Source organism: Mauremys reevesii, linkage group 13 (assembly GCF_016161935.1).
Source record: "Mauremys reevesii isolate NIE-2019 linkage group 13, ASM1616193v1, whole genome shotgun sequence".
NCBI classification, from domain to species: domain Eukaryota; kingdom Metazoa; phylum Chordata; order Testudines; family Geoemydidae; genus Mauremys; species Mauremys reevesii.
In genome coordinates this window covers 48794675-49052106 of record NC_052635.1, presented here as the reverse complement: position 1 = coordinate 49052106, position 257432 = coordinate 48794675, and the positions used below count along the sequence as shown (strand labels likewise).

The window sequence follows — 257432 nt, the reverse complement described above, 5'->3', positions numbered from 1 at the left end:
TTGGTCAGTGCAGCCCCAGAGTTCAGAGGTTCATCTCCCACCCTGGGTGGAGGGGTAAGGAGGCACCTTACACGCTCCACTGCTCAGGAACTTGCTTGCCGCCCTGCCGGCCGCCTGCCACACCTCTGTGCAGGGATCTGCTTTGGCCCTCTCTGCCAGCCGCCCCGCTGGCCACCCACCAAGATGTCTTCAGTGCCCACCACTTAACACAGCTCTGAGTGATTTCAGCTGTTAGTGGGGGAGCCTGACTGCTGCTGCACACTGGGCAGTTGCTTGTAATAGAGACACTGTCCCCAAGCAGGTCTAATACTGAGACATAGGTATCAGTGATTTCAGCTCTGCAGCATGTAACAAATCTCAATTAAATCTAGATTAGCTCTTTTATTACACCATGGAGACAAGGGTCAAACGGTGTCTAGAACCCTTAAAAGGGGCCCACACCACTGGGTACTAGTACCTGTCCCCACCCTCTATTGACCCATTGGGTGTTGGAACCCAGGCCCCCTGCCTAGCGAATGCTGTGTAGTGGCGGATGAGTCCCTCCATCAGGCTATGCCGGGTACAGTTCTGCTGCCCTCGGGTCACACAACAAGGCTAACAACCCTTTATTACTCCTGCCCCAATAATGAGGAGCCTGGGGATCCAGCACCAGCCACAAGTGACCATTTTGGGAAAGCAAACGAGATCAGCTCCTGAAATCCTCTTCCACAGCTCATCGCTAGATGTCAGGGGCGAGCTCATTCAGACTCTGCTTACCTAAGCATGAAAGAAAGAGCCTGCAGCGGCTGGAACACAAGCCCTGGGTGTGAGTCTCAGTGGGAAGAGGGGCGCTGGGAGGTTTGGTTAGTTTGCTAACTCCTGTGCTAGGCTGCATGTCTGGTGAAGACGCTCTAAGCCGACTGGAGAGAGCTCACCATCAGCATAATGAAACCACCTCCGCAGGGCGGCTGCTGTGTTGGTGGGTGGGAGCAGCTCTCCTGTAGACGTAGCACTGCGCACACCAGCGCGTAGGTCAGTGTAACTTACATTCACACCCGTAACAATGTAACTTATACCCTCGTACGTGGTAGTGTGGACACACTCCTCGAGCGATCCCAGGAGCTGCCCCCGCAGCAACGCAGCTCGCTGGGGATCTGTGGCATTCAGGGTGGGTATTTCGGTGGCTTTCTCTCCTTTAGCACTGGGCGGGGTAACAGGGCTGAGTGCTGAATGTCCTGCTGCTCTGCCGTTGGGGAGCAGGCAGAGGGGCTGCAGCAGTGGGCACTGCGCCATGGCTGTGGAGCCCCACGCGGGGGGCTGGCACCTGTCAGTGAGGAACAAGTCCTGGGAGATTCGAGGGTGCTGAGACTCCAAGCAGGGCCCAGGCTGCTCTAGTCTCAGGCTCAGACAGAGATGGGCTCAAGCCTTGGAGTCTGGCTCTGAGCTTCCTGGAGGCTTTGGGCCATCCCGTCTCCCATTCCCCATCTCTACATTAGCTGCTGACAGGGGACAAGCCCCATGTCCCCTCCCTCACCTTACTCAGTCCCGGGACCCAAGTGGCACCCTCACTTGTGGTGCTGGGCCAGGCACTAGCCAGCCAGGCTGGTGCAGGGAAATGGTGCCTTGGAGAGGGTCTCCTCTCTCCTCAGGCTCTCCGAGGAGCAACAGGCTGTGGGCTCAGGGCAGCCAGCGAACACCAGGGATTGGTACAACGGAAGCAGGGGCGGCTCTACATATTCGGCCGCCCCAAGCACTCATGCGCGGGAGGCGCCCCGGAGCCCCGGGAGCAGCGGACCTCCCGCGGGCTTGACTGGTGAGGGTCCGCTAGTCGCGCGGCTCAGCTGGACCTCCCGCGGCTGCGGGCGGTTCGCTGGTCCGGCGGCTGTGGTTGAGCTGCCGCAGTCATGCCTGCGGAGGTCCAGCCGACCCGAGCGACCAGCGAACCATCCGCAGTCACGCCTGCGGGAGGTCCACTGGAGCCGCGGGAGGAGCGCCCCCTCCGCAGTGTTGCCTGCGGCAGGTCCGGTCGTCCCGGGGCTCCGGTGGACCTCCCGCAGGCGTGACTGCGGCAGGTCCACCGGCCCAATCTGCCACCCCTGCCGGCAAGTGCCGCCCCACGCGCGTGCTTGTCGCGCTGGGGTCTGGAGCCGGCCCTGAATGGAAGCCACTGACAAGGAGTCTGTGAGGCTGAGGGGGAGCAGCGTGGGACTCGGGGGGCAACAGGGAAGCGGTGTACTGGAGCGCAGCCTGGATGGGTCTATTATCACTGGAGGTTTTGAAGAGCAGGTCCCCCCCCCCCCCCACCCACAGCATGGCTCCTGGTCCTGGGCTGAGGGCTGACGACTGAGCTCGTTTGCAATTTACACCCTGCCAGGCAGCCGGGAGGCTGTAAGTCAGCCTCACCCTAGCCCCGTGCTTGGCCCATTCGGGCAGCCTCTGCACAGCCCGGCTCCTCGCCAGCTGCCCGCCCGCTGTGTGCACACCGAGCGGCGGGTGATGTTCAGGGCACCTGGTACCTCTCCGAGCGCCTGTTCTTTGGTCAATATGTAGCTCTCAATATGAGCAGAAAGTGGTTGTCATGGCAATCCGGTCGTGGGCCCGACCCACGCTGCGAGCCGTTTGGAGCTAGGCTGGCGCAGGCACTGGGGAGGCAGGCCCGACCCTCCCTGGGATTTGTTGTCAATAAAATGGCTCCTCGCTCCCTGAGCGGGGTGTGGAGAGACCAGGGAGTCCGGCTCTGTGGAGGCACTTTTCAAACCCTATTTTGTCCCTCGCTCTCTCCTGCTCTATTAGTAGGCGTCAAACAGCGTTCGAGCCAGGAGAATGGCGGGCGGCCGGGCCGGCTGCTCCACGGCTGTGCCATTAACTGGTCACAGCCTGAGGGCTCCATCCTGCCTCCCGCGCCCAGCCCCTCTTGTGGCCCCTGCTCTCGTGCCGCAGTCCCCTTCGCCCACGACCCCCTTTCCTCTGGCTCCTCTCCACACCCCGGCCGGCCAGTGCGACAGGCTCCCTCAGCCCCAGAAAGCCGACCTGGCCCCTGCCTGTGCCCTGGCTCCCCTCAGAGCCCTGAACAGCCCCCTTACCGCTGCCGCCTGGCCTTTCTCCCTCCTTACCCCGTGATCAGACCTCCTCCTTCTGCACCCCATCGTGTACCCCTCTCTCCTTCCCCACTCCATCATCCGTCCACATCCTCATGCTGCCAGCTCTGCGCCCGGCTACCAGCCCACCCCTCCCCACGGCTAGCCCCATCAGCGCCATTGCCACAACAGCACCCGCAGGCCTGCTGGCTCTGGCTCTGTGCGTCAGCGAGACAATCACAGCAGCCATCTGAGCCACGTCACCCACACGTCCATCGCCCTCCCTGACCCCCCGCCCAGCTCCTGCTCCACACTGCGTTCAGCGCCCATCGTGCGGGGGCCTGCACAACACAGGCCTGCCCTGCAGAGCTGACAGAGCGGGGCAGGCCGGTGGGGCCAGACACCACAGAGATTTGCAGAGCATTGGAGGGTAGTAGGTGCCAGCTCTCCCCAGCCACCCCTTGGCCCAGCTGCCAGGCACTGGCTGTTTTCTGATGGGCACCAGAATGGCCCATGAGATCAATGAATGGCCACAGCTTTCCCCAGAGACGCCTGCGATAAGAGCCAGAAAGGTGTGGGATCAGGCCCTGCATGGAGACCAGCCTGCATCTCCATGCCCTGGGGACCTGCCCGCCCAGCCCGGCTGGAGTCAGAACCGTTCGGAGCCTGTCTGCGTAAGCAGAGCTGTCAGGCTGGAGTTTGCAGCTTTTCCAGCCCTTTTCTTTCAGCCTGTTCTGTGCACAATGAATGCAGAAGCTTTTTATTTTTGTGTAGAAATGTGTGTCTAATGAATTAGCCACGGACTGGAGCCGAACATGGGTAATTTAAACTGAACATTCACTCAGAATCATCCATCAATTTCTTACCACATTAAAATCGACAGGCTGCTCCTAGAGAGTGCATTTCTGCAGCCGCCCCAGCGTGCTGCCATAGACCCGGCGTCTCCTGGCCTGACATCCGTCTGCAGATGTGACATGACAGCACAGGATAGAATTGTCAACAAAAATAAATAAAAAACTCAAATGCAAACCACACTGGTGCAGAGGGAGCCAGCTGGCTTTGGAGAGCAGGGAGCAGCAGGCACCAGTTATATTGGGGACTGTAGTGGGGTGGTCACCCCGCTCCAGCTGGGCTGATTGTGGGAAAGCAGCCACAGGTGGGGCCACGCCCCAGTCAGGCCACAGCTGGCCCTATAAGAGGGCTGAGGGCCAGAGAGGAAGAGGAGACACTCTCTTTAGCTTACTAGAGAGAGAAGGATCTGGCTGCCCAGGAAGCTGAGGTGGGTACCCTCAGGGGTGGGGCAGTGCTGGGGAAGGGCAAAGGGAGCTGGGGAGCTCCAGCCTAGCTGAGCCTCAGGCTGCAGGCTGAGTTAAGGGCCCACAAGGGTACTAGGGCTGCAGAGGGGCTGCCCAGATATAGGTGGAGGCAGCTGGTCCAACCCCCCCTTGCCGATGATGAGTGGTTTACAGACCGCAGGCTGCCCCAAGGAGCAGGGGCTAGATGGTGACTGGCAGTAGCCACTCAGGCAAGGTGGGGATAGGGGATTGAGGGTTCCCCTGGGAGGGGAGACCCAGAGTGAGGGGTACTGCAGTGGGCAGAATCCCTGGGTAAAGAGCACTGGGGTCTGGGAAGGACATGGGGCCAGCGACAGGTGAGCACTCTGGGCTGGAAAGAGCTAATTCCCTGGATGGCCAGCAGGAGGCGCTGCACAGTGAGTCATCACTTCACTGCAGGACCATAAGTCAACAGCTGGCTACCCAAAGAGGACTGGGTCCTCTTATTTCTAGTCAATGGGAATTTCCTGCTGTTTGTGATTTGACACAAGCCCCCAGGGGCTGACCTGCCACCACACCCCCCAGAGCATGTTAGCAGCTACGGGAAGAATCAGGATCTGACTCAAATTCTGAGGCCTGGTTCACACTTAGAATTTGTATTGACCTAACTACATCACTTGGGTGCAAAAAATTCACACCTCTTTGTGCGGACACTGTGCCAGCCCAACCCCCGGTGCAGACATGGCAAGGTCGGTGGAAGAACTCTTCCATCAACCTAGCTACTGGCTCTTGGGGAAGTGGAGTCCCCATGGCACCATGGGAAGTGTCTACACGTGGCATAGCGTCCGTCGCATTCACATGGCCCGATCCAATGGCGTGCGCCTCAGGGGGTCGGCATGGAAAGCGCTGATGCTCCAGCCTGAGGTGAGACTGACCCAGCTTGGATCTCAGCTTGTTTGGGTGTGTGGGGAAGGCATGGCTGAAATGGGCCCATTCGGGAGTTCTCTGCATAACCCTCCTGCGCATGCCTGCCTGCTCCTGGAGAAGGGAAAAGTCACGTGCAAAGCCAGCCAGCAGTGAGTGAGCAAGGACTGGGCCACGGGCCTCCTGGGTTCTGCTGCTGGCTGCACTGCCATGGGCCTGTCCCTTCTCCTCTCTGTGCCGCACTCCTCCGCCTGCAAACTGGGGACCTCTTCCACGCAAGGTCTGGGCAGTCTGCCATAGGGCCTAGGGATTTGTCAGTGGACTGGCTAGTGGGAAGGGCTAACTTGTCTAGCTGATTGACACCATCTATTCACCTTGAACGAAAAGTCTCCTCCTCCTTTTGTAATGCACCAAGGACCCTGGTGACAAACTGAGTTGGATTTAATTTAGCCCTGTGACTGGGAACTTTAATGAGGCTTCAGCCTCAGTCCCTTTTGGCTCCTAATCAGCATCCTGCCTCAGGCCCTGTCCAGTACTGAAACATCCCGTATCATTACACTTAGTGTATTTATTTGCATGTGGCCAACTGAGCAATGCTGCACATGGAGGGGGTGGGGAATTTGTTTCTTCCTGACCCCTGCACTGGCCAATTTGGGCCCTGAAACCTGAACTTGGAGGTGATGCATCCTGATGGTCAAGTTGGTGTTTTGGGCAAAAATCTTCAGCAGTAGCTAGTGCCTTCAGGTGCCCAGCTTGGGAATCCTTGGTGGGGGGCGGGGGGCTGGCTGCCAGGACGTGCTGAACACCCACCCTCGGAAAAGCCACCCCATACACTGAATAGCTCAGCTTCAGGGCGTGCTGCTGCCACCATGTTAGTGGCACCTGCACGTCACCTGGTGCCACGGCTCCATTGCATGCCCCTTGAAACAGTGTGAGCCAGACTTACTCATCCTGGGACCTGACACAAATAAGGCCCCCCAGTGTGAGATGCTGCAGCTGAAATTGACTGAATCCCCCAGAATCCCCTTGGCAAGAGAGGTAGTGATACAATTCACAAGCACAGCTGGGCGGGCGCATTCTGAACACACACGTCTATACATCACAGGCACACTAATGATGGCACAAATATGCTGAGTGAGTGAAATATTGTTTCAGTGCCTGGAGCACTAAAGGCCTGGAGTGCGTCACCTGGGGCGGGAGCACTGGGTCAGCGTGCAGGCTGTGTCGATGCGTGGAGGCTGTATGCCCCTCTCCGCCTGACTGCCCACCCACTCAGCAGCACCGAGCTCCCCTCCTGCTTGGTTCGCCCAGAGCTGCTCACAGGGGAAAGATTACGAAGGGAAAAACCATCAGAGCAAATGTAATTGTTGGGATAACTGCTGATTGTTGAGTTTACAGACAAAAAAGGATGGCTGGGGTCAGTTGTAATTGGTAAATATTTGTCTATCTAATCAAAAGGCCTTTTAATTAACAATTTTATCCTCACAACTGGTTTAATTTAAAAAAACAAACTTCTGCAGGAAGTCAATTAAATCTAACAGATGGCGAGGAATGTCTCGGCATCAGCAGATCTCGCCATCTGCCACGGCGGAGTGGGACGGGGCTGCCAGATTGGAGGGACCAAGTGCCAGTCATTGAGGACAGCTGCTGGGGAGCTGGGGCAGCCAATGGAGGCGACTTGCCGGTACCTGTGCTCGCCTCTGAGTGGAGGCAGCCAGGTGGGCACTGGGGTCTGTGTGGCACCACGGCCATCTGCACATGGGGCCAGCACTCTGCCGCCTGCACCAGGGAGTCTGGCTGGAGCATGAGGCGTGAGCATGAGGGCTGCTCGAGCCAGGCGCCCAGCTAGCCATGTGCCTGGGGCAGGAACCTGAGGCCTGAGCGCTGCGGGGGTATGGACCTTCTGTCGCCGTCTGCTGGCTTCCAGCATCTGGGAGCGGGGGGAACTCTAGTGAACCCTTGGGCCTCGGCGGGGCAGCCTGGGTGTCTGCAGCTGGTGCTCCTTGGCTCTGCTCGCCCCACAGTGCACGGAGACCAGGCTGGGCTGCCCCTGCTGCCCCAGGGCGAGGGCCGTGCCCCCACTGCTAGCTTCACACCTGCCTCTGCCTTCGGCCCCGGGGATCCCAGCGGCTGCCGCCTTCCCCTGCAGCGCCCTCTCCCAGCAGAGTGCTGACGCTGGGCCGCCAGTGCATGAGTGAGCCCCGAGGCGGCTGAGCAAGAGCTCACCCCCCCCCCCGCAGGCAGTGGAGAGGGGGGTGCTCTGCTTTGCTTCCTTCTCCATGGCTGTGCCCCCTGGCTGGCCCCCAGCTCCCTCATCTCCTGCCCTCTCTCTGTCCTTCCAGCCCCTGTGCTCCCGGGGGAGTTGGGTGTGTGACTTCCCCCCTTCCCAGGTGAGGCAGCCTGGCAGCTCCTACACCTGCTCCTCTCACACAATCAGGATGTGCAGCCCCTTGAGTCTGGCGCTTGCCTCAAGAGAATTCGCTCTGATTCCTCTTCCTCAATCAGCCCCTCTTCAGGCCCAGCTCCGTGCCACTCGCTGCTGATTGCCCCTTTGTTCCCTGCGATGCCGCCGCCGCAGCTCGTGATGCAGTCGGGATGGTGGGTTTCTGCAGGAGGCGCTCCCAGCCTGACGTGTTAACCCTTCTCTGGTGTTCTGCCCACACCTGGGCTGGCGCTGGCCGCGCCCTTGGTTTTCTCGTCGCTCCTTTGCTGGGCCTGGGAATGTGACTCCCAGGGAAGGACACTGGGGAGCCCAGAGGCTCCCTGGGCCCTGCCCAAAGGCTACACACAAAGGCACTTAGCAGGGAGGGCAGCAGCCTCGGACCCAGCCCCCACCTTCACTGCCCTCTTGGGCTGGAGTGACAGGACCTGGGGCTAGGATCCAGGCCAGTGGGACCCTGCGGCTTTTCAAAGCATGTGCCCAGCCTGGTGCCAGGGCTTGGGGGCACCCTCTGCTTGCGTCTCTCTGGTGCCGCACTGGGCAGAGCGCAGGGGATGGGGTCCCTCCTGCTCATGCGGCAACTCCATCGCTCCCTGGCCTGTTGCCAGAAACCCAGGGCCAGGCTGTCTTTGCTGGCAGCCCTGCGCGTGGTGCGAGACGGCTGGACTCAGGGCTGTGTTGCTCTGGCCATGCTTGTACAAGTCGATGGACACCCAGGAGAGCCTGGTGCCAGGGCTGGTATGAGGCAGACGAGGGGAACGGGGGCATGAGCATACCCTCCCAGAGCCAGGCTGTGCGAGGTTGAGCCCCCAGACAGCTCAGGGCATGCCAGGGATTGCTGGGGAGTGGGACAGCTACGTCCCGCCGGCTGGGCTGCTCCAGAGCTGGCCCCTTGCATTCACAAGTGCCTTTGGTCCATACAGCGGGCGGGAGCCTGGCCTCGGCGGGGTGGTGCTGGGATGACTTTGGAGGCAGATAGCCACTTCTCAGCACAGCAATGGGGATCTGCAAACCTGTTGTCACGGAGTGTGGGGGAGTCAGGGCCCTGCACCCTCATGTCCTGCGATTCACCGTGACTCTCAGCCAGCCAGTAAAACAGGTTTATTAGATGACAGGTACCAGGGCGGCTCCAGGCCCCAGCACGCCAAGCGCGTACTTGGGGCGGCAAGCCGCGGGGGGGTCTCTGCCGGTGCCGCGAGGGCGGCAGGCAGGCTGCCTTCGGTGGCTTGCCTGCGGAGGGTCCGCTGGTCCTGCGGCTTCGGCGGACCTCCCACAGGCACGCTGCCCACGGCAGCCTGCCTGCCGTGCTAGGGGCGGCAAAATGCCTTGTGCCTTGTGCCTTGTGCCGCCCCTGACAGGAGCACAGTCCCAAGCGGAGCGTGTAGGTACAACCAGAACCCCTCAATCAAGTCCTTCTGGGGGGTTCAGGGAGCTTAGCCCCCAGCTTGGGGTTCCCTGCATTGCACCCCCCAGCCCCAGACTGATCACAAAAAACTCCTCCAGCAGCTCTCTTCCCCCTCCCCCCAGCTCCTCCTCTCCTTTGTTCAGTCTCCCAGGCAGAAGGTGTCACTTCTCCCAACCCCCCTCCTGGCTCAGGTTACAGCTCAGGTAGCTTCCTTCAAGGGAAGTCCCCCATCCCCACTGTAACCCCCCTGCGACATTCCCAGGCCAAATCCGCCCTGCTTCCTGCTCCGTCACGCCTGTCACCGACCAGCTGCACTGACCTGGGTACAAATGAGATCCTGGCCCCTGGCTTTGTTCTCGCTGCATTTCCCTAAGACCCAGCTCCCCTGGGCAGCACTGGCGGAGGGTAACAGAACCTGCCCCCACCCCAGCTGCCAGAAAGGGCAGAGCTCAGTGCTTTCATCACCCTGAGAGATGACCCGTTCCTCCCGCACACACACACCACCACCCCCGTACTGCCGGCCTGCAGGCTGCGGGCAGGGCACTGCTCCATGCACATCTGTCGGCAGGCAGAGTCAGTACCTACGTGATGCTGGGGATGGTTAGAGCAGGATTAACAATGAGAATGGGGGGAGCAGGTTGTGGGGGTGGGCGGGGAGACCCTGCATTGTCCTGGCAGGGCCCAGGGGAACCTGCATTCTGCAGGGCTGGGGGGGACACCGTGCAGGGCCGGGCTCCCTGGACCTGGGCCTGGTGTTCAGCCCTCGGTGGTGGTGCAGCCCGTGCTCACAATGCAGGGTAAGAAGGCAGCTTTTCTCCTCGTGCTGATGCCCCTGTCGAGGTTGGAGACTGTGCGCTGGTCTCCCGGTTGCTCTGAGCCATTCGAGCACCTACCCCCGGTACAGCAGGCTTAGCTGGCCAGGCTAAGCTCCTGTCTGTTGGCTGGGTCAGCGTCTGGGAGCCGGCATGCCCTGCAGGGCCAGGGCCGACCCCTGGGGGTCGGGGGCACTACGGCCAGCCCGGGGGGGGGGGCCGCCAACAGGCAGCGGTTTCCTGCTGCTGCCCCAGATGCACCCAAGTGTAGCTTGCGGGGGAGGCCCCATGTGCTGATCTGCCAGGCTGGGAGGCCCCAGCTCTGACCCAGGATCTAATCCCCAAGGTCCAATTTCCACCTGGTCCTGCCTCCTGAGTTGGCAGCGCTGCTTCAGCAGCCCTTCCCCTCACTCTGGCTGCTGGCCCTGCCTCGTGGCCACACGTCCCGCTTCCCTCGCAGCCGCCAGCAGCGCAGCTGGGCGCAGCAGGGAGGCAGTTCCAGGGCTGGGCGCCTGAGGGGTTAACTCTGGGTCACAGGGTGGGGAGGTTTCAGGCAGTGTAGTGGGGAAGGTGCTCTGCCTGGTGGTAGCATGGAGGGAGGGTTTAGCCTGAATCCCCCCCAGATAAAATCCCGAAAGGTCCTGTTAACACAAGAGACGTTCCGAGTCCCATGGGGCTGGCGGGCTGGTTAAAACACGAGTCAGTGGCAGCGAGGCAGGGTGCCTGGCGCCATCCTGCGCACACTGCCGCAGGGTGATGTGCCAGGGGCACATGGCCCTGCCTTGAGTGCCAGCTGGCGGGAGCAGCTATCCCTCAGGCTTGAGCCACCCAGCAAAGGTAGCGTGATAAAGTGCTAATGACGTGTGAGGCACGGGGCGCCAAGGGGCCATAAGGAGCGCGTGGCAGCACCCTGGGGCCCGGGCAGGCTGTGCTGCGGTGCCAGGGGCTGTCGGGCGCGGCCTCTCAGGGGGCCACTGGGGGCACAGGAGCGAATGGCGCCCATGGTGCAGGCCTGGCCTGGAGTGGGCAACGGACTGAGGTGCTGGAGCCTGGCAAGCCACCCCCAGAACGGTTCCTTGCCCCAGAAGCACAGTGGGAACTGCCAGCCGCCCGCAGAGACCGAGGGGCCCCGGGAGCACTGGGGCTAATGCAGGGGAGGGGCAGGGGGAGGTCTGGCAAGGCTGGTATTGACCTGTCCAGCTAGCCGTGAAACGCTCACTGACCCACTCCCCCGGTGCGCTCGCTCCATGCTTGAACTGTTGGCCTAACGATTTCAGGCGTCGCCCCATTTTCTGGTATTATTCTTTTCCGTTGTTCCTGTCACAGTTCAGTAACCATGAGTTATTGAATGTCTGCTCCCTCACTAACTCTTTATTTCCACCTCAGTACGTCGGGGACGGCAGCGCGCTCCGCTCCGCCCAGACAGAGTGTGTGGTGCAGTGAGAAGCCAGCAGGGATTAACACCCCCGTGCGGCAGAGATGCACACACTAGTCCCTGCCCCCCTGCATTCCACCCACCCGCGCAGGCGCTGCGGGACACTGCCCAGGCAGAGGGGCTGCCCTGAAAGCTACAACACAGTAAAAACTGGCTAACTCATCGGTCTCAAAATGTAACTAAACTGAGACTGGCCCTGGAGCAGGCGTCTTTCCAGTGGGCCCCATGGGGGTCTTTTCTTGACCCTACACTCGTTAACATTTTATATCAGAAACCTGGGAGAAAACATATACTCACCCCTGGTTATGTCTGGCCATGGCACAATAACTGGGGGAGTGATCATTAACACCGGGGACAGGTCACTGCTACAGAGCGACCGTGACTGCCTGCTAAGCTGGGCGCAAGCCATTTTAATAGGCTCAGTGTACATGGACATATCTAGGGCCAATGCCTGTCGGCCACACTGACAGGGTGGGGGGACTCTGGCAAAGATCCAGGGGTGGTGCAGGGTAATCAGCTGTACACAAGCCCCCAGTGTGACGCTGGGGCCAAAAGGGCTAATGCAATCCTGGGACGCACAAACGGGAATCTCAAGCAGGAGCAGGGAGGGTATTTTAACCTCTGTATTTGGCCCTGGTGCAACCGCTGCTGGAATCCTGTGTCCAGTTCTGGTGCCCACAATTCAAGAAGGAGGTTGATAAACTGAGAGGGTGCAGAGAAGAGCCACGAGAATGATTAAAGGGTTAGAAAACCTGCCTTGTAGCGATAGACTCAGGGAGCTCAAGCTATTTAATTTAAGAAAGAGAAGGTTAGGGGGTGACTTGATCACAGTCTGTAAGTACCAACATGGGGAACAAATATTTAATAATGGGCTCGTCAATCTAGCAGAGGAAGGTCTAACAGGATCCAATGGCTGGAAGTTGAAGCTAGACACATTCAGAGTGGAGATAAGGTGTAAATTTTTAAGTGAGAGTAATTTGCCATTGAAACAAGTTACCAAGAGTCCTGGTGGATTCTCCATCACTGACCATTTTAAATCCAGACTGGATGTGTTTCTCATAGATCTGCTTTAGCAATTGCTTCAGGGCAGTTCCCTGGTCTGCGTTATCCAGGAGGTCAGACTAGATGACTGTGATGGTCCCTTCTGGCCTTGGAATCTGACTCAGATTCTGCACACTGCGCAGTCCTGTTTGTCTGCGGGGGGAACCCCTGCAGGTTCATGGCTGCTGCCCTGACAGTAACGGAGCTAGTGGGCATGCTGTCTGGAAAGGCAGCTCTCCGCAGAGCCAATCAAGCTGCTAATGCCCAGCGGGAGGTTGAGGAGTTGATAGCAAGATGCTGGCAGCTGCAATTGTTCCACTCTGTGTCACCCAGGTCCTTCCCTGCAGGCAGCAGCTGAGGCATTGGCACCATGGCAGCACCCCAGCCCTCTCTGCTTGACGTCCCCTGAGCTGTGCTGTGCAATGACCCTGAGCTCTCCTGAAACAGGGCAGCACATGCTCAGTCCTGGAGCCCTGCGGGAGCTCGCGACGGTGCCCCGGGGTGAGCAGAGCCGCGGGAGGCCGGGTGGCCTGGGGCTTCGGTGGGGAAGGCGCTAAGCCGCCATCTGTGGTGAACCCAGGGAACTGGTCTCACGGGCAGCTCAGGGACTGCTGGAGGCACTGGGGTGAAGTGCAGGGACGTTTGGGGTGATTCAATGCTGATGGCCCTGTTGGGGAATGAAGGGAGAGGAGCTGGACACTGAATGCACCTGGGCTCACCCTGACAGCCTGTGCAGGGAGGCAGGGCTGGGCGAGGGCGGCTGGCACGGGAGCAAAGGGCTTTTGTATGCTGCCAGGCGTGGCTGTCCATTGAGGTCCCAGGTGCTACGAATCCCTCTGCAGAGCGCTGAGTGGCAGCTGATGCAGACCAATGGGCAGCACAGAGCGGAGGAGGCCAGTGCAATGTGGGGCAGTTTTCTCTATCTACAAGAAACTCACTGCAGCTGGCAGAGCCCTGACCCCACCCTGAGAGCCCTGACCCATCTGTGTCCGAGTCCAGCAGCCCTGAGTGGGGAGAAAGGAGCGGCACTGTCCAAGTACAGGGGAGGCAGAGTCTTACCCGACACTGTCAGTCTAGCAATGGCTGTTTGCCCCAGTAAAACTCTCTCTGGGTTAAAGCCCCAGGCCTGATGCTGGCGAGCCCGGCCTGTCAGGGTGCCCGAGGTGAGATGTCGTTTCCCAGGTTTCTGGGTCGCGGGTGTTTGACTCTGGAGAAGGAGCTGCAGACAACAGCTGGCAGACGGGTTGCATGTAGGTAGCTACGTGCGGGGAGCTGTCTGAGCTGACAAAGGCAGAACCAGAGCCAGTGGCTGGAAGCAGCAGCCAGGCAAATTCAGCCTGGAGCAAAGGTGCATCTTTTAACCAGAGAGGGGAATGAACCATTGGCACAGCTGAGCTAGGGTCACGGCTCAGCCCTGTGCGGAGAGAAACCGCAAGGCTCTTCTGGGAACTGCAGCGGCAAAAGGAGCAGAATGTGGGGCTGCCGCTCCCAGGAGCCAGTGCCCCGCACCAGGAGCTCCACCAGCGCGGCTGTACCGCCCGCAGCCCTGCCCACTGCAGCTGCTGTCCCTGGGCACGCTCTTGTGTTAGCCGTGTGCACGCCCCCAGATGGGAGACGCAAAGAGCTGCGTGGCAGGGCTGGGGCGGGGCTGCAGGCAGTACAGCTGCACCAGTGGAACTGCCGGTGCAGGGCACTGGCTCCTGGCAGCAGCAGCCCCACGTTCTGCTCCTTTTGTCGCTGTGGTTCCCAGGAGAGCCTTGCGGCTCCACGGATCCTGATTTATCGCCACGAATATCCGTGGCCACGCAGGGCTCTTGCCAGGGTGGATTCGCTGTTGTCTGGAGTCTTTAAATCAGGACTGGATGCCCCGGAAGGGAAGCTCTGGGGCTGCAGGAGTCCCTGGGTGATGTTCTCTGGCTGGGGTTTTGCAGGAGGTTAGACTGGACCTCTTAGGGCCTTAAAAATCTATGAACCCTGCAACTGCCCCCCAAGTGGTGGGGACCTTTGGCTTCAGCTTGGCAAGTGACGGCTGAGGCCCCTCTCTCGCTCGTCCCTCCTGCGTTTGCACAGGCAGAGCCCCGGGCCTGATTGGGTACACTTAGCGGGACGTCCTTCTTCCCAGCTTCAGTTGGGGTTTGCGCTGCCCATGGCTCCGGGGAGAAGAGGAACCAGCTCTGCAGCAAGCAGAGACCTTGCACCCCGGGGCATGGAGCACTTGTGGCGTGGGGCCACTAACCTGGCTGCCCTCTAGCATTTACAGGAAGATCCTGTGCCTGGTTGTAGGAGATTAAGAGTCTTGTGTAGCTAACAGGGGTTAGAGGCTCTCCAATGAATCTGATCAGAGGAAATACGGTTCTTGTCCCAGGACCAGGCTACATGGGGTTTTCCAGGGCCCCTGGGGCGTATGGCGAGGACACTCACACTTCAAAGACTTTGGTTGAGCTCGATGGGCTACAGTCCGTGCCAGGCCATGCTTTGGGGGTGCAGCTTTAGGCCATGTCAGACAAGCTGCAGTCATTGATACAGCATCGACAGAGGAAAACTGGCTCCTCTGGGAGGCACATTGTGGGTTGCTGATGTATGCGTGGGGCACAGCTGTGGGTGCTGGGCCTGCCTGATGGGCTGGGCCTTGCAGGTGCATTAGATAGGGCCTGATCATGGAGGTTTATTAGGGGCTTGTTGCTACTAGGGCCTTGAAAGCCAGGGCACTGGGCAGCGGTATGGACCTCAGAACGGCTTTGGGGTGCTGGGGCTGATCTCTGCGTAAGCAGTCTGGCTGGGGCAGGGCAGTGTGTGCTTAGCAGCTCCTGCTCCAGACATGTTTTTCTTGGCCTGAGAGCTGGGGCACCAGGGTGTGGGTAGGCGACATCCCTGCGGCCGCAGGCAAGGACTGTGCTGGGGGATGGCGGCAGCACAGGCGGGCGGGTGGGTATTTCCTGACGCGGCGGCTCAACGGTTGATTAATGCCTGGAGATCTGGTGAGACCCGTTGATCTAGCAGCTGAAGTGGCTGTTTGCCAGTGTGTCCCTGTAGCCATGGGGCCTCTTATGAAACTAATTTACACCCACATTCCCTTGGGTGACCCCCAAAGGGCTCCAGAAATGCTGGCAGCCTAACACCCCCAGGGACACCAGCCACCACCAGCGGTAATGAGCACGGGAAGTGGGCTCATGAGAACGACCCCTGGGAGAGGCATTTAACAGCGTGTGGAGCACCCCTTTGCACCAGGGGACTGTGCTCAGAAGCCATGGGGCCATGAGCCAGAGTCCAAACTCTCTGGCATGGACACGCCCACCTGTACATCTCTCCCGCCAGCCCACCCGCCTGCCACCAGCTCCTCCCTTCGACCCTGGCTATATCCCTCGTACTGGGCCGGAGCCCCCTCTCGTGGCGTGCAGTGCCGCTGAGGAGTCTCCAGCACTGGCCCGTTCCTCCTCCCCTCACCCCACTGCCTGGGGCCACTCTGAGAGGCAGTGGGAGGTGGCAGCAAAGTCACTTCTGTTGCTGCCATAACAGAAAGGGCCTAGGGCTCTGGTGCAGGGATCTGCAGCTTCAGTACAGCTCAGGTCCCCAGTCTCCAGCGGGGTGTCGTGTCCCATGTGTCTGGAGGCCGAGCTCAAACCTGCAAACTCCAGCTTCTGTTTGCCCCCTGAGAACCCCCCCTCCAGGAAGCGAGTGTTGAGGCAGCCAGGGGCTCCTGGAGAAGATGGCCCTGGAGACTGCGCTGTAGTCTGGAGAGGACTGAGCACTGCAATGCCTGTTTGGGCTGCAGGGTCCTAGTTCCTTGGGAAGCCGAGCGCATGTGGCTCGTGCCAGCTCAGAGAAGACCAAGGCGAATTGGCGCTGGCTGCAAACCCCTGAGCCCAGTGCCACCTGCCACACTCTGCGTGGCACAGCCTCCTGCCACCGCCAGGTGGCAATGGCAGGTTGCTGGGCAGTGGCTGCTAATGGACACTTCTGCGATGGCCGCTCCACCGCCCCACTCCACTGGAGGTGTCTGCATCCCTGATTAGCACGGCGATTGATACAGGCCTGCAGGACTTAGCAGGGAGGCTCTGTACTAATCACATGACAGGGCTGGATCAATGCACCTCACTTTGTGGTGCACACCCTGCCCAGGCATTAGCTGGGCTAATCGGGCTCCTGACACGAGGCTGGGTAGCAGCTTGCTCCTAGTGACCCTGTGCTAGGGTGCAGAGGCTCTGTCTACACAGCAATCAGACACCTGTGGCTGGCCTGTGCCAGGTGGCCTAAGGGGCTGGTTAGTTGTGGTGTAGCCATTCTGGCTTGTGCTGCAGCCCAAGCTCTGGGACCCTCAGGATCCTAGAGCCCAGGCCCCAGCCCAAGCCCAAATGTCTACACAGCATGAAACAGCCCCTCGGCCCGAGCCCCGTGAGCCCGCGTGGCAGCGTAGATGTCTCCACAGAATGAATCCTAACCTACAGCTTCTCCCTGGGGCCGGCTCCTGGCAGGCCTCCCAAGGCACAGCCACCCCCCGGGCACGGGTATCACAGCCTGGCATCCCCTGCCGCCACACTGGGACACGTTCAAAGTGCTGCCACAGAGCGTCTTGCAGGCCACGAGAGGGGCTCCGGCCCAGTGCGAGGGGTAGAGCCAGTGACCACCCAGCAGGGGGCAGCAATGGTGAGATGCCAGTCACAGCGTGTACCCGGGCCGTGTACAGCTGTGTTGGGCCCCGGGCGTGTGCACTGTCGGGAATGTTGGCCAGCCAGGCGCCATCCTCACCGCACAGCCCTGTCCTCGGCCCCACCTCCGCCTGTGCCCAGCAGGGCCGGGAACTGCAGCCGGAGGCCCTGCGATGGGCGGCAACGGGACAGCCGCAGTCAGTGCCAATGAGGAGCTGCCGAGCCCTCCGGTGTGGGCACACGTGGCACGGTGTCACCTCCCCGCTCCGGTCTGTGCCCTGGCCCCCACCCCAGGGAGTCACACGCTCTGCTCTAGGTGGGACCGTTTGGTACATAAACCCGGTCCCTGGAAGACTCAGTCCATTTTTTTCCTTTAACCTTGAAATGTAATTTCCTTCCCCAAGAATCCTTTCCCTGTAAACAACATCTCTTCAGTGAGATTACAGTGAAAAAAACGGCACTGCCTGGCCCCTGGCGCTTTGTCACCTGGGGAGCCCCATCCGTCATGGCGGCCGGTGCAGTCCTGTGCCCCTCCCCCGCCGCCAGCTGTTGGTCTTTTCATCGTTTTTACAGATTTATTTTACAATAATTTAATTTCCTCCTCAGGCCCGGGAAGACGGATCAGCCCCTGATGTGACTGGGGCTGCAGAGCTGGATCATAGATTTCCTTCTGCCCCGTGAAGCTCTTTCAGCGGTTCCCAGCGCAGCTGCAGATGAAAGTCTTTAAACAACGAGCGATGGTGTAAGTCCTCAACGGGGTGTAAGTCCGGCCGGGCTGGTGGTGGAGGGGTGCTGCGCTGACACCGACAGGGACAATCTCACCCGCTCTTCCCTTGCCCACCCCTGAGCAGCAGCCAGCACTGGCATGCTGGTACCGGGGCCTGCCAGCCTACGGCCCATGTTCTCCAGTCCCCTGCCAGCAGGAGGCACTGTAGGACGCGGGGCAGCATTGCTGGTGGCAGCTCCCCCTGCTGCTCTCTCCGCAGGGGACTGTCTGGGCTTGTGCCTGTGACCCAGGACCTGATTCTGGGGGTGCTGAGCACCGCAGCCGCCTCTGGCGTCAGTGGGAGCCGAGGGCTGTTTGTGAGCGCGGGTTCCTGTTCTGTGCCAGGGCAGCGGGAGCTGGGGAGTCGGGGTCAGTGGCTCTCCACACCCCCACTGCACACATGGTTCCAGCCCCCCATCTGCGCTTGCATGAAGTCAGGCTGATGAGATGCCCATGGGCTTCAAACCCCCCACCCCCACTTGGCCCGGGCCCCTCCCTGCACACGAGGGGGTGCATTCGTCTCCCCCCCCGCCCCGCTCGGCCCGGGCCCCTCCCTGCACACGAGGGGGTGCATTCGTCTCCCCCCCCGCCCCGCTCGGCCCGGGCCCCTCCCTGCACACGAGGGGGTGCATTCGTCTCCCCCCCGGCCCCGCTCGGCCTGGGCCCCTCCCTGCACACGAGGGGGTGCATTCGTCTCCCCCCCCGGCCCCGCTCGGCCCGGGCCCCTCCCTGCACACGAGGGGGTGCATTCGTCTCCCCCGCCCCCCTCCCGTCCCGCTCGGCCCGGGCCCCTCCCTGCACACGAGGGGGTGCATTTGTCTCCCCCCCGGCCCGCTCGGCCCGGGCCCCTCCCTGCACACGAGGGGGTGCATTCGTCTCCCCGGCCCCGCTCGGCCCGGGCCCCTCCCTGCACACCAGGGGGTGCATTCGTCTCCCCCCCGGCCCCGCTCGGCCCGGGCCCCTCCCTGCACACGAGGGGGTGCATTCGTCTCCCCCGCCCCGCTCGCCCCGGGCCCCTCCCTGCACACGAGGGGGTGCATTCGTCTCCCCCCCACCCCCACTTGGCCCGGGCCCCTCCCTGCACACGAGGGGGTGCATTCGTCTCCCCCCCCGCCCCGCTCGGCCCGGGCCCCTCCCTGCACACGAGGGGGTGCATTCGTCTCCCCCCCAGCCCCGCTCGGCCCGGGCCCCTCCCTGCATGTGGTTGGGGGGGCGGGGGGCATCTGAGGAAGGAGGTTTCTCCTCTTTCTGATACTCCCTGCAGACAACGTGACCGTCTAAAACCAATGCACAGCCAGAGAAGTGCAGCGACTTCCCCTCAGCCCCATCAGGAGGCGGCACGGGTACCAAGTTCCTGCAGGGGACAGTGGCTTTGAAGGGAGTGAGTCCCTTGTGCCCTGCAGCAGGACAGCCCTGCCAGTGAGAGGGCAATTTCTACAGAAAGCCCCGTGGTGCCCACGCTGCCAGCAGGTCCTGCAGCTCTTTTTCTGCCCGCACCCCTCTCGGCTGGCAGCACCAGATCCGGCGAGAGCCCACGGAGCAGGGAGATGATCAGCCTGTTAGGAAAGCAGAGCTTGGAGCTCACCCAGCCACTCTGGTCCACAGGGCGTGTGCAGCGAGCGCCAGGCCTCGGCCCCTGCGTGCCATTGCCTGAAGTCCCTGCTTGCTGCATGGGCACTGCCTGGAGCTGCTGCATCTAGCGCAGTGGGGCAGGCACGGGCTCTGCAGACCCCTCTGTGGTGCCGCCTTCGTGGAATGAGCTGGTTTCTATGAACAGCCAGTGGTACGTGGTGATGCCCGGGGTCCTGGCGTCTCCTCCAGTCCTGGCCACCGACACAGGAAGCGCAGAGGTATTTGCTTTTCCAGCTTGGGAAGCGGCTTCTGCAGCGAAACTTTTCGTGCTGATGGCGGCTGTTTGATTTTTGCCTTTGAACCTTGGTGGCTGCCTCAGCCTCCTGACCTTGCTGTTCCCTGCTTTAATGGGAACCGTGGCGACGAAAAAGCCGAGGCGGGCTCTGCGCCTCCCAGCCACGGGATCCAGATCAGCCTCGCCAGGCAACTGCCCTTGAAACACTCCTTCCCGTTTGGCCTTGACCGAACTGACGCAGCCTTGCGACCCGGCGGGCAGCGGGCGCTGGGGCAATGCCCTCATACAGCTTCCCTGGCACCTCGGCGGTCGTGGTGTAGCTGGGGAGAGCCGGGGAAACCACCTGGCACCGGTGGTTTCTGGTCAGGGGGCACGAGGGCCGTTGGGCTGTGGCTGCCACGCTGTGCCGTTGCTAAGGGCCACGGGCTGCCAGGTGGCCCAGGGCTCCTAGCCAAGCCCATGGGATGCCGGAGCCTGGAGGTGGCGGGAACATGGAGACAGGCAGAGGTGCTGTGCCGAGCTCGGTGCCACTGAGGACAGGTGTGTGTTTCCAGGCCTCGCTCCTCTTGCCCTTCTACCCTTCACCAAATCTGCGTGAGATGAAAACGCAAAGGCTGCTCCCTGGCGTTCGGCCTGAAGCGTCTCTGCGGGCAGCGCTGCCCTGCTGCCTGGCCCAGCTTGGAGCCATGGGCAATGGATGGCACAGGACGCCAGCTGGGAAAGGACCCCTCGCTTCTCCCTTCAGCTGATCGGTTTGAGTGCTGCTGGGCCCAGAGGGGCTGGGAGACTCTGCATGCCAACACCATGGATGAGCCCCAGGCATCACCAGGCTGGGTCAGCCCTGAGGCCCATCCAGTGCAGCCTCCGCTCTCCGACAGGCACCAGCTGCCTCGGAGGCCGATGTAACACTGCTCTGGGCAGATGTGCAGAGTGAGCTGTTCTCTTTGATTCCCTGGCTCGGGGGGCACATTGCACCACCCCCATTTGCTCTAGCTGGCTGCCCCCGGCAGCTGCCAGGGAGCTGGAGCAAACGCTCCTCTGCCAGTGCCAGAGTGGGGTGCAGCAGGGCCCCAGCACAGAACATGCTCAATATTTAACCGATTCTGCACTGGACCAAGATCCCTGGGCTTACTGTTACCAGCAGAGCAAATGTAAGCGAGAAAACCATTCCTGATGGTCGCGTCCTGGTGCTGGGAGTGAGCGCAGCGCAGGGCAGCGGCATGGCCCTTCCCCAGGACGGAAGCAAAAGGCAAGTGAACGCCAAGCTGCAGGCATGGCAGCCAGTGACAGGCTCCTGCCGGATCGATCAGCACCTGCTGTGGAAGGCAGGGCGGGTTCTGCCCTGAGCATTCGGCAGCGTATAACCTGTACCCACAGCCAACGCTCCAGGCCAGGCTGCGCACTGCTGGGCAGGTGAGTGGTAGGTGGCGGAGCTCTTGGCAGATTCTCAGCTTTGGGGCCTGGCGCACTGCCTGGGGCTCAGAGACAGGGCGAGCAGGTGCTTGTTGTGCTGCACTGTGCACCCCTGCCTGCCACTCTGTCTGCCTGGGTCGGTGACTGGCCTCCCCTGCCAGCACCTTGGGTCATTGATACCTGTGCTGACCAGGTGGGAGCCTCTAGGCCTGTCCCCCACCAGCTGGGTCCCCTGCCGGACTGCGGAGAGGGCAGATGTCCCACAGGAATGCAGATCATCTCCCTCGGCAGCACCTGTAGCATCTCAGTCCTCCAGTGCTCATGTGGCTTTGACAGGTGGGAGTTTCAAAGCTGAACGGCAAAGCTGAACAAGCCCCTTATGTTTGCTGCATCGCTGCTGCTTCCTGATGAACTAAGACGCGGCCTGGGCAGGCTTTTCCCACTGAGATTGCAGGTCTGGACTCCCCTCTTCACAGCCTTGGGGGACGCAGCAGCCCGAACCTCGCCCTGCTGGGCCCTTCCAAAGCAGAGACCTGGGGGCTGGGATTTGTGCAGGGAGCCAGCCCATGGGGAGACTGTTTGCCCAGCACAGCAAAGGGCCGGCCCAATTTCTGCCCCTTGTTAGACCGTGGGGCTTTGTTTCCTTTCCTGACGCGGGCAGCTTGTCCCTGGTGGTGGGGATGGAGGCTTACTCCAGTTTACCCAGTTTGCTTCTCCAGGCAGGCCCTGCTCCTGCTGTGGTTTGACCTGCCCCCTGGCTTGCCTGTGCTGCTGGGGGGGCTGGTGCGAGGTGCTGCGACCGAGCTCTGGCGGTGGCTCTTTGCCAGACTTCTGCCCCCTGGGCTTTCGGGGCTAAAAGCGTTTTTTGTTTGATTTCCTTCAACTTTTACGAAGTTCCAGCTGCTGGGTGCCAGCCCTGAGCCTGCTAGTGACTGTCCCTCCCTGGAAATGCCCTGGGGACACAAGTGCAGGCCCGGCCCCAGGAGGTCCCTGCCTCCGAGTCTGGCCGTCTCAGACCAAGCACCGAGAGAGGTAGAGGACAGAAGTTGTTTCTGAAGAATAGCCCCTGCCCTGCTCTGCCAGCCCAAAGGCCCCTGCACCACCCCAGGGAGCGTCAGTGCTGTTCTTAGCAGCCGATGTTTATTTCACAGTTTATAAAAACACAAAGTGCTGCCCGTGCCAGGCTCTTGGCACCGGGCTCCAGGCATCCTGGCATCGTTTAATTCAACAGTCCAGTCTCATATCCAGTGAGCTGCTTGCCCCAGCATTCAGTCAATCCCCAGACCAAAAGCTTTGCTAGCTGTGCAATCTGAGCAACCTTAACTCTGCCCCTGCAGTGATGTCAGCCACCTTCCCTTGCCTCATCCGTGCCCCATGCCAGAGGCTGCCGCTCTGATGCACATCACTGAGAGCAGCAGGGCCAGGCCTCTGCTGCAGAAGGTCCGTTCTTGGATCAAAGCCGTCTCCTAGCGGCCGTCAGGAGCTCCCAGACTATGGCTGCGAACACCCTAATCGTAGTGGAGTCAGCGTCCGTGACCTTGGCCTGGCTAGCCCTCTGCCTTCTTACTGCGTTGCGGCTGCGGGGCGCTCGTGGGGAGACAGGGGCTCTCTGTGGCTCTGGATGAATTCAGCTGTATGGCTGATGGACCCGTGTGCTAACATTGGCTCTGTTCATGGCAGAGTTATAATTTCATGATCTAGGCCTAGGAGGTTTGGATACATAGAGCCATTAGCTTTGTATTTAGTGATACTTGAATAATTGGTGTCACATCAATTAGAACAGCTCTCAGACACTGCAGTGGTAAGTGCTTTACAAAAAGCTCCGGCTGATGTAGACAAGGAATCTTAATGAAGAATGGGGTCTGATGGCCGCCAGCTTGCTGCCTGTCTGAGCAGGGCTGCACCCACCGCGCTCTTCTGCGCATGGTGGGAGGTCACAGAACGCAAGCACTGGCACAGCTTCAGCGGGACGGCACCACTGCCGTTCTGGGGGGCTGCGCTGCAGAGAGGAATGGATGGCAAGGCAGTGGATGGTAGTTAGAGGGGGTTTCCCTCCGGCAGGGTGTAGGGAGGTGTTTCAGCAGGGGCTAGTGGCTGGATTTGAGATGGTGCAGGGCTCATGGAGCAGGTGAGAGAGGAAGGGTGGCCTCCTTAACTGGGGGCCAGCTGAGGTCCAAGGAAGCTGCCCTGGAGGAGAGCAGGAAAGTGAGACTTCCTGGTTCGTGGAGAAGCCATGAGCTGCAGGAGAAGGACCCCAGAGAGCTCTGCCCTGCACCCAGAGGGGTGAGGAAGCTGAGGCAGGGTTTACAGGTCTGTCTGGCTCTGTGTCCTGTGCTGTCACAGTAGAACTTGTGCCATGTCTGGCTGGGTGTCTCTGCTTCACTCTCACGTGCCCTGGAGGGGTGACTTGCAGACCCAGAGTGGCCCTCATGGCTGGAGCTCTGGCAAAGGATGGGCATGAGCTAGTAGGGAGTCTGGGGGTCAGCACTGGTCCTGGAGGCCTGGTGATGGGGGACAGACAGATCTTGTGCCCAGGCAGCTTGCCGGGGAGACAGAGCTGCAGCCTGTTGAGAGCCAGGAAAGCCAGTGGGTGGAACATGTTGGGAGCCTAGTGCCCTGGACGGAGGGACCTCGCCCAGGGCTGGGTGACAGCACGTGATCGGGAACCTCCACCCTGGGTCGACAGGGAAGAGCCCTGCCCAGACCCTGACTAAGGAAGGGAGGTCTCATTGTGCCAGGCTCGGCTGAGATCGGGCGTGGGAGATGGGCCCTTCCTCAAAGAGACCAGGGAGGGGAAGGCAGGGTTCTTATCCGCGTGGCTCAGCCTCTGAGACTTACCCCAGGGCTGGCAGAGAGTCTGCCAGGGTTGGGACTGACCCCAGCTGGCCTAAGTCCCAGGCCAGCCCCCCAAGTGCCAGCCCCTCCCTCCTCTCCTTGCGGCTATGATTCGGGTTGGCAGGGCTGTGTGTGGAGTTAACCTTCCCCCTCTCCCTGGGTGTTGCCTTGGCACTGCCCCGCCGGAGAGACCTACAGTTCCTTCGAGTTTGGCTGGAAGGTGCCTCAGGCAGCGAATGTGGCCCTGACTCTTGAGAATTCTCCTCTCCGGTTTAAATTCCAGGCGATTGCACCTTGGTGCTTTCCCAGGCACACCTGCACTGGGACGTCTCGTGCTGCGTCACCCCATGTGCCAGCAGCCACTGCTTCCCGGTCGCCGTGTTTGTACTGAGACTGCCTGAAGGAATGTTCCTCCTCGGCGTTGCGGAGAGGCTGGGTTCGCTGACACCCCGTTAGCCTCCCCAGGCTTCTGGACCAGGCTGGTCCCATTTGGGGGCAGTGTGTGGAATCCCAGCAGCCATGATGTCTCGGTAATCTTGGTCAGGTTTGTCACTTTCCATCCCTGCTGTGGATTAGAAGCAGAGGTAATTTGCAGATGACAAATATTCCCAGCAGTAAATATTTTCCCCACCCTCATCCTTCTACAAGCAGATAAGGTGGCAGCGCAGAGGCAATACAGTTACTGTAGAGAGAGAAACTCTTCAGCAGCCTTAAAAGTCTATTGTGTCCCTGCAATTATTTCTAGATAAACAGAAGAAAGCCAATAAGCAAAGACTGAAGCTGCATGCTGCCGCATGGGGTCTGATGATGTTATCTCCCACTCACACACATCTCCAGTGCACAGGAAGAGGGGCTCTCACTGCTGGCAACAAAGAAATCATTGGCCAGAGACAAAGCTGGGTAGGGGCGAGATTGAAGTTTCACAAAACAGCAGCATTAACCACCCTGCATTTTATTTGCTTAACATAAACCTCACCACAGTGAGAACAAACCCCCAAACTTCTCTCCTCCGCTTGGCTTCCCTCAGCAGTTCTCAGACGTGCACCCCGTATGCATGCACAAACCCACATGCCTGTGTGCACCCTGTCCATCCAGTCAGTTACTCCTGGGGCTGGGAAGGGAAGGCAGAGGGAGAAAGGCTGATCCCACGTGGGGGGGGGCTCAGACAGCAGCCTCGGCCAGCCCAGAGCCGGGAGCCATAGAATTGGGTGACTCTCTGTAAGAAATGGGAGGCTAAGGCTAGAGCTTGCCAAAGGGGCCATCAATTTTGGTGCCTGATTTGAGACATGAGCTGGGCACCTGGACGCCAGCCATCACCTCTGAATCTGGGCCCAGGGCCCTGTGAGAATGGTCAGAGCTGTGTTAGTCTGTATCAGCAAAAAGAACGAGGCGTCCTTGTGGCACCTTAGAGACTGTACCTATTGGGTTCTGGGACCTTAGAGACTGTAGCGGGGTGTCAGGTATCAGAGGGGTAGCCGTGCTAGTCTGGATCTGTAAAAGCAGTACAGGCAGATATCATCTTCCTTTCCAAATGTAAACAGATGGACATCATACCAAATGGGCTAAAGGTGAAAAATCCACTGCTATCTACATACATACGTCTGTTAGTCTATAAGGTGCCACAGGACTCTTTGCTGCTGTAGTGGGGTGATCACCCACACCAAACAGCCCTGGGAGAGAGCTGGGGCAGGGGAAAGGCTGGGCTGATTGGAAAGCAGCCATAGCTGTGGCTGGCTTAATGAGGGCCCAGCTGGCCCTTATAAGAGGGCTGGGGCCAAACACCACGACACTCTCTCTCTAGCTACATGGAGAGCGAAGGGCCCAGCTGTCTGGGAGCTGAGAAGGGTACCTAGGGTGGGGCAGTGCTGGGGAAGGGCAGAGGGAGCTCCAGCCTAGCAGAGCCCTAGGCTGCAGGCTGAGGTGAGGGCCCACGAAAGGTCCTAGGGCTGCAGAGGGGCTGCCCAGACCCAGGCAGAGGCAGCAGGTCTGCCCCCCTCCCCCCAGTTTGTACATTTCAACAGCAAGAAAGGTACAAACTGCTGTCTGCCCTAGGGAGCAAGGGCTAGATGATGACTGACAGTTGCCACTGAGGCAAGGGAGGGATGGGGGTGGGGGTGGGGGTGGGGGTTCCCCAGGGAGGGGGGACTGCCAGGGGGCAGAACCCTCCTCTAGAAGGGCACCGGGGTCTGGGAGGGACACGGGGCCAGGGGCAGGAGAGACAGCAGCTGCCAGAGGGTGCTCCTGGCTGAAAAGAGCTAATTCCGTGGACAACCAGCAGGAGGCGCCGCACCGGTGAGTCATTGCCCCACCACAGACACTAACAAATTTATTTGGGCACAAGCTTTTGTGGGCTAAAACCCACTTCATCAGATGTATACAGTGGAAAATACAGTAGGAAAACGTATATACACACAGAACATGACAAAATGGGGGTTGCCATACCAACTCCAACAAGACTAATCAATTAAAGTGGGCTATTATCAGCAGGAGAAAAAAAAACGTTTGTAGGGCACATTTTGATCAGCTAGTCAGAGCTGCACAACAGGCCAGGGAATCCCCTGCATCCTCCAGCCTTCCCAGCTCTGCCTGTTGCATCTGACTGAGCTACAGTGGAATTGAGAAAAAGGCCAGTTCCTTGCGGGGAGAGGGTGCCTGTCTGCCTTCAGAAGCAATGGGAAACCCTTTGAGTAAAGCCCCGGTTGCTTCCCATCTCCAGCACATGTACACCATCCCCACTTCCCCCTGTGTGCCCCCCGCTTGGCCATACGCACACTCAATGCTCACACACACACCCCGTGGCTTGCACCTGTAGCCAGGTCCTGCAGTCCCCCGCCGTGTGCACATGCATGTGTCCCCTAATGCACCTCCCTCAGGGTGGAGCTCCCTTCCTTCTCCCACGGGGCCAGGGGGATCAAGGGGATGGTTCCTCTGCCCCCGTGTGAGGGCTACAGGGAGTGTCCGTGTGTCCGTGGCTCGATGGATGGCAGGTGGGCTGAGCCACCCTCAGTAACAGGTGAAAATGCTGCTGGGTGATTAGGAAGCAGCCGTAGTCAAGTGCGTGTCTCTGGCTGTGGTTGGGACCGGCTCTCTGCCCCAGACCTCCCTGCTGCAGTCCCCTCAGGGCGGGATTCCTGGCTCGCCCCACAGGGGAACTGCACCATGGGCCAGCTCAGAGGGGCTGGAGCCAGCTGTGCCTCCCACCAAGGTCCAGGGGCTGCATGGGCTCCCAGCATCCAAGCACAGTCCAGCCCTGGGGGCGGGATCTTGGAGCTGACCCTCCATGGGCCATGTGGCTGCTGGGGTCATCGGCAGGGGGACCCCAGCAGGGTGTTCTCTGGGAGGGGACCCTCTACCCCGAGTGCTGAGCTGTGCTGAGCCCAGCTCTGCTGGCCCTTGGGACACACTGAGGCCTGTCTTGTGGGTGGGGGAGCAGCTGCTTTGAGGCAGGGGGTGACGCAGCAGGGAGCGGGGTGGACTGACCTGGGAATGTCGTTTAGTTTTACTGGGGCTGTCTGCATGGGGGAGGGGAGAGCAGGGGGTGACTTTAGGTGAGGGACGGTACCTGAGCCTGTAACCTGAGCCAGGAGGGGGGTGAGGTGAGGCGACACCTTTGTCCTGGAAACTGGACAAAGGGAGAGCAGGAGGGGCAGAGCCTGCTGGAGGGTTGTTTTTTTTGGTTTCAGTTTGGGGCTGGCTGGGAAGAGGCAGGGAACCCCAAGTCTGGGGTCTAAGATCCTTGACCCCCAGAGCAGGGGTCCCCAACGTGGTGCCCACGGGCGCCATGGCGCCTGTGGGGGCATCTAAATGCGCCCACGTCCTGGCCAGAGGTGGAGCATCCGCCGAAATGCCGCCGAATTTCTGCAGCATTTCGGCGGCAACGCCTCTCGATGACATCACTTGTCGGCGGCAAGCATCATCATCGAGACGCATTGCCGCTGAAATGCCACAGAAATTCGGCAGCATTTCGGCAGATGCTCCACCACCGCCATGGTCCTTGGTCTGGCACTCGCCAAACAAAAAGGTTGGGGACCACTGCCCCAGAGAGACCTGGCTGAGGGTCCTGGTTGTACCTACAAGCCCTGCTTGAGACTGTGTTCTTGTCGTCTAATAAACCTTCCATTTTACTGGCTGGCTGAGAGTCACGTCTGACTGCGAAGTGGGGGTGCAGGACCCTCTGGCTTCCCCAGGACCCCGCCTGGGCGGACTCGCTGTGGGAAGCGCACGGAGGGGCAGAGGATGCTGAATGCTCCAAGCTCAGACCCAGGAGGTGAAGCCGTGTGAGCTTCTTGCCCTGCAGACAGTCTGCTCCGAGGGAGAGGAGGCTCCCCAAAGACCTGACTGGCTTTGTGGGGAGCAGTTCCAGAGCATCGCCCGGGGACTCTGTGACACAGGGGGTGTGAGGAAAGCGGCCCCCCTTGCGGCTCAGCTAATTGCTCAGTAATTACGGGTGTCTCTGAGGTGCAGGATGAGCCCCTCAGAATGCAGGACAGGCTCTCTCTCCCCAGAAGGGAGCGCAAGCTGCCCTGGGGTGCAGGACAGGACCTCCTCTCCTAGGACAGGGCTCCTCGGCAGCATTATAAATCCATAACCAACAAGGCAGCCTAAGCTCCTGCTCCCCACCGGGCTCAGCTGGGCTGGGTGCCCGCCCGATGGCCAGAGTGGTGCTGGAACTGTTAGCAGCTGGCGGCAGCTGTGCGAGGGGAGTTGGGAGACCTGCTGTGTCAGGGAAAAGAGATGGAGAGTGTTGCTAATTAGTGTCTCCCCAGCCGGTTGCGCGCAGATGCCATGGAGAGAGCGGTGCGACTGGCTCCTGCTGATGAAGCTGCCTGCGGGTAGGGGCTCCGGGAGACACCTTGTTTTCCCTGTTTGATAAAGGCTTGGGAGAGATTTCTCAACATTAACGTGCCCTGAGGCTGCGGATTTAACTAAAGCGAGTGCTGCTGGAACAGAGCTGGGGGGGCTGGCAGGGAGTGTCTACCAGGGCCGGCTCCAGGCACCAGCCCAGCAAGCAGGTGCGTGGGGCAGCAAAAACCCTGGAGCCAGCCCTGGTGGGTGTCTACACAGCAGCTGGGGCAGGCCTGAGCCTAGGCTGGGGAGCCCTAGCCCCGCACCAGATGCAATGTCCACACACTCTTTTGAGCGCAGTAGCTCACAGCCCCCCAGGCCGGGGGGTCGCTCCCTACTGCAGGGTAGCCATGCCCCAGGAGTGCTGCAGGCAGACAGCCGAAGCGGCACACCTGGGGCTCACTGCGCCTGCCCCCTTTCCAGGACTGGGCAGGCTGTGGTAGGAGGCCCTTGATGGTGTCTGAACCTTGGATGCCTTGAGGGGGGGAACGGGCAGGTCGTAAAGACTGTGCCCAGTGGCCTCCAGCAGCACAGCACCCAGGTCTCTGCAAGGCAGCTGCTGTTCCCCCATGGGGCGCCACGGGGCGTGGCGGGAGCCAGCACGACTCCTGGCAGGGGAGCTGAATGAACATGATGTACTGGGGCCAAACTTCTCTCAACAGGCCTGGAAGGGCCTCGCCCTGCGGCCTAGGGCACCAGGGGCCTCGCTGCCCCCACAGCATCCCTGGCCGGAAACCCCTGTCTGGGTGTCTGCAGGAGGCAGCTCCTGCAATCTCCCAGCTTGAGTCCAGGCATCCTCCCTGCCCCTCCTCTAAGGGGGGGTGTTAAGTCAGTGAACAAGGCCAGAGAGGCCCCACCCCCGGCTGTTTGCAGAGACTGGTTCAAACACAGAGAGACACGGATGAGTTTAAATAGACTCAGTGTCCCCCTTGGGACTGGGCAAACAGCCAGGAGCTTTGGTCCTCCAGGGCCCAGCCCTTACTCCTTCCTCGGAGCCATGGCGCTGCCGGGATTTCTGGTGCCTCTTCAGTGGGCATGGGACTCCGGTGGCTGACTCTTAGGGTTTCTCTGCCTTTCCCCTAAGACGCAGAGCTGGGTGGGCCCTGGCCGCTGCTGGCGCACTCTGGGGTAGCCGGACAGCAGAGCGCACGGAGAATGGTGTGCTAGGGAGAGCGCAGTGTAGGGCAGGGGGCTGGGCAGGAGGGAGGGGGACACGGGTCCCTGCCCAGCGACAAGTGACGGCTGGAGACCGGAGACCTCCCTGGGCAGGGGGACCCTGGATCCATGGACCGCTGGGCGGGAGGTGATACAGGATGACAACCCTTCCCCCAGGCAGCCAGCGCTGGGCGTTGTTCCCTGGTGCCTCTCTCCTGGTGCGGGCGTGGGTAAGTGGAGGCTTTTGCTGGCTCTGGCTCTCCTGGCAATGTGTTCCTCACACGTGGGCTGGCTGCTGAGTGACCTCCGTGGGCCAGCGGGTCTGTGCTCGCTGTGGAGTGTGGCTGCCATAGAGGCCCAGGTCTCCTGGGAGGGGAGGGGGCGGCATGTGTCACGGAGTCCCCGGGCAATGCTCTGGACCTGCTTCCCACCAAGCCAGGCAGGACTCTGGGGAGCCTCCTCTCCCTCGGAGCAGCCTGTCTGCAGGGCAAGAAGCTCCCACGGCTTCACCTCCTGGGTCTCTCCTTGGAGCATTCAGCATCCTCTGCCCCTCCGTGCACTTCCCACAGCGAGTCCGCCCAGGCGGGGTCCTGGGGGAGCCAGAGGGTCCTGCCCCCCCACTTCATAGTCAGACGTGACTCTCAGCCAGCCAGTAACACAGAGGTTTATTAGATGACAGGAACACGGTCTAAAACAGAGCTTGTAGGTACAGAGAACAGGACCCCTCAGCCACATCCATTCTGGGGCCCAGCGAGGCAGACAACCCCGTCTGCCCTCACTTCCTGTCCCCAGCCAGCTCCAACCTGACACCCCCTCCTCTGGGCTTTGTCTCTTTCCTGGGCCAGGAGGTCACCTGATCTTTGTTCATCTTTAGCTATTTCCTTGCAGGGGGGAAGGGCCCCAGCCATTTGTTGCCAGGAGACAGAGTGTCGGCCATTTATGCACACTGGAGACTTAAGAAACGCATAGGGGAAACTGAGGCACCCACACAGTATAAGGAAATATTAAGAACAGTCCCACTTTGTCACAGCCTGCTCGTCCAGGGGAGGGGGTGAAACCTTGGCTTGGCCCCAGGGGTCAGCAGGGAGCTGCATGTGGCGTGTGCTCTCTGCCTGAGTGCTGCATGGTGCCCGGCGGGGAGCTGAGCCCCTCCAGCCCCATGCCAGTTCCTGCGGCTACATCCCTGCAGGCTGCACTGAGCTGTTCCGATCTGGGGCCTCCCAGCATGTCACATTGGGGAGAAGCCACGGTGGCTTCCTGCGGTTCTCAGCCCTTTTTGTGCCATTGCTTTTCACTGACTAGTCAGGGTCTGCCCTGCCCACCCTCCATTGCCCACCCTCACTCTGGGCTCCCGGCAGCGCTGCCCGGAGCAGGAGCTGAGTGACAGGGCCTGGGAGCCTTTAACTACACAGGAACGAGGAATCATTTTTCATTGCTTCCTAATAACAGCAGGACAGAAGTAAGTGACTGGTACAGTTCGTTCGCTCAGTAAAGATTTATACAATCACTTTATCCGGTAATTGGTATTCTGGGGAGAGCGGGAGCTGCGGCTCCACAATCCCCTCTATTTGTTTTCTCTCTTTCTTTCCCCTTTTCAGAATGAGTAATTCTGTCCCTCACAATCCCATTTAAACTGAACGGCTGCAGAGTGAATAATTAGTTACATTCAATTAGGTCTCCTGCGCGCTCCCTTCTCACTTCAGGGGACAGGCCTGCTAATGAGATGGCACATGTCTGACACGCGGGAGCGGGTGCCTGAGGAGAGATGGGGCAAGGTGGGCCCAAGCTGCTGAAACAGCAGTGGGGGGGCAGGCCCCTGCCGACCAGCTCAGTGGGGTAAACAGGGACGCTGCATTTTCTCATTCCTGGAGCTGGTCCCTTTCTCCCTGCCTGGCTCCTTCAGCTACACTAGGAGGCTGCCACCCTCCTTCCCTCAGCAGCAGGAGAGGGGCCTGACCACAGACACAGCTCCCCCCGTCGCTGATGCTGTCTCTTGGGTGATCTCCTGCATGGCTGGCACAGGCCCTGGCCTGTTGGCCTGGCCAGGGGCACTAGGGGCCAAGTGTTCCCCGATCTATGGGTGGCAGAGCCTTTGGGGTTGCTGGGGGCCTGGACTCTGGCTTCTCGCCGCAAACGAGGGGGCAGGAGCTTACTGTTTCTTGACACAGAAGCTCAGCCTCTCTATGATCACCTGACTCCAGAAGCTGGAGCTTTCAGAAAAACGCCAACCCTTGCAAGACCTGCCAGCCATGTCAGTCCAACCTGACAGTTCCTCGGGGCAGGCCCGGTGCCACCGTTAACAGATAGTCTCCTAGGTGGTGAGAACGGGGGCTGACCTTTCACCCCAGGGTCACCAGTCTGACCCCAGCCCAGTCCCAACAGCTGCTCAGTGCTGTACTGACCTGCTGCGAGCCAGCCTGGCACCTGGGTGAAATTCACTGGGATGGATGAAGTAGAGAGGACACGAACCACATGTGGAAAGCAGGGCCTGTCACGCCAGCTGCACTGCCCTGCAGTCCCAGTGCCCTCCACCCCGCCATGCCAGCCCCCCAGCCGCAGCACCCCCAGGGCCTCTACCCCAGTCTGCCAGCGCCCCAGCTGGGATGGAAGGAGAACGCCTGCTGCCTGTCCTTTTGAGTAATGCCAGAGCACCGGATTGGCTGCCCTCCTCTAGCCACGCCCTCCTCCAGGCCACATGACCCGTCACACCCACAGGCTTGTGCCAGCAGGGTCCGGGTGACGCTCCCGGGAGCGCAGACGCCCAGCTGGCTGCAGTGGACAAGGGGGGTCAGGCAGGGAGTGGGTACTGCTACTAATGCGCTATCCCAGCCTGGGGCAAGCTCCCAGATGGAGAATGTCCTTCCCCTTCACAGGCCAAGACACCGACCTCAGAGGGGCAGAGACTCGCCCCAAGGTCACGAGCCTGGTAGCAGGGTGGGACCAGCACCCAGGCGTCCTGACTGCCGGTCAGCGTGTGAGCGTCCAGGGCGAGGGGTGTGGCTGGCTGTGTTAGAAGGGAGGCTCCGCATGGGGCAGGGGACAGAGACAGGGGCAAAGGCCTGTTCTTGGGGCAGTGCTGAATTTGTCATTTTCCTCCCTGAGTCCAGGCCATGTTTGTGCCTGCTGCCCAACCCCCTGGCTGGATCCTGCCCGCTGCCCCGGCGAGACGTCAGCTGTGCTGCTGGGACCTGCCTGCTGCCTTGCACGAGGTGAGAACCCAGACGGGCAGCGTGCCCCCGAGGGCAGTCCTGTGTCCCACCCCCTGGGCACTGGGCTGCTGGCATGGGGGAGTCGTGTGGAGAGCAGTATATGGGCTACCCCTTCAAACTAGGAAAGCTGCCAACAGGCTTTTATCTCCCTTATTACACCTCACATTAGGTTTTAAGAGGGGCATTAAATAACGTGCCGCTGCCTTTACCGTCCAAGTCGCTCCATGTTCCAGCTGCTTCTGGCGCCGTGATTTATGGCCCCTCTCATATTGTGCAAGCTCGGGCACAGCCAGGTTATGTGCTCCGGCCTCTTCCCCGCTAACTTGGGCCTCCAGCCAGGGAGGCGGGGAGCCGGGACTCCATTAGACGCCTTCTGGCACAGGGCCTCGGCTAAGCACCAGGCACCTCGGGCTCCGCCTGCAGCGCCCTCAGTCGGGCCATGCTCTCCCCGCAGGCAGGCAGCTGTAAGCAGGGCACCCTCAGCAGGGCACTGGCCCAGCTGCACAGGTGGCTCCTTGCAGCCTGCGCTTGGCAGGAGCCACAGGTCTCTTCTGGCAAGGGCCAGCTGGGGCAATTTCTCCCCCCACACCCCCCCAAGGCACGGCCACCAGCAGGGCCCTGGCACCCCATCTCCCCAGAGGGCTGGCCTGCATCACCTCCAGACTCGGCTTTTCTAAACACATCCTGCAAATGATGGGGAGCACATCACCTCCCCGATCCAGCCCCACACCCTGGGCCCTGCCCTGCCATGGGACAGTCTGGGGGCAGCTCCCCAGCCGCTGGAGCTGGGCAGGCAGCCAGTGACACCCCGTATGGCTCTGGGGAATGGGGGCCGGGGGCGTGGGTGGGAGTGTGGGGCACTGCTGGAGGGCTTCCTTCCTGTAGTGGGTCCCCAGAGTCCCTCTTGTCCCCAGGGCTGGGCTGGGACACAGGCTCCTGCCAGCCCAGTGCCCAGGCTGCTCAGGCCCCTCTCACCTACAGTGCCTCCTCCCTACATAGTCTGCTGCCCTTTGCCTCCTAGCGTTGGGCAGCTGCCATTCCTGGGGCAGCCGCTGCTCCTGGCAGGGCCACACTGGACTTTGCTCCAGTGCTCGGCAGGCCAGACCCTGCAAGTCCTGTCTCCTGCTGAGCAACTCCAGGAGTGGCCTCAACATGGTCAGGGGCTGAACGCCGTGAGGGTCGATCCGTTCAGCTGGGGAGGATGCAGGCCCCCAGTCTATCCTGCCTGGAGCCAGAGAACAGCAGGGCACGCTCATATCCTGGCATGGGGAGCTCTGCTCCTGGCTCCAGCTCCGCGAGCTGGGCAGCAGGTCTGGTAATGGGCTGAGCAGACTCCCAAGGAGAGACTGAAGGAGACCCTAACGCCGGCAGTGGGCCACCGCGCTCACACACTGTGAGGATAATTATCGTTTAAATACCAGCTTTTTGTCAACGGTGTGGTGGAGAATAATTGAGCATAATTGTTCCCATTGTAACGGCAACAGCAGAGTGAGGAGAAGGAGAGGAGCAATAACCACAGAAATGTCAACCTGTCGGCCGTAAATATACTGGCTCCTTCTGAAGGTTGGCTCCATGGGGGGTGGGGCAGGGGGGCTCGACCCAGCTGGGGGGGCGGCAGTGCAGAGAGCCAAGCACCTGGCGTGCATGCATGCCAGTATCAGCACACATGTCTGCATGGCAGTACATTGTGCACGTGCACAGGGGTGAGTGAGCATGTGTATACCAACAGGTGTATGTGCACGGGGTGTGTGTGTGTGCACACAGGTGGGGGGGGTGCGCGTGTGGGGCCATGAGACTGTGGATTTAACTAAAGTGAGTGCTGCTGGAACAGAGGCAGGTGTCAGGCATGGGGGTGCACTGAGAGGGGTGGAGTGAGCCACCTACTCATCCTCTCTGCATGCTGAGCCCCCTCTCCGCCATCCCTGCCAACCTCTCTCACCCGCCCTCGTGCATGCCAGGCCCCTGCCCCTCATGCAGCTCAGCTAAAGCCCCTCATACGCAGCAAGGCCGTAAGCACAGAATGGGAGCGCAAAGGCTGTAGTCACATGTGGATGGAGGAATCAACAGCTGTGAGCAGTGCTGCGTGCTGGGCCAGCTCTGTGCATGGGGTGCTGCCCCGCCACTGCCCGCAGCGGCACCCCCTACTCCAGTGGTTCTCAACCAGGGACACGTACCCCTGGGGTACGCAGAGCTCTTCCAGGGGTACGTCACCTCAGCAAGAGATTTGCCTAGGTTTACAACAGGCTCCATACACAGCACTAGCGAAGTCAGAACAAACTAAAATTTAATAGCGACAATGACCTGTTTGTGCAGCTCAATCTGTATACGCTGAAATGTAAGTACAAGATTCGTATTCCAATCACTTTATTTTAGAATGACATGGTGCCAATGAGAAACTCAGCCATTGTTCAGCACCAGTGGCTGTGACGCTTTGGGGTTTCTAGGTCTGATTTTGCAAGCAAGTCATTTTTATGTGAGGTGGAACTCGGGGGTACGCAAGACAAATCAGCCCCCTGAAGGGTACAGGAGTCGGGAAAGGGTGAAAGCCACTGCTCCACCCCACTCTCTGTACACCCCTGAATGCTCTGCTCCTGGCTGTGCTGGGCCCCGTCTCACTGCCCCCCGCCAGGGCCCCTGCCCGGGGCCGAGCCAGCGCGGGGAGGAGGGCGCCGGGTTGCCCTGTGGCACAGCCCCCTGCTGTGTGCCGGGCGGAGGAGGCCAGCCCTGGCGGTGTGTGCTGGGCGAGGCAGATGCTCCCCACGACAGGGCCTCACAGCCTCTCCTGCTCCGAGATGCGGCTCTCCTTGCCGTCCTCCTGCGCCACAGGCTGGCGCCCCAGCAGGGTCTCCTGGACAGGGAAGTCTTGGCGCTCGTCATGCTCCTCGCACCCCTCCACGGCTGGCTGCTGGGGCGGCGCCAGCACCACAATCTCCACGGGATCCAGCCGCTCCGGGCCCTGCCAGGTGGGGGAGGGGAGGTGAGGTGGGGGGGGTCCTGCTGCAGCCCCTCGAGCTGGCACAGCGTGGGGCCGGGGGAGACCTACGCCTCTCCTCGGGCTCCTGCTGCCCCCTGCTGGGCTGCTGCGGGATAACCGGGGCCTGCCCTCTACCCGCACAACCCCCCCATCTCCGGGGGAGACGCTCGGACGCTGCCCCAGCCCCTGCCCTCACCCCACCACAGGGCGGTGTTCCCTCGGGGCAGGGCTTGGGGCAACACCCCTTTTGCCCCCATGGGGACAGGGCCCAGGCTGGCTCCCACCCCAGGGAATCCTGCTCTCCACTTGCTCTGTCCTCCCCTCTGGCCCGTCCCTGCCCCTCCCTCCCCAGCGGGCAGCAGAGGTGACCCCAGGGCCTGGTGCCGCCTGCCCAGGGAGCAGGCAGCCGGGTGCAGCCTGTGCCTGTGGGCCGGGAGGGGGAACCCCCTGCTTGGGGCCAGGTCCCTGACTCTGCTCGGGCGCATGGCAGCTGCTTTCCTGCCCCAGGGAGTGTGGGTGGCGCAGGGTGACATACCTGCTTCTCTGGGTGCTTCTGGAGACCTAGACAGGGAATGGGGACAGAGGGGGAGAGTGAGACTCCGGCCAGGCCCAGTGTAGACGCCCCATGGCGGGAGGGGGGGGGCGGGCAGGGAGTGCCCCGGCCAGGCCCAGCCCAGACACCCCATGGCGGGGCAGGGGAGGGGAGTGCCCTGGCCAGGCCCAGGCCAGACACCCCATGGCGGAGGGGGAATGCCCCGGCTAGGCCCAGCATGGCGTCAACATGTGCTCACGTTGATCTGGGCTCTGCCATTGTGCCTCCTGCTGCCCAAGGTGCTCCAGGACAGAGCCGTGGCTGAAGCCTTGACTCAGCCTCCCAGAGCTCCCAGCCTATGCTGGCGGGTGGGTAAAGCAGCAGGGTGCCCTGCCGGGGGGAGCTGGGCCAGGCTGGCACTGCCATGGCAATCTGGCTTCAGCACACGTGGGCCCCAGGACCGTGAGGTTTTTCCCCAGAACAAGCTGAACTGTGATGCCTCGAGACTGGGCAACTGCAGGCTCCCGGTTGGCAGAATGGTGGGCTCGGCTGTGAGCGGTGGAGGATGAGCATCCTGCTGTGCCCAGGCCCTGGCCCAGCCCAGGAGTGGAGGGAACAACCCACCCAGCCCTCCCTCCCTTCCTCCAGCCAGCACCCCCTGTGCTCACCTTTCTGATACAGGCAGAAGACAATGAGCCCCACGAGAGAGCCTGTAATAATGGCCATAACGGAGATCAGCACTGGGGAGTGGCTGCGGCCAGGCTCTGGCAAGAGAAAAGAGAGAGGGCTGCTCAGCATAATGCCCTCCCCCCCCCCCCACACTGAGCCCCTCTCAACCACACCCCACCTACAGTGCCCACACAACCACCACCAGGAGCGGCAAAGTCCTCATATCTTCATCCAAAGGGAGCCTGAAGCTCCTTGCAAACTGTATTGTGTCTGCAGGGATCAATGCGTCCACCAGTGAAATGCAGCCAACTCTGGGGAGGACCTGGCAGCTTTGTACAGCTGCACGGCACTGAGACGGGGCCTGGAAGGAGGCAGAATGGACTCGCCCACCCGCAGAGTGTTAGCTGTCACACGTGGCCAGGCCCTCGGTTCTGTGCCACCCACAGGCAGCAGGTGAAGCAGCGCCGCACGCCTTACCCAGGGTGAGCACTGGGGCAGACTGGCCCAGGGTTTCCCTTGCCAGAATGCTGGCTGGACTTGGGCACCCTGGGGTTTCCCATCCAAGAACTCACCCACCTGGGATCTGCACAGCTTGTGCATGCTGACAGCTTGGCACTTACCACAAGCCACATCCACGCGGTTTGTCCCAGGCACCTTCAGCGCCAGCCCCAGTGTCTCGCAGCTGCAGAGAGGGGCAGAGCTGGGGTCATACCCGGAGCCAGGAGGGCAGCAAAGCACCCTGCATGCGGGCACCGGGGAAGCATGTCACACAGGGAGGAGAGCTGCTGCTGTGAAAAGGGCCCAGAGCCGTGCGCTGCAGTGCGTGGGGTGAACAGCACGGACCAGACCCCAGGGAACTCGATGGGCAGGACCCCAAGCCCCTTCCCACGGTGCAAATCCAGAGCGAGTCCCTGGCTGCAGCTGCACTCACACCCAGTAGCCAGGCCAGAGCTGAGGAGGCGGATGTGAGGAGCTACCTGCAGGGAGGGAGGGGCCCGGCTGGCAGCCTGTGCCCCCAACCACGGGATTGGCTCTGCCCTCCGCCTGAGTAGCAGGGAAGGGAGTGTGATGCCCTCCCTCAGGCATCTCCCCGCAGCTACCTGACAGCTGTGGGTGTTTGCCACTGGCCTGCTGTTGAGACGGGAAATACCTGTAGGCTGCAGCGGCTGCCCCTACGCCTGGCCCCAGGCGCTCTCCTTTGGGCCCTGGGCCACAGGGATATGGAGCATCACGTGCACAACAGGCTGCCTGGGAGCCAGGGGCGGCTCTAGGAATTGCACCGCCCCAAGCAGGGCAGCACACTGCGGGGGGCGCTCTGGCAGTCGCCGGTCCCGCGGCTTCGGTGGATCTCCTGCAGACGTGCCTGCGGATGCTCCACCGAAGCCGCGGGACCAGCGGACCCTCCGCAGGCACGCCTGCGGGAGGTCCACCGGAGCCACCTGCCGCCCCCCCCCGCGGCACGCCGCCCCAAGCGCACGCTTGGCGTGCTGGGGTCTGGAGCTGGCCCTGCTGGGAGCCCCACGGAGCACCTCGGCAATGTGCTACTGGTACGGCCCGCGGGCTCCTGGGCTGCTCCAATGGGGCTCACAGGTAACCCCACCTCTCTAGCAGTGCGCCCGGCTCTGGGGGGCTCACTTCAACAAGGAGGTTGAGCAATTGGGAAGGGTTCAGCAAACAGCTCGGAGACTGAGTCGGTGCTGGGAAACCTGCCTCCAGGAGAGCCTGCCACAGCTCTCAGGCCCTATGTGGGGTGATGCCTGCTAGCAGACCGAGGCCAAATGAGATCCAGCCGGGGGGGAGCTGCAACTTCACAAATGCAGCCAGCAAACAAGGTGCAGATTTCAAGCAGAAAGTGTCAATACCCCAGGAGCAGCTTCCCGAAAGATGGGGGGACACGCAGCCCGTGGACTCTTCAACGCAAGACCAGCTGTCAGGTTCCCAAAGGTCCCCCCAGTGGTTATGGGGGTGCCATGCAGGGGTCAGCTCTGCTTTCCCTCCCCCCCAGTGGTTATGGGGGTGCCATGCAGGGGTCAGCTCTGCTCCTCCCCAGTGGTTATGGGGGGTGCCATGCAGGGGTCAGCTCTGCTCCTCCCCGGTGGTTATGGGGGGCGCCATGCAGGGGTCAGGGTTAAGGTTCTTCTGGCCCTTGCGTCTCTGCTGTGCAGCCGGGCTGGCGCCGGGCTGGCAGGGGAGCTCTCCGGGGTGCATGGCCAAGGGACGGGCTCTGCAGCCCGGCTCCACTCACCCGTGTGCTGCACACTGCCCAGCTCCAGTGGTGGCGAGAGCAGCAAAGGGGAGGAAGGCAGCTGCTGGGCGTGGCAGCCGAGATGACAGGATGGCTGGAGTGCTCTGCTTGCCCCTGCGCCCGCTCCCCCGCCCTGCACTCACAGCCTGTGCCACCCCACCCAGGCCCTACCAGGGCTCATGTCACCTGCTGGGGCACCCTTCCCATGCCCTCTGCAGCAGGAGCTGAGCTGGCGTGAGAAGGGCGGGATGTGTGGCAGAGAGAAGGCTGGTGTGGGCGCAGCCTCAGCTGCCTTTGAATCAGGAGTGTTGTGTCTGTACCTTGTCCAGGGGCGGCACGGCTCAGAGGTGGAGGAGATGTTGGAGAAGCTGCCATGTTTACAGGGCTCGCAGGTTGTGTCGGAAAGGTTGTCGGCTGGAATGGAGCAGAGTGGGCAATGGGCAGGTCAGTGTCATGCCAGGGGAAGGCAAGGTGGTTTGCAGGTGCCAGGCTGGAGCAGCTGAGTGATTGCAGCCTGTGCGCGTCTCCCCAGGAAGCACTGGGTGTCCCTCACGAGGGCAAGGCCCTGGCACCCCTTGTAGGGGAAGCCTTGGTGGGACTCTAATCGGGGGGAGGGGGGGCGGTGTGATCCCTGGGCTGCACAATGGTGAATCAGCTCCAGCCCTGGCCCCCAGGACGGGAGCTCTCTGGCTGGCTCGGAGCATCACCTCACCTTTCCGAGCAACTCCTTCACCTGGCCGGCAGGCCGTGATATTCAAGCAGGTCTGGCAGTCGGGGCTGGAGCAGTACATGCCCTGCTGGCACTGGCACTCGGCATTATGCTTGGCATCCCCGCGGCTCCTTGTCTCAAGTCCAGCGTCTGGGCAAAGGGGATGAGACAAACGTAGACAAGGGATCAGCACTCCAGGGAGTTGGTGCCAGCAGCACCTCCTGCCAAGCAGGTGATGAGCCTAGGATGGCAGGTGAGCAGGGGGTGGGTGCCAGGCTGCAAGGACCCCGGGAGCCCCTGAGTATTAGCCAGGAGGCCTGGTTTCACCCGCCAAGAATGAACGCCCCCAAAGGCACCTACTGTGATCGCAGGATTTGTGGGGGGTGCAGTGTTTCTCCTTGGTCCAGCCAGACTGGAAGTGTCTCTCCTCGCACAGCACGCACTCACTGTTCTGCGAGGCAGTGCAGTCAGACCGCAGCTTGAGTCCTGCAATGCAGAGCACAGCAGGTTTTGCTGCGAGCCGGGAGGGAGTCTGTCAGTGAAGAACAAGCAACAGACCCTGCAAGAGGTACCCAGCACTGCCAGACCCAGCCTCTCCCAGCAGGAGGTGCTGTAGGGAAGAGGTAAGACTGAAAACCCTGGCTCCGCCAGGGGAGCGAGGCCGACAGTCACGTCCCGGTCCCAGCCCCAGCCAAGGCTGCCCGGAGATGGGACACTGCTCCATACCTGGCTTACAGCGGTTGCAGCACCTGCCATCGTGTTGATATTGCTCTGGGGTGCAGTTCAAGTCGCTGCCAGACGCCCAGTGCTGGAATAGAAGAGCAGTGAGCTCAGCCAGACAGGTCCGTGCTCCATGACTCGCCCCATCCCCCGTTCTTCCTCGCTCCTGCATGCAGCTCGCTTGGCCTCTGCATCCCAGGCACTGCGCAGACGCTGCTCCCTGCACTCTCACCAACACCCACTTTAACCACAGACTGTTGCACAGCTGGGTTCAGCCGCCTCCGCGATGCCAGGCCTCCCTTGAAGTGGGATCCCACCAGTTCCGGTGCGGTGTCCAGGGCACAGCTCTCTCTCTCTCCTGCTTCACCTCGCAGCTAGTGAGCACGGTGCCGCTCGGGTGCTGCCAGCCTGCAGTCAGAGCCCTGGCCAGGCAGCTACAGCCTGTGCCAACAGGGCAGGCCTGGGCACCACTGACAGGAACGCCTCTCCTGCCTGCCCAGGGGCTGCCAGCTTCAACCCCTGCAGCGGGGGGCAGGGCACAGAGCAGACCCAACTGCCCCTTCCTCGCACAGCCGCGGGGCCATCCTCCCAGGTAACGGGGGGTTGAAGGGAGGAGCCTGTAGGCTTGGATCTGGGGCAGCCCTGGTGCTTCTGGGGACTCCCCAGAGTCTGCCCCAGGGGAGCCTCTTCTCCCACCTGTGACAGTGACACAGCAAGCCCCAGCCCTGTGCCGCTGGCGGCTCACAGGGTGCGGCGGGGATGGTGCCCGGGAGTGGCCAATGGTGCATGCTGGCAGAGCCCTGGCTGCCCCGGGGAGCTCTCTGAGAAACAGGGGGACTGAGAAGAAAGACTCTGACATCCCGTGTCGCTAGCAGCCTCCATGTTGGGAAGGGGACCTGATCGGGGCCCAAACCCCCAGCCTGGGCCGGGCCCCTGGTTTGCCAACTCTCCAGGATTGCCCTGGAGTCTCCAGGAATAACAAATTAATTGTTAATCAAAGATTATGTCCTGTGCTGAAACCTCCAGGAATACATCCAATCAAAACTGGCAACCCTAGCCCCTGCGTCTCCCCCGCCCCAATGCCTAGTTCAGGCCCACGCTGCAGGCCTGGCCCAGCCCCTCCCCACAGAGCCCCTGCTTGGAAACTGGCAGCCCCGGTGTTCAGCTGGTTCGGGAGCACCCCTGGCGTCCTTGCCCCACTGCATCAGGCCGGTGTTTGCTTTTGCTCCCTTGCAGGCCTGGAGCTGGTGCTTGTTGCATTCCAGGGCACAGTCACAGCTTGTATCCTCCCCCAGCACCTTCTGCGTTACCCAAAGCTGCCTCCTTGGTCTGGCCAACTCTCCTGCCCCCTCAAGCCAGCCCTGCCCCGATGTCCCTATGCCACAGCTACGCGCCCTGACCGGAGCCGTGGTCCCGGAGCAGCACCAGGGCAGTGGCTGGGTGTGGGCTCAGCTCTTGCTCTGTCTCTGGTGGTTGCTCCAACCCCCTATTTCAGAAAGAAAGTGAAAGTGAAGCCAGCAGCCTGGCTAGAGGGGAGCAGGACAGCAGCCTGGCCCCAGCTCCGGCTGGGCCCTTTGGACAGGGAGTAGGGACTCCAGACCCTGCCCTCCCTCCCCAGTCCCCACTACATCCCAGTCAAAACCTGGAGCCCCTGGGGTGCCAGACAGCAGGGTGGAGTCGGGGGGGCAGGGAAATCAAAGCAGATGAAGGGAAATTCCCAGCCACAAAAATGAGGAACCAGCAAACTGCCAGGCCAGAGTAGGAGCCGTGGCTCTGGCGGATTCTGTGAGCCCAGGTTCCCCGCAGGCAGCTCCCCGAGCCCAGGACAGGGGAGAGGGCAGGGACGGGGAACACACGCTCCCCCCCCTGCCCTCCCCCAGGGCCGGCTTTAGGAAGTGCGGGGCCCAATTCGAATACCCGGCGGTGGTCTGAGTCTTCGGCAGCGGGTCCTTCACTCGCTCCAGGTCTTCCGCGGCACTGAAGGACCCGCCGCTGAAATGCCGCCGAAGACCCAGAGCGAGTGAAGGACCCGCCACCGAAGTGCCGCCGAAGACCCGGAACGCCGCAGGGTGAGTAAAAATTAAAAAGTTAGGCACTCTCCTTTAGGGCACGAGGCCCTCTTAGGCGCGGGGCCCGATTTGGGGGACTTGGGGGAATCAGCCTAAAGCCAGCCCTGCCCTCCCCTCAGGGCTCTCTCCCCCACCCTAAGAGCAGAGCCTGTAAACACCTCTGGAGGGGGTCCCCGCGCACAGCTGGGTATATCCTGCCAGTCCTGGCAGCTCCAGGGCAGGGAGGGAGGACACATCGCAGGGCCTTTACAAGGAATCTGGGCAGAGCCTGGGGCCAGCAATGTAGGGCAGGATCCCGCCCTGTGCACTCCTGGCGCCATCGCTCACGTCGAGGGAGCTGTGATTCCAGCCAGCCAGAGGGAACCCCGCATCTTGCCCGCCACATCCCAGTCTGTCACTGGAGCTCCCTGGCCCCCTCCCGGCCGAAGAACCCCCTCCTCCCATCGGACCTCGACTGGCACCAGGCTTGGGATTCGCTCTGCCAGTGAGGGCCCAGTGCCAGCGAAGGGACCAAGGGAGGGGAAGTGGTGCCAGCCCTCTCGCCCCCTCGCTGCCTGGGCAGGGGAGTTGGCTCGGAGCCCTGCCAAGCTCCCAGAGCGCCCTATGGGAGCCGGGCTCTGCGTACCAGGGCTCTGCAGCTGGCTGCGATATCATTGACTTCCCAGGAAAAGAAACTGAAACTTACCCTGAGCAGGCAGCCCCCGAGCAGACAGAGCAGGCAGCCGGGCAGCATGATGCAGCTGGACCTTTGGCAAGCAAGGCAGAGCTGCTATAAACTTCTCAGCCTCAATACCCGCCCAGGAAAGGGGCTGGGCAGCCACTCCCCGAGCAGCAAAACTCCTCCCCGGCATCCACCCTCGGGGCTTGCCTGGGCCAGGACTTCCCCAGGCAGCCTGTGGCCAGGGCCCCTGGCAGGGCTGCGTGTGCAAAGCAGCCAGCCTGGCGCAGCCCCCTCGCCGGAGCCAGTGCAACCTGGCCGAGCCCGCGTCCCCATGGGTACAGTGGGGATGCTGAGAGCCGTTAACCCGAGCTGCAAACCCTGCAAGCCACGGAGAGCGCCACTCCCCCCCCAGCCCCCGTGTCCCCCGGCAGCTCCTGGCTCTGTGTCAGCCTGGCCACAGCAGTGGCTCTAGGAACTTCCCAGCGCAGTCTGCAGGCAGCTCCCTGCCCCAGGGCAGACAACAGCGGGGTCCCTCCGTGCCGGGGGCCGCTCGGGGTTGGGGCACGCCATCACTGATGGGGGCAGCAGAGGTCAGTGCATCTGAGACACAGGAGCACTGGGGGCCCTTGGTGACCTGCCCCTGAGGAGAGAGGGCGCAGGCCGTCGGCCCCACCCAGAGAGTGTGGGGGGGGCGAGTGGGGTGAGCGCAGGGCTGCCCCTTCTGCCCATGCTAGTCGTGGGCACCTGCCACTGACTGAAGAGTCAAGCTGCCAGGATGACTATGAATCACCAACGTAATGTGGCCGTGAAAAAGGCCAATGTGAGCCTAGGATGTACCAGGCGAAGCAGCTCCAGGCGCGAGAGAGGAGTATCAATGCCATTCCACGAGGCCTGGTGAGCCCACAGGTGAATTTACACTGGAGCAGGGGCAGAGCCAGAGAAGAGTGACTAGGTGCCCAGGAGACTGGAGGGCCAGTTTTATGAGAGGAGCCTGGAAGAGCCTGGCTTGGTTAGTCTAGCAAAAAGCAGGCTATGAGTGCGCTCTGGAAACACACTGGGGGTGAACCCCAGCGAGGGTGAAGAGCTATTGAGACTAAAGAACAAGGCTGGCACAAGACTGAACAGCTAGAAACCAGCCAGGAACAAATTCCAGCTGGAAATTAGAAGGTTACTGACCATCAGAAGCTGAGTTTCTGGACCAGCCTCCAAGTAGGAGTTCTGGAGGCAGTTTTACGAGAGAGCGGGACCAATGTATGGTGTCCCTAGCCTCTGTTTGGGAATGGGCGATGGGATGGATCACTTAGTGATTCCCTGTTCTGTTCATTCCCTCTGGGGCACCTGGCACTGGCCGCTGTTGGTAGACAGGACACTGGGCTACATGGACCATTGGTCTGACCCAGTACGGCCGTTCTTACGTATCAGCACAATTGTACAAGGTGTGGGGGGGGAGGGCTCGGCAGCTCTGGGCTCACTTTGGGTTTATGTCTGATGTTCCTAAAGTTCATGCTTCAGGGTGTCAGCCAGCCACCAGCAGGGAGCTCCCGTCCCTGTTGTTCTAGGAGGTTATTTTTTAATTTCCTTCCTCTGTAGCATCCAAGTTGGCCCCAGCTGGAGCTGGGACATAGGGCTTGGAGGTGGCACCAAACAGTCTCTCTCAGTTGCGTGGCTGGCTGGGTCTTGCTCACCTGGTCAGGGTCTCCCTTATTACCATGTGGGGTGGGGAAGGCATTTCCCCACAGGTCAGACTGGCAGGGACCTTTGGGCAGGGCGGGTGTCACTTGCCAGGATTAGCTGGGTTTAGCTCACTGAATTCCTTCCCACAGCAGGGACCTCAGATGTGGTGCCCCTCACTCCCACCTATTCTCCACCCGTGCACAGAACAGTCTAGTCTCCCAGGGGCTGGGCTCCTTTGGGCTAATTCTGGTTGCTGGGTCAGTGTGCAGGTGCTGGGGTGGGTGGTGTTGGTGGCCTGCGATAGGAGATCAGACTGGATGTCCGGTGGCCCCTTCTGGCCTTAGACTCTGTTCCAGGAGGCCTGTTCAGTTCCTCTTGGGCCTCTGTGCCGTCAAACCCCTCATCGACCCTCCGAGATCTGTAAATGGCCATGCCCCGCAGCTGGGCCCCACAGAGTCAGCCTCTCTCCACAGAAGCCAGCCCTGCAGTCCTGCTCAGGTCTGTGGCTTTTCTCCCCGTGCGGCAGTGCCCTGGCTCTTGGTGAGAAGGCACCTTGGGTTGGATAGTCTGGCTCCCAGCTCGGCCTGTTTGCTGTACTCCTCTCCAGCAGCACAAGGCGGGTGGGATTCCCCAGTGTAGGGGAACCCCACTGTACAGACCCACCACAGCTCGATCAGCACCAGCCAGCCCTGCCCCTGGCGTATTCGGGGCGTGGGCGTAGCTAGAGCACAGCTGCACTCCAGCAGCTCCAGCTGGCACACCAGCCATAGGGAGCCGCTGCCAGTCAGCCCTGAAGCTGCTGCTCAGGCTTGCTGGGGATTGTGAGGGACCCACTGCTGAACCCAGACCAGGTCATTGCCTCCAGCTGAGGCAGCTCGTGAACTTGGTCTCCTGATGGGCTGCAGACTCCGCTGCCCTGGCTCCCTGAGCCTGTACCATGCCTGCAGCTGAGTTTCTAGGCCCATTTTCTGCTCTCAGCTGCCTGCTGCTCCTGCCTCTGTGGTCCTGGTCTCCTGCTCCTTGGCCCAGCTCTTGTCTCCAGGGCTTTGGCTCTGGCACACTCCCTAGAATTGGTATTTGGCTTCTGGCCCCCGTCTCCGGCTTGCTCCCGGGACTTGGTAACTTGGCTCCTGACTCAGGCTGCTAGGCCTGGTCACCCTGTTACAACCATTGGGCCAGCTGCCCATCCTGACCATTAGGCAAGGCTGCCCACAGCCTGGGCCTTAGCAGGATAAAGCCCCCTTAGCCAGTCCCTCCTCAGCCGTCCCAGTGGAGGGTTCCATCCTGTACTGCAGGTGTGACTGTCCCAGAGCTGCCATGGGCAGGCCGTTGGCTCTCCGCTCCAGGACTGATGCTCCTTGCAATCATCCCATGCTGGTGCTGGGCTGCTTTGCTGCCATACGGTGACGAAGTGGGGCTGTTCTTAATGTTTCCTCTGGATACTGTGTGGGTGCCTCAGTTTCTGGCCGACACTCTGTCTCCTGGCAACTAATGGCCAGGCCCTTCCCCCCTGCAAGGGGATGCTAAAGGTGTGGGAGACAGAGAGCTCAGGTGACCTCCTGGCCTGAGAAGAGACAAAGGCCAGAGAGGAGGGGCTGGAGGGGGGTTCAGTTTGGGGCTGGCTGGGTACGGGAAGTGAGGGCAGACGTGGGGGTCTGGCTCACTGGGCCCCAGAATGGACCCAGCTGAGGGGTCCAGTTCTCTGTACCTACAAGCTCTGTTTTAGACCCTGTTCCTGTCATCGAATAAACCTCTGTGTTCCTGGCTGGCTGAGAGTCACGTCTGACTGCGAAGTGGGGGTGCAGGACCCTGTGGCTTCCCCAGGACCCCGCCTGGGCGGACTCGCTGTGGGAAGCGCACGGAGGGGCAGAGGATGCTGAATGCTCCAAGGAGAGACCCAGGAGGTGAAGCCGTGGGAGTTTCTTGCCCTGCAGACAGTCTGCTCCGAGGGAGAGGAGGCTCCCCAGAGTCCTGCCTGGTGGGGAGCAGTTCCAGAGCATCGCCCGGGGACTCCGTGACACATGCCCACCCTGCAGCTGTGCCTGTCCCCATCCTGCTCTCCAGTGCATGGTTGGGGTTGGATTAATTGGGTTCCCTGGACTGTCTCTCTAGGCTCTCCAGGGCCCTTAGGATCATTCATCTCCAGTCACAGGGATTTGTGACTCCCTCCAGGTTCCTATCAGCTGTGTCAGTCACCTGCAGGTCCTGCCCCCCTCTCCGGGCCAGAAGGAGCCTGAGCAATTCTGGGAAATCCAGCCCCTGCCAGTGGGCTGGGATCCTGGGGCCCACATGCAGGAGGGGGTGTTTGTGCTTTTCCTGCTAACTCAGCCTGGAAGCAGAAGCTCGAGGTTTCAGTTCAGTTTCTTGCTGTGGGTTTCAGTAATTCCCATCTGGGATTACGCTGTGAAGACGAAATGGAGACCCCCATGAGGGCACAATATCCGCCCACAGGGCCCCCCCGACAAGGGGATAGTGTCTCCCCAGAGGACCCCTCTCCCTGAAGAGGGCAGTATCTGCTTTCAAGGGCCATGAACACAGAAAGAGGAGAGGACAGAGAATCCAGCAGCTCATGGTGAGTGAGGGAGACTCCCACACTGCCTCCCGCTTGGAGAAATTCCCAGGTGATGTGGCCAGGGCCCTGTGGGTTCCAGACTCTTCTGCTTTCTGCAGAGGAGAATGTCACAGGCAGTTCCTGTTGCTTTGTGCATTCCCACTGCACTTTCATTGTGAGAGGAAACCCTGGTAACAAAGGAGAAGCTCATGCAAAGGTTTACGCCTCAATGCCCAAGTAAGAATACTCAGAACACAGACCAAGGTAACAGGGAGCTGTCTGGCCTGCAACTGCGCCGATGCAGCATGCCTTTCCCCTCCCGTGTGCCCGCGGCTGCGCCGGTGCAGCGTGCCCCTCCCCGCCTGTGTGCCCGCGGCTGCGCCGGTGCAGCGTGCCCCTACCCTCCTGTGTGCCTGCGGCTGCGCCGGTGCAGCGTGCCCCTCCCCTCCCGTGTGCCCGCGGCTGCGCCGGTGCAGCGTGCCCCTCCCCTCCCGTGTGCCCGCGGCTGCGCCGGTGCAGCGTGCCCCTCCCCTCCTGTGTGCCCGCGGCTGCGCCGGTGCAGCGTGCCCCTCCCCTCCCGTGTGCCCGCGGCTGCGCCGGTGCAGCGTGCCCCTCTCCTCCTGTGTGCCTGTGGCTGAGCCGGTGCAGCGTGCCCCTCCCCTCCCGTGTGCCTGCGGCTGTGCCGGTGCAGCGTGCCCCTCCCCGCCTGTGCGCCCGTGGCTGTGCTGGTGCAGCGTGCCCCTCCCCTCCTGTGTGCCTGCAACTGCGCCGGTGCAGCGTGCCCCTCCCCTCCTGTGTGCCCGCGGCTGCGCCGGTGCAGCATGCCCCTCCCCGCCCGTGTGCCCGCGGCTGCGCCGGTGCAGTGTGCCCCTCCCCTCCTGTGTGCCCGCGGCTGTGCCGGTGCAGCGTGCCCCTCCCCTCCTGTGTGCCCGCGGCTGTGCCGGTGCAGCGTGCCCCTCCCCTCCTGTTTGCCTGCGGCTGCGCCGGTGCAGCATGCCCCTCCCCTCCCGTGTGCCTGCGGCTGCGCCGGTGCAGCATGCCTCTCCCCTCCCGTGTGCCCGCAGCTGTGCCGGTGCAGCGTGCCCCTCCCCTGCCGTGTGCCTGCAACTGCGCCGGTGCAGCATGCCCCTCCCTGCCTGTGTGCCCGCGGCTGCGCCGGTGCAGCGTGCCCCTCCCCTCCCGTGTGCCCGCGGCTGCGCCAGTGCAGCGTGCCCCTCCCCTCCTGCGTGCCAGGCGCCGCGCCGGTGCAGCGTGCCCCTCCCCTCCCGTGTGCCCGCGGCTGTGCCGGTGCAGCGTGCCCCTCCCCTCCTGTGTGCCCGCGGCTGTGCCGGTGCAGCGTGCCCCTCCCCGCCTGTGCGCCCGCGGCTGTGCCGGTGCAGCGTGCCCCTCCCCTCCTGTGTGCCTGCGGCTGCGCCGGTGCAGCGTGCCCCTCCCCTCCCGTGTGCCGGCGGCTGCGCCGGTGCAGCGTGCCCCTCCCCTCCTGTGTGCCTGCTTCTGCGCCGGTGCAGCCTGCCCCTCCCGCCTGTGCGCCCAGTGCAGCGCGCCCCTCCCCTCCTGTGTGCCTGCGGCTGCGCCGGTGCAGCGTGCTCCTCCCCTCCTGTGTGCCTGCGGCTGCGCCGGTGCAGCGTGCCCCTCCCCTCCCGTGTGCCTGCGGCTGTGCCGGTGCACCATGGCCCTTCCTGCCCATGTGCCTGCGGCTGCGCCGGTGCAGCGTGCCCCTCCCCTCCCGTGTGCCTGCAACTGCGCCGGTGCAGCGCGCCCCTCCCCTCCCGTGTGCCTGCGGCTGCGCCGGTGCAGCATTCCCTGTGCTGAGGACCGGTCCCAGGGGTCACAGGTGACATGAGTGGTGCCTAGGCCTCATGCTGCTCTGCGTGCATTCAGCATGGCTCACTGGGCTCCGCGGAGGCATAAAGCCAGTGCCCCCCCCACCACCCCACCCAGCCGCTGCTCCTCTAGTGCTCTCCTTTGCAGAGCTGGCCAGGGAGAGGAAGTCGAATCGTTCTGGCTGTTGTGGGCGGTGGCTGGGAGCCACGTGACTGGATACCCACCCCACCCTCTGCCGTCATTTCCCAAAAGTGACTCTTGCTCACCAAATATAAACTGCCCCAGGGGAGATCTCTTGAGAGCCATCATGCAAACGGCAGTCGGGAGGAAGGGGATTTCTGGGCTCAATGCCTTGGCCTTGGAAATCCCCTTTGGCAGCCCCACACTCACTGCTGGGGCCTCATGTTACGTGCCTGCTCTGTGTAGCTCAGGGAGCTGAGCTGAGACCCCTCACACCAGGGCTCTCCTCCTTCAGTGCCTGTAATCTCCCAGCACACACTCCTCCCAGCCTCTGAATCCCAGACGCCAATTACCATCAAGGCAGTAAATAGCTTTAGAACTTAAAGCCAATTCCAATGACCTCAGGCCCTGGATCAAGGCCCTCCTGGCGCTGACAGCAGGCACTTCTAGGCCAGGCCACTTTGAGCCAAAACTGCAGAGGAGCTCTCAAACTAGGGCAAAGCTCTGCTTATTTTGTCATTGTCTCCTCTCTTGTGCCTGGGAACACCTCTGCTGGGGGAGGGGCTGGGGCTGACTGGCTTTGCCTGGCGGTGGCGTGAGGGGAAGGTGTCAGGTCTGGGCACACGGGATCATGAAAAGCTTCAAACCTGCTACAGTGTTTATTCATTTACCCATGTGACAAAGCTGCCAGGGCTCCTTAGCCGTGTGCTTAGTGACATCACCTCCACCAACGCATGGGCTGGTGTAGGTGTACGCAGGGGAATGGTCCCAGGATTGTGGGGAACTTTCCTGGTGTATGCACGACCCCGGTGAAATGGGCTAGTGAACGGATCTGAGTCCTCGCACCCACTCCCTTCGCCCGCAGGCCGGCCTGCCCTCGAGGACTCCCCTTCCTCCCTCCTCGTAACCCTGACACGGCTGGGCCCAGGATTCCTTGTCATGGTCACTTAGGGCAAGGACTCAGGTGTCCCCACTCTGGGGGGCTCTCTCCACACTGGACGCGTCCCTGACCCACTGATCATTACACACAGTTCAAAGCAAATACAATGTATTAAACAGCAACCAATTAAAAAAAAAAAAAGAAGGAAAACATGGGAAAGGTGAAAGGAAAACTCGTCAGCCGCTCTGTGGCCCGGGGACGTCACAACCAGCGTCTCTGGAGGACAAGGGGAGTTCAGTCTGTTCCTCACACGTCCCAGGCCTCCTTCTCAGGCCCTGGCTGTGCGGCAGGGACGCTGCGGGTCAGACACTTGCTCTGGCGGTGGCCACATGCCCTCAGGCTTTATGTAAGGAGACTGTTGCCCCCTTACTAACATTCAGTGGGGGTGTTTGGTTGCTAGCTCCCAGCACTAAAAGGGGAGGGGTCGATGGGAAACCAGGAGCCTGAGACTGACAATCCCCAGGAACAATGTGGAGAGGCCAGTGCCCCAGGTCAGCCTGATTGACAAGGTGGGCAGGCTAATCAAGGAGTCAGGAGGCCAGGGAGGGTCCCGTTCTCTCTGTAAACTGGAATTGCTTGAGTCAGACAGAGCGGGGCCGAGCTAAGGAGAGAGCAGGGGCCCAAGCTGAGCTGCTGGGAGCAGAGCTGCAGCCCCAGAGCCACAGCACAGCCCAGGGAGCAGACCTGCCCTGGGAGCAGAGCCGCAGCAACTGGAGGTAGAGGGGCCGGAGAAGCAGCCCAGGAAACTGAAGGCAGAGCAGCAGCAGCAGCCGTGCTGAGGCATTGTGGAGCTGGGGCTGGGGCTGGGGCTGGAGCAGTCCGGAGCAGGGTGCACGGAGCAGCTGGGGAGAGCAAGGGGGGACGCTGCGCAGGGAGACGCCTCAGCCAAGAGGCTCTGCAGGCCAGACTTGGGGGGATCGTAACCCTGACAGAGTGGGGGGTGACGCTGGGGAGAAGGGTCCTGCCACCTAGGCCCTGAGAGCGTGTGGGCACTGCCAGAGCAAGTGTCCAACCCGCAGCGTCCCTGCAGCCTGAGAAGGAGGCCTGGGACCTACAAGGAACCGACTGAAGTGCCCTGACATTCCAGAGACACTGTTTGTGATGTTCCCTGCCACAGAGCAGGGTGACGTGTTTCCTTTAACCTTTCCCTTTTTTCCTTATTCTTTTTTTAATTAATTGTTAATTAAATAACTTGTATTTGCTTTAAATTGTATGATGTGATCAGTGGGTCAGGGAGGTGCCCAGTGCAGAGCGAGCACCCCGGAGGGGGGACATCCTAACCCCTGTCCTGGGTGACCACAGCAGGGTTGGGGGTGGAGCCCCCCAGGAATCCTGGGCCCAGCCTTGTTGGGGTTACGAGGACTCTGCCAGACAGGAGAGTGGCAGGGGAGCCCTCCAGGGCAGGGAGGCCTCTGGGTAAAGGAAGTGGGAGCGAGGACTCAGATCCTTTCGCTAGCCCACTTCACCGGGGTAGTGCAGAAGCCAGGAAAGTTCCCCACAATAGCGGGACCATTCCCCCGCTTACATTTAGGTGGCAGGACCCTTCTTCGCAGTGTCAGCCCCACTCCCACCCCCAGTTGGGGTTGCGATCCCCCTCCAAGCCTGGCCTGCAAGGCCTCTTGGCTTGGGGTGTCTCCCTGCACTGGGCCCACCGCCCAGGGTCCCCCTCGCTCTCTCCAGCTGCTCACTGCACCCGGCTCTGGGGGCTTCAGCTCCACTCTGCCATAGCACTGCTGCTGCTGCTGCTCTGCCTCCAGCTCCCTGGGCTTCTTCTCTGGCTCTGGTTGCTGAAGCTCTGCTCCCAGCACAGGTCTGCTCTCTGGGCTGCTTCTGTGGCTCTGCTCCCAGCACTGACCTGCTCCCTGGGCTAGCCAACCAAAAAAAAAAAATATCCACCAAGTTTTAGTAAGGGGCCAAAAGTCCCCTGACATAGGGTTACCGACTGTCCCACACGGCTTCCATAAAGGAGGCGCATTGTCTCACACAACATTATCACGACTCTTATGAGAGCTGGTCGGTCTTTTCCTAAAAGCCCCAGCTCCTGGAGTCAGGTGATGGTGGCAGAATCTCTGCTTCCATTTACAATAAAGGAACTTATCCTGACCATCCTGTTCGCTTAGTAAAGCTTGAAAATAGGCCCCTGAAAGGCTCTTGCACCAGGCACCAAAGAAAAAGGACCCAGCAAGTTTTAGTTTGAAGCTAGTCTCATGACTGCTTGGAGCCTGGCTCAGGATGCTCGAACCCTTGGGAGTGATGCTGCTGCCAAATGCAGACTGAGGTCCTGACTCTGGGCAGATCTGGGGTAAGGGTGGCTTTTAGCCGCATCTGCACATTTTGGATAGCTGTAGGGCTGGTGTAGCACTAGGAAGATGTTAGCCCTGTGGACAATCTTAGGCTTAGAGACGCTCCCACCTCCCCCTCTTTCCTCAGCACACCCCTATGTGCGTCCGTCCGCGCTGGGCTGCTCCTACCCCAGAGCAACGTGAAGAGCAGTGACGTTATTTATATAATCTGAGACCATATAGAACATGGTTTGCAACCAAGGTCCTGTAGTGGCACCAAATCTTATGTAAAGGGGGTCGTATAAGGTGTCTAAGACCAGGTTATGGGTTGCTGGTTATGATTATGCTGTCTGTATGTCTGTGTCATTTTGTAGTTGAAGTTATGAGTATTGGCTCTATAGTGTCTGTATTTCAAATCTGTGCTGTGCTTCTGGGTGACACCCCAGACAAGTTGGTGTTAGCTCTGCCTAGCCTGCTTGATGGCCCATTAAGGACCATCAGCTACACAACTGACCCATGGAGAGAAGGCAGACACGCCTTGTAACTCAGCAGGGTGTGCAGGGACTTGCCCATGTGACTCCAGACTCCATTTTGCTGTAATTTTCCACAGTAAGGACAAAGAGGTTCTTACACCTGGAAAAGCCTATCTAAGGCTGATGCCTCATCTCCATCTTGTCTTCAATCCTGCTTCTGACCTCTGGAGGGACTTTGCTACAAACTGAAGCTCTGCAGAAAGGACTTCAGCAGGGGATGTACTCTAGAGACTTGATTTAAACATGCAGTTTACTCCATCACTGCTACAAGCCTGAACTAAGAACTTTGCCATTACTGTATGTAATTGATTCCATTTAACCAGTTCTAGCTCTCATCTATATCTTTTTCCTTTTATGAATAAACCTTTAGATTTTAGATTCTAAAGGATTGGCAACAGCGTGATTTGTGGGTAAGATCTGATGTGTATACTGACCTGGGTCTGGGGCTTGATTCTTTGGAATCGAGAGAACCTTTTTCTTTTATTGGGGTGTTGGTTTCCATAACCATTCATCCCCAGGACGAGTGGCACTGATGGTGATACTGGGAAACTGGAGTGTCTAAGGAAATTGCTTGTGTGACTTGTGGTTAGCCAGTGGGGTGAAACCAAAGTCCTCTTTGTCTGGCTGGTTTGGTTTGCCTTAGAGGTGGAAAACCCCCAGCCTTGGGCTGTAACTGCCCTGTTTAAGCAATTGGTCCTGACTTGGCACTCTCAGTTGGGTCCCGCCAGAACTGCATCGTCACAAGGGCCCGCAGCAGGGGCCGAAATTCCCAGGTAAGGACTCTAGGCAAGTACCCGGCTGCCCATGCTGGTTCCAGCTCTGAAGATTTAGGGTCTTGTGGCACCATCTAGTGGCCACTGGAAGTTTAAGCTGCTCCACGTCTGTCTCACAAACCCGCTTGCTTTGTAAGTATTTGCTTTGAAAACTTCAGTGTGGCTCTGTCAGCAAAACCAGGAGAAAAACTCATTTGCCCCCATTCTGATGGGAATAGGCCACTGAGTTCTCATTTCCCTGAAAACAGAAATCCGCATTCAGCGAGTCTCTCTGGCTAATGCAATGGTGTGGCTTATTGTTAAGACTATATTTTAGTCACAGATATTTTTAATAAAAGGTCATGGGCAGTAAACAAAAATTCAGGGCCCGTGACCTGTCCATGACTTGTGCTATATACCCCTCACTTGCCCACTCCACCTCCGCCATAGGCGTAGCACAGGGGTCGATGCAGTGTCAGTAGACGCTGCATTGCTGACATCGACTGTTGCTGCCTTGCAGAAGCCAGCCCACAATGCCCCACACTGACAGTTAAATCGGTGCAAGCACTCCTGGTGAGGACATGCACCGGCAACACAAGGAGTGTAGCAGTTTAATGACTGCGGTGGCTGTAAATCGACGGAATCTAGGTCAACTTAATTTTTTAGTACAGACTTGCCCAAGGTGTCACAGCTAAATACAAGATGGAAGAGATTGTTTACAGAAGTAGTTAACACATATTCTAGTGTAAGGGATCATGCAAAGTGAAGTGGTCTGTCAATACCCCTGCAGTCATAGGACAAAAAAGGGGTTTATTGAGTTACAGATTGTCGTAATAAGCCATAAATCCAGTGTCTTTCCTGAGACCATGATTTTGAGTGTCAAGCAAAGCCATGAATTTAAGCTCCCAGACACGTCTTTTCAAGGTGTTGTGCAGGTTTCCTTTGAGGACAAGGACTGAGAGGTCAGATATGGAGTGATCACGTTGTGAAAAGTGTTTGCTCACAGGTGATAGGGTGTTTTGGTCCAACAGAAGTTAGATCAGTAAAAGATATGACCTCACTCACCTAGTCTCTCTAATATCCTGGGACCAACTTGGCTACCACGACACTGCAAACAACATAGCAAACTTGACTGCAGTCTGGAAATACCTGCAGAGTGTGAACTTGACGTTTAAGGTGCATAGGGTATCACTGAGGAGTAATGGGATGAAATTAAGAGCAGGGAGCCCTTCTACCCCGTTTTGGAGATTACCCAAGGGGCACAGGGTGAATAACTACCACCCTGCTCACAGTGTGAGGGAGCCTTCTCTGTGCCCACGTGGGGAAACTCATCCAAAGCTACCGGTTGCTGGCAACGCAACTGCCCCACTCCAGGCTCCGCAAGCCCACTCTTGCCCTCTGCAGGCTAACAATTTGCAGACCCAAACCCTACGGTTCCCAGAGTGAGGTCGTGGACCAGAAAGAACTTGTGGCTAAATCTGGGCGCTAAGTATCCCCCCAGAGTTCTGCTCTGGCTCCAGGGCAAAGGACCCTCCAACCTGTCTGGACACCCCCATGTGTTCCACACGAGTGCCCAGTCCCTCAACCTGTGGACACCCACAGTGCGCACAGATGTACTGCCTCTGTGGAAGCAGCACCCCAAGTTCGCTAGCTTCACCTCAGTTCACTGCACTCCTTAGCACGCAGCACTTAGGGCAGGTCTGTGTTTTAATGAAGATGCTGTACGCCGATGGGAGAAAGCTCTCCTGTCAGCATAGTTAATCCAGCTCTCCAAGAAGAGGTAGCTATGTTGACAGGAGAAGCTCTCCTGGGCTGGTGATGTAGCGCTGTCTACACCAGGGGTTAAGTCAGTATAACTGCGTCACCATGGCTGGGGGAGGGGGAGGGGCAGGCTGGGGGCGGAGTAGGGGTGCTGGGGGCATGGCCCTGGGTGGGGCCGGGGCAGGCTGGGGGCGGAGTGGGGGTGCTGTGGGCATGGCCCTGGGAGGGGCAGGGGCAGGCTGGGGGCAGAGTGGGGTGCTGGGGCATGGCCCTGGGGAGGGGGCAGGCTGGGGTGCTGGGGCATGGCCCTGGGGGCATGGCCCTGGGGGCAGGTTGGGGTGCTGGGGACATGGCCCTGGGGAGAGGGGCAGGCTGGGGGCAGAGTTGGGTGCTGGGGCATGGCCCTGGGGGAGGGCAGGCTGGGGTGCTGGGGCATGGCCCTGGGGAGGCAGGCTGGGGCAGAGTGGGGTGCTGGGGCATGGCCCTGGGAGGGGCAGGCTGGGGCGGAGTGGGAGTGCTGGGGCATGGCCCTGGGGGAGGGCAGGCTGGGGGTGCTGGGGCATGGCCCTGGGAGGAGGGCAGGCTGGGTGCGGAGTGGGGGTGCTGGGGGCATGGCCCTGGGGGGAGGGGCAGGCTGGGGGTGCTGGGGGCATGGCCCTGGGGGGGGGGGGCAGGCTGGGGGTGCTGGGGCATGGCCCTGGGAGGAGGGGCAGGCTGGGGCGGAGTGGGGTGCTGGGGCATGGCCCTGGGAGGAGGGCAGGCTGGGGTGCTGGGGCATGGCCCTGGGGGCAGGCTGGGTGCGGAGTGGGGTGCTGGGGCATGGCCTGGGGAGGGCAGGCTGGGGTGCTGGGGCATGGCCCTGGGAGGGGCAGGCTGGGGCGGAGTGGGGTGCTGGGGCATGGCCCTGGGAGGGGCAGGCTGGGGTGCTGGGGCATGGCCCTGGGAGAGGGGGCAGGCTGGGGCGGAGTGGGGGTGCTGGGGCATGGCCCTGGGGGCATGGCCCTGGGGGCAGGCTGGGGTGCTGGGGCATGGCCCTGGGAGGGGAGGGCAGGCTGGGGTGCTGGGGCATGGCTCTGGGAGGGCATGGCCCTGGGGGCAGGCTGGGGTGCTGGGGCATGGCCCTGGGAGGGGAGGCAGGCTGGGGCGGAGTGGGGGTGCTGGGGGCATGGCCCTGGGAGGGGGCAGGCTGGGGTGCTGGGGCATGGCCTGGGGAGGGCAGGCTGGGGTGCTGGGGCATGGCCCTGGGAGGAGGAGGGCAGGCTGGGAGCAGAGTAGGGGTGCTGGGGCATGGCCCGGGAGGGGGCAGGCTGGGGTGCTGGGGCATGACCCGGGAGGGGGCAGGCTGGGGCGGAGTGGGGTGCTGGGGGCATGGCCCTGGGGGGGGCATGGCCCTGGGGGGGGCAGGCTGGGGGTGCTGGGGGCATGGCCCGGGGAGGGGCAGGGGCAGGCGGGGGGTGCAGGGGGCATGGCAAGGGGAGGGGCATGGCCCTGGGGGCAGGCTGGGGTGCTGGGGGCATGGCCCTGGGAGGGGGAGGGGCCGGCTGGGGGCGGAGTGGGGGTGCTGGGGCATGGCCCTGGGAGGAGGGGCAGGCTGGGGCAGAGTGGGGTGCTGGGGCATGGCCTGGGAGGAGGGCAGGCTGGGAGCAGAGTAGGGGTGCTGGGGCATGGCCCGGGAGGGGGCAGGCTGGGGGCAGAGGGGTGCTGGGGCATGGCCCGGGAGGGGGCCGGCTGGGGGCGGCGTGGGGGTGCTGGGGGCATGGCCCTGGGAGGGGGAGGGGCAGGCTGGGGGCGGAGTGGGGGTGCTGAAGCTGCCCACGTGGGCAGAGAGCACATCGTGGGGACTACAAGTCCCCCCAGCATGCACCGGGGCTCCCCGACGGCCAGGGGTTGCCGCGTTGCATGCTGGGATCCTGAGCGGGTTGCCATTTCATTGCTGCCCCCACAACGTTGCCTCCGCTGTCATGGCGGAAGCGGCACGTGACTGTCTCTGGGGCCTGCCGTAAATCGCGGGGCTGTCGCAGCGCCCCCCCCCCCCCTTTCCGGCACGGCAGCGCCTCGCCGTGCGGCACAGTGGCGGTTGGGCGGGTCGGTTGGCGCCTTTGTCCTCGCGGCGGAGCTGAGCGGCGGCCTGAGGCGGAGAGCGGGCTCCGGAGCAGCGGTAAGTGCAGCGGGTGGGGAGAGGGGCCGGGCGGCCCCGGGGCCTCCGCTCCCTGCGGGCCTGGGCGGCGGCGCCCCGGGGCCTGGCGAAGGCCGGGCCGCCTCCTCGGGCTTCCGCCTCTCGGGCTGGGGGGCGGCTCGGCAGGCTGCCGCGTGTCAGGGCCGCCGCCCGGGAGCGGCCCAAGCCGGGCTGGTCGCGGGGCCGTGAGCCCGGAGGATCGGGCCCCGCCCGCTCAGGCGGAAGGCCCGGGCTCGCCGGGGCGGCTCGAGCTCGGCAAGGAGCCGATTCCGAACTTCACCAGGTGGAGCCTTGTGCGCTCGAGGCGAGGAAGCCCGCGCGGAAGTGCGGCCGCGAGTGTCCCGCGGAGACGGGCCGCAGCCCCGGCCTGCACCTTGCGAGAAGGCGCTGAACTGCACCCGTCTCCTCTTGCCCTGGAAGATGATCGCGGATGAGACGCCTTTATAAGCGCATGTGAATATTTGAATAAAAACCTGTATTTAAAAATAAACTTTTGGGGACATGTGTTCATTTTTCTTGGCTTCCTGCACTGCTCATTTCCCCTCCTCCCCCAGCGGATGTAAAACTGCTCAGTTGTGGTCAAGCTTTTTATACACACCGATTTGGGTAATGTTTCAGGATCAATATGCTGCATCTTGTAATCAAATGTATTTGCTCCTGAATCCCCTCGTGGACAGGTTTAGTAGCAAATAGGGAAACTTTTTCTAGCAAATAAAAAGTGTCCAATTAATTGCTGTGGAATTTGTTTTTACTTTAAAAAAGGTTTCTAGTTTTACCTTGGGAGGGGGGAAAACTGCCATATGCAGACTGAATGTGATTAGTATTATGAATTTTTCCTGGAGACGTGGTTTTCAGTCGCTTGAATACAATTGAGTTAGGTGTTTTTCCAATTGCATTAAACTCTTTTCCCATCAATACGTGTCCTTAGCCTGCATTACCTCTGCTCCTCAGAGCTTTGCAAAGCAGCATGAATTTAATACACTTTTGGGTGAACAGCAGTGAAAATGTCAAGTTTGTGTCTTACACTGTGCTGCTTGGAAAAGCCATGAGCAGGAGCACAGCCAAAGACACTGGCATTATTCATAGATGAGGAGGGCACCAAAAAGGGTGTGGGAAGGGATAGACTGTGGCTGTGTCTACCCTAGAGACCTTACAGTGGCACAACTTACAGCGGCGCAGCTGTAGCAATACAGGTCTCCTGTGTAGCCTCTTTATGCGGACGGGAGAGTGTCTCCCACCAACATAGTACTGTTTACACCGGCACTTCTGTCAGTGCAACTTACGTTAGGCAAGGGTCTGCTGTTTTCACATCCCTGAGGGGCATAAGTTTTACTGACAAAAGTGCTAGTGTAGATATAGCCTAACAGAGACCTTCTCCCCAATCCTTGCAACAGCCAGGAGGCTTTGGATAGGCAATCTCTCCCAGTGGTTAATTGGATGGAACTTCAGATTTAAGATCTCTACTAGCTTAAGCCTCATACAAAATGTGGAGCCCCTAGCAAGGTCTGGGGGTGGCACTTCCTTAGCAAATACAGAACTCTTTCCCCACATTTGTGACAGTTAAAAAGATGGTGAAGGATGAGCTGGACTTCTTGCCATGGTATTAGCCTGCCCTGAGGTCACCATCACTATTAGCTAGAGGTAGCCATGAAAGTTATGGTCCTCTAGCCAGTTGGTGTCTAGTAATTTTTTGTAGCTGTGCTTTTACAAACTTGCATATGTTATTTCAGTGATATAGAATATGGTGGTATATCCAACTTTCTTCTCTGTCACTAGGCCAGAAAGTACAAACGTGCTTGTGAAATGTTAAACCCTTAGTTTTGTAAACAGATTAGAGAGATTTGCCATTTCTAACATTTACTGCTTTTTGTCTAAAGGCAGGAGCAAAAAAGCAGGGAGAGGAAGGTATGGTGTGTTTACTCATCCCACCAGTAGAACAGAAACAACAGCCGAGTACAGTGTTCTAGGACAGGGTTTCTCAAACAGGGGTTGCCGCTTGTGTAGGGAAAGCCGCTGGCGGGCTGGGCCGGTGTGTTTATTTGCCCCGGAGCAGTGATATGCAGCCAGTGGGAGCCACAATCAGCTGGACCTGCAGACGGGTAGGTAAACACACTGGCCCGGCGGCGATCCCTGTTTGAGAAACCCTGCTCTAAGAGAGTGAAATTCTCCCATTCAGCTTTCTTCCCACCTGCTCTTTTCCTTCTCCTTTGGCTTGTCTGACCCAAAGCCATCTGTCTGGAGGAAGAGCTGCTTTTCCTAGGGCAGAATCAAATTCCTGCTATTTACTTTCTGCCACTACATCATAGACAAGTTTCCACTTTCTAGCAGAGGACTGGGTTCAGTGCATTGCCACTCTGAGATTTATTTTTTTATGCTTTCTTTCCAAGTGACCTGTGCTTGTGCCCCCGATCAACACTTGGACTCCTTCCACTAACTACTGAGGGTCTCCTTCCTTAGCCTCCCTTAGTTGGATTATTAGAAGGAAGCTGAATGGGGAAATCATTCGTTTTCCTGAAGCAGTATCCCTGCAGCTGGGACATGACTCTGATGGTCTCAATATTAAGAAACTGACCTTACCCATGTCTTCAACTAAGAGGAGAAGACAGCAGCTGTGAACATTAAATAGTCTCACATTCAAACCCTATACTACCTACTTTTTAAAGTAGAGTTTAACATATGGGACATGCAGATTTCAAAGGTTACCTGAAAAAGGAAAAGTGTGTCCTTTTTTTGCTTCTTTATGATGCTGAAAGAACAGACTTTTTCATCCTAAAGATTTTCTGCATGTTTTTTATATTAGAAATCAAGATCTTTTCCAGCCTGCTTTTGCTGTAGGACTATGGACACCTGGAGATTAGTAGGGTTATGACATCTCAAGAGATTGAAACTTGGACAGTTGAGTAGGGGGAAAGGATTTTTACTTTGACAATTTAAAACTCTTGTTTTACACCTGTTTGTTTTAAAACTCCTGAAAACAGTTTCAAGAAAAACTCATTAAATATTCTCACCACCTACCTCTTCAACTGATGAGTGTCAACACTCAGCTAATCTTCCTGATGTGGTATTTCTGATACTGAAGGTAAATAAACAGCCCTTTCAGGCATTCTTTATACATTATAAAGAAGCAAAAATTGACACAAGCACATCTTTTCCCTTTGCAGTTCACTTTTAAATGTGTAAGTGAAACAAATATTGTTACCAGCTTTTCAAACTTACTATGAACATAGGTGTGAATGACCTTCAGAAAAGGTCCCTTGATATTACAAATTCTGGAGTGGTTTTGTGATGGAGAATGCCGCTTTTTTTTTTTCTGGCACAATTATATGGCACTAGAAAAACAGTGCAAACCCATTTTATCTTTTAAGGAGTCTAACTTGCTTATCCAGAGGCTAGTCTTAAAAGAAAACTATACTGACTATAATTAAGATTTGTGGTTGCTGAACTAGTCAAACTATGACTCATAACTAAGTATAAAAGGATTTTATTGGTGTGTTCACAATTATTTTTCCAAGTAATTTCTTAATTTTCACCCCTCCCACCCCCAAAATAAACTCCCACCCCATTTAAAAAACCCCACTCATCAGTCCTGGGGATGAACTCTCCATGTGGGAGAAGTTTAATAGAGGGATTTTAACCAACTTCCTATTTTCAGAGACTAATGTTTAGTGTCTTTAAGCCTATTCTGAATCTTTTGCTTTAGGGTTTTACTGATTTTTTTTTCCTTTCTTTTAACCTAAAGCTTTAAACCCTGCCTATATGTTAGCTGTGATAGTTTCAGTATCTCTTAGAGTGAGAGTTTAAAGCCAGAAGGGACCACCAGATCATGTAGTCTGACCTTCTGTATATCAAAGCGTCCAACACCACCCAGCACCCCCACCAGGCTGGATAAAATTCAACAATTTTATTTGAAAATTTAAAAAAATCAGATTTTTTTTAATTTAAATTGGATTTTTAAGTTTGTGATGATTTTTTTTTTAAATTAAACTTGTTTCAAATGAAATCTGAAATAATACAGTATGTTAGGCCTAAACTACTTATACTCTCTTAAAACATTTAAATAAAAAATAAATATGCTGAATCTATGAGCAGCTATCAAAAACTTGGAGTTAGAAGCTGCTTTTTATATAAAAAGAGATCCGGGCGAAAACTTAACTTTTGAGGTCAAGGTTTATAAATATGGCACAATAGGTTATACTGTATTAAGGGCTTGTTTTGTTTAATAACATAAATTTTATAGTATCAGAGGGGTAGCCGTGTTAGTCTGGATCTGTAAAAGCAGGATTCTTTGCTGCTTTTATAAATTTTATATGATGTTTTGTGCGTTTAATTAAATTCCAGTTATTCTAATACACCTGGACATAAATTATGTGCAAAAAGTTAATTATCTAGTAAATAAACAATATATCACCATTTTTAACTTACTAAAAAGGTACAATTAAGATTAAGAAAATAATAAGCTTAATAATTGCTTAAAGGTCTATTGTTATAGTATACCCACCTAGGTAGCAAGAAGGTATATAGAAGCTAATGTAAAGGTTTTTTTAGTTGTAAATCAACATGTTTTAATGATTGATATAATCAATGCAAGTGCACTTTTCTTTAGAAAATAACTCAAGTACAAATGGAAAAGTTCATTAAAATTGAGCTTTCCACTCGGTGATTTAAATTAATCCACTCTGACCCACATGAAACCCCGAAACCAAAATTAGACCAATGTATCACAGTCCCCAGGAGATGTTGCTGGTATCTTTAGATTTGTCTACAGTAAAGAATGTTTATAAAATTCTACTGTAGATATTACTGGTGGAGATGAATAAGTGGGGAGTCTTTGTACATTGGGGAATTTTTAGACCCAGCTTCAGTAGGAGATGACTTCTTGCTGGGGAAGCAGATTGGGACATAGGAAATGAACCTCAATGTTGGTATGAATGGGAGATCAGATTTTCACTGATTAGATCATTCTACTTTATATATTTTTGGTTAAGTGATTCAATTACTGTCAACTCAAAATATTTTTTAATTAATTCACTGTGGATTTTTGAAAATCTTTTTTCATTCATGCCAGTGCTGTTATATTTGTCTCATTTTACATTGCTACTGTCAAGATGTCTGTTTCCTGTTTATCTGTTTAATTAGTATTTTTTTTACCAATGTACTGAATGCTTAGATGCTGCAGTGATGGGCCCTGTGGAGAAGCTTAAGATAGTTACTCACTAATTAGATTTACTGACTGGATGTTCCTATATAAAATTACTGTTTTCTTTAAATATTCCTTAGTTTGGAATTGAACTGATGAAAACATATCCTTAGAGTGATCAGTCATGGATTTAAAATTAAGAGTTTAGGCTGGTAATTTCCTTTTTAGCGGGACAGAAAGATCAAACCCAACACGACGTAAGATACAGTTCTCTGCCAAACTTCCAAATCATCTGTGTAAGGATTTCTCTTGAATGCAGTTTGCTTAAGGCAGACTCTATTGGCCTCTAGTCTGCAAACATGTTAACTTTAACCTTGTTCCAATGTAATTGTAATTGTCGTGGATGTGAAATGATATGCATGGCCATTTTTCTTTTTTGCGAAGTGTTGCATTTGGAACGAAAACAAAATGGCTCGAGGACGCACGAGCAATAGCATCAAACAGAGCGACTTCACTAACAGCACCAATCCACAGGATTTAGAGAGAAGACTTTTTGTCGGCAATTTGCCCACAGACCACATGACCCGTGAAGAAATGGAAGAAATATTTTCAAAATATGGCAAAATCAGGGGTTAGTATTTTATTTTGTTATGGCTGGGAAATCATAGTCAGAAACTTAATTTTCATGCCACATCTGATGATAATGAAGGGTGACAGTGAAAAAAGTGACCTTTAGTGACATTTTTCTTTATCTGCATTTCCCTGAAAACTAACTTCTTTTAGTACAACTGAAGCCTAAGGCAAGTTAGAGCTATGGCAGTTTCTCTTTTATCCTTCTGGGTTTGCAGTATGGTACTATACCAAACAAGTCTATACTTTCTAGGGCTCTCGTATTCTCTTAATTGGATCTTGGTCACTTTAGTGCCTTTTTGGTCACTGTCTTGTCAGAAGAAGTTGGGCAGTTATATAGCATTTCATAATAGCCGTAGCAACTTTATTTTCCATTTTTTGTAAATTCTCCTTCGTTTTGGTCCTGGTTAACTTATTTGAGTGTTCCTATTAAGCTTGGCTAGATGTTCTTGGGTAAAGTCCCTTTGCTTGTTCAGCCCTGTGGGGTTTATATAATGGCCTGCATGTGGTAGTACTGTCCCTTAGTTGTAACTGGTCTTGCCCTGCTATTAATTTTTCCAGCCCTCAGCATGTTCCATGGCTATGGGTTCGTGCAGTATGAACGTCTAGAAGACGTCCAGGCCGCTCTGGACGGTGAGAAGGGTCGCCTTTTTAAAGGGTATAGATTAGGTAAGGAAAACTGCTCCATGCTACTCGTTCTGATGCCAGCATGCATTTGGGTAGAAAGAAGGCTTTTTCTTTTAAAGATCTGTGGAAAGATCATTGTGTGAAACCTGCCTTGAATATTAGTCTAAATTTGTATTAGGCACTGTATATTTTTTGAGTTTTGTTCTAGTTTTGTGTGTGGTACAGCAATTACTCTGCTCCCTCTTGATATCTTGATCTTTCTCCAAATTTATTTTTATATTTTAGTATGTAAATAGCACTATACGCATATGTAAAGCACATCATAACAAGTAGTTGGTGCTAAATCAAAAAATCTCGAGTGTTCACCGGCCCTTACTGAACTTCATTTTTTAAATCCTTTGTTATTGTATGTTAGACCTCATCTTGATAGATAAAGGGAATTGATCACATAACTAAAAGTTAGTGTGGTTGGTTAGGTGAAAGTGATCATGACTTGATTATATTTATGTGCAAACAGAATAAATATAAATATGAAGCATTTTGGTATTTTACAAGGATCAGTTTCACAAAGCAGAAAACAATTTAATCAAGTCAACTGGAGAGAAAATTTAAACAGAAAAATGTGAATTAAAATTGATGAAGGAAGCAAGAGAATACAGGAGAAATCTGTGGCCAGCAGAGTTAAGGACAGTAAGGAGGAGTTGAAGTATATTAGAAATGAAAGGAATCCTGACAGTGGTATTGGCCCATTTCTAAATGGAAATGGTAGAATTGTCAGTTATGCAAAAAAGGCAGTTCAATGTTCAATAAATATTTCTGTCCTGTATTTGGGGGGGAAAAGCCAAATGTAATCATATCATACCATGATAAAGAACTACTTTCCATTGTGGCTAGTAGCTGCTGTTTAACATCCTCCTTAAGGTTGGATGCTTTTGGATCAGGGGATATGGATAACTTGCATGGCTGAGGAGCTCTTTGGACCATTAATGTTGATTTTTTTGATGTCTTGGAAAACTAGGGAGGTTCCAGAAGACTGGAAGAAAGATAATGCTGTGCCAATATTTAAAAAGGGTAACTGGGATGACCAGACTAATTATAAACTTGTCAGCTGAGACTGATCCAGGCAAAATAATGGAATATACCAAATTAAAGGAGGGCAATCCAATTAATGCCAGTCAGCATGAGTTTATGGAAGATAGATCTTGTCAAACTAGTTCCATATTTTTTATTAGATTACAAGTTTGGTTGATAAATGCAGTAGTGTTTATGTAATAGACTTCTGAAAGACGTTTGACTTGGTTCTGCACAGTAATTTTAGTAAGAAACTAGAACAATATAAAATCAACATGGGTACACATTAAATGAATTAAAAACTGGGTAACCGATAGGCCTCAAAACATAATTGTAAATGGGGCATGATCGTAGAGTTGGATGTGTTTTTATAGTGGTGTCCCACAGGTATAAGTTCTAGGCCCTATGCTATTTAATATTTATATCAGTGATCTGGAATAAAATATAAAATCATTATTGATAGTTTGTGTCATCTGCAAAAATGTGGGGAGTGGAATAATTGAGGATAGGTCACTGATATGGAATGATCTGGATTGCTTGGTAAACTGGGCACAAGCAAACAATGTGTTTCAATACAGCCAAATGTAGGGTCTTAGAGGAACAAAGAATTAAGGCTGTACTTACAGGATGGGGGTCTCTATCCTGGGAAGCAATGACTCTGTAAAAGACTTGGGGAGCAATGGATAATCAGATGAACATGAGCTCCCAGCGTGATGCTGTGGCTAAAAAGGGCTAATGCAGTGTTGAGGGAAATATTGTATAGGAGTTAGGTAGTTAATATTATCTCTCTATTCAGCACTGGTGTGACCAGTACTGGAATATTGTGTACAGTTCTGGTGTCCACAATTCAGATGATGGAGAAGGTGTAGAGAAGAGCCAGGAGAATGATGAAAGGCTTAGAAAACATGCCTTTTGGTAAAGCCCAAGGACCACAGTCTAATTAACTTAAAGAGAAGGTCAAGGGGTGGTCACCACAGTCTGTAAATACACCTACATGGGGAACAGAAATTTGATAGAGGGCTCTTCAGTCTAGTAGACAAAGGTATAACAAGATCATTGGCTGGAAGATGAAACTAGACAAATTCAGACTAGATATAAGGTGCAAATTTTTAACAGTGAGAGTAATTAACCATTGTGACAACTTACCAAAGGTTGTGGTGGATTCTTCGTCACTGTACATTTTTAAATCAAGATACATTTTAGAAAAACGTCTTATGCTGTAGTGCAACTACAGCTACTGTATTTGAAAGAAGAAATTAAGTCAAGAACATCCTAAGGCCTGTGTTATGCATAAGGTCAGACTAGATGATCACAACAGTTCCTTCTGGCCTTAAAATCTATGAAAATCTTCCAAAACAAAAGATTTTAATTTTTTTCAAAAGGTGTTTTGTAAATGTTAAATATTTAATCTGTAAATGCTGATGGCACCAAATAAAGTTTTCTTGAAAACTGTCCATTTTTCAGAAGAGAAGAATCCTTTAAATGTATGTCCAGTTTGAAGACTTATAAAATCTTAAACTAAGGAAGCCGATAGTGTTGCACTTAAAGGGTTACATCTGGTCCTGCTGTGAAAAGTCAAAATGCAGTGAAAACAGGACTACGTTAGATGTACATTTTTTGTGTGCTAAAGTCGAATGTCATGAACACATAGGGACCTCTTAGAAGAAACCAAACAGTTTAACCCCATTTTTGCATTGCACTAAAATACTTTTACAGATACACTGAAACTCCTTTAATTGTCTCCCTGATAAATAGATCTGTTCAGAGAATAAATGTCCAGCATATCTAAAGGTAGATATGGTAGAAAGTGGCCACGTTAAATAGACAAAACATCCATCCATTTCTTAACCTAATGTATCTGTCTCAAGTAATATCCTGTGAATTTTTATGCCACTTGTTTCTTGGTTACCACTACTTAATGCACAAATGGTATTTGCCTTTTCATTCACTGTCAAAAGAGAGAACACATCCTTTCTTGTTTAGAGTAAGAATGAAGATTGAAACTAGCATCTTTGTTTTAATTTTAATTTTAACTAAAATTCATCATGAAAAGCTTGGGAAATGAAGGTAGATAGTAAAGCCACCAAGTTTCTGCTTACAGAAGTCTACATGCCTTGTTTTTTTTGTTTTTGTCTTTTCCAACTGCAGGAAAATTGAAAGCTATACATTATTTAAATACCTAGTCGTTACTGTTAATTATACTGTTAAATCCTCAAACAAGTGGTACATGTAGCATTTAGGTGATTTTCTTTTTTTTAAAGGTTCTCATGACTGAGAACAAAACGTCCTAAACCAACCATTACTCTGGAGTGGTTTTGTTCTTGCCCACATTCAGATGATAATCTCATCCTCTGTCTCCTACCATGGATGTTTTCATCATTTCTCTCCAGACTAATATTATCAGCCGTTTTGACTGAACTTGTGTTCTTGAATTGGTTACAGCCTTGTGGCTCCCTAGTTCTCTTGTGTGTTCCACTCAGAACGCTTCAAGGAACATTTTCTGTGCAGTTACTCAGACATTAACAATTTTCAAACGTCTGATCTGTTGCATTTATTTGCATCACATTGACTTGATGGTGTTATGACTGCATGAAGTTCACTTCATGGGGTAGTTTTTACTTCAAGTCCCTTGGATCCTTCTGCCTGAGTGGTGGAGATTGTACAATTTGATGTCACAACAGTCCCCTGGAAGTCAATTGAACTTGTTTTTGAGAGCCCTTGGGTTCTTTTCCAGAAGGATAGCAGCATCCTCCTCCATCGAACAGGACTGGCTTTGAATTTTGAGATGAAGTGTACTAGCCAACAGCTTTCCATTCACGAAGGATTGTCTGACTCTTTACTTTTTCTCCTGGAATCCATGGAGCTGCATGCTGTTGGTCCACAGACTACAGGAGAAAGAGGTGGTGGTCTCTTATGGGACAAGGAGTCTGGACATGGGTCTAAACATGATAAAGGGATAGAATTTCATACAAACTGTCCACTTCTTTTAGTTGGAAATCACAGTAATCCATGACCAACCCATTGCATTGTACTATCTTAATTGTAATAAAAATAATTAAAGTGACAATGCCTCTTGGCTGAATGGATTTCCTTGCACCATATGGCTGTCTTTGAACTTTTATTGCTTTAATTTAAAATGTGCTGACGATCTCTTTTTTGTTCCATAGCATTGAACAGATGGGTTGATTATTCTTTTCAGATATTAATAAAGCAGCGGAAAGAAGAAATATGAATAAGGCTTCATCAAGGTCCAGCCCATCACGAAGGTAAAGTACCTGGAAGCAGTGAGTTATACTAGGAAGGTTAGGCTTTAGGTACAAGCCCTCCTTCCTCTGCTAAATGTCTAGTTTTCTTCCCTCACCACCACCTCCCCAACAGCATGGAGGCACTCAAGTGAACAGTTAGAATGTGACCATCCCTTCCATATGTGAAGGGCCTCACTGGTTCTAACAGCTCAGGAGGCACAAGGGAAACCTTGTGTTTACTGCTGTGACTACAACTGGATGCTGCATTTTGCAGCATAGGTTGTGTGAAATTTGTTGGGGAAGGACTGCTGTTTGTTCCTGACTCTTAAGTGTCAGGGAAACAAGGCGTCTATAGAGAATATAATGGGTATATAGCATTCGCCATGCTGTGCAACAGAGAATACCAGCAGTTTACATCTTCTGATGTCGAAGGCTTCCAGTGCTGACATGAGCCTGGAAAATGATTATGCAGACAACGCACACCACAGGGAGAGAACTTCCCTGGATGCACTACACTTTCTGCATGTGCACTTGTAGCATATCAGCATCCTTCTCTGTCCAGTTACATTGGGGATACTGGGCATCTGCCTACTTTTCCCACACATCCCTCCCCCAATAAATAGGCCCAATATGTACAGTCCCTGTGTGTCACTCTTCTTGTGCAGTCACGCAGCAGGTTGAGAAGAGACACAGGAATTAACTACATTGCAGGAGGAGACTCCTGAATAATGTTCATGTTTTACTATGAAGTGTGGGTGAACACTGCAGTTATATTCTGACACAGTATGCATCTTCTCTGGCAATACTACAGAGCTGTGTACACAGAGAGAGTAATGTCAATGTTAGTACTGAGAACTGTATGAACACTACATGTAACCAGTCTGAAGCATCCATGTTTCACAGCTACACTGCAAATTGTATCCTGTCTGTGTCAGTAGATATTCCATGTTCCTGTACATACAGCTACAGTGGGCCACAGTTGGCTACTGTTTATGGCTGTGTCCAGTTACAGGGGTGTCCCTGTTTATGTGATTGATTGTGGTCGACACTACCTTCAGTTACACTAGAGATCTTGGGCAAATACATTCCTTCCTGGACCTCACAGAAGGAGTCAGAAGTGTATGGGGTTTCCCATGTAAATCCTGAATGTGTGGGGATACAGAATGCAGACAGATACTGTAAATTTGCTGCATTTATACTGCAGAGCACAAGTGGATTTATAGAGCCCGCTGCCACTTGGCGTCGGGCAACATTGCAGGAGCATGCAAATACAGGCCGCTGCCTCTGGGCATTGGGCAATGCTACAGGAGCATGTGAGAGCAGAGGCCAAAATCACTGGGCATCAGGGTACGGGTGATGCTACAGCAGCGCGTGCGAGCACAAGCCAATGCCGCTGGGCATTGGGGTTCAAGCGATGGCACAGGAGCATACGCAAACACAGGCCGATGCCACTGGGCATTGGGGTTCGGGCAATGGCGCAGGAGCACATGCAAGCACAAGGCCAATGCCGCTGGGCATTGGGGTTCGGACAACGGCACAGTAGCGCCAGCAGATTTGCGGAGGCTGATGCTATGGGCATCAGGCAACGCCACAGGAGCGCAAGCGAAGGCTGATGCCACAGGAGTGCAAGCAGATTTGCAGAGGCCGATGCCTTGGGCATCAGGTGAGCAGGAGTGTCTGAGCAAGCAGCAGCTGATGCTATATGTGAGTGTTTGCATCAAGGGCAAACCGCTTTTGTGCATCCTTGTTCATGATGTCTCACTCCAGATAATGGATGAATATGGCCTGTATACCTGTTTAGGTAAACAGAGTGGGAATTAATACCATATACAATGCAATTACATTGCAGTCTTGGGTGGTTGTATTGTATTCTACCCTATGGCTTACAGCAGGATATGGGATATTTTGTATTCCTGTGTCTGACTGTACTGTAAATTCCAGGTGGATGCAGTGGTATCTGCTCTGGTTTCACTGCAGATTACAGATGAGAATACAGGATGTATTTCCTCTAGTTATACTGCAGAATGAGTGGGGAATACTGTGTGTATCCCTAATCTTGTGTGTGATTACACTGCACATCGTAGGTGAGGATATGCTTTGTATCCTGTCTGTATAAAGTGTAAAGCAGGAGGGAAAACTGTTTCCCTGATATTGAGGATGATTACACTATAGATCATGTTCAAATATGGTGCATCTTCTCGTATATCACAGGGAGACTGCATCCCTGGTGCCGATACATTCTGATCACTGGAAAAAACTGTATATATTACCTGTGGGTAAAACAATAGTTCATGTTACAGGATACACACTGTATCTGGCTTATAAATAAAGACCACAGGGAATACTGTGTATCCCTTAGATACAGATGGTCAAAGTTATTACATGGAATCCACATAACTTTCTCACTGCTCAGAGAAGAGGGGCATAGGAAAGTAATCATCAGCTGGGTTTGGTAGGTATCCATCAACTTGGTATTGAAGCCTGAACCTCTGGCTGGCTAATCCTGATACTCACTCTCCCACTGATTCCGAAATGAAATTGTCAGCAATGTAGAACTTACGGGAGGGACTTGCCTTCGTCTTGCTGTGAAAGCATGATAGTAAAGAATAGCATGTTCTGTACTTCCTTCAGGAACTAGGCTAGTTAGCCAAAGGGAATTTAGCAATTGGAAGTGTTGGTTAAAAATCTCAATAAAATACTTCCTTTCAAGTGTTTCTCTTCTCACAATTGTAAGTGTCCTGCAGATGTTAGCCATCTGAGAGTACATACTGCTCTGCTTGAAGCTCAGCACTTCCATTCCTAAGACGTACTATATGTTTATGGCTTAGAGTGGATTGAAGGCTATGCTAGATCTGGAAAACAGAGCATTATCTGGAAAACAAATTCTGTTTTGGAAAAAAGAAGCATGCAGTCTTTCACCTCTCTTTCTGTGTACTTCTGACTGAAGATGGCATGCTGCTGTACTACAAAAGCCTGAGTGAGAGGAGATATTCAGGTACCATTGGGAATCATGATCCTGCTGGTGATATAGACCTGGCTCGGTTAGTACTGTCCTAACATGGGGCATCATGCAGTCACACTGATTTCTTTCAGGGAACATCTCATCATTGTACAGAATCCAGCCATATGGTCTTCATGATCACAACACACATTTTCATAAACGTGACAATATCAATGGAATTGTTTCAGGGATTCTGCTCTCCTTTTTCAATTCAGTGAATTAAAATGGTCCCTTTGACATTTAACTACAGTGTCTAGTGGATGGGAGGACAAGACACCCGGGGTTCTGCGTACCAGTTGTCTGAAAAACAAATGTTTTGCTTGAAAATTCCTCACTGGCTGTGAGGCCTGACATCTTTGAGTGATGGTTTCTTAGCTGCCTGCCTTTGTCTTGCACAAACATCCTGCACTTCTAGTGGTGGTCCAGATAGGGTGTTTTCTGGAGCTTGCTGGGCTGTGCAAGGCATTTGAATAAGAAACCTTTTCAAAATGCCTTGACACAACCCTTTGGACCTGTCTCGCTGCGTTTGTTTCGATGGGGAATAGGAGGGGAGGATTCAGCTGCTGAGCGAAAGGTTTCTGTGGCCACCCCAGGTAAGAGGTCTAGGGCTGACAGTGCTTGTGCTTTTTGTCTAATGGCATTTCCCTGGTACTTTCCTCAGAGAGCCATATGCGTACGGGGATGGCAGAGATGGGAGACGTGATCGCTCCCCTATTCGGGGGAGCCCACGAAGAGAGCCAAGGGATGGTAGAAATGGCCGGGATTCCAGAGACGCTCGAGATATTCGAGGTAGAGATGTACGTGATCCCAGAGATGCTAGAGACCACCGGGACCCCAGAGATCTGCGAGAGCCCCGGGACATCAGGGACCCTAGAGATCTGCGAGAGCCCCGGGACATCAGGGACCCTAGAGACTTACGGGACCCCCGGGACATTCGAGACCTGCGTGACCCACGGGATCCTGTGTATGATCGCTATCGGGATGTGAGGGAGCCACGGGACCCCGTGTACAGGTATTGGAGCGCTACTGATTTGCTGCCTCTCTTGTGGTGGTGGTATTAAATTGGGGCCTGTTGGTCCTCATACAGATTGTGGTAGTTTGGCTGTGTCTGGAGGATAGCCAGGTACGTAGTGTTCGCATGCATTACTTGGGGAAAGTTGGGGTTGCATGAGGAGGAGATGATGGTGCCTGGAATTTTCACTTCTGAACATACAACAGGCTGTGAATCACTTACTTTGCAGAAGAGATGATGCTTATGACCGTTACCTTCGCCTGGAAGACTATTACCGGAGGAAAGATGACCCTTATTATGACCGTTACAGAGACCACTTTGACAGAGCCCCTTTAAGTGCAGAAGGTCAGTTTTCTTCTCCTCCCTCCACCGCACCCCAACCCACACCTCCAATACAAATTTTTTTAACAAGTATAGTATTATAGGCAGGCTTTCATATTCTACCGCTGGAGATGGTGGAAGGTTGCATCCAGCCCTGAAATGAGTAGTGCAGCGGATCCACCTCTGAAACTGGATTGCTATGGGAGTTGGGCAGGCTGGCAGGGAGAGCTCAGTGGTTTGAGCATTGACCTGCTAAACCCAGGTTGTGAATTCAATCCTTGAGGGGGCCACTTAGGGATCTGGGGCAAAATCAGTACTTGGTCCTGCTAGTGAAGGCAGGGGGCTGGACTTGATGACCTTTCAGGGTCCCTTCCAGTTCTATAAGATAGGTATATCTCCATATATTTATTTAACTCTAAGTGGCTAGATTGACATTATTCACTTCCTCCATTTCCATGGCTGGTTTTCTTTCAGAACGTCTGAAACGCGAGGAGCGACGCAGGGAGGAGCTATACCGGCAGTACTTTGAGGACATCAAGAGGCGCTTTGATTCAGAGAGGCCTGTGGACTGTTCTGTGATAGTGGTTAATAAGCAGACAAAGTAAGAAGCTAGTTGCTGTGACCAGTTGTGATCCTCTGAATAGAGGGACGCTATTTGCTTGGAATAAAAATTACCCTGGATTTTCAGGGCAGTTTCCATTGTAGCTGCTATTCGGGAGAGTAGCTTTTGAGCATTTAAGAGTGTTGCAATTAGTTTCTTTAATTCTCTTGACAGCAGATATTCTATTTTTGTTGGGATGGGGAAAACTAAGTATTTTGGTCTTGAAAATCTATTACTCTGGGTTTCCCCCACACACTTCCTGTAACAGCCAGGTACTTCATTGATATAGGGCTACATGAAATGGCCTGTGCTTACTCTTCTCTTCATTATTAATTGAATTACTAATTATTGATTAAAAATTAGCACCATGCCGTAGCAATAAGGGCACACATTAAATGGATTTAAAACTGGCTGACAGATCCCAAAAAGTAATTGTCAGTGGGTAACCATAATCAAATGGGGCTGTTTCTAGTGGGGGTCTAAAGGGCAGCCGTAGTAGGCCTGATGCTAGTTGACATTTTCATTAATGATCTGGAAGTAAATATAAAATTTCTGCAGATTATGGAAAGATTGGCAGAATGGTAAGTAATGATGGCAGGGCAGTCATGCAGAGCAGTCTGCATCTCTTGGTGAGCTGGGGGCACTTAAACAAAATGTGTTTTAATACAACCAAATGTGAAGCATACACACGGGAACAAAGAATACAGGCCATATCTACAGACTGCATCTCGACTCTGTCCATTAGCACACCTAGACTCTTGTCAAACAACCCAGCATGAGCTCCTGGTGTGTCTCGGAGCTAGTGCCAACCTTTGGTTGTATAAACGGAAGTAGCGAACCGGGAGGGGATAGTACCTCTGTGTACAGCATTGGTGGGACTGATGCTGGCTACTGTGTCCAGCTCTGGTGTCCATATCGTCAGAAAGATGTTGGAAAATTAGAGAGGGAGCAGAAGAGAGTGACAGAAATGATTCGAGGGCTGGAGAAAATGCCTTACAATGAAAGACGTAAAGAGCTGGATCTGTTTAGCTTATCAAAAATGTTTGAGAGGTATCTTGATTACTGAGTACTAAAGGGCTCTTTAATCCAGCAGAGAAAGGCAGAACAAAAGCCAGTGGCTGGAATCTGAAGCCAGACTAATTCAAATTGGAAATAAGGTGCAAATTGTTAACGGGGTGATTAACCGTGGAACAAACTCCCAAGGGAAATGGTGGATTCTCCATCTCTTGGTGTTTTCAAGACTGGATGCCTTTCTGGAAGATGCTTTAGTTGTATACAAGTTCTTGGGCTCAGAACAGGGGGAACTGAGTGAAATTCTCTAGCCTGTGATATACAGGATGTCAGACTAAGATGTTCTAATGGTCCCTCCTGGCCTTAAGATATATGAATCTGAAGGACTGAGATGGGATTTTAAATCTTGGGTTCTGAAGCATTTGTGTTCTTTTCTATAGCTTGTTGATCAATGGTTCATGCTAACTTAGTTGTGTAGTCATACTTTTAGCTCAAAAGAAGTGACTAAGGGAAGATTTACAAAACCAGCCCTCCAGGCAGGCAGATTCCAGTTCCTCTCTGACCAGTAATTGACCCATACTCCCTATTTTTGGTTGCGCTTAATATGGCTTTTGGTGCATGCAGGCGTCACAGGCTTCCAGTTCCTGTTGTCCAAAGACGCTGAATGTAGCTGGACACGGTATCTGCTCTTCTGGAGGCTGCTGGGCCCTGTGCTCTCTAGGGCTTGTGCACATACAGAAGTTGCATCATCAGTTTAACTTAAATTCAGTTTTGAACAGAGTTAAACTGATGCAAAAAATTAGCCTGGAGGTGATGGAAGTGAACACATGAGGGTTTCTGTACATTGCTGGCATATTATAACGTGCACTGCCTTTGCTTTGTGTAGGGAGTATGCCGAGTCAGTGGGGCGGAAGGTGCGGGATCTGGGCATGGTGGTGGATCTGATCTTCCTCAACACAGAAATGTCACTGACTCAAGCCCTGGAGGACGTGGGCAGAGGAGGGTCTCCTTTTGCCATTGTCATCACCCAGCAGCACCAAGTTCACCGCTCCTGCACCGTTAATATCATGTTTGGCACACCACAAGGTACAGAGGCCAGAATGGTCTGCTGGTTCACATCACTCTGAAGTGCTAGAAACACTTCCAATGCTGCCTCAGAGATTCTTCTCTCAAGCAGAAAACCACACAAGACAAACCACTTCCTTGCTGTGACATAAATAGCTATTAATGACCCAATGTCTGTATGAAACAATGTTGAAGTTAACCCAGATTTCCCACTGTGAGGGAAAGCAGTTTGGCTCTGTGCTCTGTCTGCAAATCCCAGTATTTCTGGAGTGAAGCTCTGGGCAGCTTTTCTTTAGATGCTGAAGTCCTTCTCTGCAAGTATTATTCAGAGAGTGTGCCAATTCTTAGATCTCTGCCCCGGTCCATTCACCTTTCTTCTTGTGAGACAGAATGAATGGCCACAACCTTCTTAAAGGTGCCCCCAAAGGAAACAGTTGGGCTTGTGCTCTGTTTTGTTTTATGATATATCATGTGGCTCAAAAGACTTTGTTTTTTGGTTTTTTTGTGCTGCTTATTGCTCCAGTACTGCTGCTGATCAGAGCTTTGTCTGGAATCAGCAGAGTGAAATTCACAAGTGTGGCTTTCCCCACTGTTTCTATTAAAACCTGTGGCAGCAAGGAAGCTGAGAAGGATCACATGAGTGATATTCTGCTGTTGTTTGGGAAAGCTCTGAGCAGCAGCAGAAGAGAGGCAGGTACTGGGGCTATTCAGGGGAGCTAGGGGCGAAGTAGCAGAGACCGTCCCCTGGTTGTGGTTAGTTGTATTTGTATGTAATGTAAGGAAAAGAGCTGCTTTCTTCCTACCAATAGGGGAGTTTGGAGGAAGATCTTATGTATCAACCAGCTAAACAGGCTAATATGAAAGGTGTTACCCCTGGTTGAGAACCACTGCTGCAATCAGTGGTGCTGGAAAATGTTCCAAGCCCAAGCTTGGATACTAAGAGCTGCTCCTGCCTGTTCACTCTGATCTGCTGATCCAGGTCAGCAGAAGGAGCACCTAATACTTGCACCTGCTATCAGTGGGGTCCAAATAGTTAAAGCCTCTCTTTGTGCAGAACATCGCAACATGCCCCAAGCTGATGCCATGGTGCTGGTGGCAAGGAATTATGAACGCTACAAGACAGAGACCCGAGAGAAGGAGCGTGAAGAAATAGCCAGACAGGCTGCCAAGATGGCAGATGAAGCAATTCTGCAGGAACGCGAACGCCCACCACCCATAGAGGAAGGTGTCAGAGGGGGCCATCCTCCAGGAATCCAGACTCTCTTGAACCTGCTGGCAGACAACCGCTATCTGACTGCTGAAGAGACCGATAAAGTCATCAATTACCTGAGAGACAGGAAGGAACGACTACTTAGAGGAAGTACTGACTCTCTGCAGGGTAAGTTATCTGTCACGTTCACTCCGATGCTATGTACCTTAACAGGCCTTTGAGGCAGAGATGTCTGTTAGGCCATGTCTATGCTACCAGACTTTGCTGGTTCAGCTGTTGGTTAGGCGGGGGGTGAAGGCGTGATTCCTGAAGGACTGAGCTACGTCAGTAGAAACCTCTAATGTGGGCATAGTTACACTGGCAAAACTGCGCTGTTCCCTGTGTAGCTTGTTTTGCTTGTGGGAGGTGGCTTTAGGACAGTGGCGGAAAGCACAGCTTTGAAGGTGCAGCTGCGCCCACATGAGGAGTATGTTGCCAGTATGACATGCCAGCTCTCCCTTAGCAGTAGACATAGCCTTAGAGTATTGAGGCTGTTCTGATCATTCAGGGATCTCCCTGGGGCATCAGATTCTCTCTGTGAGATTGCAGGGATACACCAACTGAATAGACTTGTCATGTGAATGGAGATGGTTCTGTAAGTGACATAGCCTGTGTTCTGCTTCCATCCCACTCACCCAGAGTAGTTCAGTCCCACCCGTTTAGAGGAAAGGGCAGTAATTGACTTACGTGGCTTAATAACTGTACCCCTCAGAGCTCCTCTAGGATGCCTGGTCAGATGGGCCTGCAGAGAATTCACCCTTTTCTTTTCTCTTTCCAGCTCCATTGTCGAGACAGTCTCTTGGGGCGCCTTCAGGATCGTCTATGACCAGCCAGGCCAGCCTTCCAAGCTCTCAAACTCATCAGAGCACTCAGCCCCTGGCCTCTGCCACCTCTGCTCCAGTGTCCTCCACTAATCCCCAACAGGAGCTGCAGGCAAAAATCCTTAGCCTCTTCAACAGTGGGGCTGCGGCTGCAGCAGCTGCGGCTGCTGTAGCAAACAGCAGCTCTGCAGCTTCCACAGCCGCTTCAGGCGGCACTCAGAACCAAAACTATGCGAATGTAGCCAGCAATCAAGCACGGGCAGTGCAGCTCAGTGCTGCAAGCTTAAACCAGTCTCAGCAGAGAACACAGGTCCCTGGTCCACAGCTTCCTGCCCTCCCAGGCTCCACAAGGAACACAGGCCCAAGACCTGGAGCATCTCAGCCAGCCCAGGTACACTATGGTCAGCACCAAAATCGTCTGCCTACCCCTGGCAACATAGCTGTTCAAAGGCCCGTATCCTCTTCAGGTATCAACTTTGATAACCCCAGTGTGCAGAAAGCCTTGGACACCCTAATCCAGAGTGGCCCTGCGCTCTCCCATCTGGTGAGCCAGACAGTGGCCCAGGGGCGAGCAGGACCCTCAGCCCCGCAACCCATGGGCTCCTACCAGCGACACTATTAACATCTAGCTGCAGAGCCAGTTTCCCTTCCCTTTGCCATTACCATACTCGTAGCTGTTTGAGTCTTTTGTCCTAGACCCAAGGCAAATGCCCTTGAAGATGCATGTCCTCTCCCTCTCTGGGTCCTTGGCTGTCCCTAGGCCACTTCTGCCTTCACAGTGGCTAGAGCACTCGCTCCAGTAGGATTGCTGTTGAGTGTGTTGCTAGTGCCCCTCTTCCCCTGGGTTGGGTTAGTTGTCTTTGGAGACGAGAGCTCTGCTCCAGGTGACAGAGGAGTTCAGAAGCTTCTGTGAGTAGTTGAATTTTGCCCTCGATGGAAATTGCTGCTATTCCAGCCCACCTGCATTTCCCGCTCTTGGTGGTTGCCACTACAGTAATGTTTGCACAGCATGTTACACCATGCCTGCAGTCTGTAGTCAAGTCTGGAGAGAATTTCACAAGGAGCTTATCAGAACAAAGTGGCTTCTTGAACTGGGTTAGTCTGAGACTGATTCCCCTCCCCCTTACAAGCATCTCAGTGGTGTGAACTCTAGGATGGTTCTGGGTTGGGTGGCTAGTGGTTAGACCTTCCTCGGCGGTTTGGGTGGGCAGTATTTGTGTGTGGTTTTAAAAAGACAAACCATATGAGCCAGATATGGGGAAACCTCCCTGTTGGTGCTGTAGCAGCTAAACTCATGGAACATGAGCAAGACTTGACCCCCAGGTAAAGCTGGGCAGTGAGTGCAGTGTGGAACTCCCACAGCCGGGACTAAGACTTCCTGGCTTAGTGAGGCCAGCAAGGATCTGCTCACCATACCCAGGCGTGAGGAGCTTTCCAGCATTTGTTCTGGATATAGTGGCAAACCCAAACACCAGAACTTCCTACTCAAGCCAGGATAGGGAACTAAAAGGCTCTGTCAATTCTCCTGGACTCAGCAGCCAAATTTACAAGCAGTTTATTACATGTGACACAAGTTTTTGTTTGGTTTGGGGCAGTTGACTACTGTAACTTTCACAGCCCAACCACAGAAACCCTATTCTGCGTGCAGCTCCCGCTCCCAGAATTGGGTACAGCAGGCTCCCTGGTGGGGGGTGGGGTCTCTACACTCCGCTGGAGCTTTGCAGACTCCATTTTATTGCTGGTTAGGTTGAGTTCTGTCACAGGTTGGGGAGGCAATGCTGAGAGGGCTCCTCTGTTTTTATAAGTTTCCAAACATTTTAGTAGCAGCACTGGATGCTTTTGTGGAAAATCAGGCGGAGATTCCTGAGCCGGTTTTTAACCAGTGTTGCGTGGTGTTAGGGCATGTGGCTTCTCTGACTAGATCCTATCTAGTGCCAAAGGGAATGCATCGCCCCTTTAAAGCCTCTGGGGCTTCCTGAGGGAGGACAGGAAGAAACTGTTTAGAAAACACAGTTCCTGGAGCAGCAACTCTCTGTCCTGAATGGTTTGTGTTCTGGAGCGTTTTTCTTTCTGTGCTGTTAACAAGAGGACATTACTTTTTAATAAAATTGGCAGGAAAAATATGATGTTGCGTGTTTGACACTAACCAGCTTGAGCATTGAATTGAAATAGATCCTTTCCTAGGAGTTGCAAGTCGTCTGTTTCCTCAGGTAACCTGCCTTATGGCTTGCCTGCATGGGGAATTCACAGGGAAGCTAGTGAGAGTGTAGACTGAAAACCACTAGCTATTCCTCCCTTGTTCTCAGGTGGATGCTCTTATTCTGCACTGAATGCCTTTCTGTAATGTAGCTTGATCCACTGTTAGCATGGAATAACAATATCCACACACGGAGCTGTTCAGCAATCGCTATTCTGGGCACTGGCCAGTGCCAGATGCCAAGGAGAAAGTGTGAGAGCCCTTTCTTGCACCTGACTCTGTAATCCTGTTGCATGGGGCGGGGGAGGTTATGTGCTTGTCTCAGATTCTCCTACTTAGGACTTCAAAGTGCTTTTCCACATCCTTGTGAACTCCTGAATTCACATTGCCAGTCTGTAGAAACCACTGGTGTGTGCCCACTTCTCAGCAGTGTGGAGGCCCCTAGTGCGCTGCTGGGGAACTGAACATAGGGCATCGGCAGATGTTATCTGTACCTACAGAAAGAGAGGTCCAGAGGTTTTCTCGCTTTCAGTGCTGCCTGTGGAGCACTAACCACACTGCAGTGTGTTTTCCCCTTGAGCCTGAACTCAGGTCATTGCAGGTGCTACTCACTGTACAAATGTTAACGCTCTTTTTGAGTCATGAGCTGCTAGTCCCAATTGCATTAAAACCCTGGCCTTTCTCACTTTATTTACTACTGGTTTGGGGCTGACCAGAATTAAATAGGAGTGAGCCCTCTGATTGGCCCCCTCCTCAGACTGACAAAACCAAGTTTTTCCACCTTCTCCGTGGAAGGTAAGTGCATGCAGGTTAGTGCTCTAAAAATGTTAGACTAGATGCATTGTATGCAAGCCTCTCCTCCAGCCCCTTATGCCTCATTCTGTTAGATGCCTTTATCTGGATTTGACCATGTTGAAGGGAAGGTGCCCATGTTGGGTGGTACTGGCATTCATTGCAGCAGGTGAGGGAGAAGAGGGAAGCTAGTGATACCAGTGAGGGTCATTTCAAATGTCCAAAAGTTCTTGCTACCAGCCATGCAGCTGCCAAATGGAAAACTAGTGAAGTGTTGGTCATGTGCTGCAGCATCCAAAAACAAGTAAAAATTCCCCACTACAAGTGGTGAAGGGTGTAATAAAATCATTTTATTGCATTTTGTGCAGACGAGTCTAAAAAATGAATACAATAAAAGCTGTAAAGCATTAACAGGAGCATTCAACAAGTGAGGAGCCACTCCTCTGTTAATATCCACAGAGAACACAGGGGGGCGATATTGAGGCAGCCCAATACAGAATACTGAAACACTGGCACAGAAATTAAATGCAAGCCTATTACTCTTTTTTCTTTTGGTTTGCAACCTATTTTATTTACACAGTTTAAACTTCTTTGCATTGCTCTGCACACAGATTCTTTAAAACACAAAGCATACTGGGTCACTACATGTCTATTGAAATATTGCACTTGGAATAAAAGTCATTGGAATGGATGTAAAACATCTAGGTACAGTGACTATAAAGTTTATTTAATGAATTGACTTTGTTGTGGTAACATTCATAACAAATATATTGCACATGTAGCACAGAAAAGTGTTTTGCAACCAACAAAACCTCAGACCTCTGGATCCTTCCATTATGTGGCCATCCTGCGATGCAGTGGTGAGTCTTGACTCTTATAGTGCAACTATTGTACCTTAAGCAGTATCCATCCTTCGTGTGGTTCAGGTGACTATGAACACCATTGCCCAGGGCAGCCTCTGCCTACATCTGTAAACATGCCCTCAAATGGTCTGTAAGCTGTACTGGGGCTGCTTGGACTGGACCTAACCCACCAGCTTGAACTGGGAGGCCAGTTAGCGAACTGCTGGAAGGGGGCTGGGGCGTGGAGGTTGCCCCCATTTTAACTTCTGAGGAACTAAAGAGTTTTCCTCTGCTCTGGCTAGAGTGTAATTAGAGTGGTTCCCTGAGCAGGGGGCCGAGCCTTGCACCCAGAGAGCCTGCTCTGCTCTGCTCTGCTGGAGGTGGAGGGGCTGTGCTCATCCTTGCAGCTGCATACAGGGGCTCTCTGTAAAACAAGCCTTGTGGGTCAAGACCCTCCTGCCTGCTCTGAAAACCCTGAACTGTCTCCACATGTGCCAGAAAGAGACTCGGGTTTCTACCACAGGACACTGTGTCTTTACCAAGTCGGAACAGTGGAAGGGTGCTCCAGAGGGAGCTGCACACTCACAGAGGCCAAACGTGCAGGGGCAGAGCTGGGTTTGTAAACTAACATGCAGTGCTGTCTGCTAAAACTGGCTCTTGGACTTGCTCTGGAAACCAGCACCCTCTGCTTGCCCCCAAAGAGTTTGGCCAGGCAGTGGTTTAGAGAGGCAACAATGCACGTGTGTTCAGAGCTGTAGCACTGGTCTGGCTGAGCTGGGGGTGGGTGGGGGCTCCTTTGCCTTTCACTGTCTCAAGGTGGTAACTTGCCAAGAGGGGATTGTGTGCTACCCCCCAGCACTGTTGGAGTGATGGCTTTCTGGGAGGAGGGAGGGAGAGGGCCCTGGCTGCCATTTCTGTTTTGAGCAGTGGATGTCACCCTGGTCTAATAGATGCTTTGCTTAACAGGGTGCCGGCAGTCTGTCTGCACTAGGCTTTCCAATGCCACAAGACGTGGCAGGTGGCAGGTAGCAGAGCAGGGATCAGTGAGGGGGGCAGGGTGTGACACATGCCCAAGGGTGAGCTCAGTGCTGCAGGCGCTTAGTGCTAGAGGAATCATAAGACAAGAACTGTTAAGTTCTGATTAAAGGGAAAGAACCAGGACTGAAGGGCGTCTGTGCTGAGGGAGGGGGGACAGCAAGGAGAGGAAGGTGGTGGCGGGGGGGGGGGGGAGGGAGCTTGGAGGCCTGCTGCAGGCACCAGCAAAAGCCAAAGGAGAGTTTTGCAAGTAACATCTATGACTTCCAGCCCTGAGCCCAGTCTGCTCTTGGGAACCTTGCTGCTACTGAATGGTTTGAGAGCCAGGCCATGGGAAGGTGCCGGGCTTATGGGGTCTTCTCACAGCAGCTAAAACCGGCCCTAGCTCTTGCTGTGTGGGCCCCTGAGCCAAGCTTAAAGAAACCTTCCTCCATGCAGACACCTGCCTGGTCATTGAAAAGCAGCATATTTGGGGCTGACGCACTCAGCAGAACTGCTGGTCGTTAATTGTCCAGGGTGGTCTGGGCCCCTGCATCACCAGCTTCCAGCCAGGAGCTGGGCCCAGTGCTCTTGCTCTGGGAATAGCTTGCCTTCACCTTGGCATCGATGCCCCATTAACAGCACGTGGGCGCAGCAGCAGGCTCCCGTCCTCTGCCAGGGTTTGAAGCTGGGGCTGCTGCACGGAATAACACTGCCTTACGCAGAGCTGCATTTTCCCAAGCTGTCTGGCCACCACGGGGGATGAGCCTGAACTGCTGCTTGGGAGTGGGGGGGGGGGGGGAATTTGAGGGAGCCAGGGCTCAAGGGGCATAGCAACAAATGCAGATGAGAGGGCTGAAGCCATCACCAAAACTTGGCCTAGGTGAGCAGATGCTGGATTGTAAGCAGGGAGCTTCAGCCCGGTCAGCATCATCAAGTGGAGAATCACTTCCCGCTCCAGTGCCCTCCCCTCAATCCCCATGGGGCCTGTGCTGGGGCTGGAACGGGGGGTGTGATGCTAAGGGCCCACTGGAGGAGGATTTAGGGCAGGTGCCCACAGAAGACCTTGTGCAGCTTCAGGGGGAAGGAAGTTGAGGGCTGGCACCTCTGTGGGAGCAACAGCTGAGGGCATTCACGCCCCGAAGCTTGAGCCTACGGCCAGGGAGCGCTGGGCCCTGGTTGCTCTTCCCTAGAGAGCAATAAGCAAGGGCAGCAGGACTGGAAAGGAAGGGGGGGCTATGGGGAGCCAACGCTGGCTGTGAGAAGGGGCCCAGCTGCCTTCTGCAAGGGGAGTCATTGTACGAGATGTGTCAGCTGTGGCCGTTAGCCCTTTACTGGCATCAAGCCATGGGCCTCTGAACCATCTCCCACCTGCAGAAGGCACAGGGCTGTGCCAGTGGCAATCTGCACGGGCCCATTCCCAGTGCTGCAGTGGAGGCTAAGAGGTGGGTCTGGGGCTCAGCTCTGGGCCACACGTCTGAGCAGTAAAGCTGCTCCCTCTCGGCTGGGGGAGAGGCCGGTGCAGCAGGGAGGGGGCCCGCCGGAGCAGGCTGCACTCAGATTGGAAGCTCAAATCTGCTGTGAAACAAGTTCAGAAAATTCTGTAACTTCTTTTCCCTGAAAAGACTAAGCAGCAAAATTCAAAGAGACTGACCCCCGTGAGCTGGCCCTCCCCACGGGCCGCGCCATAGGCCAGGGACGCTGCAGCCTTCACCCCCGCACGTGAACGACGAGGAAAAGCCGCCCTCTCCAGAGGGAGCAGCCTCAGCAAAACCTCTTGGAGCTCACGGGCTTGGGCCCCAGCCTGAGCCTAAAAGCTGGAGCAATTCACTGGCCCGAGCGACTCCTTGCATCTCTCAGCATAGAGCTAGAGCTCTAGATATAGACTTCATCTGGGACTATGAACATAAATATGATCACTTTAAAAATACACATACAGTATTATGTACATTATGTACAGCAGGGCAGGCGCCCGGGCTGGGCGAGCCCTCTGCCCTCCTGGTCTCCATGTCTGCTGTGGTTCCTAGAACTATTCACATTGGTTAAAAGCACCTCAGTTTCTCAGTAAAGTGAGAGATGCTGAGGGGGGTGGGGGTAGCTGGGACCAAGGTTTGACATGTCCAAACAAGCCCACAGCCATGTGTGCGGGTGCAGAGCTGCTCATGGGCCCATGTGACCTGGGGAGGCTGCATCCCAGACAGGGACTGTCAGTGACCTGCTGCTGGTACGGGGCTGGGCCGGGCCGGGGGGTGGGATTGAGCTGATTTGCATATTTATAAACTTTAAATACCTATGGTCTTTACCCAGCAGCCCCTGAAGCAGCAACATGGCTTGGAGGAGGTTGCCATGGGGGAGAGGACGCAGGGCACAAGGCTGCAGGAGGGTCACAGGGGGCCACGTTCATGCTGTGGGCGCTGGGCTCACGCCTGGTCCCATGCATGGGGTGGGGGGAGGGATGCAGGCCTCCCGCCTGGAGCTGCTGTGTGGCGTGGCTCTGCATGGCACTAGCCAGGCGCGTGCCCCTGCGTTCCCAGGCTGTGCAGCGCTTGTGGCCAGCCGGCAGTGAGCGCGCTGCCCCTGCCCAGCACAGGCCCCACAGCAGGTGAGGCAGGGGGATGCAGCCGCATGGGCCTGTGCTGAGCGGGGGGCCCTGGGGAGGAGAAAAACAAAGTCTATGTCCCCACTGACGCCCCCCCGCTGGGATGCAGCCCCGGCCAGGCCAGGCCCCTCTCACCCAGGCGGTGGATCCAGGTCACCTCACGACAATGGCAGCGTGGCGCTGTCCTTCGCTCTGACGCGCTGCAGGACCTGCCGCCTTCCTGCCCAGCCCTGCAGCACTCACCTGTCCAAACCACACCGGGGGCCACAGGGTGTGGCTGTGGTTTCCAGGGATGGGCAGCAGGAGGGGCTGCGCTTTGCTGAGCCCACCGTGGCGAGGGGCCGGTGGCTGGCACTGCAGGCACCTGGGAGCAGTGGGGCGAGGTGAGCAGGCGGGTGGCCTCGCCCAGGCGAACGGGCTCCAAAGGCCACGTCAGCAGGCAGGCGGGGGCAGGGCAGCAAACGTGGCCCACAAACCTCAGTGTGTCCAAAAAAGAGCAGCGCGAGGGGTAGGGAGCCGAGGCCCAAGGGGCCAAGGCCCCACGCCAGCCATCTGGGGGCTCCGCGGAAGCACTGACTGAGCCTGGCCAGCCCCCCCTTCCTGCCCCCCACGGAGGCCAGTGGGGGTGGGAACGCTCCAGGCCCTGGGGCTCAGGCTCAGGGCTACTGTCTCTCTATAGAAACACCCACCGCAGGGCTGTGCTGGCACGATGAGGAACTGCGGCGCTGGTGCTGGTTGCTCCTGGATTATTGGGGGCTGCAGGTCAAATGGAGCGCGTGGGGCATGGTCCAGTTTCTGAGCACCAAGCACAAGGGGACCCGCCCTCCTGCCCCCCAGGAGCCAGGTGCAAAGAGGTCGGTGGGGGGGGTCTCTCAGGGTGCAAAAAAACTTCTTCAGCTCAGCAGCTGGCGTTTCAGGAGTAGATGGTGATGACCTCCCGGCCCCCGCCGCGCACCAGCATGACCCGGTCCAGGTGCTCCGTCAGCACCTCCAGGAACTCCATGTCTGCAGGGACGTGGCTGTCAAGGCGGAAACCAGACCCAGCACCGGGCAGGGCTCAGCAGGCACCAGCTAGGGGGCCCAGCTGGCCCGATTTTATAGGGACAGGCCCAAGAGTTGGGGCTTTTTTTAAACGGGCGCCTATTACCCCCCCCTCCCCCCCCCGTTCACACGTGCTGTCTGGTCACCCTAGCACCATCGCTGGGCCCGCCGGAGCCTGAGCTGCTGGGGCAGACACAGGGCCTGGGCTTGGCCTGGCCACGGCAGCAGCTGGAGGGCAGGAGTCCCGGGCTCAGGGACGCATGGGGTGAATGACCTAGGCTGCCCCTCCCCCCCTCAGGGCGTGCCCAGACCCTGGCACAGGAGGCACCTCAGACTGAGCTGCAAGCACCCAGGGGGGGCTCTGCATAAGCACCCCCACCCCACCCCCAGGCCAGCAGAGCCACCTGCCCTGCCCAGAGCACCTGGACCACTGATTGGCTGAGTTAGCTCTGCTGTCACCGGCCTTCACCAATCAGCTCCCTGCACCTGCCAGTGCCCGGCCCTCACAGCGCAGGGCCAGGGAGGTGCCACTGGAGCTGGTGCTGCCCGAAACCGATGGGTATGTGGGGGGCAGGCGCAGCCATGACTGTTTGTGTCTGTGTCACTGTGTGTGCACCCACGACTGTGTCTGTGTCGCTGTTTGCACACCCACAGCTGTCTGTGTTTGTGTCACTGTGTGTGTGTGTGTGCACCCACGGCTGTCTGTGTCACTGTGTGTGCACACCCACAGCTGTCTGTGTTGGTGTCACTGTGTGTGTGTGTGCACCCACGGCTGTCTGTGTTTGTGTCACTGTGTGTGTGTGCACCCACGGCTGTCTGTGTCACTGTGTGTGCACACCCACAGCTGTCTGTGTTGGTGTCACTGTGTGTGTGTGCACCCACGGCTGTCTGTGTCACTGTGTGTGCACACCCACAGCTGTCTGTGTGGGTGTCACTGTGTGTGTGTGTGTGCACCCACGGCTGTCTGTGTCACTGTGTGTGCACACCCACAGCTGTCTGTGTTGGTGTCACTGTGTGTGTGTGTGTGCACCCACGGCTGTCTGTGTTTGTGTCACTGTGTGTGTGTGTGTGCACCCACGGCTGTCTGTGTCACTGTGTGTGCACACCCACAGCTGTCTGTGTTGGTGTCACTGTGTGTGTGTGCACCCACGGCTGTCTGTGTCACTGTGTGTGCACACCCACAGCTGTCTGTGTGGGTGTCACTGTGTGTGTGTGTGTGCACCCACGGCTGTCTGTGTCACTGTGTGTGCACACCCACAGCTGTCTGTGTTGGTGTCACTGTGTGTGTGTGTGCACCCACGGCTGTCTGTGTTTGTGTCACTGTGTGTGTGTGTGCACCCACGGCTGTCTGTGTCACTGTGTGTGCACACCCACAGCTGTCTGTGTTGGTGTCACTGTGTGTGTGTGCACCCACGGCTGTCTGTGTCACTGTGTGTGCACACCCACAGCTGTCTGTGTTGGTGTCACTGTGTGTGCACCCATGACTGTTTGTGTCTGTTTCACTGTGTGTGCACCCACGACTGTGTCTGTGTCGCTGTTTGCACACCCACAGCTGTCTGTGTTGGTGTCACTGTGTGTGTGTGCACCCACGGCTGTCTGTGTCACTGTGTGTGCACACCCACAGCTGTCTGTGTTGGTGTCACTGTGTGTGTGTGTGTGCACCCACGGCTGTCTGTGTCACTGTGTGTGCACACCCACAGCTGTCTGTGTTGGTGTCACTGTGTGTGCACCCATGACTGTTTGTGTCTGTGTCACTGTGTGTGCACCCACGACTGTGTCTGTGTCGCTGTTTGCACACCCACAGCTGTCTGTGTTGGTGTCACTGTGTGTGTGTGCACCCACGGCTGTCTGTGTCACTGTGTGTGCACACCCACAGCTGTCTGTGTTTGTGTCACTGTGTGTGTGTGCACCCACGGCTGTCTGTGTCACTGTGTGTGCACACCCACAGCTGTCTGTGTTGGTGTCACTCTGTGTGTGTGCACCCACGGCTGTCTGTGTCACTGTGTGTGCACACCCACAGCTGTCTGTGTTGGTGTCACTCTGTGTGTGTGTGTGTGCACCCACGGCTGTCTGTGTCACTGTGTGTGCACACCCACAGCTGTCTGTGTTGGTGTCACTGTGTGTGCACCCACGGCTGTTTGTGTCACTGTGTGTGCACACCCACAGCTGTCTGCGTTTGTGTCGCTGTGTGTGCACAACCACGGCTATTTGTGTCTGTGTCTCTGTGTGCGCACCCACGGCTCTCTGTGTTTGTGTCGCTGTGTACACACACGAGTGTCTGTGTGTGTGGGGGTGTATTTTCAGTTTAACGCCCACCATTTAACACTGGCCATGTTTCCATGTGCTTGTGCAATGACACACTGCCCAGCGCTGCACCAGCTCCCCCAGGGCTGCCTAACTCAGCTAGCAACTGCAGGAGAAGGGCAGGCCTGGCACCCCCGTGGCAGAGCAGCTGGCCCCAGGGGGCCGATGGGAGGCGAGCACAGTGGATTAATCCCCACAGTGGAACAACAGGCAGCGCTTGGCCCCCGCGCCCTGGCTGGGACCCACAGCCCGCCAGGGCTTTGCTCCAGGCAGGAGCACTGATTCTGCCTCGCTGGAGGTGAGCTCTAATGCTGCAGCTCTGCCAGTCAGAACATGGGCTTGGCTCCATAGCGAGCACCTGGGCCCTGCCCCACACCAGTCCAGAGCCTACCCCCCCGGCTCCCAGCAGTGGGGCTGTGGTCTCTTCCCAGCAGGGGATGTGGTGCTAACGGCTGAGCCGAGCACTGGTGCTGAAATGCCAAGGGGTGGGTGTTTCCCATGCAGGCAGCAGGCAGGGGCCGCCTGGGCCCAGCCACAGCCCCATTGGCCCAGTCTGTCTCAGTGGGGGAGGGTGGGAGAAGCTGCCAGGTGGTGGGAGTGGGCAGCCACTGCCATGGTTTGATGGCGCTATCCCAGCTGCTGGCGGGTGGGAGGAGGCATCAGGCAGGGCAGGGAGGTGCCACTGGGGCAGCCCCTCATCCCTAGCACCCCCTGCCTGCCCACGCCTGGGCTCCCTCCTTCAGCCACACTCAGCCGCTGCCTTAGGGACCCACAGCCCAGAGCCAGCAACACCCACGGCAGGAAAACGGGGACCCCTGGCAGGGGGCTTACAGGGCCCGTGGCTGGGTTTGCGGCTGCCAGCGGCCAGCAAAGGATACAGTTCTCATCCCCCTTCCGGTTGCGGGGTGGGCCTGGCATGTTCAGCAGGACCAGCTTGGCGTTCTGTGACTTCTTGACGATTACCTCGTTAAGCTTGACAGCTGTGTGCATCCGCCGCACGTTGGACTGGTTCCTGGAGGAGAAACGGGCGGGAAGGCTCATGGGGTGGGGCAGGGCCCAGGCCCTTAGAGCTGGTGGTGGTGTGGGGGGCACAGAAAGTCCCGCCCACCCAGCTGTGTCCAATGGGGGGAGGGGCACAGAAAGCCCCACCCACCCAGCTGTCAGATGGGGAGGGGCACAGAAAGCCCCGCCCACCCAGCTGTGTCAGATGGGGAGGGGCACAGAAAGCCCCACCCACCCAGCTGTGTCAGATGGGGAGGGGCACAGAAAGCCCCACCCACCCACCCAGCTGTGTCAGATGGGGAGGGGCACATAAAGTCCCGCCCACCCAGCTGTGTCAGATGGGGAGGGGCACAGAAAGTCCCACCCACCCAGCTGTGTCAGATGGGGAGGGGCACAGAAAGCCCCGCCCACACCGCTGTGTCAGATGGGGAGGGGCACAGAAAGCCCCACCCACCCAGCTGTGTCCGATGGGGGAGGGGCACAGAAAGCCCCACCCACCCAGCTGTGTCAGATGGGGAGGGACACAGAAAGCCCCACCCACCCAGCTGTGTCCGATGGGGGAGGGGCACAGAAAGCCCCGCGCACACAGCTGTATCAGACCCAGGAAGGAGGCCTTCCAAGAACAAGCAACTCCTGCACTTCTCAAGAGGTGCCCGAGGCAGTGCTGGCCCCTGGCTGCCCCCGCCAATGGGGCAAGCCTGGGGCACTTGTCAGTCCTGGGGCTCTGACCAGGCTCAGCCAGACAGGTTCAGTCTCTTCCCCCTGTTGGCAGGAAATGCTGTGTGCAGCAGGTGAGGATCCCCGGCAGGGAGCGGTGTGGGGGGCAGGCGAAGACCCCCGGCAGGGAGCGATGTGTGGGGCAGGTGAAGGCCCCCCGGCAGGGAGCGGTGTGTGAAGCAGGTGAGGACCCCCAGCAGGGGGCAATGTGGGATGCAGACCCCGCACTGGAGTGGCAGGATCCCACAGCCCCCACCTGCTCCCCTCGGTGCTGGGACATGGGACACACACACAACTCAGACTTACAGGTTCTCCCACTCCCTGCGGCAGCACAGGGGAAAGAGAGAGAGAGCTCATCAGCACCGCGTTGCCTCGCCCCAGCCCCCAGCCCCTGCAGCACATGCTCCCGTTCACTGCTCAGCTCCCACGTCTGCCAGCCTCCCCCTTCCCAGCAGCCCTGGGCACAGAGCTGTGCTGGTCTCCACCGGCTCCACACCCGCCCTGCGCAGCCCAGATCTGCACCAGCGCAGGAAGCAGGTGCCTGGGGCGGCCAATGGAAAGGGGCAGCACGTCCGGGTCTTCGGCGGCAGGTCCCTCAGTCCCTCTCGGAGCAAAGGACCCGCTGCCGAATTGCCGCTGAAGAATGAAGTGGCGCAGTGGAGCTGCCACTGAAGTGCCGCTGATCGCGGCTTTTTCTTTTCTTTTGGCTTCGCCACTTGGGGCGGCAAAAAAGCTGGAGCCGGCTTTGGCCAGGAGCTCCCTGGCCTCCGTCCGCCAGCTCCCAGGCTTGGCTCCAGCGCGGACACAGGCAGGCCCATGCCAGTGCTGCCTGGGACAGGCCCGCTGGGCAGGCTGCCTGGCTCGGCTGGGGACTGGTGTCTGATGGGGGGTGCAGCTTACGGCTTCATGCTGAAGAAGTCCTTGATGCTTTCGGGGCTGACGGGGCTCTTGCTCTTGTTCTTCTCCGCAACAGACTTTTCCTTGGTCCAGGTGAGATGCACCTTCTCCGGGGCCGTCTCCGTCTCGTCACCGGGTGACTGGGGGCTGCTGGAGAAGGCCGTGGCGTTCTTATCATGGATGAGCTGCACCTGCACAGAGGGAGTGGGTGAGAGCGGGGAGGGGTCTTCCCAGCCCCCTATCCTGCCACACCCTTGGTGCCCCAGGCCCATGTCACTTGGCCCTGCCAGCCCCCACCCTGCAGTACTCAGCCCCACCCTGCTGTTCACTGCCTCTGTGACAAAGTGGGGCTGTTCTTAATGTTTCCTCTGAATACTGTGTGGGTGCCTCAGTTTCTGGCCGACACTCTGTCTCCTGGCAACTAATGGCCAGGCCCTTCCCCCCTGCAAGGGGATGCTAAAGGTGTGGGAGAACAAAGAGGTCAGGTGACCTCCTGGCCCGGGAAAGAGAAAAAGGCCAGAGAGGAGGGGCTGGAGGGGGTGTCAGTTTGGAGCTGGCTGGGGACAGGAAGTGAGGGCAGACGGGGTTGTCTGGCTCACTGGGCCCCAGAATGGACGTGGCTGAGGGGGTCCCGTTCTCTGTACCTACAAGCTCTGTTTTAGACCGTGTTCCTGTCATCTAATAAACCTCTGTTTTACTGGCTGGCTGAGAGTCATGTCTGACTGCAAAGTGGGGGGGCAGGACCCTGTGGCTTCCCCAGGATCCCGCCTGGGCGGACTCGCTATGGGAAGCGCACCGAGGGGCAGAGGATGCTGAATGCTCCAAGGAGAGACCCAGGAGGTGAAGCCGTGTGAGCTTCTTGCCCTGCAGACAGTCTGCTCCAAGGGAGAGGAGGCTCCTCAGAGTCCTGACTGGCTTTGTGGGGAGCAGTTCCAGAGCATCGCCCGGGAACTCCGTGACAGCCTCCATAGTTCCCTCTGGCCCCCCAGCACTTGGTCCCCTTTCAGGTGCTCGCTCCCCATAACCCCCCAGTTCTGCAGCATCAGACCCCCAGCTCCCCATCCTGTGGGGCTCGGCCCCCCAGCATGCAGCCTTACCTCCTCCTCCGGCTTCTCCTCGCTGTCGCCCACCTGCTCCTCTGGGACGCTCAGCCGCAGCCGGGTGTTGGCAGGGTTCTTGCGCCGGATGGAGCCGCGGGACTCATCTGTGATGCTCTGGATCTGTGTGGGGAGGGATGGAGATGGGAGGTCACTGAGCAAACCCAGCTTGCCACGGGTCAGAGACCAGGGGGATCCCTGCAGGGTACATCCAGCTGGGATCTTGGTGGGGAGCAGGCTCAGCACAGAGCCCACTCGAGCTACTCTGTCCCTGCCCCACCCGGTGATGGGGGTGTGACGTTATTGATATAAACTGGGACCATATAGAACATGGTTTGCAACCACGGTCCTGTAGTGGCACCAAATCTTATGTAAAGGGGGTCATATAAGGTGTCTAAGACCAGGTTATGGGTGGCTGGTTATGGTTATGCTGTCTGTGTGCATGTGTCATTTTGTAGTTGGAAGTTATGAGTATTGGCTTTATAGTGTCTGTATTTCAAATCTGTGCTGTGCTTCTGGGTGACACCCCAGACAAGTTGGTGTTAGCTCTGCCCAGCCTGCTTGATGGCCCATTAAGGACCATCAGCTACACAATTGACCCATCGATAGGAGGCAGATACGCCTTGTAACTCAGCAGGGTGTGCAGGGACTTGCCCATGTGACTCCAGACTCCATTTTGCTGTAATTTTCCACAGTAAGGACAAAGAGGTTCTTACACCTGGAAAAGCCTATCTAAGGCTGATGCCTCATCTCCATCTTGTCTTCAGTCCTGCTTCTGACCTCTGGAGGGACTTTGCTACAAACTGAAGCTCTGAACAAAGGACTGACTGACCCATCCCAGCGGGGGATGTTCTCCAGAGACTTGATTTGAACCTGCAGTTTATTCCATCACTGCTACAAGCCTGAACTAAGAACTTTGCCATCACTGCATGTAATTGATTCCATGTAACCAATTCTAGCTCTCATCTCTACCTTTTCCCCTTTATGAATAAACCTTTAGATTTTAGATTCTAAAGGATTGGCAACAGCGTGATTTGTGGGTAAGATCTGATGTGTATATTGACCTGGGTCTGGGGCTTGATTCTTTGGGATTGAGAGAACCTTTTTCTTTTAATGGGGTGTTGGTTTTTATTACCATTCATCCCCAGGACGAGTGGCACTGGTGGTGATACTGGGAAACTGGAGTGTCTAAGGAAATTGCTTGTGTGACTTGTGGTTAGCCAGTGGGGTGAAACCAAAGTCGTCTTTGTCTGGCTGGTTTGGTTTGTGTTAGAGGTGGAAACCCCCCCGCCTAGGGCTGTAACTGCCCTGTTTGAGCAATTGGTCCTGAATTGGCACTCTCAGTAGGGTCCCACCAGAACTGCATCGTCACAGGGGGACACTGGGGGCGGCACAGCTGAGGGCAACTCAAGGCTGGCCGGAGGGAAAAGAGTTCAGGTCTGGTTTGGTGGGGCAGGGGGTCACTGCTGGGAAGCTTAGGGCTGGCCAGGGGGGTCACTGCTGGGGGGAGCTCAGGGCAGGCCGGGGTGTGTCACTGCTGGGGAGCCGAGGGCAGGCCCAGGGGTGTGTCACTGCTGGGAGCTCAGGACTGGCCAGGGGTCACTGCTGGGGGAGCTCAGGGCAGGCCAGGGGGGGTCACTGCTGGCGGAGCTCAGGGCTGGCCAGGGGGGGTCACTGCTGGGGGAGCTCAGGGCTGGCCAGGGGGGGTCACTGCTGGGGGAGCTCAGGGCAGGCCAGGGGGGGTCACTGCGGGGGGAGCTCAGGGCTGGCCAGGGGGGATCACTGCTGGGGGAGCTCAGGGCAGGCCGGGGGTCACTGCTGGGAGCCGAGGGCAGGCCAGTAGGGGTCACTGCTGGGGGGAGCCGAGGGCAGGCCCAGGGGGGTGTGTCACTGCTGGGGGAGCTCAGGACTGGCCAGGGGGGGTCACTGCTGGGGGAGCTCAGGACTGGCTGGGGGGGGTCACTGCTGGGGAGCTCAGGGCAGGCCCAGGGGGGTGTGTCACTGCTGGGGGACCTCAGGACTGGCCAGGGGGGGTCACTGCTGGAGGAGCTCAGGGCAGGCCCGGGGGGGTCACTGCTGGGGGAGCTCAGGGCTGGCCAGGGGGGGTCACTGCTGGGGGAGCTCAGGACTGGCCAGGGGGGGTCACTGCTGGGGGAGCTCAGGACTGGCCAGGGGGGGTCACTGCTGGGGGAGCTCAGGACTGGCCAGGGGGGTGTGTCACTGCTGGGGGAACTCAGGACAGGCCAGGGGGGGTCACTGCGGGGGGAGCTCAGGGCTGGCCAGGGGATCACTGCTGGAGGAGCTCAGGGCAGGCCAGTAGGGGTCACTGCTGGGGAGCCGAGGAGCAGGCCCGGGGGGGTCACTGCTGGAGGAGCTCAGGGCTGGCCCGGGGGTCACTGCTGGGAGCTGCCCAGGGCTGGCCAGGGGTCACTGCTGGGAGCCCAGGGCAGGCCAGGGGATCACTGCTGGGAGCTCAGTCTTGGCCAGGGGTCATCTGCTTGAGGATCTCAGGACTGGCTGGGGATCACTGCAGGGGAGCTCAGGGCTGGCCAGGGGGGATCACTGCTGGGGGAGCTCAGGACTGGCCAGGGGGGGTCACTGCTGGGGGAGCTCAGGGCAGGCCAGGGGGGGTCACTGCTGGGGGAGCTCAGGGCTGGCCAGGGGGGGTCACTGCTGGGGGAGCTCAGGGCTGGCCAGGGGGGGTCACTGCTGGGGGAGCTCAGGACCAGCCCCAGCTGCGGAGCCAGCACCACAATTACGAGCAGCTCCCATGGCTCAAAGGGCCCAGCTGACATGGCAAAGCTGCTGCCCCTTGGGGACCCCAGTGCTCGGCATGGGCAGCTCCGCACCCACCTCTCAGGGCAGCGACTATGCACAAGGCCCAAGCCAGTGGCCAGCCACAAGGCCAGGGAGCTGGGCCAGGCTGGGGCTGGGCCGTGCGAGAGCTCTCACCATCTCCACCACCTCCACCTCAGCCGTGATGCGCAAGTGGTACAGGAATGTCGTCAGGTCCTTCTTCATCTGGATGCTGTTATCGTCCATCTGCGCCACCGTGAAGATGCGCATCTTACATTTACGCCAGACCTGCCAGGGGAGACGGAGCGCTGGCAGCCTGCCCTGCATGGAACCCTTCCAATTCCAGCCTGGCCAGTCCAGCACACGGGGGAACCAGCCCCCGATCTCAGCCCGGTTGGCTCACCACAGAGGGGAACTGGTCCCCAATCCAAGCCTGGCTGGCCCACTGGGGAGTTTCTTATTTTCCTTGTTTCCTATGGGGGATTCACTTTGTTTTCCAATGGTTGGCATGCAGAGGGCGGGGGACTCAGTGTCCCTGGGTGTTACTGGTTTAACGAGGGGAGGGGAGAGGGAGTTTGTTGGTACAGAGGACCCGAGAGGGAACTTGGGACCCCAGCCGATGGCCTGGAGGATGGAGACCCCAGTGACAGGTGACCTGGTGACCCGGAGACCCAGCTCAGTTGTCGCAGCCAGTTCTGGCCAGTGGGAGGACAATGGGCTGCGAAGAGAGGACCCCGGTGACCTGACCAGCCGGTTCCAGCCAGAGGAGGCCAGAGGACAGAAGAGGGGAGGCCCAGGCATGGGGTTTACGACCCTGTTTACCTGGAGAGAAGACAGTGGACAGAGGCAGGGCTTGGGGCCGGGGATCTCAGATGCCCAGCTGGGAAGCAAGGGGGCTTTGGGCTGGAGAGGGGGAGCAGAGCCCCCCTGGCTGCAGTGGAGACTGGGATGTGCTGGGCTGAGGGAGGCCAGGCCTGAGGCCTTGAGAGTTTCCTGTGCTGGGTTCAACTCTCAATAAACCCTCCTGTTTTATGCTGGCTGAGAGTCGCTCCGGTCTAGAGAACAGGGTTGCATCGTCCCCTTCGGAGGGTGGAGGCCCCGGGGGTCCAGAGCACGTGGACTCCCTGAGGGGGCCCAAGGCAGAGACAGACGTTCTAAGGCTCAGGGGGGCACAGGAGCACGATCTGTGAGTCCGTGGCACCCACCAAAGGGGGGAACCGGCCCTCAATCCCAGTCTGGCCGGCCCACCAAAGGAAGTGTGTGACAAATGTGGGAATCGTCCGTAATATAAATATGAACTGTCGATGGGCCACTTGTGCGGATCACCCTGACGCTGCTCCCCAGTGGGTACAGAAGGGTTACAGTGCAGCTCCTAGGGCAGCACAGGGTCTTGTAATTGTCTGTGGGGAGGTGGGAATGAGTCATGAGGGACTGCTTGGAACCCACCCATCTCAATGGGAACCCTGCAGAGACAATGGGATGCTGAAAGCACCAGCCGGAACTGGCAGCAATAAAAAGATTAGCCAAAGGAACTAGCCAGAAAATGGGGTCCGTCCCCCCGCAGAGCAGAGCAGAGCAGAGCAGGGAGAGAGAGTGTTAAACGAGGCACAGCTGACTGCAGGGCTGGTGAACGCTGATCAGGCCAGGAACTGGGGCCCAGCCCCAGGCCGGGGTCTGAGAGACACCAAAGACAAGAGTGGCAGTAGCAGCAGTCACAGGGCATCCCCACAGCCCAGTTCCCCAGCTCTGGCACTGAGCATGAAGGTCCTTCAGCTGGCGCAACAGAAACTGGCCGACTGTGAGAACCAGCGCAAACAAGAGGGAGCGCAGGGAAAGCAGCAGCAACGGCATGTCCCAGGTCTGCAGCCGAGGCGGAGCGCGAGGTCCTCCACCAGTAGTACATGGGGCGGGACCAGGGGATGCCAGTTCTGCAGGGAGCCTAGACACCAGTGGGGCGGGGGAGACGTTGATCCCTACCGCAGGGCCTGGCACAAGGCTTGCTGTTTGCATCAGGCTGGGCAGCCCAGCTCTACACTCGCCCCAGCACTCCCTCCCAAGCGATAGAGCCGCACAGAAATGATCCCGGGCACTAAGAACCGGTCAAAGAGACTCCACTGCACAAGTTCAGCCTGATGCCGGTGGCTTCTCAGAAACGGTTGTGGGGGGTGCACCAGGCCCGGGGGCGGGAATGTGGCAGTTACCCCAGTGCTGGGAGACTCTCTCCCCAAACACCATGATGGCGCAGATGTCACTACAGAGGGGTAGCTGTGTTAGTCTGTATCAGCAAAAACAACGAGGAGTCCTTGTGGCACCTTAGAGACTAAACCATTTATTTGGGCATAAGCTTTTGTGGGTAAAAAACCCACTTCATCAGATGCATGGACTTTAAATGGGACCACCAAAGAGTTACCTTGGTGACGGCCCAGCTCAGGGGAATGCCTGTGGCTCTGTGTGGTGTGATGGGCAGCGTCTGCTCGCAACCCTCTTGTGCTGGGATAGCCCATTCACAGGCTGTGCGCTGAGCAAACGCTTTATTATCCTGTGCGGCTGGCTGGAAAATGGGTCCAGAGACACTGGGACAAGGGTCTGCGGTGACTCTTGTATGACCTGATGTGCTGGAACTGGCTCAGTTTGTGCCCAGTGAATATGTAATCACGAGGGCCGTGTCAGGACCCTTGGCCACAGGCAGGGCCGGCTCCAGGCCCCAGCACGCCAAGCGCGTGCTTGGGGCGGCATGCCGCGGGGGGCGCTCTGCCGGTCGCCGGGAGGGCGGCTCCAGTGGACCTCCCGCAGGCACGTCTGCAGGAGGTCCACCGGAGCCGCGGGACCGGCGACCACCAGAGCGCCCCCCGCAGCATGCCGCCGTGCTTGGGGCGGCGAAATGGCTAGAGCCGCCCCTGGCCACAGGGCCTGTAGCAAGGATCTACCTGAGATGGGGAGGCCCAGGAGGGGCACAAAGGGGATGGGGGGCAGAATCAGCTCCCTGCAGTGCTACTGATGGGAAAAGCTTCCCAACTGGCCAGACACTGCTTAAGTGTCTAGTCATAGAATCATAGAATTCAAGATCAGAAGGGACCATTATGATCATCTAGTCTGACCTCCTGCAGGCCACATAAGCCGATCCACCCACTCCTTTAGCTAGCGACCCCTGCCCCATGCTTCGGAGGAAGGCGAAAAACCTCCAGGGCCACTGCCAATCTTCCCTGGAGGAAAATTCCTTCCCGACCCCGAGTCCTTCCTCACCCTCTCACCCCCCCAGTCCTGACCTCAAATGATGGGGCTACCAAGCTGCTGCCTGTGGCTTGGGGGAATGTGCGTGTTGGAGCAGGGCTGAGACTCTGTCGACAGGTGGGGAAACGGCGTCACGGCCAAGCAGTGCTGGGACTCAGATCCCAGCCAGTGCGGATGGACAGCTCACACTCCTTGGCCAGCAGCTGAATTTCGGAAGGTGGGGGGGGAGCTGACTGGCCACAGCGCTGTCACTCTCTGGAGGACAGCAGGGGAAGATTCCTGTGTGAGAGGGAGTCCTGTGCCAGGAACAGGTTCCCCAGGGAACACTGAACCTCAGGGCATCAGGAGGCAGCTGACAGCTCCCCAGAGGTGCTGCCGCAGGCTGCTGTGCTTGGCCCAGACCATCCTTCCCTCAGGACATCAGGGGATCCAGTGCTCCCTGGCAAGACTGCTGCAGAGCATGGACTGGCTGGAGCTTTTCCTGCCTGCCTGTGATCCCTGTCAGTGGTGGGCAGAGCCCAAGCTAAGTGTAAAGCCAACCCTCCAGGACTGACCTGGAGTCTCCAGGAATTAAAGATTATGTTCTGTGATGAAACCTCCAGGAATACATCCAACCAAAATTGGCAACCCTACCAGCCCTGAGACCCTCCGAGCAGGACCTCTTTAGAGGGTGGCTGTGGGGGGCCCCTTAGCAGGGCAACCCAGTCGGAAGACGTGTGGTTTGGTAGTGGTGGATTTCGTTACCCCACAGCGCCGGTGTCTGTCCTCCGGATGTGCCGCCACTGACCATTTTCAGCCAAGTGGGGTTCCCAGCAAGGCCTTACAGACAAAGGGTCTAATTTCATGTCAGCCCTGCTCCAGGGCTTGTGGGGGAAATGTGGGGCCTGGACCACCTGGCCTTGGCACATCCCCCTCAGTCCAACAGCTGCTGGGAAGGTGTAATGGGACCGACCATGGTGCTGAGGACGTTTATGGAACAGCATCTGCAGGACTGGGACGAATGCTCACCCTCCCTGCTGTTCACTTATAGGGACGTGCCCCAGGAATCTACAGGGTTCACCCCTTTAACTGCAGTATGGGAGAAGAGTGAGGGACCCTGGACTTGCTGGGCTGAGTGGGAAGGGAAAGGCTCCCTCAGTGGAGAATCAGTGGTGGAATACGTGCTGTCCTTTTGGGAAAGTTTTGCCAGGGAGAACCTAGCCAGGGCCTTGTGACAAAGTGGGACTGTTCTTAATGTTTCCTCTGAATACTGTGTGGGGGCCTCAGTTTCCCCTATGCATTTCTTAAGTCTCCCGTGTGCATAAATGGCCGACACTCTGTGTCCTGGCAACAAATGGCTGGGGCCCTTCCCCCTGCAAGGGGGTGGCTAAAGGTGAACAAAGAGGCCAGGTGACCTCCTGGCCCAGGAAAGAGACAAAGCCCAGAGAGGAGGGGCTGGAGGGGGTGTCAGTTTGGAGCTGGCGGGGGATGGGAAGTGAGGGCAGACGTGGGGGTCTGGTTCGCTGGGCCCCAGAATGGACCTGGCTGAAGGGTCCTGTTCTCTGTACCTACAAGCTCTGTTTTAGACCCTGTTCCTGTCATCTAATAAACCTCTGTGTTACTGGCTGGCTGAGAGTCACGTCTGACTGCGACGTGGGGGGGCAGGACCCTGTGGCTTCCCCAGGACCCCGCTGGGGGGACTCGCTGTGGGAAGCGCACGGAGGGGCAGAGGATGCTGAATGCTCCAAGGGGAGACCCAGGAGGTGAAGCCGGGGGAGCTTCTTGCCCTGCAGACAGGCTGCTCCGAGGGAGAGGAGGCTCCCCAGAGTCCTGACTGGCTTTGTGGGGAGCAGCTCCAGAGCAGCGCCGGGGACTCTGTGACACCCCCCCAATCCCAGCCTGGCTGACATGCCAAAGGGGGGACACCTCCCCCGATCCCAGCCCTCCCCCGCTCCAGTCCCAGCCCATGCCCCTGATCCCACCCCAACCCCCCCTTCCACAGTACCTTATGGTGCCGCAGCAGGAAGGGCAGCAGCATCAGCATCCCCCCGTCATGGACGATCCACCAGACGTCGATGTGGCCCTCAGAGAACCGTTCTTGGTTGCCCGGGAACATGGCAACATTCTTGGTGACCAGCAGGGCCAGGTGGCCGGCTGTGGTCTCCCGCACCAGCTCTGTGGGGAAGGGCTGCGGGTCAGGGCAGAGACAGTGCAGAGACCAGCCCCCTCCCAGCAGCGTGAGGGGCTGATGCCCCACCAATGCGACACCCTCCCCTCCCCCCCAGGAGCGCCAGGCACATGCCCAGAGCACTGAATCCCCACAGAGCACAGCAGAGTCTCCTGGGCTTCATCCTCCATCCCTCTGCACAGTGCCCAGCACTTCCCTGAGGGGCCTGCTGCCAACGGGGAGAGGCCGCCAGGGCCCTGGGCCGGGCTGGGGCTGCATCCAGCTGCTGCCTTGCCCCCACACGCCTGGCACGAGGAGCATCCCTGGCAGCTCGGCGAGGACCCATGACGGGGTGATCACACCTGGCATGTACAATCCATCGCCTCCTCCCAGCCTGCAGGCAACACTGCTGGGGGGCGGGGGGGGCTTCCGGGTGGCTTTGCGTTTGCTGATGTGGGGGTCTGTGGATGTGCACACGTGTGTGCGCTGTGTTGCACACAGACCTTACTGCGGGAAGCTGTGTCTCAGAGCTGAGCTCTGCATCGAGCGCTGGATGCGGTAGGGCTGGAGTCTCTTCTCTCTTGTGGCAGTGAGTTCCACAGGCCAGGTACGACCCCCATGAAGGCTCTGCCTCCCGCACTCCCCTACTGGTCAATAGCTTCCTGGTCCCAGTGGGATGTCGCTGTCATGGGACATGGAGGGAGCTGGGGCAGAGCCCAGCGTGGCACTGGCCCAATGCGAAGCAGGGCCGAGATGGCTAAGCGGCTCGGGGTCCCCAGGGAGAGGAGCGAGTCAGTGTGCTCTCACAGGAGTGATCCCAGGAACGAGGCTGATGTGACCCCTCTGCTCTTAGCGTGAAATGAAGAGCCCCCCCACCCCCACCCCCAGTAACCCTCTGCAGCCGCAGCAAGGACTGCGCTGGCTCTCAACAGTGTCCCACTTCCTGCTTTGGTTCACGCAACCGCACCAGAACCAGAACCCCCCCGACCCACAGCCCTGCTACACCAGCCCTGCCCCCGCCCCGCCCCACAGCCCTGCTGCTGCCCCTCCCCGACCCACAGCCCTGCTACACCAGCCCTGCCCCGCCCCGCCCCACAGCCCTGCTGCTGCCCCTGCCCCCGACCCCCACCACTGCTACACCAGCCCTGCCCCCCGACCCACAGCCCTGCCGCTGTCCCTCCCCCACGACCCACAGCCCTGCTGCTGCCCCTGCCCCGACCCACAGCACTGCTACACCAGCCCTGCCCCTGACCCACAGCCCTGCCGCTGTCCCTCCCCACGACCCACGGCCCTGCCGCTGCCCCTCCCTCCCGACCCACGGCCCTGCCACTGCCCCTCCCTCCCGACCCACAGCCCTGCCGCTGTCCCTCCCCACGACCCACGGCCCTGCCGCTGCCCCTCCCTCCCGACCCACGGCCCTGCCACTGCCCCTCCCTCCCGACCCACAGCCCTGCTGCTGCCCCTGCCCCGACCCACAGCACTGCTACACCAGCCCTGCCCCCCGACCCACAGCCCTGCCGCTGTCCCTCCCCCACGACCCACGGCCCTGCCGCTGCCCCTCCCTCCCGACCCACGGCCCTGCCACTGCCCCTCCCTCCCGACCCACAGCCCTGCCGCTGCCTCCTCCCGACCCAGGGCCCTGCCACTGCCCCTCCCTCCCGACCCACAGCCCTGCTGCTGCCCCTCCTCCCAACCCACAGCCCTGCCGCTGCCCCTCCCCCAGGACCCACAGCCCTGCCGCTGTCCCTCCCCACGACCCACGGCCCTGCTGCCCTCCCCATGACCCACAGCCCTGCCGCTGCCCCTCCCCCACGACCCACAGCCTCCTGGGCTAATTGAGGGTTTACACAGCACCAGGCACTGCTGGTTTCTCCCCTCCCCTCCCCTCCTGCTCCCCCGAGCTCCAGATCCGCACTTGGCCGGACCGGGCGGTGGCCGTGAACCCTGCTCAGTCAGGGGCCGCCAGGCTGGCTCATACCAATGAAGTTCCTCCAGGTCTGGTGATCTTCCTTCTGCCGCCAGTTGCGCGGCCACCCCACCAGCACCGTGTTGTGCTGCAGGCCGCCGAGCCCGCTGGACTGGATGAGGTGGGACATGCCATCCCGCAGGTTGGACGAGATCACGGCCTGGCAAAAGCCTTTCACCTTCTCAGCTTCCATCAGGCGGCGCAGGGACTGCCCCGGGGAGAGACAGGGAGGGGAATCAGCGACAGCACAACAGCACCTCTCCCCTGTGGCACCGCGTCCCGGGGCCGTCCCAGGACACCGCAGTGCCAGGTGCACCCCGACCCCTCGATGAGCAGGGTCCCCTGGAGCCATGGGCCTGGGCAGCAGGCGAGGCAGGCAGAGGGGTGGGCAGAAGGAGGGCAGCATGCTGGGTAGGGAGCACATGCCAAAAGCTCACTAATCCCCCGTCAGCCAGGAGCATGGGGGCGCTGCTTGGCACTGCCAGGCAGCATGCTGAGTTAGCGTGTGCCGCCCTCACTTTCTGTGCAGAGCTGAGGGGCGGCCCCGTGCCAGGCCCGACGGGCAGGGAGGGCAGCACTGAGAATTAGTTACTCACAAAAATTATAACATGTCACCAAGAGGAGAAATTGGTTGATTACAAGCTCCTAATCCTATTAGGGGGAAGCGCAGCCGTGCGTGGGTGTGCCTGGCGAGGGGGGTCCCCCGGCAATCCAGCGAGCAGGGCACGGAGCAGCCATTTCATGCTGCTACGAGACACAGCCCCTCCCCCTTTGCTGAGCCCCCCGCCCGGCTTGCCCCCGCCCCCTGTTCACACACCCCCACTCTACACCCCAGGTCCCCCTTGCACATCCCCTCCCCCCACTCTATGCCCCAGCTCCCCCGTGCACACCCTCTCCCCCATCTCTACGCCCCCCCCCACGTGCACATCCCCTCCCACACTCTACACCCCGTTCACATCCTCCCCATCTCTACACCCCAGCTCCCCCTTGCACATCCCCACAGTCTACGCCCCAGCTCCCCCGTGCACATCCTCCCCATCTCTATGCCCCAGCTCCCCGTGCACACCCCTCCCCATCTCTACGCCCCATCTCCCTCCAGGCACAGCCCCCTCACTCTATGCCCCAGCTCCAGCCACGTGCACACCCTCCCCATCTCTACGCCCCAGCTCCCCACGCATCCCCATCTCTACGCCCCGCTCCCCACGTGCACATCCCCTCCACATCTATACGCCCCAGCTCCCCACGCACCCCTCCCCATCTCTACGCCCCATCTCCCTCCAAGCACATCCCCTCCCCCATCTCTACGCCCCATCTCCCTCCAAGCACATCCCCCACATTCTACGCCCCAGCGCCTCCCACGTGCACCTACCCGTCCCGCTCTCTACGCCCCGTTCCCATCCCCTCCCCGATCTCTACGCTCCAGCTCCCCCCGTGCACATCCCCGGCATTCTGGTGATGGACATGTCTTCACAGGCCAGTGAGACAGAAGCCGAGGCTGTCGGCCTGTGTCACAGCAGCACTCAGCTCCCACACATCTGCCCCCTCTGCTCTAATCCCAGCTTTCCCCGCGTGCCCTGCGCCATCCCGCCAGCGGGCCCAGCAGGCTGGGATCAGTGGGACCTGGCCCAGTGGGGACGTCGGAGTCCCAGGACCGTGCTCTACTGGGGCCGTCCGATGCCAGCTGCTGTGAGCCAGCTGCGAGCCCTGGCAGCAGGCAAACCCGACAGTAGTGCCAAGCAGGGGGCGGGGACAGGTGTGGGGAGGGGGATCTGGGGGCTTTGCGAGGCCCTGAGAGGGAGTGTGCAGCCAGGAAGTGTCCCAAGAGGAAGCTCTGCTCCCAGGCCAGCGCACCATGACACGGAGATCCTGTGTGGGCTGCAGGCCCTTGGAGGGGAGTAGCCCGGAGAGGGGGGTGTCGGTGACTGAGGAAGGGAAGCGGCACCAGGGGCGGGTGTGACTTTGCACTCGATATGATTTTATATAAATATGCTAATGAGTGTAAATATAATGTAACTGGAATATGCTTCATGCAAAAGGTCTCTTTTAAGGTATCATTACAAAGCTTATAATCTACTGAGTGTGATCATCCTATTTGTATAAATGTACCACTCTTGTATCTGAAACTAGAAATATCAAATATAACTCTGAGGGTCTATCGTAATTATGCAAAGGGTGGGCCATTAATGGTGGTTTGGAATCTTGATGGCTCCCATCAACCAGGACAATTGACTGTGGATGGCTCTGTTTGCAGGCAGCCTTCCTGTGAGTCAGGCCGGGAGGAATGAAGGCTTGGGGTCTAACAGCGACATGTGATCATGTCACCTGAACTGGAATCCATCTTTAACCTGGTGTCTTTCCATTGAGAAGGAGAGGGTGGGAACCCAGAGACGGACAAAGGATTCTCACCTTATGCAAAATATATATAAAGCGGTGGAACAGAACAAAAAGAAAAGGAGCCATCGTGAAGACTCCCCTAGCTACCTCCTGAGCTGGAACAAGAGCTGTACCAGGGGAAAGAATTGTGCCCAGGCCTGGAAGGGTCCAGTCTGAGGAAAAAACTTACTGAAGCATCTCTGAGGGTGAGATTATCAGTATTTAGTTTGATTAGACATAGATTTGCGTGTTTTATTTTATTTTGCTTGGTGACTTACTTTGTTCTGTCTGCTATTACTTGGAACCACTTAAATCCTACTTTCCGTATTTAATAAAATCACTTTTTACTTATTAATTAACCCAGAGCATCTGGGTGGGCAAACAGCCGTGCATGTCTCTCTATCAGTGTTATAGAGGGTGAACAATTTATGAGTTTACCCTGTATAAGCTTTATACAGGGTAAAAGAGATTTATTTGGGGTTTGGACCCCGTTGGGAGTTGGGCATCTGAGAGTTAAAGACAGGAACACGTCTGTCAGCTGGTTTCAGTTAAGCCTGCAGCTGTTCGGGGACGTGGTTCAGACCTGGGTCTGGGCTGCAGCAGGCTAGCGAGTCTGGCTCAAACCAGGCAGGGCACTGAACATAAGAACGGCCGTACCGGGTCAGACCAAAGGTCCATCCGGCCCAGTATCCGTCTACCGACAGTGGCCAATGCCAGGTGCCCCAGAGGGACTGAACCTCACGGGTAATGATCAAGTGATCTCTCTCCTGCCGTCCATCTCCATCCTCTGACAAAGAGACACCGTTCCTTACCCGTCCTGGCTAATAGCCATTAATGGACTTAACCTCCATGAATTTATCCAGTTCTCTTTTAAACCCTGTTATAGCCCTAGCCTTCACAACCTCCTCAGGCAAGGAGTTCCACAGGTTGACTGTGCGCTGCGTGAAGAAGAACTTCCTTTTATTTGTTTTAAACCTGCTGCCCATTACTTTCATTTGATGACTCCTAGTTCTTGTATTATGGGAACAAGTAAATAATTTTTCTTATTCACTTTCTCCACATCACTCATGATTGTATAGACCTCTATCATATCCCCCCTTAGTCTCCTCTTTTCCAAGCTGAAGAGTCCTAGCCTCTTTAATCTCTCCTCATATGGGACCTGTTCCAAACCCCTAATCATTTTAGTTGCCCTTCTCTGAACCTTTTCTAGTGCTAGAATATCTTTGTTCAGATGAGGAGACCCCATCTGTAGCAGTATTCGAGTCAAGTCCCAAGCTGCCAGGGCAGGAAAGCAGGGGCAGTGGCAGCCTTGGCACATCAGTGCTGCCCTCACCTCCTCCGCCCGCTGGGCCTGCAGGTGGTTATCCAGGAAGGTCCCTTCCAGCACGGAGCCCACGATCGTCAGTCCCTTGCCGGCCTTAAGCTGCGAGGTGAGAGACAGGAGCTGCGGGTGCACCACGTTCTGCTCCTGATCCACTCGGACCAGAACCAGCAGCTGAGGCCTGGGAAGGGAACACCCTGGGGTTAAACACTGGCTGTGCTCAGCCCCCACACCCTGTACCACACCCACCCCAGGGAATCAATGAGCCTCCATCCAGTGCCTGCCATGCGCCCCGGTCACACAACCCCTACAGCCCCTAGGGCCAGGGTGCCCCCATCCGTCTGCACCCCGGATCTCAAACCCTCTGCCCCAACCGCCAGTCCCAGGCAGCATCGACCCAGCATGTGAGCTCCTGGGCAGGGCTCTCCTCTGGAGCTTCCTGCCCACCACCCACTCCCTGCTCTTTGCCCCATGACTGGCTAGAGACAGCTCCAGCCCCTCGGCCGCTTCGCGCTCACCTCCAGTTCTTGGTGTGCGGGGGCCCCTCCTCCAGCCGAAGCAGAGCGTAGCGTGCGGCGCTGAGCGAGAGCCCTCGGATGCCATCGCCCCACTCCTTCTCCGCTCTGCCAGGGGAGGGACAGGGGAACTCAGTGCCTGGCAGGATTGGAGGCCAGCCCACGCTCTGGGGGCAGCCGAGGGGTCCTGGAGCAGGCTGCAAAGGGGCAGGCCTGGCAGGGCCCAGCATGGGGGGTGCTGGCACTGTCCCCAGGGGCAGGCCCTAAGCGCTAGAGCGCTAGCGTCCCGTCCCAGGGTGCCACCAGCTCTCTCCAAGGCAGCTGGGCTTAGAGGGGCACCAGGAAAGGCAGAGAGCAGGGGGGGCTCTCAGGCCTGCTCCCTAGGAGGGGAGAATGGGGGACCCGCTAGGAGCTGGGTGGCTGCTGATTGACTGAAGCTCGGGCAATCCAACAGCCTGATAGAGCCTGTGGCGTCTTGTGAGCTGGGCACAGCCCTGCCCTGCTGCGGCCCATCTCCCACGTCACTTGGGGCCAGCGTCAGGGTGAGCACGGAGGGGTTTGGGGACCTCCCTGAGCACCCAGTAGCAGAGCTGGGACTAGCAACCAGGGCTCAGGGCTCCCAGCCCGACAGCCTGAGAACTTGGCTCTTTCCAGCCCAGGTGCCGGCTGTTTCCCAGCATGATGGAGCTGGGTGGGCGCTGGGTTGACCAGGCTGCTGGCAGGGCTCCGGGGAAGCCCTGCCCTGCCCTGCCGCGGGCTCCGTTCAGCCCTGTGGTGGTGGATGCCTGAGCCCAGGAGCAGCTCCCCCACCCCGCATGCCCCACTCACCCCCTGTATTCGATGTACTTGTAGATGAGGCCGGCGATTAGCATGGCCACGAGCGCGTAGTACCAGGAGCAGATGAACATCAGGGCTAGGCACAGGCTCATGCCCAGGAAGGAGAGTGTCCTGGGGGGCAAAGGGAGCTCTCAGCCCAGCCCCACAGCACGTGGAGCCCTGCCCCAGCACCTCCCCAACCTGCCTCTGAGGTGCTCCCACGCCAGCCCCGGCCTGCCAGGAAGGACGCTGCTCTGGCTGGGAGTCTGGCTGCCTGGGCGAAGCGCAGGTCCCGCTAGCCCTGCCCAAGCCAGGCCCCGGAGCAGCCAGAGCTGGCCCAGGTGAGACCGGCCTCAGCTAGCATTGCTCCTCCTGGCCTCCATCGGCGCAGCACCCAGGGGGGCAGGAGCCGCCTGCCCGTCCCCACTGTTCAGGCAATCCAGCCTCCCCACTGCACACATGGGGAAACTGAGGCTCCGAGAGGGCCAGGCCTGTTCCACATTGCCCAGGGGGCCAGTGGGAGCAGCATCCTGAACTCATGGCTCCCACTCCCCTGCATGAAGCAGCAGGGCCCATCCCGGTGCATGCCAGGGTGGCAGCAGCACCCGTCAGGAAGGGCAGGGCCCGGGGACAGGACCCTCCTGCAGGCCAATACCCACCAGTGGTAATATCGGAACCGGGGCCGCCAGTTGGGTGTCCTCAGCAGCGTCTGCACCGCGCAGGCCAAGTTGACAAACATGTAGCACATCAGGAAAAACCTGCAGGCGAGAAAGGGAGACCGTGCCTGAGCCTTTCACCCCAGAGCCGGTGGCAGCCTGGCCCCAGGAACCCCAGGGATGGGTGAGAGGAGGTACCATGCCCACACACTGGCTGTCCCCAAGAGCCCTCAGGGATCCCAGCTGCTGCCAGGCTCTCTGGAGGAAACGGCAGCTGGCAGAACGGTGACATGTGGCCCTGACACTGGCCAAGAGACAGGGGCCGCACCCCACGTGGGACTGTCCTCTCCTGCCAGCTAGGGGTGCTCTCGCCAGTGCAGGGAGCAGGCACATCTCCCTGGCCCCCCCAGGGGAGCTCTCCTTCAGCCAGTATGGGCATCACACAGCTAATCCCGATAGCACTGGCCGCAGGACGCAGATCAGCTGGGCAGGGGGCCGCATCCTGGGCCCTGAGCTGCAGTGGGGGGAGTGTCCTGGCTGGCCCGGTCTCGGGGTGGGGGCGTGCAGCAGAGCACGCTGCCTACATGGAGAGGATGGGGGCGACCTCGTCCAGGGAGGCGATGAGGATTCCGATCTCGCAGATGCAGGCGGTGAGGAGCAGCGCCCAGGTGGGCTCCCCGTTGGCTTTGCCGTGGCCGAAGACCTGGGCGGAGAGCGAGAGAGACGAGCATTAGGGTGCTTGGGAGGTGGGGTGACACTGCGCATTTCCCATCTAACACCCACCGGGAGGCCCTGGCATGGGGCAGGCACCCCTAACAGCTGGCACAGCTGCACAGCCAAGGAGACAGAACTCCCCAGCTCCCCCAGGACAGGGCCAGGCTGCCTCACCTGGGCACCGGGCAGTCAGCCCTGGGGCTGCCGCAGGGACGCCGCACTCAGCTCCAGGGACGAGCACAGACCCACCCCTGCAGGACACACGTGTTCACGGGGACGTGGCTCCTTCTGGCCGCCGGGGGCCTGACAAGTATAGAGCAAGGCCGAGCCCCTGCCGAGGAGCCACAGGCACTGGCACAGGTGGGAGCTGACAGCGCAGGGCTGGGGCAGAGCCTGGGGGCCATGGGGCGACGGGGGCTGAGGCAGAGCCTGGGGGCCATGGGGGGGATGGGGGCTGAGGCAGAGCCTGGGGGCCAGGGGGCGACAGGGGCTGAGGCAGAGCCTGGGGCCAGGGGGCCATGGGGCGACGGGGGCTGAGGCAGAGCCTGGGGCCCGGGGGCCATGGGGCGACGGGGGCTGAGGCAGAGCCTGGGGGCAGGGGCCATGGGGCAACGGGGCTGAGGCACAGCCTGGGGCCATGGGGCAACGGGGGCTGAGGCAGAGCCTGAGGCAGGGGCCATGGGGCGACGGGGCTGAGGCAGAGCCTGGGGCCATGGGGCGACGGGGCTGAGGCAGAGCCTGGGGCCATGGGGCGACGGGGCTGAGGCAGAGCCTGGGGGCCATGGGGCAACGGGGCTGAGGCAGAGCCTGGGGCCAGGGGGCCATGGGGCGACGGGGGCTGAGGCAGAGCCTGGGGGCCATGGGGCGACGGGGGCTGAGGCAGAGCCCGGGGGCCAGGGGGCGACGGGGGCTGAGGCAGAGCCTGGGGCCAGGGGGCCCCGGGGGCTGAGGCAGAGCCTGGGGCCAGGGGGGGGCTGAGGCAGGGCTGAGGCAGAGCCTGGGCATGGGGCGACAGGGGCTGAGGCAGAGCCTGGGGCCAGGGGGGCTGAGGCAGAGCCTGGGGCCGGGGGGCGCGGGGGGCTGCGGCAGAGCCGGGGGGCCTTGGGGCGACGGGGGCTGAGGCAGAGCCTGGGGCCAGGGGGCAATGGGGGCTGAGGCAGAGCCTGGGGGCCATGGGGCGACGGGGGCTGAGGCAGAGCCTGGGGCCAGGGGGCGACAGGGGCTGAGGCAGAGCCTGGGGGCCATGGGGCGACGGGGGCTGAGGCAGAGCCTGGGGGCCATGGGGCGACGGGGGCTGAGGCAGAGCCTGGGGCCAGGGGGCGACGGGGGCTGAGGCAGAGCCTGGGGCCAGGGGGCGACAGGGGCTGAGGCAGAGCCTGGGGGCCATGGGGCGACGGGGGCTGAGGCAGAGCCTGGGGGCCATGGGGGCCATGGGGCAATGAGGGCTGGCACTGCACACTTCCCAGCACCACACGGTTCCGATGCCCATGGATGGGCAGCGCTGCTGGGGACAGACCAGGCCATATGGCTGGTGCTCCTCTCCGTTCCCCAGGGAAGCTTGTGGCCTGAGCTGCTCGAAGGGCCCTGTTGACGGGGCGCAGGGGTGAAAGAGACCCGAGCGCAGACGGCTCCACCCAGCACACTGAAAACGGGTGGGTCGCAACCAGGGCAGCTCCCTCTCCAGCCACAGGAGCAAGGCCCCCCAAGGAGGCACCAGGTTGTCCTGGCCCCCTGGGCAGCCCCAGGCTGTGTCTGAGAGGAGGGGTCCCGGGGAGGCAGAGCCCTGTGCACAGGGAGCTAGAGGACACGTCTGCTTGCATTAGCAGGAGAGGCGGGTTCCTCAAGCGAATGCTCAGAATATGGCTGGCAGGGCGAGGGAGCGAGTTTAAAATTAGCCTGTTCTTCCCTGGGGGGAGCTGTCGGTTTGGATTTGGAGAGATGAGGTTCTGGGAACACATCTTCAGCGAGCAGATGAAATATTAACCGGCACAACGGTGGCGCGCTGGGCACAGGCTGACCTTGCCCAGCCCGCTCCTCTCCTGCCTCTCCAAACCTGCCAGAGCTCTGCAGCTCCCGCCCCAGCTCTCCCAGCCAAAGCCTGGGCCAGGAGCAGGCACAGGGAGCAAAGCAGGAGCCAGACTCTGTCCCCTCAGTAGCTCTGGTTCTGCCTGGCCAGGGAAACGTCAGGTGCCAATGGACAGAGCCTGGGATGCAGGCAGAGTGATTGCCCACCCCGGCACCTGCTCCCCTCTCCTGCCCCGGCTCCCTCCCACTCACCATTCCCCCTCACACACCCAGCAGCCTGAGGGCAGCTCACCCCCAAGCCTGGAGCAGCTGGTAGCCTGCTCCTCCCTTCTGGCTGTTCCAGCCCGAGGAGCTTAGCTACTTGCCCAAATGCCTGGGGACCCGCCCGGTGAGCTGCCAGTGCGGGAGTGGCCATGCCGTGTGGATGGGGAGCTGGGTGGGTTGCCCCATCACCGATCTGCCTTCCAGGCTGTTACGTCAACGCCAGTTCCAGCAAGATCCAAGCCAGGGCCGAATCCCAGCACCTAGTCCCCGGACACACCTCCAAGCTCACTCAGGTCATGGCAGCTGGGAGGCAGGAGCTGCCCTGCAAGCAGGCCCAATCCCCAGCTGCCAGGCAGCTGTCGCACACAGGACCGGGCCTGCTGCACTAAAGTCTCGTGCAAATGGGCCACGGTGCAAGCTGGGACACAGATGTGCTGCGCAGAAGCTGCCAGACCATGCTGGCTGCCGTTTGGCTAGGCACACTAGATCGCCAGAGAGCGGGCCGGGGGCTCACTCAGGGATCCGACCTCGGAGCAGCACTTCCTTTGTCACAAACCGTGTCAGCAGCCCGGCCTCCCTGCAGAGACCCGGCCGGCCTACGCCAGCGGAGGCACATCTGAGCTCAGCCCCTCAGGAGGGATTCAGACAAGATGAAGGTGACTTTGCTCCTGTGGGAGCCAAGAACCTGCCGGTTCCCTGTGCAGCTGGCAAGGCCCCAGTAGGACAAAGTGGGAATTTTCTGTCATATTTTTATGAACACTGTGTGTGCCTCAGTTTCTCCTGTGTTGTTACCGGGGTGGAGGAAGGACTGTTGCTCTCAGGGCAGGCTAAGAGACTAAGTATGAATGATGTCTAGCTGTCTGAGCCTTAATGAGTCATTAAAAAGGACTGGATGAGGCTGATCCCATATTAATGGAGAATCTGAGAAGACAATGGCAAACCTAATCACCAGGATGTGGCCACCTAGGGCCCTCGGCCCAGAGGGAGACGGGTTCCCACCTCTCAGCAGCACCAGGGCCCCGCAGGGCCGGGGGGAGGGGGCCTCACAGGCCCAGAGGGAGACGGGTTCCCACCTCTCGGCAGCACCGGGGCCCCGCAGGGCCGGGGGGAGGGGGGCTCACAGGCCCAGAGGGAGATGGGTTCCCACCTCTCGGCAGGGAAGATGGGCAGACCCCAGCTTGAGAACACGGGACGGGGATGAAGCGAGGAGGGGCTCAGCGTCGGCTGCCGGACGGAGTCGGGGCTCTCACCTGGGAAGTGACCCAGCAGCTCCGACAGAGACCCAGAGCCTGAGCACCTGTGCAGGTCTCTGCAGCCTGCCTGGCCTTGGGGCTCACCAGAACAGTCTGTGCTTCAGCCTCCCTGTGCCGTGTCCGGGGGACGAACAAACCCGCCTGTTGTGCCAGCGCCGTGCGAGTGTCACTGGAAGGCTGGGCGAGGTGCGGTCACCCCGGCAGGGCGCACGAGTCTCTGCCAGGGGCTGGCTCAGTGGGACTGGCTGAGCGGAGCTCACGGTGCCAAGCAGGAGGGCGGGAGCCCTGGAGGTCCTGTCTAAGGAGGTGGGGAGGCTGCACGGCCTGCCCGGGCAGGAAGAGGGAGATCCTGGGGGGGGGCTGGGGGGCCTGGCACTGACGGGGCCTGTCCTAGAGACTGTTCCACGGCTGGGGGCGTAACACCGATCCTGGGCATCCGACACCCCGTCTCCATCCAGGCAGAGGAAGCCTCTGCTTGGAGGACAACGGGCCATAGGGAAAGACCTGGAGACAGGGCAGGATGCCCTCTGGCGATGGGCATGGTCACTGCTGGCAGCCTGCAGCAGGTCAGCCCCAGGTGAGAAGGGCGTGTGCCAGCCCCATCCCGGGATCCTTAGGGAATGCCCATGGAACAGAGCCGGCGTTAGCCGCAGTGCAGCAGGTCACTTACTCTCAGGAAGGGGACGATCCCGTCCCGGGAGATGGCCTGGAGGAGGCGGGGGGCTCCTGTGAGGCTCTGCAGACCTGCCCCACACGTGGAGAAGAAGGATCCGATGACAATCACCCATGGAGACGGCCAGGCGAGGGTTCCAACCACCAGGTTCCCATTGACAGCCTCGCCAAACCTGCAAGGTACCAAGCGTTACTGGGGCAGGGCCGGCTGCCATGCTCTGACCTCCAGCCCTAGGGCCGCCCCCCAGAAAGCAGCAGGGATAGTCCAGCGCGACCAACTGTAATTGGCTTGGCAAGTCAGTCACCTGACCAGTTATCACCATGGTCAAATATCATAATGTACTCCAGCAAGAATGCCCTGCTGCAGCAGTGCCCTTCCTCTCGGCTTGCATCACGGTGCCATCCCTAGCTAGCCCACCTCAGCGTCCTGAGCACCCACCCGGCTCCCGCCGCCTGTTGGGAGAAGGGGGAGCCCACTGAGAGCTGAGCAGCTGCATTGCCTGGGCCTTCCTGGAAAACACTGCATGTGGGAATGTTCACCTTTGTCTGTAGATCAGGGCCTCCCCCCAGGGGGTTTACAAAGCAAGTTAAAAGTCCCTGCCCCATGAGCATAGTTGGGGGGGATTGCCCCCCCAAACTGCAAGCCTCAGACAGGCGTGGAACTCGCCCCCCCACAGAGAACTCAAGCTACGCCCATGCCCGTCCTGCAGACTGACAGCTTGCAGTGAGGAGCCAAGCATACAGCAATGGCCCCGGAAGGGAGTCCAGTCATTAACCCTGCTCCCCAGCACAGAGGGAGAAGCTGCCCACTTTGCACAGCCATTGAGCAGTGCCAAGAGCTGCCCGGCAGCTGCCTACCTAGCACTCGTGCATGGGGATTTGGCTTTGATAGTCGTTATGTGTTTGGTTTGTTTCTGGTTAATTCATTTTCCTTTTGTAACAGTTCAGCCGGGAGTAACATTCGCTATCGACACATTCCCATTTCAAGGCTAAGCTCAGCTAGCTCAGAAAGGCAACGCGGCACCACCAAGGATCGGTCCTGGCTTTAGATCTTCAGTTTATTGCATTTTTCTGAGTTAAAATAACTCCATTAAGTAACTTGGGTTTTGCTGAAGGTGAAAGTACCTAGGGGTTGCTCGACACTAGACAGTTCCCTCCACCCAGCTCCATGTGAAAACCACTCACCCTGAGCAGTGTAGCTAAGTGGCCTGACCCCGGTGCAGACAGCGCCAGGTCACTGGGAGAATCCCTCCGGCGACCTAGCTCCGGCCTCTCGGGCCACGGGAGACCCCTCCCCTCGGTGGAGGCAGCTGTGCGGCTGGAGCATTTCACATGCAGACAACCCCTAAGGCTGAGCCAGTGGAGACCAGAAACCCTTTCTGTCCCTGCTCTGTTCTTAGAGCTTCTCCATGGCTTGACCAGTCATGTTTGGACGGGTTCATTGTCCAGCCCTGAGCTTTAACCCGAGCAGCCTGGGCCGGCGGGTCCCAGGGAGCCACGGAGCGAGCGGGTGGCAGGGAGAAGAGAGAGCAAAGGTGTCGTGAGGGAGGGGGGGCAGCAGACACTCTAGTAACAGCCCCCAGCCCCAGAAGCCTCACAGTGCTGCAGATCTCAGCAAGCTTGGCTTCCCAGCCCCATCTCCTGGTGGGGAAACTGAGGCTGCAGCAGGGGCTGGGAGGGCATGGCCCAAGGCCATTCCCCCTGGGGCCCAGACCTCCCTATAGGGCAGGGAGGGGCTCTGCTTTCTCTGACAGAGGGAAGCCAAGCCAGGCTGCGCATCATTTGGATCATGTTTGTGTTGGCGACCCAGAAGCGTCACCGCAGCACGACAGGCAGCGCTGCCCTAGATACGCAAATCCAGGCTGCACGGCAGCTCCCGGCAAACAGCCCCCTGCAGCAGCAGGATTAGCGGGAAAAACCAGAGCAGAAACACGGCAGCATCAGCCGGGGGGTGGGGGGGGACAGGGGGACGGGACGGACACAGGAGCCCCCCGCAATGCCTAGCTCCAGGTTTAGTCTCTGGGGGCATCAGAGCCACTGCCCAAGGGGGTTCGATCGCCCCCTCCCCCCAGCCACAACTCCCCAGCCAGCCCCCACCTGCTCCTCCATCCAAACCCACCACCCCTCCCCTGCCACCCCCAGCACTCCCCACCTATCTGCTCCCCTCCACCCACCCCACCACCCCTTACCCACCCCTTCAATCCAAACTGCCCCCTCCACCCAGCTGCCCTTCACTCAGTCACCCCCCAACCTGTTCCCCTCCACCTCCACCCAAACCCACCCCCCCTCCACCCAATGATACCAGTCAGCTCTGTGTTCTTGGGGAACCAGAGCGCAGTATCCAGCCTGTCTGACTCATGAAAGACACCCCCCAATCAGTCTCTGCTTAAACCAAAACCTATCCGAAAAAAAGACTTGCAGAGAGCAGTGAAGGGTGGGAGAGACCCCTAGACCCCTCCTGATAAGGGTGACAAGATTAAGACATCTCCATTAGCATACAGAATGGAGAGCAGAGACAACTCCCCTAGCCTCATCTGCATGAGAGATGGGACAGGGAGACATCTCCATTAGCATACAGAATGGAGAACAGAGAACCGCACTGAACTCTGGGACCAGAAAAAGCAGGGACGCACTGCATCATGGGAATCTCTGCTCCTGATGCTAGTAAACCTACGCCTGCCCACACCCAGCTCAGCAGTTATTAGACCAATTCTAGTAAGGAATCCTTGACTGATACCCAAAATACTGAAGCAGCCTAGTTGTATTGTGAGCTCCCTGGAAGAAAACACCACCCATAGCCAAGAGTGATCAGCTCCTATAGTCTAGCCTAAAGAAAACCCTTGAGTCATCACCTTACCTCTAAACAAATCTAGTGTTCTCCCTTGAACCATTGTATTTTCTCTACAAAAATCCCTACTCACTCTCCAGTCAGTTCTTCTGATGCTTAGATCCAAACACTGCATCGGTTCCACTGGGACTCCATCTTCTCCTGACTGATCATGCTGGGGACTCTCCCTGTCTCCTGCCCTCAGGACCCTGAGCTACCACCATCACCTGGGAACCCCGACCAGTTCAAGCTTCAGGGAGCGGCGAGATCCCCCCTCTTTCTCTCTCTCTGTTTTCCTTTCTACCTTAGGTATTAACCTTTAATAATGTAGGTTGGGTTGGTTTAGCCTCCTTGTGCAGTTATCACTAGTATTCAATACATAACTTGTATGGTTAAGCTGGTTGCTTCTCTCTCTCTTGCTGAACTTTACTGTTTTGTGTTTTTAGCTTCCTCCATTCACTCTACAGCAACGCTTCTTTCACCTAAGCTAAAGATCCCTGCAGCGCCCAGAATCCTGTGAGGTTTGCTCGTCAAGTAGGTTCCTGCCAGTACCTTGTGATGTGAGAGTGGGGACAGGGACGTGCTGAATCTGGGACGCAGAAGGGTAACAGCTTGAAAGTGCTGCTTGACCCAGTCCATGGAGCCCAGGGGCATATAAGGGGGGGCAGCTTGGAAGTGCTGCTTCCTCCAGCCCAGGGAGTCCAGAGACATATAAGGGGTCAGCTTGACAGTGCTGATTAACCCGACTCTGTTAATGTATGTGTGGGTGGGTGGGTGGGTGGGTGTGTTCATCTGGTTCTGGGGCTGGAGGAACCCAGCCCTGGGGAACCCAGGTCCTGCAGGGTAGCTCCACTGAGCAACATGTGAACACACAAGTGACACAAGCAGCACATTGACAGAATTACAGACATACACACACACCCCCAAGAGAAGTAACCCGAGTAAATGAGCATACCCCAAAGTAACGGGCAAATCTGGTAACACCAACCACCGCCCCTAGCCAGGCCCCAGCCTGTTCCCCTCCCCCAATACCCAACCCCCCTCCCCCCAGCCATTCTCCATGTGCAGCCCTGTCGCCCCCCAACACCCCACTGTCGGGCAGCAGCACTCACTTGTCACGGAGGACGACCCCCTCGATACAGGCGCCGAAGAGAATCACGGAGCTGATATCTGCGGGTGGTGAAGGAAAGACCAAGCCGCAGCCTCCCCACACACACACCACTCCCTGTGCCTGGGGACCGCCCAGCACAGCCACAAGGAGTAGGGGACCCACGGCCGCAGGGCTGAGAAGAGAGGAGCAGATGGCAGGTCCGGCACCCCATGGAGGCAGAGCCTTGTCCAGGGCCGTGGAGCTCCCTGGGGCCCAGGGGAGCATGGCTGGTCTCCGCGGCAGAGAACAGGAGCGTGCGGAAAGCTCTGAGGACACGGCCCCTGCTGCACAAACCCCCCTCTGATGGGGCCTGCAGGACACGAGAGTGCTCAGCACCCATCCTGGCCGCTCTGACCCGCACAGGGGCCGTGGGGTCACGAGAGCACCCAGCACCCAGCATCCACCCTCACTGCTCCAACCCGCACAGGGGCTGTGGGGACCTGAGAGCGCCCGGCACCCAGCACCCACCCTCACTGCTCCAACCCGCACAGGGGCCGTGGGGACCTGAGAGCACCCGGCACCCAGCACCCACCCTCACTGCTCCAACCCGCACAGGGGCTGTGGGGACCTGAGAGTGCCCGGCACCCAGCACCTGTCCTGACCACTCCGACCCACACAGGGGCCGTGGGGACACGAGAGCACCCAGCACCCAGCACCCACCCTCACTGCTCCAACCCGCACAGGGGCTGTGGGGACCTGAGAGCACCCGGCACCCAGCACCCACCCTCACTGCTCCAACCCACACAGGGGCTGTGGGGACCTGAGAGCGCCCGGCACCCAGCACCCACCCTGGCCGCTCTGACCCGCACAGGGGCCGTGGGGACCTGAGAGCGCCCGGCACCCAGCACCCACCCTCACTGCTCCAACCCGCACAGGGGCCGTGGGGACCTGAGAGCGCCCGGCACCCAGCACCCGTCCTGGCTGCTCTGACTCGCACAGGGGCCGTGGGGACCTGAGAGCGCCCGGCACCCAGCACCAGGGCCGGCTCCAGACCCCAGAGCGGCAAGCACGCGCGTGGGGCGGCCCTTTCCCGGGGGGGCGGCAGATTGGGCCGGCGGACCTGCCGCAGTCATGCCTGCGGGAGGTCCACCGGAGCCCCGGGAGGATCGGACCTGCCGCAGGCATGACTGCGGAGGGTTCGCTGGTCCCGCAGCTCGGCTGGACCTCCCGCAGGCATGACTGCGGCAGCTCAAGCGGAGCCGCCGGACCTGCAAACCGTCCGCAGCCGTGGGAGGTCCAGCCGAGCCGCGCGACCAGCGGTCCCTCTGCAGTCATGCCCGCGGGAGGTCCGCTGCTCCCGCGGCGCCTCCCGCGCATGACTGCTTGGGGCGGCCAAAAAGGTAGAGCCGCCCCTGCCCAGCACCCACCCTTACTGCTCCAACCCGCACAGGGGCCGTGGGGACACGAGAGCACCCGGCACCCAGCACCCACCCTCACTGCTCCAACCCGCACAGGGGCTGTGGGGACACGAGAGCACCCAGCACCCAGCACCCACCCTCACTGCTCCAACCCGCACAGGGGCCGTGGGGACACGAGAGCACCCAGCACCCAGCACCCACCCTTACTGCTCCAACCCGCACAGGGGCCGTGGGGACACGAGAGCACCCGGCACCCAGCACCCCCCCGGGCCCCTCCGACCTGCACAGGGGCCGTGGGGACACGAGAGCATCCGGCACCCAGCACCCACCCTCACTGCTCCAACCCGCACAGGGGCCGTGGGGACATGAGAGCGCCCGGCACCCAGCACCCACCCTCACTGCTCCAACCCGCACAGGGGCCGTGGGGACCTGAGAGCACCCAGCACCCAGCATCCACCCTCACTGCTCCAACCTGCACAGGGGCCGTGGGGACACGAGAGCACCCAGCACCCAGCACCCACCCTCACTGCTCCAACCCGCCCCGGGGCCGTGTGGACTTGAGTGCTCCCTGCACCCAGCACCCACCCTCACTGCTCCAACCCGCACAGGGGCCGTGGGGACACGAGAGCACCCAGCACCCAGCATCCACCCTCACTGCTCCAACCTGCACAGGGGCCGTGGGGACACGAGAGCACCCAGCACCCAGCATCCACCCTCACTGCTCCAACCCGCACAGGGGCCGTGGGGACCTGAGAGCACCCGGCACCCAGCATCCACCCTCACTGCTCCAACCCGCACAGGGGCCGTGGGGACATGAGAGCGCCCGGCACCCAGCACCCACCCTGGCCACTCCGACCTGCACAGGGGCCGTGGGGACACGAGAGCATCCGGCACCCAGCACCCACCCTCACTGCTCCAACCCGCACAGGGGCCGTGGGGACACGAGAGCACCCGGCACCCAGCATCCACCCTCACTGCTCCAACCCGCACAGGGGCCGTGGGGACCTGAGAGCACCCAGCACCCAGCACCCACACTGGCCACTCCGACCTGCACAGGGGCTGTGGGGACACGAGAGCACCCGGCACCCAGCATCCACCCTCACTGCTCCAACCCGCACAGGGGCCATGGGGACATGAGAGCGCCCGGCACCCAGCACCCACCCTCACTGCTCCAACCCGCACAGGGGCCGTGGGGACATGAGAGCGCCCAGCACCCAGCACCCACCCTCACTGCTCCAACCCGCACAGGGGCCGTGGGGACCTGAGAGCACCCAGCACCCAGCATCCACCCTCACTGCTCCAACCCGCACAGGGGCCGTGGGGACACGAGAGCGCCCGGCACCCAGCATCCACCCTCACTGCTCCAACCCGCACAGGGGCCGTGGGGACACGAGAGCACCCGGCACCCAGCATCCACCCTCACTGTTCCAACCCGCACAGGGGCCGTGGGGACATGAGAGCGCCCGGCACCCAGCACCCACCCTGGCCACTCCGACCTGCACAGGGGCTGTGGGGACACGAGAGCACCCGGCACCCAGCACCCACCCTGGCCACTCCGACCTGCACAGGGGCCGTGGGGACACGAGAGCATCCGGCACCCAGCACCCACCCTTACTGCTCCAACCCGCACAGGGGCCGTGGGGACACGAGAGCATCCGGCACCCAGCACCCACCCTCACTGCTCCAACCCGCACAGGGGCCGTGGGGACACGAGAGCACCCAGCACCCAGCACCCACCCTCACTGCTCCAACCCGCACAGGGGCCGTGGGGACATGAGAGCGCCCGGCACCCAGCACCCACCCTCACTGCTCCAACCCGCACAGGGGCCGTGGGGACATGAGAGCGCCCGGCACCCAGCACCCACCCTCACTGCTCCAACCCGCACAGGGGCTGTGGGGACCTGAGAGCGCCCGGCACCCAGCACCCACCCTGGCCACTCCGACCTGCACAGGGGCTGTGGGGACCTGAGAGCGCCCGGCACCCAGCACCCACCCTGGCCACTCCGACCTGCACAGGGGCTGTGGGGACACGAGAGCGCCCGGCACCCAGCACCCACCCTCACTGCTCCAACCCGCACAGGGGCCGTGGGGACCTGAGAGCGCCCGGCACCCAGCACCCACCCTCACTGCTCCAACCCGCACAGGGGCCGTGGGGACATGAGAGCGCCCGGCACCCAGCACCCACCCTGGCCACTCCGACCTGCACAGGGGCTGTGGGGACACGAGAGCGCCCGGCACCCACCGTCACTGCTCTGACCCACACAGGGGCTGGTTCAGACGCAGACAAGACCCTGCCCCGCTGCCTTGTTCTTGCCCCGGACCCTCTGCCAAGGATACAGACAGCAGACGTTGTGGCGATGGCCAGGATGGTCCCTGTGGGGATGGATTTCTGAGCATCGCGCAGGTCTCCTGATCGGTTGGAGCCAGCCATTATACCTAGGGAAGACAAGGGAAGGTGCTATGGGGCACCATGCCATGGAGGGGCGCATGGGAGTGCAGAGCCTGAGCAAGGCCCCTTCCCCAGGGCGCTGGGCTCCAGCCTGGCTCAGAGAGCAGCAGCCGGCAGGTAAGGCCCGGCGCACATGGTACGTGGCCTGGGGAGCTGAGCAGGCCCTGCCTCAGGGGGGCTGGCAGAGGGGAGCAGGCCTGGTTGCACGGGTGTTGCTGATCTCCCCTCTCCCCACCCCCTTTCCAGGTGGTTTCACACCCAGCTCTCCACCCGCAGAATCAGGCTCCAGAGGTGCTGATGTGGTTTCTCTCGTCCACCCTTCATCAGCTCAATCCGGGAAGGCCAGTTAGAGGCGAGCGACTGAGGGGCTGTCCTGCCGGACAGAGACAGGTGGGCAGGGGGCTGAGAGGCAGCCAGGCCATGGGCAACGAGGAGGAGGGCAGGGCTCGTCACCGGTGGCTACCAGCCAGGGCTGCCTGGATTCTCACTACTGTGGGGAAGCGAGGGCCAGGCAGGGCTAGGAGTCCGAGTGCAGCCGACCACGGGCAAGTCCCAGGTGCCTGCAGCACAGCCGGACAGAGAGGTGCCTCAGGAAAAGCTGCCACTTGTAGCACGGCCTGAATTATTCATCGGACACAAGTCCATGTAAAAATCATGAAAGGCTGGTGAGTGAGCAGCGTGCCGGGGCGATGCGGCAGAGTGGGGCTTTCCTGCCCCGGGATTCCCCTGACATCACACAGCTGGGCCTGGACCTGGGGTTTCAGTTCAACCCTCCTGGTCCAAACGCCGCTGGCTCTGGTGTCCAGCTCACGGAGCGTGGAGCAGCAGGAGCGTGTGAGGGCCATGCTGCTCCCAGACACAGCCTTGTACCACGGGCTGGCTTGGCACTGTCTTTGCCCCAGACCAGGTTGCTCCTGGGGGGTGGTGCAGGGTCTGCTTTGCTCAGTTATTTCCGCCCACGGGAGGGAAGCCAGAAATAGCTGAGCAGTGGTGACGTCGGCGCGGAGGTGAGACATGCTGCCAGCCTGACTGTGGGGCTGGGGGCTGGCTGGGGGAGGAGGGGCTCTTTGATCCTCCCCTACACCCCCCACGCAGTCACGCTCCGCACGGGAAGCAGAAATCAGAGGGACAGCCACAGGGTGCAGCTGCTGACAGCAGAAATCAGACAGCTGTGCAGCCAGCCAGACATGACAGAGCCCCTTGCATGCACACATGCATGTGCAGCCAGCAGGTGCGCATATATACATGGGAGCACATGCACACCCCATACGTGCCGGCACAGACAGACGCATGCACACAGAGGTGTGGCACGGCACACCCACACACCAGCTGGCACAGACAGATGCACGCACACAGAGGTGCACATGGCACACCCACACGTGTGCTGGCCCAGCACTCACAGATGCACGCACACAGAGGCGTGCACATGGCACACCCACACGTGTGCTGGCCCAGCACTCACAGATGCACGCACACAGAGGCGTGCACACCCACACGTGTGCTGGCCCAGCACTCACAGATGCATGCACACAGAGGCGTGCACACCCACACGTGCATTCGGGCGCACGGCCCTGGCACCCAGCGGCTGCAGCTCCTACCTGTGACGGACGGGAAGTAGATGCCCACCAGCAGGGTGAAGTATGAGGTCATGTCGCTGAAGACGTAGGGCTGGTCCATGTCGACAATGGGGTCCGTGATGGCCACCGAGGGCATTCCCTGCTTCTCCACAATCACCCCCTTGGTCAGGTACGTGCTCCAGAGATTCTCTGCAAGGAGAGCCGGGGAGGGCTGGGTGTTCACACGGGAGAGGCCGCTGCTCCAAGGGCGCTCTGCCATGCCAGTTCCTGCTGCAGACTCAGTGAGGCATCCCCACACACCCATCACACAACCCAGGAGACTCCCCCATCCCTGCGCTCAGGAACGCAGGCAGTGTCACACAGACTCAGCCCTGACGGCCATCAGACATGTCAGAGGGGCGTCTGGGAACCCTGCAGTAGGCCCCCCATGACGGTCTCAGCCTGACCCCTGAGGATGTGCCTACAATGCGGCTGGGAGCGAACTCCCAGCCCGGGGCCAGATCAACCTCAGCCTGCACCAGTCCACACAAGAGGTCCACTTCCTGGACACTACAGTGCTAATAAGCGATGGTCACATAAACACCACCCTATACCAGAAACCTACTGACCACTCTACTTACCTACATGCCTCCAGCTTCCATCCAGGACACACCACACGATCCATTGTCTACAGCCAAGCTCTAAGATACAACTGCATTTGCTCCAACCCCTCAGATAGAGACAAACACCTACTACAGCACAGGCCCAACAAAGAAAGTAACAGAACCCCACTAGCCGTCACCTTCAGCCCCCAACTAAAACCTCTCCAGCGCATCATCAAGGATCTACAACCTATCCTGAAGGACGATCCCTCACTCTCACAGACCTTGGGAGACAGGCCAGTCCTCACTTACAGACAGCCCCCCAACCTGAAGCACATACTCACCAGCAACCACACACCGCACAACAAAAACACCAACCCAGGAACCAAACCCTGCTACAAACCCCAGTGCCATCTCTAAAAAAAGAACAGGAGTACTTGTGGCACCTTAGCGCAGTGCCAACTCTGTCCACATAGCTATTCAAGGGACACCATCCTAGGACCTAACCACATCAGCCACACCATCCGGGGCTCATTCACCTGCACATCTACCAATGTGATATATGCCATCATGTGCCAGCAATGCCCCCTGCCATGTGCATTGGCCAAACCGGACAGTCTCTACGCAAAAGAAATGGACACAAATCTGACATCAGGAATCATAACATTAAAAAATCAGTAGGAGAACACTTCAACCTCCCTGGTCACTCGATAACAGACCTAAAAGTGGCAATTCTTCAACAAAAAAACTTCAAAAATAGACTTAAACGAGAAACTGCAGAACTGGAATTAATTTGCAAACTGGACACCATCAGATTAGGCCTGAATAAAGACTGGGAGTGGTTGGGTCATTACAAAACCTAAACTTAATTTCCCCAATACTAATTTCTCCCTACTGTTACTCACACCTTCTTGTCAACTGTCTGTAGTGGGCCACTCTCTTACCACTTCAAAAGTTATTTTTCCTCCTTTCGTATCCTGCTGTTAACTGATTTATCTTGTTAGACTGACCTCATGCTTGGTAAAGCAACCCCCATCCTTTCATGTATTTATACCTGCTCCTGTATTTTTCACTCCATTCATCTTTTGAAGTGGGTTCTAGCCCACGAAAGCGTATGCCCAAATAAATGTGTTAGTCTCTAAGGTGCCACAAGGACTTTGCATTGTTTTTATAAATGGTGCAGACGTTACGGCCGAACTAGGACCCAGGGAGCAGGTGGCCTTGGGCCCACCTGCTTAGCCTGAGTTGCCACATGGCTACTGTTAGCACACTACTGCAAGCCCTGCTAGCACAAGTCTGTCTACCCAGCTGGGAGACTCGCTCCCCACTGCCGTGTGGACACACCCTCATAGTCAAAGGTCAGTTAACCTGTGAACTGCTTTGTCAGCATTAATTGTGATCACTCTGGACATTCATGATCTCCATATACACATCCAGTCCCTTTGGGATCGCTGGGACCTCCTGTGGCAGTGAGTTCCACAGGCTAATTACACAATGCGTGAATAAGAGTTTCCTTTATCAGTTCTGAATTTCCCACCTGTCGGTTTCACTGGCTGTTCCCCGGTGCCTGTGCTGTGGCTCAGTTTTTCCAGCCTTGCTCGTTCTCATCACCCTTCCCTGACCCCCCAGCTGCGTGCAACGGGGGCCCAGCGCTGCCCACAGGATCTGCACCATAGATTGATGCAAAGGTGCTGGAACATTCCCCGTGTTATTCTCCAGCTCTTCTGCCTGCAGCTGCGCATTGAGCACAGGTCTCCATTGCTGTCTGCAGTGGCACCCAGCTCCCGTCCCTGGCAGGTAATCTAGACCCCTGGGAGGAGTTCAAATTCGACCCTCCACCACGCGTTACTGACCCATCCTCCCTGCACCCAGCACCTCCTGCCTGGGGGAGCACCCCCAATGGCACCCTGGGGACACCTCCCCCTTGGGACTCCTCTCTTAGCAGGCCTGTTCAGCACAGCCCTGGCAATTCAGGGTACCCGGAGCCTGACACAAGGAGGCTTTGCCACCCCCTCCCTGGCTGCTGCTGGGGTCTCATCGCTCTGACAAGGGACCCAGGACAGGGCCACCAGCCGAGATCAGCAGCTCCAGCCCGTCACCACACACACAGCTGATGGGGGGGACCAGGACCGGGCCCTGATGGAGGCATCGGGGTCCCCGCACAGGACAGCAGCCACTGGCAGTGGATCCCAAAGCCAAGAGGCTGGGGCTGAGCCCTGGAACACAGGGAGACGCTCCACACTCAGCTCAGGGCCATGTGCTGCCACTCTAGAAGGACCGAGCATGCAGTGGGTCAGCACCATGGTGCCCCTGAGCCACCTCAGCCAGGGGAGAAGACCCCGCACAGCCCACGCGCTGGCCCTTTGGAAGCTGCTGCAGGGGCTGGCTGGGCATCCCCCTACTGGATTCCCTACGGAGGGGCCAGGGAGGGATCCCAAATCCAGACTCCAGGAAAGGCTGATCCAGCCCTAGCCCCACTGGGGGTTCTCTCAGCCCCTCCTCCTGGTCGCTTGCCCTCCCTCACCCACTGACTCTGCTCCTTGTTCCAGGTCGCCACCCTTCATTGCTGGGAGGAGACTGCCAGCCCCACCGAGCCGTCTTCCTTCGACACCCCCCACTGCGTCAGCCCCAACCAGGGCTGCCCTAGGGGCAAGCCAGCCCAGCTCCCTGAACCTTGTCTCAGGATCCGGGACCTACTCTGCTGCCTGCCCTGCCGAGTCCCCAGCCCTGGCAGCCCCGCCACACCTCCTCCCAGGGGCGGCTCTAGCAATTTGGCCGCCCCAAGCACGGCGGCACGCCGCAGGGGGCGCTCTGGCGGTCGCCAGTCCCGTGGCTCCGGTGGACCTCCTGCAGACGTGCCTGCGGAGGGTCCGCTGGTCCCGCGGCTCCGGTGGAGCATCCGCAGGCACGCCTGCGGGAGGTCCACCGGAGCCGCCTGCCACCCTCCCGGCAACAGGCAGAGCGCCCCCCGCGGCATGCTGCCCCAAGCACGCGCTTGGCGCGCTGGGGTCTGGAGCCGGCCCTGCCTCCTCCCTCCTGCAGCCAGCAGCCCCAGCACTGACTGTCCAGCTCCAGCCTGTCGCAGAGCTGGGCCACTGGCTGTAGGCTCCCAGACTCCCCCGGACTGGCCAGCCTTTGCCATCCGCTGCCCACTCCCCGAAACACCCCACCGTGCAGGAATCTGGGCGTGCTGCCCACTCGTGACCCTTCTGTCCCTGCCCCAGTAATCTGAGCTGCGGACACTTCTCAAGTGTTTCCTGAACATCTAGTAAACGACGTCCATTGAATGCCCCTTATCTGCCATGGCAGCAATCGCCTGAGAGCGCCAAGCAGGTTAGTCACGCCCGGCCTCCCATGCCTGAATCCCTGCGGAGAGTCTGCAGCTCCTAGGACAGAGCCTGGTGCCCGAGCTCCCGGGGCTCCGCTCTGCCCACCCACGCCTGCCGCTCCCACCCAGCAGTCACCAGCCCAGCGCAGAGTCACTTCGAATGATACTTCCCAGGACACACAGCCAAGAAGTGCCGTGAAACGTGCAGCCTGGCCTAACCCCGGCACAAACAGCAGCACAGTGACTGAGCTGAAATAAACCACCGAGCTGGGATCTGTGTCAAACGTGCAGGGCCGGCCCCAGGCACCAGCCCAGCAAGCAGGTGCCTGGGGCGGCCAAGGGGAAGGGGCGGCACGTCGGGCTCTTCGGCGGCAATTCGGCGGCGGGTCCCTCGGTCCCTCTCGGAGGGAAGAACCTGCCGCTGAATTGCCGCTGAAGCAGAAAGTGGTGCGGTGGAGCTGCTGCCGAAGTACCGCCAATCGCGGCTTTTTTCGTCCGTCCCCCTGGCCGCTTGGGGTGGCAAAAAGCCTGGAGCCGGCTCTGCAAACGTGCAACAAGGCCCAGGGAAGAGCGAGGTTAGAAGCTGTGCCGAAGTGGGGGGGGGGTTCTTGGGGTTTCTGTGTTTTCCAGTGGGCTGCATGCAGAGGGAGGGGGACTCAGTGTCCCCGGGTGTTACTGGTTTAACGAGGTGAGGGGAGAGGGAGTTTGTTGTTACAGAGGTCGGGAGAGGGAACTTGGGACCCCAGCAGAGGGCCGGGAGGATGGAGCCCCCAGCGACTGGTGACCTGGTGACCCGGAGACCCAGTTCAGACGAAGAGAGGACCCCGGTGACCTGACCAGCCGGTTCCGGCCAGAGGGGGGCTGAGAGGAGAGGAGACCCAGGCCTTCCTGTTTACGACCCTGTTTCCCTGGAGAGAAGTCAATGGACAGAGGCAGGGCTTGGGGCCGGGGGTATGGGAGGCCCAGCTGGGAAGCAGGGGGGCTCTGGGCTGGCGAGGGGGAGCAGGCAGAGCCCACCTGGCTGCAGGGGAGACTGGGATGTGATGGGCTGAGGGAGGCCAGGCCTGAGGCCCTGAGAGTTTCCTGTGCTGTGTTCAACTCTCAATAAACCCTCCTCTGTTACGCTGGCTGAGAGTCGTTCTGGTCTAGAGAGCAGGGTTGCGTCAGCCCCTTCGGGAGTGAGGAGGCCTGGGGGGTCCAGAGCGCATGGACTCCCTGAGGGGGCCCACGGCAGAGGCAGACGTGCTAAGGCTCAGAGAGGTGCGGCTCCAGGAGGTGGAGGGGCCTGACCCCGAGAGAGAGTGGGCCCCCGAGAAGGGCTGTCGCACTGGAAGGGGCACCCCCCACGGACCGCACGGGGCCACGAGTGGGCACGATCTGTGAGTCCGTGACAGATGCCATGCACGGGAGAGCGACAGCTGCATGGGCAGTACCAGGCTTGTGACCAGCTCCCGAGCCTGAGCGCTGCTTCTGGACTGACATCCGGCTGGGCTGGTCTCCCAGTGACCAGGCCAAGGAACCCCCCAGAGCTGAGCCCAGAAGGGTCTGCAGCAAGAGGGGCGACTCTCCTGCTGACTGTCAGGACTGTACCCAAACTGGGGGAGAGAGTGAGTCACAATCCCAAGCGCTTTACAGGTGACCTGCAAAGGGAGCCCCATGCTGGGCCCCTTCCATCTCCCGGGGACAGAGGGAGAAGCCTGAAGGGCACCTCCCCAGCGTCACTGGAAGCTGGGGGGCTGCAGGGGAAGGCTGGCTCGTTCAGCACGGGGCTGTAAGGAAAATGCAGCACTCCCCTGAGAACCAAGCAGCAGCTGCCTTCCACCAAAACCAGACTCCAATCCCAGGCAAAACACAAGCGCCATGTTTTCAATGCAGCCAACAGCACCAGCCCAGCACCCTGCCCCTTGGCACCTCACGGGCACCGCGGAGATTGCCAGGCTGCTGCAAGGGACAGATCTGCCAGAGGCTTTGCTACAAGTAGCAGATCCGCACTGAGCAGGCTCAGAAGTGATTGTTCAAAGACTCCTGTCGTTATTATTGTCCAGCTGCTTTGCCCCAGCCATGCTGCCGGGAGCGGGAGGACGGCTGCTGTGCAGGCTGATGGCGGGAACAAAATCCTCCAGCCTTTCACAATTCTGACATGGCTGCAGGGATTTTCCTCGGACTCTGGTGCCCAAATGGGGTAAGTCTCAATGTAACTCCTGAAAGCCAGGAGCACGGGAAAGCAGCGAGCATCTGGAACCAGGCCGCAATGCCACAACCTCCTCTAGTGCCAGCACCCACCACGGTGACCCAGGAAAAGCAGATTGTAAACGGCTCCTGCCACAAACTTCACCAGACCTTCCTCTGTCTCTGGCCCCATTCCAGAGCCCTGGGTACAGAACAGCGGCTGCTCGCTAATCTACATATTAAAGCAGCAGATAAGTAACACCAAGGGGGCGATTACTTCGCTCTAAACCTCAGATCGATATCAGGCTTCCCTGGGTCCAAGAGGAAACAAAGCGCCAATTCATTCAGCTCCATCCCTGGGAAGGCTGCGGGAAGCCGGTGCACTGTGGCTGGCTCGAAGGGCGAGCCCCAGAGGCACTGAATCTTGGTTCGCCCCATGGCTATGGGAGATGCACCTTCCCTTGATAGCTACAGCCCAGACAAGGTTCTTCCTCACCAGTGACAACATCTCCACTGAGGATGGGCAGGAAGAGACACAGCGGTGAGCAGCCCTGCATGTCAGCATGCCCTGCTTCGGGGGGGCAGGCCCTGCTGCCGCACAGAGCCACCCTTCCAGCCCCACGGCTCCAAGGCAATTGGAGGGTGGGAGCTGAGCTTTCCTCACCTTTCAGCTGCTGGCAGGGCTGGTTTCTAACATGCACAAACTTCTCAGGATCTCCAGCACCTCTCCCGACCCATACACAGCTCTGCTGGTGCCCCTCAGGCCTGACTCAGCCCTCGGCTGCTCCAGTTCTGGGCTTTTCTTTCCCAGAGGCTGGGCCGGGCTCTGGGGCGACCAAGCAATAGGTCACTCGGGAGCCAGAGCGGGGCCTGAACCAGCGCTAAGCCCAGGTCTGCCCTGGTGTGTGCCAGGCTCTGCCCACTCTCCCTCCCTCGCGCGGCTGCTCATACCTTGGATGAGCCCACTGGCAGCGCCCGGGATGCCCTGGATCTCGGTCACGTTGTTCCTCAGGAAGTACTCGTCACAGGTGGCGTTGAGGAATTTGGAGGTGCAGAACAGCTCCCACAGCTTGGAGCCCACTGTCTCGTTCCCTTCCAGCACCAGCTTGGCACAGATGTCGAAGCCGTGGCGCGACAGCGTCCTGTTCCCCAGCAAACAGATCCTGCGGGAGAGGACAGAAGCAGGGAATGGACCAGAGCCATCCCCTGCCCTGCGGCAGCCCGGGGCAGGCAGGAGGGTGCTGCGCTGCTACTCACGGGAAGCTGGGGGGGTCGATGGCAGACTTGATGACCCCGGCGTAGATGGCCAGGATGGAGAGGATGACGCAGCCCAGGAAAAGCAAGGCAAACTTGTTGACGTACTTGACCCCGACGAACACCACCGTGGCCATGCAGGTGAGCACGCAGGTGCCGTAGACACGCATGTTGTTGAGCATGGCCGCGGCTTCCTCTCTGGCATCCTCTCCCTTGAAAATGGCCATGGCGGGGAAGATATAGGCCTGGGAGAGAGTCACAGCCAGCATCAGCGCCTGGCCCAGCGCAGCCCCCACCCCCCAGCTCCACTGCCCACTTCTCCCCATTGATCAGGGTGATGACAGCCAAGCCCCAGGACCGTCAGGATCGGGGCCCCGGTGTGCCAGGCTCAGCACCACAAACCTCACAAGGCCCAAAATCATGAGATTTTAAAAAATTGCGTTGTGTTTTGTGGTTCCGCCCCCCACCCCATCCCCAGTGTGTGGGGGTCTGTGAGACAAGCCGTGCTGCCCACGCCCCACACTCATCGGCTTTGGGGATTTAGGGACCTCTCGCCCCATCTGCCTGTCCCCACCAGCCTCTCCTCTGCTCCTCTGGGGCTCTGCCCAGTGGGGTCCCCATCCAAGCCGGGTGCTGGGGGGGACAGAAGCGCATCCTGCCCCCATTGCTGAGAGCACCTGGCTGGAGTGCTGGGCCAGAAGGTTGCTGGGTTACGGACCCCCGGGACCTGCAGGAACAGCCTCCCCCAGCGCCCGCTCAGAGGGGCCCAGCCACACTCACCAGAAGGATCTCGATGGTGCCCAGGATGTACATGGCTCCCGCGAAGGTGGTGCCCAGGTAGAAGCACAACCCCACGGCCCCTCCGAACTCGGGCCCCAGAGAGCGCGAGATCATGTAGTAGGAGCCACCCGCTGGTAAAGAGAAGAACAAAGGGGGTTGGGCCCCACTGCAGGAGCCTGGCACGCGCCTCCTGTGCCAGGAACAGCTCCCTTTCTGCTGGGCTGTGCGAGGGCACCAGGGCTCCTTCGACCTGAGCAGCGCCAAGTCCCAGCTCCAGCTCTCCTTCCTCCCGCCGGGGGACCATGGTGGGTCCAGCTCTTGCCAGGCAGGAGAGGGCGAGGGGCAGGGTGAGGACAGGGCCTGAGCAGGGGGCGGGGGGTTGGGGCTGGCTCCCATCCCAGCAAGGGGAGGGAAACGGTCCCCCCCTGCCAGACCCTCGCACCTTGAGTGCAGTGGGGGCAGCTGCCAGGCTGGGCTCTGCCCACCTGTGCGGAGCTGGCAGGCAGCAGATCGCCTGCAATCCCACAGCCGCAGGCGGCAGCGGCTGGGCCATGGACGTGCTCAGTCAGCTGAGGCAGGCTCTGGGTCCCTGGGGAGCCTGGCTGACGGGCCTGCTGCAGCGGGTGAGAAATCCGGTAATGGCACCGCTGGACACAGAGCTGTCAGAGCTCAGCCAGAGCCAGGCCACCCAGCCCGGCCCCGTGGGCACAGGCCCCAGCTGCTCTAGCAGCACCAGGCACCAGGTGCAGTCCTGGGACACAGGGTAACCCCAGCCCCAACCTGTGACGAAGTGGGACTGGTTTTAATGTTCCCTCTGAATAGTGTGGGGGGGCCTCAGCTCTGGCCGACCCTCTGTCGCCTGGCAACTAATGGCCAGGCCCTTCCCCCTGCAAGGGGATGCTGAAGGTGTTGGAGACAGAGAGCTCAGGTGACCTCCTGGCCCCGGAAAGAGACGCAGCCCAGAGAGGAGGGGCTGGAGGGGTTGGTAGTTTTGGAAGCTGGCTGGGAAATGGAGGGGAGCCCAGAGGGGGCTCGGGCCTCCCAGCGGGGCAGTGGCCTCCCTGGGGCCCCAAATGAACCTAACTAAGGTGGGTCTTGTTGTCTGTACTGGCAAGACCTGTTTTGGACTGTTCCTGTCATCTACATAAACCTCTGTGTTACTGGCCGGCTGAGAGTCACGTCTGACTGCGAAGTGGGGGGGCAGGACCCTGTGCCCCCCCCAGGACCCCGCCTGGGCGGACTCGCTGTGGGAAGCGCACGGAGGGGCACATGCTGAATGCTACGTGGGAGCTTCCTGCCCTGCAGACAGTCTGCTCCCAGGGAGAGGAGACTCCCCAGAGTCCTGACTGGCTTTGTGGGGAGCAGTTCCAGAGCATCGCCCGGGGACTCTGTGACACAACCCCAACCCTCTCACGGGGGGAGGGGCAGAGACCTGCTCCCAGCATCATCCAGAGCCAATTCCCCTGCCCCGCTCAGCGCGCCCCGTGGCTGGGGAGCAGAGAGCACCCCGGGAACACCATGTGCCAGTCTCAGCCCACTGCTCCCCTTTGGCCCCATGCCCCGACTCCCAGCCACCCTCCCTGGGGTCTCAGCCCACTGCTCCCCTACAGCTCCATGCCCTGACCCCCAGCCACCCTCCCTGGTGTCTCAGCCCACTGCTCCCCTACAGCTCCATGCCCTGACCCCCAGCCACCCTCCCTGGGGTCTCAGCCCACTGCTCCCCTACAGCTCCATGCCCCGACCCCCAGCCACCCTCCCTGGGGTCTCAGCCCACTGCTCCCCTTTGGCCCCATGCCCTGACCCCCAGCCACCCTCCCTGGGGTCTCAGCCCACTGCTCCCCTACAGCTCCATGCCCCGACCCCCAGCCACCCTCCCTGGGGTCTCAGCCCACTGCTCCCCGTACAGCCCCATGCCCCATCCCACAGCCCCATGCCCCAACTCCCAGCCACCCTCCCTGGGGTCTCCACAATCTCCCCACCAGTCTTTGCAGGCAGTTACCATATGGCAGATTCAGCTCATTAGTCTTTTCTCCTCACTGAGCCACCTCCCGTTTTCTTGCTGTTCTCTGGACCCTCTGATGTGTCGCTATGTTCCTGGCAGCAAAGTGCCCATCCCCAGTGGCCGGATCCTCTCTTCCCTGCCCATTTACATCCATGCCAAGCCAGTGTGAATGTGGCTGCCCAAGGCTGTGCAGCTCCCCAGGGGACATTTCATAAACTCCAGCTTCAGGAGAAGTGGGGGTACATGCAGCCCTGGAGCGACACCCTAGTTTATCTCCAGGGCAGCGGAGGGCGAGCTTCCCCCACAGCGGCCATGCCCTGCCTGGGGCTCACCATGATGTGGGGCAGCTAAAACTGCCACTTGAGAAGTGGTAGATTAAAATGCCCATAGGTGGGCGAGCCACTGGCTGGGGGTAACTAGCCCATAGGTGGGCGAGCCACTGGCTGGGGGTAACTAGCCCATAGGTGGGCGAGCCACTGGCTGGGGACCCTCTGTCACGGGTTAGACAAGCCCAGAATTCAGCACGTGGGCACCAGAGATTCAGGGTCTAGGGCCGCTCTGCCTGGTGCGGCCCTGCCCAGCCATGCAGGGTCGTAGCTGTGGAGTGGGGGGTTGGGGGGCAGGCTGCTAAAGGCAGGCAGCGCCTGGTGATGCAGTCAGGGCAATGATGTGCAGTGGGGAGAGAAGCAGCCAGGCCCAGCCCTTGCCCTACCTGGCACGACGCCGTTCGTAGCGATGGCACTCATGGAAATGGCCGTCAGCATTGTCTGCAGAGAGGAAAACCACAGTGTTAGAGGCACCTCGGAGCCAGGCTGCCTCCTGTGCCCCCGGGAATAATGCAACACCTGGGAGGGGAGCAGGAATTACTGACCTGGGGGAGTGTCACTAGTGAGGGGGGCCAGGAATCGGGAAGGTGTTTGCCTGGATGAGTGACACCAGTCTGACAATTTGTCGTGGGGCAGGGGATGAGCAAAGGTTTTCGGACTGGAAGTTGAGTTCAGCCCCGGGGTTATTCTCCAGGCGCTCCCAGCATGCCAGTCCCTGCCCAGTGTGCTCTGGGTGAGCTAAAGCTTCAGAAGTGACCCCCCAGGAAGGAGCTGGGATCCTTTAGAGAGAGGCTCGCAGATTGCAGAGCGTTGGAGGGCTGCCCAGGACTGCTCTCCTCACTAAGGTCTGGTCTGCACGTCAGACCTATGTTGGGGTCACTACATAGCTCGGGGTGTGAAAAATCCCCAGCCCTGAGTGACGCAGTTACACGGACCTAGCCCCCGGTGGCAGGGCCGGCTCCAGGCACCAGTGCAGGAAGCAGGTGCCTGGGGTGGCCAAGAGGAAGGGGCGGCACGTCGGGCTCTTTGGCAGCAATTCGGCGATGGGTCCCTCGGGAAGGACCTGCCACCGAAATGCCGCCGAAGAATGAAGCGGCAGCGGTAGAGCTGCTGCCGATCGCGGCATTTTTTTTTTTTGCCGCTTGGGGTGGCAAAAACGCTGGAGCCAGCCCGGCCCGGTGTAGACAGTGCCGGGTCCACCGACATAGCTACCGCCTCTCCGGGACATGGATTAACGATGCCACTGGGACAGCTCTCTCCCATCGGCTCCATTTTCAAAGTGTAGACGTGCCCTCAGCATGTGACCTGGCTTTTCTTGCTCCTGAATGGCTGCCGTGGCTATTGGTAGCAGAGGGCCGATGGGAGGGCAGGTCGCCCTGCAGCGTGGCCCGCACCAGGAAAGAGGGTTTTAACATGAGGCTTTCCTGGTCTCTGGCGACCCTGCTGCATGGGGGCGCACCATCTTGGAGGCAGGGCCCCATCTCCACCCTGCTGTAACACGGCCTGAACTGCCCACAGCAGAGCAGTCTAATTTCTCTGCACAGGGCGGGGGCCGGCCCATGAGAAGGGGGTGCTGGAATAGCCGATTCTGATCCCAGGAAATGCAGTCCCCAAGAAGTAGCCGCTCCCCTCCGGGGGGCAGCACACTCCCGCCTGTCTCCAGCTTCTGGCTTGTAAAGGCTGGTTTCCCAGCGAGGCGATGGGCTTGGGTTGATCAGCTGTGTCGGCATTCAGTGCTCCCATCTTGTGCCCTAGTAACAGGGCTGGCTGGCTCCAGTCCTCCGGGATGCTCTCTCTTTAGCTGCAGCCTCCCTCCAGCCAGACCTGGAGTGGGGCTGCTTCCTGACTCCTAGCCATGTTCATGCAAACAGGGGAGGTGAATTATTCCTCCCTGCCACTCCCAAGGAGGGAGGGAGAGACAAATGAGCTAGGCCTGTCTATTCAGTGCTGGGCTAACCCCACCTGGACGGGACACTGCTGCCGGAGCACAGCAGAGCTTACAGCCCTGGGGGGATGGCTGCACAGCAGGGCGGGGATAACGGCATCACTCACGCAGGAGCAGCACAGGATGACCATGCAGAACGACTCCATGATGCCAGCAATTCCCACCACCCAGGTGAGGCGCAGGAAGAGGATCACCCCAAAGATGTTTTGCAGGCAGGGCAGGTAAACGCCCATGAACGTGCCCATCCGTGGAGCCTACGGAGAAAAGCGCAGCGCCATTAGACACGAGGGAGGCAGCATCAGCTCCCACACAGGCCACAGGGCCTCTTGGGAAGATTTGCCTGGGAGGGTCAAGTCCCTGGAGTCCCGGTGCAGAGACAACTGGTGGGGGACGGACACGAACCAAAAGAAACGGGGGGGGGGTTCATTTGCTCCATGGCTCCCCATGGCAGCTGTGGAGAACAGTTCAGAGGGGAGGGCTCAGACAGAGCTGGCAAGGGGAGCTCCAGGGCAGCAAACCGTGGCCTCTGCAGCAGCCAGGGCAGCGCCTGCCTCCCGGCACGGGGCGTGTATGGAATAGGACAGGGAGAGCGAGTGAAAGAAGGCGAGGAGGATGCAAACACGGTTGCTGCAGAGGATCGGCTACAGCCACCCTGCTGGAGACAGGCCTCTGCCACCCCTCTCTCTGCACAACTGCGGGGCCTTTTGTTCCTTCCCTGCTCCTCTGCACAGGGCTCCGGAGATGCCAGCGGGGGTTCGGTCTCAGGGGATCAGAGCCGTTAATTTCTCTGTTGGAACAGTGCCAGCTGCAGCCCAGGCTGCCCCTCGCCGTGTGGCTGCTCACACAGGGAGCCGGCAGGAAATCACAGGGACAGGCTGGCGCAGTACACAGGGAACTTGCTCCTGGCTCTGACGCTTTGCAGCCCACGGTGCTGGTGGCTTGGGGCTGCCCGCTTAGAGCCTGGCTACTCGGAAAGCTCCATGGTGTGAGGTTATGAGTGTGATATAGTATCTCACTGACAGGTGGCAGGGCCAGAAAGAGTTAATTAACTCACAGACTGATCTGACTCATTGCAGAACTTTAGAGATCTGTAAATGAACAGAGCTTTGAAATGCAGCCGGCATTGGTAGAGGTAGAAGGGGATGTGTTTGCTCAGGTCTTGTGATATAAGCAGACAAGTCTTGTCTATTGCTAGAGCTTTGATTCAAAGATCAAAAAGGAACATTAACATTTATGACGATACTTGAGTGAAATAGTATTACTGTCTCTATGTCTCTGTGAAGGTTGTGGTAACCTGTATCTGAACTGTTTAATGGATAAATTACCCTCTGCTAATTGCCAGGATGTTTGGGAGAAGGGGAGTTAAGCCTATTGTTTCTCAGGCCAAAAGGCTGCTGGAAATGTATAAGAACCCTGGGACAGGATCCTTCTTCATCTCAGATCTGCTTTGGGTTTCAAGATGGGGAAACCTTAAGCCATAAGGATTGAGATCCCCAGTCACTGACTGGAGTCACCCTGAATATGGATATTGGATTATAATCCATGAACTATTTCTAAAAGGACTTTTGGCAACTACAAGCTCACCTTTGCTATGTGTTTGAACCTCAATAATTAAATTCAAGTCTCTATGTCTATTAATCTTTTAACCAAAACTCTCTCTCTTCTTTTTTTAATAAATTTTAGTTTAGTTAATAAGAATCGGCCATAAGCGTATATTTTGGGTAAGATCTAAGTTATAATTGGACCTGGGTGTGTGGCTGATCCTTTGGGGTTGGAAGAACCTTTTCTTTTATAGGATGAGAGAAGATGATGGAATCATCATCATAAGGAATCATCATCGTATCTGACATGTGTGTCTGGACGGAGGCCTGAGGCTGGGCACTTTAAGGGAACTGCGTTGTTTGAACTCCTAAGGAACCAGTGAGGTACCGTAGAAGCTGTTTGGGGCTGGCTTGGTAAACTAAATATTGGAAGATCCACCAGCGCTTGGGGTTTGTCTGCCCCGTTTGGTTTGCAGTTCAGCCTGATTGAGTGACCTGAGCTGGCTCCCACGGGCAGCACCGTCACACATGGATTGCAATGAACCTGGATGAATCCCAGCCCACCCGGTGGTGCAAGCCACTGGCGGGGAGGCAGGGGCCATGGGAGCTGCCTGGGGTGGCTGTGCCCGTGACAGCCCGAGGCAGCTCGTGAGCACGTCGGAAAGCCTGGTGCTTGGGGCTCTCTGGAGGAAACGATCAGACATCGGGCGCCTCAGAAGGGTCAGGTGCACCTGGGCCCATGGCAGCGCCCTGCTGAACTTGGCAGCAGCAGTGTGAGACACGTTCCACCCACCTGCTACTGCAGCAAGGGCTGGGAGATGGGGAAGGGTCCCACTCCACGGACGAAGGCCCCTGCTAGAGATGGAACCTGCCCTGAGAGCCCCAGGGAGCTGGAAGTGAGAGTGTGGGAATTAATTCCTGAATTCCCACAGCTGCAGAGAACCTCGCTCAGCCCAGAAAATGCAAACTGAAACCAGACGCCACCAGATCCAGGCAAGCGGGAGCTGCTGGGCCCCTGACCCCTTGGCAGGAAGCCTCACTCCCCGCCCAGGGACTCAGTGCAAAGCCTGTGAGTCCTGCAGGGAGAGGGCCAATCCCCCTCGCTCCCCCACTCCCTTGGCCATGTCTGTGTGAGCGTGCCATGGCCTGGCACCGACATGCAGGGGCAAGCCCCTTGGGAGAGAACCCATGGCCCAACAGCCTGTGAGAGCAGCCCCAGAGAACCCCACCCTGGCACTGCCCCAGGCCGGCAGCCCCAGAGAACCCCTCCCTGGCACTGCCCCATGCCGGCAGCCCCAGAGAAACCCACCCTGGCACTGCCCCACGCCGGCAGCCCCAGAGAATCCCACCCTGGCACTGCCCCAGGCCGGCAGCCCCAGAGAATCCCACCCTGGCACTGCCCCAGGCCGGCAGCCCCAGAGAACCCCTCCCTGGCACTGCCCCAGGCCAGCAGCCCCAGAGAACCCCACCCTGGCACCGCCCCAGGCCAGCAGCCCCAGAGAACCCCACCCAGCACCCTCCTCCGATGCTGGCAGCCCCAGAGAACCTCCCCAGACCCCCCTGCTAGCCAGTGCTGGAGCCCGGTGCTGAACCCCTCACCTGCACAGGTTTCTTTTTGGCTCCATCATTGTTCTCCGCCTCCTCGTGCTCCCGGCTGCCCTGCGGCAGGTTGGTGTAGTTCACCAGGCCGCTCAGCAGGGATGAGACCATGGGGCTGGTGTCCATCTCTTCCTGTGAGGGGCAGCGATAGGTGAGGGCGAGGTACCTGTCCTGGGCTGGCCACGCCCTCCCTCCACGCTGCCCCCCCGGCCCCTCCTGCTCGCTGCCCCCCCCGGCCCCTCCTGCTCGCTGCCCCCCCCGGCCCCTCCTGCTCGCTGTCCCCGGCTCCTCCTGCTGGCGCCCGCGGCCCTCCTGCTCGCTGCCCCCGGCCCCTCCTGCTCGCTGCCCCCAGCCCCTCCTGCTCGCTGCCCCCGGCCCTCCTGCCGGCTGCCCCCGGCCCCTCCTGCTGGCTGCCCCCTCCTGCGGCCCTCCTGCCGGCTGCCCCGGCCCCTCCTGCTCGCTGCCCCCGGCCCTCCTGCTGGCTGCCCCGGCCCTCCTGCTCGCTGGCCCCCGGCCCCTCCTGCTCGCTGGCCCCTGGCCCCTCCTGCCGGCTGCCCCCGGCCCCTCCTGCCCGCTGCCCCCGGCCCTCCTGCTCGCTGTCCCCGGCTCCTCCTGCTGGCGCCCCGCGGCCCCTCCTGCTCGCTTCCCGCGGTCCCTCCTGCTTGCTGCCCCGGCTCCTCCTGCTTGCTGCCCCCGGCCCCTCCTGCTGGCTGTCCCCGGCTCCTCCTGCTGGCGCCCTCCCGCGGTCCCTCCTGCTCGCTGCCCCCGCGGCCCCTCCTGCTGGCTGCCCCCGGCCCTCCTGCTCGCTGTCCCCAGCCCCTCCTGCTGGCTGCTGCCCTGGCCCCTCCTGCTGGCTGCCCCAACACGGTCCCTCCTGCTCGCTGCCCCCGGCCCCTCCTGCTGGCTGCCCCCGGCCCTCCTGCTCGCTGCCCCCGCGCCCTCCTGCTCGCTGTCCCCGGCCCTCCTGCTGGCGCCTCCCTGCGGTCCTCCTCCTCGCTGCCCCCGCCCCTCCTGCTGGCTGCCCCGGCCCTCCTGCTCGCTGTCCCCGGCCCTCCTGCTGGCGCCCCCTCCCGGCGGTCCCTCCTCCTCGCTGCCCCCCCTGCGGCCCCTCCTGCTGGCTGCCCCCCCGGCTCCTCCTGCTGGCTGTCCCCGGCCCTCCTGCTGGCTGCACCCGCCGGCCCCTCCTGCTGGCTGCCCCCAACCCCTCCTGCTCGTGCCCCCGGCCCCTCCTGCTCGCTGCCCCCAGCCCCTCCTGCTGGCTCCCCCGGCCCTCCTGCTTGCTGCCCCCGCGCCCCTCCTGCTTGCTGCCCCCAGCCCCTCCTGCTCGCTGCCCCCGGCCCCTCCTGCTTGCTGCCCCCGCGGCCCCCTGCTGGCTGCCCTACCTCGAAGAGGGCCATGTTCTTCCCGTCGTACTCCTTGCCCTTCTCCAGGTCTGTGCTGTTGATGAAGGGGCTGCTCTCCTTGGGGTTCCCATCACCTGCAGCGACACAGAGAGATCAGGGCTTGAGCCAGCCCCCCCTGCCCCCCAGCCAGCAGCCCCCCCCATGCCGGCTCCCCGGCTCACCCACCCTGCTGGCACTGCTCCCGCTCAGCATCGGCTGCACCAAACTCCAGCCACCCCAGCCACCCCATGGGAGCAGGGCCCCACCCCCAGCATGGAGCCATCGGGGACCCACAGCCCTGATGCCCAGGACAGCGCTGGGGTTCTCGGGGGCACGTGAGTGAGAGGCCAAATCTTCTTCCGAATGCACCATCCAGAGCTGGCTCAGAGCCCGCTGCCCCAGGCCATCAGCGCCCAGGGAGGGGTGCACGGGCACTGCTGGGACTGGGGGGAGTGACCACTCCTGACACCCAGCCATGCCTCGACTGCAGGGATCAGAGCTAGGGAAAGCAGCCAGCGTCCCTGGCTGGCCTGGCCTTCTCCACCAGAGTCCCCTGCCTAGACACTACTGGGATTTATAGCCTGCAGCCCTCCTGCTCCTGCGGGAGCCTGAGCCCCCCAACACCACTGCTTAAAGTCACTGGGCAGCAGCCAGGGAGGGAGACCTGCTGGGTACTAGCCTCAGAGCAGCAGGCTCTGTGCCCTGAGCCCCAGCACAGGGAGTCACACCCCCAGCCCCCGTGCAAGGGGATCCACGCCCCAGCGCTAGCACTGGGATTCCCAGCCCCCGTGCAAGGGGATCCACGCCCCAGTGCTAGCACTGGGATTCCCAGCCCCCGTGCAAGGGGATCCACGCCCCAGTGCTAGCACTGGGATTCCCAGCCCCCGTGCAAGGGGATCCACGCCCCAGTGCTAGCACTGGGATTCCCAGCCCCCGTGCAAGGGGATCCACGCCCCAGTGCTAGTACTGGGATTCTCAACCCCCGTGCAAGGGGATCCATGCCCCAGTGCTAGTACTGGGATTCCCAGCCCCCGTGCAAGAGGATCCACGCCCTGGCACTAGCACTGGGATTCCCAGCCCCCGTGCAAGAGGATCCACGCCCTGGCACTAGCACTGGGATTCCCAGCCCCCGTGCAAGGGGATCCACGCCCTGGCACTAGCACTGGGATTCCCAGCCCCCGTGCAAGGGGATCCACGCCTTGGCAATAGCACTGGGATTATCACCGCTGTGCAAGGGAATTTCCAGCCCCCTGGTGTACAGTCCCTAATGTACTTAAGGCACCTCTGCCTGTTTGCTTTGTGAGTGCTGAGAAAAGAGGGAAAATCCTGGCTGCAGTGCACAGGTCAGTGAGTAAGAGGGCACGAGGCAGCCCTGCCTGGCACCTGGGGCAGGGGGAGGTCATACGGAGCAGGGCTGGTCTGCCAGCAGAGTGGGCTAACGACGCGCAGCCTTAGCCCGGCCCCCGCTGTGTCCCCCCACATGCACCAGGGTCACTCGGTTTCAGTGGAGAGGCAGCCACCCTGAAGCCTGAGCAGCTCCCTCAGGACGCTGCCCCCACAGCCCAAATATCCAGGCCCCACAGAGGGACAGTGCATGCACAATGCTCTGGCCAGGACCTGGCTGCTCTGCACTCCGCTCCCCATCCCCATCCGGGCACGGCGCCCACCCAAGCCTCGAGGTCATGGGACTGCAGCCAGAGAGCACAGACATCAGCTGAAGTGAGTCGTGTGATGGGAACAGAACTCCCCCAGGCCAGACCCAGCCACGGCCTATTCTGCCCGTGCATGGGGGCCCTCTCCTGGGAGCCAGGGCTGCCTCTGGGAAGGGCCCAGGCTGGCTGCCCCTGAAGGCAACGCAGAGCTGATGGGCCTGGAACTAAACAGGAATTGCTGAGCGGCCCTCGGGGGCCAGCCCACATGGGAAGCAGTGCAGAGCAATGGGGCAGGGGCCGCGAGCGCCCAGGGCGACCCGCTCCGTCTGCAGCGCTGCGAGGGGAGAGCAGCAGGTCTGGAGGCTCCTCGCACGGCCCTCTGTGAGAAGGGTCTTGCCGGGGCTGCATGGGAAAGGGCTGAGCAGTGTAGCGAGGGGACCTGTCCGGCCAGAGCAGTGTGATGCTCACAGGTTCTCTGGGAAAGGGCCTGGCTGTCTGCAGCGCTGACGACCTCGCTCTGAAGGAACCAAGAGCCAGACAGAACAGTAATGAGAGCTGCAGAGCAGCAGAAATAACTCAGGGTGGGGATGCGGCACCTGGTGCGGGTGCTGGTGGAGTCGTGTGCTTTGAGGAGCACTGGCAGAACCAGGGAGCAGCAAAGGGGGTGGCACTGAGCAGGCCCAACCACAGAGCAGCCACCCCAGCGAGCCCCTGCATGCCAGCCCCACCCTGAGCACCCGCAGGCCCTGGGAATTGGCCGAGACCCCGGGGACACTGGCAGCTGGAATCCAATGAGATCAACTCACTCAACTACACAGCCCGCTTGTGACAGAGCTGGAGCTCCTGGGGGCCTCTCAGGGGCAGGGAGACATGAACTGCTCAGGGGGACCCCGACACCAGCTGTGCACAGAGCACCCCAGGGGACAGGCGGAGTGAGTCCCATGGCGCAGGGAATCCGCTGACAGCCTGGCACAGCACTGCTCTCAACGGCTGAGTTCAGGTCAGGGGCCTCTGTCACGGAGTGTGGGGGTGTCAGGGCCCTGCACCCTCATGTCCTGCGATTCACCGGGACTCTCAGCCAGCCAATAAAATGGAAGGTTTTTTAGATGACAGGAACACAGTCCCAAACAGAGCTTGTAGGTACAACCAGGACCCCTCAGTCAGGTCCCTTGGGGGCGGGGGGGGGGAGCTTAGACCCCAGCCTTGGGGTTCCCTCCATTCCCCCAGACCGCTCCAAACTGAAACCCCCTCCAGCCCTCTCACCCAGCCTTCCCCCGGCTCCTCCCCCAGCCTTTGTCCAGTTCAGACAAAGGTGTCACCTGGCCCCAACCCACCTCCTGGCTCAGGTTACAGGCTCAGGTATCATCCCTCAAGTGAAGTCACCCCCTGCTCTCCCATCCCCCATGCAGACAGTCCCAGTAAAACTCCCCTGCGACATCCCCAGGTCAATCCCCCCACTCCCTGCTCCGTCACATCTCTCCCCCACTTCAAGACTGAACTGAGCGGGGTCACTCTGCCCAGTGACCTAGGGAAGTTTAGGGCCCCCTCTCTGGGACAGCGCGTCCGCTATCATGTTGGTACTTCCCTTCACGTGGACCTCGTCCATGTCATAGTCCTGCAGGAGCAGGCTCCACCTCAGGAGCTTGGCGTTGGCTCCTTTCATCTGGTGCAGCCAGGTCAGGGGAGAGTGGTCGGTGTACACGGTGAAGTGGCGCCCAAAGAGATATGGCTCCAGTTTCTTCAGGGCCCACACCATGGCCAGGCATTCCTTCTCGATGGCCGCGTAGTTCTGCTCCCGGGGAAGCAACTTCTTGCTCAGGTACACGATGGGGTGTCTCTCCCCCTTTTCATCCTCCTGCATCAACACCGCCCCCAGGCCCGTGTCTGAGGCGTCGGTGAACACCAGAAAGGGCTTGTCAAAGTTTGGGTTTGCCAGAACTGGGCCTCTGAGCAGAGCCTCCTTCAGCGCCTGGAGAGCCTGCTGGCACTGCTCGGTCCAGACCACCTTGTCTGGTTTCCCCTTCCTGCACAGCTCAGTGATGGGTGTGGCTATGGCGCTAAAGTGGGGCACGAACCTTCGATAGTACCCCGCCATCCCAATAAAGGCCTGGACCTGCTTTTTGGTTTGGGGAGCGGGCGAGTCTCTGATCACCTCCACCTTGGCTGGTTCCAGCTTTAGGCAGCCGCTCCCCACCCGATGGCCCAGGTAAGATACTTCAGCCATCCCCACCTTGCACTTCTCAGCCTTTACGGTTAACCCAGCCTCTTGGAGTCAGTCCAGCACTCGTCTAACCTGGGACACGTGGTCCTCCCAGGTCTGGCTAAAGACACAGATGTCGTTAATATATGCCATGGCAAAACCCTACATCCCCTTCAGTAGCTGATCCACCAGGCACTGGAAGGTGGCCGGCACTCCCTTGAGGCCGAAGGGCAGGGTCAGAAACTCATAGAGCCCCAGAGGAGTTGTAAAGGCCAATTTCAGCCTGGCATCTGCATCCAGCGGCACTTGCCAGTAGCCCTTGGTAAGATCCATGGTGGTGAGGTACCGAGCTCCCCCCAGCTTGTCTAGGAGCTCATCAGGCCTTGGCATGGGATAGGCATCAGATACGGTGATGGCATTAAGCTTCCAATAGTCCACACAGAACCGGATCGACCCGTCCTTTTTGGGGACCAGCACCACTGGGGAGGCCCAAGGGCTGGAAGACGGCTGGATCACCCCCAAGGCCAGCATGTCCCTGACCTCTCTTTCTAGGTCCTGGGCAGTTTTCCCGGTGACCCGAAAAGGGGAGCATCTTATAGAAGGATGTGACCCGGTCTCCACCCGGTGGACAGTCAAATTAGTGCGTCCAGGCTGGTTGGAAAACAGCTGTCGGTATAGATGCAGCACCCCTCTGATCTCAGCGTGCTGGGCCAGGGTCAGCTGATCAGAGAGAGGACTTGTTTCCAGGGAGGAACCAGCTCTTGTCCCAGGGAATAGATCCACTAGAGCAGGGGTCCCCAACCCCCGGTCCGCGGCCCGGTACCGGTCCGCGGCCTCTTAGAAACCGGGCCGCGAACCGACCCAGTGGAGCTTCCGCAGGCGTGCCTGCGGGAGGTCTACCCGAGCCGCGGGACGAGCACTCCCTCCGCAGTCGTGCCTGCGGGAGGTCCGCTGGTCGCGCGGCTCAGCTGGACCTCCGCAGGCACGCCTGCGGAAGCTCCAGTGGAGCCGGTGGACCTCCCGCGGGCATGACTGCGGACGGTTCGCTGGTCGCGCCGCTCAGCTGGACCTCCCGCAGGCATGACTGCGGAGGGTCCGGCAAATGCCGCCCTGGGGGGCAGGACGAAACCGGTCCCTGGTCCTAAAAAGGTTGGGGACCCCTGCACTAGAGGGTCATCCCCCGGCTCCTCCCAGTGCCCACACACGGCCAACACCATATTCCCCCTGTCATAGTATGGCTTCATCATATTCACATGGTACACCTGGCGGTGATGAGCCCGGTTCGACAGCTCCACCACATAGTTTACCTCATTTAGTTGCTTGACAACCTTGAAGGGACCTTCCCAGGCGGCCTGGAGTTTGTTTTTCCTCACGGGGATGAGAACCATCACCTGATCCCCGATGGCGAAGGCGCGGGCCCACGCCTTGCGGTCATACCAGACCTTCTGCTTCCTCTGGGCTCGGGCCAGATTCTCCCTGGCCAGACCCATGAGCTCGGCAAGTCTTTCCTGGAAAGTCAGGACATAATCCACCACCGACTCTCCATTAGGAGTGGCCTTCCCCTCCCATTCATCTCTCATCAGGTCCAGGGGCCCCCTTACCCACCTGCTGTATAACAGTTCAAAAGGCGAAAACCCGATAGATTCCTGGGGTACCTCCCTGTACGCGAACAGCAGGTGAGGTAAGTACTTGTCCCAATCCTGCGAATGCTGGTTCATAAAGGTTTTCAGCATCATCTTTAGCATCCCATTTAACCTCTCCACCAGCCCATTGGATTGGGGGTGATACGCTGAGGCCCAGGTGTGCTGGACCCCACATTTCTCCCACAAGCACCGGAGCAGGGCCAACATGAAGTTGGATCCTTGGTCTGTCAAGACTTCCTTGGGGAACCCCACTCGGCTGAAAATGATCAGCAGCGCATCCGCCACAGTGTCAGCTTCAATGGAAGATAAGAGCACTGCCTTGGGGTAGTGGGTAGCGAAATCTACCACCACCAGAATGTATTTCTTTCCCAACCGGGTTGTCTTGCTGAGAGGCCCCACTGTGTCCACAGCCACCTTCTGAAAAGGCTCCTCTATGATGGGCAAAGGTCTCAGAGCTGCTTTCCCCTTGTCCCGGGACTTCTTCACCCTCTGACAGGGGTCACAGGATTGGCAGTACTGTCGGACAGTAATAAAGACCCCAGTTCTGTAGCAGCCTCTGCCTGGTGCGCCGGATTCCCTGGTGCCCGGCGAGGGGGATGTCATGGGCCAGGTACAGTAGCTTGCGGTGAAACTTCTGGGGGACCACCAGCTGCCTCCGGATCCCCCATGACTCCACTTCCCCTGGGGGAGCCCGTTCTTGGTACAGGAACCCCTTCTCCCACAGGAACCTCTCCTGGCAACCTCTTCCCATGGAGGGATCTTTCTGCAACTCGGCCTGGAACTCAGCTACTGGGGAAGGGATGAGGACCTGCTCCCTCCTGCCAGCTGGGTCTGAAGCTGCAGCCCCTCTTAGCCTTGTCCCTGGGCACTCCCTCCCTACCAGAGTAGGGTCCTTCACCTCCGGAGAGGTACCCTCCCCGAGGTCAGGGCATAGTGCCCTTGCCAGCTCTGGCTACAGGTCACGACCAGGGCACCCTTGGGGTTGCTTGGCCAGTCCTTCAGGTCCCCCCCATCAACACCTCAGTGGGCAAATGGTGGTGCACCCCCATGTCCTTGGGGCCCTCCTTGGGGCCCCATTTCAGATGTACCCTTGCCATGGGCACCTTGAATCAGGTCTTGCCCACATCTGTCAGGGTCAGGTAGGTGTTGGGCACTAACCAATCTGGGGCCACCACCTCGGGCCGGGCCAGCGTCACCTCAGCACCCATGTCCCAGTATCCATTGACCCTCCTCCCATCCACCTCCATGGGAACAAGGCACTCGCTCCGCAGGGACAGCCCCGCGCCCACCCTGTAAACGGAGAACCTGGTGTCCGGAGCATTCAGCCCCCCAGAGAAGCTGGTCTGGGAAACTCCTCCCTCCTGAGCAGGTGGTAAGCTGCCAGCTCCCCTTGCCTGGAAAGCCTGCCCCTCGTCCGGCTGGGTCTCTACCCAGTTAACCCGGTGTGGGTTCGGTCTGCTCAGTCTGTCCTTGAGCCTGGGGCACTGGGTCCGTATGTGGCCTCTCTGGCCACAGTAATAGCAGCTCATGTCCCGTTGGTCCCCTCGAGCTGGTCAGTTGGTCCTGACGCCGAATGTTCCCCCGGGAGGGTGTTTTCCATGTTCCCCCATTGAGAGGTCCCAGGGTGACTCTCTCTTGGCAGGCCTGTTCCTTTGGGACTCCTCCCTGCCACCCCCTGACCGGCTGTTCACAAAAACGTCAGCCTGCTGCCCTGCACGTCTCGGGTCCTCTGGCTTTTTGTCCACCAACCACAGCCTCAGGTCAGATGGGCACCTCTCATACAGTTGCTCCAGTACAATCAGGTTAAGCAGGTCCTCCTTAGTTTGGGTCCCATCTGCCCACTTGTGGGCGTATCCCCACATCCGGAGGGCCAGTTCTAGATATGTGACCTCAGGGGTTTTACTCTCACTCCAGAATCTTTTTTGGTACATCTCGGGAGTCAGCCCAAACGCGCAGAGCAGGGCCTTTTTGAACAGTTCATAGTCCCCTACCTCCACCCCTTTCATTCGGCTACACATCCCTACGGATTTGGGGTCCAGTAAGGGGGTGAGAAACTGAAGCCTGTCTGCAGGGTCAACCCTGTACAGCTCGCAGGCCGTCTCAAACACATCCAGGAAGTCATCCATGTCCTCCCCTTCCTTATGCTGGGCCAGGATGCACTTATCAAATCTCCATGCAGTCCTGGGTCCCCCCTCACTCACCACAGCCAGGGGCTCACTGCTCCTCAGCTTGGCCAACTCCAGCTCATGCTGACGCTGTCGTTCTTCATGCTGTCTCTGTTTCTCTTTCTCCACCATTTCCTGCTGCTTCAACTCCAGCTTTTTCAGTTTTATCTCCCTCTCCCATTCCAGCCACCTCAGCTCCTGGGATGGGAAGCTCCGCACTGAGAGGATCCCCTGCTGGCTGGGGGGTGGGGGTCACAGTGCCCTTGGTATTCACTGGGCTCCTCCCAGCCCTTCCCCTAGGCATAGGCAGAAGGGGTCTCGGGAAGCCCGCAGCAGCCGGCTGACCACTCCCAACTGGGACAGACACTGGTGCCTGTGCTGCATCTGCCAGGCTGCTTCCCTCAGAGACAGGGATCAGTTCATTTGAGCGATCTCCCTCCTCCAGCTGGGCAATCAGCTGTTCTTTGGTGAGCCTCCCAGTGTGCAGCCCCCTCTGTCTGCACAGCTTGACCAGGTCGCTCTTAAGGTGATTCTTATACATCTTCCTGCTGGCCACTCGCAGGCCTGGGTGCTCTCAGCTCCCCATGGTTTCCAGGAGGAACTCCTAGTGTGCCATCCCTTCTCCAGGTCACCACCTCTTTGCCAGAATCGAGCTGCAGACTCCTCTGCCCCTGATCCTGCTCACTGCAGTCCCCAGGGGACCCTGTTACTGCAACAGCCTTCTCTCTGGTCACACATTCCCAGGGGTTAAGAGTAGCTCCTCTGCCCCCTGAAACCGCTCCTCTCAGAGCCTTCAGCACATCTGGTCCTCATCAATCCCCCTTCGTCTTACTGCTCCCCAGTCACTTACTGCAGGAAGCGCCACCCATGGGGTGCAGTACATCCCACACTGTCATCAGTTGTCACGGAGTGTGGGGGAGTCAGGGCCATGCACCCTCCACTTCCTGCGATTCACCGGGACTCTCAGCCAGCCAGGAACACAGAAGGCTTATTAGACGACAGGAGCACAGTCCCAAGCAGAGCTTGTAGGTACAACCAGGACCCCTCAGTCAGGTCCTTCTGGGATGGGGGGGGGGAGCTTAGACCTCCAGCCTGGGGGTTCCCTCCGTTCCCCCAGACCGCTCCAAACTGAAACCCCCCTGCAGCCATCTCACCCAGCCTTCCCCTGGCTCCTTCTCCAGCCTTTGTCCAGTTTCCCGGGCAAAGGTGTCACCTGGCCCCAATCCCCCAGGACCAGCTCCAGCGCAGAGGACTGGAGAGGAGGGGGGACGGAGTCAGGGCTCTCACCTGGGTCCGACCAAGGAGAGACACACGGAGTTTGAACCGAGGGGTCCCTACAGCTTGGCTGGGTGCTGGGCTAACCAGACTGGACTGTGCTTTACCCTTCAGTTCTCTGTGCCACCCTAAGGCCTGCCTGGGCCATGTGCCAGCTACCGAATAAACCCGACTGTGGGACAGCGCGGTGTGAGTGTCACTGCCAATGCTGGGCCAGCGGCATCTGTTTGAGGCTCCCTCAGGGACCCGCTGACAGAGCTCACGGGGGCTGCAAGCCCAGAGGTGGCTAAGGAGGCAGTGAGCTGCACCGCCTACCCTGGAAGACGAATGAGACCCCAGGGGGTCTGGCACATCAGTGCGGTTCATCCTAGAGACCGTTCCCAAGCTGGGGCCGTCCACCAGCCCCTGTCCTCGCCCTCCCCAGTGGCCCTGCCCGGAGGAGGTGCGGCCTGCTGGTGATGATATTCGCAATGGACAGAAGCGAGTGATTCCAAACTACACATCACGTTCCCGGAGCAAAGGCTGCCTGGGCAGTGAGAGGGAGACAGGCAAAACTAAGCCCAATACCCCGTGCCAGCAGGAAACAAGCCACACACCACATGCATCAATCACAACCGCCCCAGAGAACTGCAGCCTCCTGAGCGAGGCCTTGGCAAACGTGGCGACCTCTCGCATGTGGGGCAGCTGCCGGAGGCAGCCCATCTTCCCCAGACATGGCACCCCAAGGCTAAAGGGGCTGACAGGGCAAACTACCCGCTGTCCACAGCATTGGCGCAGGAGCTAGGTCTTCATACACTGCAGCAATGCAAAGCCTGGGACAGATCTTCACCAGGTGTAAAGTGACAGTGGCTGAGAATCTGGCCTCAGCTCCTAACCCAACCAGCAGCTCAAGGACTCTGAGCACAGCCAGCCTACAGCCCATCCCTGCAGTACCGAGCCCCACACAAGCTGCAGATCTGCACACACCCCTGGGAAGAGCATCATCCCCATTTTACAGAGAGGAGCTGGGGCACAGACCCCAATGGGTGCTAGGCACTTAAATCGCTTGGAGGATCGGGGCCAAGGTGACATGCTCAAGGCCACATAGGGAGCCTGTGGCAGAGTCAGGGACTGAACCCAGGTCTCCGGAGTCCCAGGCCAGCAGCCTGCCCACTGGGCCAGCTTGCTCTTACCTGCTGTCACACCTGTCAAAGGGAACCGTGGGCTGCAAATCAGCCCCCTGCCACTTCGGTGCCTGACTTGAGAGCCCAGGTACCTGTCCCCGAGTGACAGAGAAACCAACAGTCAGAGCATCAGACGCCAGCAATCTCACCTGCCTAACGTTATCCCAGCTGAACCACCTATTCAGTAAGTGTTAGTCTAACCTCTGGTTCCTCCCCACCTCACACACGCAAATCCTAGGTTGCAGTGACCGTTTCACCCAGGCATGCACACCCATCCATCTCAACTTTCCTACAAGTGTGCTACCCAGAGCTCTGGGGGGACATACAAACATGCGATAAACTGCACACTGATTAGGACCCTTGGCCAAACAAAGTGTATGTGCCCATCACACACAGGCTCAAGAGGCTCTGTATTTCGCTACATCTGTCACCGAGTCACCGGGCGATGCTCTGGAACTACTCCGTCTCCATGTGAAGCCAGGCAGGACTCTGGGGGAGCCTCCTCTCTGTGAGCAGCCTGTCTCCAGGGCAAGAAGCTCACATGGCTTCACCTCCTGGGTCTCTCCTTGGAGCATTCAGCATCCTCTGCCCCTCCGTGCGCTTCCCACAGTGAGTCCGCCTAGGCGGGGTCCTGGGGGGGGCACAGGGTCCTGCACCCCCACTGCGCAGTCAGACGTGACTCTCAGCCAGCCAGTAACACAGAGGTTTATTCGATGACAGGAACACGGTCTAAACCAGAGCTTGTAGGTACAGCGAACAGGACCCCTCGGCCGGGTCCATCTTGGGGCCAGGGAGGCCAGACCCCGGGTCTGGGCCTCCCTCTCTTTCCCCAGCCAGCTCCAAACTGAAACCCCCTCCAGCCCCTCCTCTGGCCTTTGTCTCTTTCCAGGACCAGGAGGCCACCTGATCTCTTTGTTCTCCAACACTTTCAATTGGCACCTTTGCAGGGGAGGGGCCCAGGCCATCAGTTGCCAGGAGACAGGGTGTCAGTCATCCTCTGTGCAGACAGCATCACACTGGCCCTCTACGGCTCTGCAACAACCACACGCCCTTATCCCACCACCTAGAGATTTAAGAACTGCATAGGGGAAACTGAGGAACCCACACAGTAATCAGAGAAAACATTAAGAACATTCCCACTTCGTCACAACATCTCCATTCAGAAACAGCCCAAGCGGCTACATTGGAATCACCCACTCCATTACTAATGGGTGAATCTCTGAAAACAAGATTGCCAATTTCCTCCTTTGAGCCGCAGTGATGCTGCTAAGGAGCAGCCAACAGCACAGACCGATGCAGGCCAGACACCGACAGGGTGCGCAGCCTGCCCCTCCCACGAGCACTGCTGACCGGGACAAGAAAGAGGCAAACAGGAATCTGCCCACGGACAATGCTGCCAGGCAGTGTGCACTGCGGCTGATCACAGGCAGAAGCCCAGGGCAGAGCTCTTAGATTCCCATGGCTGAGCCCCAAGGGGCTTCAGCTGAGTCAGAACCTTGAGGTCTGGAGAGGAGGGTGAGGGAGGGGACACTGGAGGCTGCAGGGAGAGATCCTGCCATGATTCACCGGGACTCTCAGCGAGCCAGTAAACGGAAGGTTTATTAGATGACAGGAACAGAGTCCCAAACAGAGCTTGTAGATACAACCAGGACCCCTCAGGCAGGTCCCTCTGGGATGCGGGGGGAGCTTAGACCCCAGCCTTGGGGTTCCCTCATTCCCCCAAACCGCTCCAAACTGAAACACCTTCCAGCCGTCTCACCCAGCCTTCCCCCGGCTCCTCCGCCAGCCTTTGTCCAGTTCGGGCAAAGGTGTCACCTGGCCCCAACCCCGCTCCTGGCTCAGGTTACAGGCTCAGGTATCATCCCTCAAGTGAAGTCACCCCCTGCTCTCCCATCCCCCATGCAGACAGTCCCAGTAAAACTCCCCTGCAACATCCCCAGGTCAATCCCCCCACTCCCTGCTCCGTCACAACGACTCCTTTCTGGGCCAGAAGGGTCACTTCATACAGAAACAAAGAGCTAGACGGGACCTGGGAGGTCCGTCCCTTGCCAGGCCCCTGCACCGAGGCAGGGCTACGTATTATCTAGACCAGTGGGTCTCACCCCTTCTGTTCTGGTGACCCACTTTGTGACCCGCTTCCTTAAATATCATTCAGTAAATACTGAATAATACTCAGAGCCAGCATTAGGGGTAGGAAGCAGGGCAACTGCCCAGAGCCCCATGCCACAGGGCCCCCCACAAAGCTAAGTTACATGCTTCAGCCCTGGGCAGCTGGGCTCCGGCTGCGGCTGGAGGCCCCGCTGTGATGTGGGGCCCTGGGCAATTGCCCTGCTTGCCACCCCCTAATGCCAGCCCTGGTGACCACCCCAAGCTTGTCCTGTGACCCCTTCCCCAGGCTGAGAAACACTGATCTATTCTAGACCATCTCTGACAGGGGGTTTGTCTAACCTGCTCTTAAACACCTCCAGTGATGGAGATTCCACAACCTCCCTGGGCAATTTATTCCAGTGCTTAACCACCCTGACAGTTAGGAAGTTTTTCCTAATGTCCAACCTAAACCGCCCTTGCCGCAGTATAAGCCCATTGCTTCATGTCCTGTCCTCAGTGGATAAGGAGAACAATTTATCACCCTCCTCTTTATAACAATCTTTGAGGTACAGTCTTTGATGCCCCCCCTCAGTCTTCTCTTCTCCAGACTAAACAACCCCAGTTTTTCAATCTTTTCTCATAGGTCACGTTTTCTAGACCTTTAATCATTTTTGTTGCTGTGACAAAGTGGGACTGTTCTTAATGTTTCCTCTGAATACTGTAGGGGTGCCTCAGTTTCCCCTATGCATTTCTTAAGTCTCTAGGTGGTGGGATAAGGGGGTGTAATTGTTGCAGAGCAAAGGGCCAGTGTGCATAAATGGCCATCACTCTGTCTCCTGGCAACTAATGGCCGGGGCCCTTCCCCCTTGCAAGGGGGTGCAAAAGGTGTTGGAGAACAAAGGAATCAGGAAAAGAACAAAGCCCAGAGGAGGAGGGGCTGGAGAGTGAGTCAGTTTGGAGCTGGCTGGGGATGTGGGGTGAGTGCAGATATGGGTGTCTGGCTCACTACCCCCTCCCTCCCCACCCCGAGGATGGACCTGGCTGAGGGGTCCTGTTCTCTGTACCTACAAGCTCTGTTTTAGACCCTGTTCCTGTCATCTAATAAACCTCTGTGTTACTGGCTGGCTAAGAGCCACGTCTGACTGCGAAGTGGTGGTGCAGGACCCTCTGGCTTCCCCAGGACCCCGCCTGGGCAGACTTACGGTGGGAAGCGCACAGAGGGGCAGAGGATGCTGAATGCTCCAAGGTCAGACCCAGGAAGGTGAAGCCGTGTGAGCTTCTTGCCCTGAAGACAGTCTGCTCACAGTCTGCTCACCAGAGACCTGACTGGCTTCATAGGGAGCAGTTCCAGAGCATTGCCCGGGGACTCTGTGACAGTTGCTCTTCTCTGGACTTTCAGGAAAGATGTGGAAAAATTGGAGAAATGTGGTGCCCAGAACTGGATACAATACTGCAGTTGAGGCCTAATCAGTGCTGAGTAGAGCGGAAGAATTGCTCCTCATGTCTTGCTTACAACATTCCTGCTAATACAGCTCAGAATGATGTTCACTTTTTTCTGCAACAGTATCACATTGTTGACTCATATTTAGTTTATGATCCACTGTAGCCCCCAGATTCTTTTCTGCAGTACTCCTTCCTAGGCAGTCCTTTCTCATTCTGTATTTGTGCAATTGATTATTCCTTCCCAAGTGGAATATTTTGCTTTTGTCCTTATTGAATTTCATCCTGTTCATTTCTGACCATTTCTCCAGGTTGTCAAGATCATTCTGAATTCTAATCCTGTCCTCGGAAGCGCTCACGACCCCTCCCAGCTTGGTGTCGCCCACGAACTTTATAAGTGTACTCTCTGTGCCATTACTCAAATCATTGATAAAGATACTGAATAGAACCAGACCCAGGACAGATCCCTGTTGGACACCACTCGATATGCCCTTCCAGTTTGACTGTGAACCATTGACAACTACCCTCTGAGTACGATTTTCCAACCAGTTGTGCACCCACCTCACAGTAGCTCCATCTAGGCTGTATTGCCCTAGTTTGTTTCTGAGGCCATGAGACAGTAACAAAAACCTTACTGAAGTTGAGATATATCACACCTACTGCTGCCCACCCCCACCGCCCCATCCACAAGGCTTGTTACCCTGTCAGAGAAACTCCCTCCTCATGGCTTTAGCTTTGGGAGACGCTTTGGGAGAGGTGTGAGTGAGGAGACAGAGGGGAGCTTTGGGGAGGGCAGTCCATGCAAGGGATGTCGTGGGAGGAGGCCCAGGGGCAGGAGTAGGAGGAAATAAATGGGCCTGGGGCTGGTACCACTGGCAGAGCAAGGGGGGAGCGTGGGTGAAGGAAGGAAGAGCAAGATGCACATAGCAGTCCCAGGGGGCAAAGGCAGGTCACGGTCCTACCTGCTGTCTCCTGAACGCCAGGGAATGAGCGGTGCAGGGTCAGCAATGGGATCTGCTCCTCTGTGGGCTTCCAGTCGCCAGAGGTGGAAAGCCCACACAGTAGCTCTGGCTCTACCCAGAGAACAATGCTGGCACCCGCACCCCTTGCACCAGTACCCTGCACCCACCCCCTGCACTAGGCACTACGCTGCAGACTCTGGAGAAACGGCTAGAGACGCTGGCCCCACTCCCCCGGAGGAAGCCTTGCTGCAGTCAGCGGCTGCAGCTTTCTCCCCTTAGCGAATGGTGCAGGGACTGGAGTCACACGATCACGCCATAAACAGACAAGCAGAAACGAGGGTGAAAATGTCCAGCGAATCTGCACAAGCCCAGGGGAACAGCATGGCCCAGGTCTGGGAAGGGAGAGCAAGCCCCACAACTCGGTCCCTGCGATGCCAACAGGGCCAGTCGCTCAGAGCCCTCTCCCCAGGGAGCCAGGGAGAGGGCAGCCAGCCCCCGGTGGGACCCGCAGGGCCGGCATGTTAGGAATGAGCTCCCCTCACCAGAACCCCCGCTCTGCGCTGGCCATACGGAGCCAGAGCTGGAACCCAAGAACTCCTGGTCTCCGTCAGCGAGCGCCAGCCAACGCGCTCGGCCTGGGACGAGGGCTGCGGAGATGGATGCCGTGTGTCTGTTACATGACTAATCTCTCCCCAGAGGCTCGGAGAAGGAGACAACCTACCTGGGGAGATCACAGATGCCATGTGAGTGCCCCATTCCCAGTGCCACCCCAGGGGGATAACAAGTAGCCGCAGCCCCTCTCTGTGCAGGGGAATGGGGCGCAGGCCAGGCGCAGCCCACCACCCCCTGTGCCTGGGGAACACGTGTCTCCAGGTGCCCTGCAGCGCCCCAGAGCCAGCGATTGCAGGATCCCTCCTCCCCACCCCACCCCCCGACCTATGGCTGTTAACTTCAGCCACAGGCAGCAGAGAGAGCCCCAGAGAGGGGGCGAGGCCGGGGGAGCAGGGGGCTCCAGTGAGGCAGAGCCGCGCTGAGAGCAGGTGCCAGGGCAGAGCAGCTCCCTTCGCCCAGCACCTCGCAACGCGGAGACACGGGTCTGGGCCGCAGCATCACCGGCCTGGTTTCCATGGCAACGGAGAGCAGGAGTGAGCGGTGGACACGGCAGCCCTGGCTCCCCCAGCTCTTATGTAACGATTGCGCTGGCCCGGCCGTGGGCCACCTGGCTTGTGCCTCGCACTGGAGGGGTCTCGGGGGCTGCAGACACCCCTCGGGGGACTCTGCTCCGCCCCATGCAGCCTCCGCCTGGGAGCTCCCTGCCCCCCACCCGCAGGTCACCCCAATCTTCCCACACAGGCCCTGCCGGGCTAGTCAGCTCCCGCTGCTCTGGTGTGTCAGTGAAACCCCACAGGCTGGCATCTAGCCCCACATCCTACCCTCCCCCGGTGCACCCGCCCCACATCCTACCCCCCAACCCTGCGCGCCAGCACCTAGCCCCACATCCTACCCTCCCCCCGGTGCACCAGCCCCACATCCTACCCCCCAACCCTGTGCGCCAGCATCTAGCCCCACATCCTACCCTCCCCCCGGTGCACCAGCCCCACATCCTACCCCAACCCTGCGCGCCAGCACCTAGCCCCACATCCTACCCTCCCCCCGGTGCACCAGCCCCACATCCTACCCCCCAGCCCCACGTGCCAGCACCTAGCCCCACATCCTACCCTCCCCCCGGTGCACCAGCCCCACATCCTACCCCCCAGCCCCACGCACCAGCACCTAGCCCCACATCCTACCCTCCCCCTGGTGCACCAGCCCCACATCCTACCCCCAACCCCGCACCAGCACCTAGCCCCCATCTTACCTCCCTTCTGCCAGCACCTAGCCCCACATCCTACCCTCCCCCCGGTGCACCAGCCCCACATCCTACCCCCAACCCCGCACACCAGCACCTAGCCCCCATCTTACCCCCTTCTGCCAGCACCTAGCCCCACATCCTACCCTCCCCTGGTGCACCAGCCCCACATCCTACCCCCAACGCCGCGCACCAGCACCTAGCCCCACATCCTACCCTCCCCGGTGCACCAGCCCCACATCCTACCCCCAGCCCCACGCACCAGCACCTAGCCCCATCCTACCCTCCCCTGGTGCACCAGCCCCACATCCTACCCCTCCACCCCATGCACCAACACCTAGCCGCACATCCTACCCCCACGTGCCAGCACCCAGCCCCCATCTTACCTCCCTTCTGCCAGCCCCTAGCCCCACATCCTACCCTCCCCCTGGTGCACCAGCCCCACATCCTACCCCCCAACCCCACGCACCAGCACCTAGCCCCACATCCTACCCTCCCCCCGGTGCACCAGCCCCACATCCTACCCCCCAGCCCCACGTGCCAGCACCTAGCCCCACATCCTACCCCCAACCCCACATGCCAGCACCAGCCCCACATCTTACCCCCTCCCCATGCCAGCACCTAGCCTCAATCCTACCCTCCCCCTGGTGCACCAGCCCCACATCTTACCCCCAGCCCCACGTGCCAGCACCTAGCCCCACATCCTACCCTCCCCCTGGTGCACCAGTCCCACATCCTACCCCCCCCACACACACACACCATGGGCTGGTAAAAATCAGCCCCAAAGCCTCAGCACAGCAGGACTAACTAGGGGAGGCAGGGGACGGTCTCCCTGAGCTCAGGGCTGCCCCTCCCATGGGAATGGCTCAGGCTAATCCAGACCCAGGCAGATCCTGCAGGCCTCGTCCCCTCCTCCCCACACATCTCTGGCCCAGGAAATGCCAGGCAGCACAGTGGGTCAGTGCAGGAACTGTCTCCTCTGGCCATTGCGTGAGAACGATGCTGGGAATCCCTCTGTCCCCAGACACTCGCAGTCATGGGCCCTACGTGTCGAGCTGCAGCCCAGGGGCAGCCTGGCATGTGCGTGGTGCCCTGGCATGCAGGAGAGATGCAGGCACAGCCTGAGCTCAGGGCCAGCTCTCTGCAGGGCCCTCCCTGCTGGGTGCAGGGCCAGGCCCAAAGGGGAGAGGCTGTGGCACCCACAAGGCAAGGAGCCTTGTGCAGACTTGGAGGGAGGGAGCTGGGTGGGTCACAGGTGCTGCCCACGCAGTGTCTTAGGGCAGGCCTGGGCCAGGCAGGAGTCCCCAGGGTACAGCTAGTTTGGGTAGGATGGGCCCTGCTGACACCTGCGGTTTGGGTTGGGGGGGCTCCCTAGGAACTTGCCTGCTGCTCCATTCCTCAGCCAACCCCTCACGCTCGCTGGCAAGCTGGATAAATGGGAATCACAGACCTGAGTGAGGCAGCAGCACAGGATGGGAGCTGTCTCAGCCAGAGGAGGCCCACATGGGACTGTACCAATACAATGCCCCCCAGAGTGCCCCAGTCAAGGTGCCCTCATGCACTGGCCCTGCCTGCCCCCCCCCGCCAGCTTGGATTCCCTACAGAGCCTGGCGGGGGCTGCACAGGCCCTCAGAGCCCCCCCCCCCGCAGGGTGGTTCCCTGGGGCCAGCTGGGGAACAATGAGAGCACAAGGCGGGGGAGCTGCATGGGGTAGGAGACAGAGAGAGCAGTAAATGGAGCAGGACCCTGGGAGGGGGAGGACACAGGCTGCCAAGGGGTCTGAGTCTCTCCCCTCTCCTTGCACGGCATGGTGCCCCCATGTGGGTCCCATGGGAGGGCCTGCTGGGCCCTCCCCCAGCCCCTGTGTCCATTCATTACTCAGGGCCGGAGACACCAGAGCTCAAGACTCAGTAGCTCTGGGCTGCTCTCGCCGGCTCGAGCCATCCCGGCTCAGGAGCCAGTCCATGCCCCAGGCCCTGCCAAGGGATGCACTGAGCTGCCCCCATCTGGAACCAACATGCCATTTGCACACACAGACCGTCCGGCACACTCACACTGGCCTCTGACAAGCCCTTGGCCGTGGCCCCGAGAAGTCCCTGGCCTCTGGCTGCTCGTGCTAGTGGCCGTCAATCATGCTGCCAGCAGTGGGGAAAGCGGCTTCCTCATGCGGGTAATCAGGAGCACAGGCTGCAGGCTGCGGGTACAGGCCACGTTCAGCCCAGCCCCGAGATGCATGCACGCTGCCCCCCAGCCAGGCAGTGCCAAGCCCTCTCGGGCTGGAAGGAGTTAAGCACTGCAGGCTGCCGGGGTCCCAGATGATGGATGAGCTCCGGCTCCTGCTGGAGACCATTTTGCCGCAGAGGGGCTGGTGCAGCCTCTTCCCGGCAGCTCGTCACACCGTTTGTGGGCTGTGCGGGCACAGCAGGCAAACCAGGCACCGCAGCCCAGCTCGGATCAGCCCAGCCCCGTGCGCTCAGCTCCCAGCTGGGTCTCTGCCCCTGCCCCTGCTCCAGCTCGCACTGGACTGACCTGACCTCAGCAAGGCCCCTGTCCACTTGACAGGCTGGGCCACGAGTGTCTCCCCACGGATGCAGCGACACAGGGCACTGGGGCCATGACCGAGATCCTCTGACTTCTCTGGCATGAGGGCTGCCAGGCTCACAACCCAGCTGGCAGCAGCCCCACACTCACCCACCTGCAGGTGCCACCAGCCCAGAACGCAGCCCAGTCCAAGCCCGAGGCACAAAACCCGGGGTGGGGGGAAGGGGGTCAGCAGCTTGGGAAGCTCCAGGCACAAACCCCTCAAGGCTCCGTGGTGCTGGGAGCTTCACATGAGCTGCCCAGGGGAGAGCGGGGTGGCAGCTGCAGCAGTGAGCACAGCTTGGGGCAGGGGCAGGGGCAGGGGGCACAGGGCTGGGCTGTCCCTGCTGGGGTGGTGGCCCTGACACCAAGAGCCAGAGGAGGAAGCGCAGGCTTCCAGTCCCTGCTCTAAGCTTCCCTCCCTCCCCTGGGAGCACTCAACCTGAATCGGCCGTTTAATTTGCTGTGGCGCTTGGCAGGGCTTGCGGCTGGATTACTGGCAGAGAAACAACAGCCCCAGCGCGGGTATCGGCTAATCCCCTATCAACGCAGGGAGAGCCGCCGGCTGGGGAGGGCAGAGCACAGAACATGTGCCTGTCACAGAGTGTGGGGGAGTCAGGGCCCTGCACCCCCCACTTCCTGCAATTCACCGGGACTCTCAGCCAGCCAGGAACACAGAAGGTTTATTAGCCGACAGGAGCACAGTCCCAAGCAGGGCTTGTAGGTACAACCAGGACCCCCAGCCAGGTCCCTCTGGGGCAAGGATCTTAGATCCCAGACTTGGGGTTCCTGCCTCTTCCCAGCCAGCCCAAACTGAAACCAACCCCCCCTCCAGCCGGCTCTCTCCCCCTCCTGCTCTCCCCCTCCCCCTTTGTCCACTCCCCCCACCCCCTCCTGGCTCAGGTTACAGGCTCAGGTACCGTCCCTCACCTAAAGTCACCCCCTGCTCTCCCCTCCCCCATGCAGACAGCCCCAGTAAAACTAAACATTCCCAGGTCAGTCCACCCCGCTCCCTGCTGCATCACAGTGCTCCAAGCTCCCTGCATGCCCAGCTACAGGGGAGGAAGCATGAGCTGCAGCAGCCCACCCCCCCGCACCTGGCAGGGGCTCCCTGACCTGGGCAGGGCAGCACTGAGCCACCATGACTGTCTCTGCCACTCCCCAGTAGTGGGCGCTACCTGCCTGCATGACCAGTGGGGTGAGCATGCCCTTCCCTTGCTCCTGCCCAACAAGCGCCTGGAGGGGCGGCAGGACACTGCATAGATCAGGGCAGAGCCAGCGGCTCTGAGAAGCTGAGATCAGGCATGAGCAATGAGGAGCGGTTGTCTGGAGGGCCCATAGGGGTTCCACAGGGCGCAGCCAGGACAGGAGGGCAGGCCCAGGGTACGCAAGGCCCAGGCTACATTTCCCAGTATTGCGACGGTGCCTGGAGTCTGTCCCGGCCTGGACACTGGAATGGGGCTATTTATAGAAAGGGAAATCTCCTTGCACAGCCCCCTCTGCTATACCCACACCACACCTCCCCAGAGCCCTGCGGGCAGCCCAGCCTTCTCCAGCAAACGCACCCAGCTCTGGGCACAGGGGCTGGGCCGGGCCAGGCTGCAGCAAGTGTGATCTGGGAGCCAGGTCCCACCAGACATGCTCAGCCTCCCCCACGTCCACACTTCCCTGCAGCGTCTGCTCCTGACAAGGCCCTTTCCCCGATCTCCCTCCTCGAGCCCCCCATGATGCCAGCACGGAACCAGCTGAGCATATGGCCAGGCTTGGGGGGGACACTAGCACCTGGGCACGTGCAGCCCCATCCCACCCACTCTGAGCAATTCCTGTGTGAGCTCCACAGGCAGGGCTGTGCCTGCCTGGGGCCCAACCCAGACTGAGGCCGCACATCTACACACATCAGCAAGGTCCCCCCCCCACCCCCGCCGCCGCATTTCCCAGGCCAGCCCCTCCCACGCCCCACCCCAGTGGAGACAAACCATAGCAAGCTTCCCAGCTGCATTTCCCGCCTTGGCCATGAGCAGAGACACCCCTGCACCCTCTCCACCCCCCATGGCTTGCCAACAACCTGCTGCGTCTCCATTTAATCCCCTGTATTACCTGCCTCTCATCCAACTGCCCCTGCCCCCAGCAACCCCGGCAGGTCCAGGAGCTGAACAGGGAGACTCCCCCCCCGCCCCCCAGACTGATCGTGTAGGGAAGCACCGTAAGAAGTGCACATGAATTGGCCATGGGTGCTTTCCCCTGTAGGAGACACTGTCTCCCATCCAGGCCCAGGGCTGGGGACTGGCTGGCTAGGGGGAGAGGAATGGGGCCCAGGGCCCTTCCCCTCAAGGGAGCAGGGCCTGCTTTGTGAGGCAATGGACTGTTCCCAGACCTGAGGGCCTGCCGCAGCTGGGGCAGGCACTCTGCAGATGTGGGACAGCCCACCCACAGGCAGGAGCAGGGGACCCAAGCCACCAGGCAGCAGCTCCTGGCCCAGGCAGGCTGAGGGCACAGGTGGGTTTCTATCCACGCCCAGCCAATGCCCCGGCCTACGAGCAGCCTTGCCTGGGCTCTCCTGGCTCCTTGAGGGGCTTTCTAGGCTACTGGGTACTTGGAGAGAGTCACCAGCCCCATGCATTGCGCCACCCCAGTGTAGCGAGACCCCCCGGCGAGCTCCTCCCTCTGCCCCACCTCCCGACAGCCCCATTCTCTGACCAGGGCCATGTCCATGCCACGCAGGGAGGTTCTAAAGGGACTTTGTGGCATCCCAAGCATGGCAGGGCAGGCAGCAGGCCCACGGGACGCCCACCATTGACTGCGATGCCCAACGGGGCCCGATCCTGGCTGGACCTCTGCACACTCCCACCGACACATCAGAAAGGATCAAGTTTGCTCAGGACTGGCCCCCCAACCCTGCTTGGCCCCTCGCGGGCCCTGTGGGAGCTGAGCGGCTTTGCCATCCCATGCCCCAGCCAGGAACCAGCAAGGCAGAGCAGCCAGGGCAGACGCCCCCCAGGAGAAAGCTGGGGCCCCAACCCTTCCCATTTCCCTTTATATACACAGACCCTACAGCCCTTTGGGGGTCTCGTCCTTGGAGCCCCCCCTTGGTCAGCCTTTTGTCACTCTGCACAGCCGCTGCCCCTGGGTTGGCTCCAAGCACACAGGGGGGTGTCATCCTGGGGGGATGCGGGTGGGTCCCCAGGGAAGTGCAGGCTGTGCTGGGGGGCAGCTGAGCCACTCCAATCCACCAGAGCTGCCGCCCCCCCCCCAGCCACGGGGAGTGGGGTCTCCGGTTCTAGTCTCATTACCTGACCCATGTCCCCCCCAGACCCAGGCTAGCCCGGCAGGGCAGCCAGCTCCGGATTGCAGCCCAGGCGCTTGGCCGGCTGCAGTGTGACGAAGTGGGGCTGTTCTTACTGTCCTCTGAATACTGTGTGGGTGCCTCAGTTTCTGGCCAACACTCTGTCTCCTGGCAACTAATGGCCAGGCCCTTCCCCCCTGCAAGGGGATGCTAAAGGTGTGGGAGAACAAAGAGGTCAGGTGACCTCCTGGTCCAGGAAAGAGACAAAGGCCAGAGAGGAGGGGCTGGAGGGGGTTTCAGTTTGGAGCTGGCGGGGGATGTGGAGTTAGTGCAGACGTGGGGGTCTGGCTCACTGGGCCCCAGAATGGACCCGGCTGAGGGGTCCAGTTCTCTGTACCTACAAGCTCTGTTTTAGACCCTGTTCCTGTCATCGAATAAACCTCTGTGTTACTGGCTGGCTGAGAGTCACGTCTGACTGCGAAGTGGGGGGGCAGGACCCTCTGGCTTCCCCAGGACCCCACCTGGGCGGACTCGCTGGGGGAAGCACACGGAGGGGCCGAGGATGCTGAATGCTCCAAGGAGAGACCCAGGAGGTGAAGCCGTGTGAGCTTCTTGCCCTGCAGACAGGCTGCTCCGAGGGAGAGGAGGCTCCCCAGAGTCCTGCCTGGCTTGGTGGGGAGCAGGTCCAGAGCATCGCCTGGGGACTCCGTGACATGCAGTTAAACCAATTCCAGGCCTGCGCCCACTGACGGACGCGCCCCAGCTCCCCAGGGGCGGCCGGGGCTCTCCCGCGGCTCTCCCGCGGCAGGCCCAGGCCACCTCTAGCCAGGCGTGAGCGCGGCCTAGACACGTCTGTGGTGGCGGGGAGCGAACGGGCCGGGCCGCGGTCGCTGCAGCTCGGGAGCCCTGGCCCAGCCCCCACCTGGCCGGGGACACGCCACAGAAGGGAGCCGCGAGCCAGACCGACCCCAGTGCTGGCCTCAGGGTCCCTGGGGCCGTGGGGGCAGGAACCGGAGCTTCAGAGCGGGGCGCCGGCCCTGAGTCAAAGCCGGTCCCCGCGGGCCGGAGCTGGAGCCCCCCAGAGAAACGCCGGGTCCAGGGAGCAGGGGGCGGGACGGGTGTCCCTCCCCCCCACACACACACACTGGGGCTCTCCAGCGAGCTCTGCCGCCGGGACCGGCGCCTGGCAGAGGAGATCCTGCAGCGCGGCTCCGAGTGACCCTCCGCTCCCAGGCACCGGGTCCAGGGACCCTGCGCTCCCCGTCCAGGGTTCGCTCCTGGCGCTTGCAGCTGCGGCCGGGCCGGTGAAGCAGAGCCGGCCCCACGGAGCAGAACGGCCAGGTGCCCCCCGGCAGAGCTTCGGTCCCAACGAGAGCGCAGAGCGGAACGGCTCCCGGGCAGGGCGGGCTCCGGGGCAGCCAAGGGCCGGGGCAGCCGAGAGCCACCCCCGCCCCCGGGCTCCCCCCGGAGAAGGGCCGCCCCCCGCGCCAAACCTCTCCCTCGAACTCCCCCCCAACTCCGCTGCAGGCAGCCCGAGATTTCTGCAGCGCCTGCCCCTGCGGGCTGCGTGCGGGGCTGTGCGGGGTCCGCTGCCGGCCCGGCGGGGCGGCTGGTCAGGCTGCGGGCTGGCTTTACCCAGCTGTGGCATTTACACACACAGACACCTGCGGAACGCAACGCGGGGTGGACCCCGAGCTCTGCTGGCGGCTCGAAGCTGCGCACGTCCCTGCAGGGCCCGGGAGTCCCGGCAGCGGAGCTGGTCCCTCGGGGGAGTCCAAGGGAGCGGAAAGGCCAATGCGGCGCGTCCTGGCTGCAGCCACTGAAAGGGAACCGAATCTGCCCGGTCCCGACCGCGGGGTGCCCCGATCGCGCTGCGCACGGGTCTGCAGCCGCCCCCGCCCTGCGCACCAGCCCCCCCGCAGTGAGTCTGCGGCGCACGGTGCCGGGCGGGCTGGCAGGGGCCGGGAGCCCGCGGCTCGAGCTCTGCGGCTGCAGCGCCAGCAGCCCAGCCAGGCTCCCCGGGAGCCTTCCCGGCACGAGAACCTGGAGCAGGACTTCAGCACCTTGGACAGGCCCCGCTGCGGGGGGAGCCGGGCGCTGCCAGGCGGACTCGGACCCACAAACCAAAGGCAGCGAAGCCCCGCCGAGCCCAGCGCCGGGCTGGGGACAGGCTGCGGGCAGGGCCCCCGGCCCCCCGGCATGAGCTGGCGGGAGCGTCCAGCTGCACCATGCGGCAAGAGAGCCCGACCCCCCCCGCCCGCCAGCGCAGCCGCCCCGGGTCCCCCGCCACGGGCACGCGAGGGCGGCAGGAGCCTGACCCCCTCGCCCCGCCAGCGCAGCCGCCCCGGGCCCCGCCACGGGCACGCGAGGGCGGCAGGAGCCCGACCCCCTCGCCCCGCCAGCGCAGCCGCCCCGGGCCCCCGCCACGGGCACGCGAGGGCGGCAGGAGCCCGCCCCCCGCCCCGCCCCCCCAGCCGCCCCGGGCCCCCGCCACGGGCACGCGAGGGCGGCAGGAGCCCGACCCCGCCCCGCCCCGCCAGCGCAGCCGCCCCGGGCCCCCGCCACGGGCACGCGAGGGCGGCAGGAGCCCGACCCCGCCAGCGCAGCCGCCCCGGGCCCCCCGCCACGGGCACGCGAGGGCGGCAGCCCCTGGGGCAGGAGCCCGCCCCCCCCAGCCGAAGCTGGGCTGCGGGTCCCGGGCACCGGCCGGCTGCGAAGCGGCGTTTGACGCCCGCTGCGCCCCGCACCGCCCGGCCGCATTCCAGCGCCCTGGCCAGGCGCAGCCACATGCCGGCGCGAGGCGCGGGGCTGCCCCGGGGCGCCGCGGCACTGGCCGGGCTGGGCTCGCTGCCCCGGGCTCCGCGACCCCCAATTCCCGCCCCTACCTTGGGCCGCCCCCCCCTCGCCGTCCTCGCCCTCCGCCAGGCTGTTGAGCATGGTGCCTGCTGCTGCGCGGCGCTGCGGGCCGGAGCGCGCTGCACCCGCCGCCGGCTCCGCGCCTCCGCCGCGGGGGGAGGCGGCTGCAGTGCGGGGGCCTCGGCGCACAGACTCGCTCGCTCGCTCCGGCGCGCGCTCCGGCGGCTCCTGCCGGGCGGGGCGGGGCGGGGGGGGGAGTTTGGCAGCCGCGCTGCCTCCAGCGGGGGGGTCGGGGAGCGCGGCTCCCGGGCCGCCCCTCGCGCGGAATGCGGCAGCGGCGGAGCCCCCGAGCACAGGTCGCCCCGGGCAGCGAGGCGAATCGCGGGGCTGGCGGGCTGGGTCCGACCCGGGGCGAGGGGCAGGCCTGGGGGCTCAGCGCCGGGGGAGGCTCTGACCGGTTCCGCTGCAGGGACCTGGCTCCGGGCTCTGGCCCAGCCTCAGCCAGACAGCTCGGGGGCTGCTGCCAGCCGGGGCGAGCTGGGAGTGCCCGGAGAACAGGCGCAGGGATGCCAGGTCGGCCTCGTCCAGGTCTGACGGCCAGTGCCAGTGCCCTGGCTGGGCAGTGCCCTCCTGCAGCGGGCACCCAGCCTTCTCCCGAGAGGCTGTGCCAATTCAATGGCTCCCTGGTCGCTGCAGAGAGGGGCTGACTGTGCCATGCCCATTGCCACAACCTGCCCAGGCAAGGTCCTGCCATCTGCTCCCTCTTCCCCCAGAGCTCCCGTGGGGCACTCGGGAAGCCAGGCCTGGCTGGTTAGTGCAGGAGCCATTGCAGAGTTCTGTACCGCAGGCTATCAACACCCAAACACGTCAGGGCGGGAGGTCAGAGGTGACAGTCGACACCCACAGAGCAGGCTTGGGCCCTTGGCCACTGACAAAGCCCAAAGACCTCATGTGAAGACTGAATCTGCAGCTCCAGCTTTGCTATGGCCTAGTGCCTGCGCCAAGGAGCCCCTGAGCCCAGGGGCAGCCAGTGGCTGAGGTGCCCTGCCCCACGGAGGCAGCGGCTGGGTGTGCCTTGCAGGGGTGCAGGCTGGGTGTGTAACTCGCCTGCCTGCAGAGGGAGGGAGCAGGGCTTGCGAGTGGGGTGCTGGTGCTGCCGGCACAGACCAGACTCCCTCACGCTGTGAGCAGGGGGCAGCAATTGACCTCGAGCAGCTCTGAAAGTGTCACCCTTGGCCCTGCACAGGACACAAAAGGAAGTTGGCTGCAACGCAAGGAGCCCAGTGGGAACCCCTGCCCGTAGCTTCCGAGCATTCCCATAGAGACAGCCCTCACCCCCCAGCCCATGGGTGCTCCCTCAGCTCAACCTGGGCCCGGGGAAAGCCAGAGCTTGCTTCATGACCTGCCCCCAGAGGTGGGGGGACTGGTTCAGGGAGCCCCCTCCCCAGCAGGGCCACCTGCTCTGTGCAGATCCATTGAGCTCCTCCTTGCTCCACCCTCAGCCTCTGGGAGTTTCTGGGGTGGGGGGAAGGACGCTCAGACCCGCTGAATCCAGGCAGCTCCCAGGGACAGGAGCTCTGCAGCGGCCAGGTCTCCTGAGCTGGTTGAGATCGCACCAGGCCGCAGCAGCAGTTACTCCTTGGCGGCTGTAATTAATTGTTTACTTTCTCCTGGTGTGTGGCCAGCTGCTCTGCTGGCTCCTGACTCTCGCCTTGCAGGGCTCACAGGTCCTGACCTCCCCTGGCCAGCCCACTCAGCCCCCCCCCCCCCCCCGGCCTCAGCATGCCCCCAGTCTGCTGCTGCTGGGTGCCCTGGAAGCGCTGTGTCTCAGCTGGGCCCATGGCTTGCAGGCTGCAGCAGCCTGTTCTGTCTCCAGGAAGCCTGTATGCCCAGCCCCCTTCGCAGCAGGGACAAGACTCCCCAGGCTTTGAGTGCTCATGGAAGAGCCAGGGCTGGGGCTCTGCAAGCTGCTAACTCCAGCCCAGGGCCCACCCCCTTCCCCACTGGCAGGTCAGGCGTCGCTAAGGGAGGAGGCAGGGTGGGTTCAGTGGCTCAAGCACACCCCTGGGCTCGGGGGTTCCACCAGGCCCAGCACGGCCCTCAGCCAGCTGCTTCAGCCTCCATGCTTTGGTTTCCCCCTGTGCCAGGGGGACCAGGCCCCTCCCATGGGACTGAACTGTTCCATGTCTGGGAGGCGCTTTGGGCTCCCCTGTCTGTGCAGACGGTGCGTTCCTAGCACGGCAGGCCCTGCGCTGCTCCAGGCTCACCCTGCCCACTGAGGCTCCCCATTCTCCCGCTCTCCCCAGCCCTGCACCCCTCTGCTGCCCAGGTGCCACGTGGCCAGGTGCAGTGTCTGCTCATCTCAGGCGCTCAGCATCTCCCTGCCCAGCCCACGGCAGGGCCCCCACCCGCCCCCATTTCTCTGGATATTCCTGGCAGAAGGAGCAGCGTTGGAGCTGGCGCCTCCTGGGGAATTTGCCGGCTGCTTTGCGAAGTCACATTTCATCTCCTGAAGGGTGAGAGGCCCTTGGGAACCTGCTTTGCTTGGCCCCAGGAGCTGCCACCTCACTGCCACTAGACTCAGCCTCCTGCCAGGCAGAACCTCCCCAGCCCCACTCAGAGCCAAGGCAGCAGCTGCAAGGGGAGGAGGCTCCTATCGGAGGATAAACCTCTAGGAAATCGAGGCCCCAATGCCCCGGAGAGGGGAGGAGGAGCTGGAGGTGCCAGGGTGTGGGGCAGGGTGACTCCCCAGCGTTCTCTGTGGGCAGGCCAGGGAGTCCTCAAGCTTGTTCCCAGCTGCGGTGCTGACCTGTGGCCGTGGGCCTGGATGCCATGGTCACAGCATTGAAGGACCCCCTGGCGCAGTGCCCTGCCCTCCTGGACACACTGCTGCTCCCCTCCCCGGGACGCCGAGCACAGAGCGGAGGGGCTCCCTGCCCAGCCCAGGGGTGCATGTCACAAAGCCCGGCCCGGAGGAGACGCCTGGGGTCTCCAGGAGGAAGGGCAGAGCCGCTTTGCGGGGCCCTAGTCGCTGGAGGCTCAGGATTTGACAAACAGGCCTCAGGGGCCTCATGCCCTGGCCCCCTCTGGCCGGGCGGCTGAGAGAAGCCTTCACCCCCAGCCCACTCTCCCCCAGGGGCGGGGAGCAGGACAGCGGGAGAAGCTCCAGCGCTTTGCACCCAGAGGGCCAGGCCTGCGCCTGGCGCCCGGGGTGAGGCCCCGGCCTGAGGGCAGGGCTGTGGCGGGCAGTTGGGACGGGCACCCTCAGATTCAATCCGTTTCCCCAGAGCCAGCACCATGGGTGGTTCCAGGCCCCGGGCAGACAGAGCCCCGCCAGGCTGGGCACAGGAGCGGGGCAGGCAGCCCAGCGTGCCCCGCCAGGCGTCCGGCCCGAGCCACAGTGGCTTGGCTTCCAGGGATGAGGAGGTCACGGATCCTGCAGCTCAGCAGTGAAAGGGATTTTCCTGCTCCACCAGCTGGGGGAGGGGGCGTGAGCACGTGAGAGACTGTTAATCCCTAATCCCGATTAGCAGCTCGCTGGGGCCTTGCCAGCCACCCTGCTCCCCCTGCCCCGCAATGGAGAGAGCACCATGGGGCACGTCACACAGCATGGGGGGCACATCCTGCAGCATGGGGGGCACGTCACGCAGCATGGGGGGCACGTCACACAGCATGGGGGGGCACGTCACACAGCATGGGGGCACATCACACAGCATGGGGGCACATCCTGCAGCATGGGGGCACGTCACACAGCATGGGGGCACATCCTGCAGCATGGGGGCACGTCACACAGCATGGGGCACAACCTGCAGCATGGGGGGGCACATCACGCAGCATGGGGGGCACATCACGCAGCATGGGGGGCACGTCATGCAGCATGGGGGGCACGTCACGCAGCATGGGGGGCACGTCACGCAGCATGGGGGGCACATCACACAGCATGGGGGGCACATCCTGCAGCATGGGGGGCACATCCTGCAGCATGGGGGGCACGTCACGCAGCATGGGGGGCACATCCTGCAGCATGGGGGGCACGTCACACAGCATGGGGGGCACGTCACACAGCATGGGGGGGCACATCATGCAGCATGGGGGGCACGTCACGCAGCATGGGGGCACCATAGCACAGAGAGGGGGGGTCCATGGCACAGGAGGAAGGGGGAGTCTAGAGCACAGGGAGTGGGGAGCAGTCCATGGTGTAGGGGGAGGGGCCACGGCAGGGGAGCTGGGTTTGGTTAAAATGAGTCAAACCCTTGGATGTGCAAAGTGGAGTCACACCCCTGGGCTGGGGAAGGGTCCCATAGCCCGGGGGGCAGGGAGGGGTGAAGGTCAGAGCGGGAATCTCAGGGGAACTCTCCCGCAGGGAGTCGGGCAGGCTGCGGCCCAGAGGGGTCAAAGGAGGGGGAAGGAGGCAGGGCATTTACACAGGAGGCCACATGAAGCCCTGTAATGCCCATCAGGGAACAGCTGGGGGGGGGAGCTGGAGCTGTGCCCTCATTACTGGGTAAAATTCTAAGCAGGGAAGGCCAGGCCCAGGGGAGGGTCTGCGCTGAGGGGCCGTGCCACTGGGGAGGGTCTGCACTGAGTAGCTGTGCCCTGGGGGGAGGGGTCTGCGCCAAGGGGCCGTGCCACGGGGGAGGGTCTGCGCTGAGGGGCTGTGCCCTGGGGGGAGGGGTCTGCACCGAGGGGCTGTGCCCTGGGGGGGAGGGGTCTGCACCGAGGGGCTGTGCCCTGGGGAGGGTCTGCACTGAGTAGCTGTGCCCTGGGGGGAGGGGTCTGCACGGAGGGGCTGTGCCCTGGGGGGAGGGGTCTGCACCGAGGGGCCGTGCCACGGGGGAGGGGTCTGCACCGAGGGGCCGTGCCACGGGGGAGGGTCTGCGCCAAGGGGCTATGCCCTGGGGGGAGGGGTCTGCACGGAGGGGCTGTGCCCGGGGGGGAGTGGTCTCCACCGCGGGGCGGTGCCCTGGGGGAGGGTCTGCACCGAGGGGCTGTGCCCTGGGGAGGGGTCTGCGCTGAGGGGCTGTGCCATGGGGAGGGGTCTGCACTGCGGGGCGGTGCCACGGGGAGGGTCTGCGCTGAGGGGCTGTGCCCTGGGGGGAGGGGTCTGCACTGAGGGGCTGTGCCGTGGGGGGAGGGTCTTCACTGAGGGGCTGTGCCCTGGGGGAGGGGTGTGCGGTGTGGGGCTGTGCCGTGGGGGGAGGGTCTGCACTGAGGGGCTGTGCCCTGGGGGAGGGGTCTGCGCTGAGGGGCTGTGCCGTGGGGGGAGGGGGCTGTGCCGAGGGGCTGTGCCCTGGGGGGAGGGGTCTGCGCTGAGGGGCTGTGCCATGGGGGGAGGGGTCTGTACCGAGGGGCTGTGCCCTGGGGGGGAGGGGTCTGCGCCAAGGGGCCATGCCACAGGGCAAGGGGTCTGCACCAAAGAACCGGGCCCTGGCAGACAGCAGGGATGGGAGCTCATTGGCCTGGCAGAGGCAGGATGCTGGAGTCAAGCCACAGAACAACCAGCCCCCTCAACCATCACAAGCACAGAACCTCTTCCTCCGCACCGTCCCCGCAGCCCCCAGGACTGGCCCCATGGCCAGGCCGGAAGCCACAGTGCTCTGCCCGACCCGAGCCCTACCTGCGGTTCAGCTGAACACAGGCGCAACCTCCTTCAATTCTCTGCCTCTCCGAGACACCTGCCCCCTGGGATCCTCCTGGGCCAGGAATCCCCAGGTGCCAGCTGTAGCTTGTGGCCAGGAGTCTCTGGTTCAGCCGTCACATCCGCCCAGGGGGCCAGGCAGAGTCGAGCCTCACTCCCTGTAACCCAAGCTCCCACCTCACTGAGGGCCTGTCCCAGGAGCTTTGAGGGTCATCCTCATGAATAGCTGTGCAAGGAGTTGCCCGGGCCCCTCTCTCCCTGCCTGGACCATCTGGGGTTCACCGCCCCCTGCAGCAGGAGGGCTGGGAGCCCGGACACTCCTATCCTATTTTATATTACTGTCCACACTGTTTATACAAATGTTCCATCTTTAAAAATCCCCACTGAGCTCTTGGCCTCAGGTAGATCTTGTAGCAGTGAGTTCCACAGGTTAACAATTGTACACGCTGTATATCTAATTGTACTGCTTCTCCATGTATTGCCTATAAACCATCTCAGCACAACAAGCAACTTCACAGCCCTCACTCGATCTGCATGTACTGGATCTGAAACCCGTGTGAGAGGCTTGGGAACCAGGAGAAGGAACAGTTGCCACTAAGGATGCTTTGTGTTGTGGCAGCACCTGAGGCCCGTTGGGTGAGGGTCAGTAATGGCTATTCACGCCATGCTGCTGCCTCACAGGCAGTACCAGGTGCTGCACACAGCCCAGAGCCAGCCCCTACCTGCAGAGTTTGCAGCTCATGTCACAAGATACAACCCTTAAGATCAGCAAACAATGGGGTGGGGGGGACAGGGCTCTGGCTGCAGGTCACACTGCGCTCTATGGCACACGCAGCCGCACCTGGCCCACAGGAAGGGTTTGCGCTGAGTCTAAGTGAGAGTCAAACTCTGCCCCCAAGCTTCAGTGACTGCATGCGTGTCACTGTGTGTGTGTCACTGTGCGTGTCAGTGTGTGTGTGTCACTATCAGTGTGCATGGGTGACACTGTGCGTGTGTTACTGTCACTGTGTGTCAGTGTATGTGTGTGTCACTGCCAGTGTGCATGTGTGTCATTGTGCATGTGTCACTGTGCGTGTGTCACTGTCAGTGTATGGGTTTCACTGTGGGTGTGTCACTGTGAGTGTGTTACTGTGGGTGTGTGTGTGGGTGTCACTGTGCATGTATCAGTGTGTCACTGTGTGTGTCACTGTCAGTGTGCATGGGTGTCACTGTGCACGTCAGTGTGTGTGTGTCACTGTCAGTGTGCGTAGGTGTCACTGTGCGTGTGTCACTGTGGGTGTGTTACTGTCAGTGTGCATGTGTGTCACTGTGCATATCACTGTGTGTGTTACTGTCAGTGTGCATGTGTCAGTGTGCGTATCAGTGTGCATGTCACTGTTAGTGTGCGTGTGTCACTGTGTGTGTCAGTGTGTGTGTTACTGTCAGTGTGCATGTGTGTCACTGTGTGCATGTGTCACTGTCAGTGTGTGTGTATTACTGTCCGTGTACGTGTGTCAGTGTACCTGTCACTGTCAGTGTGTGTGTGTTTCACTGTGGGTGTGTCACTGTGAGTGTGTTACTGTGGGTGTGCATGTGAGATGCAGCTGTTTCCTGTGGGTTACATACTGTTCACACACCTCTCAGGCCCCCAGGGCTACAGGCAGATCCCCGATCGGGTGCCCCCCCCCCCCCCGAGAACAATGCAGGAACACTCAGCATGGCATGCGGTGTGCACTGCTCTGGGTGACAGCTGGACACTCACAGGGCCCGGCTGGCCACTGACGCTCTGTCAAGCTGGCAGTGCCGCCCCATCAGCCCTCACCACTCACCACAGCACGGTGCAATGAGCAGCAGCAGCGCTGGCACAAGTGGATCAGTAGCACAGGGAAGAACCAGGATCTGTCAGAGCCACGGACCTGGAACTGGCAACCTTCTGATTCCCCAGTGAGAACTAGGGGAGCAGGGGTTCCAGTGTTATCGGGCCTCCCCCCAATATCAGGGGCTTTGTCTTATATATGTAACTACACAAACACCCCCAAAAATAGCATCCGGATTTGTCACCCTGGCTCTGGTCTCCCCAGTCAGAACCTGCACAGCAAAGGCAGCAGCACTGGCAGCGTGGAGGGAAGAGCTGGGCAATAAAGGTGAGCTCTGGCTGACGGCTTGCTCAGTATTCGTGGTGCCCACCAGCAGGGGCAGCTCTAGCCATTTCGCCGCCCCAAGCACGGTGGCACGCTGCGGGGGGCGCTCTGCCGGTCGCCGGTCCCACGGCTCCAGTGGACCTCCCACAGGTATGCCTGCGGATGCTCCACCGGAGCCGCGGGACCAGCGTGCCTGTGGGAGGTCCAGCGGAGCCGCCCGCCACCCTCCCGGCGACCGGCAGAGCGCCCCCCACGGCATGCCGCCCCAAGCACGCGCTTGGCGTGCTGGGGTCTGGAGCCGCTCCTGCCCACCAGACCTGGGCTAGGCCCCTCCTGCCACCAGGCAGGGCCTGTGGCTCCCCCCATTTGCCATGCAGAAAGCCCAGCCAGGCCCCATCCCAGCCCCCTAATGGTGCACAGGGCATGGGCAGGGCAGAGGCTGGGGTGGGGCCAACAGGCCCTTGGCACTGGGGGTGGCGCTGCTGCAGACATATGATAAGGGGAGGCGGCAGGCGGATTTATAGCCATGGTGCTGCCTGCTCCAGCAGTGTCGCCCGCTCTGCTCTGCCAGGTGCGCTGGGGAGACAGGCAATAAATCTCCAATTTAATAACCTGGTCTCCCTGGCGCGGAGGCCCTGACCCCACCAACCCCGCCAGGACTGGGCCGAGCGGCTCCCGCCTCACAGCTCATTGGAGGTGCAGCTCACCACTTCATGGCAGGCAGACAGACATTAACCCTGAGCGCCCCGGGGGGGAGAGATGGCCAACTCTGGCCCCCACCCTGCACCATCAGCACTGCCTGCTGGTACCGGGATGGACGGTAACGCAGCCATTAATCCTTAGCTGTTTTCTGTTCCAGGTACAAGGAATTATCCTGGCACCGGGTCCTTCCACGTCGCCACACAGAGTTCACCACCGGCCCTTCCCGGCGACAGGGCGTCATTGCCACCAGCACAGGAGAGGGAATTTCCAGGCTGGAGGTTAGAGGTGGAGACAGTCGGCGATCAGCCAAGGCTGACACCTGGCAACCAACTTCAACTGTGTGAGAGGCGCTCCCCAGGCACAGGCGCACCATGGAGAGCTCTGGCCATCACAGGGGGGTTGCGGGGCAGCACAGAGGGCCCCTGGGGCCAGAGGAGAGTTGGCAGCAGCATGAAAGGCACCTGGGTCACAGGGGGTTGGAGGCAGCGACAAGGGCTTGGGGAGTCACATGGGAGGTTGTGGCTGCAGATTAGGAGTAAGGGGCACTGTCAGAGCTGGGGAGGAACCCAGGGCTTGGTTAGCAGGGGGCTGCAGGTCAGGAGTGAGGGGCACCAGCAGAGCAGGTCCCATCCCAGGGGTGCCCGGGACTCCCAGCCCCGCCCTGGGGCTGGCTGGGCCCTGCCCCCTCCTGCTCTGCTCAACCGCACCGCACAGGCAGTGACTTGTGGAGAGCGGCTGCCCCTGAGGGACGTGCTCAGAATGGGAACAGCAGCAGCTGGGAGCGGGCGGCACTGGGAAAACTCCGGACAGCTGGGAGCAGGGAAGAATCACAGCTCAGCAGGTCTGGGGGGATTATGGGGCACCCAGCTGCCCCCACTCCCAGCCTGCCTGGGAGCCCCCTGCCGAAGCAGGGTGCTGGCTTTTCCCCAGATTCTCCCCAAGTGTCTCAAAATCAGTCAGAGCAGGCCCATCGGCAGGGAACCCCAGGGCAGCCCCCTGCTCCCCCCAGGCCAGGCCCCACCCCACAAGGGCCCCACAGAGCTGCCGTGGCTGTGTGCGAGGCTCCACAGGCCAGTCGGGCCCCTTGCCCCCCCCCAGCTGCTGCAGGGCAGGCTCTGCTCATAGGGGCACCAAAGCTGGCACCTGCCTGAGTGCTGCCCCCTACTAGGCTGTTTCCTGGCCACAGTCTGCCAGCATCACCTGCCCCTGCCCCGGAGCCAGTGGAGGGGCCAGGCCACGGGAAGCTGAGCTCGGGGGCTAGTGCCAGCAGCTGCCCTGTGGCCGTGACCGAGGGAGGCTTGTGGCAGGGGTAGAGATGAGACATTACAGTGCCCTGGTGAGGTGGATGGGGGCTTGGGGGGCACCCTGTCACTCATGGGGTCCCCCCATCCCTGCAGCGTGGAGCCCAGCCCACCCAGCCCAGGCATCGCTCTGCGGTTTGGTTCTTCAGATACCTTCCCTTCAAAGCCAAGACCCCAGGGATAGGACAGAAGGGCGGCAGGGAGCCAGGCTTGCCGGGGCTGTGTCCAGAGCCCGGTGCTCCCTGGACTGGGCACATCCGACAGCGCAGGCCTCGTCTACCCCCGGCTGGGCAGGGAGCTGGCGCCGAGCAGACAGAGCAGCAGCCTGCGAGCAGTCTGAGGAAGATGGAGCCAATGGGGGGCTGACGGTCCCTGGGGCAGCACAGCAACGTGGGGGGTGGGGTGGAGGCATGAGCCCCTCTGCCAGCCCACACAGCCTGGCCTGTCTCCTGCCCAGATGTTTGCCAGCAGCTCGGCAGTGACGCGGGCCTGGGCAGCCTCACTAAGCAGATGACCTCTCCCACCCCATGGGCTGGGCTCACTGGGCGCCCCCCAGCCTGGGCAGAGGAAGGGGGAGGGGCGAAGCTAGAGGGAAGCCATGGGCATCTCTCTCCTCCCACTCCGCCTGCACCTGCCTCTGGATGGGGCCTCTGCAGCCTGGGCAGTGAGAGGGCAGGGGCTGCCGGCTGCTCAGGGCTGGGGGCCTGGCCCAGGCGTGGGGGTCAGTTACAGTGCAGGCCTTTTGGCAGCTGGGGCTGGGGAACCCTACAGAGCCCCACACCGGCCCCTGCCCACAAGCTCCATTCCCTACAGCCAGGAGCCCATCTGAGCACCAGGGTGCCTGAGCGCCAGCCCCCTCTCCAACAGCGCTCACTGGCAGCCGCCATTCCCAGCAGCACTGGGGGCTGCTCAGACAGCCTCAGGGGCAACTGGGCTGCGGGGAGCAGGGCAACAGGCTGGCTGTGGGGGGAGCTCCCCCCCACCCAGTGCAGCGCTGCTCTGAGGACACTGTATACTCCCCTCCGCTGTTTCCCTCACCGCTGCCCAGGCGAGCCAGCCGCCAGTAAATCCAGGCTGGGCCAGCGAGACAGAGCACGAGGGGTCTGAAGAGAAGTGGCAGAGAAGGCCAGTCCCCTCGCCCCCAGCCCCCTTCCTTCCCAATGCCAGAGCTGAGCCATTTGCCTGCAGCTTAGCGCCGTGCCCCCTGCTGAGCCCTGCCCTGCTGCCCGCAGTGCGCCGCCCCCTGCCCTGCCGCCCGCCACCCCCCACTGCGCCCCGCCCCACCGCCCAGTGCGCCACCCCCTGCCCCGCCACCCCCCACTGCGCCCCGCCCCACCGCCCAGTGTGACACCCCCTGCCCTGCCCCCCACAGCACGGCACGCCCCGCTGCACCCCGCCGCCCACAGCACAGCACTCCCTAGCACCACAATAGGGCACTTTGTCTCAGACCTGGTTACAGCACAGGGCTCTGACAGAGGGGGACTCTGTCTGCTTGGGGCAGGACTATCCCTGGGTTTGGGGTTTGCTCCTCACGTGCCCTGCTCAGCTGACCCCCTGCCTCACATGCCGTGCCCAGCTCCAATTCCCCTGCACGTGCAGCCGAGCCCCCCCTCTCTGAGCAGGGACAGGGCCGGGGCACCTGATGGGGGGACCTGCTCAGGTGGCGGAGGGGCTGCCTGCATCCCAGCCCTCTGCCCTCCCCTGGCTCAGCCTCATGCTCCCTCCAGCCAAGCACCACCAACGTGGGTAGGCAGATTCCCCTGACAGGCACACAGCAAATCTGCATGGTAACACCAGCAACCCCAACCCCGAGCATCACCCAGCCCCCCGGCGACGCTGATGCAGCATCCCCTCCAGCCAGCCCAGCTCTGTGCCCAGCAGCCCCCGCCCCACTCTGGACAGCACAGACCCCTCCCCCACCACGGGGCTGGCAAACAGCTCAAATGATCCCAATAACATTAGGGAACAGCGCAAGAGAAATGACACTGGGCCTGGTTTCCATGGAAACAAGAGAGCCTCCTTATCCAGTTTGGTACCATGGAGGTTTCCATGGCACCACGGCTGTATTTGACCATCTTTTCCGTGCACCACGTTTGTGTGTCACCACCACCTGTGCCCGGGGCTTTGCATCCCCCAGCGTCCTCATCCGCCTCCCCCTATGCTACCACCCACCCCCGCCCACCTGCCCTGAACTCCCACGAGCCTCCCCACACACCCTGCCTGCCCCCTCCCCGCCCACAGCAGCGGCTGCCCATGCCGTGGGGCTGGGTCAGGAACAAGCTGAGCTGGCTGTGGCTTGTCTAGCAAACGCAAGGCTGGTGTGGGGCTGGGAATTGTTGGGGTGGAAGGCACATGCAGGAGACTGGGCCTAGGGCTCCCTCAGGTGGGGTGGACAGGATGGGCATCGGGTTGGGCACCCTCCAGTCACTGCCCAGCCCCCTCCCTGCCCAGGGTTCACAGCGCAGGGGGTAGGCAGCAGAGTCCGGCTCCCATCCCCCCGACTCCCGGCGAGACGTTCTGGATCCATGGTGCACAGGACCCACACGTGCCCCACAGCACAGCCCTGCTCCCCGTCCCCCACACCAGCTGGGCCCCTTGGCACCATGTCCCAAGCCAGGAATATGCCAGTCATGGTCGTCCCCCCCCCCCGCCCTTCGCCCCGCCAGCAGAGTCAGGGGTTGCCACAGCAACCAGGTCCTTGCTGGAGCCTACAGCAACTAGTTCAAGGCTTTATTTTAAGAATCACTTTTGAATCTGAGAGTCTCCCCCGGCCGCCAAGGTGGGGGTAACCCTGCCCCTTCATCGGGCCCCTGATCTGCCCCTGGACCAGGGACAGGGAGCAGCAGGACCAGGGCAGGCGTTAACCAGGCCCCAGCGGGATCTCTGCAGTCCTGGCTGGGCCTGGCAAAACCTCCCACGTAGGCCGGGGTGTGGAGGGAGGACAAATAGCAGGCGACTCACTGCTCTGTGGGGCGCTGAACTGACCCCCCCAGCACCCGAGGAGGGGCCTCACCTGAGCCCCACTCAGCATGTGCCAAACCGGCTCCTCCCCTCAGCCCGGAGGGCTGCTGTGACCCAGGCCACTGCCTGCCCCCCTGATCTGCACAGCGCCCCTACTTGGTCATGCACCCTGCCTGGAACATCCCTGCCCAGCCCCCCCTTTCCCAGCTCAAGCCCTGCCCAGCCCCCACATTTCCTGGCACAGTCCCCCCGCCCATTGCAGCCCTGCCCCACACCACCCAGGCCCCAAGAAGAGATGCGGGGAGGGGACACACTGAGCCAGGTGTGTCTGTGCCCAAGGGTAACCCCATGGCAGGGGCTGGGCTTCCAGGTACTGTGCTCCTGCAGCCCAGGTCCCTGGCAGGTGGGAGCCTCGGGGGTGGGGGTGGGGGTGGGGGTAGGGGTCCTTCTTGACTCACCCCCCCCCCACACACACACACACCCACCCCAGAGTTCTGCAGCCCCTGGCCTGAGGTAGTTCTGGGCTCATCCGTGTTGGGAAAACCCACAGCAGCTGCAGGCAGCTCAGGGGCATGGACACAAGCAGTTGCCAGAGGTGGGGGGGTAGGGAGAGGGACATGGGGGTGCTGAGTGCACGGGGGGCGGGGACTGAGAGTTAAGGACAAGGTGCAAGGAGGGAACTGCAGGGGGAGGGGAAGTGCAGAGAGATCAGGATAGAGAGGGCTGGGGGTGCAGGGAGAGGGCTGGAGCTGAGGGTACTGGGAGGGCGCTGGGGGTGTGGGGTGCAGGGAGACGGTTGGGGTGCAGGGAGGGAGCTGGGGTGCAGGGAGGGGGTGAGGTCAGTGTGCAGGGAGGGAGCTGGGGTGCAGGGTGCAGAGAGAGGTCAGGTGCAGGGAGGAGCTGGGAGTGCAGGGGAGAGTGAGGTCAGGGTGCAGGGAGGAGCTGGGGTTCTGGGTGGTGGTGGGGTGTGGGTGCAGGGAAAGGGTTGGGGGTGCAGGGAGGGGATGAGGTCAGGTTGCAGGGAGGGAGCTGGGGGCAGGGAGGGGTGAGGTCAGGTTGCAGGGAGGGAGCTGGGGGTTCAGGGAGGGAGCTGGGGGTGCAGGGTGCAGGGAGAGGCCTGGGGGTGCAGGGAGAGGGTGAGGTCAGGGTGCAGGGAGGGAGCTGGGGTGCAGGGAGGGAGCTGGGGTGCAGGGAGAGGGTGAGGTCAGGGTGCAGGGAGGGAGCTGGGGGTGCAGGGTGCAGGTAGAAGCTTGGGGGTGCAGGGAGAGGGTGAGGTCAGGGTGCAGGGAGGAGCTGGGGTTCAGGGAGAGGTGAGGTCAGGGTGCAGGGAGGGCTGGGGTGCAGGGAGGGAACGGGGGGTGTAGGGCGAGGGTGAGGTCAGGGTGTAGGGAGGGAGCTGGGGTGCAGGGAGAGGGTGAGGTCAGGGTGCAGGGAGGGAGCTGGGGGTGCAAGGAGGGGGTGAGGTCAGGGTGCAGGGAGGGAGCTGGGAGTGCAGGGAGAGGGTGAGGTCAGGTGCAGGGAGGGAGCTGGGGTGCAGGGAGGGGTGAGGTCAGGTGCAGGAGGAGCTGGGAGTGCAGGGAGGGGGTGAGGTCAGGGTGCAGGGAGGGAGCTGGGAGTGCAGGGAGAGGGTGAGGTCAGGGTGCAGGGAGGGAGCTGGGGGGTTCAGGGAGCTGGTGGGGTGCGGGTGCAGGGAGAGGGCTGGGGGTGCAGGGAGGGAACTGGGGGTGCAGGGAGGGGGTGAGGTCAGGGTGCAGGGAGGGAGCTGGGGGTGCAAGGAGGGGGTGAGGTCAGGGTGCAGGGAGGGAGCTGGGGTGCAGGGAGGGAGCTGGGGGTGAGGTCAGGGTGCAGGGAGGGAGCTGGGGGTTCAGGGAGGTGGTGGGGTGCAGGTGCAGGGAGGGAGCTGGGGTGCAGGAAATGGCATGGTGGGGGTTGGGGGCAGGGAGGGCAGTGAAGCAAGTGCCTGGGGAATTGCTTTGCATTTGCAGCCCTTTGCTTCCCGCCTCACGTGGGGCCAGGGAAGGGATCCTGCACATCACCCCTAAGGGATCCCAGAGACACCCCCAGCCTGGCCCCTTCCCCCCAAGGGTCTGTCGCCCTCACACAGAGGGATAGGCCCGGCCACTGCCCCTCCAGTCCACCCCCAGGCCCTGTGGGGGGAAAGCCACCCTGAGGGGTCAATGGGTGAGCAGGGGGCTCAGGGCAGGCCAGCGAGTGGCTCCCCCCAGCCCAGCTCCAGCCTGGCCAGACAGGGCTGCAGGCTGCACGTGGCCAAGGGTGACCCCTGGTGGCCAGGGAAGGAGGCTCCAGCTCTCACAGTCGGGGAGCAGGCAGGAGCCGGCCCCTCTGAGCTGGGCCGGGCCAGAGACCCTCAAGCCGCTCTCCAGCACAGCCAGCCCGAGGCCAGAAATCACCAGTCCCAGTCATGCTCTTGGGCTGTGATTTCTGAGCCCCCGGAGTGTGTGGGCTGAATGAGTGTGTGCACGGCTGCATTGTGTGTACAGAGTGTTGTATGAACGTGTGCAGTGTGTGTGTGCACTCTGTGCCGTGTGGGTGTGCATGTGTGTTGTGTTGTGTGTTTGTGCATTACGTCTGCGTGCGACAGCTTGTGCTACAGCTCGCTCACGTTCATAGGGCACACGGCGGTTTTGGTCCCGGTGACCAGAACCCGTTGTGCCAGGTGCTGCCCAGTGAGAGGGCAGCCCTGCCTGGCCCAGCCCAGCCTGGTCACAGTCTGGTGCAGAGCATGGGGGCAGCGGATAGGAAGCTGGAACTGGGACCCACCAAACCCAGAGGGGCCCCCAAGCGGGGAACCGCTGTGAACCCCAGCTGAGCTGGCGGCGGAGCAGGCTGCTGTCTGGAACAGCCAGGGTGGGTCCCCCCTCTCTGGCCACAGACACCTGCTCAGTCTGCTCCATCTGCTCTTAAAGGGGCAGCTCCCATTACCACAGCTGTTAACACCACTGCCCGGGCTTGGCACCCCACACCTGCTGCAGGCCCCTCCCTTAACCCTGACAACAGCTCTAACAGTCGCATCAGGTGTCACTCCTGGAGTCAAGTGAGCAGGAGAATCTCAGCTTTCAGTTATAATGAGCGGCAAGTTTCTAGCCCTTGTGGCTGCAAAGACAAATCTGGGAAAAGTGGCCTGAGCACAGCCCGTGGGCCTCAGTGATGCAGCAGCAAAGAGAGGCCGGAAGTACCGGGTGTGATGTTATTGATATAAACTGGGACCATATAGAACATGGTTTGCAACCAAGGTCCTGTAGTGGCACCAAATCTTAGGTAAAGGGGGTCATATAAGGTGTCTAAGACCAGGTTATGGGTGGCTGGTTATGGTTATGCTGTCTGGGTGCATGTGTCATTTTGTAGTTGGAAGTTATGAGTATTGGCTCTGTACTGTCTGTGTTTCAAATCTGTGCTGTGCTTCTGGGTGACACCCCAGACAAGTTGGTGTTAGCTCTGCCTAGCCTGCTTGATGGCCCATTAAGGACCATCAGCTACACAACTGACCCATCGATAGGAGGCAGATACACCTTGTAACTCAGCAGGGTGTGCAGGAACTTGCCCATGTGACTCCAGACTCCATTTTGCTGTAATTTTCCACAGTAAGGACAAAGAGGTTCTTACACCTGGAAAAGCCTATCTAAGGCTGATGCCTCATCTCCATCTTGTCTTCAATCCTGCTTCTTACCTCTGGAGGGACTTTGCTACAAACTGAAGCTCTATACAAGGGACTGATGACCCATCCCAGCGGGGGATGTACTCCAGAGACTTGATTTGAACCTGCAGTTTACTCCATCACTGCTACAAGCCTGAACTAAGAACTTTGCCATCACTGTATGTAATTTATTCCATTTAACCAATTCTAGCTCTCATCTCTACCTTTTTCCCTTTATGAATAAACCTTTAGATTTTAGATTCTAAAGGATTGGCAACAGCGTGATTTGTGGGTAAGATCTGATGTGTATATTGACCTGGGTCTGGGGCTTGATTCTTTGGGATCGAGAGAACCTTTTTCTTTTATTGGGGTGTTGGTTTTTATAACCATTCATCCCCAGGACGAGTGGCACTGGTGGTGATGCTGGGAGACTGGAGTGTCTAAGGAAATTGCTTGTGTGACTTGTGGTTAGCCAGTGGGGTGAAACCGAAGTCATTTTTGTCTGGCTGGTTTGGTTTGCCTTAGAGGTGGAAAAACCTCAGCCTTGGGCTGTGACTGCCCTGTTTGAGCAATTGGTCCTGAATTGGCACTCTCAGTAGGGTCCCGCATCGTCACACCAGGGTTAACACCTGATGATCTCGGTGCACTCGGGGTCAGCAGTTCTACAGCGCACAGCTCATCAGCAGGGCTGGACCCTAAACCGTCACCGCCCCAGCACTGACCTTGTCCACTGCAGCTAGCGGAGCAGGCGGGGAAATGGGGGAGCAGCTGCTGGTGTCTCCGTGGGGCAGCCCCCACAGGAACACCCCCTGCCCACAGGTCACCCTGTGTGAGGCAGCAGGGCTCTTGTGCTGCGGGGTGCAGGGCCTGGTCTAGCATTACAGACAACACAGCGGCAGGTACCACGCCCCAGGACGGGTCGGCTGTGGGACCAGACCCGGCGCCTGTTGAAGTCAAAGCAGGAGCCTCTAGCGTGGGGCACATGGTCTAGCAGCCAGAGGGTGCCAGGCATTAGTCAGGGGAACACAAGCACAAATTAAGGGGGACACGAGAGCGGTTCTCAGATACCTGAAAGGCTGCCATAGAAAAGCTGGAGAAAAGCGGTTCTCCCTGACCACCGAGGGCAGGACAAGAGGCAATGGGATTGAGCAGATTGAGATTAAATCTCAGGTGGCCCATGGGGGGGGGGGGATGTTATAGCTGATGCTTTATCACGGGCCGGGGGCCCTGAACTTCCCCAAGTCACTGGCTAAGTGACCCTGCTCTGTTCACCCTGGAAGGGGGCAGAGATGTGCTGAAGTGGGGATTTTCTTGTTTTTTCCAATGGTTTACATGCAGAGGGAGTTTGTTGTTAGAGAGGGAACTCGGGACCCCAGCCAATGGCCTGGAGGATGGAGATCCCAGCGACTGGTGACCCGGAGCCCCAGCACAGGAGACACAGCTGGTTCTGGCCAGTGGGAGGACAATGGGCTGCGGAGAGAGGACCCCGGTGACCTGACCAGCCGGTTCCAGCCAGAGGGGCCAGAGGTGGAGGATCTCGAAAGGAGACTGGAGCTGTCTGTCTGGGATGGGTCAGGCACACCAATTCCTGCATCTCGCTGGGCTCAGACCAGGACCTTGGGGTCCCTTCTCACCCTGTGAGTCCGGGGCACAGCTCCCCACAGCAGCGCCTGGCACCGGTAACAGTCCCTGCACTTCCCGCAGCGGCCAGAAGAGGGAGCCCCCTGCCCAGCATTTAACCAGCGACAGGCTCCGAGCTGCCCCAGCCCGCAGGGAACCGAGCTCCAGCAAGCGAGCTCCCCTGACCCCCAACCCGACCCCCACAGACCCCCAACCGCCAACCCCCATATACCCCAACCCTTGCACAGACCCCCAACCCCCTCACCCAACCCCTGCCCAGACCCCCAATCCCCACAGAACCCCAACCTTTGCACAGCTCCCCAACCCCCACAGCCCCCAAACCACCAACCCCTGCCCTGCCCCATCCCCCCCAAACCCTGACACTGACCTCCCTGTGACCCCCAAACCTCAGCATTAACTTCCCTTCCACTCCCAACCCTAGCACTGACCCCCACAGCCCCCTTTGCTCTGCCCCAGCCCACTGGGCTCCTTTGGGGTGCCAGGCAGGGCTGTATTGCTAACCTCAGCCCGGCCAGGGGCTCCAGTCCCCTCCCCCTCCCCATGAGTCACCTTGGCATGGGGGCAGGTCCCCGCAGAGCTGGTGCCTTCCAGCCTCTCAGTGGCTCCCCAGGGCTCTCGCCTCCATCTCAGCCCCATCTCCTCAGCCAGCACTGCCCCTGTGGCCAGCCAGAGCACAGGAGACAAGTCCATGGGTCACACAGCATGAGCCGCACACCCACAGCCTCCAGGCATGTGACAACCACACACACACACACACACACACACACACCCGGCCGCCAGCCCCAGAACCACTCAACCCCCAGCACAGACCCACCCAGCCCGGATCCAAAATACCTGCGCGTCTCTGTGCTCTGAGCCCCTCGACCCTGCCGTGCGGGGCCAGATTCACCAGGCTCCCTGCAGACATCCCCGCCAGGTGCCCTTGGAGAGGGCAGCGGGTGAGGCGCAGCCCCCTGGTTTCTGAGATCGATACGGCTCCAGTGACAGGGCCGGACGCGCAGCCAAGAGCCCTGTGCTCTGGGACACGCTGTGCATGGGGAACTGCCTCGCTCCAGCCCAGGGTCCAGAGCCATGCAGGCCCGGGGGGAGGGGGGCAGCTCCCCCTGCTTCCAGGCCCCAAATGCTGAGCCATGAGCAGGAGCTGGCAGCCCTTCTGGCACGAGACCCCCCCAGCGTAGGCCCCACTCCGGCCAGACTGGGACGATCCCAGCACTGCCGGCTTCTCACCCTGGTGGGCCTGGGCAAGTCCCTGCATCTCGCTGCCACCGGCCTCACCCTCTAACTCGGGGCTACAACCGACAGACATGCCCTGGGCAAAGCTCCCTGGGGCGGGCCAGGACTAGAACCCTGCCCTCTCCCCACAGCAGCAGCCAGTGCCTTTCCTCTGTGGGCTACACGCAGAGCCAGGACTCACGGGGGCACAGGCCCACGTGCACGTAGACCCAGGACGTCACAGATGGGCTCACACGTGCACGCACACAGCCCGGACGTCCCACGCACACCCACGGGGACGCACACAGCCCGGACGTCCCACGCACACCCACGGGGACGCACACAGCCCGGACGTCCCACGCACACCCACGGGGACGCACACAGCCCGGACGTCCCAGCACACCCACGGGGACGCACACAGCCAGGACGCCCCACGCACACCCACGGGGACGCACACAGCCCGGACGTCCCACGCACACCCACGGGGACGCACACAGCCAGGACGTCCCACGCACAGCCACGGGGACGCACACAGCCAGGATGCCCCACGCACACCCATGGGGACGCACACAGCCAGGACGCCCCATGCACACACGCACACCCAGGATGCCACGGCTCCAACTCGCCGCACAGACCCTGACAGGCGCTCTAAGCACCACCCATTAACCGCCAGGCTCAAGTCAAAGTCATGCTTGTCTGCTCCCAAAGACGGGCAAAATGGCAGCCAGTGGAGGGGGTGGCAGGCTGGACATCGGACCCGCCACCTCCCCAGGCAGAGGCAGGCTGGCCAAGGGCCACCCTTTGTAATGGTCTCGCCCTCCACTATCGGGAGGCCCAAGCAGCGCAGTCAGCTTGCCGGGCCCACGGCTGGCTATGGGATGTGTGAGCTGAAGGACATGGAGTCCAAGTCCTGGAAGTGAATAGCAGGGGGCTGGCTTGGGGGGCACCAGCCAGGTGGTGGGAGGAGCCAGGGCTGGGCTAGGGGGGCTGCAAGTCGGGACTGGGGAGCACTCAGGGCTGGGCTGGGGGGTGCAGGTCGGGACTGGGCGTGCAGGTCGGGGCTGGGGCGCAGGGCTGGGCTGGGGGGGGGTGCCGGTCGGGACGGGGGGGCGCCCAGGGCTGGGCTGGGGGGGGGTGCAGGGCGGGACTGGGGGGCGCCCCGGGCTGGGCTGGGGGGGGTGCAGGGCGGGACTGGGGCGCCCAGGCTGGGCTGGGGTGCAGGTCGGGAACTGGGGGGCGCCCAGGGCTGGGCTGGGGGGGGTGCAGGTCGGGACTGGGGGCGCTGGTTTTGCTGTGTGGAGAAGTTCATGCGCTGCCTCCTCCTGTGTCTGGCTGCTGCCCTGAGTCTCTCGCTCTGAAGAGCCCTCGCTGCCTGTGGTGGGTTTTTCCCTGCGGCGTCACCACTCAGCCAGGGAGCCCCGCCGGGCACTGTGCGGGCAGGGGGCTGGACAGGTGCTGCAGAGCCACCCCCGCCCACCCCCAGCACATCCCTCGGGCCCTGGGCCCGTCCCAGCTCCTGGGCAGGCAGCGGCTCCCGGTTCAGCTGAGAGGAGCCAGGCCCAGTCGGGCGAGTCCCTGCCCCCAGCGGGCAGGGATGGGAGGCAACAAGCACCCGGCTCCTCTGGAGAGGCCAAAGGTTACCCAGGGCAACCAGCCATCTGCCTGCCTAGCGCCCTCCCCAGAGCGGAGCCCGGCCCCCCACGGGACCCACAGGCACTTTCCCTCTTTCCATTCACAGAAGCAACTTTTGCTCCAAGCCACCGGCCAGGCCACGTCAAAGGCCTCAGGAGACCGGCTCCTCTCAGACATGGCTGCTCGTGCAGCCCAGCGCCCCAGTGGGGCAGCCAGCCCTGCCCACTCCAGGGCAGACTGAAGCCCCCAGCCCCAGCCCTGCCCCCCACCGGGAGGGCTCCTGGCAGGTCACTGTAGCAGCCAGCCCCTCTGTGCTGCCCACGGGGTGCCCGCACCGCGCCCGCCGAGCATCACTTACCTTTGCTGTCTTCTCGGGAGAGGCTGCCAGGCTGGGCCCCGTGCAGGGGGGCAGCATCTCCTTGGAGAGCAGCAGCTGCCTCTTGGCAGGGGGCCCCCTCCTCCCGGGGCAGGGCCGTGACCGTGAACCTCTGGCTCATGCCCCAGCAGTGGCAGGCGAGCGCTTCGCTGGCTCCAGCCTCTCCTCTCCACAAGTGGCTGCCGAGGCACCGCTGAAGAGACAGAGCGGCTCTCCCTCAGCCAGCTGCCAAGCATGGTCCTAGTGCCCTCCTGGCGCTGTTCTGCACAGGCCCCGGCACTGCCATCCCCACCGGGACGTGGCGCCTGCGCACAGGAGTCACACAGCCCAGCTTACCCAGCCATCCCCAGGGACCCAGGCTCCTGGCCAGAGCCGAGCCAGACTCTTCCCAGGGCTCCCGCTGGCCTGCTGAGGGGTCAGAGCTAGAGCAGCAGCACCCACCGGGTCTGGGCTGTGCCTGGCGTCGGGCTCCGGAGCAGGAGGTACGTTCTGCTGCACGGCACCTCCGGGCCCCTGAGTCCACAGTGCCCCACCAGCCGGCCCTGCTGCTCCGGCCTCAGCGAGCCCAAGCCAGGCCGGCCCAGCTGGGCACTGCAGGCGTGGTCAGGCAAGGAGCTCAGCAGCTGGAGCAGAGGGCGGGTGGGAGGAAACGAGGAGGCAAGTGGGGCAGCCATGGCTCGGGGGGGCAGTGGAGAGGGTCCAACCCACTGGCTCAGGGGCTCCCCCAGGCCCAGGGCCGCTCACAATTCAGCTCTTTTCCATCAGGCTGGGGCACAGGGTCTGGCTTGCGGCATTTTGCTCGTTAGATGGCCCCAGGGCCAGGGTGAGCTCTGGAATTACAGCTCCAGCTCCAGCCCCAGCCTGCCCCACGTGGCGCATGAGGCTCAGATTAACCCCAGCCAGGCAGCGGAGGGGGGCAGAGATGCTCAGGCTCTACTCTCATTTGCCCAACATCGCCAGGAAACCTCCAGTCCTGACTGGGCTCCTTGGGCCAAGTGTCTGTAACGCCTGGGGGGGGGAAGGCAGATGGGAAGGGGCTCAGCAGAGTGGAGACACGCCTGCATTTGTGGCAGCATCTGTCTCCATGGTGACAGTGTGACATCAAGGACGCCATTGGCCAGGTTTCCATAAAGGGACTTTGCAAGACATGAGTGGGGTGTGTGTGAGAGAGGAGGTAACTCCACAGGACTGGTGTGGGGCAGGGACTCACCCCCAGAGCCTTCGCACCCCTTTGCTCTGCAGCCAGGCCCACCAGGGTGCACCAGCACCTCAGAGCCTCAGCCTGACTTGTGTTCTCCAATCCCTCCCCTTCCCCATCTACCCAGGGCCCCACCCCCACCTTGCTGGGTCATATGAGCTGCCCCATGGCAAATACAGCCTCCTTTGTTCCTCCCATCACTTACCTCCTGAAGCAACACAGCACTTGGAACAACACTTTCTGTGGTGTGGTCCCACCTACTCCCAAGCACCAGCCCCCAGCACAGTTCTATGCTGAAAAGCCTTGGGTCCTGAGACCAAAGCTGGGACCACTGGCTTCTTGCTGAGGGTGCCTGCATTCCCCACCAAATCAGCCCCCTGGCTGCTCACTCTGGACCCCCACTAAGAGCCCTCTGGCCCTGGAGCAAAATTTACGCAGCACCAGACGGTGCAAGAGAAGGACATGCGGCTGGGGCAGCATTGGGCATCTGGCCACGCCACTCTGATGTGTATGCAAATCACATCAGCCCTCAACTTTCCCCTATCACCCATAGGGGGAGGCAGAGAACACCATATGCAAATAAGCCTGGCAGCCCCTAGCAGCACAGCCTTAATTCTCCTGCTTCACCTCTAGAGGGCACCAATGAGCCGCTGTCCTGGCAGGCTGGCCAGTGCTGGTCCATGCACAGCACGGACTCGTGTGTGAACTCACCATACAGGTGTATTGGCGTGCAATGTACACGGCATAGCCATGTGCAACCCTGTGTGATACTCACTTCATGTGCAACACACCAGGGCTTGAGCCTGGCCCCAAACATGTGGTGTGAGAGACTTGGCCAGGTCCCAGAAAGGCCTGTACACAATAGGAGACTGTGCCCCACCCAGCCTGCTGGTTGCGAGCCAGTTCGCAGTGTGACCCTGGCGCCCCATGCTGGCAACGGACGGGGGTTCTGCAGCTACGCGTCTAGATGCAGGCGTTGCTGTCACGGAGTCCCCGGGCGATGCTCTGGAACTGCTCCCCACAGAGCCAGTCAGGGCAAGAAGCTCACATGGCTTCACTTTCCTGGGTCTGACCTTGGAGCATTCAGCATCCTCTGCCCCTCCGTGAGCTTCCCCCAGCGAGTCCGCCCAGGCGGGGTCCTGGGGAAGCCAGAGGGTCCTGCACCCGCACTGTGCAGTCAGACGTGACTCTCAGCCGGCCAGTAACACAGAGGTTTATTAGATGACAGGAACAGGGTCTAACACAGAGCTTGTAGGTACAGAGAACAGGACCCCTCAGCCGGGTCCATTCTGGGGCCCAGCGAGGCAGACACCCGCGTCTGCCCTCACTTCCCGTCCCCAGCCAGCCCCAAACTGACTCACCCTCCAGCCCCTCCTCCTCTGCTCAGTTTCTTTCCGGGGCGAGGAGGTCACCTGATCTCTTTGTTCTCCCCCACCTTTAGCATCCCCTTGCGGGGGGGGAAGGGCCTGGCCATTAGTTGCCAGGAGACAGAGTGTCGGGCAGAAACTGAGACACCCACACAGTATTCAGAGGAGACATTAAGAACAGCCCCACTTCGTCACAGTTGCCTAGACAGGCCTGCTTCCCCTCTGTGCTCCAGCGTCACCATAGGGCACCGAGGGGCCGTGTGGGGCCTCAGCTGGAAGCCAGCAGCTTGCTGGCTATCTGGTTAGTGCAGGCTGGCTGTGTGGGAAATACTGAACCTGTCACTCGCAGACTATTGTGACCAAAGCTGCGGGGGGTGACGCTGGTACCTGGGGTGGCTCTCAGAGCTCCCCGGCAAAAAACCTAGAGCCGGCCCTGACGACCGCCCCAGCCCAGCCATGTGGGGCCAGTCAGGCTCTAGACCAGAGAACTTTGCTCTGCTCCAAGGACTCACTCCGGGAGCCTAAGGGCTCGGGTGCAGATTGGCAGCCAGCAGAAGGAAGGAGTGGGGCTTGCGGAGCCCGGAGCAAGGTGGCAAGTTTCCCCCGGTGGCTCCCTCGCACTGGGAGCGGGTGATAGCGATTCACCCTGTGCCCCTTGGGTAACCCTGAACATGTCACCCGCAGCCAGGGGGAGGCGTCTGCAGACGGGCCGGGGTCTCAGGCCTGCTAGAACTTTGAAACACTCCAGGCTGATTTCCTGTGCAGTGTTGGGGGGAGGGGGGGATGCATGCAGCCAGGATCCCGGCCCTGCACCAGGGCAGGCCAGTGCAAGGAGACAGGGAGCATGCAAGGGCAGGCGGGAAGGAGTAAATCCGGGGGGGCAGGGGGCACCAGGAGACCTTAGAGGAGCATGGCAGACGGGAGAGGGCTCGCGTCGGGGTGGTGCTGGGAGAGCGACACGCTGCTGATGTTGGGCAGAGCCCCTCTGAGCTGGGGCTGGATGCCCAGCGGAGCTGAACTGTGACCCTGAAATGATCAGGCACAACCCTCAACAGCCAATGAGAAAATAAACCCTGGTGATTTGGGGTGAATCTCTTGATTTTTAGGCCAATTGTGAGAGCTTCTGGAGTCTCTCCTGAGCCGGGGATACTTAGGGTGCCCATGCTGCAGCCCCCACCATGGCCCCCCACCCCTGCCCCATCTCTAGGCCACCCCATCCACCTCCACACCGCAACAGGCCACCTTCACCTGTGGTGCAGCCCCCAGCCCCACACCGACACTCCCTGCACTCTGCATCCCCGACCGCAGGGGGACCACAGTGCCAGAGAGGAGAGGCCTGAAAGCCCCACTCCCAGGACACAGGAGACACTCTCCCAGCCCTCCCTCTACGCAGGCAGGGCCTTTCCTGGTGCCCGCCCCCAGCCAGCTCTGGGTGGATGGACGGACAGACAGAGCAGCACCACACGCCGTGTTTCTCCAGGATTCTCTTTATTAAAAATGTACAAGGTACAAAAATGGCAGCAGGAGAGAGAGCGAGGGCCACGCCCAGCACTCCCTGCGCCCACTGAGGCTGATGGCACCCACCAGGCCCCCAGTGCGCAGGCACCAGCTCCTGAGCAAACCCAGACAGACAGACACGGACTTAATCAACTTTGGAAAAAGACAAAGTCGCTTACAAATCTCTGAGCAGTTTGCACCAGGCAAACCAATCCGTGCAGCACCCGCAGGCATGGGGCCGCCACCCACAGAGACCCGGGCCAGGGACGAGAGCCTTTAGCTAAAGCGTCCTGTTCTCCCCCCCCCCCCAGGATGCAGCTGGCGCTGAGGGACCAGGATATTACCGCTCCCAGAGGCTGTCACCTCTAGGCTGCCCAGAGTCTCTGGAAAGCAGGGCCCATCCCTCCCTGGACCCGCCTGGGCAGAGATTCCACGTGCCACCTCCTTCACCTCCCCTGCTGGACTCAGGCTGCCACACGGAACAAAACAACAAAAACCAAGAGTCTGCAGGGATGAACGAGCCACTAGCGGGGAGAGGCGCCGGCCGGCTCTGGTCCAGGGATGAACGAGCCACTAGCGGGGAGAGGCGCCGGCCGGCTCTGGTGCGGGGATGAACGAGCCGCTGGCGGGGAGAGGCGCCGGCCGGCTCTGGTCCAGGGATGAACGAGCCGCTAGCGGGGAGAGGCGCCGGCCGGCTCTGGTCCAGGGATGAACGAGCGGCTGGCAGGGAGAGGCGCCGGCCAGCTCTGGTCCAGGGATGAACGAGCCACTAGCGGGGAGAGGCGCCGGCCGGCTCTGGTGCGGGGATGAACGAGCGGCTGGCAGGGAGAGGCGCCGGCCAGCTCTGGTCCAGGGATGAACGAGCCACTAGCGGGGAGAGGCGCCGGCCGGCTCTGGTGCGGGGATGAACGAGCGGCTGGCAGGGAGAGGCGCCGGCCGGCTCTGGTGCGGGGATGAACGAGCGGCTGGCAGGGAGAGGCGCCGGCCGGCTCTGGTCCGGGGATGAACGAGCCACTAGCGGGGAGAGGCGCCGGCCGGCTCTGGTCCAGGGATGAACGAGCGGCTGGCGGGGAGAGGCGCCGGCCGGCTCTGGTCCAGGGATGAACGAGCCACTAGCGGGGAGAGGCGCCGGCCGGCTCTGGTGCGGGGATGAACGAGCGGCTGGCGGGGAGAGGCGCCGGCCGGCTCTGGTCCAGGGATGAACGAGCGGCTGGCGGGGAGAGGCGCCGGCCGGCTCTGGTCCAGGGATGAACGAGCGGCTGGCAGGGAGAGGCGCCGGCCGGCTCTGGTGCGGGGATGAACGAGCGGCTGGCGGGGAGAGGGGCTGGTTGGCTCTGGTGCAGGTGAAGCCGCCTGGGCCCTACTGCTCTGGGCAGTTCAGGATGTCGTATTTCACGTAGCCCACCCGCTCCACCTGGTAGCGCGGAGTCATTCGCCAGTAGAAACGGTCCTGGCAGAAGTGGTACTTTCCTGGGCCAGGAGGAATGCAGAGGGAAGGGGTTAGCATGAAGGAGGACCTGTGGGACTTGCCTGCTCCCAGGCTCCAGGAAAGCCATGCACAGCCCCGTTCCCCAGCCCAGCTGAGCGCTCTGCCAACTCAGGGCAGTGCCCCAGAGAGCGTGTGCGGCCCAGGCCCAGCACCTTCCTGGAGCCAGCCAAAGGGCTCCGAAGCCACAGGCTCTAGTGTCTCTGAATTGCGGCAACAAGGAGCCACCAGGCCAGGTCTCAGCAAACCATCACCCAGCCACGGGCCCCAGAGACCAGCCCCTCCTGCCCCCCCCATTTCACTCCAGAGAATGGCCCTGGATAGCGCAGCCAAGGGCAAGAGCAGAGCGCTGGCTGGTGAGCGCAGCAGCTCTCAGGCAGAGAAGGGGGCACTGTCTCCCCAGGACTCCCCTGCCCTGGGCTCGTGGCATCAGCCGATCGTTCCAGAGCCAGGGGAGGGTCAGACTGGGGAGTGGAGGTGGGGACGGGCTGGCCCTAGAGCCGCAGGATCGGCCTGTGCCCAGGTACAGGGCCTGGCAGACTAAGGGCAGTGCCAAGGTGCCATGGAGAACTCGCTCTCCCAGCTCCGCAGAGCCAGGGCTCCGCACTCAGGTCCATCTCGGCCCAGAGAGAGGCCCCGTGTCCCAGAGCCCAGAACCCTTCTCACCTTGGTAGAGGAAGACATCGTGGGCATTGAGGGGCACGCCAGCAAAGGTGTCATCCGTGAGACGTGGGTAGCCCTTGTCCACCTTCTGGACTTTCATGTCCAGCCTGTGGGGAGAAGAGCAGCGCTGCCTCAGGCGCCCACAGGCCCAGACATGGGGCCCTGCCCACGTGTGCCTCTGGCGTAGGGGCAGGAAACGAGCTAATTCCCTGAACCCGATTGCTGTCCACGTCCCCATCGGCCCAGCACCGACCTCACCAATGCCCAGCCCCTGGCCCCGTCGGCCCAGCACCGACCTCACCCATGCCCAGCCCCCGGCCCTGTCGGCCCAGCACCGACCTCACCAATGCCCAGCCCCTGGCCCCATCAGCCCAGCACCGACCTCACCCATGCCCAGCCCCCGGCCCTGTCAGCCCAGCACCATCCTCACCCATGCCCAGCCCCATCGGCCCCGTCGGCCCAGCACCGACCTCACCAATGCCCAGCCCCTGGCCCCATCAGCCCAGCACCGACCTCACCCATGCCCAGCCCCTGGCCCCATCGGCCCAGCACCGACCTCACCCATGCCCAGCCCGCCCAGCACCGACCTCACCCATGCCCAGCCCCTGGCCCCATCAGCCCAGCACCGACCTCACCCATGCCCAGCCCCTGGCCCCATCGGCCCAGCACCGACCTCACCCATGCCCAGCCCCTGGCCCCATCAGCCCAGCACCGACCTCACCCATGCCCAGCCCCATCGGCCCCGTCGGCCCAGCACCGACCTCACCCATGCCCAGCCCCCGGCCCTGTCGGCCCAGCACCGACCTCACCCATGCCCAGCCCCCGGCCCTGTCGGCCCAGCACCGACCTCACCCATGCCCAGCCCCTGGCCCCATCAGCCCAGCACCGACCTCACCCATGCCCAGCCCCCAGCCCCGTCGGCCCAGCACCGACCTCACCCATGCCCAGCCCCGTCGGCCCCGTCGGCCCAGCACCGACCTCACCCATGCCCAGCCCCCGGCCCTGTCGGCCCAGCATCCACCCTGCCCCAGTCACCACCCCGGCCCCATCGGCCCAGCATGGCCTCGCCCCTGGAGCGCGCACTCACCTCCAGTACTTCTCCCCACTGAAGAGCAGCACTTTGCCGCGCCCCCTCTGCAGGGCCCCCGAGATCTGCTCTGCCTCCTTGCCAATGCCCAGCTTCTCGATCCCGCGGGGGCCCACGACGCTGCTGCCCGTGTACACCCAGAAACGCCGACCTGCCGCAGAGACACGGTGCTAACAAGGCAGTCCCAGCCGCCACCCAGCCCACGGCAGGAGGCCCACTCACGCACAGGAGGGAGCAGAGCGGCAGGGCACGGCACTGCAGGCCAGGCTGGGGAAGGACCAGTCCCTCAGTCGGTCACTACGAGAATGACCACTGGGCCCCTGCCCCCGCTCCAGGGTGCCCAGGGCTCTAGTGACCAGCTCGGCCCCATCCCAAGCTGTTTGGTGGCCCCCCGAGAGAGGCACTGACTGACCCCCCCATGCAGCCCTCAGGCTTGCGGCAGGCAGGGGGGAAGCTGGGCAAGAACCCAGCCCCGGTGCAGCAGGGGCCAGGCCAGGCCTCCAGCGAGGGATGCCCAGGGCACCAGGTCTGTATGGGGCTGGGAGGTCCTGGCAAGCTGGGCAGGTCCCAATCCTCACCCGAGAAGAAGAAGAGCTTCTTGGTGAGCACATCCTGGAAGGCGGCGTTGATGAGGGCCGGGAGGGCTGGCCACGTGGCCGAGATCCGGAACGGGCCCTGAATTGTCCCCTTCCGGGACACGGAGCTTTTCCAGTAATTCCTGAAGGTGCAAGATCCCAGCGTCATGCCAGCAGCATGGGGGTGAACCCCAGTGCCCCTCCACCCCCAGAACCCGCTGCCAAGCTCAACTCTGCTGCAGCAGACTTGGGGGTCACACTCTAGGGGCAAGGGGGCCCCACTGGCTCCCTTCATCAGCAGAGGGCTGGGAGCGGCTCGGCTGGGAGCAGGGGCGACTCCAGGATTAAATGCCCATGTAGATACCAAGGTCTGGGCTCCCCTCATCCCTGTGCCCCCCACCCCCACTGCCTGCTGGGCTGTGCAGCAGCACCCACTGCAGGGCGCAGGGCTCGCTCACCCGCTCTTGAAGAAATGCAGCTCCCCGTTGATCTCGGTGATGGCGTCGAAGGAATTCACTTTGCAGGCATCACTGCTGGGGTCCACAGGGCTGGGCTCAGTTGGCAGGGGATAGTCGTCCTCCGTGGCTGAGTCAGGCTCTGCTGTGGTTGTGGTGTCCTCGGCTTGTGTGGTTGCCTGGTCAGGGATGTCCGGCACCTGGGCTGTTGGTGCAGGACCAGAGCCCCGGCCTGGGAGACAGGAAGGAACATGAGGCCAAAGCCACAGGAGTGGGGCCCATCTGCTGCGGGGCAGTGATACAGGGGGGCAGAGCGGCACAGCTGGGACAGGCCCCATGCAGGTTGTGAGCCAGAGGCCCCGGCTCCTGGTGCCACCACGTGGGTCACGCTGCCAGCGCTTTGGGCTTGGAATAAGCCTGTCTGGAGCAGTGGGGAGCTTGACGAGCTCCCATTGTGTGCCCTGGCACCCAATTCCTGCAGCAGGCGCCACCCTTGACAGGGAGGGGCAGGGGGAGATCTCAAAGACCCAGGCACAGCTCCCAAGCATGGGCTGCAGCCCGTCATGCATCCACACTCCCCTCTCGCCCGACAGGGAGGCATCCCTGCTACGTTGGCAAGGAGCAGTCAGGTTTGCCATAGAAACTGGCATCTCCATGAATACTGATGGAAACGCTGAGCCAGTGACATGTGCAATTTGGGGCCATTTCTCTTTCCAGCATCCATGTCGTGACCCTGCCGCCCACCCCTGCCCGCGGCCCTGTCCTGCCGCCCACCCCTGTCCTGCCACCCACCCTGCCCATGGCCCTGCTCTGCCACCCACCCCTGCCTGCGGCCCTGTCCTGCCGCCCACCCCTGCCCGCGGCCCTGCTCTGCCGCCCACCCCTGCCTGCGGCCCTGTCCTGCCACCCACCCCTGCCCGCGGCCCTGTCCTGCCGCCCACCCCTGCCCTGCTGCCCACCCTGGCCATGCCCGGGCTCAGGGCACCTGCTCACCATAGAGGAACTGGATGCCGCTGACATCGTCCGGGTGCAGGTGGAAGTCCTTGATGTAGCTGTACATGGGGTACATCAAGGCCTCGCGGACACTGGAGTGGTCCAGGCCCAGAGAATGGCCGAACTCATGGGCAGCAACCAGGAAGAGGCTGTAACCTGAAACCCCAGAACATCTGTCAGGGTCCAGACAGACCTGCCCAGCCCTGGGGGTCTGACGCCCACCTCCCCAGCCAGCCCCCACTGACCCTGGGGGTCTGACACCTGGCCCAATCTTCCCCCACTGGTCCTGGAGGCCTGATGCCCCCCCCACCCTGCCAGCCCTGCCTGGCCCCGGGGTCCGATGCTCACAGCCAGCCCCGCCCGACCCTGAGGGTCTGATGCCCCCCCACCAGCCAGCCCCACATTGCAGGCCAGAGAGCCCTGACCTGCTGCCTGCTGCAAACACATGGCCCAGGGGGCTGGGGCCAGGGTCTGTGACTGCTTCCCAGAAAGGGCCCAGCACGGGGCAGAGCTGGGGGGCCAGGGGCCCAGGGAGCGGCCGTACCTTGGTCGGGACAGAAGCCCCACTTGTGGTCGGTGTCGTAGTTGCTGGTGGTGGCACACCAGAGCTTCCCATCCTGCCGCCCCTCACTGGTGCACGCGCTGTAGGTCTGGCTCAGGAAGGTGAACGGGAACACGCATGGGTCGCCCTGGGAGTTCCCGCCAATCACAGCTGTGTCTGCAGCAAAAAACCAGCCGGGTGAGCAAGACTCCAGTGCCCTGGCGGGGGGGAGCACCCCAGGCTGCCTGGGCCCCTCTGAACAAGGAGTCAGCCTCTGGGGCAGCCCCACTGCAAACAGACTCAGTGCGGGCCCCAGAGGGCAGGGGGCACAGAGTATGGGGAGGGCAGCAAGGGCCTGGCTTCTGAGGAGTCCGGTGCTAGCCCTGCTCACGCTCCTGCCCTCACGCCCAAATGGTCCTGGGCAAAGAGCAGAGGCCAACGCCAGCGAGTGCCAAGGTGCATCTGTGAGGAAGTGGGAATGTTCTGGCTGGGTTCTGTGGATGCGGAGTGGGGAGTATTGACCTGGGAAGGTGGCAGGGGAGTTGTGCTGGGCGGCCTGCCTTGGGGAAGGGAGGAGACCTGAGCAGGTAACCTGAGACCCCAGGAGGGGGGTTGGAGGCCAGGTGACACCTCTGCCCGGGACACTGGACAAAGGCTGGGGGAGGAGCCGGCGGGAGGCTGAGAGAGAGGCTGGAGGGTTTTTCAGTTTGGAGCTGGCTGGGAAATGGAGAGGGGCCCCGACAGGGCGTAGGCTCCCCGACGGGGCTGTGGCCTCCCTGGGGCCTCCAGATGGACCTAACTGAGGGGGTCCTGTTGTCGGGAACTGCGAGGCCTGTCTTGGACTGTGTCCTGTCGTCTAAATAAACCTTCTGTTTCACTGGCTGGCTGAGAGTCCTGGTGAACCGCAGGAAGCCGGGGGTGCCAGGCCTGGTCTCCCCCCGCCCTCCGTGACAGCATACTCCAGGTGTGAGTGAGCCGCGGACTCCCAAATCCAGCCCCCTCTCAGGATTTCTCCGCAGTTGGCCAGGGCTGCGAGCAGCCAGGGCGGAGGATGCCGGGGATTGGTTCCCAAGGAGCCAGCTGGGGCTGCACGCTGGCCGCTGGGCCGTGCACTGGCAGCAGGGCAGGAGTGACAGCCTGAAGCAGGGCCCAGCTAAGCAAGAGAGGCAGCCAGGTTACAGGGCTGGGAGAGGCCCCTGGGGCAGATGGGGAAAGCACCCAGCTGCAGCCCTCCAATGGTACCCAAGGGAGGAGACTCCTGCAGAGCGCAGCAGGGCCCTGGGCGGTGCTGTGCCGTAGGGGGCCTCCCCACCAGCTGACAGTCCCGCCCTGTGCCCCCAGGAGCCCAGTACCTCTGTTGGGGCAGAACCCGTATTTCTTGTCCTGGTCGAAGCTGGCGGTGGTGGCGCACCAGCGGTAGCCATCAGAGCGCCCGTCTGTGGTGCAGGCATCGTAGGACTTCCCCTCGAAGATGAAGGGGAAGACGCACTTGGCACCGTCGCTGTTGCCGTCGTAGGTGTAGAGAACTACCCGAGAGATACAGAACGTGCTGGAACGTCTCCGCCAGGCAGGAGCCTCTGGACTCACAGCAACCCCCCCAGTGCCAGGGAACCTGCCCCCCCGATATCCTCCCTGCCCAGGGCCCCGCCCCAGGGCTGCCCCAAGGCGCTGGTACTCACGCTCGCTCGGGCAGAAGCCGTACACCTTGTCCGTGTCATAGTTGGGGGTGGTGGCGCACCAGGGCAGCCCGTCGGAGCGCCCCTCCGAGATGCAGGTAGAGTAGGACTGTCCCTCGAAGGTGAAGGGGAAGTGGCAGGCAGCCCCGTTGGCATTCCCATAGCTGGTTTTCACCACTGGTGGGGAGAGAGGAGGGGTGTGGTTCAGGGACTGCTGCTAGCACCGGCAGCAGGGTGGGTTCCCCAGCCAGGCAGTGACCCTGGAGTCTGGCCTCACCTATCCCTGTTCCCAGCGTCCAGAACTCGTCGTCATCAAAGTGGGCATCTCCCTGTACCCCTTTGCCAGGGGGGAAAGCGTGGGCCAGAAGTCCGTCCTTCCCGTCAAATGGATACCCGTCACCGTGCTCTGGAGAGAGAACCCCACAGTCAGCCACCCGTCTGCCCAGAGAGAGCAGGGGGGAGAGGGGAGATGGCCAGAGCCCCCCGTACAGACCCCACACGTATCAGCCCACACGCCCAGCAAACACCATGCTGCCAGGGGCGGCCAGGAGGTGTAAATGAGCAAGTATAACCCAGGAAACCTCCCCCCGGGCCTGCCCTTGGGCCCCTCATGAGCCTGCCGCAGGCACCCCACCCCCCTGCCCTGAGAGAGGGGCTCACCGTCGGTGCCAAACTGGATCATGATGTCGGCCTCGCCGCTCTGCAGCCGGGTGAAGGTGAGTGGGGTCACGTCACTCCACACCTTGAAGGCTCGTGCAAAGGCATCGTCTATCACAGAGGTGTCCAGGTCTGGGGAGTAGTTTAGTACCCTGCCGGGGTGGGGGTGGGGGTGGGGAGGGAAGAAGCAGCACAGGGTCAGACCCGCAGGGCTCGGGTGCCCCAGAGTAACCCCACAGCCACAACTAACCACGCAGTGCGGGGACGCCCGAGACACGCAGGGGACGGGCTGCAATCCGAGGCCTCGGGTGCTCCAGCCCGATATGGCGGCCAGCAGAGCCCAGCTGTGCCATGGCACAGAGCCGCAGCACCCCTCCGGCCTGGGCCTCCCTAGGCCAGGTGACTGCCAGGGACCTCAGCCCAAGCAGGCTGGAGGACATGGACATTACAGCTTAGTCAGAGCTGGGCTCTAGGCAGGACTGCAGCTGTAAGACCAGCCGGCATGGCCTGGGGCCAAGGCTCTCTCGCTCGCTCTGCCCCCAGGTGCAGTCTCCTGTCTGTGGGGCATCGCTGGCATTTTGAAGTCCAGGAGTGGCCTGGGGGGGGCGGGGCTCACCGGTAAGTGAGGTCATTGTGATCCCACTTGAGGTCTCCTTCGAAGGTGAGGAATCTGCCCACATCGGGGACGCCGCAGCGAGGTGCCCGCATGGCATCCAACGTGCTGGCATCCAGCTTCCCCGTCTCCTCCAGGCCCAGCTGCTTCTGCATCCTCCTGAGTGCCTTGCCCAGGGACACCTGCCTGCTGCGGGTCTGCCCCTCGGACTCCGTGTAGCCGAAGCGCAGCAGGTAGCTCTGAGAAAGGAGAGACGGTCAGAGGGGCGGGCAGCGCCGGGCAGGACTGGCAGTGCCTGCTGCCAGGACAGGACCCGCTGGGCCACCCAGAGGGAAAGTGACCCATCCCCCTCCTTCCCAAGGAGACTCCCAGCTTTCCCCAGCCCAGCTTCCCTGCTCCAGGACACCCCGCTCCTCTCCTGAAAGCAGGCTCACAGTGCAGCCCTCCAACCTGCTCGCCTCCATCCCTCCTTTGCCATGGATCAGGGGAGACAGACCAGGCCCTCGAGAGCGGTCACTGGGCTCATCTCGGCAGGGGACCCACGAGCCCACTGTCCTAACAGCCGACCCGCTGCACGGGCACCGGGGACCCCAGGGATGCCCTGCTGGGGGTCCCCGCCCTTACAGGCGAGCCAAGTACTCACTTCTGCAAGCTGCAGATCCGTCAGGTTACTGACCAGCTCCCCCGGGAAAGTGATCACAGCCTGGGGCTTGCCGTGGAGTGGTGCAGCCCAGCAGCTCAGGGCCAGGAGCCCCATGGCTAGCGGGGCCAGGAGAGCGAGCCCCATGGCGAGGCAGTGGGCTGAAGTCCCTGGGCTGGCTGGCTGGCTCTGGGTACCCGGCTGCCCTGCGGCTCTGTGCAGTGCGGAGCTGCCAGCTCCTATTTATGCTGTGGAGTGGGGGTGAGTCACTCAGCCCCTCTCCCAGCCGAGGTGACTCAAGGCCTTGGGGCTTTGCTCAGCCCTTTAACTATTTCAACACCTTGTTTACCAAAACACAGGGCCCGCAGGAAGCAGGACATCCTGTGAGGCAAGAGCAGGGGGAGGGGCTGGACAGGCCTCATGCCCAGCTGGCAAGCGGACACCGGCCCCAGCAGAGGGGCCTCCTCCCCTGGCTTCGGCGCTGGGACGCTCACGGCCTGTGACAGTCATCACAAAGTTTTGCTGCCTGAACCTGATTCTCTCAAATGGGTTTGGGACAACAGCTCCTCCCCCAGGCCCTGTATGAATTCGGGGCTGGACTGGGGCCAGGTGTCTGTTCCTTGGCCCAGCTCCAAGGGGGTAATTCTGCTTGGTGGAGTAAACGAGCAGAGAAGCAGACCCACCCCCTGAGGTGGGAAGACGCCCAAGTTAGCCCTGCAATGGCACTGCTGCTTAGAGACCTCCTAAACCCAAGTGCATAGTCAGATCCACCCACAAACTGGCCTGTTAGGGCAGCATCAAGGGTGCAGCTTGTGGGGCAAGTTTGGGGTAATTTGATGCAGGGGGCTCCAGATACAGGTCCCCCAGTGACCTATTTGGTAAGAACATTTTGACTTATAGGCACCCCAGGATGCCCGTCCAGCTCCCCATGGCTCGTCCAGCCCAGCCGCCTGCCTGGGACGCAGCCAGAACCAGCTGCCTCAGAGGAAGGAGCAGGTCTCTTGTGCCAGGAGATGGTGCCCTATGGGAGAGGGGTGGGGGAATGGTCAGGGGGAGCAACGTGCCCAGGGGGCCCAGGCATGGCTGACTATGGGGCTTGGTGGTACAGGGAAAGGAGCTGCCCACACGTGCACTGCACCAGTGCAGAGCCACCAGGGCACGGCTCCCACAGTCCTTTGCCGCCGACCACCTTGGGGCCCTCAAAGAAAATCACAAGATCCAAGGCCCACGGGTCAGGCCAGGCCTCCTGTGTCAGCAGCACTGGGCAGGCCCCCCAGGGTGCTCTGCAGGAGTCTCACCTCACACCCACGCAGGGACAGGCTGGCCGGCGCCCTGGGGGAAGGGGCAGAGATTACCCCTCCCCCCGGCCAGCACTAGCGCCAGCCCCTTTTCGGGTAGTTCACTATTCCCCACCTGTCGTTTCATCAGCACAGACTCAGGTAGGCTCCGGCCCCAGCGAACGCGCCCTCCCGGCGCAGAGCCACAGGTCAGCCCAGCACGTGGCCCACTCTGCCTCGGCGCAAGGCTCCGTGGGCCTGATCCCCCCAGCCCCACTCCCTGCCCCGCCGCATGCACGGGGCACTGGCTGGCTGCACGCGCATCACGGCCCTCCCGCCACCCTGGCCAAGGTGGCAGAAGCCTCGCCCGCGGGTCGCTGTTTAGCCGTGGTGGGAACCCGAGTGACGGAGGGGAAAGCGAACAGGGCAAAGGAGGGTGGTGGCCGAGAGGCAGCCCAGGCTCCACTGACCAGGACTCTGGAGCATCGAGGTGGCCAGGCTGGAGCAGCCCAGGGACTGTCCGTCTGCCACGAGGGGCCAGTGGCACCTGGGGGCTGGAGAGCCCGGCCGGGGCAGCTCCCTCCTGCGCCGTCGCGGGAGGCTGGCTTGCGGCCCAGGCAGGACGGTTTGGCGCTGGCTGTTCTTGGTACCTCAGGGAACCCCTGGGCTACTGGCCCCAGAGAGATCTTGCGCCAGAGCCGGCTCCAGACCCCAGCGCGCCAAGCACGCGCTTGGGGCGGCGTCCCGCGGGAGGGCGGCAGGCGGCCCCGGTGGACCTCCTGCAGACGTCCCTGCGGAGGGTCCACTGCTCCCGCGGCTCCGGTGGACTTCCCGCAGACGTGCCTGCGGAGGGTCCGCCGCTCCCGCGGCTTGGTGGTCCTCCTGCAGACGTGCCTGTGGGGGGTCCGCTGCTCCCGCGGCTCCGGTGGAGCATCCGCAGGCATGCCTGCAGAGAGGCCGCTGGTCCCGCGGCTCCGGTGGAGCATCCGCAGGTCCACCGGAGCCGCGGGAGCAGCGGACCCTCCGCAGGCACGTCTGCAGGAGGTCCACCGGAGCCGTGGGACCGGCGACCGGCAGAGCGCCCCCTGCAGCGCACCTCCCTGCTTGGGGCGGCCGAAATCCTAGAGCCGCCCCTGCTTGCGGCCTCACAGCTCGCAGGCCAGTTGTGTGAGACAGTCTGTCAGCCGCGGTGAGGATCCCCTGCTCCCTCCCGCCTTGGGAGTGGGGGCCCGCGCCCCAGCTGCCAGCCCCGTGCCCCTGCAGCTGGCCCCGCCCTAGGCTGAAGGCTCCCAGCTGGGTCACTCTCCACACAGGAAAGTCTCTGCAGGCCCTATCCTCCTCCTCAGGCCTGAGTCGGGCGGGTGCGGCCCAGCTGCGGCCTGGGGGATTTTCCTGCCTTTCTCCCAGGAGCCCTGGGGGGAGCCGAGCTGTTCCCGCAGCCCCCCACCTCGGCTGATGGGTTTGAGCCTCACCCCGCAAGGTCCAGTCGCTTACACCTGTGCCAGGCCCTGGCCGACACGGGGCGCTGCCAGGGGGCCGGTGGGGGGAAACGGGTCCAAGAGCTCATTCCTCGCCAGCTGGCTTCACCACGCACCAGCCATGCACAGCCGCAGGGAACTAGCCCCTCCCCCCTTTAAGGGCTGGGGGGGCTGTTGGCAGCAGGTGTCCGAGCCCTGCAAGCCAAAGAGCCCATCCTTGTGTGCAGATGAGCCAGGATCGCTGCAGGAATCGTTGCTTCCCATGCAGCTGAGAGCCATGGCAGCCCTCCCCAGCACTGGGGTGATGGCAGAGAGCAGGCCAGTGCCTGCTGCACCTGGCAAGGAATCCTCCTTCCCCTCCAAACACAGTCTGGGAACCCAGGGATGAGAAATGGGGCCAGTTGCTTCATCTCACACCACAGCCTGCAAGAGTGACGGGGAGGAAGTTACTAACTGAATGAAGAAAATCCTTCCTCCTTGAATCACTGCTCTGCACTCACGCTGAGCTCATCCCATGGAAGCCCCCCACCGGAAAGGGAGCCCCCCACCCCAGGAATCCCTTCCCCAGCACTAAGCACCAGGCACCTATAGACCCCCAGGTGCTCTGCAAAGCAACGGCGGAGACACTCCATGCTGCGCGCACTGCTCCCAACCTGGGCACCTGCAAACTCCGCAGCTGTGGGGAGGGCAGGGCTGCCCAGAGGATTCAGGGGGCCTGAGGCAAAGCGGGGGAGCTGCGGCGCTTGTACTCACCCGGCAGCGGTCCGGGTCTTCGGCAGCACTGAAGGGCCCCCCGCTGCTGAAATGCCACCAAAGACCTGGACCACTGCTGGGCCAGGGCTCACGGGGCACCTGTGGGGCCTGGGACAAATTGCCCCACTTCCCCCTCCCCGGGCGGCCCTGGGGGAGGGCAGCAGGTTTGGGGGGAGCTGCTTCAAGGCTCCACCTGCAGCCGCAGGCCATGGGCACCTCAGCACATCAGGCCAATGGCCCTGGAACAATGTGTATAATGGGGGTGGTGAGAGCCACTGAACCAAACTGTAAACCCTGTGTGTGATGGAAACCCCTTCAAGCCAGGGGGTGCGGCCGCACCCCCAGTTCCAGCACCTGTGCATCAGGCCCTGCGCCAGGTCCCTGGGCTCGAGGGCGGGGGCAGCAGAAAGGGGATTATTTCCCTTCTCTTGCTCGCCCTCTGTGCTGGGAATCCGCCTTCCCGGGACACAGAGCCCCGACGGCAAATGGGCTGTAAGGGGGGAGCCAAATTCCACATTGAGACACTTCGGCCCCTGTCTGGTGCGCTGGGCACCCGGCTGGGAATCCTGCACACTGCCAGCCAGGGTGGTGCCCGCCCCCAAGTCCTTACAGGAGGTGCCGGACCCTGCAGGCCAGCCCCCGGCCAGCAGCCCCCGGCCAGCAGGGACGGCAAAGCCTCTGGAGAAAAACCCAAACCCAGGGCGGTTCCAGGGCTGGGCCAGATGGGCACAAGGGCCCTGCCTGGCTTTGGCTCACTGAAACCACAGGGAGGCTCCTCTCCCTTGAGAATGTGCCTGTCCGGAGCGGCCACTCACGCTCCAGCCATGTAAAACTCCCAGTGGAGCCACCCCGGCCCCTCGAAACTCCTCAGCTAGATGGACCTTCGGTCTGACCCAGTATGGCCGTTCTGATGTTCTTAGCCCTTCTCCCAGGGCCCCAGCCCATCTCCTGCCCGGACTCACCTCCGGGGGGAATTCCATCCCCCCACCCTCAGAGCCCTGCGATTCTAGCTGGATCCGGGATGCTCCTCCCTGTCCCGCCCTGGCCTGTGGGGAACCCCGCTGGGGCGGACAGACGCCTGCCGCCAGCCCTCAGTGGCTGAATTGCTCCCTAGCGTCTGTGCAGCCTGGGGACCCTTGGCTGGGCACAGCCACCAGGGTGCCCATTGTGGTATTTGAAGGACGCGTTGGGGCAGGGCGCTGGCTCTTCCAAACGCCCGAGGGCAGGTGCAGCCCATGCCCAGCCCCTGTGCACACAAGCAATGCCCAGCCTACGCGTGCCTCAGGCCAGGGAAGCCTGACCATGCTGGCATGGGCCCCGGCTCTGCAGGCCTCCCCACGCTGCGAGGGGGGCTCCCAGACAGGCCTGCGCGTTCCCCCAGCAGGGTCTGCCTGGCCCCGTGAGAGCGGGTCAATCGCTGAGAGTCGGGAGTGGACACCAATACACAGTGCAGCTGGCACAGAGCCCGAGGCTCCCAGGATCCTCCCCGGGCCAGCCGCTCCCACTGACTCAGAGCCAGGCTAACACAGCTGCTGCTGGCATCAGCACCTGGGGATTTTCGGGTGACTCCTTGGAGCCAAACAAGGAGAAGAGGCCAGGGCAGAGCAAGGGTAGGGAAACTTCGCCCCCTCTGTCTGGAGCTAGCGAGCCTCCATGGAGGGCGCCGGGGGAATTCCAGCACAAGCCCGGGGGCACCTCCTGTCTGGCACACACCCCAGCCAGCGCCGCAGGCCCAGCAAGCGAGGCCGCCACCTCCAGGCCAGGCCAGGGTCCAGCCCTGGTGCTGCACACCCCCAAACCAACAGAGCAGCTGTCTTTGCGCACGGGAGTCCCAGGCCGGCCTCAGGGCCAGAGCCTGGGAAATGGTCAAGATAAGCAGGCAAATGAGTGCCAGGGAAGGAGAGCTGGCCCGGGGAAGGGGTGCAGTGCAGGCAGGCGTTTCAGAGAGGGGGGCTGTAACTCGCCCATCACCCACATACAGCACTGCGCCGTCCCCCATGTACCTGCACCTGGGGCCAGAGCTCCAGAGGGGTCTAGGGAGGAAAGCACCTGCCCAAAGGAAGGCGAGGAGAGCCGTGCAGAGCCAGGGAGTAGAGGGCTGGATGCGGGGTGGGGAGAATCGCTCTTTCATCCCAAGAGCACCAGGGGCAGGAGAGAGGGAGGAGGGACCCTGCAAGCCCTTGTGTGGACCTGCTTTGTCCTAGGGTTTGCAGTAGCCCAGAATCTTCCCAAGGCCCAAGTCATCACGAAAGCAGCCCAGCTCCCCTTCCCGCAGCGCGTCAGCCGAGTCCAGCTCCCACCGGCCGAAAGGGGAAGGAGCCCAGCGCTGGCTGCCCACCAGCCTCTTACTCACCGCCAGATCTTCCTGCCAGACACACGTTGGGGAAGCATCCTTCCACCAGCCACACGAGGGCCCCTGCTGCAAGAGGCTTCCTGCCCGCTGCTGCAGATGCCCAGCTGGGGCCGATGGCTGGCTCCTGCGGAGGGTAGCATCTCAGGAACCTCCGTATCTTACACACGAATGCTGAGCGAGCCCCCCCAGCCCCCCCCCAGAGGTGCAGGGTCCTACCCCAGGGCAGCTGGACGCTGGGAGGGTAGGGAGGGGCCTGGGGATTTCCGGCAGGCTCTGTGGAGCAGAGCAGGTCACCTGGGCAGGAGCATTACAGCCTCCCCAGGCACAGCTCAGGGAACAGACCGGGGGGCTGCACACCCTCAGCCCGTGGCCCAGGGGGAACCCACGGGGGGTCAGAGGCAAGAGGCCCGCAGTTATCTGAGCCACAGGGATAGCCTTCCCCATGGCCAAACCCAGCACGCACAGACCAGAGGCAGCCCCCCCTCACCCCGGACTCTTACCACGGGACAGCTGGAGGGGTGGGATGAGTTGTGTTCTGCTCTCTGAGCTACATGGGTCACGTTCCCCAGCTTCTCTCCAGCACCAGGAGGGCTAGAGACTCTTCTAAGAGTGGTGTCGCGGATCCACAGGGTCAGGGCCACGGCCCCAGCACTGGAACGGTCTCTAGGAAGAGCCCTTCAGTGGGCCAGACCCTCATCTTCCTCCTTCCCCCGTGAGCTCCATCTGCAAGTCCCACTGAGACCCTGAGGGACATGCGAACAGTCTTCGGGGACTAATGCCGCTGGCCCAGCATGGGCAGTGACACTCACACCGCGCTGTCCCACAGTCGGGTTTATTCGGTAGCTGGCACATGGCCCAGGCAGGCCTTAGGGTGGCACAGAGAACTGAAGGGTAAAGCACAGTCCAGTCTGGTTAGCCCAGCACCCAGCCAAGCTGTAGGGACCCCTCGGTTCAAACTCCATGTGTCTCTCCGTCTGTCCACCCTCCTTGGTTAGAATCTGGTGTGTCTCCTCGACTGCTTCAGAGCCCACACGTAACCCCCCGCTTTGTTCTCCTGCCGAGAGGTGGGGCCATCCACGGTCCTTGGGTGCCAGGTGTCAATGACCAGGGGATTGGATCTGCCATTGTGTTTGCAAGAGCTCCACTGATATGGGACCTAAGACCCAGACAGCTGGGTGTCATTCACACCTGTGTCTTAGCCTGCCCTGAGAGCAAACAGTCCCTTTCCACCCACTAGGAAACAATGCAGCACATGAGGAAACCGGGGCGCACACAATATTGCAAAAAATCCCCACTTTGTCACAAATGGAAACTGAGGTTTGCACGTAATCACCTGACTCCAGGAGCTGGGGCTTTAAGAAAACACCCAATATTGCAAGACTTGGAGACCCTGCCTTCAGTAAGTGAAAATCCAAGCCCAGGGAAGCCAAGAGAGGGGCAACACTTGCTCTGTCCCGCTAATACAGAGGAGGTAGCTCTGTCACAGATTGAGGTGTCAGGGATGAGGGCTGGAACAACCTCATTGCGCTGTAGCTGATCAGTTCCTGGGAGCAGAAAATAGAGCCAAGAGCTCAGAGGGGGCCTAGGGATGAAGCGGTAGAGCCGTTAACCAGACAAGGCAAACTCATTACCAGCAGCTCCTGCTGCAGAGGACGGGGTAGCAAAGGTCATGCTCGGAGAGGTGGGAATTGCAGGGACAGTGAGACGGGGAAGGCTGTCAGGCAGCTGGAGAAGGGAGGGGATGGGAGCAAGGGGCCAGGGGCAGAGTCCTTCATGATCTCAGACCTCCACGGATTAGTACAGAGAAAGGGGGAGAACTGCTGCATTTCGGAGCCCTGGGGAGCCCGTGCAGGAGGGAACCGCAGCATGAGAACAAGGGGGTGCACAGAAGGGGAACAACACGGTGCAGAGCCTGAGCAGGGAGTCAGCATCTTGTGAGGATGACACAGCACAGTGTCCGGGACAGAGCAGCTCAGGTTGCCACACAAAAGCAAAATCTGAGGACAGGAAACATCTGTAAAAGCTGGCAATGTGCTTACAGCAGGGATGCCAATCAACACCAGCCAGGGCTGTGTGGGGCTCAGGGTGCAGCCAGGCACCCAGACCCTAGGAACAGCAGGGTATGACTGTGACAAAGTGGAAATGTTCATAATGTTTTCTCTGAATACTGTGTGGGTGCCTCAGTTTCCCCTATGCATTTCTTAAGTCTCTAGGTGGTGGGATAAGGGGGTGTAATTGTTGCAGAGCAAAGGGCCAGTGTGCATAAATGGCCATCACTCTGTCTCCTGGCAACTAATGGCTGGGGCCCTTCCCCACTGCAAGGGGGTGCTAAAGGTGTTGGAGAACAAAGAGATCAGGTGACCTCCTGGCCCAGGAAAAGAACAAAGCCCAGAGGAGGAGGGGCTGGAGAGTGAGTCAGTTTGGAGCTGGCTGGGGATGTGGAGTGAAGTGCAGACGTGGGGGTCTGGCTCACTGCCCCCCAAATGAACCCAGCTGTGGGGTCCTGTTCTCTGTACCTACAAGCTCTGTTTTAGTCCGTGTTCCTGTCATTGAATAAACCTCTGTGTTACTGGCTGGCTGAGAGTCACGTCTGACTGCGCAGTGGGGGGGCAGGACCCTCTGGCTTCCCCAGGACCCTGCTGGGGCGGACTCACTGTGGGAAGCGCACGGAGGGGCAGAGGATGCTGAATGCTCCAAGCTCAGACCCAGGAAGGTAGAAGCCGTGTGAGCTTCTTGCCCTGGAGACAGTCTGCTCACAGAGAGGAGACTTCACCAGAGTCCTGACTGGCTTCATAGGGAGCAGTTCCAGAGCATCGCCCGGGGACTCCGTGACAGTGACATTCTATACCTCGGGGGAACTCCCAGCACTCCCATGTTCATCCTTATACGATGATTGTGTGGTATCCAGTGCAAAGTTTGTCATGTTCGGCATCTTCGGAAGGCTCTGAGCACTGAGCATTGTTATAGTGATGTTATAGTAACTGTTGTTACAGTAATGTTATAGGTTGTAGTTTCATGTATATACTTATGAGGCTGAAAATCTGTCCTCATGGCTTAAAACAGGCCCAGGCAAAACTCTCCAAGAGCAGAGGGGCAGTTCACACCTCATCAGGGCAGGTATATGACAAACCCAGACCAGCCTCACAGGAGCAAAGGATGCTGGCCTAGGCAGCTACAAAGGATCTGTTGGACTCTCAAGTGAGTCACCCCTCTTCCTTTGGTCAGTTTGGGACTGCAATGAGGTGATGCTCACCTGACTCTGAAGTGGGGGGGGGGGGAGGGCAAAGCCAAGAGGGAAGAAAGAACATGATAAAAGGGAGAGACGTTTGCCCTTCCTCTCTCTTCCACCTCCATCTACAGACACCACCACCACCAAGCGACTGAAGCGCTGATCAAAGGGGAGAGCCTGGCTGAAGGGCAACCAGCCAGTCTGTGGTGAGAAGCATCGAAGTTTGTAAGGGCATTAAAAGTGTTAAGATCAGCTTAGAATGCATTTTGCTTTTATTTCATTTGACCAAATCTGACTTCTCGTGCTTTGACTTATAATCACTTAAAATCTATCTTTGTAGTTAATAAATCTGTCTGTTTATTCTAGCTGAAGCAGTGTGTTTGGTTTGAAGAACGTCAGAGACTCCCCTTGGGATAACAAGCCTGGTACATATCAATTTCTTTGTTAAATTGACAAACTCATATAAGCTTGCAGTGTCCAGTGGGCATAACTGGACACTGCAAGACAGAGGTTCCTAGGGTTGTGTCTGGGACCAGAGATACTGGCTAGTGTCGCTAGTTGCAAGTAGCTGGGAGCAGCTTACATGCCAGAGGCTGTGCATGAACAGCCCAGGAGTGAGGGTTCTCACAGTAGAGCAGGGTAAGGCTGGCTCCCAGAGTCAAGGATTGGAGTGACCTAGTGGATCACGGGTCCAGATAACACCAGAGGGGAATGTCACACAGGGATGCCACCCAACACCAACCAGAGCTGCATGGGGCTTGGGGTGCAGCCAGACACCCACAGACAAGGCAACTGGGAGCCCATCTTAGCCAATGCGAGCGCAAGCCGAGCACAATCCGGACAAAAGGGCAGCAACCCCCCGCCTCCCCCTACCCCCAACAGCATGGCAAGCTGCATCAGCCATCCTGCTGGGCACAGACACTGGAACAGGCTCTGGGCCACGGGGCATGCTCTCCCCCTGCCGCTGGATGCAGCATGTTGAACTCATGCCCACGGGGACCCAAGAGCACGCTGATTTTCATGGGGGCAGTGGAGCAGAGCCCATCTGGGGGCAGCTCCTGCTGACTTGGTCACAGAAAGGCTCGTGCTGCAGGTCCTACACCGTCAAGGAAACACACTGGCAGCAGAGCCCAGAAGCGGGTCAGGCACCAGCACCTTGGCTCCAATGTCCTCGGTTTAGGGCTCCAATCTGCCAGCCCTCGCCCTGGTTCCCAGCTCAGCCAGGGCAGGCTTAGAAGGGGTTTGCTGAGGGGTGGAGGGAGATCAGCTGGGATCCTTCAGTGCTTGTCTCCCCTGTGACAGGCCCCCCAGTGAGCCGCTGCCGCCACCGCACACCTCAGCACCCTCAGGCGACAAGGGGCAGGGCCCCTGCGTGCCAGTGCAGAGCACAAGCCGTGGGGCTTTCGAGCAGACAGGTGCCCACGCTCCCTCCTGTGCTGGAGCAGCAGGGGCAAGGCATTCACACCACGCAGCACTGGCCTGAGGGGACCGGGAACCTTTGCTTGGTGGTGAGCAGCACGAGGCCAGAGCTTTGTGCCAGGGTGCAGGGAGCCAGACACCCCGGGGAGGGCAGCACCATGGCCCTGGCCTGTGGGTAAGTCCAGTAGATGGATTACAGCAGGGTCCGCCCAAGGTGCCCACTGCAGCCACCCAACTGCCCCTCACGATCCCTGACCCCTAAGAGCCCCCTCCCCCGCTCTGGCAATCTGAGCCCAGGCTCCTCAGATGGGCTTCGTCTCCACACTCCTCTGCGATAGCCCTGGGCAATTCCCCTCCTACAGCCGTGCCTCAGTTTCCTCATCTGTGGAGTGGGCTCAGTGACACACCTGCCCCTGGAGGTGTGGGACGCTGCTCTGGGCTGCCTGCGCCGTGGCATTTCCCAGCCCACTCAGGCTGGGCCTGCCCCTTCTCCATCCCTCCTGCTCTGGAACCAGGGCAGAGCCGTTCAGGAGTCAACTCTCACAGCCGGCGAAAGGGGGCCCTGAGCCGACCCACCCACCCCCACAGCCAGGGGGTGACTCACTCCCAGCACCACTCTCAGACAAGGATATTCCGCCAAGCTTATCAGCGACAGGGCAAGACTCAGCAACTGCTCCCCTCCCACCAGCCACGCTCCCCCGCCCCACCCCGCCCACGGCCCTGCAGCCCGCTTCTTCTGCCACGTCCACACAGGCCTGGCTGTGCCGTGGGGCTCAGCACTGTTTGGCTGGGGCCAGCCACCTGCCTGACCCTTTTCAAAGCAGAGAGGGCCAGGTCTCCCCTCTGCAGCTGGTGCCAAGGGAGTGCAAAACACCCATTTGTTTCGATAGCACTGCACACACACCCCCCCACGCCTGGCTAAGTGACACCCTGCAGGCAGCCATCTGCAGCATGGTGTCCAGAGCGATGCTCCCGGCCTCACAGCTGCTGCAGGGGGGTCCCTGCAGGGGGGCTTTTCACATCAATTTCACACTGCAAGAGCTGGAGCAACAGCACCACAGAGCTAAGGGCCCTATTCTCCCCCCGCCCCCCCCCCTTGGGAGAGCACCTCTGAGGGCCAAGGCACCGAGCCTGGGGGGCCAGGCTCTCTGTGTTCTGCTGAGACTGCCCCAAAGGGGCCAGGCACAAGCAGTGTGAAGAGGGGTTAGTGCTGTCAATGCTTCCCCTTGGGCAACCCACACCGGAGACGCCGCCTTGTTTCCCAGGGCCTGGTGGCCATGGCCAGGTGGGCTCCATTAGACTGGAGACCTAGAGGGGAAAAGGTCCCCAAGCCCCCTCTGCAGCTTGTTCTTTCCTGCATCACATCCCCACCCCACCTCGCCCAGACCACTCTGCCATCAGTCGAGATGGCACGATCCACACACCACAGGGGCGGGACGGGGAGGCAGAGGTGTCACAGACCCACGGGGCTGGTGGACGGCCCCAGCTTGGGAACGGTCTCTAGGATGAACCGCTCCGATGTGCCAGACCCCCTGGGGTCTCATTCATCTTCCAGGGTAGGCGGTGCAGCTCACTGCCTCCTTAGCCACCTCTGGGCTTGCAGCCCCCGTGAGCTCTATCAGCGGGTCCCTGAGGGAGACTCTAACAGATGCTGCTGGCCCAGCATTGGCAGTGACACTCACACCGCGCTGTCCCACAGTCGGGTTTATTCGGTAGCTGGCACATGGCCCAGGCAGGCCTTAGGGTGGCACAGAGAACTGAAGGGTAAAGCACAGTCCAGTCTGGTTAGCCCAGCGCCCAGCCAAGCTGTAGGGACCCCTCGGTTCAAACTCCGTGCGTCTCTCCTCCTTGGTCGGACCCAGGTGAGAGCCCTGACTCCGTCCCCCCTCCTCTCCAGTCCTCTGCGCTGGAGCTGGTCCTGGGGACTGTTACTCAGCTCCCTAGGAGAGACGGGGAAGGCCACAGCCCTCTGGGCCTTGGTTGCTAGGTGTCAATGTCCTGGCGACTGGATTCGCCATGGTCTTCTCAGCCGCTCCACTGATATCGAGACCTTGGCCCAGACTAGGGACACTCACACTTCTGTCTCTTTGCTTGCAGGTCTAGAGCACACACTTACCAGTGTATAACTGTCACTCGTCTTTCTACCGACCGTCCCCCTGGTACAGACAGCGCTTCTCCTGCCAGCACAGCCACCGCCTCTGAGGGAGGTGGATTACCTACTCCGGCGAGAGACGCTCGCCTGTCAGCATAGTCGCATCTTCACTTAAGTGCTACCGTGGTGCAGCTGTGCCAAGCCCTGAGAGAAAACTGTCCTTTCCCACCCCACCGGGTAACAATGGAGAATACTGGGGAAACCGAGGCACAAATATGACTCCAAAATATTCCCACTTGGTCAAAAGGGGCAGGTGGTTTGATGCTCTCAGTCTAACCCAGGGGCCTGCGGCCCACGCCGTTCCCACCTGCTAGAGCATTAGCCAACAGACTTACTGCCTGGCCAGCAAGTCATCTCAAAAGGTACAGGCAGCAGCTGTCTTCTAGACCCAGAGAACAGTAATTCCCACAAGGAGCATTAGCCTGACTACTGTGCAACAGATACAAAAGCCACTGGCCATATGGTGATATAGGAACCATGGTAATGAAGGGAATTCGGTCTTCATGGAGAACAAATCTTGCTGGACAAAACTGATGTGTTGTATTTTTTAACCTAAAAGTACAGAAGCACTGGAGGAAGGGAAATGGTAGATACAACATACATGGATTTCAACAAAACATTTGACACAATGGCTCAAATTCTCAGCTGCAAAATTAATTCAGACTGGCTTGGATACAAACACGGCCATATGGACTAACAGTGGCTGTGAGCCCATGAGTAAACGGCAGAGAATCGAACCAGGGAGACAGCGACTGGAAACCGCAGGGGTGTGCAGAGCCAGTCTTGCACTAACTATCAGCAAGGTGGCATACACACCACACTGTGCAGATTCTGGGAATGCCACCAAGGCCTAGAGATTTGAGAGCTGGGCAGAGAACGGTCACATGCCGTTAACGTGCCCCTTTGGGAGGGGCAGGGGAAGAGTTCGGAGCGGCGCATCTCCACACCAGACCCAAAGCTACCATGGTTAAAAAGTTGGGAATAGACGAGGCACCTTGCCTTAAGCACATTCAACTGGCGGTTAAAATCTGCAGCAGTGCCAACATCACACCTTCGGTGGCTCTCAAACTTGTGCACTGGTGAGCCCTTTCACCCAGCAAGTCTCTGAGTGCGACCCCCCTCATACATTAAAAACACTGTTTTTATATTTAACCCCATTATAAATGCTGGAGGCAAAGTGGGGTTTGGGGTGGACGCTGACAGCTCATGACCCCCATGTAATAACCTCGTGACCCCCAGTTTGAGAACCCCTGCCTTAAATCCTAGTGTAGATGAGACCAGCATAGAGAGTGGATAGTGCTTGGTGCAGTGTATGCCACCTTCTGGGGAGATCCCCTCCAGATTCCTGACCAGGACTTTGGAACAACCGAAAGACTCCAACTGGGTTTGCTTTGGGCCCTGAGCAGGACTGCAAATCACAGGGCCCTTTTGTCACAGGTGCAGCGCAAGCAGCCCAGCTCCAGCTGGTGCCAGGGGAGCTGCGCCGCTCAGCAGGGCAGGCGCCCACGCCCAGGCAGCAGGGATGTGCGGAACCAAGAGGACAGGGAGCTCCTGGGGCACCGCACGGCGCTCACTCCCCTGGGCCCTGCAGCGCACAGCCCAGCTCTCACCTTGTTGGTTTTACTTATTTTTCAGTAATCTGCTGATTTCCCCCCTTTCCTAAGCTAACCAATGCTGATGAATCAGCAACCCACGAGGGGCTGAAATCCGGTGGGCTAGAGCAGTGGCTCCGAGGTCTCAGGTCCGGGGAAGGAAGCCACAAGAACAAAGTCTAGGGGAAAAAACAGCCAGAAGAGCAGTTCCTTGTGTGGAAAGGGGCCGGGCCATGCTGCTGTTAGCACTTTTAGCCCTGAGTGCAGCCTGAAAGGGCCTTGGTTTCTGGGCCCAGCAAGAGGGACCGACCAGCCAGTCTCCCAGGCAGGCGGCTTACAGCACAGCCTGGCACCCACAGCCATTCCCATACCATGCTGCAGCATGCCTGGTGTCGAAGCACAAGGGCAAGGCTACGCGTAGGCAGGCCGGCCAGAGCGCACGCACCAGGGGCCCTTGCTTACTTCCTTGGTCCCTGGGTGCTGTCTGCTCCTGCCTTCAGCCTCAGTAGCTAAGGCTCAGGAGTCACATTTTGGGGCTCCCTGAGCACCTCTTTGGATGCATCTTTCCTCCTCAAATACTTTCACGGTTACAGCCCGTACTGCAGCTCCCTAGGTCCTGCTGGGCAGTTCTCCACCCTGAGCTCCTACTCCCTCCTCCTCAGGTGGGGATCTCCTGCAACACAGCACCTACCTCATGTGTGCCATCCTATGCCACAGCCTCACTGGCCAGGGGAAGAGGGGCACTGTGCCCTCAGGGGCAGCTATGGCATTCCCTGTCTTCACACCAGCCCCCTGTGCACACAAATCCCAGATGAGTGGAATTACATCACGTGGGCACACTCTCTCTAAAGCTCTAGGAGATGGCCCTACTCAGCCCTTGGGCACAATTCACAGCAAGGGGCACCGAGAAAGTGCCCAAGATGGGGGGGACCGGCTTGCTCACAGAGCAGTATAGAAACAATCCCTGGGAAGCAGTCCTGGCATGCCCTTCCGGGAGGTGGTCTCTGCTGCTGGGAAGGGGCCGAGTGGCAAAGCAGCTGAGTGAAGCAATGTGGTGTGAAGAAAAACCCATTTCCTGTAGCAATGGTTGTTTTGCTCAACATTTTAAAAAAATGTGCTGATGCAACCGCCCTCTCCCCAGGTGGAATATAAATATGAGCCTTGTTTATGTAGCTGCAGGGCATTAATCCACTTCTCCATCAGGTTTTTTCTGTTGTTTTAAATATGAGGAACAAACATCACTGGTTACAACAGTCATAGCCTAGTGAGCAATCCAGTGACAACTCACGCTGCGCAGAGTGTTAGAGGAAACACACTGCACTCAGCGCTATTCTGAGACTGGGTCAGAGCCAGATTACACCACAGGCATGCTACTGTAATAGTTTCAGTCTCTCCATTTATAAAAAGAACAGGAGTACTTGTGGCACCTTCTAGTCAACACAGCTATCAGCCTCTGCTCACTGAAGACCCAAAGGCAGGAACAGCTGGGGCACATTAGCAAAGCCTAGATTCAGAGTTGAAGGCCAGATGGGACAATCAGATTGTCTCGTCTGACCTGCTGTATCCCACAGGCCAGAGAACCTCATTACCCCTGTACTGAACCAGTAACTTGTGTTTGACTAAAGCATCTGCCATTGGCTCCAGTTTGGATCTGAAGACATCAAGAGATGGAGAACCCACCACTTCCCTTGGAAATTTGTTCCATGGTTAATCACCCGCACTTTTAAACATGTTCCTTATTTCTCATTTGAATTTGTCAGGCTTTAACTTCCAGCCATTGGTTCTTCTTCTGCCTTTCCCCACTATGTACTGAAGAGCTCTTTAACCCAGTCTTTGCTCTGTGAAGTATTTATAGCCATGATCAAGTTCTCCCTTGATCTTCTTGATAAGCTAAACAGATTGAGCTCTTTAAGTCTCTCACTTTAAGGCACGTTTCCCAGCTCCCAAATAATGTTGGGGGCCCAGGTCTGGAACAGCAGGGGGTATTGAAGATCAGGAGGGAGGTGCATTAGCAGAGCTGGGGAAAGGCAGGGACAGGAGGCACACACCACTTTAGAAGGGGGCCAGGCCCCATGTCCAGCCAAGCTCTGGCCTTTGGGTTGGTGGAGGGTAAGAGTCTCTAAATCACACCAAGGGCCAAAGGAGATGGGGAGCAAAAGGTGACTTAGACTACAGGAATAAGTCCCTCTGGCCTGTTCCACCAGCTGGGGAGATACCAAGATACGGCCTGCTCCTACCATGTCCCTTCCAGCTCTGGGACATCTCCTCCACCCGGGGAATCCCCAACTGACCCCTTTCAGCGGCTGGGCAGAGGGCCATGCAAGAGGAACTAAATTAGTTTGCATCATTTGATGTCCAGTTCCCAGCCCAGGGAGCAGTTCGTGCTCCTGTTCCACCCCAATCTAATCTGGCCCCAGCTCCAAGCTGTCACCCGACCCGCGGCAGGAAGACTGAGCTGGTGTCGTGGAGGATGCCAAAGGGTGCTCCAGGCTCTATGCACAGGATTGTGGTTTGAGGACTGTCAGGACAGAGCTGTGAGATTGTAAGTCTATTGCATAGAGCATTCATTGCAAGGGGCCCCCTCACATCCCACACTAGAGAGGCTGCTTCCGCCTCCGCCGGCAGGACACACTGCGTTATTATTGTGATGTCACAGGTCTGAGGGCTGCTTTATAGAAAAGAAAGGCAGATGAGATCCCTGCTCCGCAGGGGCCTCCAGCAAGACTGAGCTCTCAGTGCAATGGGATTCACTCTGCCACGGTCGCAGAGTAATGTGCAGGGCCTGAACCAATTGCTCATGCCTCATTCCAGCCCAGAAATGACTTTCAGCTCAGCTGTCCCATAGAGATCGATTGGGCCATAAACCTTTCAGTGATGTATTTAATTAGCCAGAATAAAAGCCAGATAAGAGATGCAAATGTAATTTGCTGATGGTACAGTGGAAGTTACTCTTCTGCCCTCTGGTGGGCACTTGGCATCTGCCAAGAAACAGGCCGACTTCCACTCACCTCCGCAGGAGTCACAGGGCTGATTCATAGGCTTACTGCCCCAGCCAAAGAGCTTCAGGCAGCAGAGCAGCTACAGCACGTAAAGCCAGGGCTTACTCCCATCATGCTCCTCAGTAAACTGACTGCTGCCCCCATCAGAAGGGCAATGTCGGCCTCTCGCGGAGACAGTGCAACGGGGACCAGTCTGACTGCATTTCCCTCCATAGAGTAGGAGCACAGAAGAGAGAAAGCCCCAAGTAGGGAGTGAAGTGAACAAGGAGCCCCCCCCCCCCCCCACAATTTTTACCAGAGCCTACGGGACCACAGGAGACCCATGAATCAATCACTCAAGTAACTGTGAGAAACACAGTCTTAATGCCAATTAACAAGATCATGAGATCAACGTGCTGTCAAAAGAGAAGCCAGCAGAAGAACTCAGTCCAGGTTATCCTTCTGCCTGCAGAATGCAGTACCAGCTGAATGGAAGCCAAGAAGCCAGAAGAAATCGCTAACAGTGTCATTCTCTGGTGGGTAACAGTGGACCAGACCCTCGTAGAGATGAGTACCTCCTGTTCAGGAAGCCCACACGGGTAGAAGACTGTGGGGAAGTTCAGGGTAAATGGCTTCCAGTCCCATAACCCCCCCATGCTTAGCTGGAATAGTGAATAATGACACATCTGAAAGCTAGTTTCCCTCCCATCAACCTGCCCAGGCCCAAATCCCAGATTGCTTCCCCTCCAACACAGGCACAAAGGCAGGAAATCACCTGTGCCAATGATACCATCAGCTGTGTGCACTCCAGTACTGTCATGAGTGCAGCATGCTGGCCAAGACAGACCAACTGATCCCACTTAGAGGTTTCCATAGCACCCATCAGCATCATAGTTCGGATGTGGGACAAATGCAGAATGTGAACACAGGTCCTGGCCAGCAAGCAGGGAGAAACAATTCTCTGTGTTTAATGGGATTATATTTGCCTCATTGGCGATTTTGTATGTCCAGTTACTGACCAGGAATCTAAACAGATTGGGTTCCTTCCCCATTCCGTTCCAACACGTCTGGAACATGTTATCACCAGCCTAAGGCACCACCAACTAGTCCTTCAACCCTCCCTCCCTCTGCTCTCTGGTGGGTGGAAAGAAACTACTTCCTCTTTAGATCACTACCCCAGAGAGTCCGAAGGGATGCGACAGAGTTGGAGCCCTGTTTACTACAGTGCGCACTGGAAAACAATCTGGGTTTAAACTCAATTCAAACACAGCTCCAGCTCAAACAGGTCCCAGTTAGTTCCCTCCGGAGGACTGGAAATGTAGTTTAAACGGGATTTACCCTCATTCACACTGGCTAGTCAGCCCACCTTAGAAACCATCTGACCACTTCCCGGGCAGGATAATACCCCAGACCCCGCTAACCCCAGGCTGATGCACAGCCCGGGGGCTGTATGATCACCAGACAACAGCCATGAAGCTGGAAAGGCCAACTCGTTTCACCTCAGCCTGCAGGAGCCACTAAGAGGAGAACACCGGGGCAGAAAGCAGGTTCCAGACGCCGGATTGCGCCTGATTCCCGCACTCCAGTCACTCCTGATTCCCACCCACCAGCCGCTTCTTCAGAAGAGAACAAGCAGGTCTCTCGCTCGGCATTCACACGCGCACACAGGCCCCCGCCCCCCACGCGCACACGCACAGACACGCGCGCGCACACACACACACACAGATACAGAGACACGCGCACACACAGAGACAGCCCCCCCCCCAGAGACGCGCACGCGCACACACACACACTTACAGCCGCTGCTGACCGGCCCCCCCGAACACCATTAGCTGCTCCGGTAACTGACTCCTCGGGGCGCCGAGCCCGTGGGGTGCTCGCGACACGCGGCCGTGGGGGGGGGGTCCCACGGGCAGTTCGCAGCGGCTGGCCCCGCCCCCCCCGCACATCGGCCCGGCCCGGGCTCTGCCCCCGCTGCCGGGGGCGGGGCGGGAACTGAGCCCGGGGAGGGGGATGGGGCGGGCCCGGTCCGCGCGACCCAGGAGCCGCCGCAGCCACGTGACCCGCCTGACCCCAGCGTGACCCCAACGTTCTGGGTCCGTCCATCACCATCCCCGCACGTCGTGACGTCCTGTGCGTGCGACTCACAAATGGACACTCTGATGCTTCCGCGGGGGAAATATAGTCCCAGGAGAGGCCGCCTCTTGGCGCGGGTGCTGGGAGCTCCGGGACCGGAGGCGGTTCGGTGCCGGGTCCGGGGGCGCCCCGATCGGAGGGTGTGGCCGTGGGAGATCGGGTCTCTCCGCCCTCGGCGCGGTGAAGTAAGTAGTCCGGCGCGGGGTCCCGACGGGAAGATCCCTCCGCGGGGGATGGCGGCCGAAGGGATGCCGGGTCCGGAGGCGCCGCGGCCGCCGCAGCGGGACGCTCCGCAGGACGGGGCCAGGCACGGTGAGGGGGCGGCGCTCAGGCCCGGGGCCCCGGCTTCCCCCTCCCCGCCGGCGCTGCCGGGCCGCCCGAGCGCGGGGACCCCGCGCCAAGATGGCGCCGGCCCGAGCGGGGGCGCAGGCAGCGCCAGGGGCAGCCCCGGCCGCCCGCCCGCCCGCCCGCAGGGCCCCGCCAGGGAGAGGAGGGCCGGGCCGGGCCGGGCAGCCCGCGCGGGGCAGCGATGGGGGCCGGGTCCTGCCCTGGTGCCTTGTGGGAGAATCCGGCCGCCGGCCCGTCCCGCGCGGCGGGGTCAGGCCGGGCCGGGGCTCCAGGCCGCCCCCCTGCTCCTGCTCCTGCCTCTGCCCCTGACTCGCTCTGTGACCCTGGGCCCATCCCCACCTCGCCCCCGAAACGCGCCGAGGCGCTAATCGACCCCCAGGGGCTCTGGGGCTGCGTTCGCCGGTGTCCGTGGAGACTTTCCGCGGAAGGCGTTAGAGGAGGCAGATTCCAGCCCTGCCTGGGATCCCCTGCCCCAGGCCCTGGGGAATGGGCAAACCACAGGCAGAGGAGCAGTTACTTACACAGCAGAGGGGAAACTCCATCTGCCAGGGCCCAAAGCACAAATCTTCCCTTCTAAAATTATGGAGCAGTCAGGTTTCTCCGTCAGAAACAGTCACGTAACTTGTGTATTCAGCACCATGCCATTAAGACCAGTTGTGGGTCTACATTTTATCTCACTCTGTACTGCACAAGAGCAGTGATTAAAGCAGGGAGACTTGGAGTCTGGACTCCTGTTTTTTTATTTTTGGCTCCATTGCCTGACATTAGAACATAAGAATGGCCGTACTGGGTCAGACCAAGGGTCCATCTAGCCCAGTGTCCTGGCTTGCAACAGTGGCCAGTGCCAGGTGCCCCAGAGGGAATGAACAGAACAGGGAATCACCAAGTGATCCATCCCCTGTCGCTCATTCCTAGCTTCTGGCAAACAGAGGTTAGGGGCACCATCCCTGTCCATCCCAGCTAATAGTCACTGATGTACCTATCCTCCATGAATTTATATAGTTCTTTTTTGACCCCTTGGCCTTCGCAACATCTTCTGGCAAAGAGGTCCACAGACTGTGCGTTGTGTGACGAAATACATCCTTTTGTTTGTTTTAAACTTACTGCCTATGAGGAGTCCCAAGTCACTTCACTTTTCTCTCTTGTGGTGTATTTCTCTGTAAAATAGTGATAATTATGCTTTCCTACATGATGGTGGTGTGTTAAATTATTATTGAGGGAGGCAAGAGTGTTTGTGATGCTCTGATAAGGCTCCAAAGATGGGCAAAGTAGTCCCATTGCTTGTTTACTGAAATGTTAACCTCCCAATGAGTTCTGTGATCAGTGTCATGTGACCTGGCTGGAGCGACTTTGGTTGTGACTCCACAAGTAGATTAGTCATTCCTTATTTTGGGGAGGATGCAGCCTCTGTATTTGACAGCTCTGCATTCTTCAGCTGAGCCACTCTTGCTGGTAATATGGGTAAAAGTGAGTGAGTGCAGGCTAGGCTTCCATCCAATGCTCATCTGAAGTTTGGTGTTGCTTTTTCTCCCCTTGGCTAGGATGAAAGTTTGGCATTTCCTGGTTGCCTTCAAGAACAAGAGTAGGAGACGTGTCAGGCTGTAATAAGTCCTGGGATATCGCTGCACTGGTATGTTTCATGCCTGGGCCAAGTTTTAGTGGAGTATGGCAGGGGTGCCCAACCTACGTCCCATCAGAGCAGTTCATAAGGCCCACGGCTGCTTCATTAGCATTTTGTCATCATGTTTACATCATTTTAGTTTATGCGTGTGTAAATAGACAATACTGTACATAGAAACAGCCTATCTAAACAATACAAAACAAGATGAACTTCAAATATAAATCAATACAGGTGACTACATTTTATTAAAATGTGTGGAATTTGTTTGGCCCACACAAGGTTGTGCTTAGGTTTATGTGGCCCTCCTGTGTAATAAGGTTGGGCATCATGGGAGTATGGCTGAAATATTGAGCTTCACAGCCTAGCTATGGGACAAGGGGAGGAAGGCAGGGTGGCATGAAGTAGAGTCATTGGCTTGGTCTACACAACATACTTACTTTGAAATAACTATGAAAAAACTATGAAAAATCCATACCCCTCAGTGATGTAGTTACACCGACCTTAAGCCCATGTGGACAGCGCTATGTCGGCGGGAGAGCTTCTCCCACCAACATAGCTACTGCCTCTCACAGGGGTGAATTTATTAAGCTGACAGGAGCACTCTCTCCCATCAGCATAAAGTGTCTTCATCAGACACTCAATTTGTAGTGTAGACTGCCCCTAAAGACCGATCATGGTCTGATGTCTCCTCTCCCTCGTGAGCGCACCCTTGCTGTGTGCATTGGGATACCTATGTTATGTTTATATATTTATTTTGTGCCAATTACTGTGATATCTAGGTGCCTGTCATCTCAGGCGGGTGGACGGCATGGCAGGATGTTCTGTGCCCCAAATGCACAGCAGGTCTGACTGCAGCATTTCCTCTTGCCTAGGTCACACTTAAGGGACCCAGGCAAATTGGGCATGGAGGCGGAGGAGAATGAAGTGGAGAGCAGCAGCGATGCGGCCCCTCATCTGGCACAGGAAGAACCTTCGGAGAGCGGGCTTGGTGTGGAGACCTCTGAGGCCATGTCTGCAGACAGCAGCGATGCTGCTTCAGTGCCCATCCTCTCAGAAGCAGATGAGTCTGGTGTGGGGCAGAGCTCAGACAGCAGTGGGGTCTCTCTGGTATGGAGTGGGTCTGGAAACCCCTTTGGGATGGAAGTGAGGAGGTGACTGTGATTTTGTAGATGTGTGTAAGTTGTCAGACTCTGAGAATACTGATAGTATCCTTCAGGGAGTTGGATCTCTGACCCAGCCTAGGTGGGAGCCAGCCCTATACAGCACAGGGCAGAGTGGACCACAGGGCCAAGTCTGCTTGAGGGGTCTTCTACAGTATGGATATACACATCGGGTTTGTGTCTGCCAAGCCAAGGGGAAGAGCCCTGCCTACCTAGCTGGATTAGCAGGGAGGAGAGTGCATCTTGAATCTTTGAGGGCATCTTCTAGCTATATCCCAGGGCTGAAGGGTCGTCGGCAGAAGCCGGAAAAGCTATCACTTGTCACCCTCTTGTGGGGCCCTTTGGGACCTTTCTTCTGGGCAGGTGCCTCCTGCGAGGCGAGATGCAGCGACAGGTTCACTCCTGGGGTGGCTCAACAGAGGCCTCTAAACTGAGCTCCCAGGCCTGCCTGTTTTCCAGGAGGAAGTGTCGGAGAGCAGCTCCAGCACAGATGCTATTCCTAGAGTCTACCTGCCAGACTCTTCCTCTATCGCCCAGTCTACCCTGGTCTCCAGCGTCTCCACAGTGAGCCAGTCCATTATGGTATCGGAATCCCCACAGGTCCTGGTTCACTCCAGCGTCATCACTGATGGGGCCACAATGGTCTCGGACTCCACTGCATCCACCTCCTCGGACCTGGGCTCTGCCATAGACAAAATCATTGAGTCCACAATTGGGCCTGACATCATCCAGAGTGAGTGCATCACCAAGTCAGTTGTTGCCTGCTCCCTTTCCTGGAGCCCCAGGGATATGGCATAGCTCTCAGTGTAATGTGCCCAGGGCTGGGCAAGGGGGACAGGCGTAGCTGATTGGGGAAGGAGCTGCTGCTGTATTGAAGACTCAAGGAAACCGATTCAGTCAAAAAGGAATTCCCATTTAGTGGGAGACTGCTCCCCCTTGCTTTCCCTGACAATCAGAAGTGGTGCCTGCTGTTCCTGGCCTTTCCACCAGGTGGCGAAAGAGGGGACTTGCAGGGCAGTTCTCTCATCACTGCTGGGATGGGTTTCCATCCTCAGTCCGTCCTGAGCTCACAGCATTACGTCCATGCAAGAGTGCCTCTGCAGCCCCCAGTTAACTTTCCTCGCCTTCCCACCCTGACTTCCTAGAAGAATGCCTTGTCTTGTTAATTATCAGCCTCTGCAGTCGGTCCCCATCACCCTCTCACTCTCCGTTCCCTTCCTAGGCTGCATCGCAGTGACGAGCGCTGAGGATAGTGGTGCCCAGACTACCCAGTATCTCATTCTGCAGGGGCCTGATGATGGTAAGTGAATGCTTCTGGGTCCTCCAGTGACGACATCTGCTTCTGAGCCCGTTTCCCATTTCCATCCTTCCACACCACCACCACCAAAGGCCATAAACCCCTGTGAGGGAATTGTACAGAAGCCCTGGTTGTGGGGAGAGTTCTTGGCTACTATAGTCTCCGTTTCTCCCAGCAGGGGGCACTGTAGGCAGCAGGGTGGGAATGCTGTCATGCAGAGCTCCTAGTTACTCCCCTCCTCTCCCCTCCCCGCAGGGGGTATTGTAGGGAGCAGGGCAGGAGCACTGGGTATGGGAAAGCTCTTGGCCACTTCAGCCACTGCCTAGGAGTGTGTGTGGGGGGTGTGTGTGTGCGGCTGTGAGGGTTCGGTTTCCTTGGTGAGCTCTTGTTGGTGCTTTAGGTGCCCCCATGGTGTCCCAGATGGCCACTTCTGCTCTGGCCAACAGTTTGGCAATAGAAGCCATAGCCGATGGACCCACTTCCACGTGCCTAGACCAGCCTGGCCCTTCAGACCCTTCCGAGCGGTCTGGAATACTGGAGCTGCCCACGCAGCCGGATCAGGCCAGAGAGGCAGATTCTGGGGAAGAGCCAGACCAGCCAGACCTGGAGAGCTTGGAGGAGATGATGGAGGTGGTGGTGGTACAACAGTTCAGGTGCAAGATGTGTCAGTACAAGAGCATCTCCAAGAAAACTCTCATCAACCACATGAAGGAGCGGCACTTCCAGCCAGGTAGGGGTGCTGCCATCTCTGGGAGGCTTGTATACCAGGTGGGGGTGCTGTGTGGGGTAGGAGAGGAGTTGATATATCAGGTGGGGAGCAAGGTAGTTAATGTACCAGGTGTGGGCACCGCTGTCTCCAGGGAGTTGGCTTATAATGGCTATGTTGTAACTGGAAAGAATCCAGACTTACATTGGTGTAACTGAGGGCAGAATTTGGTTTTATGTAATTCGTTTACTGAGGACTAAATATTTCAGCCCTTAATTCTGAGTTCTCCTGTTGGGGAGAATTTGGCTCTGAATATATAATTACTAGAAGTATAAATGACTAAATATCACCATCCACAGCTTACAAAATGAAAATCTACTTTAAACAACCCTGTGAAAATAAATAATTTTAAGTCTGAAGCTTTTGATTTGGAGGGTAGTGAATGTAATGCCGTTTTAATAATAATGATAATTAATAAAGAAGTCCGGAGGTGATCCTGGCAATAAGGTCAGCGAGCCTAACTTCAGTACCTGGCAAACTGGTTGGAAATATAATAAAGAACATAGAATCATAGATTATTTGGGTTGGAAGGGACCTCAGGAGGTCATCTAGTCCAACCCCCTGCTCAAAGCAGCACTAATCCCCAACTAAATCCCTAAATGGCCTCCTCAAGGATTGAACTCACAACCCTAGGTTTAGCAGGCCAATGCTCAAACCACAGAGCTATCACAGAATTATTGGATGTATAGTTAAACACAATTTGTTAGAGAAGAGTCAACCGGGCTTTTGTAAAGCGAAATCATGCCTCACCAGTCTATTAGAGTTCTTTGAGAGGGTCAACAAACATATGGACAAAGGTGAAGCCAGTGGATATAGTGTACTTGGACTTTTAGAAAACCTTTAATAATGTCTTTCACCAAAGACACTCAAACAAAGTAAGCTGTCAGTGGTAGTAAGTTCAAAGTAAGGAACATTGGAAAACAATCCCAACTATACATACAAAATGGTGGGGTCTAAATTAGCTGTTACCACTCAAGAAAGAGATCTTGGAGTCATTGTGAATAGTTTTCTGAAAACATCTCAGCGTGCAGCAGCGATCAAAACTGACTGTTAGGATCCATTAGAAAAGGCAGAAAAATATCATAATGCCACTATATAAATTCATGATATGTCCACACCTTGAATACTGAGTGCAGTTCTGGTCACCCCATCTCAAAAAAGATATATTAGAATTAGAAAAAGTAGAGTAGAGAGAGGCAACGAAAATGAGAGATTAAAAAGACTGGGACTGTCCAGCTTGGAAAAGAGATGAAGGGTGAATATGGTAGAGGTCTATAAAATCATGACTGGTGTGGAGAAAGTGAGTGTTGTTTATCTCTTCACATAACACAAGAACTAGGAGTCACCCAATGAAATGAATAGGCAGCAGGTTTAAAACAAACAAAAGGAACTACTTCTTCACACAACGCACAGTCAACCTGTGGAACTAATTGCCAGGGGATATTGTGAACTGGGTTTAAAAAAGAACTAGATAAGTTCTAGAAGATAGGTCCATCAATGGCTATTAGCCAAGATGGTCAGGGACACAACCCCATGATCTGGGTGTCCCGAAACCTCCAACTGCCAGAAGCTGGGACTGCACTACAGGATGGTTCGCTCAATAAATTATTCTGTTCAATTAATTCCCTCTGAAGCATCTGGCCCTGGCTGCTGTCAGAAGACAGGATACTGGGCTAGATGGACCATTGGTCTGACCCGGTATGGCTGTTCTGATGATCTTTATAAACTAGGTCGGGATGCTGATGACTCTAGTGGTGGGAGAAGGGGATTTCTATACTAGGTGTGTGTGTGAGTGGGGTGCTGTTGTGTCTGCGAAGGGCTGGGTGCCGGCTCTGTGACACACCCCAGCTTGACTGGTGAGAGCAGAGTGCTGCCCAAGTGAGTCGCTTACTGCTTTCTCTGCCAGTGGCTGCTGCTCTGGCCTTGAAGAAGGGGCGTCCGCGGAAGGGGGGACCCTCCCCAAAGCCCCTGGAGGAAGATGTGCAGGAGGAGGAAGAGGAGGATGATATCATGGATGCTGGAGCCATTGATGACCCTGAAGGTACAGCCCCTTCTCCCCTCTGGCCAGTGCTGCCAGCCGCTGTCGGGGTCTGTGTCTAACGCCTCGGACCATTCTCCCCACAGAGGACAGTGACTATAACCCAGCCGAGGATGAGCCTCGTGGGCGGCAGCCCAAATACAGCCGCACTGTCCCCACGTCAAGTGAGGAGAGGCCACGCCGGCGGCCGGGGAGACCCCGCAAGTTCCCTCGCCTAGAGGACATGCCGCAGCCTGAAGGTAGGGGGTTGGAGAGGAGCAGTGGGCCCAGGCTGGCGGAGGGTGAAAGCAGGGATGAGGCTGATCCTGACGTGCTGGGTTGCTGTTGGGCAGGTGGTGAGGAGGAGTCCTTAGTCACGTCCCAGAGCACTCTGAGCAGCGAGCTGCAGGACTCCGAGGCAGCCAGCTCCTCCGTCCTGGAGAACGGGGCCAGCGACAGCCTTGTGGAGCCCAGCATCAGTCAGTCGGACTCAGAGAACAAGGATCCGTCCTCCAACACAGGCCCTGAGGAGGCTGACCCCGTGCCCAGGAGGCGAGGCCGGCCCTCCCGCCGCTTCCTTGGCAAGAAATACCGCAAGTACATCGGGCGCAGGTGAGGAGGTGCTGAGCTGTGGCTGTGCCCAGGGCCAGGCTGGCAGCCTTGTTACTGTCACGGCACTGAGCACCGGCTCTGCTTTTGCAGGTACTACTACAAGTCCCCCAAGCCTCTGATGAGGCCCTACCTGTGTCGAATCTGCGGCTCCCGCTTCCTCACGCACGATGACCTGCGCTTTCATGTTAACTCGCACGAGGCCAATGACCCTCAGCTCTTCAAGTGCCTGCAGTGCAGCTACCGCTCCCGCCGCTGGTCCTCCCTTAAAGTGAGCCCGGCCTGCCCTGCCCCGCCCCAGCCCCACCCCCACCCTGGGGGTAGTCACTGGCTCAGTGCCTCTTTACCTCTCACAGGAACACATGTTTAACCACGTGGGCAGCAAGCCATACAAGTGTGAGGAGTGTGACTACACAAGCGTGTACAAGAAGGATGTCATCCGCCACTCAACTGTGCACAGCCGGGACCGGTGAGTAGAGTGGGGCCATGGGACTGATCCCTGTGTTCTGGCCAGGCAGCCCCTTCCCTGTACCCAGCTCCCCTCTGCCCCCATGTGCTGAGCCAAGCAGCCCCTCCCCCATGATTCCAGATGCAGCCAGTGCTGAGCTGAGTAGACAGTATCTGCTTCTGTTCCCTTTTCCTTTCCCAGCACCAGGGGCCCTCTTGGGCAGTCACTGGGTGGGAGGGTTGGCTTGGGGGGGGGTCTCAGACACAGGGAGCGTCTGACCCCGTTTGTTTTTCTTCTCTCTCTCTCAGGAAGAAGAGAGCCGACCCGGTGAGTTCCCAGCTCCCTGATGGCTTGTGTCTTTGCCCCAGTTCTCACTGGGGGCCTCCGGAGCAGGGGCTACCCCAGCAGGCTGCTTTCTGCTCCCACTGCCTGGTAGATAGGGATGGTTCTGGGCTGACTGGAGCCCCAGATCTGGCTGGTGAGGGGGCTGAGAGGGGCTGTCAGTGGCTCTCTCATCCAGATGGGCTCATCTCTGTGTCCTCTCTCTGTCTCCAGCCCCCAAAGCTGAATTCGTTCCCCTGCCCAGTGTGTAGCCGAGTCTACCCCATGCAGAAGAGGCTGACCCAGCACATGAAGACTCACAGCACGGAGAAGCCACACATGTGTGACAAGGTGGGGAGGGCATGGGGGGAAGGGGTGGGGCAAGATGCACCCCAGGGCCTGGATGGGCAGTGAGTGCCGCTGTGTTCTGTTGCAGTGTGGGAAGTCCTTCAAGAAGCGCTACACCTTTAAGATGCATCTGCTGACGCACATCCAGGCCATTGCTAACCGCAGGTAGGAGCAGGGGGATTCCCGACCTGTGTCGGGCTAGCCTTGGGATGGCCAAAGCCTGCTGGGTTGTCACCCCTCTCCCAAAGAGTTCCCAGGCATCCTGCCCTGAGTAATGGCCCAGTCTCCTTCCCTGGCAGGTTCAAGTGTGAGTTCTGTGACTATGTCTGCGAGGATAAAAAGATCCTGCTGAACCACCAGCTGTCGCACATGAACGACAAGCCGTACAAGTGCAGCTTCTGCAAGTACTCCACCTTCCGTGAGGACTTCCTGGTGTCACACATGGCCGTCAAGCACACAGGTGAGAGCAGCCCTGCCTCCTGGGCCTTGTGCCAGCCCCTTCCCTCAGCTGCTGTCCCTCTGACCGCTGCCCCTCTCTCTGGCTGCAGGGGGGAAGCCGTTTGCCTGCGAGTACTGTCACTTCACCACCAAGCACAAGAAGAACCTGCGCCTCCATGTGCAGTGCCGCCACACTGACTCCTTTGAGGAGTGGGCCCAGCGGCACCCCGAGGAGCCCCCCTGCCGGCGCCGCCCCTTCTTCACCCTGCAGCAGATCGAGGAGCTGAAGCAGCAGCACAGCCAGGTGCAGATTCCCACAGAGCCTGCAGCCAGCCCACCAGTGAGTACTTGGGCCCCCGGCCTTCCTGCCTGCTCCCCTCCACTCAGGCTTGGCCATGCTCTCAGCTGTTTTCCTCATCCAGGTTTCTCTTGGCCCTGTGACCTACCACACAGTGCAGCCCCTCCCGACGGCAGAACCCTCCATCCTTTCCCAGGATTCCTTGGGGGGAACCACCATCATTTATGAGCAAGGTGAGCTCCCAGGGAAGAGAGAAGGGCCTACCTGGGTAGGCACAGTGCATCTCACCTGCTCTCTCTGCCTCTCTCAGGTGTGGAGGGATCGGCAGAGCTGGCCACGCAGACAGCGCTGGATCTCCTGCTGAACATGAGCAGCCAGCGGGAGCTGGCCACAGGCTCCCTGCAGGTGAGGTCACAGTCCCTGCCACAGTTGTGAGGAGAGCCCCAGGCCAGGCCAGACCCCAGCTGACCCCCTCCTGTCTGTTTCCTGTGCAGGTGGCCGTGGTGAAGTCCGATGGCTCTGGAGTGGCGCAGGCCCCCGAAGCCCAGTCACAGCAGGAGGAGGAGGCAGATCTGGATTCCACTGGGCAGCAGCAGAAGGTGGTGACGCTGCATGTGGCTGAGCATGGAGAGGCCTTAGTGCAAGAGGCCTATGAGGAGGCGACCCTGGGGAGCTCTGAGCTGCAGCAGATCACCATTCCTTTTGGGAGCACAGCGGAGTATAGCATCATCACGCCCGTCAGCGAGGAGATCCAGGCCCCAGAGACTCTCTACAGGTCAGTGCCAGATCCGCTTGGAGGTGCCAAACCAGCTGCCCCTGCCCTGGGTCCCAGAGTCATCAGTTTCTGCTCCAGTTCCGAGTATGTTAGTCATGTGGCTATCTAGGGCTGCCTTCCCTGGAGGAGAGTGCCCCTGCTCTCACCCTGCCGCCATCGTCAGGGCAGCCCTGTGCTAGAGGGGAATGGGAGAGCCCAGGGGAAGAGGTGGGGACCCCTCTGACCCTGCCCTCTGCCCCTGTAGTGAGGAGGAGAGCCCGACAGAGCCCACCCATACAGTTGTGGTGAGCGACGCCATGATGAACGAAGCGCTGAAAGAGCACAGCAGTCACTACATCATGTCAGCCAGTTTCCCAGGGAGCCAGCTCCATCACGTCGAGGTAAGAGGGGCCCGGACTCCTGTGTCCTGGAGGGGTGTAAGGCAGTGTAACTCTTGGGGTCTTCTCTCCCAGCAGCTCAGTGGGGACCCTGCCCTCTCACCAGGGGAAGGCCAGGAGGCCCAGGCCTCTGGTGGCAAGTGGCCCATGCTGCAGTGCCTGGCCAGGCAGCTCCGAAAGAACTCTGCCTTCTCCCCAGCACCAGAAGGGCAAGCGAGCCAGTCCACAAAGGTCAAATGGCCCGCGCTGCAGGGGGTGGCCAAGAAGCTGTCGTGCAAGATTTCTGCAACTAAGAAGCTGTCGTGCAAGATTTCCGCAACTAAGAAATTCTCGTGCAAGATTTGCACGGCCATGTTCACAGGGAGAGCAGAGATGGAGAGTCACAAGAGGGCACACGTAGGGCCCAACACCTTCAAGTGTCCAGACTGCCCGTTCACAGCAGCTGTGTGGCTGGAGGTCCGGGTAGGTTGGCTGGGCACCAAGGGGCTGGGTGGGAGTCTGATGTTGGCAGCTGGCTGATCTCGCTGTCTCTCCTGCCCCCAGAGTCACATGGCACAGCATGCCAACCTTCGACCCCACAAGTGCTCCCACTGCAGCTTTGCCTCCAAGAACAAGAAGGACCTGCGCAGACACATGCTGACGCACACCAATGAGAAGCCCTTTGCCTGCCAGATCTGTGGGCAGAGGTGGGTGAAATCAGCCAGGGCCCTGCAGTGCCTCCAGGAGGGCTGTGCAGCAGCACGTGGTGATAGCAAGCCACCTGCCCCTGGACATGCCCGTCTCTGAATGAGCCTCCTGTTCTCTGCGCAGTAGCAGCCAGCCTGGCCCTTCCTCCCCATTTCCAGCTCCCAGATCTTAGCAATGCAGAGCTGGGGTACTTGCAGCAGAGCTGGAAATGAGGAGCCAGGGCTCCTGCCCTGTGCCTTCCAGGGAAGGGAGGGTGTGAGAGGCCCCGCTGCCCTCAGCAAGCTCCAACCCCCCCACTCTCGCTGTTCTTGTAGGTTTAACCGGAACGGGCATCTCAAGTTCCACATGCAGCGTCTGCACTGCTCCGAGGGGAAGCAGCTGGGGCAGCCAGCAGCCACCATCCCACAGACCATCATACTGAACAGCGATGAGGAAGCACTAGCCACGCTGCAGAGTAAGAGACCTGCCTTCCCTGACGGTGCAGGGGTCTCTGTGTCCAGGGTCCCCTGCTGTCAGACCATCTTGGGCTGAGCACTTGACGCAGTTCGTAAGCTAAGCAGGATTGGACCTGACCAAGTCTTGGATGGGAGATCCCTGGTGAAGCTGCAGGATGCTCCAGGGAGCAGGCGGTGCAGCCAGTGCTGACCCGAGTGTCCCAGCACAGTGCTAGGGGACGGGGGCTGCAGAGCAGTGTGGAGGGCGCTCTCCCTTTGCAGCCAGTGCTGACCCCAACGCCCCAGTGCAGTGCCAAGCGGGGGTGATGACAGCTTTCTGAGGGTCAGTTCTGGGGGGACAGGGGCACCCTGCTGCAGCTACTACTGCAAAGCCCTTCTTGTGGTTGGGATGTGAATGCAGGTCTCTGCTGCTTTTTTTGTACATGTCGAAGTCTTAGCTCCAGCATCCTTGTTACCTTCCAGTTTGGGCCGGTTCCATTTGACCTCTCTTGCTCTGGCTTCTTGTCCCCAGCTTGCTTGCTGGTCTGGCTAAGCCTGGGCTCGGGGGTAAGGGAGGGGGTGGCGCTGGCTGGTGTTGGGATTGCGGGCAGGGGATAGTGGTGGCTGAGGATCTCTCTCTCTCCCTTCCCAGCGGCTTTGCAGTCTGGCCAGGCAGTGCTGGCTCCTGAACGGCTGCAGCAGGCTCTGGGGCAGGAGCACATCATCGTAGCGCAGGAGCAGAGCATCACGAGCCAGGTGAGTCAGCCAGATGCCTTTGCCAGCCACACAGCCCACCCACAAGCAGTGGCCCGTGTCCACTGCTCAGAGGGGCTGGGCTCGGCTACCGCAGGGACAGGCTGCAGCTTTGCTGTCTTGCAGGAGGAGGCCACGTACATCCAGGAGATCACAACGGCTGATGGGCAGACGGTGCAGCACTTGGTGACCGCCGATAACCAGGTATGGGAGGGAGCTGCTGTCCGTCTGGCTCTGGCACCTGTACATGGGGTGCTGCAGAGAGCAAGTAAAAGTGCTGCAGGGGCTGATGGGAGTCTCTGCAGGGAGCCCTGGGGAGGGCCAGTGGGGACTTGACTGGGGCGAAAGGAACCAAAGGGAAACTCCAGCTGAATCTTGGCATGGAGGTGACCCAGGCTGAGCCAAGATCCCCAAGGAAGTGTTGAGCATCTCAATGCCAGGCTGGAAAGACGCTGGAAATGTGCAGCAGGGCGCTGCGTCCCACACGGCCTGTGGCAATGCTGTGGGCTGAGGTGGGTGCTGAGTCTCTGTTTCCCCTGTAGGTTCAGTACATCATTGCCCAGGATGGAGTGCAGCACCTGCTCCCCCACGAGTACGTTGTTGTCCCAGAGGGGCATCACATCCAGGTAAGCGGCCAGATCGTGTCCTAGGTCGTGGAGTCCAGGATGGAGCTGTGGGGGGGTCCCTGTTCCCTTGAAATCCAGGCAGGTCTCCTCCGTGTGGATGAAGTGATCTGGCCTGGGGAAGGGGGTCGGGTCTGAGGAGCTTCCCTCCCCTTCCCAGCTCTCACTCCAGCTCTTGTCTTTCAGGTACAAGACGGCCAGATCACCCACATCCAGTATGAACAGGGCAGCCAGTTCCTCCAGGAGCCCCAGGTAATGGGAGCAGCCACTGGCTGGGACTGTGCCCTGGAGCTCCCAGACCCATGGGACAGGCCCTGGAGGGGAGGGGGAGCATCATGTACCAGAGTATGCATCCGGAGGGGGAGGGGATCCCACGGCGTGGGCATTAATAACTCAGCAGGAAGGTGAATCACAGGTTAAACAGCTGCTGCTTCAGCTAGCTGTGTGAAAGGCTGCACGTCCTCTGAGGGCTCTGCTGCAGACGGAGGTAAACAGGGCAGGGTGAGCGCCCCCCCGTGCTTCCTGCCTGCCCAGTCTGATCCATCTCCCTCTCTCTGTTCCCCAGCAGATCCAGTACATGCCGGTTTCCCCAGAGCAGCAGCTGGTTACCCAGGCTCAGCTGGAAGCTGTGGCGCACTCAGCAGTGACAGGTACAGCGTCAGGGCTCCCTGCTCTGAGCTGAGTCCAGGCCGTGGGCTCTGGCGTGCTGGGTCACAGGAAAGGCTTTGCCTCCCGCCCACCGTCTGTCTGCGAGTCCTGGTGCCCGGAATCCATGGCGTCAGATTCATGGGGCGTCCCAGCCCCAGATGGTGGTAACATAGTTGTTCCATCTCCCGGCTGCTTTGACATGAGCTAGTGGTCTGTCACATACTGCCTTCAAAACCTGCCCACCACCCTCGCTAGCAGGCTTGGCAGGGCGGCTGTGGATTGGGTGGGCTGTGGTTACCCAGCTGCCCTCGTGGCAGAGCACAAGGAACATGGGTGAAGCCTGCTCTTCTGCTGCCTGTTCTCCCTAACTTAGGAGAACAAGCCAGGTTTGCTGCTGCTTGAGGGGCTGTGCCCAGGAAGTGGTGATTCCCCGCACTCAGTGTTGTGGATGCCCCGGGCAGCTGGGCTGACACCCAGGCAGAGCCCAGCCTCCTGCTGCTATCCCCTCTTTGCTGGATGGAAACGCCTCGGGCGGACCCGGCTTGGCAGGTGGTGGCTGCAGCCCAGGGCCGGCACATCTCCTGGAGCCACAGAGCATTGTAAAGATGCTTTCTACATCCCTGCCCCATGCAGGCTGTCCTGTGCGCCTGGCACAGCAGTGGAGAACGAGTGGGTAAGGGGCCCCCAGCAAGGGCCCCCTTCCCTGCCTCCTGGGCTGGGGCAGCAGAAGGGCTGATGCCGCTCTCCCTCTCTCTGCAGCAGTGGCCGATGCTGCCATGGCCCAAGCCCAGGGCCTGTTCACCACAGAGGCAACGGCTGAGCAGATCCAGCAGCTGCAGCAGGGGATCCATTACGATGTCATCACGCTGGCGGATTAAGGGCTGGGCACTTGCTGGGGACGGGCAGATGCTCTGGGCCAGGCATCCACTAGCCAGGCCGAAGGGCTACAGGGGACAAGTCTGAGCACCCTCTAGCTGGGTTTGCTATTGACTTGCCGTGTGCAGGCAGGATCCGGCGCACCTGCTCTCTGCCCCTCTGCACAGGGTGCTGCATCCGACGCACGGGCTGCTCCCCTGGCAGTCACGTGGCTGAGGGGCTGGGTGGGTGGCTGCGTGGCCCTGCCTGGGGCTGCTCTCTGTCGCACCTGACAGTCCCAGATCCTTTTCCCTGCGTTGTGTCCTCGAGCTGCGCCTGCTGCCTGCCATACAAGGTCCTGGCATGAGATGGGCGCTGACCCCAGCCATGTCGTGAACAGGCTGGGCAAGGGCTACTGCGTTCAGTTGTAGCAGCCGTGCTGCCTGCCCTCGGGCTGTAGGGGGCATGGGCATGGCATGGCACGGCACAGAGACTGCCTTCCCCTTCAGCTTTCCTGGCCTGCAGGCAGGCATTGCTCAGAATCTGCACGGGGAGAGCAGAAGGACTTGGAGAGAGGGAACCACCCTGGACGAGGCAATAGCTGAGATGTTCTATTTTTCTTCCAAACAGAGAGAGACTCTGCTGGAGAGAGCTGGTTTGTACAGGGTGGGGGAGGGGGATCAGTGCAAACCATCGGAAGCTTTGAATCTGCTTATGAATAAAAAGGCATCGGATTCTGCCTGGCCCATGTGTGGAGTGGGGTTTGGGGCCACAGGGGCCCTTCGCCAACATGCAGCTCCCCTGGTCTGGCACAGCCTCCCTCCTTGCACCCTGGGCCTGCGTGTGGCTGGCGGGGGGTGTGCTTGTGAAGTGCTTCCCTTGCGGCCGCCACCTGCCACAATCTGCCTGGCCAGGAAGGGCCCTTGGGGCCTGTGTTGGAATTCCTGAGGTGAGCCCCCCGCTGGCTTGAGCTGCTTGGGGTGGAGCCTCCCAGGATGGGTATGAGCCCTGCGGGCTGTGGCAGGCAAAGCTCACTCATGCTCTCAGCTGCCCCTGTGACCTTGACTGTAGAGCGCTGAGCTGGGCTGCCCTCTACGGCCGCTCGTGGTGCGCAGGGATGAAATTAATGGAGTGGTAAACAGCCTAAATCCCCCGTAACTCAGTGCTGAACTACCCAGGCTGCCCCTCCCTGAGCGGATTGGGGGGGAGTATTTACATGTGATTATAACAGCTAATCTCAGCGTTTTAGTTCTGTCCATTTGCATTACACTGATTATCTGGGGAGGGGGGGGGAGGAGAAGGGGCTAGAACCCCACCATGGCCTCCAGCCCTGGATGCTGCTGCTGGGCAGGGGCTTGGCTGCTCCTGCAGCTGAGCGGCAAAGGGCTGCCCCCTTCTCCCAGGCTGTGCACAGATGAAGCTGCTGCACAGTAAGAGCTGGGGCAAGTGGGGCTACGTATCTTCCACCCCAGGAAAGGTGCTGGCTCAGCATGAGCCCCAGGTGTGCCAGGGCCAGGGCCAGGGCAAGACAGCAGGGGCCCTGTTCTCCTCCAGCTGCCCCAGGAGTGATGTATTCCTGGGCTTGCAGAAGCCCCAGTTGCTCCTCCCTAGCGTGGCCAAGCCTCGTGTCGCACTGCAATGGGGAGCTGAGGCAGGGGACACATTTGGGTTTGAAGATGGTTGCGAGGCAGCAGTGCCGCTCAGCCTGGAGATGACAGCATGGCTGTGCTCTCTCCTCATCTTGCACCAGTGCCGCTCCAGCTAGCGCTCTGCCCTGGGAGCTCCAGGGTCCGGACTCGCTATTTCCTCACTGCCCACCTCAGCTGGCTGGTCTGGACAATGGCCCTAAGGCCGTGCTGTGAGGGGCTGGGCTCATTCCAGTGCTTTGAAGAGGGACAGGTGGTGATGTTCTGGGATACTCGATGGGAGCGCTGCTGGTTCACACAGGATAGACCCCATAGGCTCCCAGGCTGCAAGAGCCCTCAGACACACCCGACCTTTGCTCCGGCCAGGAGCACCCTCCCTGCCTGGGGAGCTCCCCAGCAGCACTGACCCATCTGGCTTTAGTCGGCAGAGAAAACTCCTGGTGGGATTCTGCTCCTTGCGTCAAGCCGAGGAAGGCGTGTGCCCTCCCCTCCCCAGCAGGGAGCCCCTCAGCTGCCCCCACCCTTCCCCTGGGGCTGGGCAAGAGACTTTGTACCAGGCCATGAGCTCTCACCCCCCGCCCTCATGCCAGCCCAGCAGTGCCTGGCCTACAGCCGGGCCGAAGGCACCCGCAGGGTCCTGGCCTATCCTTCCAGGAGCGAGCGGCCTGCGGCAGGGACCCCGGCCAGGCTCCCCTCGCCCTGCCGGCCGGAGGAATTTTCCCTTGGCCTTGAGGGGGCTGGTGCCTGAGCCCCTGCCAGGCTGCCTGCACTGCCCGCTCCTGCCATGGACGGACCAGCCCCGTGCCTGGCTCCTGCCGACAGAGGATCCCAGCCCCTAGGCTGTGCCCCCCAGCCCCCTTCCCCCTCCCGCAGGGTGCCCCTGGGCAGCCCCTAAGCTGCGCCTCCAGCTCCCCGGCAGGCTGGCCCCCAGCCCTCGGCTGTGCCCCCCAGCCTCCTTCCCCCTCCCGCCGGGTGCCCCTGGGCAGCCCCCCCCCCCAAGCTGTGCCCTCAGCCCCCCCCCGGCAGGCTGCCCCCAGCCCCTAGGCTGTGCCCCCCAGCCTCCTTCCCCTCCCGCAGGGTGCCCCTGGGCAGCCCCCAAGCTGTGCCCTCAGCCCCCGGCAGGCTGCCCCCAGCCTCCTTCCCCTCCGCAGGGTGCCCCTGGGCAGCCCCTCCCAAGCTGTGCCCCTAGGCTGCACCCCACTGCAGGCCGCCCCGAGGCTGCAGCCCCTCCGCAGGCCGCCCCTAGGCTGCGCCCTCCGGCAGGCCGCCCCCAGCCCCTAGGCTGCGCCTGCCCGGTTCTTGCGCTCTGGGCGCAGCCTGTCCCGCGCGCAGCGCTCCGCGAACAGCCCGGCCGGGAGCGCCCCGCGGCTGCTGGGGCTCCGAGCCGGGCCGGCCCGAACCCGGCGGCTGTACTCGAGCGGGGCTCGGGGCTCGACCCCGGGACGGGCCGCTCCGGGGCGCAGCGTCCTGGGCTGGACCGTGCGCTCCGGGCCCCGCCCGCCGCAGCGCCCCGGCCCAGCGCCGAGTCCCTCTGCTGGAGCAACAGCGGCCGCCGGCCCCGCCCGCGGACCCCGGCTCCCAGGTGGGCCAGGGCTGGGGGAGGATGGTCCCTAGGGAGTCCCCGCATCCCCAGGCACCGCGGGGGCTCCGCGTCCAGCCCTGCCTCGGCTGCCCCGGCGCCGAGGGACCCGGGCCCAAAATCCAGCTCGGAGCGAGCATGTCAGCCGCCGCCCCAGGGAGAGACTCGCGACTCCCCCAGGGTCAGTGCTTGGCCCCCGGGGAGACCCCCCCCCCGGATCAGTGCTTGGCCCCCGGGGAGACCCCCCAGGGTCGGTGCGTGGCACCCGGGGAGACCCCCCAGGGTCAGTGCTTGGCCCCCGGGGAGACCCCCCCGGATCAGTGCTTGGCCCCCGGGGAGACCCCCCAGGGTCAGTGCTTGGCCCCCTAGCAGACCCCCCCGGATCAGTGCTTGGCCCCCGGGGAGACCCCCCAGGGTCGGTGCGTGGCACCCGGGGAGACCCCCCAGGGTCAGTGCTTGGCCCCCTAGCAGACCCCCCCCGGATTGGTGCGTGGCACCCGGGTAGACCCCCCTCCGGATCGGTGCTTGGCCCCCGGGGAGACCCCCCAGGATCAGTGCTTGGCACCTGGGGAGACCCCCCCCCCGAATCGGTGCTTGGCCCCCGGGGAGACCCCCCAGGATCGGTGCTTGGCCCCCAGGGAGACCCCCCAGGATCAGTGCTTGGCCCCCGGGGAGACACCCCCCCCCCCGATCGGTGCTTGGCACCTGGGGAGACCCCTCATGATCAGTGTTTGGCCCCCGGGCAGATCCCCCAGAGATCGGTGCTTGGCCCCTGGGGAGACCCTGGTCCCATTGGAGACACCCCCACCCCAGCATTAGTGTTCAGCCTGGGGCTCCAGCCATGATGAGAAACTTGAGGGAGTTCAGAGAAGAGCACAAGGGCCAGGGTTCGGGGCTGGGACGAGAGCCTGGGCTCCAGGGGAATCCGGCCACGTGCCAAGCGAGCTGGAGTGGAGTTGAGGGCAGAGTATGGGGCTGTTGCCAGGAGCCATGGGCTGAAAGGCCGCCCCAGGCGCCCCCAGGATGTGGTCACTGCTGAGCGTGGGCCATGCGCTCCCAGCAGCACAGGCGGAAGGAACGTGCTGCCAGAAGGAACCGGGCTTCTCTTTGGGTCTGGCCCAGGGTGCTCTGGCTCTAGGACAGAATGGGTGTTAGGCCTGTTGTTGCTTGGGGCCATGCTGGAATAGTCAGGCGGGGGGGCTTTGCCTGGCACTAGGAGGGGCAAGGGGGGTGCTATGCTAGCAGTGCTGTGTGCATAGGATCTGGGGCAGTGGGCGGTGACCCCTGCGCTAGGCAGGGTCTGACCCCAGCTTGGGGAAAAGGGGGTGGCTGTGATGAAGTCTGTCCTTACCCTAGGAGAGCTGTGGGGGTCAGTGCCTGGAGACACCGCCACGCTTGCTGCTCATTAGCCTGGGTGACCTTCCCGCTCCCCGTCTCTGGCCAGAGCTAAGCGGGTTTGTTACATGTTTAATATCCTGAGAGTGTGATTAGTCGGTGTTTAATTACGGATCCAACCTGGGAGATAATCCACGTCTGAGCAGGGAGACACGCCGGGCGGGTTCCCATCTGGGCGCTCCTGACTCCCAGGCTCCTGCCCTAAAACAGCTGCTCACAGCTGCCTGAACCACGCCTCTCCTGGCTGCTCCCCAAATGCTCAGCTCCAGCCCCCCTTGCCTGGGCTCCTTTGTCCTGTTTCTTCTGGGACAGTTCCGGAAAGTCTCCGCCTTCTCCTGCCAGAAATGGCCCAGGCTGGGGCGGCTGCAGTCAGGGCAGGATATAGCGGTTTCTATTCCCCTCTTATTTGTTCCTTTGCCTCTCCCCTGTGCTAACAGGAATGGGGTTTGGGCTTAGCTTCCCTGTTGCACAATGGCTGAGTAACCGATTTGTTAACCATTTATCAGCAGGGCTGTCCAGAGGATTCAGGGGGCCTGGGGCAAAGCAATTTCAGGGGCCTCTTCCAATACTATAGAATACGATATTCTCGTGGGGGCCCCTCTGGGGCCTGGGGCAATTGCCCCACCTGCCCCCCATCTCTGGGCAGCCCTGTTTATCAGCCCCAGCCAGAGTGTTTCCAGAACTCGCTCTGACCACGGGCTCCGGAGAGAGATGCTGGCTGCCTCTCATGGACTGTGGGTGATTTCAGCCAGCAGTGGCCCCTTTGGCACCCCTGGGTGTGGGGGGGCCAGCCGGCTCGCTCTGGGGCTCCAGGCAGGCCCTTCTGGCCTGGACCCAGAGCTGGCAAAGGTGCTGTGTCCCCCGCCTGGTCCTGTGCAGGGCTGGTCTGCACACACAGCTGCAGTGGTTTAAGTGAAGGTGTAACTCGAAATGGATCTTGGTGCAGACCTGTGTTGGGAAGGGGAACCGGGTGGCCTCATTCATTTCGATTCCAACCTCTGGGTGGAGGAGGTCGCACACAAGAAGCTACTAGAGAGGCTCATTGTCATCACGGGTGAGAGTCAAACGGCCTAGAGGGAGCAGGGAGGAATGGTCACAGTTCTCACCATGTCACAAGGTCAAAGCAGGCTGCAAGGTGCCATGCTGGGACCTGTGTTATTAGTGATCTGAGCAGGAGGTGGGCAGGGTGCAGGCAAACGTGGCAGCTGACGGGAAGGTAACTCGTCCGGGCTGGAGAGGGCAGACGTAGCCAGGGGAATGGACGACACAGTTGGTCTCACTTCAGCTGCCAGCTGGTGGGTGGTGTTCAGTGGCACAGAGGAAGGTCTAACACCATCCAACGGGACGTGCTGAAGTTAGACAAGTGAGGAAATACAGTGTAATTTTTCAAAAGTGAGGTAGTTTCCCACTGGACGACTTCCCAGGGCCGGGGTGGGTTCCCATCACTGACTCCTTTAAATCCAGATGGGCGGTTTCTCCAAGAGCTCTGCTCTAGGAATGGTTTGGGGGCAGGTCTCTGGCCCGGTCAGACTGGATGATCACAGTGGTCCATTCTGGCCTTGGAATCCAGGACCATGGTGGCAAATGGGAGTCAGTGGCGATAAACACAAAGTGATGCACATGGGTGGGGACAGTTTGACACCTCCCTAGATTACCTGCCAGGGACGGGAGCTGGTGGGTGCCACTGCAGACAGCAGTGGAGACCTGTGCTCAATGCGCAGCTGCAGGCAGAAGAGCTGCACCAGGACCGGGGTGGAGAATAACACGGGGAATGTTCCAGCACCTTTGCATCAATCTATGGTGCAGATCCTGTGGGCAGCGCTGGGCCCCCGTTGCACGCAGCTGGGGGGTCAGGGAAGGGTGATGAGAACGAGCAAGGCTGGAAAAACTGAGCCACAGCACAGGCACCGGGGAACAGCCAGTGAAACCGACAGGTGGGAAATTCAGAACTGATAAAGGAAACTCTTATTCACGCATTGTGTAATTAGCCTGTGGAACTCACTGCCACAGGAGGTCACTGAGCCAAGAACTTGGCTAGGTTCCAAGGGGGGTGAATCTAGACTGTTCTCAGTGGTAGCAGATGACAGAACAAGGAGCAATGGTCTCAAGTTGCAGTGGGGGAGGTTTAGGTTGGATATTAGGAAAAACTTTTTCACTCAGAGAGTGGTGAAGCACTGGAATGGGTTCCCTAGGGAGGTGGTGGAATCTCCTTCCTTAGAGGTTTTTAAGGTCAGGCTTGACAAAGCCCTGGGTGGGATGATTTAGTTGGGTTTGGTCCTGCTTTGAGCAGGGGGTTGGACTAGATACCTCCTGAGGTCCCTTCCAAGCCTGAGATTCTAGGATTCTATGATCCCTAATCACCAGAGATGTTACAGTTAATGCTGACAAAATGTGTGGAAGAGTTCCAGGGTCTGACCTGATCTTTGACTATTGGAGATCAGGGTGAAACTTTGTGGGGATCCAATTCTCCCCGTTGACTGACTGTGGGATCCTCTGACATGTCTGGGGCTGGCGCTGTTAGAGACTGGGGCAGTGGGTCTCGGGGCTGAGCCTGTGTGGCCGTTCCTGTGTCTCTCCTGGTACCCTTGTAATGTAAACCTGGCAGGTGCCAGTAAGTGGTGGGGCTCGTCTCTGGGAGCCGCGGCTTCACCCAAACTGGCCTGGCCCCACTGGGGGTAGGATCTGGGTGACGGCTCTCTGGTGCGCACTGCCTGAGCCAACCCCCTAGACTGCCCTCGGGCTGGCATGGCAGGTGCTCCTGGAGGACACTGCCTTGGGGGCTGTTGAGCAGGGAGTGGCTGGGCCCCCGGACCCCTTCCAGCCCCATGGCCCCTGTGCAAGGGGTCACGTTAAACCCAGTGCTCCCTCCCCCCCCGGGGAGCTGTCAGCTGGCAAGTCTGGGTGGAGCCCTGGGAGGGGTTCCTGTCTGGAAGTCTGCTCGGGGAGATAGGGCTGTGTGTGATCCCAGCCAGGCCAGCCCTCCTCTCCAGCACTCTCTCCAGGAAAACCCCTGCAGCCAGGGGGTCCTGGCAGCTCCCTTCTGCCCTGGGGAGAAGCTTCCAGCAGGTACCAACACGCTGAACTAGTGACCTCGAACTGCCGTGGGCTGCTGAGCACTCCAGCATTCCTGCCTGGGGGGGAGGGGGGAACCCCGCCTCTCTGTGGGGCTCTGGGGCTGCCGGGGGGGACCCTGCCTGCCCGTGGGGCTCTGGGGCTGCTGAGGGGGGGACCCTGCCTGCCCGTGGGGCTATGGGGCTGCCGGGGGGGGTGACCCTGCCTGCCCATGGGGCTCTGGGGCTTCCAGGGGGGACGGACCCTGCCTGCCCATGGGGCTTTGGGGCTGCCGGTGTGTGTGTGACCCTGCCTCCGCATGGGGCTTTGGGGCTGCTTTGGGGGAGGGTGACCCTGCCTGCCCATGGGGCTCTGGGGCTGCCGGGGTGTGTGATCCTTTCTGCCCGTGGGGCTGCCTGGGGGGGGCCCTGTCCACCCGTGGGGCTCTGGGGCTGCCTGGGTGGGGGTGACCCTGCCTGCCCATGGAGTTGCCGGGGTGTGTGACCCTGCCCACCCATGGGGCTCAGTCCCATGCTAGCTGCATGTTCCCATTGGTCCTGCTGGATGCTGCACAGAGGCCTGTGTGGTGCTGCTTCACCCCCAGCTGTTAGCTCTGGCCCCCGGAGCTACGTCTACACAGGGCTAAAACCCCGTGGCTGGCCTGGGCTCTGGCTGCAGGGATGAAAATCACTGTGCAGAGGCTCAGGCGCCCTGCAGGGGGGGAGGTCCCAGAGCTCGGTTCCAGCCTGAGCCCAAACGTCTGCATGGTGATTTCTTCGCCCCGGAGCCCGAGTCAGCTGGCCTGGGCCAGCCACGACCATGCTGCGGGGCTTTTATCCCTGTGCAGATGGACCTGGGTCTGCGTGGTCCCTTGTTTGTGGCTGGGTGTTTCCTAAGCCTGTACTGAGGGTGGGTGACCAGGCCCTTCCTCAGCCTGGAGCAGGGTGCCGGAGCACCCGGCCCAATGGGGAGGGGATCTCTGCGCTGGGAGATGGGGCAGGAAGGGGTCAGTCAATAGAAAGGAGTTCTCGGCATGATCTTGATCTTGTCCTGGGGGACTCACCACCACAGGATGTTAGGGAGGTGGGATCCCAGGCCAGGGCTCCATAGGGCTGCTCCAGCTGCAGTGACACTGGCTGCCGGGATGCTCTGGGGGACAGGAGGTTTCCAGCATTTCGTGCCTTGTTCTGGTGGGAAAGGGGCCAGATTAACATGGGAATCCAGCTGCTGCCAGGAGCCTGCTGTCTGGCTCCTGGATGGGGGCAGCTGGATGGGGCCCCCCTGGGGAAGGGGCTGTGGTTGGCCCCCAGTGGCAGGAACGGGAGTCCCCGTCCCAGGGAGGTCCGAACAGGCCCTGCCCTGCGTGACCCGGCCCTTGTCCCCACAGCTCAGCCCACGAGGCCTTCATGGAGCTTGGGAACAAGCTGTCCCTGGTCCGGCAGGGGGAGGTGAGGGGTGGGATCCCTGGGGGGGCCCAGCGGGGTGCACCAGGCCATGACATGCTGTGATCTGACCCGCAGGGCGAGACGTACCTGGTGCGGTAGCAGCGCTCCCAGGAAGCGGCGCCTGGCCCGGCCCACCGGCCGGCATGGCCCTGTGGGAGGGCCCGCGGGCAGGGCCAGAGGAAGGGCCTGCATTGCCCCACATCCTGGTCACTGACTTCAGTGCTTCGGTGAGACCTTGGCCCCCGCCCCATGGCACTGCCATGGGCTTCCCCCCTCCCTTGGCTCCCTGGCCCCTTCCCACCACAGCAGCCCCCCACATCCCCTGCCCCAAGGGGGCCTGTGTGGCCCTGGGAGCTTGGGGGAGGGCAGGTGGGGCGCTGCTGGCTGCAGAGGTGGGGATCGGGCTCAGGCAAGGTACACGTGCTGTGCAGCTCCCCGAGGCCCCGTGGTGAAGGGGGGCTGAGGGGTTTGGCCCCTGCTGTGGGACCAGCCCTGGGGCCAGGCTGGGTTTGGGGCTCTCCCCTCAGGCAGCTGCCCACCCTGACCCACCTGAGCTCAGGTGCTGGGAGCCAGGGGCTCCTGTGTTCCAGGCTGGGCCCTGGCGGGAGGGGAAGGGGGAGAGCTCTGGGCTGGGGGGAGGGGAAGGGGGAGAGCTCTGGGCCCCGGGGGGAGGGGAAGGAGGAGAGCTCTGGGCTGCGGGGAGGAGAAGGGGGAGAGCTCTGGGCCCCGGGGGGAGGGGAAGGGGGAGAGCTCTGGGCCCCGGGGGGAGGGGAAGGAGGAGAGCTCTGGGCTGCGGGGAGGAGAAGGGGGAGAGCTCTGGGCCCCGGGGGGAGGGGAAGGGGGAGAGCTCTGGGCCCCGGGGGGGACAGGAAGGGGGAGAGCTCTGGGCCCCGGGGGAAGGGGACGGGGGAGAGCTCTGTGCTGGGGCCCCAGCGGCTCTGTTTCACTGCAGCCCCTGTGCTCCCAGCTAGTGGTGGGGACAGACCCACAGGCAGCTCATCCTGAATTCCTCCCTTGGCATGTGTCCTGGGGGGCAGAGCACTGCAGCCTGGGGCAGCCTCGAGGGGGTCACTGCTACAGCCCTCAACCCACAGCCTGAGCCTGAACCCCCAGGAGCGGCAGAGGAGGATGCAGAGAGCGTCTCCAAGGTGAGGGGTGCACCAGTGGTGGCGAGAGGAGCCAGATGTGGGGCTCTCGCCCCCAGGCAGGGCCCCCCAGGGACTCACAGGGTAGAAGGTATCTGACCCAGGGGGAGGGGTGTGCTGTGGGAGACACCCCCGGTGAATGGGCAGAGAATGGCATGTGTTGGTGGGGGACTGTGGTCTTGGGGGAGGGGGCAGCAGGGGGCACTATGGGGCATGGGGAGCAGGTTAGAGCCCCGGGTGTTTGGGGGGCGCTGCAGACAGTGATCCCAAGCAGCAGTCTGGGGTCACTGGCAGCTGCCAACGCCCGATCTGCCCTGCTAGCGGGATACGTGGGGGAAAGGGGAACCCCACCCTAGTGTCTCCAAGGACACGTGCTGGGTGCTCCACCAGGAGGCAGCGCTGAGGCCTCCTGGCGCTGCAGACGGGGAGTGGCTGGGAGCTCCTGGGCGCATGGGGGTGCTCTGGGCCGTGCTGCTGAGGGACTGAATGGGGGTGCTGGGGAATTGCAGGGGCTGGGCCGGGCCCCGGCAGGGATTCTGTGTGCTCTGCAGGCGCCAGCACCCCTGTGGGCCAGCCGGGGTCCGGTATGAGCAGACATGGCAGGATTCCTGGCCCCGCTCCATAGAGCAGACAGATCCCAGGGGCCTGACCTCAGGCCTGGCTCTGCTGGCCGAGCTGGTCGGCGGCTCCTGGGTCACTGCCACACGGAACCCGGGTCAGTCCTGGGCTGCGGAGAGCCTGGCACCCAGACGGAGGCCTGGCAGGCAGGGCAGGGGAGTTCACCAGAAATGGGCAGCTCTCCAGCCCCTGGAAGGTGGGGAGGAGGTGGGGCTGGGGCCTTCCCCCAGCTGTGGTGTCCCATGGTGCCATCAGAATGGGCAGTGGGCACTGGCTGCAGCTGTGTCACTCCCCCTGCCCCCATGTGTGGGGAGAGCTCCCTCTCCAGGCAGCCCCATGCACCTCCCTCCCTCTCCCTCTGCTCTCCCGGCAGCCTGAGTCGGAGCAGGATGCCTCCGAAGATGGAGGGAGCAGCCTGGGCTCCAGCTCTGTGGCGGTGAGTAGTAGGCAGGATGGGGTGTCGGATGCCCAGGATCGGTGCTACGCCCCCAGCCGTGGAACAGTCTCTAGGACAGGCCCCGTCAGTGCCAGGGCCCCCAGGATCTCCCCCCCCAGGATCTCCCTCTTCCTGCCCGGGCAGGCCGTGCAGCCTCCCCACCTCCTTAGACAGGACCTCCAGGGCTCCCGCCCTCCTGCTTGGCACCGTGAGCTCCGCTCAGCCAGTCCCACTGAGCCAGCCCCTGGCAGAGACTCGTGTGCCCTGCCGGGGTGACCGCACCTCGCCCAGCCTTCCAGTGACACTCGCACGGCGCTGGCACAACAGGCGGGTTTGTTCGTCCCCCGGACACGGCACAGGGAGGCTGAAGCACAGACTGTTCTGGTGAGCCCCAAGGCCAGGCAGGCTGCAGAGACCTGCACAGGTGCTCAGGCTCTGGGTCTCTGTCGGAGCTGCTGGGTCACTTCCCAGGTGAGAGCCCCGACTCCGTCCGGCAGCCGACGCTGAGCCCCTCCTCGCTTCATCCCCGTCCCGTGTTCTCAAGCTGGGGTCTGCCCATCTTCCCTGCCGAGAGGTGGGAACCCGTCTCCCTCTGGGCCTGTGAGCCCCCCTCCCCCCGGCCCTGCGGGGCCCTGGTGCTGCTGAGAGGTGGGAACCCGTCTCCCTCTGGGCCTGTGAGCCCCCCTCCCCCCGGCCCTGCGGGGCCCTGGTGCTGCTGAGAGGTGGGAACCCGTCTCCCTCTGGGCCTGTGAGGCCCCCCCCCGGCCCTGCGGGGCCCCAGTGCTGCTGAGAAGTGGGAACCCATCTCCCTCTGGGCCTGTGAGCCCCCCTCCCCCCAGCCCTGCGGGGCCCCGGTGCTGCTGAGAGGTGGGAACCCGTCTCCCTCTGGGCCTGTGAGGCCCCCTCCTGCGGGCCCTGGTGCTGCTGAGAGGTAGGAACTAGGGCATCGATTAATTGCAGTTAACACACACAATTAACTCAAAAAAATTAATTGCAATGATTTGCACTGTTAATAGAATACCAATTGAAATGTATTAAATATTTGTGGCTGTTTTCTACATTTTCAAATATATCGATTTCAATTACAACACAGAATACAAAGAGTACAGTGTTCACTTTATATTATTTTTATTACGAATATTTGCACTGTAAAATGATAAAAGAAATAGTATTTTTCAATTCACCTCATACAAGTACTGTAGTGCAATCTCTTTATCGTGAAAGTGCAATTTACAAATGTAGATTTTTTTGTTACATCACTGCACTTAAAAACAAAACAATGTAAAACTTTAGAGCCTGCAAATCCACTCAGTCCTACTTCTCATTCAGCCAATCGCTAAGAGAAACAAGTTTGTTTACATTTACAGAAGATGCCCACTTCTTAATTACAATGTCACCAGAAAGTGAGAACAGGCATTCACATGGCACTTTTGTAGCCGGCATTGCAAGGTATTTACATGTCAGATATGCTAAACATTCGTATGCCCCTTCATGCTTCGGTCATTGTTCCAGAGGACATGCTTCCATGCTGCTGGTGCTCATTACAAAAAATAACGCATTAATTAAATTAGTGACTGAACTCCCTGCTCTGTTTTACCCACATTCTGCCATATATTTCATGTTATAGCAGTCTCAGATGATGACCCAGCACATGTTCATTTTAAGAACACTTTCACTGCAGATCTGACAAAACACAAAGAAGGTACCACTGTGAGATTTCTAAAGATAGCTACAGTTCTCCACCCAAGATTTAAGAATCTGAAGTGCTGTCCAAAATCTGAGAGGGACGAGGTGTGGGGCATGCTTTCAGAAGTCTTAAAAGCACAACACTCCGATGCAGAAACTACAGAACCCAAACCACCAAAAAAGAAAATCAACCTTCTGTTGGTGGCATCTGACTCAGATGATGAAAATGAACATGCGTCAGTCCACACTGCTTTGGATTGTTATCAGGCAGAACCCATCATCAGCACGGACGCTTGTCCTCTGGAATGGTGGTTGAAGCATGAAGGGACATATGAATCTTTAGCGCATCTGGCATGTAAATATCTTGTGACACCGGCTACAACAGTGCCATGTGATTGCCTGTTTCTCGTTTTCAGGTGACATTGTAAACAAGAAGTGGGCAGCATTATCTCCTGCAAATGTAACTTGTTTGAGCGATTGGCTGAAGTAGGACTGAGTGGACTTGTAGGCTCCAAAATTTTACATTGTTTTATTTTTGAATGCAGTTATTTTTTGTACATAATTCTACGTTTGTAAGTTCAACTTTCATGATACAGAGATTGCTCTACAGTACTTGTATGAGGTGAATTGTAAAATACTATTTCTTTTTTTTTACAGTGCAAATATTTGAAATAAAAATAATAACATAGAGTGAGCACTGCACCCTTTGTATTCTGTGTAGTAATTGAAATCAATATATTTGAAAATGTAGAAAACATCCAGAAATATTTAAATAAATTGTATTCTATTGTTCTGTAACAGCGCGATTAATCGCAATTCATTTTTTCAGTTGCCTGACAGCCCTAGTGGGAACCCATCTCTCTCTGGGCCGAGGGCCATTGTGCCCGGCCGGGCCCCGGTGCTGCTATCTGTCACTCACTGCCTCTCTCCCCCCAGCTGGACCCCGTGGAGAAAGAGTGGCTGCAGGGGGCAGCCAGCGGGCACCTGCTCACCCTGAGTCACCTGCTCAAACAGGAGCCGTCCTTGGCCACCAGGAAGGCAAGTGTGGCCCTCATGCCCGGCCTGATGTGCTCAGCTGGTCTGGAGAAAGCAGGAGAGGCTCTGTGCCCGACCCGCTCCTCTGTGTCCCAGAGGGGGGGGCTGCCCCAGCCCTAACCTGAGCTCACCCATTTCCTCTCTCTCTCTCTCTCTCTCTCTCTGCTCCCGTGGGACTGCTGCAGGACTTCACCTCGGTGAGTACAGGGCCATGCCAGGCCCATGCTCCCTCCAGCCCTGACCTGGAGCTGGGGGTGGGTCGCCCAATTCCTCTGCGCTGCCTTGCGAATCCCAGAGGGGCCTGGGACCCCAAACTCCTGTGAAATCCCAGCCCCTCCTGCAGCTAATGAACCCACGGGCCTCACCTGTCTGTCCCCTCCCCGCCCGCTTGCCCCCCCCCCCATCCGGCAGTGTCTGATTTCCTGCTCTCTGTCTCTCTCTCCCCCCCGTCACTGACCTGCTGGACTCTGGTTCCCGTGCGGCTCAGGGGGTAAGTCGGGGCCGTGGAGCTGGCTGCTCCCGCAGAGGCTGGGGGTGGGGGATGTGGGGGTTGGTTGAGCCCTGGTCCCTGGCGGGAGCCCGGGGGTCTGGATGGGAGCCCAGCCCAGCCCCAGGGGGCAGGAGCAGAGCAGTCCAGCCAGGGAAGAAGGGGGCCCGAGGCCCGGAGAACAGCTCCCCCCAGGGGTTTCCAAATCCAGATGTTTCCTGCCCCAAATGGAAGGTTTGGGCCGGCCTCCCCCACGCTGGACCAACACCGCGCTGGCTCCGGGGGCCCCATGCGATGCTTCTAACATGTCTCCTTCTCTGCCCCGTCCCTGCCGCCCGTCCCTGCTGGTGCCGGCAACCGTCTCGGCCGGGAGCAGTTTGTAAGTATGAGCCTTCTGGGACCCAGGATCAGCCTTGCCCCCTCCCTGCTGCACTCCAGGGCCGGGGCTCCCTGGCTCCTCCCCAGCGAGCTGAGTGCTGGCAGAGGGGGCGCAGGGCAGGGGGCCCCAGTGGGACACTAGTGCAGAGTGGGCAGGTGGACTCAGCTCAAGGCTGGGAGCAGGACTCCTGGGTTCTGTTTCTGGCTCTGATGCTGGTTCAGTGTTGGGCCTTCACGGCTAGCCCCTTCCCTGGGCCTCAGTTTCCCCATCTGATGGGCCTGAAAATAGTTCCTCCCTCTCTGCACTCGCCTAGGCCTGCCCCACTGTCACTGGTCTCTGCACAGGGGCTAAACATAGTGACTACCCCCCGGGACAGCCCCCCCTTCAGCCCCATGGGAGGGTGCCATGGAGCCGGCCAGGGGAGAGGTGCCCACGTTCCCCACTGGAGGTGCGATGAAGGTAGATCCTCTGCTCTGGATGAGTGGGGCTGGGGGTGGGGCAGAGATGGCTCTGCCTGAGCCCAGCATGGTGGGGAGCAGGGTGAGTGAGGCTGGGCTGGGGGCAGCAGGGGGTCTGAGCCCAGCATGGGGGGGGAGGGCCCTCTCGGGGGATGGGCGAGGCTGGGCTGGGGGGCAGCAGGGGGTCTGAGCCCAGCCCTGCCTCTCCCCACAGACAGCGCTGCACTGGGCGGCCAAGCACGGCCAGGAGGACTTGGCCTCGCTGCTGGTGGCTGCAGGAGCCGATGTCAACTCGCGATCGGTGAGTTCTCGGCGGGCTCGGGGCCCTGTCCAGCCCCAGGCCCAGGGCCTCCCACCTCCCTGAGTGAGGTCTGGAGGGTGGGGTCCCTGGGGGGGGAGCGGTGCAACCACTAGGCGAGCTAGGCAGTGGCCTAGGGCAGCAAGGGGTTGGGGGGGCCCAGGGCCGTCCTCAGGCACAGGCAGCTGCATAGGGCACCTGAAAATTTGGGGCACCACTGGGTCTTAGTGTCCACCCCACTGGCGCTTCCTGCAGGCTCCTGGGAAGGGGATCTAGTAGTTAAAGGAGAAAAAGTCTCCAGCCTGCCAGAGCTATTAACACAACACTGAGAGCGTTTAACAGGCATTTGCCAACCCCCAGGGATCTACTGTCAGTTTCTGAAGGTCCGGCGCTGGAATGTTTACTCAGAACATGTCAGTCTGCAGGACCTTCCTTTAAAATTTGTTTTAAAAATATTTCATTAGCGAGTTGGTGACAATTATAAAATCACATCTCTAAAAAATCCTTGCCTAGATTTTTAGATGCACAATCACCTTTAGCCTTAAATGCTGGGATCTTCAGACATACGGTTTTTTAAATTCTTCAGAAGACCCCCCCTTATCTAAAATACACATTTTAATTACTAGAGTCAAAAAACTTACTTCCAAAGTCTTCCTGTCCTTTCTGTCCATCCATTTCTCCCTTCACCCCCTCCCCCCTTCGCTGAAGGAAGGAACAGCCCTTTGCTTCCAGATAGCTGGACAAAGAGTTTCCCTTTCTTTACTTCTGACTATCTGAGGAACTAGTTTTAAGCAAAATCCGCACCTTAGTAAGCTATAAAATCCTTTGTGATGCCTAAAATCTTTGGAAACATATTTTTTAAAGTTGGTGAAATCTCATAAACGTGTGTGTTGTTATGGAGCTCGCACACAGTAAATTAGTGTCCCTTTTTTTAAAGCAATGAACATTGTTCTGAACACACTAAACCTCTGTGACTGATTCATTTAAAATAATGTCTGTTTCAGTGAGTTACATATGTAGTAATCTGGAATGAGAACATTTAAATGTACATTTAAAATATAAAATCAGCTTAGAAATACTGATTAAGAAAATGTAAACCAGAGAAGAGCTGCATCATGTATTCCAGAATAGTTCATGTTGTGTGCAGCAGGACGGCCGACTCACCCTTACTACAAAGTTTTCGCAAATAAATGTCTGACAAACTTCAGGGCGTATCAAAAAACCTGTGGTTGACATTTTTTATTCCCAAGTTTAGTGCTTTTAATTAGGAACCTTCTGCGTGTCCATTCTGCGGGAGGGAGAGGGTACAGGGGTCTCTGCGGGGAACTGTGACTCTCTGCCACCGTGAGGCGGGCCGGGCGTCTTGTTATTCTTTCTGCCTTGTCCCTCCACCCCGCCCCGCCGGGCTGCAAGCTCAGGCTGCCGTGGGGCATAGGGGCACCAGTTTAATAATACTGCCTAGGGCCCCATCAATCCTAAGGACGGCCCTGGGGACGCCAGAAAGCGGTGCCCTGGCTTGGCAGGGAGGAGCCGCCTTCCAGAGGCACCGGAGAGCCAGAGCGTCGGCTTGCGGGGGTGGTGAGCCCCAGCCGTGGAGGAGCCAGCGCGGCGCAGGGGGGCAGGAGCCCTGCAAAGGCGGCAGCACCGGTAGCAGGAAGCAGCCGCGCCCCCTGCCCCTCCTGCCCAGGCTGCGGCCTGGCGCCTCCCCCAGGGGGCTCCTGCAGGCTGCAGCAGATGCATGCGGGCAGAGGCCCCCGTGCGCCCCCCAGCTCCCCCCTCGCCGTGCTCGGGCTCTGTGGCTCCTGGACATGTGAGCTGAGGCCGGGGCGCGGGGCCCTGAGCCTGCTCCAGGAGGGGCAGTGGCAGCGGTGGTAGCTCACACTCCCGGGAGCTGCAGAGCCCGAGCACGGCGAGGGGGGCGCTGGGGAGGCGCACGGGGGCCTCTGCCCACATGCATCTGCTGCAGGAGCCCCTAGACGGCGGCTCCTCCCTGCGGAGCTGCTGCTGTGGCCCACGCCTGGCAAACCCAGTGAGTGGACGCGGGGCGGGGGCCGCCGGGGTGGGGTGGGAGGGGTCACGGGGCTGTGCACCCTCCAGGGGAGTTCAGGGGGCGAGAAGGGGGGAACCTGGTCTGGGGAGCAGCAGCCCCTGGGCACGGCTGGCCCTTGAGGTCTATAAAGGCTCATTGGGATTTGCCCCTCAATGAACCAATGTAATGGGGGGAGGGGGAGGGCGCAAGGTGGAAGTTTCACCTAGTGCACAAAATATCCTTGCACCGGCCCTGCCGGGGTGGGGGGAGGCTGTGAGCAGTGAGGGGGCTGTGATCCATAGGTGACTGGCTCTAACGGGTTCTCCTCTCCCCCTCCCCACGCTGCTCCCCATGCTCGGACCCAGCACGTGAGTACCTGCCTGTCTTTGTGCCTAGCTGCTGTGCAGGTGGGAGGAGCTGAGGGCACGCGGGGCTGCCGGGGGCTTGCCAGGATACCAGGCGGAGGGGGCTGTGCTGGGCGAGGGCCTGAGCTCAGGTGGGATGGGGCATATTGTGGGGGGGGGTGGCAGCCAGGGTCCAGCATGTGCCTGCCCTGCACTGGCTGCATGGCCCTGCACTGGCTGCATGGCCCTGCACTGGCTGCATGGCCCTGCACTGGCAGTGTGGCACTGGATGTGCAGGGCATGAAGGGTTAACTGGAAGCGTGATCCTGGAGCTCTGCACTAACCCTGTGCTCTCTTTTCCCCACCCCCACCCGAGCAGGGCGTGAGTATGCAGGTGCCCAGGGACGGACAGACGGACAGACCTCGCCGCAGGCTCTTCAGGACAGATTAGGCAGTGGGCACTGGTGCCCGGGGGGGGGTGATTGTTGGTGGAGCAGAACTGGATGCTGGGGGGGTCTCACTGGGAAGGGTGGGGACGGGGAGATCAGTGGGGGGCTGTGCTGTGGAAGGGGGCGTTTTCAGGGCCGGGGGGGCCTCTCTGAGGGGGTGATGCCCATGTCCCCCGGGCAGGAGATTGCAGGGGTGGGGAATCTCCTGGGCAGCCCCATTTCCTTCCTCCAGGGCTGGGCTGGGGGTCTGAAGCCACCGGTCTCTCGCGTCCTGATGCGTCCCGTGTCCCCCCCAGGGCTACACCCCGCTGCACATTGCTGCTCTGCATGGGCACCGCCAGGTCATGGAGCTGCTCGTCCGGAGCTATGGTGAGCAGGCCCTGCCCCCCGGCCTGAGGCCCTGCCCCCCCGGCCTGGGGCCCTGCCCCCCGGCCTGGGGCCCTTCCCCTCTGATGACACTGCGGCAGGCACAGGAAAGCGCTGGGAAGGGGGGGGGGGCTGAAGCCAAGGCGCCGCCCGCTGGGTCACTCCTGTGGGGGAGGGGGGGTCACGCCCCAGGACTCGGAGCCCTCTTGGTGCAATCTCCATCCTGGGGCCAGGCCGCCTGGGGGGGGCAGGGCCCGGCGGGCCAGGGCTGAGCCGTGTGTCCTGGCAGGTGCCAAGCAGAACGTGCGAGATTACAGCGGGCACCTGGCCAGACACTACCTGGGAGCAGAGAAGCCGCTGGACAGAGCTGCCACACTGCCCCGTGAGAAATGCCCCTTGTCTGTCTGTCTGTCCACCCTTCGGGGGGCCCCTTCCCCCAGCCCCAGGGGTTGGGTGCCTCCCTCGCAGCCTCTCCAGAAGGCGGGTCCATGGAGGGGGGCCGCAAGCAGCGTGTGCATGGGGGGAGGGGCCTGAGCCTGGCTGCCTGGGGGGAGTGGCCGTGCAAAGGGCTGGGCACTCCCTGCCCGGTGCCACCGTGTGCACCCGCTGAGCTGCAGCTGTGCCCCCAGGGCAGGACAGGGGCTGCCAGGGTGTGTGTGTGTGGGGGGGTTGGGGGTTGTAGGCCTTGCTGGGAGGGGGCCACGTCTCCTGCCCTGACCCTGCCCTGCCCTCTCTCTCCCCCAGAGCTGCCAGCGGCACGCGGCAGGAACAGGGCGCTGGCCTGTCTGCTGTTGCCCAAGGGCAGTGGCCAGGCCCGGAAGCGCTGGGGCTCTGCCGAGGACCTGACGGAGGAGGAGGAGCGGGGGCAGGCGCAGCACCTCGCCGTGCCAGCCTCGTACCGCGCCGTGCGCAAGTTCTCCCGCTAGGGGGGCCGGCTCCCGGCCCTGCCAGACCCGGCCCTAGTCCCACCCGCTGCCAGGGGCTCAGGCAGCCCCGAGGGTGCAGGGTCTGGGGGAGGGCAGTGGATGGGCCCTGCTAGCGACTGCCCAGCCAGAGCAGGGGCAAGAGGTGCCGTGTTTCCCAATGTTCATACGAACACAGCCCCTCCCCCAGCCGGATGCCCCTCAGCCCCTGCTGTCCCGCCCTGGTGATTCCTGTCTCCACCGACACAGGGCTCACTCGGTTACCGCCCGGCTGCGGGGTCTGCCAGCGCCAGGTGCCTCGCCCAGCCCTGGGAGCCCCACACCCCTGCCTCTCTGCTTTTTTCTGATGGATCCTGACACTGAAATAAAACACTACGTGCAGCTGTGGGTCTGCATCTGCGTCAGCCCTGGCCAGGTGGGGGGGCAGAGTCCTGAAGGGCCCTCGGGGCAGGGCACCCGCCCGCCGGGGACTGAGGGAACGGCAGGGCTGAGGGCAGCGGGATTCCTGCAGTCAGAGTCCTGGGGGGCAGGGCAGGTGGCACCAGGGTGAGATGCTGCCGTTCACACGCCCATACCCACCCCCTCGCCCTGCTGCTGGGGTCTCCCCGGCACCGCTGAGTGGCTGCTGCTGTTGGGAATCTGCTTCCCAGGCCCCCCTGCCCCTGCCACCAGCCCTGCCTCCCCAGGTCCACCGCTGCTGCCCTCCGGTCACGCCCATGGGCCCCAGTGAGAGCCCATCCCCCCATGTCTCGGTGCAGCAGGACCCCACCGTGCCAGCTGGGCACTATCGCCGTGTGCACGGGGCTCCTCCAGCCTGGCGCCACGTGTCACCCCCAGGCTGGCCAGCACGGGAACGTGGCAGTGGCATGACCATGGCATGTTTGCCTCACAGGGAACCAGCCGTGCTGGGGGATTTACCACCCAGACAATCTGCGGGCGCTTTAACGCAAGCTGGCACCAGACTGCTAGTCCTTGCTAAGCAGCTGTCAATCACCCTGCTGGCCCCACACGGCCACCCCCCCCAGCCCCCTATAAAGCGCCGAGCTCTGGGCTCCCGCCCACGGGTCCCAGCAGCATGTCAGCAGCACAGCTGGTGTGGGGGGAGGCTCAGGTTGGCAACAAGCCGGGGGGCCCCAGAGGGGTGTGGGGGGCCCCAGGGTTGCTGCCTCCCGCTCACCACACTGTCCTGCAGCTGCCCTGCACCTACCCGGCACCACAGGACGCCAACCTGCTGCCGCTGCACCTGAGTCTCCTTGCACAGCCAGTAAGTGACGCGCTGCCCGGCCTGGGGCATTGGGGGGGGCAGGGGCTGTCACCGCCCCTCAGAGGGTGCCCTGCGCGTGCCCCCCCCAACCCAGTGGGGACGGGGGGGGGGCAGGCAGTTAGCTGCACCCATTGTGGCTGGGAGGCGGGCAGGGGCCGAGCACCCACTGGCAAAGCATCTGCCACCCTGAGTTCAAATGGGGGAGGAGGCTAGTGGGTGTCTCGGGGCAGGGAACCAGGATTCCTGGGGTGTAGCCCTGGCACTGCGGGGGGGGGGCATTGCGGGTGAGTGGTCACAGCTAGGCAGCACTGCCCATTCTGCTACTCTCGCCTTGGTCTCCTGCAGCCAGCCGTGCACACGCTGCCCCTGAGACTGGCCCTTGCCTGCCTCCCTTCCCTGTGGTGGGGGGCGGGGTAGCTGGCTGTAGGGGCACACTAACCCCCCCCCAACAATAGTTTCCAGGAGCTGTGGTCCTGCCCTCCCCATCAGCTCAGGTGGGGGCCGCCACACTAGCCACAGGAGCAGAGGTGGGTGCTGGGAGCCCCCCCCAGCAAACCCCAGGGGGCTGCCTGTGGCTTTCAGTACTCGGGCGTGGGGGGGGGCAGAGCTGGTCTTGCCCAGCACCCTCCTCCCCCTGCCCCACAGACTGTCTGTCCCCAGGATCAGCTCAGTGGGTCAGGGGTCTGATCTGGCAGGGCTGGGACAGTCCCAGGTCGTCCCCCCACCACCGCTGCTGGAGCAGCGGGCTAGCCCGGGCGGGCTGTATCCATAGAGTCCAGCCTGCCCCCGGGACCCTCCTAGAGGGCGGGGGCGGCCCTGAGGGGCACTTCCCAGTGTGCTCAGCACACGAGCAGAGGAACTGGGAGCCCCGGCAGGATATGGGGGGAGGACACGAGATTGGCCGGAGCAAAGGCCCCGCTCTCCCCTCGGGGAGCAGATCCCAACCAATGTGCCAGGCCCATGTGGCTGAACAGGGGGCGATGCTCTGGGGCAGGGCTGGGAGCTCATGGCTTGGGCAAGCCACCAGCGAGCCCCTTCCTGCAGCCACCTCTGCACGGAGGGCTTCACCGCCCCGTCCTGTGCCTTCCAGGTGACGGCTGCTTACAACCTCCAGCTCCTGCCCGGCCCCGTGCTGTGCGCCCCCTGCTCCGGGCAGGGCCTGCCCGCGGCGCTGTCCCGAGCCAAGGCGGCCACCTCCCGGGAGAGCACCGGCGCCCTGAAGGCCTGGCTGGGCCAGCACTTGAGGAACCCCTACCCCAGCAAGGGCGAGAAGGTCCTGCTGGCCGGCACCAGCAAGCTGAGCCTCGGCCAGGTCTCCACGTGGTTCGCCAACGCCCGCCGGCGCCTCAGGAAGGAGAAGCAGCTGCATTGGGCCCCCCGCAGCAAGTGGGGCAGAGACGCCAGCGAGGCCGAGGCGGGCGAGCACCAGCCTGGGGCGCAGGGCGAGGGGCCGGGTGGCAGCCCCAAGGAAGGCAGCCCTGGCCCCTGCCTGGAGTCAGAGCACCAGCGGCCAAGCCCCCAGCCCCACAGTGCTGGGCTGACGCAGGAGCCGCAGCCCAAGCTCTGGTGTCTGGCTGAGATCGCGACGTGCCCCCGGCAGGAGCAGAGCTGCCGCCTACGGCTGGAGCTGGCACCGCCCAGCTGGGGCCCTGGGGCCCCAGGGTTGGCAGGGGGAGCCACGTGCGTCCTACCCCCCCAGCTCAGCCTGGCCCTTCCCTGGCGCAGCGAGCGCCTCCGGACGCTCCCCCTGTGACGGCAGCAACCGGCGTGGGACTCACCGCGGGGGGGGGGAGGGGGCTCAGCCCCTGGGGTCCCAGGCTGTGCACAGGCCCTCCCCGGGGTGCAGCAGTGCAAGAGGCCGGGGGGCGGGGGGGCTCTAGGGTAAAGAGTGAGGCTGTGGGGCGACGAGGGCCTGGGGGATGGTTCCTTGAGTGGCTCCCAGAAGCCAGTAAAATACCTCGGGGGGGGGGGGGAGGGCTGGAGGTTAGGGAGAGGGTGAGAGCCTGCGGCTCAGGGGACGGTGAGGGAGGCCAGGCAGAGGGGTTTGAAGGGGGCCCAGGCCCCAGCCCTGGCGAGGTCGCTCCCATTGTGGTGTTGCCAGGGCTCTCCCCAGCCCCACAGGATGGCAAGCGACAGGGCCAAGCGGGGCAGTGGGGCCAGCCCCACGTGCTCAGGCTGCACTCCAGCCACACTGGCCCCAACCTGGGGCCCCGGCGCTCCCCTGAGGGGGCGCAGAGCCTAGCTGGGCTCCGGGGGAGGCGCCCACACAGCCGGGGCAGTTGGGCTTTGCCGTGGTCTGTCTAATAAAGATGAATGAGCAACGCGATGTCACCAGCCTCTTCCTGGGTGTGTTACCCGCCAGCGGGCGCCATCATCCCCCCACCCCGACCTAGGGACCCTACTGCCACGCGCTGGGGAGGGTGTACACTGGGGGGGGCATCCATGGAGTCAGGCAGGCTGCAGCCCCCGGTGGCTTGGCCTCCACTCCACTCACTGCTTAGCCGGGGGCCTGGAGCCCCCCCCCAGGGGCTGGGACAGTGTGTAGGGTGGGGTGCTGCCACCATTGAACAAAATTGTAAACCCTGGATGTGATGGACCCACGTCCAGCCGGGGGGGTTCAGCATCCCCAGTTCCTGCACCTCTGCCCCCCCCCCCCCCGTGGGGCTCAAACATCCCAGGCGCA

At 60.1% G+C, this 257432-nt stretch overlaps 7 protein-coding genes and 2 long non-coding RNA genes across 30 annotated transcripts; 5 read left to right on the top strand and 4 right to left on the bottom strand.

Annotated features, from left to right (window-relative positions):
* Positions 1 to 4298: 4298 nt before the first annotated feature.
* Positions 4299 to 24976, top strand: LOC120380501. 2 transcript variants are annotated; one of them, XR_005587792.1, is made up of 3 exons: positions 4299 to 4335; positions 17640 to 17775; positions 24660 to 24976. It is a non-coding gene; the product is annotated as an uncharacterized LOC120380501 (long non-coding RNA). The 2 variants fall into 2 exon arrangements; XR_005587791.1 differs by lacking the exon at positions 24660 to 24976 and adding an exon at positions 24198 to 24534.
* Positions 24977 to 35470: 10494 nt separating this feature from the next.
* Positions 35471 to 43831, bottom strand: CD40 (CD40 molecule). Of its 2 annotated transcripts, XM_039497221.1 has the most exons (9): positions 43727 to 43831; positions 40979 to 41060; positions 40613 to 40738; positions 40256 to 40402; positions 39864 to 39957; positions 37919 to 37980; positions 37298 to 37393; positions 36633 to 36658; positions 35471 to 36079 (listed from the first exon to the last, which is right to left on the bottom strand). In XM_039497221.1, exons 1-9 carry the CDS (start codon positions 43772 to 43774, stop codon positions 35894 to 35896), a joined length of 867 nt encoding a protein of 288 aa, XP_039353155.1. In that variant the 5' UTR covers positions 43775 to 43831; the 3' UTR covers positions 35471 to 35893. The 2 variants fall into 2 exon arrangements, with proteins under 2 accessions (XP_039353155.1, XP_039353156.1); XM_039497222.1 differs by lacking the exon at positions 37919 to 37980.
* Positions 43832 to 58131: 14300 nt separating this feature from the next.
* Positions 58132 to 80289, top strand: NCOA5 (nuclear receptor coactivator 5). 4 transcript variants are annotated; one of them, XM_039497203.1, is made up of 10 exons: positions 58132 to 58357; positions 63957 to 64143; positions 64704 to 64811; positions 69040 to 69106; positions 72748 to 73098; positions 73328 to 73443; positions 73894 to 74020; positions 75918 to 76117; positions 77151 to 77470; positions 78120 to 80289. In XM_039497203.1, exons 2-10 carry the CDS (start codon positions 63981 to 63983, stop codon positions 78786 to 78788), a joined length of 2121 nt encoding a protein of 706 aa, XP_039353137.1. In that variant the 5' UTR covers positions 58132 to 58357; positions 63957 to 63980; the 3' UTR covers positions 78789 to 80289. The 4 variants fall into 4 exon arrangements, with proteins under 4 accessions (XP_039353137.1, XP_039353136.1, XP_039353138.1 ...); XM_039497202.1 differs by having other exon boundaries at positions 58134 to 58357; positions 77151 to 77474; positions 78124 to 80289; XM_039497204.1 differs by lacking the exon at positions 64704 to 64811 and having other exon boundaries at positions 58134 to 58357; positions 77151 to 77474; positions 78124 to 80289.
* A 1196-nt stretch (positions 80290 to 81485) lies between these two features.
* Positions 81486 to 186943, bottom strand: SLC12A5 (solute carrier family 12 member 5). Its single transcript, XM_039497671.1, has 26 exons — positions 186823 to 186943; positions 186061 to 186271; positions 139685 to 139779; positions 138303 to 138434; positions 135270 to 135416; positions 133604 to 133658; positions 130890 to 131020; positions 130113 to 130354; positions 129807 to 130018; positions 122799 to 122966; positions 121089 to 121187; positions 117356 to 117413; positions 113415 to 113589; positions 109073 to 109191; positions 108492 to 108590; positions 107845 to 107964; positions 107020 to 107124; positions 106514 to 106682; positions 102820 to 103015; positions 100680 to 100849; positions 95570 to 95752; positions 92669 to 92866; positions 91575 to 91762; positions 90981 to 90995; positions 89834 to 89967; positions 81486 to 86615 (listed from the first exon to the last, which is right to left on the bottom strand). The coding sequence occupies exons 2-26, from the start codon at positions 186197 to 186199 to the stop codon at positions 86524 to 86526; spliced, it is 3441 nt and encodes a 1146-aa protein (XP_039353605.1). The 5' UTR covers positions 186200 to 186271; positions 186823 to 186943; the 3' UTR covers positions 81486 to 86523.
* On the bottom strand, positions 142538 to 164939 carry LOC120379715. Its single transcript, XR_005587547.1, has 3 exons — positions 164870 to 164939; positions 144922 to 144927; positions 142538 to 142549 (listed from the first exon to the last, which is right to left on the bottom strand). It is a non-coding gene; the product is annotated as an uncharacterized LOC120379715 (long non-coding RNA).
* A 3171-nt stretch (positions 186944 to 190114) lies between the features above and the next one.
* On the bottom strand, positions 190115 to 218884 carry MMP9 (matrix metallopeptidase 9). 2 transcript variants are annotated; one of them, XM_039497303.1, is made up of 13 exons: positions 218555 to 218884; positions 198890 to 199125; positions 198277 to 198425; positions 197894 to 198022; positions 197620 to 197793; positions 197293 to 197466; positions 195944 to 196117; positions 195400 to 195555; positions 194410 to 194638; positions 193955 to 194094; positions 193377 to 193527; positions 192293 to 192396; positions 190115 to 191610 (listed from the first exon to the last, which is right to left on the bottom strand). In XM_039497303.1, the coding sequence occupies exons 1-13, from the start codon at positions 218867 to 218869 to the stop codon at positions 191501 to 191503; spliced, it is 2241 nt and encodes a 746-aa protein (XP_039353237.1). In that variant the 5' UTR covers positions 218870 to 218884; the 3' UTR covers positions 190115 to 191500. The 2 variants fall into 2 exon arrangements, with proteins under 2 accessions (XP_039353237.1, XP_039353239.1); XM_039497305.1 differs by lacking the exon at positions 218555 to 218884 and adding an exon at positions 199530 to 199754.
* A 55-nt stretch (positions 218885 to 218939) lies between these two features.
* On the top strand, positions 218940 to 234459 carry ZNF335 (zinc finger protein 335). Of its 7 annotated transcripts, none has more exons than XM_039497301.1 (29): positions 218946 to 219078; positions 220783 to 220871; positions 221735 to 221969; positions 222482 to 222755; positions 223245 to 223322; positions 223720 to 224049; positions 225992 to 226126; positions 226210 to 226362; positions 226456 to 226714; positions 226805 to 226982; positions 227068 to 227180; positions 227468 to 227486; positions 227715 to 227831; positions 227917 to 227993; positions 228128 to 228288; positions 228377 to 228606; positions 228689 to 228797; positions 228875 to 228969; positions 229059 to 229339; positions 229584 to 229719; positions 229795 to 230178; positions 230260 to 230402; positions 230718 to 230857; positions 231490 to 231593; positions 231717 to 231794; positions 232133 to 232216; positions 232400 to 232465; positions 232779 to 232863; positions 233621 to 234459. In XM_039497301.1, the coding sequence occupies exons 3-29, from the start codon at positions 221766 to 221768 to the stop codon at positions 233737 to 233739; spliced, it is 4152 nt and encodes a 1383-aa protein (XP_039353235.1). In that variant the 5' UTR covers positions 218946 to 219078; positions 220783 to 220871; positions 221735 to 221765; the 3' UTR covers positions 233740 to 234459. The 7 variants fall into 7 exon arrangements, with proteins under 7 accessions (XP_039353233.1, XP_039353235.1, XP_039353236.1 ...); XM_039497302.1 differs by having other exon boundaries at positions 229792 to 230178; positions 232782 to 232863; XM_039497300.1 differs by having other exon boundaries at positions 229792 to 230178.
* Positions 234460 to 236973: 2514 nt separating this feature from the next.
* Positions 236974 to 253866, top strand: LOC120381078 (ankyrin repeat domain-containing protein SOWAHC-like). 10 transcript variants are annotated; one of them, XM_039499141.1, is made up of 13 exons: positions 240626 to 241402; positions 242908 to 243059; positions 243870 to 243980; positions 244969 to 245031; positions 247654 to 247755; positions 247938 to 247949; positions 248435 to 248440; positions 249291 to 249377; positions 251749 to 251771; positions 252127 to 252129; positions 252493 to 252565; positions 252852 to 252944; positions 253307 to 253866. In XM_039499141.1, exons 1-13 carry the CDS (start codon positions 241162 to 241164, stop codon positions 253406 to 253408), a joined length of 1068 nt encoding a protein of 355 aa, XP_039355075.1. In that variant the 5' UTR covers positions 240626 to 241161; the 3' UTR covers positions 253409 to 253866. The 10 variants fall into 10 exon arrangements, with proteins under 10 accessions (XP_039355076.1, XP_039355079.1, XP_039355074.1 ...); XM_039499142.1 differs by lacking the exons at positions 240626 to 241402; positions 251749 to 251771 and adding an exon at positions 236974 to 237122 and having other exon boundaries at positions 252124 to 252129; XM_039499145.1 differs by lacking the exons at positions 240626 to 241402; positions 251749 to 251771 and adding an exon at positions 236976 to 237122 and having other exon boundaries at positions 243800 to 243980; positions 252124 to 252129.
* Positions 253867 to 253979: 113 nt separating this feature from the next.
* Positions 253980 to 256502, top strand: LOC120380185 (iroquois-class homeodomain protein IRX-3-like). Its single transcript, XM_039497670.1, has 2 exons — positions 253980 to 254749; positions 255840 to 256502. The coding sequence occupies exons 1-2, from the start codon at positions 254561 to 254563 to the stop codon at positions 256500 to 256502; spliced, it is 852 nt and encodes a 283-aa protein (XP_039353604.1). The 5' UTR covers positions 253980 to 254560.
* The last annotated feature ends 930 nt before the right edge of the window (positions 256503 to 257432 follow it).

Bases quoted from the DNA above. Each gene is read 5' to 3' on its own strand.
- LOC120381078 (XM_039499136.1), top strand. From the start codon at position 241,162: ATGGCCCCTGTGCAAGGGGTCACGTTAAACCCAGTGCTCCCTCCCCCC. The intron at 245,032-247,653 runs GTGAGTAGTAGG...CTCTCCCCCCAG, and splicing joins TGGGCTCCAGCTCTGTGGCG to CTGGACCCCGTGGAGAAAGA. The intron at 252,945-253,306 runs GTGAGAAATGCC...TCTCTCCCCCAG, and splicing joins CAGAGCTGCCACACTGCCCC to AGCTGCCAGCGGCACGCGGC.
- ZNF335 (XM_039497299.1), top strand. From the start codon at position 221,766: ATGGAGGCGGAGGAGAATGAAGTGGAGAGCAGCAGCGATGCGGCCCCT. The intron at 226,715-226,804 runs GTGAGGAGGTGC...CTGCTTTTGCAG, and splicing joins CGCAAGTACATCGGGCGCAG to GTACTACTACAAGTCCCCCA. The intron at 226,983-227,067 runs GTGAGCCCGGCC...TACCTCTCACAG, and splicing joins GCCGCTGGTCCTCCCTTAAA to GAACACATGTTTAACCACGT.
- LOC120380185 (XM_039497670.1), top strand. From the start codon at position 254,561: ATGTCAGCAGCACAGCTGGTGTGGGGGGAGGCTCAGGTTGGCAACAAG. The intron at 254,750-255,839 runs GTAAGTGACGCG...TGTGCCTTCCAG, and splicing joins TGAGTCTCCTTGCACAGCCA to GTGACGGCTGCTTACAACCT.
- CD40 (XM_039497221.1), bottom strand. From the start codon at position 43,774: ATGCTGCCCGGCTGCCTGCTCTGTCTGCTCGGGGGCTGCCTGCTCAGG. The intron at 40,739-40,978 runs GTATGGAGCAGT...TCTGCATTGCAG, and splicing joins CTGCAACCGCTGTAAGCCAG to GACTCAAGCTGCGGTCTGAC. The intron at 37,981-39,863 runs GTACAGACACAA...CCCTCTCTGCAG, and splicing joins CCGTGCCGCCCCTGGACAAG to CTGCGAGACACTGGGGCTGG.
- SLC12A5 (XM_039497671.1), bottom strand. From the start codon at position 186,199: ATGAGCCAGAGGTTCACGGTCACGGCCCTGCCCCGGGAGGAGGGGGCC. The intron at 139,780-186,060 runs GTAAGTGATGCT...GTGTCGCTGCAG, and splicing joins CTCCCGAGAAGACAGCAAAG to GTGATGGGAACCCCAAGGAG. The intron at 95,753-100,679 runs GTACTGTGGAAG...CTCCCCTGGCAG, and splicing joins TCCTGCTGCGGCACCATAAG to GTCTGGCGTAAATGTAAGAT.
- MMP9 (XM_039497303.1), bottom strand. From the start codon at position 218,869: ATGGTGATGGACGGACCCAGAACGTTGGGGTCACGCTGGGGTCAGGCG. The intron at 199,126-218,554 runs GTAAGTGTGTGT...CTCCTTTCTCAG, and splicing joins GGGGCCGGTCAGCAGCGGCT to AGCTACCTGCTGCGCTTCGG. The intron at 194,639-195,399 runs GTGAGCAGGTGC...CCTGTCTCCCAG, and splicing joins CGGCATCCAGTTCCTCTATG to GCCGGGGCTCTGGTCCTGCA.
- NCOA5 (XM_039497203.1), top strand. From the start codon at position 63,981: ATGGCTCGAGGACGCACGAGCAATAGCATCAAACAGAGCGACTTCACT. The intron at 64,144-64,703 runs GTTAGTATTTTA...TAATTTTTCCAG, and splicing joins AAAATATGGCAAAATCAGGG to CCCTCAGCATGTTCCATGGC. The intron at 73,444-73,893 runs GTCAGTTTTCTT...GTTTTCTTTCAG, and splicing joins AGCCCCTTTAAGTGCAGAAG to AACGTCTGAAACGCGAGGAG.